Consider the following 288,358-nt stretch of genomic DNA (forward strand, 5'->3'; position numbering starts at 1 on the left):
CGGAAGCGAGAAGTCGAAGAGAGTTCTGGCACGACTGCGATGTCGGCGGTGTTGCAACGCTGGTGGCTCCGGGAGGCTAGTGCTTGCAGGTGACTTCGAGCAGGTTGAGCTAACTCGAGGCGAAGTCCCGATGTCTACGTTGCAGACGTTAATATCGCGTCACAACTAGACGAACGGCTAAGTTTAGGTGGCCAGCCGATACAGAGCCACACTAAAAACTTCTAGAAGAGATGCTTGTTGATCCGTTTCTACACCATCTTGGTCAGCGACTAGTCTGCCTAGCAGGGCAAAATCCTGCGCTTAAATCCCCCTCGTGTCTCCTCGCTCTCTTCCTTGGGGACAAGAGACCTCTACCTGGGTCCAATCATGCGCGTTTAATTGAGGGGAAACTCCGCCCCAAAAATACTTTGACCACACCCCTTTTTAATAGGGAGAGGGCCCGCAACTATCGAGAGTGACAACCTGTCGGGTTGTTGTCATACGGCTTGGCCACCAGAGCGTTTCCCACGCTTTTCTCCGTGGGAACGGTCAACCACTTAGCTCTCAGTCGGTATGCCTTGTAGTCTAATCCTTTTTCGGGGTATACCGCGGCCTTCTACGACCTTGCAGACGTCGCCACAGTTACAAAAGGATTAACTGTCGGCGGCGACGTTCTAAGGAGAGTACCCCATTTTACACTTATCGGTTCCCTTTCATGTGCCGCCGTTTCTCACGGTCAGTCGGGCAGTACAGCGCCCGTTAATTGCCGTGACGCGGTGTCGCCGAAAATAGCCGTCCATGACATATATATATATATATATATATATATATATATATATATATATATATATATATATATATATATATATATATATATATATATATATATATATATATATATATATATATATATATATATATATATATATATATGCAGGCATGGTGGTTGAGTGGCCGTAGCGTTGCATATAGTCCAGTAGATCCTCCGTGAGCGGTCACAACGTGGTTTATTTCGACGTTTCGGCCTACAGTCTGGCCTTCATCAGGATTCATCAATCCTGATGAAGGCCAGACTCTAGGCCGAAACGTCGAAACAAACCACGTTGTGACCGCTCACGGAGGATCTACTGGACTATATATATATAAATATATATATATATATATATATATATATATATATATATATATATATATATATATATATATATATTTATATTTATATATATATATATATATATACGTTTGTGTGTGTGCGTCGTAAAGCGCGGATGCCCGTGCTTTTGATTATACATGATGTACCAATGAAAAGAAAATAAATAATGTACTGCTTCGCAAATTCGGCTCTAAAAAGCGGTGGTGTTTGTAAGAATGTTGCTTCGCACAAATCGTGACAGTGAATGCAGCTGAGAGCAAAGGCCAGCGGTGAACGGTTTTTGTGAACGATTTTTTTTTTCGTGAAAGTGTTTTATGTCAAGGCTCATTGAGACTTCAATGGCGTATTTCAGTCATGGAAATGGCGCTGAAAAAATACGCACGATGTGAAGACAGAGTTCCATCATCGGAAGTCAAACCCGTGACCTCTGGGTACATGGCAACACATACTGGGCACGCTATCCACTGCGTCATAATCACATGATTGAAACCCTTAAGAATACATCTTTTATGTCTACCACAGTCCTCTCATTGTTCTTGGTAAAGTGCATCATGGCCGTGATTTGATTAATTTGTGGGGTTTAACGTCCCAAAACCACCATATGATTATGAGAGACGCCGTAGTGGAGGGCTCCGGAAATTTTTACCACCTGGGGTTCTTTAACGTGCACCCAAATCTGAGCACACGGACCTACATTTCCGCCTCCATCGGAAATGCAGCCGCCACTACCAGGATTTGATCCCGCGACCTGTGGGTCCGCAGCCGAGTACCTTAGTCACTAGACCACCGTGGCGGGGCCATCATGGCCATTACTACCGCGATTAGTTCCTTGAATGCGTCGTTCCTAAACGCCCGTCTCTTTCGACGCGTTTCTAATGGGAGTATGTACAATTTCGTCAACGCCAAACACACCCTCAGGGGGCAATTTTACCCCGAGCGTCGGTATCACTCATCGTATTTGTCCATACCAAAACATAGCTCTGCAACGCAAAGAGCAACGCGCCTGCTTAGTCTGGATATACTAACATATGTATGCTCGTCCTGCGAAAAATTATGGCCCGCACATAAAACACAACGTGCATTACATTGCTCTCTGGTCGAGCCGTGGCGTTCATGGCCCGAGTCGATCTTAGCCCAAGTTCAGCGTGCAAACAGTCACGTTCTTTTGACCGTGGCATCGCTTTCTCAGGTTCCGCACTCAGCTGTAGACAACAAGTGTTTCTTTAAATATTATTGATAGATGTTAGTCGCGTGAGCATCGGCAGGGTGGTGCAAAAAGGGGCATTTGCCCCCCTCAAGCCTTACCAGCACTTGCCCTCTACCAAGCTACGCCAGTGCTTTCCCCGTCCCCCAGACGCGATTAAACACTGGTTTGCACCCCCAAGAGAAAATCTTGCCGACGGCCACGGAAGTCGTAGGGATGGAGATGCATGACTAAACGTTGGCGTGGATGCAGTCAAGTTAAGCGGTGTTATTATAACTGTCGAGCAGCAATAGGCATTTCGCGAGCTCTGTTGTATATCAATGTACAGTAAACATTAAACTACTTGTGTAAATACACGTTTTACTTTCGTGTTTTACCGACTCCTATGATAGAGACATACCTCCCCCCCCCCCTTTTTTTTTTGCATATTCCGCAGCGCACTTTCTTGCTCTTCTCGTTGCTTTAAGGTCCGGATGTGTATCCAGTAAACACAAGTGGCTTTTTGCGTGAAATGATTTTAAACTTTATCTTGTTTTGTTTATATTTGTTCGCGCAATCTTGCATTTGTTGCAGAAAAAAAATATAAATGGGTCACCCGGGATCCTCTTTCCATCGCGCTTACAGATTTATTTTATCTTACCGGTTGAACAATATGTCAATTGGCTGTGAATGGTAGCCGATTCCATTTGGTGACGCCCTCGTGAACATAATTTCAGTGCCCGTCTTTAAAGTATTAGCCTTTCGCGGTATCGCCCTTCTAAATTTCTCTGTGATCGTACATATAGCAACCTGTAAATTAACCCTGACGGTGGTTACAGCCTTCGTGCCCAGCGTTTCGCTCAATGAAATTGGTGCGATTGCGAAACTGGGTATTTTCGCCACTTCCAGAACTCGCCAGAGGAGAGCGACCGTGGCGCACGCCTTTCTGGCCCACTTAATTAGTGCCCTATCCATAACTCAGTCGCGATTCTCTCGAGGCATGCACGGCTTAAGCGTGTCGACCGACGGAAGTGACGACATGCTGGGCACGTTTTGGAGCACTTGAAAGTGATCGAAGCAAATAAGTGGACAAAATATTTATTGAGCAGGAATCAATCGTGTTTTATTTAACAACAACAACAACAAAAAAAAAGGTATCGCAATCGCATCACCTGTTGCAACAAACGCATCAGAGCGCATCAAACAGCCACGCAGGCACTGCGCATACATGCACCATTTCTTAAGGAAGACATATAAAAAAACATTACAACATGTACCAAAACAACAATTTTAGGTACGTGGGCACTATGTACGTCGTTTGGCCGAAAACGAGCTTTCTCGTACGCTTTAGCACATCTTGTACATAGACCTGCGTTTTCACATTAAAAATAGTGAACAGGTACAAAAAACAAATGCAAATAATAATCCTAAACTCACAAAATGTTTAAGGGTCACACTAGAACAAGCTCAAACTGGTTGTGGGTGAAACACAATGCAATAAAAACAAAAAATTAACTCCATAGAAAAGTTGCTTAATACAAAAAGGTGTACTCAAGGTAACTTTTGTGTTATGTCTCGAAAATTACGTTACAAATAGGCTGATGCTGGACTGAAGAGTGAAAATTACGAAAGTTTTCAATGTGTGTCATAAAAGGCAAGAAAGTTAAAGAAGGCGTACAACTCAGTTGTACGCCTTATATAAGCATGCATGCACGGAATCGAAGATTACGTTAGTAACGTAATCTTCGATTCCGTAACCTTTCGCAAAAGAGCAACCTTATCAGTATCTGACGCAGTCTTGTAGCGTAAGGCACGACAGTCGATCTTCTCTCCTGCCATTATATAAGTTGTAACCATTATTTAACTGGGAAGACAAACTGTGTGGATGCGAAGAAATGCAACCAGTTCATTGTAAGTTTTCTCATAACACCCTAATCGACGGCCCTTGGGGGAATTTCAGTCACCAGGAATCGTTTCTACAACACAAAGTTTCTCGGCCCCAACGTTTGTTTTTTTTACGCTCACGGCAATTCGGCCACCGGAAAATCCACCGCTACTTGTGCAATGTCAGAAAGTTACATGCTTGAAGCTACCGCAGCACGTTCAAAACACAAAAAAGAAAGAAAAAAGCGGCGCAAATAAAGGCAAACGTATACACTAACAAGAAGGTCTAGGCGAATAGGATCGCATTTCTGGAAAGAAGTGATCGTTGGAGGAAGGTACTGTCATGACTGTGGCAAGGCGTCGTTACTGTTACTGAGTGCTGAAAGCAGCGCCTCGTCGTTTGTGAGCAGCTTCTCGAGGAACGGATCATCCAGAAGTTCCTTCTCATTTTCTAGAAGCACATCGTCAGTGAGCATGGTCACATCGTCATGAACACCGTTGTAGCTGTAATACGTGTTGTCTATTTCTTCGAAAAACTTCGCCGGTTCGTCCGTGGTCAATGACCTGTAAGGCGCCTCGGAGCACAGAGGTGGCGTGAAGAAATGGCGGATGGCCATCAGTGGCTGCCACGAAATTTCCGGCGATTTCGCTGCGGATGACTCAAGCTGTGTTTCCGCCACCTCGGCCTCAGTGTTCTGAAAGCTGTATGGTGAAGTGGGCTCAGAGTACTCGCTAGAGCTCGATGCATCATCACTCGCTGAGGTCGGCTGACACTCTGTCTCAGACGTGTAGTCGACAGACAGGGTTGCCGAGGCGGGAACACGCTGGTCCCCTTTCTTGAACTGGTATTCTGCGTGAAGCAACACAGAGAAAAAAAAAAGAAGATAGTAGTTAGCTAAACATATCAAAGAAAATAAAGAAATGGAGAATGGATATATCAAGTCTTTATGTCAACTTGTATGCATGAACCGGGGATGGCGAGAAAAAAGAAAAACAGCGAATTTAACGCCGCTTGACGGGCCACGCCATCCTTACCTGTCCGCAGAAGGCACCAAGCAGACGACAATTTCTGCAAGAGAGGTTCGTGCAAAAAAAAAAAAGAATACTACGTATTTACAAAAAAAAAAATTATTCAAACTAGTATTGCAGACATGTGTATCCTAATTAGCAGCAGTGCTGCGGGCACAAAACAACAACACATATTGATACATTGTATGAAGACATGAAAATACATTGTGACTAAGCCTACACAGATTGCTGAATAATGCTTCTGCAGATAGCGAAATAAGACAAAGTATTTTGGGTGGTCGTGAAACGAGGCATTCAAGAACTTTACCACAATATAATTCAACGCTGAAAAACCATAGTTAGTTTTCCGTTTTGGTGATAAGTAACTGTTTTGTACTTAGGTATCATTTAATGAACGAGGAAGTGTAGGCGAAACACTTTTAGAAAAAAAAAAAAGGAACATTTTTTCTTGTTGTTTTACAAAGCTTGCAAATCTGTAGTCAAACAATTTATTTACAGGTAAAATATTGCATTGTAAGAAAACATGCTCAGTTGGGCAATCATACAACCCATTAACTATTGCTCGGGGCATTTTTTTCTGCAGAGTGTGCAGTTTAATATGTTTGACGAAGTTGTGTTGCCCCAGACGAGCAGACAATAGCTTATACGAGAATAAACGAATGCATAATCTAAAATAAGCTTGGTGTTGGTGGAAAAAATATACCTGTTACGTGAAGTAATTCCTATGATCCTAGAGACTGCTGAAGAAAAATTATTGACATGTGCATCTCATGACATTGTGCAGCTGAAAGTTATTCCTAATGATTTAAATGTGTCCACGTACTCAATTACAATATCCTCTAGGTATATAAGCAGGGCAGTAGAAATACTTGTTTGTTTTTAGGAAAAAAGAGTACTATATATATATATATATATATATATATATATATATATATATATATATATATATATATATATATATATATATATATATATATATATATATATATATATATATATATATATATATATATATATTGAACAGCTTTGGCTTCAAGTAGCTACCATGAGAGATGCCATTTGAAATCTTTAGCATCTAATTCATTAATATGTAGGGTTTTACGTCCCAAAACCATCATATTATGAATATGAGAGGCACCGTAGTGGATGGCTTCGTAAATTTTGACCACCTGGGGTCTTTACCGTGAACCCAAATCTGAGCACATGGGCCTACAGCATTCTCGCCTGCATCGAAAATGCATCCACCGCAGGCGGGATTCGTTCCCGTGACCTGCGGGTCAGCAGCCGAGTACCTTAGCCACTACAGATCGCCGCGGCAGGGCATACTTAGCATCTGTGAAGCGTAGTTGTTAATGGCTACGTATTGAGGTGGTGAACCGAGGTATGACTTTATTAGGCTTAGGGCGTGACCACGTGCACCATAGTGCTCTAATTTTGAAAAAATAATGCTGTGATTTAAATAGTAAAAGGTTTTGCTGAAATCAACAAAAATACCAAGACTTAAAAGCTGTGCCTCAAAATTCTTTAATATATATTCTTTTCGAACAAGTAGTGCATGCTCCGAAAACCTGTTTTGTGTAAAGCCATATTACAGTCCGTTATTATGGAATGTTTAAAAAAAAGCCGTTGAGAAGAACGTAGATTAGTTGCTCTCAACCCTTAAAAAATATGGGAGTATAGACATTGGCCTGTAGTTTCCGAAAATGTTTGCATTTACTTTTATCATATATCACGGCCACCCTCGCTAGTTGCACACCAGCAGGAAATTGGGCTGTGGAACGTGCGGTGGTACATATGTATACGTTAGACATGGCGTAATCATGTCAAGAACGCAATTGTCGAGAACTGGCTGACTTTAAATATTGTAGGCATCTGGACTACGTGTATCCTTTAGCTTTCACCATGTCGAAAAACCCCCTGTTTCATTCGTTGTTGGAAAAAACAGTGATTCCATTAGTTTGTCGCCTAGAAAACTAGAGATCTCAACATTGAACTGATTGTGTCCTACACCAGAGAATAATTTGTTAAATGAGTTAACAAGATGCAAGCCGGGTATTTTGTTGCCATGAATTACTAAACTGCTATATTTCTGTGATGCATGTTTCTATTTAAAAGCAAGTTTAGGTGCCTCCATTTTTCTTTTGGATTTCCAAAAAGATTTTTTTCTTTCGAATAAGTTCTTATAAGAAGTAGTTATTTGCTACTCTAATTTCTCTATTCAAGTGATTACGCACTGATTGGTATTGTGCCAGGACGTCTCTGTCTCTTGTCTTGATGAACACAGTCAGGCTCTAATCGGCACAGGAAAGGGAGGGATGCTAGGTATAATAGGTCAGAAGGGTACGGACAGCAAACCGTGGAGGCGCAATTTTCGCTCAACTTGCACCGGAGGACTCTTATTGTTTTAGCTGTAATGAATCTGAATAACGGACGCTCTGCTGGTAATGAAGAAGACGAGGATGATCGGTGGCTGCAGGAGTAGCTCGCGCACGCCGTTCGCCATTAGCCAGACCTGCCTGTTAAAGCTCATTTTGCCAAGCTGCGCCTGAACCTTTCTCGACGTATACCTCTATTTTAAGTGGTGGAGGAGCCGGGGTTCCCATCAACCTGGAACTTCGCAATCGGACGCTACCCTCACCGTTCACCATGACTGCTCCTGGCCCTTCTCAAGCTGCCTTACCAACGACAGTCTACTGTACTGGCGTGCCTCGGCAACGCGACCCACCAATTTTTCGCGGCAACGACGAACAAGACGTCGAGGACTGGCTCGTCGAGTACGAAATCGTAAGCGCTTCCAACAAGTGGAACGCCTGCGACCAGCTCACAAACGTGCGCTTTTACCTCGATGATGTGGCCAGCCTCTGGTTCAAGAACCACGAAGGCGAAATCACCAACTGGTCCGCCTTCAAGACCACCATCGCCGCGGTCTTCGGTCGTCCCGCCGTGCGCCGGCTTCGCGCGGAACAGCGTCTCCGTAGTCGAATCCAGCGCAGGGACGAGACCTTTACAAGTTACATTGAAGATGTCTTGTCTCTTTGCAAGCGCGTCGATGAATCTCTAACCGAACGCGACAAAATCAAGCACATCATCAAAGGAGTTGACGACGATACCTTCCAGATGCTCGTCGCTAGGAATCCACAGACCATCACCGATGTTGTCCAGCTCTGTCAGGAGTACGACGAGTTGCGTAAGCAGCGTGTCTCGACGCGCAGGGCCGCTGAAGATACGGCTGAAGTTACCGCCCTCGTGCACGATGTCGCTGCTGATCACACCGTCTTACTGCCCCACATCAAACAGTTCATTCGTGAAGAAGTTGCGCGTCAGCTTTCTCTTGTGGCCGAAGCATCCGCGCCAGTGACATCGTTAGACCCACGTCTACGCCAGGTCATTGAGACACAGGTCACGCAGGCACTGCCTCCATCGCCATCTGTCCCTACGCCGCTGACCTACGCTGCCGTCGTTGCTAGACCCCCAGCCCCACCTGTCTCTGGCGCATACAGGGGCACCGGGTCCTCCTACCCTACGACGCTGCCTACATACACGGCACCCCATCCCGTTTCGCCCTCTGCACCTTCTGTCGTTAACCCATGGCGCACCTTGGATAATCGGCCCATATGTTTCGCATGCGGTTTCGTGGGACATATAGCACGCTACTGTCGCCTTCGTAACTTCCAGCCTCCAGACCACGGGAATTCTGCAAATTACCAGGCTGCCCAGAATCCCCGGCGACCATCTTCTCCTATCACCAACTCATTGTCCCCACGACGCCCTGTCGATTCTCGCCGGTCATTGCCGCCCCGTCGCCGATCTGTCTCCCCGATGCTTCAGCACACGAGCCCCGCTCGAGAGGAAAACTGACAGCCGCAGTTCCGGAGGCAAGAACTGCGTCGTCGTCGAACTTTCTAAGACCTCCTTTTTGTCCGACCAACGAAATTGATGTGCTAGTACAAGGTGTTGCTGTACGTTCACTTGTCGACACAGGCGCCGTCGTTTCTGTAATTAGTGAAAAACTGTGTCGCGATTTGAGAAAAGTTACAACGCCGCTTACGAATCTTGCTCTGCGTACAGCCACCTCCCATTTCATCGCGCCGACAGCTCAGTGCACAGCACGCGTTTTTATTCAAGATGTTTGGTACGCCGTCAACTTTGTTGTTCTCCCACGTTCATCTTACGACGTCATACTAGGATGGGATTTCCTTTCTACCCATCAGGCCCTCGTCGACTGCGCTCGTGCTGAACTCACGTTGACGAATCCGTGCCTTGATATCGACCACCACAGTCCCTCCAAAGTGTTTGCCGCAGCTGACGTCCGCATCGCGCCGTTGTCCGCCGTCCTAGTGCCTGTGTTTTCCCCTGCTGCCACTAACTCGACGCTCCTGTTCCAGCCAACTATAGCTAGTGTGCAACACCGAACCATCGTCCTACCGTTTGCCGTCATCAACTTTTCCAATGGTTCGGCGGTACTTTATGCGTGCAACGTTTCTGCATGTCCGTACATCCTGCTACGCGGCGAGTGTCTGGGAAGCCTCGAGACCTTAATTTGTATTTTCGAAGACCCGATCTATCCAGACAAGCCATTTTTACCGACTTGTGCTACTACACCCGCAACGGACGCTAATGAACCTATAGATGTATTCCGCAAGTCCATTGATTGTAACCTCACCCCTGGGCAGCAGGAACAGCTGATCAAGCTCCTACAGCGTTTTCAAGCCTCGTTTGACGACAATCAACCTTCCTTAGGTCGAGCGTCATCTGTTGTTCACCGTATAGATACCGGTCAAGAGACGCCAATACGGCAGCGTCCATATCGTGTGTCGACTACCGAACGCCGTGCCATCAATGAACAGGTTGACGACATGCTGACACGTGGCATAATCGAACCGTCAAGCAGTCCCTGGGCCTCTCCAGTTGTGTTGGTGAAGAAGAAGGACGGATACATCAGGTTTTGCGTGGACTACCGGCGTCTCAACCGAATCACGCGCAAGGATGTCTATCCGCTGCCACGCATTGACGATGCCTTGGACTGCCTACAGGGAGCCGAATTTTTCTCTTCTTCAGATCTGCGCTCTGGATACTGGCAGGTACCAATGGCAGAGGCCGATCGTGAAAAAACTGCTTTCATCACGCCCGACGGGCTTTACGAATTCACAGTCATGCCCTTCGGCCTCTGCAACGCACCAGCTACTTTCGAGCGGATGATGGACTCTATCCTTCGAGGCCTCAAATGGAACGTTTGCCTTTGTTATTTAGATGACATTATCGTCTTTTCAACCGATTTCGCAACCCATTTAACCCGCCTCGAGAAAGTCCTCGCGTGTATTTCTGCCGCGGGGCTGCAACTGAATCTGAAGAAGTGCCATATTTCGCTGCTCGAAAGCTTACGATCCTTGGCCACGTGGTTTCAAAAGACGACATTCTTCCTGACCCTGCCAAACTTACAGCCGTTTCAGCGTTTCCCAAACCGACCACCATGAAAAAGCTCCGAAGCTTCATAGGCCTTTGCTCTTACTTCCGGCGCTTCGTCCGCAATTTCGCGACGATCATCGCTCCTTTGACCAAGCTCCTCGCCGGCTCTAGAGACCTTTCCGCCTGGTCTGCCACCTGTGACGATTCTTTCAATGAACTGCGCCGCTTCTTCGCGTCGCCGCCTATTCTGCGACACTACAACCCATCGGCACCCACAGAGATCCACACCGACGCTAGTGGTGTCGGGCTAGGCGCTATTCTTGCACAGAAGAAAGACGGCTTCCAAGAGTACGTGGTTGCCTACGCAAGCCGAACTCTTAGCAAAGCCGAAACCAACTATTCAGTCACTGAAAAGGAATATCTCGCCATTATTTGGGCGATAGAGAAATTTCCACCTTACGTGTACGGGCGCCCTTTTGACGTCGCGACTGACCACCACGCCCTCTGCTGGTTTTCGTCACTGAAGGATCCAAGCGGTCGCCTCGCCCGATGGGCATTACGCCTCCAAGAATATAATATTCGCGTGGTCTATCGCTCCGGCCGGAAACATTCGGACGCAGACGCCCTATCCCGTTCGCCGCTACCCCCTGACCCGGACTGCTGCGAAAGTCTAACCTGTGATGCCACTGCCGTCACCATCGCCGAGATGCCATCTGAGCAACGCAGGGACCCTTGGGGGTCTTCGATTCTAGACATCCTGGCTGGGCACACGGCTTCCCCCCCTTCTCGCACATTGCGTCGGCAAGTCGAGCACTTCGCCACTCGCGACGACGTGCTGTACCGACGCAACTACGCACCCGGTGGACGTCAGTGGCTACTCGTGATTCCACGTCATCTGCGATCCGAAATTTGTTCCACGTTTCATGACGACCCCCAATGTGGCCACGCAGGTTTCTTGAAGACTTATTCTCGCATACGTCTCCGATATTACTGGCGTGGCATGTACCGTTTTATACGACAATACGTTCGGGCCTGCTCGACGTGCCAGAGACGAAAAACTCCCCCTTGTCACGCCAGCGGTACCTTGCTACCCTTACCATGCCCATCCCGACCATTCGACCGCGTCGGCATCGATATCTACGGTCCCCTTCCCAATACCGCTGACGGTAACCGCTGGATCATAGTTGCCGTCGACCATCTCACGCGGTATGCCGAAACTTCACCCCTTCCCTCGCCTACAGCAAAAGACGTTGCGACTTTTTTTCTTCACAGCATCGTATTACGTAATGAAGCACCTCGAGAGTTACTGAGTGATCGTGGTCGCATGTTCCTTCAGACGTCATCCCAGCATTGCTGCGTGAGTGCAACGTCGTTCACCGCACTACAAGCGCCTATCATCCCCAGACCAATGGAATGACAGAGCGCTTCAACCGCACCCTTGGTGACATGCTGTCTATGTATATCTCGTCAGACCACTCCAATTGGGACCGAGTGCTCCCGTATATCACGTTCGCCAATAATACCGCCATTCAAAGCACTACTGGGTTCTCTCCTTTTTTCCTCCTTTACGGGCGCGAACCTTCTTGCACTATGGACACCATTCTTCCATACAGGCCTGACTCCTCAGAGTCCACGACTCTGTCTCATGCCGCTACATACGCTGAAGAGTGCCGCCAACTGGCAAGATCCTTCACAACCCAAGACCAAGGACGCCAAAAGTACCACCATGACGTATCAGCTAACACTACATCCTACGATCCAGGTGCACTCGTCTGGCTGCATGTCCCTTCGGCTACACCTGGCCTTTCTACCAAGTTGGTCCCCAAGTATCACGGCCCATATCGTCTGCTACAAAAAACGTCACCGGTGAATTACCTCATCGAGCCACTGGAACCATCTTCTGACCAACGTCGTCGTGGCCAGGAAATTGTCCACGTCTCGAGACTTAAGCCCTGCTACGACCCTCCCGTGTTTACTTGTCCATAGGTCGCCAGGATGGCTCCTTATTTCGCGGGGAGTAATTGTAATGAATCTGAATAACGGACGCTCTGCTGGTAATGAAGAAGACGAGGATGATCGGTGGCTGCAGGAGTAGCTCGCGCACGCCGTTCGCCATTAGCCAGACCTGCCTGTTAAAGCTCATTTTGCCAAGCTGCGCCTGAACCTTTCTCGACGTATACCTCTATTTTAAGTGGTGGAGGAGCCGGGGTTCCCATCAACCTGGAACTTCGCAATCGGACGCTACCCTCACCGTTCACCATGACTGCTCCTGGCCCTTCTCAAGCTGCCTTACCAACGACAGTCTACTGTACTGGCGTGCCTCGGCAACGCGACCCACCAATTTTTCGCGGCAACGACGAACAAGACGTCGAGGACTGGCTCGTCGAGTACGAAATCCTAAGCGCTTCCAACAAGTGGAACGCCTGCGACCAGCTCACAAACGTGCGCTTTTACCTCGATGATGTGGCCAGCCTCTGGTTCAAGAACCACGAAGGCGAAATCACCAACTGGTCCGCCTTCAAGACCACCATCGCCGCGGTCTTCGGTCGTCCCGCCGTGCGCCGGCTTCGCGCGGAACAGCGTCTCCGTAGTCGAATCCAGCGCAGGGACGAGACCTTTACAAGTTACATTGAAGATGTCTTGTCTCTTTGCAAGCGCGTCGATGAATCTCTAACCAAACGCGACAAAATCAAGCACATCATCAAAGGAGTTGACGACGATACCTTCCAGATGCTCGTCGCTAGGAATCCACAGACCATCACCGATGTTGTCCAGCTCTGTCAGGAGTACGACGAGTTGCGTAAGCAGCGTGTCTCGACGCGCAGGGCCGCTGAAGATACGGCTGAAGTTACCGCCCTCGTGCACGATGTCGCTGCTGATCACACCGTGTTACTGCCCCACATCAAACAGTTCATTCGTGAAGAAGTTGCGCGTCAGCTTTCTCTTGTGGCCGAAGCATCCGCGCCAGTGACATCGTTAGACCCACGTCTACGCCAGGTCATTGAGACACAGGTCACGCAGGCACTGCCTCCATCGCCATCTGTCCCTACGCCGCTGACCTACGCTGCCGTCGTTGCTAGACCCCCAGCCCCACCTGTCTCTGGCGCATACAGGGGCACCGGGTCCTCCTACCCTACGACGCTGCCTACATACACGGCACCCCATCCCGTTTCGCCCTCTGCACCTTCTGTCGTTAACCCATGGCGCACCTTGGATAATCGGCCCATATGTTTCGCATGCGGTTTCGTGGGACATATAGCACGCTACTGTCGCCTTCGTAACTTCCAGCCTCCAGACCACGGGAATTCTGCAAATTACCAGGCTGCCCAGAATCCCCGGCGACCATCTTCTCCTATCACCGACTCATTGTCCCCACGACGCCCTGTCGATTCTCGCCGGTCATTGCCGCCCCGTCGCCGATCTGTCTCCCCGATGCTTCAGCGCACGAGCCCCGCTCGAGAGGAAAACTGACAGCCGCAGTTCCGGAGGCAAGAACTGCGTCGTCGTCGAACTTTCTAAGACCTCCTTTTTGTCCGACCAACGAAATTGATGTGCTAGTACAAGGTGTTGCTGTACGTTCACTTGTCGACACAGGCGCCGTCGTTTCTGTAATTAGTGAAAAACTGTGTCGCGATTTGAGAAAAGTTACAACGCCGCTTACGAATCTTGCTCTGCGTACAGCCACCTCCCATTTCATCGCGCCGACAGCTCAGTGCACAGCACGCGTTTTTATTCAAGATGTTTGGTACGCCGTCAACTTTGTTGTTCTCCCACGTTCATCTTACGACGTCATACTAGGATGGGATTTCCTTTCTACCCATCAGGCCCTCGTCGACTGCGCTCGTGCTGAACTCACGTTGACGAATCCATGCCTTGATATCGACCACCACAGTCCCTCCAAAGTGTTTGCCGCAGCTGACGTCCGCATCGCGCCGTTGTCCGCCGTCCTAGTGCCTGTGTTTTCCCCTGCTGCCACTAACTCGACGCTCCTGTTCCAGCCAACTATAGCTAGTGTGCAACACCGAACCATCGTCCTCCCGTTTGCCGTCATCAACTTTTCCAATGGTTCGGCGGTACTTTATGCGTGCAACGTTTCTGCATGTCCGTACATCCTGCTACGCGGCGAGTGTCTGGGAAGCCTCGAGACCTTAATTTGTATTTTCGAAGACCCGATCTATCCAGACAAGCCATTTTTACCGACTTGTGCTACTACACCCGCAACGGACGCTAATGAACCTATAGATGTATTCCGCAAGTCCATTGATTGTAACCTCACCCCTGGGCAGCAGGAACAGCTGATCAAGCTCCTACAGCGTTTTCAAGCCTCGTTTGACGACAATCAACCTTCCTTAGGTCGAGCGTCATCTGTTGTTCACCGTATAGATACCGGTCAAGAGACGCCAATACGGCAGCGTCCATATCGTGTGTCGACTACCGAACGCCGTGCCATCAATGAACAGGTTGACGACATGCTGACACGTGGCATAATCGAACCGTCAAGCAGTCCCTGGGCCTCTCCAGTTGTGTTGGTGAAGAAGAAGGACGGATACATCAGGTTTTGCGTGGACTACCGGCGTCTCAACCGAATCACGCGCAAGGATGTCTATCCGCTGCCACGCATTGACGATGCCTTGGACTGCCTACAGGGAGCCGAATTTTTCTCTTCTTCAGATCTGCGCTCTGGATACTGGCAGGTACCCATGGCAGAGGCCGATCGTGAAAAAACTGCTTTCATCACGCCCGACGGGCTTTACGAATTCACAGTCATGCCCTTCGGCCTCTGCAACGCACCAGCTACTTTCGAGCGGATGATGGACTCTATCCTTCGAGGCCTCAAATGGAACGTTTGCCTTTGTTATTTAGATGACATTATCGTCTTTTCAACCGATTTCGCAACCCATTTAACCCGCCTCGAGAAAGTCCTCGCGTGTATTTCTGCCGCGGGGCTGCAACTGAATCTGAAGAAGTGCCATATTTCGCTGCTCGAAAGCTTACGATCCTTGGCCACGTGGTTTCAAAAGACGACATTCTTCCTGACCCTGCCAAACTTACAGCCGTTTCAGCGTTTCCCAAACCGACCACCATGAAAAAGCTCCGAAGCTTCATAGGCCTTTGCTCTTACTTCCGGCGCTTCGTCCGCAATTTCGCGACGATCATCGCTCCTTTGACCAAGCTCCTCGCCGGCTCTAGAGACCTTTCCGCCTGGTCTGCCACCTGTGACGATTCTTTCAATGAACTGCGCCGCTTCTTCGCGTCGCCGCCTATTCTGCGACACTACAACCCATCGGCACCCACAGAGATCCACACCGACGCTAGTGGTGTCGGGCTAGGCGCTATTCTTGCACAGAAGAAAGACGGCTTCCAAGAGTACGTGGTTGCCTACGCAAGCCGAACTCTTAGCAAAGCCGAAACCAACTATTCAGTCACTGAAAAGGAATATCTCGCCATTATTTGGGCGATAGAGAAATTTCCACCTTACGTGTACGGGCGCCCTTTTGACGTCGCGACTGACAACCACGCCCTCTGCTGGTTTTCGTCACTGAAGGATCCAAGCGGTCGCCTCGCCCGATGGGCATTACGCCTCCAAGAATATAATATTCGCGTGGTCTATCGCTCCGGCCGGAAACATTCGGACGCAGACGCCCTATCCCGTTCGCCGCTACCCCCTGACCCGGACTGCTGCGAAAGTCTAACCTGTGATGCCACTGCCGTCACCATCGCCGAGATGCCATCTGAGCAACGCAGGGACCCTTGGGGGTCTTCGATTCTAGACATCCTGGCTGGGCACACGGCTTCCCCCCCTTCTCGCACATTGCGTCGGCAAGTCGAGCACTTCGCCACTCGCGACGACGTGCTGTACCGACGCAACTACGCACCCGGTGGACGTCAGTGGCTACTCGTGATTCCACGTCATCTGCGATCCGAAATTTGTTCCACGTTTCATGACGACCCCCAATGTGGCCACGCAGGTTTCTTGAAGACTTATTCTCGCATACGTCTCCGATATTACTGGCGTGGCATGTACCGTTTTATACGACAATACGTTCGGGCCTGCTCGACGTGCCAGAGACGAAAAACTCCCCCTTGTCACGCCAGCGGTACCTTGCTACCCTTACCATGCCCATCCCGACCATTCGACCGCGTCGGCATCGATATCTACGGTCCCCTTCCCAATACCGCTGACGGTAACCGCTGGATCATAGTTGCCGTCGACCATCTCACGCGGTATGCCGAAACTTCACCCCTTCCCTCGCCTACAGCAAAAGACGTTGCGACTTTTTTTCTTCACAGCATCGTATTACGTAATGAAGCACCTCGAGAGTTACTGAGTGATCGTGGTCGCATGTTCCTTCAGACGTCATCCCAGCATTGCTGCGTGAGTGCAACGTCGTTCACCGCACTACAAGCGCCTATCATCCCCAGACCAATGGAATGACAGAGCGCTTCAACCGCACCCTTGGTGACATGCTGTCTATGTATATCTCGTCAGACCACTCCAATTGGGACCGAGTGCTCCCGTATATCACGTTCGCCAATAATACCGCCATTCAAAGCACTACTGGGTTCTCTCCTTTTTTCCTCCTTTACGGGCGCGAACCTTCTTGCACTATGGACACCATTCTTCCATACAGACCTGACTCCTCAGAGTCCACGACTCTGTCTCATGCCGCTACATACGCTGAAGAGTGCCGCCAACTGGCAAGATCCTTCACAACCCAAGACCAAGGACGCCAAAAGTACCACCATGACGTATCAGCTAACACTACATCCTACGATCCAGGTGCACTCGTCTGGCTGCATGTCCCTTCGGCTACACCTGGCCTTTCTACCAAGTTGGTCCCCAAGTATCACGGCCCATATCGTGTGCTACAAAAAACGTCACCGGTGAATTACCTCATCGAGCCACTGGAACCATCTTCTGACCAACGTCGTCGTGGCCAGGAAATTGTCCACGTCTCGAGACTTAAGCCCTGCTACGACCCTCCCGTGTTTACTTGTCCATAGGTCGCCAGGATGGCTCCTTATTTCGCGGGGAGTAATTGTAATGAATCTGAATAACGGACGCTCTGCTGGTAATGAAGAAGACGAGGATGATCGGTGGCTGCAGGAGTAGCTCGCGCACGCCGTTCGCCATTAGCCAGACCTGCCTGTTAAAGCTCATTTTGCCAAGCTGCGTCTGAACTTTTCTCGACGTACAACACCTCTATTTTATAGCCAAGGTTCTCTGTTAAATTCACACATTTGTTACTCAGGAGCATCAACCTATCAATTTAGTATGACTTAATATCCATATTTTATGACAGTATGGCTGGTGAGTGTGACGCGATTAACAAGTCTGCAAAATAATGACACACACGAAGAAAATCATGCACGTACAATGTACGCAGTGTTCTTTCAATGACCCCGTATGCCACGAGTTCGTGTTGTTTACTCCCGAGCTTTTAGGTAGACGAAGCCGTGTGGCTGCTAACATTGTGCCAAACACAATACAACCGTTTTTTTTCCGATGGGGTAAGAGAAACTTATCATCAAGGCCCCATAGGAGAAATATTTACCTAAATCTTCCTTGGGAAACTTGCGAAACTGGAAGTTCTTTTCTCTCTCCCAGCTCTTCACCACGTCTAGCTTCATCTTGTTCAAAGCGGCGCGAAACCTCTGCTTAGCATCCAGCGGGGCACATTCTGAGCGGCGGGTCTTGTACCGATGCCATTCCTGTAAATGTTTGAACGCCAAAATATAGAGACGCAGGCAACTTCAACCTCTATACCACTCTGAAAATCAATGCGCAGATGCTTTTAGCGTAATACTCGTGTATTGATGCGTTAATGAACACCAGCCGCATATACTTCAACAATTATTGGTCAGCCTTATACAGCTGTCGTCAGCCCTTAGTCAATATGCAAGCTATTCCCTTTTGTCATGAGGCATTTAGGACAGTGATAGAACAAGAAAAAGAAAGAAAAAGACGGAAAAAAACACGAACACCTCTCTTAAGTCCTGGTACATGTTTGAAAATCGTATACGAAATTGGCATTTCTATAGTTAAGGACTGAACCAAGCATTTCGTTTGCTGTTTGTATCGCAAGATGTGCACAACAAAGTAATGACGAATCGCAATGAAGGCCAGTACTGCCAATATTTATGCATTCCGTAAGCAAAAAGAATACATTTGCAATGTCATCAACTTCCAAGAAACGCCATAATATATTTTTTTCTAAGATGTTCAGAGGAGGTACACACAGTCTGGGACAGGTGTCATAACGTTTCAACTTTGATTACTATACTTTATCGAACACGCATGCATTTTGCTGAGACAGAGCACTATACACACAGGACCCCTCAGCAGATTTCGGCACTGCTAACGAACAGGCGCGTTGCGTATGTAATGTGGTGCCGATCGTGTTTGAAAAGTATGGAACGACTGAGCGACGGAAAGACGGTACCACTTTCAAGCAAAAGTCGCGCACGCTTCTTCTTAATGACGCCACTCTTCCAGCGGTACTCTAGGTCCAGACCCAACACGCACCGCTTGCAATGTCATTGACCATTACGTGTCGCTTCGGTGGTCCTTCGTATACGGTGTGTGCAACGCGTCACTAAAAATGCGCTGTCAAGAAACCAGTAGAGAAAGGGAAGAAAAGATTAGAGGTGAGGCTCGTCACGTGACGAAGCAGCGGTAAGAGCTAAATATATTTTTTTCCGAAATGTTCAGCGAAATATGCGAGTCTCATTACATTATAAGGTGAAAATGTTTAATTCTGTAACTCGCACTCAAGAAAACTAAGTGTGGTTCATTGACAGATAGCCTCCCGGCGGCGTAGCGAATTGATCTGTTCGAATTATTTAAACTCCTTCTCTCTATTGTTTCTTCAGGCATAGCAGTCAATACAGGTGGCTCAGCATTCAAGCAATAATCCAAGCACACACTGCACTGAATGCTTACGAGGTGAGTTTCGTACCATAAAGACACTGACGTCTTCATCAGGTGTGGCCGATGCGCCATTTCCGTGTTTCCATAATATCTTGAAGACTCCTTCCTTCCGATCAACCCACTGCAGTCGCTCGCCGAACGTACCACGCTCCAGGTGGTCGAAAAGGAAGCCGCAAAGCTTGCCTGTGAAGCGCTTTGGCATCTGCAAGGAACCAGCAAAATGTCAGATAGATCACGCGAACCTGAATATCAACACTTTTCTTCTTTTAGGGGCGAAACTTCTTATAGCGGCACCCGTTCGTCCCCCGTAGTATGTAACAAGTATAACATTTTGACCTCCACGGTGGTGCCAGTGAGAGACTTCTTCTGTGCGTTGTTGAACAATAAAAAATAGTGCTCAATGTATATGTCAATGGCTGTTAATGGGGAATGAGAGACAGAAGCATTCGGCTTTTAGTTAACGCGCAGGCTGCGATTACCATTAGCAGCCATTGGCATGTACATTGAGCACAATCTGACAAGAAAGGGTTGCTACGTTATACTCGCTGGGTGCAACCTCCTTAGCTTTAGAAAGGTTTAGCGAGCGTTGAGCCGCAGTGCCATGAATACAATGAACTTGTATATACCATGAATGAACTCGAGGTGGTTAAAAATGGGAAGTAGATACGAAGCGCAAGCCGTAAGAAAGTAAAAGCCGAATTCTCCGCCTCTCATTTCCCATTAGCAGTCATTGGCATGTACATTGAGCACTATCTGACTGAAAAAGTTTGCTATGTCATACTCGCTGGGCATAACCTCCTTGGTTTTCGAAAGGTTTAGCGAGCGTTCGGCCGCAGTGCCATGAATACAGTGAACTAGTATATACCATGAACTCGAGGTGGTTAAAGGTGGGAAGTTGACCCGAAGCGCAAGCCGTAAGAAAGTGTGCGTGTGCCACCTCTCGTTTAGTCCTTGGAATGTCCGCTGGATGGCGGTGCTTCTATATGGGGAATATATGATGAAAAGATGCGAGATGGTGGTACTTGGAGTGTTGAATAGATGGACGAACGGACACATAGACAGATGCATGGATGGACGCATGAACGGACGCAGGGGCGGCTGCATGGACGAACGCAGGGACGGACGCACGAACAGATGCACGCACGGACGGGCTGATGGACGCATGGACTGTCACACTGACGGACGCAAGGATGGACGGAAGCAAGAACGAATGGACGGACGAATTCTTCGCCCCACTCTCCATCATTCACTCCGTGGATATGCTGCCATTTTTTGAAACCATATTGGCATGGGCACGGAACGAGACTGAGCCATGCGAATGCGTGTATGCTCCATGGTGGCAAAAAAGAAGAAGAAACAGCTGTTTACAAACACGGATTACCACTATAGCGGAAGGCGCAGTCGACATACTGAGGCACTTGTCTATAACGACGTCGCGGTGTGTGGGCTCCTCCCACCCCAAAGCTCGTAACTGCACTCTATGATCACGTGACAACTGGCACAGGGGCTGCCTCCGGCATTGGCAAGTAACGGTGCGAAATTTGCAGTCTTCAGAGATGCGGGTATGCACAATGCGAATATTAAATGTGAAGCGTATCTACCTCGCTATCTGTCTATCAATCTATCTAGCCATTTACGTTTGGATGCTCTCGTGGTCACCTCCTTAACTTGGCGTGTACCAAATTTGCATGGTTGGCGAATATGACGCGCTGGTCAAGACATGAATAATGTCAAAATCCCGTCACGTACGTCGTCAAACACTTCCCGCCAGACAGTGGCACATTCCCACAGGCGGGTATTTGCCGCTGGTATATGTGTATGTACCACAGGTGCTAGACACTTATAGTATCTACCCAGGAATGACGAGAACACACATGGACAACTTTAACGCGCGAGCGTTAAGAAATACTCGACATCGGTGGAATCTAGCCGACGAATGCAAAGAATAAATGTCAGGGTCCCAGCTGGAATCGAACTCAAGCATCCTGCATGGCAATGAAGCATTCTACCACAGAACCATACCAGGTCTCGGAACTACTTTTCAAATAGACGCTAATCTTCATGAAACGTCAATAGTGGTTGCAGTTGTGCCTACCCAATTTTATAAACATTAGATATATGTACTCCTTTCATGCAGTCGTCGCGCAGGGTTAACGTCAATTGTGGTTATAGTTGCCATGCGCTGAAGTTGATTCATGTAAAAGTATCCAAGACAAGCATCCTCGCAAGCATCAGCGTTCATATCAGCTTCTGGTGTTGCTAATACGCATATTCCACATATATAAACATCTGCAACTTTTGAACATGTGTGTGTGCGTGCAACATTTGTACATATATTTAGCGTCATTTCATGACGTGTCACTCAATAAAAAAAAATGCCACAAGGTCACATTCCCTCCGCATGCTTCACATAACGTCGATTCCCAGCTACGTGGAATCTGCCGAATTTTTCGTTGTTGCTCAACAATACTAACCCAACATGACAGTTCAGTGCGTTCATTAGATTTGTTGTCTGCGTTCATAGTGTGCTAACTTGTATCGGAAGTTTGTAAACATTCGCTCCACGTTCATGTTCTTTCTAATCAAATAGGAACATGTGATGTAAACAAACATACGAACAAACAAAAATAAACGAATAAACATGCCAGCGCATAACCCCACCTTCACTAAACATGACAAGTACAGACAAATTAACGTAATACGTGGTCACACAGTAACATTAAGCTTTTTTTCTTGGAATGGTGACGAGTTTCATACAGTTGAACGGTATATTTGTGCCCGAGGACGGATGCAGGTGCATGAGAGCAAGGAAATAGCGCCGATGTGTAACTATTCCTTGTCACGGTGCACACCGCAGCATTTTCGCCTCCATCCAAAAGGTTGCGGCGGCCGCAATTTCATTGGAGGCGAAAATGGTTGAGGTCCGTGTGCTTAGATTTGGGTGCACGTTGAAGAACTCTAGGTGGTCGAATTTTACGGAGCCCTCCACTACGGCGTCTCTAAAAATCATATGGTGGTTTTGGGACGTTAAACCCCAACAATTATTAACGAGCAGACTCCTCCGTCTTTAAAAAAAAGTGTTATTTCACATGGAAACAGTCTTTTAAGAAAAATGAACAAGTTTTAACTCGTTTTGCTTGCGATCGACTGTGACAGACGGACAAAAACGAGAGAGAGGGCGAAAGAGAAAAAAGAAAACATCAGTACGCCGCATTAATTTGATCCATTCACTTCTTAATCGCCTTTGAATCGCGCTGCTCCCCCCCCCCCCCCCCGCTCCCCCAAGAAATGCAAACAGCTATGGCAGCGTAACTTGAATGCTGTGTAATGAAGAATTGGTGGGTCATGGATAGCGCGGAAAACACATCGTCAGTGCTAAGCACGAGACGCTCGCCCCGGACATTGTCGCTGCTTTCGCTGGCTAGGCCTCCTACCTCGTCTGAAATAACAGCTCTGACTGTCTCAATTCTTTATTATAGCTGGATAATGTCTGCGGTCGCGTCGAACCGCATGAACAAAAGTGCGTGGCCAGGGGGACAGATAGAAGCGGTGTGCGGAAACGGTAATTTTGCATCCTATACTATGCGGCATCACGTGACCGCTTACTTGACGCATACTTTGCGGTGGAGTTTTCCACATCTGACATGAGTTCCAAAGCGCATAGCCTAGGATGACGAACCAAAATCGGGCATCCACCGGAACGAAGCCAAAGGCGCGTGTTCCTCGCCCATGAAAGAGCAGAACAGCGCTCGTGTCTGTGAGACGCGCGCTCCGTACCGCAGCGGCCTGGACTACAGACGGGAGATGCGCGTTCGTATCGCATTCTTCGCACGATATTCAAATACATCTCACCATCGCGAGTGCTATCGGCAAGGCGGGAGCGTTAAATCATGTCCGTACCACCCTCTGGCCGGTAAGCGGCTTGACGCCAGTATGTTTCCGCGTTGTGTCTCGGTGTGCACTGGCACTGGGCGCCGATAAGGGTTAAAATGGTCAAGCAAAATTAAGCCCGATTTCAACAGCTTATCGGATCACGGGTGGCATTCGATTCATACTAAGGAAAAATAAAATGTTCACACATCGCCATAGGCATGCCTCGTCGCTTCACCCCCCCCCCCCCCCCCCCCGCGTGTGCACGCCTATATGCACATCGCGGGGTTTTAGTAAAATATATTTAGTATCAGGTTCAATATGAGTACTGCTGTATGTGACTTGTCATACTACGCATCACTTCGCAGTCTGCATCTACACAATAGCGGAGAAAAGCAGATGACATCGAATTACCTGTGAGCGCTTTAGCACAAGCAACGTGTTTCTCGCGGCTATCAACACACGTTTCAATGCAAAGAGCGTCATTGATATATATATATGCTGAGCAATGTCCACCTTCAGCTCACTCAATGACGCTTTTTGCATTGAAGCGTGTGTTGATAGCCGCGAGAAACACGTTGCTTGTGCTAAAGCGCTCACAGGTAATTCGATGTCATCTGCTTTTCTCCGCTATTGTGTAGATGCGGACTGCGAAGTGACGCGTAGTATGTGAAGTCACATACCGCAGTACTCATAATGCACCTCTTACTAATTATATTTTACTAACACACCGCGATGTGCATAGCGTATCTAAAGAAAAATTGCAATGCACGTCTAAACCGCTCCTATGCAATAGATCACTTCACACTTTAGAAGGTGTATGTCAACAGGAAACGCGTTGCAATTATAAATTACTGCGGTTAAATACAGAGCTAGCGCTTAATTTTACGCACGCGGCGCATATGAAAATAAAACGACAAGCACATTGATTGTAATGCGAATATTGAAAATACACTTTACGAAAACTTACTTTAGCTTTAGGATGGACGCACGCTGACTACTACATCCAGTTCACTGTACTTCCAGAGCAGACGCGCGCTACACGCGACGCGACGCAGACGACTGACTGCTGAAGACGCGGCGCAAAGCGTGGAGCTCGACGGGCCGAGGGAGTCCCCGTTTGCGAGGCCCGTCCGCGTGACCTCGCTTCACTCGTTTTATCGCGGCACGGAGGGGATTCCCCTTCGCGAGCCTCTGGCACGCCGAAGGAACCAGGCGCGTAGCAAGCGCGTACGTGCCGCCATCTGTCGCTTGATTTCAAAAGTCCCTATGCTGCTGGCCTTTTGAGATTTTGCCATGTGCCAGCACGAGTCAGAAACCGCGCTTCGCGATCGCGAACTCAATTTGTCGTCTATTTTATAACTTATTGCACCATTTCTTGTCATATATATAACAGCGCTAGACGTACTGGTGCTGTAACAGTCATGAATGAACAGAGAGAAAAAGGACGGAAACAAGCACTCATTGCATTACGCGTCCTGCACCTCATGCAAGTATGCGAGAAAAACCAGGAAACAGATATTTGTTCAACATTACACTATGTATAATTATTACCTAGGAAGAATACCTTAACGTCAGTAGTTAAGCGAGAGCGACTTCTAAACACACACACACACACACACACACACACATGCCCCGCTGCGGTGGTCTAGTGGCTAAGGTACTCGGCTGCTGACCCGCAGGGCGCGGGTTCGAATCCCAGCTGCGGTGGCTGCATTTCCGATGGAGGCGGAAATATTTTAGGCCCGTGTGCTCAGATTTGGGTGCACGTTAAAGAACCCCAGGTGGTCTAAATTTCCGGAGCCCTCCACTAGGCGTCTCTCATAATAATATAGTGGTTTTGGGACGTTAAACCCCACATATCAATCAATCAACACACACACACACAGCGAGCGTGCGTGTTCTCGAAAATGTTAACAATTATTTATTTATTTATTTATTTATTTTCTAAATTTACTGTTTGACGTTTCAGCCGAAGTCAGAGCTTTCTCACGACATAATATTAACATATGCACGTACGGTGACAGTAAAGAGAGAAGGATGAGAGAACTGAAAAACGGGAAAAGAGAGAAGTAAAATATGCAAAGTAATAACAAAACGTCGGCGAGATCAGTATAGCTGTAGACAATTTTACGGATGGGTTTGTATCTTTACAGATGGGTTTGGATCTTTACAGATGGGTGTGTATTAGTTGTGTTTTGTAACTAAACGAACTACGGCAGACACATACGAATGAAAGCGGTTGGGCTGGTGCATACGATGTTTCATAGATTCATTAATTGATGATATGTGGGGTTTAACGTCCCAAAACCACCATATGACTATGAAAGATGCCGTAGTGGAGGGCTCCGGAAATTTCGGCCACCTGGGGTTCTTTAACGTGCACCCAAATCTGAGCACACGGGCCTACAACATCTCCGCCTCCATCGGAAATGCAGCCGCCGCAGCCGGGATTCGAACCCGCGACCTGCGGGTTAGCAGCCGAGTACCTTAGCCACTAGACCACCGCGGCGGGGCAAAAAATAACCAGCCGTGAGCAGGAATCGAACCTACGACCTTCGAATAACGCGTTCGATGCTCTAACCACTGAGCTACCACAGCGGCCATAAGTTTATTAATTCACGTCGCGATATACAAAAATAAAACATCAGCTTAACACCCCAAGATGTCGGCACCCAGATGTCCGACAGAAAATAGTCTATTGTTAATGGCAGGACCGATTTCGTCAACGGGTATTTCGCAAATGAACATATATATATATAGCGCCCCCCACAGTGTAAATACCGAACAATGTACCAAGCATTTTTCCGGTGAAGAGCACGCGAGGTCGTTTAGCGCCGGACGCCTCAGTTTATCGTGTTTCGGAAAGACAAGAAAAGGGAAATGGGGTGGGGGACGAGGCCTAGGAGCTTTCAGCGCGCGTTCATGTGCCGTTGTTGGCAGATGATTTTAGAGAACCGTAAATATCCATTATAGGCCTTCACTTTTTCAATGTCAAGGCGAACAGAAGCTGAACAGAAATCCGTAGGTGTTTTGTTCCACAAATCTTTGGCATAGTCGTGTCATGTGAACCACATGGCGATTGATACAGGTTGATCTACAGGATGCGTTAAAAATGTTTCTGCACTACTATCTCTTCCCCTAAACAAAACTCTTTATTTCAGTTTAGTATACTCAAAGAATTGCCTATTGTTCACTAGTATGGGATACTACACTCAACGAAACGATAGTAGACTAACGGTACTACAAAAACGAGTGCTGCGTATTTTTCAAGATTATATACGGGATATCAGGGATTAGCGCACCCGGGAATTTTATTGTGATAGCAATTATATGGACACTCTCGGCTAGATTTCGCCGCCAGCGTTGACGTGGACGTCGATGTCATGCACCGTATATGTATACTTATCTATATATATGAAAACGTAAGAAAGAAAAAATCCAGAAGAAAGACTCCGGCACGCGGAACCGAACGTGGGCCTCTGCGTCGTCAGTGCGAGGCGTTAGCCACTGATCTACCGAGGGGTACCTCCTTCAAGGTTCAAACGGGAAGCTATCTATATCTACCACTTACCGCTGTTGGCGGGCATCTCAAGGGGCAGCTATCGTGTTTTCAGCATTATCAGCAAGATGGCGCAATGCGCGCGCGGTGGCTCTCATCTCTCACGCGTACTTTGGCCCGTGGAGAGGAGGTGATTGGACGATCTCTGACGCCCCCTTATCTCCTGGTGGGGAGGATCATACGTGTTGGCTGACGTTCGGCTTGCACTGGAACGATTCTGTTGCAGTTACGGGGCGCAAAAAGGTCACTGCAATCGTTGTACAGCCTCCGTTTGCGCATAGGGTGCGCTTTCCAGACGCAGTGAAGTATAACAACTGAGACGCTTATTCCCGTGCATCTGTACCTGTGGGTACGTCTCGTGTGTCATTTGTGCGTGAGAAACGCAGGGCACGTTTTGATCTGCTTGCCATTCTGCGCGTGACCTTCCAATTTGTTGCTACCGCGTTCATTGCTTCGCCTTTGCAGCAAAGCTGTGGCTCTTTTTATGCGACATGACATGCTTATAGCCGATCAATTTTACCTTTATAAAATAATGTGGCATATACACACCACAGGAATGTATAAAGATATTGGCACGGCACGCATTAAGGCAGCATAATAAGGAGGCTTCTGAAGATTAGGACAAATGACGGGAAACAGCTGTTATCCTATATAGCTATACAAGTTTTGAACAAACAGAAATACATAATAAATTGGACAGATAGCCTTATAAGATCAAAATAATGTACAAAACATTTCTCGTGACGACAGCATGCGTGCTATAGGCTGGTGTGACATTTACATTGTTATACTACTAGCATTTCCACTTTCTGTTGTGTATGTACGTCCGTTGCACTGACGCATTGATAATCGAAACATATCTGTAACGCGATACAAAGCCCTGTTTAGTTTACCTGGTTCGTGTATACGGCGTAAGTGAGCGAGTGATCTGTGTGAACCACTTGTTTGCTATATGCGTGTATAATGTGTATTCTGTGTTATGTTTAAATGTGTGTTCTGTGTTATTTGTGTGATGATGTACATGTGGAATGTTTGTAACTAGAAGAGATCAATGTTATCTTTTCAGTTTTCTTGGTGGTATATTGAGCGCAGCTCGATTGTTTTATTTAATGTGCACATGTTTTTTTGAAAACGCTGCACGAAGTGAACTGGGGCAGAGGCCTCGTCAGGCTGATTTTAAGCCTTTATTCACTGTCTTTGCGGGAAATGTCCTATAATAAAATAAACCTGATTGATTGATTTATTGATTGATTGGTTCATTGATTGAGTGATTGATTGATTGAAAAACAGTTTTCTGGAAAGTTATGTGATGTGGGGGTAGAAAAAAAGCTAATGGTGTTTCATAAAAGAAAACAAAAAGGAAAGAGTACGACGTTGTTAAGTTATCGACGTTTTAAGTACAAAGGTATTGTGGTACGATCTCCGGGACTGCCTATCTAAGCATGTCGGCTGTCATCAAAGTAGACAACGCAAAGTCGCTAAATCTCGCTAACTGCGACACATGAAAATAAACAACAATGATAAAGAGTAGTTGGTCACATGGTATCAATAAAATATGATTCACCTCACAATGAGCGATAAGGAGGTGGGGAGTAATTTGAAAGTTTCATAATGTTCATTCCATTTTTAGTTGTGTCAGGCTTGTAGATAAAGTAATATTCTTGTTGTTACAGTGCTCTGGCGGATTGAAAATTGTCTTCTAGTAATGTAATCTTCATATCCTCACAGCTGTGATCTTTCAGTTTAATCATTGGCATAACCGGATTGGTGGTTTAAGCCCCACCCAAAGTGTCTGCATTTTGTATGTATATGTATATGCAGAAAATAGGTGTTTTTTTTTCCTACAATAGTCAAGATCGTCAGCAAGTGCCGTTTCTACCCCCTCCCCTTTCTAAAGAAACATTTCTGGCTACGGCCCTGCTCTAATTACACACTTTGTCAAGGTTGGGGCCAAGATTCTTTGATTGATTGATATTTGGGGCTTAACGTCCCGAAACCACCATATGATTATGAGAGACGCCGTAGTGGAGGGCTCCGGACATTTCGACCAGCTGGGGTTCTTTCATCATCATCATCAGCCTGACTACGTCCACTGCAGGACAAAGGCCTCTCCCATGTTCCGCCAGTTAACCCGGTCCTGTTCCTGCTGCTGCCAATTTATACCCGCAAACTTCTTAATCTCATCTGCCCACCTAACCTTCTGTCTCCCTCTAACCCGCTTGCCTTCTCTGGGAATCCAGTCAGTTACCCTTAACGACCAGCGGTTATCCTGTCTACGCGCTACATGCCTGGCCCATGTCCATTTCTTCTTCTTGATTTCAGCTATGATATCCTTAACCCCCGTTTGTTCCCTAATCCACTCTGCTCTCTTCTTGTCTCTTAAGGTTACACCTACCATTTTTCTTTCCATTGCTCGCTGCGTCATCCTCAATTGAAGCTGAACCTTCTTTGGAAGTCTCCAGGTTTCTGCTCCGTAGCTAAGTACCGGCAAGATACAGCTGTTATATACCTTCCTCTAGGGGGATAGTGGCAACCTACCTGTCATTATTTGAGTGTGCTTGCCAAATGTGCTCCACCCCATTCTTATTCTTCTAGTCACTTCAATCTCGTGGTTCGGCTCCGCAGTTATTACCTGCCCTAAGTAGACATCGTCTTTTACAACTTGAAGTGCACTATTACCTATCTCGAAGCGCTGCTCTTTTCCGAGATTGTTGTACATTACTTTCGTTTTCTGCAGATTCATTTTAAGACCCACCTTTCTGCTCTCCTTGTCTAACTCCGTAATCAGGAGTTGCAATTCGTCCCCTGAGTTACTCAGCAATGCAATGTCATCGGCGAAGCGCAGGTTACTAAGGTACTCTCCATTAACTCTTATCCCTAACTGTTCCCATTCTAGGCTTCTGAAAACCTCCTGTAAGCACGCGGTAAATAGCATTGGGGAGATTGTGTCCCCCTGCCTTACACCCTTCTTGATTGGTATTCTGTTGCTTTCTTTATGAAGCACTATGGTAGCAGTTGATCCCCTGTAGATTTCTTCCAGGATGTTCATATATGCTTTATCGACGCCCGGATTCCGCAGTGTCTGCATGACGGCTGACATTTCTACTGAATCAAACGCCTTCTCGTAATCTATGAAGGCTATGTATAGTGGTTGGTTATACTCTGAGCATTTCTCTATTACCTGATTGATAGTATGAATGTGGTCGATTGTTGAGTAGCCTGTTCTAAATCCAGCTTGTTCCTTTGGTTGATTGAATTCTAATGTTTTCTTTACTCTGTTAGCAATTACCTTTGTAAATAGCTTGTATACTACAGAGAGCAAGCTAATCGGTCTGTAATTCTTCAAGTCCTTGTCATCTCCTTTCTTATGTATTAAGATGATGTTAGCGTTCTTCCAAGACTCTGGTACTCTTCCCGTCAGGAGACACTTCGTAAACAGAGTGGCTAGTTTTTCTAACGCAATCTGTCCTTCATCTTTAAGCAGATCTGATGTTACCTGATCCTCACCAGCAGCTTTGCCTCTTTGCATGCTCTCCAAAGCTTTTCTGACTTCTTCTATCATTACTGGTGGGGTGTCATCTGGGTTACTGCTAGTTCTTATAGTATTAAGATCGTGGTTGTCTCGCCTACTGTACAGATCTCTGTAAAACTCCTCCGCTATTTTAACTATATCCTATCCATATTGGTAGTTATTTTGCCTTCTTTGTCCCTTAGTGCATACATTCAATTTTTGCCTATCCGAAGTTTCCTCTTCACTGCTTTGACACTTCCTCCGTTTTTCAGAGCGTGTTCAATTCTCTCCATGTTACACCTTCTTACATCGGATACCTTACGCCTGTTAATCAACTTTGAAAGTTCTGCCAGTTCTATTTTGTCTGTTGTACTTGAGACTTTCATGATTTGACGCTTATTAATGAGATTCCTCGTTTCCTGGGAAAGCTTGCCAGTGTCCTGTCTAACTACCCTGCCTCCAACTTCGACTGCACACTCCGCAATGATACTCGTCAGATTATCATTCATTGTATCTATGCTAAGGTTGGTTTCCTCACTAAGAGCCGAGTACCTGTTCTGAAGCGAGACTCGGAATTCCTCTACTTTCCCTCTCAGTGCTAGCTCATTGATTGGCTTCTTGCGTATTAGTCTGTGTCGTTCCTTCCTCAAATCTAGGCGAATTCAAGACCGTATCATTCTATGGTCACTACATCGTACCTTGCCAACCACTTCCACATCCTGCACGATGCCTGGGTGTGCACTCATTATAAAGTCTATTTCGCTCTTATTTTCGCCATTAGGGCTCCTCCATGTCCACTTGCGGTTTCCTCGTTTTCGGTAGAAGGTATTTAAAATCGTAAATTATTGCGTTCTGCGAATTCTACTAGTAGCTCTCCTCTGGCGTTTCTAGTACCGATGCCATAATCAGGAGCAGCGAAGGAGCAGCGATGGCGTAGTGGTTAGAGCATCCGCCTCACATGCAAAAGGTCCGTGGTTCAAATCCCGGTGCCGCGCAGTTCCCAACCGGATTAAAAAAATCCGCGTGGTGATGGAACTGCATTACGAGGCCTGGGGTGCGGCCTCACCGGTAACCACCGCCGGGAACGCACTCCCTCACCAGAGAAGGATTGGCCACCCTGGTGCAGTATCTGGCCACTACCTCCCACATGCATACGTCAAATAACTCACGGCCCTCAGTCCCCAGCAGCTGCGAAGCAACTGACCACGGCGGCGGTCAGATCTGCAACGCAGCAGAGGGTGCTAAGAATCTATGGATCCGGACAGGCCGCCATTGGAACCTGAACTTGGCAACGTTTAACGCTAGAACCTTATCTAGTGAGGGAAGTCTAGCTGTACTATTCGAGGAGCTAGAGGGTGTTAAATGGGATATAATAGGGCTTAGTGAGGTTAGGAGGACAGATGAGGCCTATACGGTGCTACAGAATGGGCATGTCCTTTGATATCGGGGCTTGGCTGACAGAAGAAAACTGGGAGTGGGCCTCCTACTTCACAGAAACATAGCTGGCAACATAGAGGAATACTATAGCATTAATGAAAAGGTGGGAAGTATCGTAATTAAACTGAATAGGAGATACAAGATGAAGGTGGCACAGGCTTACGCGCCGACATCCAGCCATGATGATGCTTCAGTTGAAAGCTTCTATGAAGACGTGGAATCGGCAATGAGTAAGGTAAAAACACAGTACACAATACTGATGGGAGACTTTAATGCAAAGGTAGGGAAGAAGCAGGGGTTCTTTAACGTGTACCCAAATCTGAGCATACGGCCCTACATTTCCGCCCCCATTGTAAATGCAGCCGCCACAGCCGGGATTCGATCCCGCGACCTGCGGGTCCGCAGCCGAGTACCTTAGCCACTAGACCACCGCGGCTGGGCGACAAGATCCTTTAATTGCAGAACTACTAGACTTTATGTATGTGTATGATATACATACATACACACAGAGAGACAGCAGACAGTTTTTTACGTTGCCCCGCCGCGGTGGTCTAGTGGCTAAGGTACTCGGCTGCTGACCCGCAGGTCGCGGGTTCGATTCCCGGCTGCGGCGGCTGCATTTCCGATGGAGGCGGAAATGTTGTAGGCCCGTGTACTCAGATTTGGGTGCACGTTAAAGAACCCCAGGTGGTCAAAATTTCCGGAGCCCTCCACTACGGCGTCTCTCATAATCAAATGGTGGTTTTGGGACGTTAAACCCCACAAATCAATCAATCAACAGTCTTTTACGTTGAAGCGGTCACGTCAACTTGGTAGAGCTGACTGTGAAGGGCAGCGCTCATGCGACCATCTTGGGAAGCTGGGAGTGCAACTTCCTCGGTGGTATACTGACGATCATTTTTACTAATCTCCATCTATCTGCGTTTTATAAATAAATTGAGCGACAGACAGAGATAGAGTGAACCCAGCAATCGCGCACCGAAATAGCATGCTAACACCCCACACAAACACGCACTCTAAACGCGACGTTCAATTTTCGTACATTAACAGGCGAAAAGTGTTCGGGTGGTGGCGTGTCTTTCTTGTGCTTATGTGGGTCCACACGTTGGCTTTGTTTGGTGCGGAGTGAGCCACTTATAAAGTGTTCGGGAAGTAATGGCACGAACTCAGCGTGGTTGAGAAGACTCCCAGGAAGCCTACCGAGTACCGGAGGAGGGGGAGGGAAAGAGCTTGTTGCCAGATGCCCCCAAAGCAACTCCCTTTATTCTCGCCGTCGCTAACCTAAGATGACCACCCTCTACCTTAACTAGCACTTCCATAAGCTCCAGTTCCACGATTTTTTTCTCCCTACAGTCACAAGCTCTTCTCCTCTTTCACTTCTTTACACCCCTTTTCATCTGCCTAACCGTGGTGGTCTAGTGGCTAAGGTACTTGGCTGCTAACCCGCAGGTCGCGGGATCGAATCCCGGTTGCATTTTCGAAGGAGGCGAAAATGCTGCAGACCCGTGTGCACAGATTTGGGTGCACGTTAAAAAACACCAGGTGGTCGAAATTTTCGGAGCCCTCCACTACAGCGTCTCTCTTAATCATGGTAGTTTTTGGGGCGTTAAACCCCACATATCAATTAATCACCCCTTTTCCCCTTCCCAAGCACAGCGTAGCAAACCGGAGTCCTCTTGTGGTTAATATCCCTGTCTTTCTTTTAAAGCGACAGTGTTAGAGAGCTCGTCTCGCAGAAAATCCGCTCTTGGCGTCGGTACCGTTGGTTGTGAGCGAAAAATCGTCCGTGAGCGAAGTATCAACAAAGAAGTAAGTAAAATAAAGAACAAAATTTTCGGTCCTATTGAGGATCAAACCCGGGCCGTCCGCGAGGCAAGCAGGTGTCCTACCACAAAGTCGCGATGTTTCTTGCAGCTGCTTCGCGAAAAAACACTACATAAATGCCTTGTAGTGGAAGGAGTCTCCTTAACGCATATTGTTTTACAGGTGCCACGACGAAAACGAGCCCATTCGGCGATTTGTAGGTGCACTTGGGAGGCCATCAAACTACGTCTAAAAAGACCTGGATAGTGCAACCGTCGCCGCTAAAAACAAACAGGAACTTTCAAGCAGCTCTAAAGATGGACAGCTATGTCCATCTAGCGGAAAGCATATGCCTTTCCTGAGGCGATGACCGAGCAAATAGCAAACGATAGATAATTTGCTGCCATCTGTGAGGCATTGTGAGACTCTTTATGCCCCTTCAAGGAAATACCATTTCAACAAACCCCAACACTTGCATAGATTTATCTTTTCCTTCTTACGACACCATTAAAGAAGTGAAGTACTGCAGTTGCCACTTCACCGACCATAAGGTGATGCGTTTCTCGGTTGGCCAGAAGAGGTCTCCAGAAGAACAAGTCGATAAATTGCCAGATAACTAACGCAAGACGGTCGACAGAATGTGACCATTTACGAATACAAGTGTCACGCCTACGTGCAGTTCATAATACAGGACCATGTGACTGTAGCACCGTACAATATTTTCATGAAGCTGTTATGAAAGTGATGCTAAATAGATCGAAATCCTCTACCATTACTATGGATACGTCGCGCTCTCGCGTGCTTGTGTCTGTGTGCGTGCGTACGTGTGTGTGTGTGTCTGTGTGCGTGCGTGCGTGTGTGTGTGTGTGTGTGTGCGTGCGTGTGTGTGTGTGTGTGTGTGTGTGTTTAATTAACCAAACACACGCAGTTAGCGGTTAAAGCGCGCACTATAGGGTCCGGATTTCGCTCTCGCGTTCAACTCTTAAAATCGAAGCTTAAGAGGGGTCCGCCAATTTATTATTATTTTCTCTCTCTCTGTACATTCCTGGGTCCCCACACAATTTGTGTTTTGTTTGTTTTTGTTTTCCGTGAAGGGTTTTTTATGTCCACTTCCAATTTTGTGCGCTTCTGGCAGAAGGTGCTTACTCTACAGAGTCCATCCCCCCCCCCCCTACCCAACCTTTAGCGAATACTACTATAACATCTCTTCGCAGCTAGTGTTACGGAGCCAACGCCGTAACATTTATTTGCCTGTTCTTCTCATGATAAAATTGCTTCAACTCGCATTGAAGTCACCCACGACTCTGTTGCATTGGCATTGTGCCTTTTTTTCATTATTTCATAGGTCTGTTCATAGGACAGTTCGACTTTTTTGTCACTACAGCAGGATGTTAAAGCGTATATTGTGCTGCATTCAGTTTACATCGCCTATTTAGATTTGTCACAGCCCATATTAGTAACAATAATTGTACCGGGTTTACGTCACAAAACCACGATATGGTTATATGAGAGACGCCGTGGAGGGCTGCGGAAATTTCGAAAGAATTGGCCATAGGCGACGACTGTACACGGATTTTGAGGAAGGTATACCGAGAAAATACAGATTACGCAGAATAAAGGTGTAAGCAGCAAAGATAACATCAATATTTCCAAAGTACAAGTGTTGAAAAGTGGGCGAGTTGGTTTGCCTTGCTTCAACATGCTCGGCGCATAGAAGCGCTCTGGTAAGCGCTCTGTCCTGTTGTGTTGGCCGAGCCGGCCAACACAATCCTCAATCGCCGTAGAATTCGCGTATGAAATTTCTCGCGGGGTTTGGACGGGTGCTCTTTAACACTTCACGCTAATAAAATTTCGGGGAACCCAAAAAATCGCAACAGTGGACTCCAACATGTCCGTGGATTGCTTTGTGTAAATTGTAATGGTGATGTTTTAGCCTTCATTAAGGTAGAAACCCCTAATGCCTATATACCTCTTACCATAGGAAAGTGGTATGGAGCAAACAAGCCCTGCAACACAAGACGCAAGCCGCGTTTTGTGCTTAGTCTAACAGTGAAGCCTGGTAGGAAGGAACTGCCTGCTTTGCAAAGGCATTGTATATTTTATCCGGCGTCAAAAACAGCACTTTTACGCTAACTTTTTTTTGCCGATCTCTTTAAGTGTATGAAAAACTTCATGCACATGTATATATGCATGACCACAGGTCTTTTACGGTCGATACTTTCCTGCTGAGCCTCAGAGTTGCAGTCCTTTATCTGTTTTAATAGCTTGCCATATTACTGTCATCCGTAGCTGACAAGCTATATTAAAACAGGCAAAGAAGGACGACAACTCTGAGGCTCAACAGAAAAGACCATAAAAGACTTAGCTGTGGTCACACCCTATGTTCATGACGTTTCCCATAGACTGGTGGGAATAAAAAAAAATGCGCTATAAGGTAGCAACATGTAATAATAATAATAATAATAATAATTTAATAAAACGAGGATAGGTGGTATTTGATGATAACAATGATCAGGTGGTGTTTACAGGGCCAAGAAATACCTATATAGTAAGCGAATATAAGTACCTCGGAGTACTGGTAAATGAGGATGATAGATACATGGCCGTACAGAAAAAAGTGTCGGCAGCAAAGTGACAGAGGAATTTTGCAAAAATGAAGCACATGTTGTTATAGGAATAAAATAGGCATATACGAGGTACTTCGAGGTTCGTGGAAGGGTGCAATGGCTCCGGGGCTTACATTGCGTGCGGTCAAAGATTCAATCAGGAATGGAAGTGAATCAAATGACTCTGAGACGCTTCACGTTTGACACTCACAGGAAGACTGGAAGAGACGGCAAGAGAGGCTATAGACTATTTCATCTAATACATAGGAGCGCCGCCTCTTGCGATAATAAACTGATGCTCAGTGTCATTTCTAGTTTTGTATACTGCGAATTAACAAGATGAAACACCGTATGCACCAACGCAACCCTCTTCATGCGTATGCGTCTAGCATAACACTGTTTGGTAAGTTGTTAAATATTGAAAACACAGACACGAAAAAAAGCAGTGCGATATCGCGGCATTTACACCCATCCATAAAATAGTCTATAAAAGGAAATATAGGGAGGACAAGTTTTGACGTGAGGTAAGCTCAGAGCAGAATGTGGTTCGAAGGGAACCTAAACATATGAAAGATAGTAGATTGGCAGAGAAAGCCTTCCGGTATTTCGATAAAAGTATATCTATGGCACATAGTGGAGAAAAAGCACTAACGGTGGCTGAATAGCTAATATACGACTGGCAGTAGGAGTTGTATGGCAGAAAACAGCTTTAAGCGAAAGGTCAGAGAGGTGGAGAGGACTCATTGGATGACAGCTATGAAATGAAAAAAAAACGATAAAACAAAAGCCGTCTTTGAGCATCCACGGAAAGGGCAAGAACAAAAGGAGAGACATTGTATGATAATTAAACTAGAAGTGCTTTACTGTTTAAGGCGAAGTCAGGTTGCCTTAGAACGCGTAGTTATAGAGTGATATTCGTTAAAAAGAAGGATAACACACGTGTGCAGTCGAAGCTAAGGAAACGACGGAGCTGGTTTTGATTGAATGTGTAGACGTTCACCGATGTGTATGCTTAGGCACGAGCCTACATTAAGGTTCGGGGTTTATGGAGAATATTGGAAAGCATGATTGATTGATATGTGGGGTTTAACATCCCGAAACCACCATATGGTTATCAGAGACACCGTAGTGGAGGGCTCCGGAAATTTCGACCACCTGGGGTTCTTTAACGTGCACCCCAATCTGAGCAAACGGGCCTACAGTATTTTCGCCTGCATCGAAAATGCAGCCGCCGCATCTGGCATTCGATCCCGCGATGTGTGTCAGCAGCTGAGTACCTTAACCACAAGACCACCACGGCGAGATAACTATGAAAAGCTATAAACGTCCGCAATAATACTAAGTAAGAGATGGATAGAGTATTGGTGGCATAAACCTAGAGAGAAAGGACAAAAATGAATAGTGAGAAAATTAAGTACATGCTCCGTAAGGAGCTGCGCGGTGAATTAGTATTTTTTTAGGTCGACTTAATTGAAGTAGACAAGGTACTAGGCCAACACAATTTTGTCTATCGAGCATGGTGGCACACATGACCCCACCCCGTTACAAAGAAGGCGCTAGTCCGTACGTCCATCCGTCCGTTCGTCCATCCCCATCCATCCATCCATCCATCCTTCCATCCATCCATCCATCCATCCTTCCATCCATCCATCCATCCTTCCTTCCATCCATCCATCCGTCCATCCTTCCATCCATCCTTCCATCCTTCCGTCCGTCCGTCCGTCCGTCCGTCCGTCCATCCATCCATCCATCCATCCATCCATCCATCCATCCATCCATCCATTCATTCATTCATTCATTCATTCATTCATTCATCCACCCATCCATCCATCCATCCATCCTTCCATCCATCCATCCATCCATCCATCCATCCATCCTTCCATCCATCCATCCATCCATCCATCCATCCATCCATCCATCCATCCGTCCATCCACCCATCCACCCATCCGTCCATCCATCCATCCACCCATCCGTCCATCCATCCATCCATCCACCCATCCGTCCATCCTTCCATCCACCCATCCGTCCATCCTTCCATCCACCCATCCGTCCATCCTTCCATCCATCCATCCTTCCATCCATCCATCCATCCATCCTTCCATCCATCCATCCATCCATCCATCCATCCATCCATCCATCCATCCTTCCATTCATCCATCCATCCTTCCATCCATCCATCCATCCTTCCATCCATCCATCCATCCATCCATCCTTCCATCCATCCATCCATCCTTCCATCCATCCATCTATCCTTCCATTCATCCATCCATCCGTCCATCCGTCCATCCATCCATCCATCCATCCATCCATCCGTCCATCCGTCCATTCATCCGTCCGTCCGTCCGTCCCTGAGCATCCACCGAAAGGGCAAGAACAAAAGGAGAGACATTGTATGATAATTGAGGTGGAAGTGCTTTACTGTTTAAGGCGAAGTCGGGTTGCCTTAGAACGCGTAGTTATAGAGTGATATTCGTTAAAAAGAAGGATAACGCACGTGTTCAGTCGAAGCTATAGGAAACGACGGAGCTGGTTGTGATTGAATGTGTAGACGTTCACCGATGTGCATGCTTGGGCACGAGCCTACATTAAGGTTTCGGGTTTATGGAGAATATTGGAAAGCTTGATTGATTGATATGTGGGGTTTAACGTCCCGAAACCACCATATGATTATTAGAGACGCCGTAGTCCATCCATGGTCAACAGCCACCCTTTCTCTATGACCGTACACCTGCTACAACTGCGCTGTGTTTTCATGTGCTGTTATTTTGCCGTCATGCAAGAAAGAAAACGGTGTATTGTCAAGCTGCGTCACGGTTGAATGCGCAGTAATTATCAAGGAAGATGGATGAAGTTTTTTTTGACGACTTCGTATACGAAAACCGCCACAATTAATGGTCGCAGCTGTAAAATGCGAGATCGACTCCTCAACGCCGACTCATCGGTTATACGGCAGATTATGAGCGACTCGCACGCCTGTCGAACAAAATTGATTGCTTAGTGAAAAAATTGGCCCCGTCTCTGCATGTTACACCGCACATGCCGTCGAAAGACGATAGTCTTGCGTCTGGAGAGAGTAAAGAAAACGTTTATTTCATGCGTTCTGCGCAAGAAAATCGGTGAATGGTACTCTGGAGGCGCTGCGTTGGAGTGCCGCGAGCGTGCAGCGGAGGCAAACGAGTGCATCAAGTCACGTCACACGTGAGACATGCGCGCTATCTGGCAGTTATCTTGGAAAACAAGGCGCGCGCCGTGTGCGCCAGTCTCTGAGGTGATAAGGTGTAGAAGGCGAAGCGACGGCTTAGCTAGAGTTACTGTATAAGCTGCCTTAGCTATAGTTGCTGTATAAGCATATACAGTAACTCTATAGTCTTAGCAAAGCGTTGGAAACACTTGCCGTTTCATGCAAGCGTTGCATGGCCAGCGCAGCGTTATAAAGGCTACGACCCTTAATACTACTTATTTATGTATTTTCTAGTAAAAAATACATATACATGATATTGACGTGTTGTTATGGTGCTTCAGATATGCGCAAAAATGGCTTTTTAATTGACAATCGCACAAGTATGAACTCTGAACCTTGAGCAATATTTGTGGCCGCTGCGGATAGGGTCGGCCGTTTGGAGTATCGTATGGTCCCTTTGATGCCCTTTAGGGTACCATTAAGGGTGGAGAGACAAATGTACAGACAGACAGGCAGATCAAAATTTTTGCGTCGAAGGAAGAAAAATTATCGTCTTTAAAAGTCTTTCGTTGAGCCACACTCTAAAAATTTTTACACCCATAGGGTGTATTTGTTTTGTCCCATAGGCAACCCCCTCTTAGGGTGTCTAGAAACACCCTAAACAATAAGGTGTTTAGAAACACCCTGAACCGTAGGGTGTAAAGAAACGTTACACCCTACTTTAACCGGTGTTTATGAACACCCCTAAACTATGGGTGTTGGATGAACCTACACCCATGCGAGTGGGGTGTACGCTGAAAACCCCCTTGAAACGCTGGCAGTTATATGGATGAGCATACTTGATCAAATCAAGCGCAATTAACGGGCAACAAAAGCAGAGACACAGGAGGTGACGCTTAGACTTGTGTGTTGAGGAGAGCCGTTCATAGCACTTCATTCCATCAAATATGCATCACCAACTGGCCCAAGCCTCAATTGTTCTCAGGGAGAAGCATATATTAACCTTTTCTGCGGCTGACAAAATAAGGTGCCATGGTCTTGAATGAGCTGCATGAGACCAGTGTATATATGTGTACGTAGACTGGGCCGTAAACGACAAAGACGCGGAAGGCGCGCGCACACACGCACACACACGCACACACACACGCGCGCGCGCGCACCACACCACACCACAGTAGTGCAACCAGTAACCTGTAGCATAAGGTTCAACCGAACATAACGCCGAAGCAAAAAACAACTAAGCCCATATGTTAACATCTGCCTTTATTATAGAAAAACTGCAACTCTGACAAACAGGACTCTGATGGCATTCTGCAAAATTTTGAAATATGTCATGTGACCAAGTTTCTTTCTCTCTATACTGAAAATTCATTGTTTTGAATGCAATAAATCTCCACAACTTTCAAAAACATTTGCGCTAGTCGGGCAAACTACTGAGACGTATGACGTTTGATTGACACCTATACAATAGAAAAAAAAACACGTAGAAAGAGTAAGCGAGTTTCTAGAGTCACATTTACAACATATTACATCTCGCAGTATAAATTTCGACAGTAAAAAAAGAGAACATTCAACAAGGTAGTGTAATTGAGGTTGTATTAATGTAATGTCAGTGTTGGTACACTTCTAACTGCAAAACCACTCGTCACTGCTGCTTGCACAATCATCTTCAGCTGCTAAGATGACTGGTGCCTTCGAGAGAAGTGGGGCGAATCTGTTCTTTCAGTACAGGAAATTCAATCCCGGAAACCTAAAATAAATATACAAGGAAGAATGACTGAAATTTCACAAAGAGTGCAACATACAGTGTGCACCATGCATAGCTAACTGCTTTCTTATGTGTAAGTATAAATTGAGTGCATAGCGAGCATATTCAGTGGCATCGGGCTTCACTGCAGTGAGGAATACTAGAAAAGGTATGCTGAGCAATAAACGCCATGAAAAGCGCGCTGTGGCAGAATCATTATACCTTTCGTGCCATATATAAACCTTACTTTACCCTTTCAGCTTGCTTGCGCAGGCAAATAAAAAGGTGCTGCTCTAAGTTGATAATGTTCCATTAGCTGCATGCAACGACCAATCTAAGTGAATGTCAAGTTCTATGCTTAAGTATGCATAACACAGCTGCATGTGTATTTCTGCAGATATACCATGGTACTCATTCGATTAGTTTATTAAAAGGAATACAGTACGACGCGCAACACATACATATTTTATCTGTATTGCACAAATGCACAATGCCACTTAACATACATGACGGTATGCGCATTGAGAAGGTATTCAGTGCAGGTAACTTGTAAAATTAAGTAATGTACAGTTGCGTATTAAAATGCAAATGATACTAGTGTTCCTGAACTGGCTCACATTGACACGATTATATAACGGAAGAATTGGCTATTGGGTCATTCCACATCAGACGTCCCAGCCATTTTGGTGACCAGCGCAAATGTATTAAAAAAACCACGCTGATATTTCTGCATTAAAAAGGGTAACTGCTAGAATATTTCGCAGACAAATAATTTATTGGTCACGTGGCTGCCTCCTGAACTTCCCGGAATCTCGTCTCGATGTTTGTGAAAAAAATTCTTTCATAAGTATCTCTTCTTCCGTGCCAAATTTGGTCTACAAGTTAAGTGAAGGGCTTGCGTAAAGTGTTTGAAGCTCATAATTATTACCATTTTTGACCACATATGCCTCAAATAACTTAGCCGAAATGTGTTATATCTGCATTTTTCTATATCAATACTGCACTTTGAATGGATATCTGAGGAGTGAATACTTAATCCACATGAAGTATATTTGCAGGAAAAAATATTTTAGACCTTTCAAGCTGTCACACTTTACGAGAAAAAATCGCAAATTTCACAAAATAATTGTTTTGTCTATAATGAGACGCAACTTGCCCCATGTGGTGGTTGAATTAAAATAGACTTTGTACCTAAATCGAAGCAAATAAACAGTTCTTTTCATGTGCCAAATTTTGTCATAACAATTTATGTTTTGAGAAAAAGATCACAGCATATCCACGGAGTGAATGATGATGAGTGGGGCGTAGCGTTCGTCCGTCCGGACGCACAAACGGATGGATAGACAGTCTGACGCCAGTATGGATGAACAGAAAGACGGACGGACTCAGAGACAGACAGACACACGGAAGCCCAGACGGATGGATGCACAGACGAACGTACGAAAGCACAAATGTACGGACGAACGATTCGCCCCACGAATCATCATTTTGTCCGTGTATATGCTGTGAAAACCACTAACGCTATCTATTGTGCAACTCATCAAGTGGCTACATAATACTAGTACGATTACAGAGGAAGGAACGACCCACGGCCTCAAGAGCTTTGCCCCTAAATGATTTTTGAAGTTCCAAGTTCCCCATTCGCCATTTGGCCATCTGGCAGCCGACGCCTCGAAGTTCCCCATTGCCGTTGATGGGAAAATTTTGAAAAAATATTTTATTCCTTGAAATAGAAATTGTAATGATGAAATTTGTCACATACAAAGAACTGTTTATTTGCTTTCAATTTAGGTAAAAGGTGATTTTTAATTGGACCACCACATGGTGCAAATTGCGTCTCAATACGGACAAAAATGACAATACTGTGAAATGAGTGATCTTTTCTCGTAGAGGTTAACAGCTTAAGATGTCTAAAAATAATTTTTCATCAAAATATCTTTTCTGTGAAGTAAGTATATAGTCACAGCTCAGATATTCATACAAAGTGCAGTATAGAAATGAGAAAATGCAAACATAACACACTTTGGCTAATTCTTGCAGACGTATGTGGCCGAAAATTTGCATTATTATGGCTGATTTTCAAACACCTTACATAAGCCCCTTTACTTAACGTGTACCAAACTTTGTATAAAAAAAGGTGCGGAACTTGTAAAATATTTCTTTTCACAAACAACACTCAAACAACAGTCTGCAATGTTTGAAAGGCAACCACGTGACCAAAAACTTTTTTTCTCCAAAATATTCAAGCAGTTCACTGTTTTCAGTGTATTAAATCAGCACGATTTTTTTTTTTCAAACACATTTGCCATAGCCGCAAAATTGGCTGGGAAATGTCGAATAAAGTGGCCCTGTTACCTTCACTCAGTGACCATTGCATACTGCTAAATTAGGGCCATTCGTTTCAATCAAGCTGTCAGGGTGAGAAAGCATAACTCCTTCCCGATGCAGCGTAGGCTGTTCAGTGGCTGTGCGTGTTGTGTTCCCAGATAGATATGCTGCCCAGTCTTACATTTTGGCTGCAACACATGCTTAGATACCGTGCAGTATGTATAACATTTAAGTGTTTTTGTGCAACAAAAAACTAATAATACGCTTCACATAGCGAAAATACCTTTAACATCAGAAGCACCTAGCGAAGTTAAACGCCAAAGCGAGGCGATGGCAATAAAACTCTGAAAACAAGAATATTTTGAAAGTTACACATGATGGAAACAATCTGAATAAAATGTGCTCGAACATTAACAGTTATGTTCAAACAAGCGTTTGCGCTGTTCAAGTAGGCAATTCGACCACACACACAGACTGAAGGTCTGTTCAAACAAAAGTCCAGCTTCAGTGCTCGATCCGCTACATAGGCACGGCTGTCGGCAGTGTCACGCTACGTTGCGGGTGAACGAAAATACCGGTGAAGACAAATTTAACGAAATTGAATGTATTAGGAAGTAGGCAAACTTCGCGAGGCGCACCTAACGCGAAACAATATGCTGTGTTGTCACCCGATGCATCAACCCGAGTTATCACGGTAGTGTTACCGCACAAAACGAAAAAGAACCTAAAAGAACGACATGGACACCACGCCCTTGTTTTCCGTTCTCGGTCTTTTTGTGCAATAAGAAAAAAAAGAAAGTAAATGAACTACCGACATGCCCAAGCATATGCGTCTTACATACGGTTGATGCTTAGAGCTAACAGGCGACGTCCCCACACATGTATTAATTAGTAAACTAAAATTGATGTGCAGCACGAGCGGGCCCCGTTAAAAACGGCTGCCAACAAAGGGCACCGCAAAAATCTGTTCAATTTCTTCGCTGAACCTCAGCGGCGCACGCTCACTTTGCTTTGTACTCCAAACAAAAAAAAAAACTTGCCCATCATCCCCGTGAAACAGTTCGGACAAATGTTCTCGCTAAGTAAACAAATGCTAATTTGTCATCAACTAGTTGAAAACAAAATTGTTTGAAGGCGTTATTCTCGTGCTCACGCAGTTAACAAAGCGCTGAACGGAACAACGTGAGAGCGGTACTCACTATTTCACTTCGAGTGCTCCACAATATGAATCCACAGGTCCAGTCTTCAGGATGGTGCACCTTCGCAATAATCAGCACTGACAGAACACACTGGTGGAGCACAGAGCGCAGGTACATTACAAACTAAACACCGACTAATAAACTCTACCGATCGAGAAGCCACGCGCACCACACGGGAGGGTGTATCGCCAGCGTACGCTGTGACATGTAAGACGATGTCGACCCCTTTCCCGCGCTGTGCGCCCGGCGCGCAGCAATACCGGGCAGCCACGGAGGAAGGCGGGCAGCCAAGGTTGTCTAGGCGACGAGACTTGATGGCGCCTTGTGGCGCTCTCAGACCGGCTAGATGCGGTTTAACGCTAGCTCCGGCCCTCTGCTGATAACGCGGGCGCTGCTTTTTTTTTTTTTATTTTGTGGCAGCGATCTGTTGCGTTATACTCGTTCTTTAACAGTGTATCTGAATCGCAGTGAACCTTATGACGGTTCAGTGCGGCCAGCACGAGCTACTAGTCAGAACGCGCATTTGTAATATTCAGGAGCAATATTTAGCGCACCTTCACTGACCTTCACGCACCTTCACTGAGTGAATTTCGGTAAAAAAGCTAAGCTGATGCTTTTTGCTTAGCTCTATGGGTCTTTAGGGACTGCACATTCAGGGTCACGCAGGCAATATTTTATCAGCACTTTCATTTCGGTAAAGACATTGCAACATTGCATGCATTGATCGTCACACTATTTGATGAGAACATATTGCCACGTGCGTACTGCTAGGAAGACGAAGACGACAGCGCATACGCGCATCTGCACGCTTTTATGCAGCAAGCAATAACAAGAAAGAAGAGGAACGCTCTGGCACGCAGCAAATAAAAATACTGACCTGCTGCTACTTTCTCAACCTGTTAATTACTACTTCTGTCTTCACGTTGTGGCAATACATTTGTACTTAGCTTATATACAGTCCTTGGAACAAGACCACGGCTGAGAATATTTCATCAATGCTGTTTTCTCACTACTTACAAAGTGAAGGCTTTGACCGAAGCACGTCTGCTGGGGAAGTTACATAAGTTAAAAGAAGGGGATCCACACACACAAAAAAAAAACGCAGATGAGAGAGACAGAGAACTAGAGAATGCGTTCGGCTCCCCTGAGGAGAGCTTTGTTCGCAATTTAGTCCACAAGGCTCCCGTCATTGTGAGCAAGGCTGCGTCAAGGTCACCTAAATGTCCTTATTCTGCATTTTTCTTTATGGTCGGTGTCCTCTTCCTAATTTGCATGACGCTCTCTTAAGGACACATGAACATGAACATTCGCTACAGTAATTAAATAAAACGTGTCTGCTAAAAATACATGAAGTCAATGTTCGTTTTTAAGGGACCTGATGGCCTGCTGACGTGTTGGTTATGGCTAAACAACTGTGCTGTTTTTTTTTTTGCAGGTGGTGGTTGTTTTATCTCCAGCTTTAAAAGCTTCGATCTTATGGGGGACGGGGGGAGGGGGAGTGTTCTATGCATGGCTACACCAATGTGCGCAACATTAGCTTGTTCAGGTAAATCAGTGTACTTTGTGAGTGTTGACTAATCACGCAAATGGCACAGATGAAAGAAACAGGTACAGGAGAATTGGCCCTTACTCTATTGAACAAGCATCGCTCCTATTGTATCTTCCATCTTGTAGTAGTTTGCGTGCTTTATAGATGAAAACTGCGTTTCGGTCACATTACTTTCTGCTTCGATTCATTACTAGACTCGCAAGCAGCTAGTAGTGGGAGCCTTGCTGTTATCAAGATGGTTAACGTATACTAACAGTATAAGCAAAATGGCCCGAAAATGTCGCCTTGTAGGCACGTGTGCTCAGATTTGGGTGCACGTTAAAGAACCCCAGGTGGTCGAAATTTCCGCTGCCCTCCACTACAGCATCTCTCATATTCCTCTGGTGGTTTTGGGTCGTTAAACCCCACATAACAATATAAGGGGGTAAATGGGGTGTTTTGAGGGCGTTTCAATTACGAACACCTCAAACTTCAACAATGGGGCGTAAAAGGGGTGTTCATATGGGTGCTTTTAATGCGTACACCCGTTTTACACCTTTTAGGGTGCAAAATTTTTTAGAGTGCACTGCAAGCTCCTGTGTCAGGCGCCCCTAAGCACGGTGCTCAGTGGCAACTTTCGCAGCTGATGCGCCCGCGTATACATGTCGTTTGACTACAGAAAGTTATGACGAGCGATCGGCGGTGCCTACCGTTGTTTATTACATGGAGTAAGTCTACCTGTACTCGTTCTTCCTTGGGAGTCCTTTACTCATTACTCAGCGCTCAGATATACTAACCTCGCTTACGCCAATGATATCCGGCTAACGCTGGTGAATCCTCAAATTATAGCTAATAAGATAGCATCACTTGAGAGCATTAATGTGTTCAGCATTGCCAGGTTCAATTTCTAGTGCTGGCCTACCCTGTTCCACTGATTCTTAGCGCCGTACCTTTTGTTACGTCTCTCTGCGCAGCCGCTGGAGACTGAGGGCCAGCGTAACGTGGAAATTGATGGTCAAATTTGTACTGCACCAACAGAGATGGCAAAATTGCTTCCACAAAAGTAATTGAATTTCGTTATGTATTACAGCTGCTGGTCGTAAGTAATGACTCTTCATTACTACTACATTTAAAACGTGATGTAACTACACTGAAATTTCTTCCACAAAAGTTCATTGTCTGGAGTCTTCATCCCCATGGCCTTCCAGCAGTTAATTTACAAATCGTCGAGTTCATATGCTGCGCGGATTTTCTACAGGTCTGTCTCATTTCCGCGCTTGAAGCTCGCACACGGAGGAACTTGTCTTCATAATATTTCTTTTCCGTTTCTTTTTTTGTGAATGTTTGCGCCAGAAAGAAGTGGGCATGCTATATTTTGGTCAAGCATTATAAAAATAGTGAGAAATTTTTTTGAAATTACTCGTTTGAAGTAATTTATGACATTGCTAAATTATCAGCCCACGATAGTAATTCATAACGTTACTCCTTACAGTAAAATGCAATTTAAACAAAGTAATATCATCACTTTAATTCATTGCTGCGAAGTCTGACCATGGAGGCCAATTCCTGCTCTGGTGAGAGAGCAAGTCGTAGATAGTTTACCTACGACATAGTTAATCTACGAGGAAGTATGTTTCTTTCAAAAATGCAATACCAACAGTTATGTTTGGGGCACGCGAAGGATGGCCAATCAGTAGGCGGCGCCCGACAAAAAGGGAAGTTAATGAAAAGAGGCTGCCCAGACGCGGACTAAGCCGTTCTGCTCGGAACGCGTATTTGTCTTCAATCCCCGTGAGCCTTAGTTCACCGCACCGTGTGCTGTGGAGTCACCCGTACGGCGGTAGATGCCAGAAATTCGCCAGTATAGAAGGTGGCCGATCAAGTCTCAATCACTCGCCTCACGCGACCGCAAACACCATATATAGTGTACCTTGACTGTGTCGGTCCCGTAGAACCTGCATCAACGCGTGGCCATCGGTACGGTTTGTACATGATTGATTTATGCACGAGGGGGCCTGAGGTCATCCCGCTTCGATATTTGACAAGGCGCAACTTTTCAAGCGTCGTTGGATATCTTCTCGCGGTATGGGGTCCCAGAATTCATATGCAGGGACCAGGGAACTAACTTTACAGCCGCGTTGACTAGACAGCTGACAGAAAGGCTAGGAGTGGAGGTACGCTTTTCAACAACGGAACACCCACAGAGTAACGGCCTAGTAGAGACGTGGAACGGAACATTTAAGGCGATGCTGAAACATGTCATACACGATCATGCACGAGATTGGGACCGTTACATACCTTGTGTTCTGTGGGCGTATCGTGAGATCCCCCATGAGATAACAGGGGTGTCACCATTTGAGCTAATGTATGGTCGTATGGTCAAGGCCCGTTAAACATACTACAGAAATGCTGGACGGGAGATTGGCAACTTCCAATAGGTCTAAATAAATCTGTGACTGCTTACTTGACGGAGCTACGTGCTCGAATGGCAGAAGCAGCTCGCATAGTTGACGGCCGCGTAGAACGAATACAGCAGATGTATACTCAGAACTACAATCTTCGGGCCAGGCCTAAAGAGTTTGACGTGGAGAGCAAGTACTCGTCTTTGGAGACAGGACACGAAGGGAAGATGCAGCCTGAATGGAATGGACCAGCAGAGGTAGTGCGGCAGGTGCGACAAGACAGCTACTTCATTAGGTTTCCGGAGGGTGCTGATAAAAGGGTTCACGCTAATCACCTCAGGAAGTACCATGTTCGGGTACATAACACAGCAGTGGTAGGACGATAGTTATAGCGCGAGAACAAAACGACGACACAGAGACAAGAAGGACACGAAGGACACGAGCGCTAACTTCCAACTGAGTTTATTGCGCAGAGCGCGAAAATATATAAAGGAGACAGTAACCATGTGATAAAAACCACATGGCACAAAGAGCAAAACTTGAGTAAGGGAAAAAAACAAAACAAGAAAAAACGAAAGCACAGAAAAAGGCAAAAAAAAAGTCTATAAGGAAACGAAACAGAAAAGTAAAGATAATATAACTATACTTGCGCCCACCCAAACCTTCGAGGAACCTTAGTTCCTTCTCGGACAGAGACACGGAGGGCTTGCTAATGCAAGACACCTGTTCGCGTGCCATCTGCGCGGCCTCGACAATGACTCGGGTGCGCTCATCTTTGTGCTTGTACAGCGTCGCTGTGTCCTTGAAAAGGGGCACACAGTTGCACTCAGTGCAGTGTTGAGCAAAAAAAAAAAACATCTTTCCCGTTTTTAACATTGTTAGCGTGTTCTCTCAGTCGATCATTCAGACACCTTCCGGTCGTTCCGATATAACAAGCACCGCATGAAAGGGGGGTCCTATAGAGAACTTCCCGGGAGCATGCCGCATACCTGTTTCTATGCTGAACTCTGCATTCCGTTGATGACTGCGTTTTCAGGGGGTTTGTAGATTTGGTGAGGCTGATTAATTTGAACGGTGCCGAGAACAGGACACGAACTCCAACTCGTTTTCCGATTTTCTTGAGCCTGCTTGATATCTGATGTTTGTATGGAAACACGGCTATCCTTTCACGCTCTCTATCCGTGTTGCTCGTATTCTGTCACTGTCTCTGCTCTGCCTTATTAGTCCGCAGGATAGTCTCAGCAACGGAAGCGATAAACGCCTCGGGGAAACCCGAATCCTTAAGCCGGGAAACTTGAGCTTTGAAGCTCGCAGAGATATTGTAGGCGCACGACCTATTTAAGGCATTCTCACATGGTTATTTAAGGCATTCTCACGTGAAATTATATAGAGGAGACAGTAACCATGTGAATACTGCCTCCTCTATATAATGATTTATATGTGGGGTTTAACGTCCCAAAACCAAATATGATTATGAGAGACACCGTAGTGGAGGGCTCCGGAAATTTCGACCACCTGGGGTTCTTTAACGTGCACCCAAATCTGAGCACACGGGCCTACAACATTTCCGCCTCCATCGGAAATGCAGCCGACGCAGCCGGGATTCGAACCCACGACCTGCGGGTCAGCAGCCGAGTACCTTAGCCACTAGACCACCGCGGCGGGGTGGTCTCCTCTATATAATTTCACGCTCTGCACAATAAACTCAGTTGGAAGTTAGCGCTCGTGTCCTTCGTGTCCTTCTTGTCTCTGTGTCGTCATTTTGTTCTCACGCTGTAACTATCGTCATGCCATACCAACTAGCCCAAGCTGCCACACAGCAGTGGTGTTTGAGACAGACGAAGAGTTCGGTCAGTTAGAAACAATACCGCAGCGTAGACAAACAGACAAAGGTGTAGTTATAGCGCTCGAGGTAAGCACACACCTGTCGAATTCTCAGGCACGGGAATTGAAAGACGTAGTGAAAAAGTATGAAAACACTTTTACAGAAAAGCTTGCAGTATCTAAAGTCGGGAAACATAGAATCACTTTGCTCCCAGGCGCGACGCCAGCGAAGTGCTATCCCTACCGAGTGCCGGTAGCACTGAGAGGAGAAGTGGAAAGACAGGTATCCGAGTTGAAGAAATGGGGCTTGATATACCCGATCGAAAGCAGCTTTGCGCACCCTGCAGTGGTGCGCGTTGCGAAGAAAGACGGCCGCGGTGAGAATGTGCATTGATTACCGCCAACTGAATACCGTCACAGAACCAGACAACTTTTCAATGAGGAAAACGGCGGAATCGCTTTATGAAGTGGCGAAGAGTACCTACATAATGCTACTTGATATGACTCGAGGATACTGGCAGATACCGGTCGAAGAAAGCTCGCAGAAGCCTACCACATTCGCGGCTACGCCTGTATGCGCATGGCGCGTAATGCCGTATGGGCTGCGGAACTCCGCTGCGACTTTCCAGAATATTATTAATGAGGTACTTCAAAGGCATACACTCTTGGAAAAAAGGTGGTAGTACTTGCTAACTTTGAGGTAGCAATAGTTTGTCACATATGTTACAACCCTGATACACTCTAAATCAAATCCTGACTAGACTACACACCCGCAGGCAGGAAATCGAGTCAAATTATCGCCGCTTCTAGGTGGCTCCGTAGCCGTGTTGCAGAGAAACCGGCCCGATTTGAAGTGGTTTTCAGAATAACCGGGACAAAGATTAGCCGGGATTTTCGGTCAATTTTTTTTTTTTTTGCAAGATACGGTTTGCGGTTAGGCGTGACTTTCCGTAGGCGGCCCGGCCCTGATACGGTGGCGGAAAAAAAGTACTATTTTACGCTTTTCAGAGCGGTTTCTCGCCGAAAATGCGACGGACATGACTACAGGTACTTAGAAAACCATTAGAATCACAATTACCCAAATATGCGAGATTAACATGCAAAGCACAGCCCTGGAATCGAACTCGGGACCGCATGCACGTGAAGATCTTTTACCCATTGCACCATAACGCTATAGTACCGCATGGCGGCGAGTCTTTTTGCGGTGGTATATACCTACCAAGTGGGTTTTTGCAAACCGTCTTCGGAACCTTGAACTGTTTTTGTGCCATGTGCATGCATTTGATCAGCGAATAGTTTGTAGGGCTCCATGAATTCGAGACAACCACGGTGAGCACTTTCGGCTCCGACTTCGGTTTATGGTGCGCCGTTCTGTGTCATTTTCTGTGTCATTTTACCGTTTAATGATGATACGTCGAGACTATTCCGTTCATAAATTATCAGAATCGGAATCACACACTATTTTGCATTAGATAGTCAACAGCCGGGTAGCAAAAAGGTAGTAACGGGGCAATAAAGGTCGTAAAGGCTGCAGTTACTACCTCTTTCATTCCAGCTACTAACTGTTTAAAACGTAGGTATTAAACAGGTCGCAAAAAGTTAGTAACGGTCGCAGCAAGTAACTGTTTACTAACGTATGTAGTAAACGGGCAGCAAAAAGGTAGTAACGGTCTAAGAAAGGTAGTAACCGCTGCAGTTACTACCTATTTGCTTGCAGTTGCTACCTTTTTACTAACTTTTTTTAAGAGTGTAGACGCTATTCGTGCGCTTACATAGATGACATAGCAATGTACTCGGAGAGCTGGGAATCGCATGTACGTCACTTGGATGCGGTGTTGGCCGCTATAGCGCAGGTGGGTTTAACGATTAACCCGCAAAAGTGACGGCCCGCACAAGCGAAAGTTATGTACTTGGGACATGTGGTTGGTTCAGGATCTCACTCCCCTGACCCTGATAGGGTTAGTGCGATAGTGCTACTGAAAATACCACGCACAAAGCGAGATCTGCGAAGTGTGCTAGAACTTTTTAATTATTATCGGGAATGCATCCCCGCGTACTCAGAGACAGTGCGCCCATTTACTGACCTCACCAACCGCTGCGTACCAAACGTCATCCCGTGGAGCGTAGAAAGTGAAAGCGCTTTCAATGCTATTAAGCAGGCCCTCAAGGCTGTGCCTTCGTTGAGTGCTCCGCACCTGGACAAGGAGTTTGTGCTAACTACCGATGCTTCTGAAAGGGGTGTAGGAGCTCGTTTGGCTCAGGAGACAGATGGCGATCAGTAAACCTATTGCCTTCCTCAGTAAGAAGCTCACTCCTCAGCAGGCAAAGTGGTCTGCATTTGAAAGAGAGGCATTCGCTGTAGTGTGGGCGCTAGGTCGGTTGGACACTTCGCTATTTGGCGCCAGAGTAAAGGTTGTGACTGATCACAACCCACTAACCTACGTGACCCGCTCCATGTCATCTAGTGCTCGCCTGACCCACTGGGCCTTGGCCTTACGGAAGTACGACATCTCATTTTCTCCCATAAAGGGATCTCGTAATAAGTGCGCCGATGCCTTGTCGTGATTGGACAGCGGGAATCAGTAGAGTGAGCCTAGGGAGACGGGTGAAGGTTTTCTTTTTTCTCTTTTTTTTTCGAATACTACTACTAAATGGGCACGTTGTGATGTAGTTGTGTGGAAGTTCGTTAGATTTAGGCAGGTATAAAGACAATGATGTCTGAATGTTTATTATATGTCATGGTGCACCAAGGAACGTACGGGACAGGGTCCAACCTGTGAGTTACGATCCAACCAATGCACGAATGTGACTACTAGAGTGCGTTTCTCTGCATTTTTTTTTTATTTTCGGGTGTGTACCCCTCCTTGTGGTCTTCTGCGTGACTTTGTGCGCTTGGGTGGCCACAAACATGTTTGGAAGGGACACATGTGTGATAGTGCTTTGTAATGATGTAATGACGTTATAGTGAATCCCATGTAACATGTTTTTGTTGTTGTTTTATTTACTTTGGTATGATGTTTACGCGCGACTCGAAGTGTCGGCAGTGCACATAGTGTGACCCCCCCTCTCCCCATAACGTTCTTGAAGTTGTATGTACAACAAGCCTACATACCACATTTTTGGGTTAAAAGGAGTTATTTTTGGGGCACGCGAAGGATGGCCAGTCGGTAGACGGCGCCTGACGAAAAGGGAAGTTAATGAAAAGAGGCTGCCCAGAAGCGGACTAAGCCGTTCTTCTCGGAACGCGTCTTTGTCGTCAAACCCCGTGAGCCTTTGTTCACCGCACCTTGCGCTGGGGAGTCACCCGCACGGCGGTAGCGCTCTCAAGGTGAGCCAGGCTGAGAAATAACTGGTCGCTGTCGCGACACGGCTCCCGACGAGATAATGTGGCGCCATGCTGTAACAATACGTGCGGATATACTGCAGAATCGTGTCTACTAACGCCAGACAGCCGACCGGCCGTCTAGACAGGCTTATTGTCGCACGAAGGTATCTTTTAAGCTTTACGTCGACGAAATGACGGAGTTCTTCTTAGCCGATGCTCCGAGGATAGCAAAGCGTGGGAACGCAGAGGCAGAGACCCATCTCTGAGGAAAGGGCAGTTGTTTGCTCCATTGGAGGAGCATCGAGTATGGGTTCGTCCCACGAGGCTGTCTCAGATGAGACGAGAGGTATTTAATGAAGAGAAAGGGAGAGAAGGGGAGCTTGGTGCTCGAGAACGAGATCGGGAAGCGTGGATAGAGGTCATGCTTAGCACAGACTCTGATCCAAGGGTTGATACTACATCAAGAAGTTGGTGTCGATGTGGGGAGTATACGAAGGGCTCGGCAAGTAACGCCGACGTTGATATTAATACAGCCCAGTGCTTACTGTGCGGTCGGTTTAGTGGCCACCCCGGCCTTTGTTTGTAAATAAGTGTCAGTGTGTACATAAGCTGAAGTCTGTCAGGAAGTGAGCAAACAGTCCAGTCCTTGAACGTGTCGTCGTGATCATCTGAACCATCGGGATTACATCCATCATATCAATCTTAACTCCAACCAGGCCAAGTAGCCACTCTTTTGATAGTTTGTCGCTTCAGGCGCATCGCCTCTTCAAAGTGTATACCTTCAACGAAAGAGAAAGAAAGAGTTGGCCGTATGATTTGCAACCGCAGCTCTCGAAGTTATCACAACGTGGCTAAGTTGACTGGATCACCGTGACTGAGCGCCGATTGAGGAGTGACATAACGAGGAGAAGGGCTGGGCAGAGATGCTCACAAAGGTATTCACAACTACAGATATCGAAATACATGGGGTGGAAGCTTGAAATACGGATATTGAGATGCATTTTTCTTTGGTGTAGCGGAATATTTCAGAGATGCATTCGCAAAAGGCGAAAAAAGTATCCCGAAATACAGTTACAAAAATACATACACATGAATACACATACCGGAATACAAGTTTTTATTGCTAGGATTCTAATTCCCTAGCTAGCAGAATAATATTGTGAATGATGTTCTGACGTATTGAAGCATGAAAGTCAATACAATCGCTTTATTTACTAGCGAACGCCACTGCATTAAGTGAAAGCATCCATTTATTCCAGACAAAAGGTCTTTTATGCCCCTGTCACACAGAAGCTGTTAATGTCATTAGGTTCAAATGTCATTCTGAGCAGTGAATGCCATTCGATCCGTGGTGGTGCTAGAGTATACACTTTAAAAAGTAATGTGATTTGTTGTGATGTCAATGCTGACAATTCAGAAAAAAAAAAGGAAATGCCCAGAGTAGTTGAGGAAGGAAAATGTTGAGTGATAAAGAAGTGAAATCAGTTAGCAAAGCGGGAAGTCGCTTTGCTAAATGAATACGCATAGAAATTTTATTTCTCAGAATATATGCCCACAATAAGCCAGCACGATCCGCTCAGCCAGTCCACAGCCGATAGAATGAACACAAGCAACACGGCGTGCGCGGCGTGACGAAAAAAAAAAAAAGCGGGAAAATAAACGTGTCGCGTTTGTCTAGGTTTTCTAGAACGCAATGTGACAGATTCACACGTGTTATAGTTTGCGGTTCGACCACACACAAAACCCAGAGCATTTCGCGCTTGTTCGCTTTAAAACACGCGTTATATGCTGGCAGACGAGCTTACTGCCGTATACCCTTACGAGAGCAAACTTCTCTGCCTGGGTTCAGTGCACTCGTGGGGCTGATGCCATCACTGCACGCATAAACGTTCACAGAGGCGCCCGCTTGTTTACATTACATGGCCGACAGTGCCGACGGCTGAGGTGGAGAGTAAAGACATCTTGCGACCGTCTTCTGTACCCCTGTCCTCGTTGAAATGATAGATGCCCTGAAAAAGCAACTTTACTAGTGTGTTTGCATGAATGCGAGTCAAATTGATGCCGAATGCTACCTTTTAAGTAGTCCCTGCGGTAGAGGGTATACGTTCTGTTTGTGGTTTGCGCGGCATGTGTTTCTCGAACTCCTTCGATTGCTTGTCATTAAACACTAATTCAACACTAATTACATAACATATCTATGTGCAGCAGCCGCATAATGTCATTACATGCGAATGTCATTCCATTCGAATGACATTAAAACGTACATTGTCACTGGGGTATCAGACACACGGTTTTCGTGGGAATTTCGCTTATACAACAACTGCTTCTTAAATAGCAAGCAGCACCTTGGCAGCCCATTGCTTCTTGTGCGGCTGCGCCCCGTTCTTTCATATTTGCAGGATACTCTCAAAATATTGTAACAAAACAGCGCGCAAAATTGACGAGGCTTGCCATATCAAGACGACAGGAAACGTATGAGCCTTCACTCGCTCTCCTGGAAAAAGAGATAATGTTTCTGAGTAGTTAACTTGGAAATGTCGACTAGTAGAAGATTCATTTTGCGTTTCACCCTTATGTGCACGTGATGGTTTTATTCTTGTTTTACGTTTTCAGCTACTATATATTTCCCGGTGTAATAAATTTACACACAGTCGTTCGTCAGCACTTGTGTTGTGTGTTTATTCTTACTCCGGCCCCTTTTTTGCGGTGTTCTCTTCAGTATTCGGCAGATCCTACGCCTTGTGGGAATCAGTCTTGTGCGAAGCACTCGACGAGTTATTGTTTGTGCTGCATTTTTGAAGCGGTGTGAGAATATTCGACAATTTCGAATAACGAATCGAATAGCAGTATATTTAATTCGGTACTCCAATAGAATAGTACATATTCAAAATACCAAATATCGATTGAATAGTTTTCGAATATTCAGCACCGAATAGAGAATTTCAAAACAAAGAAATTTAGGAAGTGCCAGAGGTACTTACTTTTTCTTCGTTTAAGCACTAAATTACCAACATTCATGCAGCCAATAGAGTTTCCTAAATATACTAGAGGGAACTGTGGCGCTAGTGTCTATGGGTGGTGCAATGCACAGCGCTTCAGTGAATAATGGGTATGACATGGCTTTGCCTATAGTCTTCATACTTTACGCTTGTTCTTGCTTCGCGTGGCTTGAAGCTGCTTTGTCACGAAACAACGATCGACAAATGTTCCGCAGTTACGCTTCACTACCTTGATATTTCAGGCTTACCACTTCAAATCTGCTCACGAAGTGAAAAAAAAAAAAGGGTTTGTTATTTGCTTTGAAACAAAACCGAAACACAGCAATAAACGAAGTCACAAGTACGATTTGCCACCAACAAGTACGAAGGCTAGGCAAATCCGTGTACTACCCATCATTCCTATTATCGCTGAACAATCGCAGCGCCAGTCCCCTCAAGTTAATTTTTGAAAACTCTATGATGAAGCCCAAGCTTTTACGAGACTGCCTACGCCATGCTGATTACCGAATAAAGGCGTTTTGTCAGATTTTTGCTCTCAAAACTCCACTTTGACGATTACTAAGTTGTAGGTGCATCGCATTGATCACTTTCCGTCTTCATCTTCAGGTTTTATTCAGCTTCATGACTAACAACAGACGCAAGAGTTGTGTCGGTGCAAATTGTTCGGTCTTGCAGATACAGCTTTCAACACTGATGTTTGCATGCCTTCCGTGCCGAAGGCCATGTTGTGATGGCAGGCTCACCTGTGTCATTACAGCTTTAGATGTATGCGTGATGTTTGGTAAAAAAAATGTTAAGTTTTTATTATGTCTCATTTTTTTCATTTAAAAGCGGGCAAGAAAGTATCGCCTTGGTTAGTGTAACCCCTGCTATAGTTACAAAATATTTCGAAGTCTCTGATCGCTGCTGTATACGAGCTTACCTCAGTTTTCATAATTGTCGCATTCTGAGTATCCGTATTCTGAGTCGGTTAAATACAACCGTAACGTTCTTTTGTGAAAGCTTGTGAATATTTACTTCAAATAAAATGTTGTGGAGTCCTGGGACTCTTCTTGAAAATGGTTCTCGTATACCCCTGTCCCACGACAATGCCATTCGCTGCGAATGACATTGCTGCTGCTAGCATAGCGAATCACATTCGCACCTAATTAATGAAATGCGCCCGTTGAATATGTTCACCAACCTCGTGCAAGCGCGGCATTTGTAAGCTCGTCAACAGGTGCGTGACAAGAGGTTACTAAATCCATATCTATAAGCAAGTGAAAACGATGTTCAGGTGTTTATTAAAGGTTGTTAACTTTCCGGTAACTTTTTTACGTACAATCTGGGCGCCGTCGCGTTAGACTATAGCAGAGTACACACGCACGTGTTGGACACCAGGTTAGGAAGAGTGCTTTTAAACCGATTTTCCTTTCTTGAGAAGCACCACAGTTCTTTGTTAATTGCCGACGTATATTCGAAGGCCGAAAAGCAGCCGATGTAGAAGTATTGGTGTGTAAGCGCAGCTCCAAAGCCCTCATCGTCTGTGATCTTCTCTCTCTCTCTTTTTTTTTAATGGCAAGTTTGAGGCGCTTTAGTCGGTTCTGATTTTCATTCGAAGCAGCAGCTGTGGAGAGCAATTAGCGTTCGTTTGTACTGATCATCATTCATTGCAGTCACAAATTCATGAATGCTGTCACGGTCCCAAATATTGTCGACTGTAAATTGTGAGTCTTGCTTTGGGCATCTATACGGGGATTTTTTTCTACTGATGCTGCTTTATCGAGTTGCAGTATATTTTAAATCAGCCGGACAATGTAATGTAATTTAAATGCGAGAGCTGTAGTTTTTTTTTTGGCATCATAGAAACCTGCCGATAAACATTGCCATCGATTTCTAATGTCATTTCACATACCAGTGTAGACCCGGAATACAAGATCGCAATGAAATTCCTTATGAATGTCCTTGGCTGCGAATGACATTGCATAGGTCATGTAACAGAGGTATTACTATTCGAAAAAAAACTACTCGAAGAGTATGCGATTAGTATTGTTGTTCAATTCGGTGTCATTACTATTCTAACTGTATTAGATTCAATTCCTAACATTCACTATTAGCACATCCATATTTTTTAGATTTGAGCGAAGTGTTACGAGGCGGATCAACGTCTTTAGTAAGTATACATATATATTTGTATACACCTTGTGGGCGTACCAGAAAACGTCGACAACACTGGCGTTTAAAGAGTAACTTATGGTCAGGCGTAATGGCAGCACTCACGTTAGGTCACAGACGTCAGTATTACCGAAAAAGAAAGTGCTCATTACGATGTGATGATGTGGATGTGATACGTAACTTTCGTTAGCGCATTCCTTCGCGGTTCAGCAAAGCTTGAATATAGCTTGCAGACACGTAGAAATACAAGATGTAATGTTTATTAGACTGCTATAAAAGCGGAACTAACACTGGAATCACAATTGAAGTTACCGTAACATGATATCTTCATCAGGAGAGCATGTGTAAAGTTTATAAAATTAATCAGCTTTGTAACCACAATTCAAGTTGCACCAATATTGGAGTGGGCACGGTGGAGCGGCAACGATGCGGTCGCTCAGAAATCCGATTTTGCTTTTTGTGCAGTTAGTCGCCTGGTTTGGAACATTACCACCGCGTGCGAATCCAGCGCGTGCCAACTACTCTTCACCGGTGTTGCTGGCGGCCCCGATCTGGATGAACACGCCCCTGCGTCATCTGCCACTATCTGACGGTGGCATCCTTTCCATCGTCACCTGGTCCACAACACTGCGGGCGACTGCAGCGACGCAAGAGCATATAAAGACCACGGAATTCTCCTGTTCCTTCAGTGGGCACGGTGGAGCGGCAACGATGCGGTCGCTCAGAAATCCGATTTTGCTTTTTGTGCAGTTAGTCGCCTGGTTTGGAACATTACCACCGCGTGCGAATCCAGCGCGTGCCAACTACTCTTCACCGGTGTTGCTGGCGGCCCCGATCTGGATGAACACGCCCCTGCGTCATCTGCCACTATCTGACGGTGGCATCCTTTCCATCGTCACCTGGTCCACAACACTGCGGGCGACTGCAGCGACGCAAGAGCATATAAAGACCACGGAATTCTCCTGTTCCTTCAGTGGGCACGGTGGAGCGGCAACGATGCGGTCGCTCAGAAATCCGATTTTGCTTTTTGTGCAGGTCAGTAAACCTCCTTCTCTCTACTGTAAGCGAACCAGTAACGTCTGTCTGCTGCTCCTACCGTGCCCAAGTGTCATATTTGAATGTGTGTGCGAATGCGTGCATGTCACAAAGCTTCTACTATGTTGTGGAGACGTTGAACTAAACCCTGGCCCTGCAAATACTAACAAAGAAATACTAGACGCGATCGCTAAGCTATCTGAAAAAGGTGATCACCGTCACGATGAGCTAATGGAAGCTCTTGCCGACCTAAAGACTAAACAGGAGGCATTAGCGCAAACTGTTGCTGATTTAACGGAAAGGTTGTCGGCGGTGGAAGCTTTCGTCGAGTCATGCGACGGTTCTGCAGTAGTCAGTGATGTGCCACGTCTAATCGCTGAAACTGTCAAGGTGCAAGGCCAGACACTCAGTGCCCGACTGGACGATCTTGAAGACAGGTCCAGACGAGAGAACGTATTGTTTTTTGGTATATCGGACAGCCCTAATGAGACGTGGGCTCAGTCTGAAGGCCATGTTCGTGATCTACTCTCCCGACACCTTGACATGCACATTTCTGACTCCGAAGTTTCCCGAGCACATAGGTTAGGAAGTTACGCCGCTAAAAAAGCTCGGCCAATTATCGTCAAATTTTCGTCATTTAAGGTTAGAGATGCTATCCTGATGCAGAGACAAAAATTCAAAGGAACTGGTGTATCAGCTAGCGAAGATTTTTGCAAAAGCACGCGAAACTCAAGGAAGAAATTAATGGAATTTGCTAAGGCAGCCGGGCAACCGTATTTGCTACGCGTTAACAAACTGGTCATGAACAAGAAAACTTACGTTTACTGCGCAGAAAGCGACAGCGTTCGCGAAATCAATTCACCCCAAGCTAAGGACAAAGAACCCTCTCTACCTGCACGTGCTGACACTTCTAGCACCTCATAGCTACGCCCGTCTCGTTGCTGCGCAGGAAACGCTTCTTTTTTCTTTTCTAATGTGCGCAGCGTCCTGAATAAACGCGTCGAACTGTCTTCTGCTATTGATTCCTGTTCCGCTGATATTGTTGGTCTGACAGAGACTTGGCTTTCTACAAAAGTAAGAAATGAAGAAATATTGGATTGTGAGAAGCACTACAAATTTTACCGATGCGACCGCGATTACCGGTCTGGTGGGGGTGTTCTGCTGGCGGTTGCCGATAATCTTGCCTCTCATATTATTCCTGTTATGTCTTCACTTGAACTTGTTTGTGTTCGCGTGCTCATTGATTCTCGCGAAATAATATTTTGTATTTGCTATCGATCACCAACTGCATCATCATCCTTTTGCAATGACTTGCATGATGTTGTCAATCAGCTGTTCGTCAGATACCCGAGATCACCTTTGTTCATTCTTGGCGATTTCAACTTTCCCGACATCATGTGGGAAAGAGACCCGGTTACCTTAAAGCACAACTCAGGTGAAAGTAGGGAATTTTTGAATTTTTGTCACGACTTCAACTTTACCCAGCTTGTTGACTTTCCTACTCGCGTTACTCCCACTTCCGCTAGCGTATTAGATCTAGTACTTACCAGTACACCTGACCTAGCTTCACCCTTCACTCATCTACCGGGAATTAGCGACCATTGCATAATCCACTTCACAATAAAAGCACGGGTTTCCATCAAGAAAAGAACAAAAATTATCCAAGACTATAGCAAAGCGGACTTTCATGGAATGAATACAGAGTTACAATCTTTTGTTGACCTATTCTTTGCTGGTTTTGAGCAGCGATCTGTTGAACAGAACTGGCTAGACTATAAGAACAAACTGCTAGCCCTAATTGACCGATTTGTACCTAAGAGAAAAGTTTCATCGAATCCTCGTTCTCCGTGGTTCAATAACACGTTGAAACGCATGCGCAATAAAAAGAAGCGGCTATTCAGACGCGCCAAATCAACAGCCAGAACAGACCATTGGTCTTTTTATCAGACATTTAACAGAGAATTCTGTACTGCGCTTTCGAAAGCCAAAAAAGTATTTTTCGATGAAACTCTTCCTTCGCTGCTGCGCTCTAATCCACGTAAGTTTTGGAGCATCATTAGCGGAACTACAACGCGACATATCCAATTAATACAGTCTGATGTCCCAGTCGCTCTTAGCGAGTGCTGCAACGTTCTGAGTAATGTATTTGCTGCACACTTTCAGAACAGCATCCCAACTATATTTCCACAGTTAACAAGCACCGATTTCTTGCCAATGGACCCTATTATCATTGATGCAGTTGGTGTCGAAAAACTTGTTGGAAACTTGACAGTGTCATCATCAGCTGGTCCAGATTGCATTTCGTCAAAAATGTTGAAGTGTACTCAAGTCTATTCTTCTTTAATATTGTCAAAACTTTTTGAACAGTCATTACAGACGTCCACACTGCCATCTGACTGGAAGACTGGGAAGGTGGTCCCTGTGCATAAATCTGGTGATGTACATTCCCCCAATAACTACCGTCCCATATCGTTAACATCCATTCCAGTGAAAATCTTAGAGCATGTCATTTACTCGCACCTCATTGAATTCCTTGAATCTAATTCCTTCTTTAGCATTTATCAGCATGGCTTCCGTAAGACAGTTTCATGCGAAACACAGTTGCTGTGTTTTACTAACGACTTGTTTATTAACGCAGATCTTGAATTTGATACTGACTGCATATACTTAGATTTCGCTAAAGCATTTGACTCCGTTTCACACGCACTAATCATTTTCAAACTTACTCAGCTTAACATCGACCCCAATGTACTTACATGGATTAAAGAATTCCTCTCTAACCGCAGCCAGTACGTGACAGCTAATAATTTTTGTTCACCTAATTCCGCAGTATCATCTGGTGTACCGCAAGGGTCCGTTTTAGGGCCACTCCTTTTCTTAATTTACATTAATGATCTTCCTTCTTGTGTTTCTTCTTCTACTGTCCGACTCTTTGCAGACGACTGCGTCCTCTACCAGAAAATAACCAGTCATGTCGATCACCTTAACCTTCAACGCGACCTAGATAGCATATTCGCATGGTGTAACACATGGTTCATGACACTTAACATATCTAAATGCAAGAGCATGCAAGTTTCACGTCGCACTACCACCCACTGTCCGCGTACTTATTCCCTCAATAACATTCCATTACCATCTGTTGACAATTACAAATACCTTGGTGTTCACATATCTTCTAATCTTTCCTGGAATAAACACACAGAATATGTGATTAACAACGCTAACCGCATGCTTGGTTATCTGCGCCGTAACTTTTCCTCTGCGCCATCGTCACTCAAGTTAACACTGTATAAAACATTGGTCAGACCAAAATTAGAGTACGCATGCGCCATATGGGACCCAACTCATGCCATTCTCATTCAATCTCTCGAAACCACTCAGAATCGCGCAGCACGTTTCATTTTATCGAATTATTCACGTCATTCCAGTGTCACATCCATGAAGAGCACCCTAAACTTGCCTGATCTTTCATTGCGCCGCACATTGTCTCGCCTTAACCTTTTTCACAAAATCTATCATTATAACAGCCATTTGAAGGACGCCCTGTTTCATCCACCTCGCTTCATATCACCAAGGATGGATCATCGCTTTAAGGTGGGCCTACCATCCTGTCGCACCAGACTATATAATGATTCATTCGTGCCAAGGACAAGCGCCGCCTGGAACCACCTTCCCGCCTCCATCGCCTGTATAACGGACCAAAAAGACTTCAAGCTCGCCATACATGATGCCCTGTAGAATTTTTCTTTTTTTCCTGTTTTCTGTTTTTTTTTTTAACTTTTTAACTGCACTTACGATTGTTCAAACCACTCCTTTCTGTAGTGCCTTCGGGCCTTGAAAGTACCTTTAATAAATAAATAAATAAATAAATATTACGCCTGCATGTGGACCTTTTCCAAAGCAGCTTCGAAACCTGGCGTGGCTCCGTAGTAAACAGCTGACTGCCACGCAGAATACGTGGGTTCAGTGTTGTCGGTGACGTACAAGCACGGCCGCTGGATGGAAAAGCGCACGGTGCAGCCAAGGAGGTGCAGCCCGCCGCGTCTAGTGGCTTTCAATGGGAGAGCGCGTGGCAGCCGTAGTTGCAGTTGCGGCCGCTGCAGCGCGACGGGGCGGGGACAGGTAGAGTCACTGGATTTCTTTTCCAGTGACTCTAGGGACAGGAGGGACGGGGAAACGCGTGGCGGCGGCTCTCTTGGGGCAGCAAATTAGCTGGTAGTTGCACGCCCTCTGTAGAATGAGGACATATGGTTATGGTGTCAATAACGTGATAATGCCCCCCCCCCCCCTAAAATATAAAAAAAAGGCGCCAATGCAGGCCACTGCGATTGCCTACTGGCACGCAGCGGGCGCTTTTCGAGGTCAAGGACCACCAGTTTCGATTTCGACGATCTCCCCAAGAGGTGCTGTTCGAACAAAGAAAGAAAGAAAACTTATTACTGTAAATTTCTGGAGAGTTGAGTGATGCGTTCTCTGCCGCGAGCGTGGAGAACTGAATCTCGTGTTGCGTGTAATGTCGCATTGAGAAAACACCATGTGCTACATAGTGAGAAGCCATCACATGTGTAACCCCACAAGTGTATTTAAGAAAGACCCGGGACGCGAAATTCGGAAACTCGAAATTATTGTGCTGTTTGAAGCAGCCCTTTCTGCGTGGGCACTTCTGAGCGATTATGACAAACGAACGTTGCCTTTAAGATATTTTAATCTGGTTTTGAAGTATACGTAAGTGCTAATCCGAGTGTTTTAGCACCTCGCGACGTTGCCACTATAAAATGACGAAGGCAGAAGCCGCTTGTCACCTTTCAAAAAAAAAAAAAAAAGAAGGAAAGCGAGTGTTGTCAACGATGCAGAACATTCACGGGGTTCACACGAAACCACGCAACCGAGGTGTATCGTTCCTCGCCCCTCTTTCGCTCAGTTGTCGAGCTGCTCCCAGGGGGGTTTTGGCTGTCTGCGCCCGGTATGTTTTTCTTTTTTTCCTGACAGAAACGCGCTCAAAGCACCCACATCATTCATTTCTTCACAGCGCGTGGGTCCGTCGATTAGGAAACTGAACGTTCAGCGTCACCACAGCCTGTACGCACACAGCCTCAGACGCTCACCCTCCATAGGAGCATATAGCTCCTTGCGATTTAAGGAGTGCATTTTGATATGTGGGGTTTAACGTCCCAAAACCACCATATGATTATGAGAGACGCCGTAGTGGAAGGCTCCGGAACTTTCGACCACCTGGGGTTCTTTCAAAGAAACGCGCACCCAAATCTGAGCACACGGGCCTACAGCAATTCCTCCTCCATCGGAAATGCTGTAAGCCGGGATTCGATCCCGCAACCTGCGGGTCAGCAGCCGAGTACCTTAGCCACTAGACCACCGCGGCGGGGCAAGGAGTGCATTTTGAAGTGACGCTAAAATTTGTCACAAGTTATGACCATAGGATAAATATACGTTGCGTATGAGCATTTACGATTATATTTCGGCATTGAACTCTAGAGTAAAACAAAGATCTCGTGTTAGGGGCCCTTTCAGCTACAGCACTGCTAAGGTACGGTACATTTCGTTATGCCACAGGCATGGTCCTCGTTGGGGAGCGCTTCTTTTCACGAGATCGAGCGCTGTTCCGGCGAACTGTCTCCCCCCATCCAAGCGCCACCTTCCACGCAGAAGGCGGCACAATGCAGTTCCGAGCAAAGCGTCGCCTCCTCCGCCGAGCCACCGTGCCGTTCCGGGTAAAGCTTCACCTTCTCCGCCAGGCACCGGGGAACTGGTCTCAGAAAAAAGACCAAAACGTTATTTAAGGCCGTGCCGGCCCCATGTTCAGAGGATTTTGCCCCAGCCGACTTCGTCATGCTGGCCGGCTCTGTAAAAACGATAAGCTGCTATGGTAAACTTTCCTACCTGTTGCTGTCTTCAAAACCAATTGCCTTCCTATTCCGCCTCTGAGCGAAGGCATCAGCGACGTCCGTTTGACTGCTCGCCGCTTTCGGCTACCGCTACCATCGCGACAAACAGGAAATCCTAACAGTGGTGGCTGTGGTGGAATGCCATCAGACCCACATTTATAACAATTTGTACAAAGAATTCTCGTTAGATTAGAACTTCTGGTGTAATCCTTGGCGTTCGAAACTTTATGTGAAACGTAAAATATATATTTAAAAAATCTTATTGTGGGTTCCTGCAGATCAGACACGTCGATTAAAACTTATAGTTACCGAGAACGACAGAGGTAACGTCTGTTACTTTTTTTAGGTAGTGCTAACGGTAACACGTTACTTTACTTGGAGGTAAAGCGTTCTTTTTTGTTAGAGTAACGAGTAGCATCTTTAGTTATTTTTTTTTCGTTGACGCATACAACACTGCTGGGGTTGGATTCTTGCTTGGATTCTGAATTTTATTATTTGCATTCGTCGTGTTATCGCTGCCGGCATCGGTTTTTGTAAACTCTGTCGCATTAAAATTAACCATGTCTGTTCTTATTGTTCTTCGGTAGATATGCACTGGCGCCCCGCCGCGGTGGTCTAGTGGCTAAGGTACTCGGCTGCTGACCCGCGGGTCGTGGGATCGATTCTCGGCTGCGGCGCCTGCATTTTCAATGGTGGCGAAAATGCTGTCTTGTGCGCTCAGATTTGGGTGCATGTTAAAAAACCCCAGGTGGTTGAAATTTCCAGAGCTCTCCGCTACGGCGTTTCTCACAATTTTGGGACATTAAAGGTGGTTTTGGGACTTTAAATCCAACATACCTATGAATATCAGACATAATCAGTCAATCACCTGCGGCTCATACCCACATGCTGATCGATTGATCGATCGATCGATTGATTGATTGATTGACTGATTGATTGATATGTGGGGTTTAACGTCCCAAAACCACTATATGATTATGAGAGACGCCGTAGTGGAGGGCTTCGGAAATTTAGACCACCTGGGGTTCCTTAACGTGCACCCAAATCTGAGCACACGGGCCTACAACATTTCCGCCTCCATCGGAAATGCAGCCGCCGCAGCCGGGATTCGAACCCGCACCCTGCGGGTCAGCAGCCGAGTACCTTAGCCACTAGACCACCGCGGCGGGGCATATCCACATGCTGATGTCCGGGATACACGGGTACGGGCCACAAGTGTCTGGAGCAAAATTTTTGACGACGTACGTGATAGGATTTTTACCTTATTCATGTCATGACCAGAGCGTCATATTCGACAAACCCTTTTGACCCCCGCCCCCTCATGCAACTTTTGTCGACACCACGTTAAAGAGACGATCACGAGAGCATCTACACGTTGAACAGATATATATACGTACATAGAAACGCTCATAGTGCCTTTGGTTTGCAAAGAAATGCTTCGGATTAAAAAAATCTGAAAGGTTTTTCTACCAGAGAGTAAACAACGAACCACCAACCAGTCTTGCGTGCCTATACCCGAGAAAATTGCCTACTGCCATACGAGTCGATCTGATATGAATGCGTGCACATGACCTGTACAGTCATTAAGGCGCGAAGATTGGCGCTCTGTACAACTACAGCGTTCAATTCGCTTCCTCTTCGCGTTTTCTCTAATTTGCTACTTTAATTCGCTTCAGAACTGATGCTACCCTTTCATTTGGTGCTCTTCGTTAAACACTATTGTCCACAGCATAACACGTCCAGGGAATCTCTACATGGTAGTGGCAACACACATACAAACACCCGGTTTATCGTGTTTATCGTATAGCCAGTCATGGAATGTAAATAACAAAAACAAGTAATCAAACAGATTATTCATTCGTATTAACTGCGTTCACATTAAACATTCACACATATTAAGCAAATGCGAGGATATTGAAACTGCAGAAAGTTTATGCATTATGTAAGAAGCAATAAAGCACTTACAGATCTTAAAAAAAAAAACTAATTCGGCACTGTGCACTGCTGAGCTGTTACACAATTATGACAACAATAATACAACGTGAGCCACAGTACACCATTGCTCGCATTCGAGCAAACAGTAGATATATAACTGAAGTTAAATAAAAAGAAAAAGCTTGACACCCATTTATGATAATAGGTGGCCTATTTTTTAATTGGTTCATATTGTCCCTTTTCTTAAACGAATCCTCTGTTCAGGACTTCGAACAGTTTTTTCTTTGTGAATATAGAATAGGAATAAAGATCGTTGCTGATATTTATTCCTATTTCATATGTGGTCGGTTTGAATATTTCTAAGCAAGCAGCACATTGTACATTGCAATTATTTTGCTTTTCTTGTGGAGAATCGATCAAGTTAGCTGTGCAATATTTATACATGTTGGCTAAACGGTATTCCCGTACGTTTCAAGCAATCCTTGGTAATTATCAATACTTCCAAAGTCACTGTATCTACTGAGCACTATGCCTTTTCGTAGTCTATAAAAGCTATATAAAGTATTTTGTCGTACAAAGCACATTTATAAACTTTCTGTCTGGATGTACCACTGTATATAGTATACCACTTTCTAAGGCAGATTCCTAATCGAAAGTGTTTCTCCTGTCTTCTTTGAAGGTATACCTTTCGAAATATTTCGCCACAAAGTTGAAAATAAGGTATAGGAGTCTGTATATATTGCAATCTCTTAGGTCGTCCTTATCAATATGATGTTGCCGCTGTTTTCAGCGCACTGTCGCATTTCAGGTCCAACTAGGGTGACTCTAGGTCCAACTACTTCCCCCCCCCCCCCCTTCCCTCCCCATCTTTCATCAGGTCAACTGTTCACCAGCCGCTTTTTACGCTCAGACTAAACTCCGTCGAATTTCACAGCGCGCTCACACATCAAAACATGCAATAAGGACGTCACATGCATTCTGTGTGCTCATCACATGCCCCGAAAAGCCTGTAAACGTTCATTGCCTCCTGGCATAAGACGTGCATTGCAAAAAAAAAAAAAGAATGCAAGTACCTTTAATGTTTCACCTTCAAGCATTTTTCCTAATTACTATAGATGCGTGTAAAATATTTAGTGGTTCTTAGATATAGGCGGGAGCAGCCGGCGCTGATGTAAACAGTGGCAGGAAAAAACCCTACTAAAGCCAGTATTGCCAAAAGGGACCTTCATCACTTCTAAAGGCAGGTGATGGACCATATATGTTTTCCTGCGGTATACACCGGCGTTCAATATTAGTCGGGGGGCTCCTGTAAACCCGGCGAGCGTGAAATTCATTCTGCAAGTACCAACAGTCAAAACAGTGTTTACTTCACTGATAACTTTCTGTACTAGCATTGTCGTGCAACATCAGCGCCGCTTTTTCCACGTGCAGCATATTGCCACTCATATTGGGCGCGTGCATATAACGAGTAACACTCACTACAACAACGTGCACAAGCAATTTTCAAAAGGAGACCATGCGCTATATACCAGCTTTAAACACGACGTTCAAGGTCTTATTGCCGCGACACGCTAAACATTTCATGCAACACAGCAATAACAGAGGTCCCTAAAATAATGATTAATCATTTGCAAACAATCGTGCCAAACGCAAACGTACCCTTAGGACAATGTTTCAAAAAGATACAAGCCACATATTCAACAATCACATGTGCTTCTATAGCTCCCGTATATACAAGGAACACGTAATATTGGTCATTTTTGTTATACATTGGTCACTCCTATATATACGTTACTCCCAGCAAAACATCAAATGACTCCAACATTCCGTTTGCTCGAGTGCGACTATGCTCTTAACTATAATGGCGTTGCAGCGATATTCAGGAACAACGTGCTAGTACAGGACGAGGAACGGATTCAAAGAGACACAATCAACAAGAATACTGATGCGCCGTCCTAATCAAGGAGCCGAGCACGAAACGCAGAAACGTGCAGCGCTATCGCCACATGCATACCTATATGACAAATAGATGATCCAAACCAGATAGATCGGTATATATTGGCGCAAGCCCTGGCGAAGATGGGACCCCTCCCGAGACGCTTTCAGGACGACGCCTGCGTTGTGCCATAACTCATACAATTACGTACAAAAAGAAATCGTTGGTTTAAGAAAGAAAGAAAGGTTTAAGTGACGTTCTCGCGACTGATCCCGCCACCAAAGTTCACTGTTTGTTTGTTTGTTTGTTTGTTTGTTTGTTTGTTTCTTTGTTTGTTACGTATAGGTGCTTGCCCCACAGCTGAAGTAAAAGTCCCGGCCACAGATTTGCGTATTGCAGTCCCGGCTTTTTAACAAAGCTTAAGGGTGTAAGATACACGGGGACTTGTCCCGGCCCAGCTAGTGAAGTGCGAGTTATAACTAAGGCTTTCCGCATACAAACAAAAGAACACTTGCCCTGAATATGCCGAAATCAACGGGTGGCAAAAAGTGTGCAGCGTCTGGCTCCGGCCTACCAAAGAGCGTCAGGTGGGGTGGGTCACAGTGCACCGTTCCAGTGATCGCCAACAGCAATATGTGCTGTCAGAATCGTCAAGGCGAGCGAGGGTGGCACGTCGAGAGAGGGGGTAGAGGCGGGCTTAAGGGGAGGGGCTTAGCTCTGCGTAACCTCGCCCCCAAATTCCTCCTCGTATTTATGCATCCGTACTATTTTTTCGAAGTTCAGCTTCCACAAAAAAAGTGTAAAAAAAGACGCAATGTCGTACAAACGGTTGATGTAAGAAGTAAACTGAAGTCGATAAAACGCGTGTAGCGCATGCGTAAAAAGACCCAGGCGTGACTGACTTAGGGGTCACGCTCGTACGCATGATATATTTCACGCAACCTTATGCTATCAACTTCGTGCAGTCGTGCAACCTTCCATGAAAGACGTAGAGATTGACAATACTTGTGCTGATTGCTTGTTACGGCAGATAGATACATCGAAAGCAGTTGGACCGTACGGCCTATCAGCATTAGTTTTTAAAAACTGCCACAGCATCATTGTAAAGTATGCGTTATATATGAAACTACACTTAATACTGGAATTGTTACACGCGACTGGAAAGTTGCGATCATCACCCCGGCTCATAAATCAGGTGATAAAAAGCTCGTTGAAAATTAAAGGCCCATTTCGCTTACAGCAATTGATGGTAAGTTATTTGAGAACACCATATACAGTGAAACAGTTAAATGCCTGGAGTCAGCCAACTTTTCCACGCCATATCAGCAAGGTTTCAGAAATAAACGTTCATGTTTAACTCAGCTAGTCGAATTTAACACTACATTGCACAATCCTTGACAGTATAGCACTCAAGAAGATGCAGGGCATCGATTTCCGTAAAGCCATTGATATACCGTCCCACACAACCTGGTAAAATTTACGATTCTCTCTGCAAACATAAACTTTATAGCTATTACTTGGAGAAAGGACCACTTAAACGGTCCACAGCTGAGCGTACCTAACGGCTCAAAGTCATTCGCGGTAACCAATACGTCAGGAGTATCACTAGGGAGCGTATTGGGACCTTCTCTGTTCCTTATTTATATTAATAGCATAGTTGACGGTATTACCTATCCAGTTAAGTTATTCACAGATGGTTGTGTAGTGTTTAGAGAAATTAAATTGTACAAGGATGCTGAAATTTCGCAAAATGATTTGTGCAGCCTCGGAAGTCAACGTGGTGTGAGAAGTGGAAAATGAGTCTAAACGTCCGGAAATGTCGTTGTGTATCATTCTGATTGATATGTTGGGTTTAACGCCCTAAAACCACCATATGATTATGAGAAACGCCGTATTGGATGGCTCCGGAAATTTCGACCACCTGAGGTTCTCTAACGTGCACCCAAATCTGAGCACACAAGCCTACAGCATTTTCGCCTCCACCGAAATTTTCAAGTGTATCATTCCCGTGTGCAAGTGTATTATTATTTCCCGACAATTTAAAGCGTATTAAACACATTCATATAACTGTGACAAAGGTATGTAGCATGCTATACTTTATACGCATAAATTTTAAACAAGCTTCACAGACCGTGAAACAAACGCATTATCTGATGCATGTGAGACCTATTCTAGATTATGCTTGTGTAATATGGGATCCCCGTCAGCAATGCTTAATCGACAGACTAAGAAAAGTTCAAAACCAAGTATAGCCTGATTTGTTAGGAACAACTATAATTCCTTTGCAAGCATCGCAGAAGTGAAACAAACCTTGAAAAGGGCACGGTGCTAAGGAGGCAGGAACTGCGAGATAAATTTTCTCGTAGTAATTATTAGAATATAAATGTCATTAACCCCCTTGAATAAGTGTTCGCCCTGACGCAGGTCTCAAATCAACGAGACAATTCACGAAAAATATTAGAATGCCCCTACAAAACCCACTCGTTTTGTAGTTACTTTCTCAAAAAACAGTACAGACAAGAAACCGTCTATACGGGACGATATCGTTAGTGAAACTGATAATGAAGCCTTCTTTCTACCCTGTAAGAACGCCCACAATATCGTTGCCAATAAGAATGGTTTGTTGTCTCGAAGCGTCTGGGCGTTTAAAATGTATGACTGTGACGGTGTTTATAATTTGTGTCATCATCACCATGATGATCATCATCAGCCTGACTACGCCCACTGCAAAGCAAAGGCCTCTCCTATGATACGCCAATCAAGCCGGTCTTGTGCTTTCTGCTGTTACGTTATACCTGTGAACTTTTTAATCTCATCGGCCCACCTAACTTTCTGTCTCCTCTTCATGTAGCCCAGCCGCGGTGGTCTAGTGGCTATAAGGTACTCAGCTGCTGACCCGTAGGTCGCGGGATGGAATCTCGGCTATGGCGGCTGTATTTCCGATGGAGGCGGAAATGTTGTAGGCCCGTGTGAAATTTCTGGAGTCCTCCACAACGGCGTCTCTCATAATCATATGGTGGTTTTGGGACGTTAAACCCCACATATCAATCAATCCCCTTCGTGTATTTTGCTTCTCTGGGAATCCAGTCAGTTACCCTTAATCACCAGCGGTTATTCGGCCTACGTACTACCAGAGCCCTTCAATGCTTTGTAAAAGTATTGAAGGACTCTGGTGCTACGTACCCGGCCCATGTCTATTTCTTCTTATTGATTTGAACTGTAGTATCATTAAACCCGGTTTGTTCCCTGACCCACTCTGCTCTCTTCTTGTCTTTTAAGGTTACGCCTATAATTTTCCTTTCCAACGCTCGCTGCGTCGTCCTTCATATAAGCTGAGCTCTTTGTAAGCCTCCAGATTTTTGTTCCGTATACGTATACGTGCCGGCAAGGTGCAGCTGTTATATACCTTCCTTTTGTGGGTTAGTGGCAGATTACCATTCATGATTTGAGAATGATTGCCAAATGTGATCCACCCCGTCCTTACTCTTCTAGTTACTTCACTCATATGTTTCGGCTCCGCGGTTACTACCTGTCTTATAAGTATAGACATATTCTTTTACAACTTCCAGCGTATTTCCACTTATCACAAAGTGCTGTTTTCTGCCTAGACTCTTGCACTTTACTTTGGTTTTGTGCATAAAAATTTTCAGACGTGCTCTTCTGCTTACCATGTCCAGTTCAGCAATCATAAGCTGCAATTCATCCACTTAGTTAATCATCAGGATAATGTCATCAGTGAATCGCAGGTTACTAAGATACTCTTCATACTCTCGTATCCCTCACTCTTTCCAACCTAGGACCCTGGAAACCTCCTGCAGTAAACACGTGGTGAATAGGATTGGAGAGATCGTGTCTCCCTGCCTTACACCCTTCTTTATTGGAATTCCGTCGCTTACTTTATGGAGAACTATGGTGGCCTTGTATCCACAGTAGATTTCTTTCAGTATACATGTTTATGTAGGGTTTGTCGATGCCCTGATCCCTTAGTGCCTGCATTACTGCTAATGTCTCGACTGAGTCAAACGCCTTCTCGTAATCTCTGAAATATATGAAATATATGTATAGAGGCAGGTTGATTCCGCGCATTTCTCTATATCTGATTGATATTTTGAATTTGGTCTATTGTGGAGTAGCCTGTGTGTAGTTCATCATTATTCGACTGTTTTTCTCTTAAAAGTATCTTGTGTGTTGATGTATCTGTTGTATTTATTGCGTCGATTGCAAACTGATTAATGATATTATCTACGTGTACCTCCCCTATACGTAATGTCTTACGGCGATGTATAGGTGAAGTGTAAAAAAAAACACTACAAGAATACCGCATGGGTTGCTTTTCTGTATAAATGCACGCCGGTAATGTAAACTCCGATAAATGTGCAACACATGAGGGATATAAGCCGAGGCAAGTGAATATTTGGGAAAGGAACAAACTGAGCGTATTGTAATGCAAGAACAAGTATACGAGGCAGCCGAATGGGCACGAATGTTTACGTAAAAGGCGCAGACCAACGGTGCAGTAGAATTATGCTGTTTCGTATCGATTAGCTAGCGGTGAGCAGTGCTAATAGTCAACTACTGTCTCTGTTGAATTTGTTTTCGTAACACGCAATCTGTTGACAAAAAAATAAAAAAATAAAAGAGGGATGTTACAAAACGGGCTGGTTTAAAGGCAACGACAACGAAACACTAATATGCAGTTTAACATTTTTAAACGCAAATTTGGGTCAATATTGTTAGATACTCATTGTTAGAGCTCACGGCAAAGTATTTTACAGTGCATGTCATCTATTCTTCGTGCAGGGCAGCCGCTAGCTATAAACGTTACATTACGTGGCAAACGGAGAAGGAGCACAATGTCGGCGCATACTACACAACTGCAATGACGCTTAGCGCACTAAACGTTCCTGAGTCGAACGTTTAGTGTACTGGGTCGACGACGCTCAAAGCAAACTAGCATGTTCACGTGTTGCGAGTGTCTGGCGATGAAGTGCATGCACGCTAGCTCAACTTCAACAAATTGTGAAAGCTTTGCGATTTCGGGTAAGCTTTACTTTCGATCATGCTTTGAAAGTGCCGCTTGTACTGGTAAATGAACAGGTACAACTATGTACATAATGATGCGCACAGCGGTGCTTCATTAAAAGGTAATGAGAATGCCGGTTGGTCAGCTGGTTTATTATCACCTCTTTATTATTATTGCGGCCCTAAATTATTGGTGGACGTACTGAGCATGCAAGCTAGTAGTTAAACAAAAGATTGCCTATATTAAGATATTAGATTATTCTGACACACGCCAGATTTCAGCGTAACGGGTAATATTTCAGATTTTTCACATTTCAAAAAGACCAGCAATTACGTATGCAGTGACAACAACAGATGACGTCGACAAATATCAATAAACAACATGAGCATGGACTTACTTTCGCCTCAATAAGGGTTACTGTCGCCGGAGAGAACGTCCGTCACTACACGCGAGGCGGCCGAGTTCGAGAACGCTCAACCAGCCGGCAGCAGAGAGGGCGATGCAAGCCTATTCAGCGGGACTCCCCGCTTGCGAGGTACATCCGCGTGAATTGTACTCGCGCAATTTATCTTTTCCCTAAAAAACGTTAGAACTGCACTTCGATGTTACAATACCAGTGTAACGTTTAATATCGAAATTTTTATTAGCTAGTGCTGAGATGTATGTTTTACACAAGCAACATTATCAAAATAAGTTAAAAGACTGGACAGTTCACGCGTCCATTCTCGAAGGGAAATCCCCTTCACGGTTGCACTGGTTGTGTGACATGGAGTTTTGGTGCTGCCATCTAGGGATTTTTTTCGTAAACAAGCTGCCGCCGCTGGCACGACGCGCGAGCTACGTTGTGCCAGGAGTGCATGGGTCGAATTTTGGAGCCCGAGACCAGCCCGGGCCCGCTGATTGCGTCAAAGGCCCACCCGAGCCCGATGCTTGAAGTCGTCGAGCCCGCCCGGCCCGGCGCGACGTACAAAAACTAAAGCTTGGGACCAACCTGGTCAGGCCTGACATTTTTAAGCTTTGTAGCAGAGACATGATGTCGTTAACTGATTATGTGACAGTTTAAATGTGAAGCATTTCTTAGCGACCTTCGGCGAGTTTGACCGTATCTATCTATCTATCTATCTATCTATCTATCTATCTATCTATCTATCTATCTATCTATCTATCTATCTATCTATCTATCTATCTATCTATCTATCTATCTATCTATCTATCTATCTATCTATCATAACTGACAAGTCATAACATGAAAATTATGACATGCATGTCAGGAATGTCATGATTTACATGTAAGGGTCTTGCTGCGCCTGCGGTGGTTTCGTTCATATGACATATCGCAAAACTGGTATGATATGACATGACTGCATTGCGAATATAAGTGACTGGCCCTCACGTGAAAATCTTGACATGCGTGTCATGTAAGAACATGACTACGTGCCACACTCATGGTACTCTCGTGGTCGTTTCGCTAGCTTCACATATACTAAATTTGGTATTACGTGACGTGAATAGATGACGAATGTAAATAACTGGTACAAACATGATAATCATGATATGAATAAGCGTATTAGCTGGGGGTGAAGGCAAAAAAAAACGCGAGCCCCCCGCCCCCCCCTCTTTCGAAAGTGGTCACTCTTGGTTGCATGCTGGGAAAACTAACAAGTAAGGCGAAGTTTTCCGTCACAACAGTAATCACTCAATTATGTTCTTACGGGAGAAAAAGAAATGTTACGAGGCAATGTTACAACATTGTGGAATTTTGCCATCATTTCCGTTGTGATGATTTTCCTTGTAGGTTCTCTGAGGTGCGGGTCGCCTATGCGACACTTTAGCGTCTTGTGCTGTAGTGTTGCAGAGCAGGCAAGCGCTGAGCAGGGGTCTATAATATTACATCACCTGTTCATGCTTTTATTCTGCTGTGACTTCGTGATGCAGTTACGAATGAGAAGGAACAAACTTTTCATGGACCGGTCAAAGCATTTGATGCTTCCGGAAAATAATTTTCTTTGAAAAGGATATACCATCACCGCTGCTCTGTCGAAGCTGTTGCGAGATGAGTGTGATGAATCAACTTTGATGTTTAAATTTTTTCCATACTGAAACGCCAAAAATTGCTTCCGCTTTAGTCTAGATAAACCTGATCAGCTTGGCTTAGGGTAACTTGGAGCCATAGTGGCAGCTTGCAAAATGGCCACGAATAAAGCAGTGAACTCGAACTCAGTAAGAACCTCAGATTTTAATCTTGCCCCACAACTTGACCCACCGGACCAGGTATAAGGTGAAATACCGTGGTTTTTAGCACTATGGAGGCTTAGTCAAGAGTCGCGTTAGTTGGTTTTCACTCAACTTGAATTGTCCTTCACAGCTCAAAATACATTTCGGAGAACAAAGAAGCACACATGAGCAGTGCTGCTTATTTCTCTCTATTCCTCTTTTCTCAGCAAGTATGAGCTCCCAAAGATGTATATACGCACAAACTACTAAACACCGTTATGCTACAAGGGGAGATACTTTATTAAACTCATAATTCATCTCGCCAGCTGCTATATGCAGCCGCGGATTATGTGATTGGCAGCTAGCCTACTTGAATTACATTTAGAAGGAGATGCTCTCCGGCTTCGTGATGTCATGAAGCAAGCAGGCTGTTTTGTGGCACACAGTTGGAAATGCCAAAAAACAATTGGCAAACGATAGGCTGTATCTAAAATAGTTCATTCTCTTATTATTTACGTGGTCATGCATTAGTGGTCATTAGGTGATGGGTCATTTTAACGTCATTTTTTGCCTCGCGTAACAAGCTGGTGCTGTGTGCATGACAAAGACTGTTTACACCAATCATATACAGCTAACGACCATTTCGAAAGGAAGCAACGAGGGATAGTTTAACGTTATAATCGTCCATATTTAGTTCCTTCAAAAGACAATTTTGTTTACACCTTTTGTAGGGGGCATATTTTTACAGGTGGCCCGTTAATAATTTTTAATACAAATATGATGACTGTAAACAATGTACCACGCCCATAACACCACAAATCAAACATTAAAAAGGGTTGAGAAGTTGACAATAAGTTAATAACAGGAACATAACAACAGCAACATTAATAATAACTGCATGCTCGAGATACAGTCTTCAGACTATTAACCATCAAGACAAATTATAATACACTTATACCTGAATATATGCTAGAAAGTGTAACACTTACTAAGAAAAAATATACCAGCAATCATTCCTTGAAAAAAAAACATCGTTGATGCCTCCGTCAGAGGAATTGGCATATAACACGAAAGTATACACGCCTTTACAGGGGTAATTAAATGTTTACTTTACATTCATAAAGGATCGAGGGTTTGCCGAATGTATACGTTTCGGTGTTTGGCAGCTATAGCTCCGTTTCAACGTGGATGTATGCTCGTATCGGCGCTTAGTACGTCTCCATCCCGATGACTAACATCCATGACAAATTTATTAAACAGCTATTGTGGTACCTGTAGATGTTAACCACGAAAGCTTATTCAGAAAAAGAGGCATGATAGCAATACGAGCGTCGCATATTGGACGCGGAAATCGGGCTAAGGACACCATTCCTCAGCCTGTTGAAGTGGGATTGAACTTCGTGTGGTTCGTGTGAACGACAAGAACTCTGCATATCAACATATTCCAGGAGCCCACAACAAAAACTCTGCATATCAACATATTCCAGGAGCCCCGCACCCACCCAACATCACAGACGAGTTCCCGACGATCGGCGAAACTGTGACCCCCGCGAGCCACAAGCACCCCCTCACCATCATCAACAGCGCACCACTGATAGGGGGGAAGTCTGCATGTACAGCCAACACGCGTCCTTCCATTGCGGATGTCGACACCAAAAGCACTACACGACAGCACCATTACACCACTCCTCAAAGGAAAGCCTGCCGAACTACGAAACCGCGTCCCCCTATTGCGGACCCCGGAGCTGCCTACGAACACGTTCGCCGGGAGCCCAACGCCGAAATTTTCCCTACAACGACGAAGGCCTGCCGGACATAACTACAACCTGCGCACCTCGTCAGTGCCCTCCCCGCACTCAAAAGAAGATTGACTTCTGAAATGTAAGTCCAGCTCATCGCTTCCCAGTTGCAGTGCCACTTTCCTTAAAGTACGAAAACTTGCTGACAAACGAATTAGACATGAAATGCATAAATCAACATTGCAAGTGTACCTTCGTGCTAGAATAGCCCCCAAGGGTATGACACTCTCCCTCACACCAGCTTCTATAAATCTAGATGAACACGACCAAACAACATGGAAAAACGTCCTCCTTGAGGCATCTCTTAAATTAACAGAAATCGCTCTCAATCACAGTGATAAGCAGGTAAAGAAACTGGTCGCTATGACCAACACCATTCTCCGCCGCAACACTTTATCGAACGAAGAAATCACCCGATTAACAGAATTTGAACAGTGTAAATACCAAGCCATCATGACCACAAAAATTTATAAACTCAACCACTAACGGTACAAACGAGCACTTATCTATGAACACACTCTGTGACACTGTGATTGTAAACCTATCGGACACGAGTTTGTCAATTGATGAAGAAAAACTGCTATCTAAAGGACTAAGCTTCTGCCCGACCACAAATTTTTTCGATGAATTCCACTTGCTCTGAGACCTCGACAACTTTGCTAGAAGCTTAAGGTTGCGCGAATACTTCTTATACAGGCCTTCTAACCACGAAACAATTCACCGTCGTAAGACAAATGATTGGACACCGAACAGTAATCGAGACAAGTGTCTCGACCTTTATATCACCGCAGTACAGAAAGATATAGTACACGAATACCACAGAAAGAAAGGAGAACGAGAAAACTTGACGAAATCTGAAAAGATGAGTATGAGAAATCTGGCATCTATAGGACAGACATAACAATAACACCCACTGACAAAGGAAGAGCAATTGTAGTCCCTAATACAACCAAATAATTACAAAAAGCATACCGCCGACTCAAAATTTTACGAACGCCTCCCAGGTGATCCGACAGACGAATACAAACATGTATCAAGAGAACTAAGGAAACCGTTGGATTCAGAAAAGACAACCAACACTGACCACAAACTAATGTGAGCAGGACACCTTCGTCCAGGTCGCTTCTACATCCTCCCAAAAATTCATAAACCCAGTAACCCAGGTCGACCAATCATATCAGGCATAGGTACACTAACTGAACCCATATCAGGGTAAGTGGACAAACTAATAAGCCACATTCCATGTACCCTCACGTCGTACATGAAAGACACCACACATTTTCTTGGAGACATTGCAGGTCTGTGTGTGCCGAAAAACTCATACTTAGTTACTCTCGATGTCTCTTCATTGTATACAAATATTCCTCACGGTGACGGCATAGCTGCATTACAAAACATTTACACAGACCATAGACAATGTAACACCCCGGATTTCTCTCCCATCGCAACTTTGACGAGGATGGTCTTCAAATTAAATTCATTCGAATTTAACCAAGAGTACTTTCGAGAAATCAGTGGTACCGCTATGGACACTAAAATGGCACCCAATTATGCCAACATATTTATGGAGAAGCTAGAATCAGAATTTCTTGCACAAAGTTCCTTGAAACCATTGTTATACAGAAGATGCATAGACGACATCTTTCTTATTTGGATCCACAGCGAGGATGAACTTCTCAGCTTTATCGACACTTACAACGCTGTACATTCGAACATACACTTCACACACACCTACTCGCAAGCAACCGCAAATTTTCTTGATGCTACCATAACGATAGAAGAAGACAAACTTTCTACAACCCTATATCGCAAACAAACGGATCGACAACAATACCTCCCTTACCAAAGCGATCACCCACGCCACTGAAAAAAACAGTATTCAATACAGCCAGGCTCACCGGTTTAAGCGTATCTGCTCAAGAGACGCTGATTTTGACACGAGCTCACAGAGGCTAAAACTTAAGCTAGATAAACAAAAATACCCCCCCCCCCCGCCCCATGTAATTGATGACGCCGTTCAAAAAGCCCGAAAACTGAAGAGAGAGAAACGAGAAAAAAAGGGAAGGCAGGGAGGTTAACCAGATGCTAGTATCCGGTATGCTACCCTAAACTGGGGTTGGGGAATAGGGGGTTGAAAGAGAAAGGGAGAGTTTAAAAAAATAAGAGAAAAACACCGACACACACGCACACACAAAATCAGTCCACTCAGAGGCGTTCCGACAGGCCAGTAGTTCGTAAGAAGCCCAATAGCGCTTGCACGGCTTTCTTCTGTGACGATGAGTCATGACGATGGCGCAGTATACTTTCTTCTGACAGCGGCTGGTCATCTAACCTGTTTAGTATATTAGAAAGGTGTTGTCTTTCCAGGTTGTATTTCGGGCAGTCACACAGGATATGTCGAATTGTTTCTTCATCTCCGCAGTGTGCACAGTCGGCGGTGTCGGCCATACCTATGCGGAACGCGTACGCACGGGTAAACGCGACTCCCAACCATAGTCTGCACAGAGCAGTAGCGTCGCCTCGTCGAATTTTCGTTGGAAGCTGCATGCTTAACGTTGGATCAAGGGATCGTAATCTTGCATGCGTAAAGAGAGGCTCATTCCAAAGAGCCATGGAGCGTTGGCGAGCAAGCATGCGGAGCCTCCTAGCAGCGTCCGTCCTTGAGAGAGGTATTGACTGGTCGTTGTCTTCTGTATAGGCTTAATGGGCAGCTTGATCAGCTCGTTTGTTACCGATAATTCCACAGTGGCTTGGCAACCACTGAAATATAACGTGGTGCCCTTTCTCTGTTATATGATGTAGCATTTTTGCTGTTTCAAATACCAACTGCTCGTGTGGACCACGGCGTAGATTTGACAGAAGTGACGGCAGTGCCGACTTGCAGTCGCAGAAAATCGTCCACCGTTGCGTGCTTTGGTCGTTAATGAAACTGAAGCGTGGTGACTTACTTATGAAGCGACCACCGCAAGAAGACCCGCAACGAACAAACCTCTGCTTAACTTACAGCACAAACTTCCCCAATGTAAACAAAATCCTTAAACGACATTACAACATTCTGGAACAAAGTGAACGTCTGAAACGCGCATTCCCATCCGCTCCTGGCGTCGTTTAGCGATGACCACACAACCTCAGAGACACACTTGTCCAATCTCAAATCAATACTTCACCCACTAATAATTCATGCCGACCTTGTTTAAAGTAACGATGTCTTGTGTGCAAAGCGATGCGAGAAACACAAAGCAACCAGCACACAATCCAAGTTTTCGATTAACATACGACGAAACCTAACATGCGATTCCTCTAATGTGGAACAACTCGAATGCAACGTGTGCAGTATGCAGTACATCGGACAAACAGAAACATCATTTAGGATTCGTTTCAATAATCACAGAGCCCATGCGAAATCAGCCCCAAGTCTGCCTCTATCAAAACATCTCAATCTTCCCGACCATGCATTCGACAAACTATCAGTAATTCTCTTTGAAACTGGATTTAAATCAAACCGAGAACGTGAACAATGAGAGTCATACCTTATCCACCAATTTAACATCGATAGAGGAATAAATCAGAATCCAGATACACTTGCAGCAATTAAAGCATTAGAAAACAATATCAGCAATAATGAAAATAATAACTGAGTTCACGGCACTGCTGCTGCGAAAGGCACTGGACAACTCAAAATAATTCCAAGTGTAACTACTCTTTCTAAGTACAGCTGTCGTCTCTGTTTTTACCTCACTATCCAATCAATTGTGCCAAACACGACATGCCCAACAGCAACCCTGTGCACAATCGGGAGGCCCCTACTGCACGCGTAACCCAGAAGCGGACAAGAATTGACATTGCACCCGCTTGCCAGCCTCTGGGGAAATATGCGGCACCCCTCTTTCAACGACGAGATGTCGACGAGGCGCTGAGTAGATAAAGACTTAAACTTCTTAACAAAGCTCTTTTCCCCCACACCCAACCACCAGAGCCGTGCGGTGCCATTTTGTCGGGAACTATACATTAGTGAAAGTAATGATACACAGACCGCAGACATCCTAAAAGTGAACGTCAAAAGAAGGAGAAAAGGGAGAGAGAGGGAGGGGTAGGGGAAGGAGGAGTGAAAGGGGCGCGCGGGGGAGTTCACTATATAATATTATTGCTTTTTTAACTCTTTTTTTCTTTTTCTCTCTCTCTCCCTCTCTTATTTAAGATTTTATAAAGCTGAGCACCAAAAAACTGTACCCTCAATCCTGATGAAGGCCAGACACTTGCTGAAACGTCGAAATAAACCACGTTGTGACTGCTCATGAAGGATCTACTTGACTATATATATACATATATATATCATCTCCCCTGACGAGTGAAGTAGGTTTGCCTACCCCCCTCCCCTTCGCGAAAGACTTGGTAAAGAGGATGGATGAGTTAGACTAACGTAGACGTTCAAACTTGGTTGCTACCGCGTCCCTCTCGCCTTGAAAGAGGTTTGCGAGAGTGAAAAAAAACTGTGAACGCTGAGCACTAAACCAGACTGTGCACATCCAAAAGTCGGTGTAAATTCACATCTGGTTCTTAGCTTGTGCTGGCCAGTTCTCGACGTGTGTGGGGCCACCCAAGATTGCCGCCGCGGTGGCGGAAAGGGCCCGGGCCGCAGCGCGTAAGGGAAGATTGTCCCCTTAATAGGTCCATCGGCTCTTTACCTTTCATCTTCGCTCGTTTCCCTTCATCGGCCTTGAAGTTGTAGGCGAGCGTAAACACTTCACTTTGTACGTGCACGTGAAGGAAAAAAAAAGATAAACACTGTACACATATGAGTGAGTCAGAAAACAAGCATAGTCTCCATAGAGGTGTGGCAGTTTGGGCTAGTTGGTATGACATGACGATAGCTATAACGCGAGAACAGAACGACGACAAAAGCGCTCGTGCCCTTCTTGTCTCTTTGTCGCCGTTCTGTTCTCGCGCTAAAACTATCGTCAAGGTCTCCAGTTCTGAATCTTTGTTGCCAATTTCCACCTGGCTTACCTCCCGGAGGCCGAAGAATCTTCCGGGGTCCTCGTTGATGCCGGCTACTAATGTTATGAATTTGAAAATAAAATATGCCTCACGCGGTTCACGATCGCGCCTGTTTGAGAAACCGGACTGTAAAAAAGTTATGCTGATATTTTCAAAACCGTGGTTTAGCAGGCACAGATGTCTAGATAAAGGTAACTTCGGCAGTGAAATGGCGTGGTACCGGTGATTATTGATCCGCAGCCGAAATAGCGTGTCTGTTCAGTCGATATATTCTTGCCCGCAGATGTTTTAATGTAGCATGTATATTACTTTACTAAAGTCACAATTAAGGCTTTCGGTTATACAGAATTTGAAGTCTGAGAAGTTCGCTTTTGATTCACGTGTTGTGACGATCTGTGGGCCTACCTTGCAGTGAGCTTTTCCGCACAGGAGGCACCCTGATTGAATTTTGGAGGGTTTTCTTTTTGCTATGACAAGAATGTAAACAGGTTTTTATTCCTGCGGTACACCACGTCAGGTGGCTCCGCAAAAATTGAAGTTAGTCATTTGCTTTGGCTGATTATGTTGAAATGGCGGGAAAGTATGTTGTTGACTGGTGGCACTGATGAAGAGTAAGTTATTACAAGGTTTCTTTGGGAAGTCGTCTTAGATACTCTTTTTGACCCCTTATTTATATCATTCCGGTTCACGTTGCGAGCACGCAGTATGGCATCGTCAATAATGTCTTCGGGATAAATTTGTTTCAATAGGGAATGCTTTAGGCGTTCTGCGTGTCTGTCAAATTCCTGTAAATCGGTGCATATTCTTCGGTACCGGTAGGCCTGAGAATATGGAATACCTGTTTTGCAATGCTTTGGATGGCTGCTGTTGAAATGTAGGTACATTTGCTGGTCTGTAGGCTTTTTGTAATGGTTTGTTGAAAGGCGGTGATTATCTACCGAAACAGGGACGACCAAAAAGTTAATACTAGTTTTGTAAATTTTGTGTGGGAATTTATTCGATGGGTGGAGATTGTTGAAATACTCTAAGAAGCGCAGAAGGCTTCCCTCATCGTGGTTCCATAACATAAAAATGTCGTCTAAGTATCTTCTGTAGTAGAAAGGTTTCATGGTGCGTCCCTCAATGAATGTGATTTTAAGTGATGCCATGAAGGTGCTCGCAAAGTTTGGGGTCATTTTTGTGACCATTGCAGTGCCACTAATGCGAAGGGAGCGCTTGCCAATGAACTCAAAATGGTTATAGTTTACCACAAGTTCAAGAAGTGCAAACAGTACCTCGCCACTTACACCAGTTGATGAGCCAAATCGTACATAATCAGAAAACATAGCCGTTATTCCGTCAGGGTAGGGTATGTTAGGGTACAGTGAGCAGATGCCAGTGGTCACCAGAAAACTACCGCCCGGAATGTTGAGGCTTGAAGTTTCGCAGATGAAGTGGTGTGTGTTCTTTAGTTAATAGGGAAAATTCGCAGGGATGTCTTTTACTAAGGAATTGATGAATTCTGAAATGTTTCTGTTGATGTGCCGCTACTGGATACTATCGGACGTCCCGGATTGCCTGCCTTGTGTATTTTGGGGAGCAAATAGAATCGACCGGAAACAGAATGGGCTGGTAACATTCCTTTTAACATTTTGCCGGTAATTTTCTCTTCCCGGAGGAGATTATTTACGGTTGCTTTGATCTCACTTTCAAATTCGGGAGTCGGGTCCGTTCGAAGTTTTTTGTAAAAGTTTGTGCCTGATAGTGTCGTTCCCCTTCTTTTAGGTAGCCTGACGTGTTTAGAATTGCTATGCAGCCCCCTTTATCAGCAGGTTTGATAGTAATTTCCGCGTTTTTTTTTTCGTAGTTCATCGAATGCCTTTCGTTCTGACTTTGATAGGTTGTTTCTAGATGGCCGATTTTTTTCATACGCTCTGATGATGTCTTTTTGAACAGCTATACACATCGAGGTGTTTGTTCCTCTGCTCACTTGGGCACCATAATTTGTCACCACCAATCTTTTTATTCTCGTCCGTACAATCCTTCCGATCATGAAAGTATTCACAGAAGCTGAGATTACACGCAAAGTTATCGAGGTATCGGTACAGTTAAAATTCATTGAATCTACCGGATGATGGACAAAAGGTTAAGCCTCACAACAAAAATTGTAGCATAGCAGGTGTAAGCGTTGTATATGACAGATTGAGGACATTGTTCTCATAAGTTTTTGGCAGCTCTCGGCTATCACGTGCCACGGGAGTGTCACCGTAATATTCGAGAGTCAGGCTGTTTTGATTAGGATTACGCTGTAGTTTTGAGTTCCCCTTTCTCTCTTCAAAGTTAGGTTGCGGTACGGATGGTCCTTGGCGTTCTTGTGGGGTCTCATAGCTGTATCAGAGCAGTGAAGCTTCTGCTGTCCCTGTAAAATTTTCTATCTTTTAGTATTGAAATTTCGCCTCTCTTTTTTAGTTCATATTTTTACTGTTCTCTTGCCTCGTGCTCTCCGAAAGTAGGTGCCAATTTGTGCATAACCTACGCGACACTGTATTCGGCGGCCTTACGCTCACTATGGTCCTCTATGGCCTGAGTCAGTTGCAAGGACGCTTCTAGTAATATTTCTTCCCACTTCCCCATTTCTGCTTGACTTAGTGTAGACATTGAGGGGTTTCAGGCTAGGTGGAGGCCCTTAGGTGCAATTTGGTGAGGTAGATATTTGGTTAATTGCTACGCATGTTTTTCGTATTGCACCCGTTTTTCAACTATTTTCCTAATCGATAGAAATGACTGGGACCATGCGTGTTGGAGACTGCCCGTACCTTTTGTTTCCGCGTGTCATTTGCATGCCGCCACCCTAGTCTTCGCCGCGTTCGTCTGCCTAGTGTTGTCGCGCCTCGCTGGTGGGAGTGGCGACGTTGTCACTGTTGGAGCCCTAGATGGCTCTGAGCGTCTCTGGGCTTCCTGTTGTTGAGTGGGCTTGGCACTGGAGTTGGCCGTGCAAGCGGTTGCCGCTGATCTCCATGCCGCTGACGTACACCGTAGCTGTACTCAGGTGTGCTGTGCCAGCAGCGCGACTCCTTCGAAGCTCGCATTTAAGCCGTGAGCAGCCAGGAAGTGGTGCAGCGCGGGAGTGTTGAGGAACCATGTTTTACGCAGTAGACGCCTGCTCCCAACAAACCATAGTGGCAAATGCGGTGGGCCACTCTGCTGAACCGTTGTACCTCCATATTAAACCGAGACACTGATCGCCAGTTCGAGTCGCGTCTTCGGCGATCGGAGGCCCGAAATTCTTAGGAAATAAATATAATTACCCTTGTTGACAGCGCTCCCATTGTGTTATATCCCGTATGTTCACCAAGACAAACTGGCCCATTGAAATAATACTCTCAGTACAAACACACACACACACACACACACACACACACACACACACACACACACACATATATATATATATATATATATATATATATATATATATATATATATATATATATATATATATATATATGATCAGAGTTTCTTCCGGCTACCATAATAAAAGTTATAAACTTCGAGAATAGTGCAGTATAGGAAACAAAACAATAAAATATTTATTTACTCCTAACAGTTTCGGCTAGTGGACCAGCCTTCTTCGGAAGATCTAAGCGAAATGATACAAGTTCCCGTCGCAGAGGGCCACCGTCACAGTTTGAAGACCCCCAAAATGAAAAAAAGAAGTAAAGAAAAAAAGAGAAAAAACAAGACAAACCGGTGAACAAGGCAGCAACAGACAACAAGAAGAAGGAGAGGAAGAAGAAAGGATGATTGATTTGTAGGGTTTAACGTCCCAAAACCACCATATGATTATGAGAGACGCCGTAGTGGAGGGCTCCGGAAATTTTGACCACCTGGGGTTCTTTAACGTGCACCCAAATCTGAGAAGAAGAAAGGAGCGACGGAGAGCCGCCGGAAGCGGGCGGGTAATCTGTGCATTGTTGCTAGGGGTAGATAAGACGCGCCGCCAGCGGAGGCGACCAAGGAAAAGGGAAAAAAGTGAAACATATTTCCGCTTACTCGCATCCCACACATGGATCGAGTTATAATTCACGTGGTTCGGTGGCTGGCCCGTGGCATCGGGCCACACACACACACACACACACACACACACACACACACACACACACACACACACACACACACACACACACACACACACACACACACACACACACACTCCAGCTTTCGGAAAATATTGGCCACGATGGAAAGCTAATGGGCCCTCTCCCCCCTCCCCCTATCTGCCCTCTCTTGCAGAAAAGTGCACAACCAGTCATACTCAAAGTGAATGAATGGATATTCTTTAAAGAATGAACAAACAAAAACGTAAACAAAAATAATGAAAAGTAATAAAATAATAATAGCAATAATAATAAAGTACTTAAAAATAACATCTGATAATACTAACACGCGCCGGTTGGTGCACGTAGCATCAAATTCGTTTATTTTCACGCGCTATATATCCTATGTGTGCCATTTCACCTATGTAAAAATAAATTGATTGAGTAAATCACTTTCTGTGTTTCAAGGAACTTCGCGGAGGCACGTCAGTCGCCCAGGGCTCTCGTTGATTCCGTGGGTAAGTGATCTGAACTTCTTTATGAAGTATGACTCCCGTTGTTCGCGCTCCTGTGTGTTCTGAAAGCCGGATTGTAAAAGTATGACGCTTACGCTTTCGAAAAAGTGACCAGGAAGGTTGATATGTTTGGAAAACGGCAAATTGGGGAGGCCCTTTACATGTGCCCTGTGGTTGTTGAAACGCAAACGGAACACGGTTTTCGTGTGTCCAATATATTCATGTTTGCACACCTCACAGCAGTTAAGGTCGTCTTTAATTTTGTACACATAGTCTGAACAGGAGGCTTCGGCCGTATCTGTGGTCACCATGTGTGTGCACACCCTGCAGCGAGGTTTCCCGCACGGTCTACAGCCCTGACGGTGGTCAGATTTGTGTGTTTTCACCCTGACCAGTAAGTCTCTCAGTTTCTTATTTCTTCGGTAAACCACCTTGGGCGGAGTCTGAAAAACGGCAGAAAGGCGACTAATCTGTTTAAGTATGTTGAAGTGGCGGGTTAGTGTAGAATTCACCCGAGGGGCGGCGGCGGAGTATGTGAGGATTAGATTTGCCCCTGAACTTATATCTTTATTTCCACCTTTTTCTCCCATTGTTGATCCTCGTTCCAAAGAGCGAGCGCGCTCAATTGCATTGTCAATCATTTTTTCGGGGTACTTTTGATGCAAGAAGGCTGCTCTCAATTCCTGTGCGTGGGTGTCAAATTGTGTGATTTCCGAGCAAATTCTTCTGTATCTGTGGGCTTGAGAGTAAGGAACACCTGCTTTGCAGTGATGGGGGTGGCTGCTGTGGAAATGCAGATACTGTTGGCGGTCAGTTGGTTTTTTATACACGGAAGTAGATATGGCGGTGCCACTGAGTGATACAGTGACATCCAGGAAATGAAAACTCTACTGCAAATACGTGTGCGTGAACGTTATCGAAGGATGCAGGGAGTTGAAATCGGAAATGAATTTGGGAAGAGTATGTTCTCCATCAGCCCACACGAAGAATATATCATCGAGGAAGCGTCGGTAGAATATCGGTTTGAATGGAGAATTTTCGAGGAAAGGAATCTCCAAAGAGGCCATGAAAATATTTGCGTAATTTGGGGCCATTTTGGTTCCCATGGTGGTTTCGTTTACTTGTAGGTAATGTTTTTGGTCGAATTCAAAGTTATTATGTTTAAGTACAAGATTTAGGAGCACCTCTAAAGCGCTTTCGTTGAACTCACTCGTCGATTTACTTTTTCCATATGCGGCGATTGTGGCGGCGATTCCTTCGGTGTGGGGAATGTTTGTGTTCAGTGATGAGACATCCATGGTGACCAAATAGCACTCTAGAGGTACCACAAGTTTTGAGACTTCTCGAATGAAGTGGCTGGTATCTTTAATATATGATGGGAATGATTGTGGGATGTGCCTAATGAGAGAGTCAATGAAACTAGAGATTTTTTCAGTAGCAGTGCCGTTGCTGGAAACTATAGGTCGGCCGGGATTGTTAATCTTGTGAATTTTGGGTAGTAAATAGAAGCGCCCGGGAAACGAGTTGCCGGGTGACATCATTTCAAGCATAGGGTACGTTGTCTTACCGCTCTTACGTAATGATATTAGTGAGGTATTAATAGTACTTTCATACTTCTCTGTCGGATCACAAGGGAGTTCTTTATAGAAATTTTCATCTGCCAATTGGCGAAGCCCTTCTTTGATGTAGTCAGTCCTGTCGAGTACAACCACAGCACCACCCTTATCAGCTGGTTTAATAATGATGCTCTGGCTGTCACTTAAACTGCACAAAGCATCCCGCTCCTCCTTGGAGAGATTGTTGCGAATGGGTTGGTGCTTTTCATATTCCCTGATTATATCACCTTGGACGGCTGAAATGTACATGTCTAGATATTTGTCTCGTTGTTCCCCTGGAGTCCAAGATTTATCTGAAAATCGATTTTGTTGTGTGCTGCTTCGATCATGAAAATATTCTTTTAGACGCATGGTTCTGGCAAAGTTGTCCAAATCTTGGTAAAGTTTAAACTAATCAATTTCGCCCGAGGCGGGGCAGAAGGTTAGACCTTTTGATAGCAGCTTTGTTTGCGCAGGTGTCAAAGATTTGCTGGAAAGGTTAACCACATTGGTGACATCGGTGCTAGTTTGGGGAGATTGACGAGAGGTTACAGTTTGATTTGTACATGTTGTGTGACGATTGCTGGCGGAGTGTTTTAAAGTCGGCCACGTGCCGCCTCGCCTCAAAATCTTGTCTTTCTTGCCCTGAATTCTCAATCTCTTTTTTCCTTCGTATTTGGCCAGTTCTTCTATTTCTGACTGCGTCAAGCTTGACTGTTTTAGCCGCGCCTGTTCTTCCTCTTTAAGTTCCGCCACCCTACGTGTACTGTGTTGTATTACGACCTGCGTAAACCTAATAGATGCATCTTTTAAAATATTGCTCCACTGTCGCTGCTCATTTTTGTTGAAGTTATTCATTGTGGGTTGCAGCTGAACAGTGAGACCTTTTGGTGCGAATCCCGATGAAATATATGTTTCCAGGTTTGAAGCATGCATTTCAAACCTCTCACGCTTATCAACATTCTTTCTTAAGGCCATGAAATCACGAGACCAACATCTGCTGGAGCGGGCCATACCTGACGGGTTGTTGAGTCAGTCTCTGCGTGGGGCAGAAGCACTGTCACCGAAAGCCTCTGGGTGGCCCCGAGTCGTGTTGCAGGGGCTGTTGTTCCTTGATCTATGAGGAGCACCCCTCGGCGTTCGTGGTGATGATCGTCGGCTCTGGCTCCCGCTTGCTTCGCGATGCTGGGGAACTCACTCCGGGAAGCAAAATGTTCTCTCGTTGGGCTCCGCAGACCTAATGGTGCATTCATGGTCTAGCCAGGTTGATGACGACTTCACCATATTTCGCAGAAGCAGTGATTTCAGGTGGCTGGCGGTGAGGGCAACACCCTCAAAACTTAGGTGTATACCATCGGCCGCCAGAACCCGGCCAGGCGGAAGCAATTCCAAGGCGTGATCGATGTAGAAGAGAGTCCTGCTTCGACGACAGTGCAATCGAAGGAGGTGGTTGAAGTGGCCCACTTCTCTGTTGAACCGTACGACGAAGGGCCGGTTGAGGCACGCGTGCCTGTGATCTGGGGCCCTCGGTAGCACCAATGTGGTGAAAATCTTCTTAATCTCCGGGCGCTGCTCCACGATTTGGCTCACCATGTCCTTGTATTTCTCGAACACTACTGTGGCTGGGGAGGAGGCTATGTCATTGGTACCCACATGTAACACCAGAGTGGTCACTGTGCGTGGAATAAAGTCCAGCATTTAGAGTGCCTCTTGCATACACAGTCCAGACTGAGTCACGAAGACAGGCGTGTTTGTTCGACGGGGGTCAAAATGTTTGAATACGTACTTTGATTGAGAATCACCGATGATGGCTGACGTTGAGGGATGGTGAGGGAATTTTCATGTTAACTGTTTTCTTGCAGCACTTGCAGTAGCCATGAATATAAAATAGATGAAATAGATGATCAGAGTTTCTTCCGGCTACCATAATAAAGGTTTATAACTATATATATATATATATATATATATATATATATATATATATAACGCATTGAAAGGGAGAAAATGAGTGCTCTGGTGAAGTGTATATCGTTTTCCTCTCTTCTTTATTTTGATATGCGCAGTGGGGATGGACAGAAACACGAACAGCGCGGCGTGCTGTTTTCATCATGCGTCGACCTTGGTAACAATAAAAATATGCTAAAATGGTTGTTGAGCTTATCATGGATGTCTCTGGTGGCTTGGTGTTACTATCTATGCCACAACCACTTGAAAAGAAATGTAACACACTGGAGAATGTAGAGGCCACAATATTTTACGTTGGTGGCGTAGCCAGGGGTGTCACACCAGGCCCCTGCGCGTCCCCCATTATCTTTTTTGTTTGCCATAGCATATGAGCACAAAATCATGGTCGACCAGATCTGTATATCTGCATGCCCAGCCCCCACTTCACGTCAAAAAGCCCCCCCCCCCACCCCACCCACCAAAAAAAATGTCTGCCTACGCACCTCCTTTGCACCTCTCTTTCACTCCTCACTGGCACCATCTGCCAAATTATCTCAGCACGAATCTCGCACAGCTACTTTTCTAGTAACTTTTATTTCTTGTTCTTGGGTCTCCTTCCCTATTTTTCTGTATGTTTTTTTTTCTGTGTAAACACTTTATCACTGTATTCGAACACTGCATCATCATTGACTGTAAAAATAGGAACAACTTTAATCAATTGAAATTTAGACCACATGTACCGAATGGGAGATTTCTTTCCATAAGGAACCTATCTTGAGGCTGCGCCTCAATCACCCGATCGCCATCCACTTGCAGATTTGCGCACTTCTTTTGTAAACGCTTTTACTATATGCATGAATACATTCTTCACTTTGTGCAGTGACGGCGTTGGCGCATGCGTATGGTGCTGGTGCTGTCGAACGTTTGGTGGTAAAAAAAAAACATTTTTGAGAGCCCAGTGTTGTACCGAAGTTGCAAGTTCAGCATTTTTCAAAAATGCCTCTATTGTAATCTAGCAACCAGGATAGAGTGTACCTTATTGTCAGCTGGACGAGTGACTGCTTTTGTCTCGGAAAGCGTCAGAAGGATGATTCGCAGGGCGTCAAACTTCGTCGTGAGAACACGGTGACAGAAAGGTTCTCGAAATGTTCATACGGAATTTCACGTAAAACAGGTGCATTTGTCGTGAACAAACGCACCAGCAACGACGCCAACTTTCGTCGTGAGAACTCGGAGACTGGAAGGCTCCCGAAATGTTAATCCTGGCTCACACCTACAAGAAGGCTGTACCCTACCATGCCGTAGGGTTTCGTGCAGAGGACCTTCCACGTGGAAGCGTAAACGATTTCACTCAAACTTTGGAAAAGAAGGGATGGCACGCGGAGTTTCACCAGAGCGACAACTTTATTCGGTCGGGTCATGCATGTCCCTTGGTCTCTCCTGTCATTTGCAATCTCCGTTGGTGTCTTGGTGGAGTCGCTTCACCCTCTTCTAGGGTGGAGTAGATGTTTAGCGTTAACTTCTCCACTCGGAGAAGGAGCCTTACCATGAAAAAGAGGGACATAATTAAGGTGAACTGGGGTCGATTACCTATGCGACCGGGCACTCACCGATTAGTGCGTATACGTGTGTTTTAATGGGGATTGAGGTGTCCCGGCCTGGCACTCCGTGTTATAGGTTCCCATTGCACTTGGCGTTGTGGGTACTGGATAATTTCTTGAGGATGTAGCCCCTCCTTTCCTATAGATTGTTCCACTCTCTTTCCCTCCCCCAAATGATGGTGCATCGTGCATCTTTATCGATCGCTGAAATAAGCGTGTTTGTTATCCTCAAATCACATCTACTCATATGTCGAGGAGGTGGCCTCTTCTTTCTCTTCCTTCAATCCCACTTTTTTACACAATTTTTACATGTGGTCCCCGCTACGGTTCAGACATTTTTGCGTCTGACTTTCAAACCACCGTCGGGCTGTTTAAATTGAGTATGTATCACTCACCGTGCGCCTGGAAGTCGCTTCAAGTGATTTCCACGTTTTCAGCCCGCCAGAGAAACACGTTCAATGATGAAGCCATGAGTTTGATGGTGGTTTGATCAGCCGTCAGCAGGACGAATGTCACCTCAGGGGCATCACAAATTTAGAGTTGCGGTGGGTCTGAACCATTGTGGGGACTATATGACCCGTATTCACGAACGTTGCTCGACTCGAAACGTGTTTTCAAAGGATCCTCTACGAATGTTTCGCGTAGCAGAAATCACCCGCGACTCGAAACGCCCCTCAAATCGAGAGAATCCCGAGTGTGCTTCTCCATAAAATCGAGGTAGGCCAGAAGCTCTTTTCAATGCTACTCAGATTAGCTTGCACGTAGGCACGAGAGACCATAGCTCGGCATACTCACTCATGGGTACACTCACTCACACACACTCATACTCTGACCGTGGTGAGTGTGAGTATGAGTGAGTACTCATGGGTGTGAGAAGCAGTGAGTTTGAACGTGGGTGCGTACTCCGAGTTTGAGTAGACGTGAATAAGAACGTGAGTGAGTACTCATGAGGGTGTGTAGGAGTGAGTGCGAACGTGAGTGAATACACCGAGTGTGAGTAGAAGCGAGTATGATTGTGAGTGAGTACTCATGAATGTGAGTAGGAGTATGAACGTGAGTGACTACACCGAGAGGGAGTGGAAGTCAGTAAGAACGTGAGGGAGTACTCATGAGTGAGAGCAGGAGTGAATGCGAATATCAGTGAGTACTACGAGTTTGAGTAGAAGTGAGTAAAAACCTTGTGCCTCCCCCTAACCCGCTTGCCTTCTAAGGGTAACTAACTGGATTCCCAGAGAAGGCAAGCGTGTTAGGCGGAGACAGAAGGTTAGGTGGGCCGATGAGATTAAGAAGTTTGCCGGTATAAATTGGCAGCAGCAAGCACAGGACCGGGTTAACTGGCGGAATATGGGAGAGGCCTTTGACCTGCAGTGGACGTAGTCAGGTTGATGATGATGATGAGTAAGAGCGTGGTGAGTACTCATGAGCGTGAGTAGGAATTAGTATGACCGTGAGTGAGTTCTCCGAGTGTGAGTAGAAGTGAGTATGCACGTGAGTGAGTACTCGGAGTGTGAGAAGGGGGTATGAACATGAGGGAGTACTCATGAGTATGAGTAAAAGTGAGTGCGAACGTGAGTACTCCGAGGGTGAGAGAAGTGACTATGAACGTGAGTGAGTACTCTGAGTGTGAGTAGAAGTGAGTATAAACTTGAGTACTCATGACTGTCAGTAGGAGTGAGCGCGAACGTGAGTGAGTACTCCGAGTGTGAGAGAAATGAGTATGAACGTGAGTGAGTACTCCGATTGTGTGTAGAAGCGAGTATGAACATGAGTGAGTACTCATGAGTGTGAGTAGGTGTATGAACGTGAGTTCTCCGAGGGTGAGTAGAAGTGAGCATGAACGTGAGTGAGCACTCATGAGTGTGAATATGAGTGAGTGCGAACGGGATTGAGTACTTGTGAATGAGAGTAGGAGGGAGAGTAAACGCGAGTGAGCACTCACGAGTAATAATCTTCGTATGACATGAGTGAGTACTCGAGATTGTGGGTGAACATGTGTAAGCACTCAAGGTATGCGTAAAGGTGAGTGAACACACATACGGGTGATCGAGTAGACTAGAGTATGAACATGAATGAGTGCTCATGAGTGTGCGTAGTCGTGAGCGTGAATGTGGAGGAATACGTATGAGTGTGAGTAGTCGTGAGTGTGAACGTGAGTGTACTCATGAGCGTAAGTCAGTATGCCGCACAAAGAAACGCGGCGACACACCTATTGAGTGGTCGTGCTAAGGAAGTGTCCCAATGGTGCTGGCGTTTTCATCTAGCGGCCGTTGACAATACAAAAAATAGTATGGACCCGTACACACACACACACACACACACACACACACACACACACACACACACACACACACACACTTTTATTGCGATATTGTGTTAGCTCGATAAAAGAGGTTTCAATTTGGAAGAAAATAGGAAACAGAACGAGCAATCAGAAAGTGAGATTTGACTCTTGTTCAAAAGGTAACTGTCCCTCGTGCAGCGCATTGCGATCGGCTATCGTGTAGAAAACGATGCTGGATGCGTCAAACATCACGTGGCTGGCATTCTGATGCTGCGCCGTTCGTGACCGTTGTGTGTACGGGCGCCACGGCGCACCATTGCGTCGGCGCCTGTCTCGGCGCAGCGGTGTCTGTGGCGACGGCACCTCCTCTCTGTCTCTCGGAGTGCGCTGCTCGTTTGGTAGTACAGCTTTCGAGAAAGTTTTAGCAGGTCACGGAGATACGTAACGCAAATACGGCGCGGGACTAAGGTACTGCTCCTCTTCTCTCGCTCGTTGTTTTTTCGCCGCTCCCAACTCCGAAAAAGCACCCAAACACCACAAAGGGCTTTTAAAAATTTACTGTGCAAGGGTTCACGAGTTCTCTGCAAACCTGTTGATGCGCCTGTATATCTGTGTAGGTACTTTAATAAAATACTGCACTATCGCTCATACAGTGTTTGTGGGGTTGTGATTATGACAGATGCCGTAGTGGAGGGCTCCGGAAATTTTGACCACCTGGGGTTGTTTAACGTGCGCCCAAATCTGAGCGCACGGGCCTACAGCATTTCTGCCTCCATCAGAAATGCAGCCGCCGCAGCGGGGATTCAAACCCACGACCTGCGGGTCAGCAGCCGAGTACCTTAGCCACTAGACCACCACGGCGGGGCAATCTCTTCGCGTATCTTTTGCGCTCAAGCCTATTTCAGGACGCACTTCAAGCATGAACTGGAGAGGAGGAGCGCTACAGTCCCGTGCCGTATTTGCGTACCGTATATGCGTAATGTGCAATGGCATAGCAAACTGTGCCCATCCCCCCGGGCCTCGATTTTTTCCGTCATGATATACAGATAAAGGAATGAAAAATTTAAAGGGTGCCCCTTCTCTCAACAGTTTCTACCTACGCGCCTGGTGACGTGCTTTAATCAAAGTGGTATATCAAAGTGGTCTGATTTCACTCTAATGTGCACATCTTCGGTACCGGTCGCGCTGTACCAAAGCCACCTAGAATTCTAGGAGGCGCTGGCTGTACTGTATACGGAGGCTTCGTGTTCAAAGTGACGCTTGGAGGTCGGTGTATACATGGAGTTGCCGACACGGACGACGTGCCCAGAAATCACACATACGTGCGCCTATTAATCCGATGGCAGCCTGTGCACTCGAGACTGTAGCAGAAGCCTTTATAAAGCTGTCTATCAACGAGTTGAGATCGCTTTCCGCGTCTATTTACACGCTCGATCCCTTTATCATTTGTTGAGAGCGATTGTTTGCTGATTGCAGGTTTTGTATGCACTGCTGAATGCGCAATGTATCGCTTTGATATGCGGTTTTCTGTAAACCCTAATAACATTTGTAGTGATATATTCGAGGCTCAGCGTGCGTCCACTGACGCAAACGTTGAAACAAAAATCAGTAAGCTTGCAGAACGCCCCGACATACTAAATAAATTTCATGATTTTTGTTTATTAAAAACAAACATGGGGCGCAGATATAGTACGGCGTTTAGAGCACAACCTGTTAAAAATCGGGAAGTGATTTTTCAGTTAATTGCCCTTTTATTGGCGCACAGCGCAGCGCGTGCCTATCACAAGATGGGCTTCTCGCCTTCTTGTTCGTTAAAATGTACGTTCGGAAGCAAAGTATTTAACGGGGGTGCCAGAATAAAATAGCGATTTTCGAACAAAATATGCACGTGGGAATTCTAGTTGTTTTTGATTTATCGTTCATTAAAGAAGGTGCTCACAAATTTGGTTGTTATCTAAGCAGCAGAACCAATTCTTTCACGATACGGTGGCGTGCATTTGCTGGTGAAAGCTTATCTAAAACCTAGGTATTTTGAAAAAGCGGCTCCTACGCGGGCAAAGAGGTCGAACACGATGCGAATGCCTGTGTACATTTTCGCGCGTTTTCTCTATATACGGAAAGCCCGTGAACACTGAACTGCAGAGGACAAACAAACATAATTTATGAACGCGCATTTCTATAGCCTCGGCGACTGCGGAGCCGCTGAAAGATGGGAACTGACGCTCGAATCGGTGGAAACTAATCTCGTAAAAAATCTTTACATACCATCGCATTATTGACAATTCGTAAAGGCACCTGCTTTCGCACCAATTCTGAAGAAAGCAGGGACCCTTATCTGAAAAGTAATGTTATCCCTGCTTACAGAGTCAGAATACTCTTACCGGTAACTATGCTGAGTTGGTCAAACGACACACACTGGAATTGAAAGTGAACCTCTAAATTTAATCTATTCAACTGACTCACGCTATCTTTGGGTGACTACCGCTAAAAATAGTGAAGTATTCGTTCTGAGAAAGCCCGATAACACTTTCTGCTTTACCTAGTCACTGCAAAAAGAGTGACATATAGAGCTCAATTTTTAACATTATTTTAACAAAAATCATCCAAATAACTCGCCAAGCTATTCGGCAGAGTTAAATACGAAGTGCGAAGGGTCTGTCTGCAATTTTTAATTAAGCAGTTAAAGTAGGCCTCGCTTACATACATGTTGTGAGCATAGCCAACTAAAAGGTGCTACTGCGATGTGCATCTGAAATGCTGCGAAAGGCACGGGAGAAATCACCATGAAGTTTCCATATTTTTATGACCATTATGGATAAATGATAACGTGGTGATCGTAGGAGACGTGACACTTGTGACTTACTAATATGTTGCTTTTCCTACTCAACGTGAGAAGCCACGAAGAATGAAATGTGTAGAACAGAACGTAATATTGTGGTGATGAAATGAAACTGTAATAACAGTTTTCAATATATTTGACAATAAGGAGTTTACATAGACACCATAAACAGCCACAACAAAGCAACAAACACAAACACATGACAAGCATATGTATTGTCATGACTCATTATCGTTTAAAACACAACTAGAAAATGGCAGTTTTGGAACCTGCCATCCGATAACGAATTTGCAGGATATGTTCATGTGGAATCTTGTTGAGGCTTCTTATTATTCACCTTTTTTGCATCGTCGGCCTTTTCAACCTAGGGAAGTGTGTACTGCCTCGTTTACCGGACGAACGGCTCATATGATCTTATCCTCGCAATTAAGTTGCCAGACCGCAGACCATGGCGTACGCTGTACGCAAATATATACGCCAAGCCTAAAACAGCTCCCCGGTTAAAAAGTGTACTCTTCTGTTTCAGCAATATATATTTTTCCTTCCGCTATTCTGCAACCCCTCTTCCCCGTCCCACTTTGGAGTTTTTGGGATGTGCACGATCACTATACATATGCTATAGAATCACCGTGCACACCACACTCGGGTCCATGTTCACTCACTATATCCTATTATTATTGCGCAGAACCTCATAACGGATGCAGACAAATTCCGAAAACAGCAACCACAAACGAGGGTAAAAACGTGCTTGGTGGTGGCCCTGGCAGCACGCACCGTCGATATTGTATAATAAGAGTTCTTCACCTTCCTTACTAAACGCGTGTTCAATTCAATCAATTTTCCGCATACCTCGAGCTATATCGTCTAATAAACAAATGCTTATATTTATTTAGTACGCCGAAGTGTTCTTCACGCTGTATTTTTTATTCACGTTTGCGCGAGTGAACGCACACTGCACCTTGATTATCGATGCAAAAGTTATTAGCGGTTACACTAAATCGCATCCAAAGGCGACATATTGTGCCTTCAGCAGTGCAGACACAATCTACAATCAAAGTATGATCACCCTTTATGATTTATTGTATCCTTCACATAACGTGGAATAGTACAAAAACGTGCATATCGGTGTCAACTCGTTCATTGCAGTTTAATTTGGCTGTCTGCGACAACCCTGCGTATGCAGGCTGTAATGAACGCCGCCCACGTGCACAGATCTATAAATAAATAAGGCCATCTGCAATTGTCATTTCCGGCAAGGAGCCAGTAAAGCCTCCACGTGAGCGCAACCCCCCGAGGAAGGTAACACCTCCGAAGATGCGCACATTTTCTCGAACGTAGAACTACCGTACACGCAACGCACTTCATGAGACGGCGATGCAGAGAAGAGGCGCCGTCTGCTCTCCACTGACGCGCCGAGGTGGCCGAGGCGCCGACGCGGCGGCAAGCCCCGGCGCCCGCCGGTGGTATAGGCACAGAACACCCACATACTAAAATTGGTATAGGTGTTCTCTGGCCTGCCTGCCCCGCTAGTGCAGTGAGAACTGGCTGGGGGCAATGGAACGAATGAAGCGGCCGCGCTACATTGCATAGCCGTGTCTTTGGTGATGTTCGGACGAGTGATCGTAGCGGTGGCGGAGTAGTTATCGTAGTACTGAAGTTGTCGAGAGCGTCTGCATTTGGCGCGCGCGCGTCGTAGCCTACGACAAGCGTGTAACTGCGCGTTTCAACCGCTTGGAACACATTACTGAGCTTTAAACGGTGTCTCAACGCCTGCTACGCGTCGTGGTGCACACACGAATGTGCAGGTGCGTCAAAATTGTGCCGAGTCATTCCCTGTTTGAGAAGCGTGCTGACCCTCAAAGAAGGCTACAAGCAGATTTCTCCCAGATTCACCTAGAACTCGCTGATTGATGTGAATATTGCAAGCAGGACATCAAGCCGTGATAGGATAGTTGACTACGAACGCACAAGGAAGAGGGAAGAAGTAACAAAACAGCGATGAAAACCTACAATGCTTATGTTGGCAGTTCCTTCGATACCTGTGGCACTGATGCTTCAATGAGCTCGATTGTTTCATTGGTAACCTGACTCACACGTAACGCTAGCTCAAAGTTGATTCTAGGGGCGGCTGAATATTGATATCGTGCTAGTTTCCCACTTTTTCTTAAATGTCAAAAGCCTATCTTGTTTTAATAGCGTGCTTCAAAAGTTACTGTGCACCGGTTTATTTTTATCTCTTAAGGCTTAAATACCAGGCAGCCGAGCCGAAGGCTCACATTCAGCTCCCAGGAACGAACTTCATTCCTTAGACTTCATCTGAAGCATGTTAAGATGCGCAGATGTAAATATAGACGGTTTCAAGGTTGCAAGCGTTGTACCCCAAAAAAGTTCCGGTCACCTCATTTACCAGCTCATATGACGTCAAAACTGAAAGCATGTTATCAACTTATTTTCAATGAGAATCGGTTTTAAGGACAAAAGGAACGTGAGTAAAGTACAACAGAATCTTTTATTATTTTTATGTAGCTCAAAAGAACATTTATTTCATTATGGTTTGCCAAATAAATGAAGGAAACTGTGGCAAATCAGTGGGCTTTTTTTCTAAAGCTCTTGTTGTCTACCAATGCTATTGAGGCACATCGGTAGACAAAACCAGATGTCATCAAGGGCCTGTGTTTGTAAACCGTAAAATGGTCTACAGATCATCTTATTTCGTCTTTTGGGCGCACTACATGTCGTCAGAAGCTTGATTCACGTGACATGATTAGCGTTCACGTGACAGCAAATCGAAACCTGCTACCACTCGCTCGCATAATAGCTTATGTTGCCAGACACGACGTCAACGACGTCAGAAGCTCTGTCGCCACAACACGGCGATAAACATCTTTGCTGTACCACCAACTCAAACAAAAATAAAGGTACAATTGTTTAGAATCGAAAATAAAAAGAAACGTTCTTGTTTTGAGGCTCAATACATGCTTTAGACAGCCTATTTTGCATGGTCTCCTCCCCGCGCGTCCCTGAAATGTGTTGAACTTTCGTCATTCTGAGAAGCGTGGTATCCGCTAAACACTTGTAAGAAATTTTGTGCTAATTGTTCATGCAGTGGTTGACGACGATGTGGAATTATGCCTGAAGTGGGTATGCGCCACAGTTAATATTAGAAAAAGAACAAGCTTTTGTAATGGGTTGGAGCACTGGACGACCCACTAGTTACGCCATTGTTCTTCTTGTTTACCGAATCTCGCTTTATGAATTACGTGTTCTGAGGCAACCCGACCTCGCTTCGAACAGTAACGTGCTTCCCCTTGAATTATTGGTAAGACCTCTCCCGTCTTATTTCGTTCTTGCCCTTTCGATAGTTACTGAGTGCCGGCTTCTTTTCCATCACTGTCATCTAATAAATCCTCTCGGCCTCTCTGACGTTTCGCTTAATGCTTTTTGTTGTCGTGTCACCCGCACTTCCAGCCGTATATTTACTGGTGAGCCTCCTAGTTCTTTTTCTCCACTTTGTGTGCACTCTCTTCCTATAAAAATACCTGAACACCTTTCCTGCCCATCTACTCTCCTTCATTTTCCCAAGCCTTTCTTCAAATCTGATTTTGCTCTGAGCTTCCATAAAAAGCCTGTCCATCCCATATCCCCCTTTACATTCTCAGTCGTCGTATTCTCGTGAGCGCCCAACGCGAGACGTCCCACAGTCCTTTGATTTACATCCATTCCTGATTGCACCTCTGACTTCATGCACACCACTGAGTTCCTAAATGTAAGTCCTGCAACCATTACGCCTTTCCACAGACCTCGAAGCACTTCGTACCTATTATACCCACATAACGATCTGTGCTTCATTATTGGAGCAATACTCTTTCCCTTTACTGCCGATGTTTTTTTCCTGTACCTCCATACATCTATCTCCTTCATTTACCCATACTCCGAGATACTTGTACTCGCTTATCCTTGGTATTTATTGGCCTTGTATTGAGACCACCTGGTCTTTGTAGTCCCTTGAATACCATCAGTCCACATTTTGTGGCACTAAATCTTAGTCCTAGAGCCTCGCCTTCCCTTCCGCATATATCTACCAGCCGCTGTATACCGTCTTGACTGTCCGCAAATAAGAAATATCGTTTGCAAAAAAATAGACCGGGAAGCTTCTGCTCAACCATCGCACCAGCCTGTTTGTGTGACAGAATAAACCCCATGTCGTTACCTTCCAGCGTTTTTTCCATCCTCACCATGTACAGCATGAATAACAGCGGAGACAAAGGCCATCCCTGTTTCAGCCCCTTGTTTATTTCAACGCTGTCATTACTACTTAATCTTCCCCATTCCATGCAAACTGTATTTTCTCGCTATATTTTTCTCAAAAGCTGTATACAGTCGTCATCTATGCCAAATTCCTTCAATATGTCCCACAAAATTTCCTGATTAACGTTGTCATACGCCCCCGCGATGTCCAGTCAAGCTGCGTATAAGGACCTCTTTTCTGTTTTAGAGATTTTTATACACTGAGTAAGAACGAACAGGTTATCGTCTAACCACCTGTCGATTTGAAATCCATTCTGAAGTTTTCTCCCAAAATAATAATTTGCTCTTCCCACGTTTCTATTTTTAATTTTACTGCCCGAATCGCCAACCCGTATAGCACAGATGTAATCTATGGTTAGCGGTCTATACGAGTGAATGTTAACCTTTCCTCTCTTGTCTTTCTAGCTTAAGTTCTTTCTACTTTTTCGCCAAGTGTCTGGCATTTACTTCTCCTGTAAGCACTTTTCTACGGATTTAAGCAGTGCTTCTTTAGGGCTAAGTCCTAGTTCGGTAAATATAGCTCAATAAAACTTGTTGTTATAGGCTAGTTGGTTATTCGTCACATTGTAAGAATATAGCGCAACCTTGACTCTCGCAAACACTTACACATCCACCCAACTAACACACTCGGGTGGATGTGTGAGTGTTTGTGAGAGTGTTGGCAAGAGCCAAGGTTTCGCTAAATTCTTACAATATGACTAGTTTGTTAATGAAGCGAACGGGAACCCCATCTAAGCACGGAGTAGTGCGCTTAAGTATTTTCCCTTCGGCTTTCTTCCAATTGAAATTCTCAAGTACTACCTCTTCCTCGAGTGCACTTTTTCTCATACTTTTGCTCCCCGAGAAAGTCCCCTGGGCGACCTTTTTGAGCGAATCTGCTGTTGCCTTTCGGATATAGCCTATAAAGCAATTCGTACCCTTCCAAATATATTTCCTCCTTCTTCTACCACATGTTGTTGCATTGTGACAGACCTCCTACCGAGCGCTTTTACGTGGCTCCAAAATGTTCTAGGCACCGCTTTCTTCTTTTCGCGAATCTCTGCCATCCAGCGTAGTTGCCTCGACCAATTTCTGCATGATGTTTTTTTTTTCTATTTGGTTGACTTCATCCTGTGGCCGCTTCGCCCTTTTCACAGCGAAAGCTGTTGTGGGATCACAACTCAAGTCTCGCGCAGCGCCGTCGTTGCCCGCCGCCACCAGTGTACGCAACCACTGTCGCACGAAACAACAAAAGAAACCTAGCACCAATGACACAGTACGGCTCGAACCCGGGTCCGCTGTGTGCTAGAATAGTATTCTACCACTGAGCTACGCCGATGCTTCGGACTTGATGGCAAACTTGCCTTAGGCAGGCTTGATGTCGGGAAAGCAATCGCGTTAATACGACTTATAAAGCGTTTTAAGGAAATTATGAAACGTGTTTTGATTGAATGCGGCGATATCCACCCCGGTATACGTGTGGGTTCAAGCCTACATAAGGCTTTGGGTATCAGGGACAAACACGGAAAGCTGAACACGTCCACGATAGAATTGAATAAGAGACGGTTAGAGTACTGGTGGCAGAATAGTAGCGATGACCAGCCTATAGTGGGAAAATGAGGTCATTCTACCTGAAGAGGCAGAGAGATGGAACACAAATTTATATATTTCTTTGTTATATTAAGATCAATTTAATTGAAGTAGATAAGGCATTAGGCCAACATAAAACGAAAAATTTCTTTTCGTTTTTTCTTGCGAGCCTAGTGGCACACATGTCACCGCCCCGTTATAAAGGGTATACGCTCATAACATCCATCCTTCTATCCAGCCACAACGTAAATAAGTAAGTAAGTAAGTAATTAGGTAAGTAAGTAATAATTAAGTAAGTAAATAATAATTATAAGTAGGTAAGTAGTTAGGTGTTTCTAATCTATTTTGGCACAGGGCAGGTTCTCGCAGCGCCGCAGGACAACGAGTGTGACTACAAGACCGCGCGACAACTTTTATAGAAGCGTTCAAAGGCAAGTCAATCGCTGAGAAGATTGAGTCATCAGCACAAGCACAGAAAAAAAAATAAACTGATCTCCATCATAGACACTCTGATCTTCTGTTGGCGACAAGATGATTATGAGAGACGATTATGAGAACCACTATGTGATTATGAGAGGCGCCGTAGTGGGGCGCTCCAGAAATATTACCATATTGGGTCTTCAACGTGCACCTAAATCCAAGTGCACCAGACTCGAGCATTTTCGCCTGCATCGAAGATACGACAGGGATTCGACTCCGCGACCTGTGGGTCAGCAATGGAACACCATAACCACCGGATCACCGTGGCGGGTACTAAAAGGCATAGAGTTTCCTAATATACACTAGAGGGAATTCTGGTGCTAGTGTCTATGGGAGCTGCCCGCACGGCGCTTCAGCGAGCATGGGAATGATGGGTAGTACACACATTTGTCTAATCTTCGTACGTCTGGCCTGCTTTTGGCTCCGTGTGTGTTCGTGTGGCTTGGAGCTGTTTTCTCACGAAACAAAAATCAGCAAATGTTCAGCGGTCGGGCTTCACCACTTTATTCTTTTACACTTACTTTTCCAAATTGGGTCACGAAGTTCAATTGGGTTGAATCTTTCTTTCAAAACAAAACGGAAACACCGCAATAAACGAATCCGCAAGTACGATGACTAGGCAAATGTGTGTACTAGTACTACCCATTCATGAGTCATGATCTCCTCTATAAGTTTATAGAGGAGGTCGTGTAACCATCATTCCCATGGTCGTTGAACGATCGCAGCGACAGAGTCCCCTCTAGTTAATTTTAGGAAAAACTGTGCTAAAAGACAGAGACTGCTGCGGCGCACGAGCCACCTCCGCACAAAAACGGCTGCTGCGCCGCGCGGAAGTGACGTCGTCTACTTTTTCGGTTAGGCGCTTCGTTTGAATAGTCGGAGTCTTTAGCGCTACACGTAACGATAGAAGCTGTTAAAGTTACGTAACGTAGAAATAAAAAAATGGTATTTATGTCCAGCGTGAAAACAATACAAAACCGGCTTGTTAGACCATCCGAACCGATCAACAGCTGTGGCGTAGTTGGTTAGCGCGGCACATAAAGGACGGGTGAGGTCGGTGATTCCAGCCCCATTGCAGTCTTTGTTTTTTCTGTTTGATCAAGCAAGTATTGTTTTAACATTTGCGCCTCCTCATCAGCCTCCCATTAGTCTGACTTGCTGCTGGTGGTCCTGCCCACAGGCCCTTTGATATTGGATGTTTGATGAGCCTCGCAGAATTGGCTATATTTATTATGATAAAGTGTTTTGCAAATTAAAGGGCCACTCACCAGGCACCATACCAAATTTTAGTTAGACCGTGTAAGTGGCTGGGTGTCCGATGAAGAACATTTTCCCACAAAAATTTTTTAATCGATTCATTACGAGCTGAGAAAACAGTTTTTTTTTTTTTAAGCGGTGCGAAACAAGGATGAGAGGAGGCGAGCTCGAAACCCTTGCCGTTCCTCCACGTAGTCTTCGCAAGCCAAATCTCTTCCCTACCCTCTCCGGCACCTGACCAAGAGTGTGGCAGCTTGGGCTAGTTGGTATGGCATTACGATAGTTATAGCGCGAGAACAAAACGACGACACAGAGACAAGAAGGACACGAAAGACACGAGCGCTAACTTCCAACTGAGTTTATTGCGCAGAGTACGAAAATATATAGAGGAGACAGTGACCATGGCACAAGAGCAGAACATGAGTAAGAAAACCAAAAACAAACAACACAAATACAAAGGCACTGAAAAACAGCAAAGAAAAGCCTAGAAGAAACCGAACCAGAAAGGTAAAGCTACCTGCCCGCACCGAATCCTTCGAGGAACCTGCGTTCCTTCTCGGACTAAGCCACGGAGGGCTCACTAATCCAAGGCACCTGTTCGCGTTACCTGCCCGCACCGAATCCTTCGAGGAACCTGCGCTCCTTCTCGGACAAGGCCACGGAGGGCTTGCTAACACAAGGCACCTGTTCGCGTGCCATCTGCGCAGCCTCGACAATGACCCGGGTGCTTACATCTCTGTGTCTGTACAACGTCGCTGTTTCCTCGAAGAGGGGAACACACTTGCACTCAGTGCAGTGCTGGGCAAGAGGTCACGTGCGTGACCAAGAGGTCACGTGCGCATGACGTGCCCGAACAAGCCCAACCCCCGTGCGCGCCAGCGGCGTTTTTTTTTTGTGTGTGTGTGTGTTGTTGTTGTTTTTGTAAACCGTGCAGTGTTATTTCGTGTCGTGGTCTACTGACTGTTTCTGCGGGATCATTTGGAAACGCTGGCTTAGACGCGGTATCAGCACAATGAGTGCACGAACGCGTAGGAGCTTTCCACGCCTGTCGTCTACTCGATGCGCTGACCGCGGAATCACGGGGACACGAACGCATGCGAAACACTATACCCCCCCCCCCCCCCCTTACATCATGGAGCTTCGCGCTACCATGAAATACTATGGCGCCAGTTACAGACCCGTACGTTTCCTACCCAATCTTTTCGCCATCTTATACACCCTGCGATATACCCCTCCCCTTTGTGCATTTTCTGTCAACAAAGAGCTAACCTAGAACATATCATGTGGGGGTGTACTCGAAACCCACCACCCAATTCTCTACACATTAATAGTAAGGAGCAGTGGGAGGCTGCTATGTGCAGCTCGGCGCCCGAGGTCCAGGACCAGATCTTGGATTGGGCCAAGAGGGTAGCGGAGACCTACGCTGGGTAGGCTCCTCTGACTCTCCACCACCGCACCTTTCCCTCTTGGGATGAATAAAGTTTTTCTCCTCCTCCTGGCACATTAGCCCCGCATCTTGATGTAATTTACCGGGGAAAAAATAAAAAAAAGAAGAACGCTCACATTCCCTTATTGCGTCTCATTATTAAAATAGAGATTTAATAATCTCTCTGAGCAACAAATACATAAACTACGCATTTTGTGTAAAATAACTTTCGCCATGTAACGTGCCACTGTTGGCAATGTCAGAGCATATTCGTTCACGTAGAGAATCAACGTCACTGTATTGCCGTGTACGTAGGGCCATTCATACACGCACATCATACCCTCATTCTCTGGGCACGCACCCGCTAAAGAAAGTGGAAGCAGCGTTCATCTTGAAATTTGACCCATTTCCGTGGCGCGTAGCGTTGCAAACTTTCGCAGACGTGATCACGAACGCCTCATCTACGCATTGCGCGTGTCCGCTCAAAATTGTCATACCTGGTGAGTTGCTCTTTAATGCTATTAATCGGCGAGGTGCAAAAGGGCACGAAAAATTCAAATGCAGCTGGCTGCATCGGTTTCTCTGGCACACGCTTCAGGAATGTTTATTTCCACGGTTTAACAAAGTTATGATGACAGAAAGGCGCGCTGCAACGTATCCCGCCGCATACAACAGGGAACGTTTTTATGTCACTCAGTGTAGCAGCATCACTTGACGAGGTAACTGGTAGGCCGCTTCATGTCACCGTAATGCTCTAGGCGATCAGCACTTGATAAACGATGCCCAATGGCAAGTGCCGACTGCGTGCATTAGCCCATCTAACTAGAAAACAGCTTGTCTGCCTTGCTGAATAACACGCACAACCTGTGACAGCACTGGAGCATTTACGTCACAACTCATGAGAACAGCCGTACGTGTTCGCACTCAGCAAAACAGCCTGCAATGCAGTAGGTTTGGCCTCCGGAGATGACAGGCTTTGTAAGAACACTTCGCAGACGCACTGGGGTGTCATGCATATGCGTCCAGACATTCACACGTGAACTGTGCAAAACCATTTATTTCATCGTTGACCTTGCCCTTCGCGACAAGCAAAACTCGGCAGCAAGGACACTTTCACCTTCGACAATACCACGCTTGGCATTGCAATCTAGAAAATGCAGTACTTCCAACAACAATAATCTGTACTTCATACTGAGAAACTAAATTTATGGCGGACACACTCAGATGATGCTGTTCCGCTGTGGACGGCCGCGCTAGCTCATTTGCTAGCGTGGCCATCCATTTCTCATTATGCTGCTTTTGGTTTATGACCATCATCTTTTTATTTTACATATGATGAGTGTTTTAGTATGCCTTTCTAAGGTTGTGACTGGCCTGCACGTTTGCCTGTGTAGCAGCTTCTCACTTGACGACACTTCGGAGTGCCTTTAGCAATTAGGGCATAGTAAAGGTATAATATATATTGTACACTCGCATACAATTAAGCGAAGTTCACTGGATAAGCCAAATATTCTGTCGCGCGGGCGTGCGTGTGTATGCGTTTTTGGATATTAGCGAAGATATGTTGGTCTCTGGCTTGAGTACATCTTGATTCAGCACACGTTCGAATAGTCATACTGTATTAATATGCTTGAACATGGCCTAGCTATTAGGCCTTGTAACTGTGCTTTTACCACAAGTGAAAATTATTGTAGTGATTGACTACGGCGATATCTGTTCCTGCGGATACAAGTTTGAGCACCATGCGCTGCAGTGTTAATCTCGTCGCCGATCGAGCTAACTTAAAACGCTCGCAGCCGAGATTCCTGCCCGAAATTTCACAGTGTCAAAGCCTTGACAAACACCACGACACGTTTTTACATTTGCAGACATTATTCACTGTAAAAGCACACAGGAAATATATTGCGATAGCAGCACCGCTTTGTTTCTAAATCATGTCAGCGCGAAGCTACGAAAAAAAAAAAAAAAAAGGTGAGTAGTGGGTTTGGCAAAAATAAAGAAAAATTGACCCCCCCCCCCCCCTCCGCCCGAGCTACGTCACTGTCGTGCGGGTTCAACCTTCTACCCGAAATTTTCCAGTTTTGTTTGCACATAAAAACGCACGCACGACCACACATAAAGCGTACGTGCTTGAACTCTACGCCCCTGCTATGGTGGCGTTGTACCCCTGTCGCTCAAGGCATATTTTAGACGTGAAATAGCTTCCTTTGTGTTGCATGGGGATCCACGTCGTAACAAAAGCTCTGACTAACAAAAGCGAATTTCGAAGACTTTTGCTGGTGGCATGGGCCAAGTGTAAATGTGGAAGTTGAAAACCAAGTTTTTCTAAAAACTTTGCTGACATCTTTGGGTTCCTGCAAATTTAGAGCTAATATATATGGTGTAAGTTATAATTAATATACCATCTGCATATTAACTCTATGGCTACAGACATAAAGTTAATGAACTCTATGTCTGCAGGGCACAAAATTATGGCCTTCAAGATTAACTTCGAGCGCTCGGGCGTAGCAAGCGCCGTCATGCGGGTGGTTCGGCGTTGGCGGCTCGATGGCTTGATCGCGCGCGCGCAAGCATGCGGTGGCGGCGGTGGGTTTGTGCGACCATTGCCTTCTAGATTTCTTTTGCCTGCCGAATAAGCGCGAAACGCCCGTCATATATGGCGACGCTACCTACGTAGGAATAAGGGTTTTTGTACTTGGCTTTTGAGATCGGCAATTTCGGCGTTTGCTACTAATTTTAAAGGCTATGCCTTGTATTGAAAAAGTTGCCTGCTAAATGACGGTGTAACTTGTGTAGAGTTAATTATAATTACGTTTACGCCTTTTTAAAACTTTTTACGTTATTTTTGTTGCATATAAGTTCCAAAAACGTAAAAACTTATTTGAAGACACCCCTACTTAAGTGGCGCTACTACCATAGTTCTGACTAAAGTCCCTGAAAAATTTTTTTTCAGGGACTTTAAGTTCTGATGACGGCCGCTTTTCAAGTGACCGCCGATAATCCGGCAGGCAAGGGAAATCTAGGAGGCTATGGTGCTACTCACCGTGGTGCTACCAAGGAGGATACAAAAAACTTGCTGTAGTGGAAGCCGCCTATTCGCCGCTACGAGAGAGAGTGAAGCCGCGCCGAGCGTGCGGCGGCCATGTTGCCAGTGGCAGAAAAGAGCCGAGCGCTGCAGATTTATGCTTTATCGCGCTGCGGGTGAAGTGACTCATGTGTTTATATAAAGCAACGAAGAGAAGTAATTCTGGTTGTAAATGTTTATTGCGACTTGTACGCAGCCAAGTGGCATGTAGAGAACTCAACTAAATTGCATATGCATCAAATAGCGATGCCTAACGCAAACACATCATCGAAAACATAGGTGCCCTACTGGTGGTTGAAAATTATTGCCCTTGTCAAAAGTGGTCCCACCTTACTTTTGACCGATTCTCGTTTTTTTTTTTCCTTCGTCATGTGTTGTATCCTCACTATTACGTATTGCTCGGCGATTTGCCTGCACAAACTGTAAACCTTATTATCGAGCGTATCAAAGTCTAGGACGTGCTGCTCTAGTTTATGGAACCAGTTTTTCTCGGAGGAAGCTCATAGAACTTTCAGGATGAGGTGTTTTGCTCTTGACTTCACCGTTGTGATGGAATCACATTCAGCCTGTAGCCGCCTCATTCCTCGACTTCTTTACAGAGGCTAATGACATCTCGCGACGGTGAAACAAGACCACCTCGCCTCTTACATTTAATTAAAGGTGTCAGCTCATCTGAGTGCATGACTGCTATACACTCTTCACAGGTAGTTGCAGTTCGACCTTTCGAACAATGAAGCCTGCTATGTATGGCACCACGGAACCGACAAAAACAGAAAAGCTTTCGGGCTAGTCAATGCGATGCGTATTGTCGTGGTCATCGGGCTGCAGGACTGGGGCCTTGCGCATGTCAGTCTTGGATCTACCATGGCTGCAGGAGTCGTTGCATTCAATACGGAGAGAACATCTTCGGAGCAGTGCCCAGAACTTGAAGACGTGACTTCCATCGGAACCGACGCTTGTATGCAGCCATAAACTGCGAAGCTGTTGGGTTGTTGTTATGGCCGCTTCATCCACGTATTGATTCAAAGAAGTTTTCGGCATAGTCTTGACTGAGTTTGTGTGTCAGTAAGTATTTCAGCTGACCCTGGGCTGTCTGTCAAACATTCTTTCCGTGCTTGCCATGCGTGTCCAAAAACCAATAAATCCGTTTTTTTTTTCAGTCCTTCTGTCACTGCCGGATCTCTCAGCCCGTTTATGTACGCTCAAGTCTCCGCAAAAAAACGACTTCTAGAATGCTTCGTTCCCCTGCCGAAGGGGCGCTTTGTACGACCTTGTCAGCGGGTTCCTGGAGTTTTAAGATATCAAACAACCGATCAAAAGTTCTAATAAACGTAGATCTTGTGCTGGCACCCTTGAATTGCGGCAGCTTTAGCTTTTGTTCGCAGAAGTCTAAAGCGTCGGCAACTGAGGCACTCGATCAGTTGTACAGCATATCATACCTTCAATTTCTTGCTTTTCCCATTGGACGTGGACTTTCGTAAGTTTGTTTCCAAGCCACAACCCTTCTTCACGTTGAAGTGTCTTCAATGCCACTTCATAACCCCAGTTCACATGCTTCCCTTCAATATCAAAGAGGCGGTCAAAGCACTCTGGCGCGAAGTGCACAGAGCGAAGTGATCTCAGTCTTTCGCATTCGACTTCTCACGGCGAACGGCCCACTCCCAGAGGCCCCGCGTTACGGGATCTTTAGGAAACCTGTAAAACAAATCCGGACTGTTATGTTCTGCACGCTTAGATCGCATCAGCTATAGCTCCCTTTAGTAACGAGCGCGGAATGGCTATGTCGAAGACGTTTTCGTGTACGTACAGGTGGAATGTGAGGCCACAACCTTTCTTCAACCTGTTGGCACATCCGTGAACGACGCAAGAGGCAACCATTGTAAACCATTTGTCTTTACATGCCGACAAGGTGAAACAAGAACGGACGAAATCAGCAGCTCGCGATGGCACTGAGCACGCTTTTTTGCCACTGGCAAGATGGCGGCGGCTGGCTTCACTCGCACAGCGCCCCTTCCACTCCAGCAAGTTTTATGTATCCTCCTTGGGTGCTACTCATGACTGCGAGTTCACAGGGTTTGCAATATTTAGGCGGGCCGTCAACAACATGGCGTTTAGGGACGGACGTGTTTCGGTGACGCCGCACAGTAGCATGGCGTGTTGGCAAAGAAACTCGCGGTGTTGTGTGTTCGCGTTTTTGTTCACTATCGTCGTACTTCAGCAAGCGCCTTTCGCGTACAGTGCCGGTCAAGGTGTGCCGCATGGCAGTTCGAACAATGACGTTGCCGCTGACAAATCAAGGCATGTTGAGCCGACGACTGTTGTGAAGCTAGCTGAAGATCCCGCATGCGCTAATGATTTGCGGCTTATGTGCTCCCCTAGCCAATTGAAAAACAATTTTAATGTCTTGGACTGCGTTCAGAACGCTCATGTAAGTGGTTCTGTTCCTGCACATCGCTGTTTGAGTCTTGTTTAAAGCATGACGTAACTTGTCCTGTATGCTTTTTGCTGCTGCAATATTTGTCGGTAAATATTTGCTACTGAATGAGTGTGTAGTGAATATTTACGTGCCTTCGAATACGGAAGCACAGGGATGATTTTACGTTATCAGAATAAATCCTAGCCGAGCGCGTCGTTCGACCGGTGCTGCCCGTTGTGTGCACTCGTATTCTCATTTAGCTCGTGGCGGTACGATAGGTGCTACTAGTAAGTCTGAGTGCCTGTATGTTTAGTTAATTAGGGCACGTTTCGGAGAATACACGGAAGAGCTGCGTTGGTTATCTTTTGGTACGAAAACATTTGCCGAGTGAACACAGAAGGTTGGAAAGAAGTAAAAACGGTGTGTCGGTGGTGATACATGGCGAAACTTGCAGTGCGCAAAGGACACTGACGAAGATGGTAAAGACAGGACGATGCACAGAGGGTTGTCGACTGGTGTGTTAATGTAGCAGTGTTGTTAATAATGGGCTGTAGTCTAGCAGTGTTTCCAGAAAGCGGGCCGTGATGGGACGTTTTTCTCAACGAGGCTTTAAGTGAGGACTTATGATTTAGCGAGGGGGTCGCAGTTAAGCTTGATATGCCACTGATTTAAAGTGATTCGAAAGACCACAACCATATTGGTATTCTCCTTGGAAACATGTGGTGAACAAGTTGAGTATAGGTAAACACACGCATCACCAAACCAGGAGGCAAGGTTACCGCGGCTCCCTCGTGTCATTTGGCTGTTATTAAATTAGCCGGTCCAGTAATCCTTTGAGGCAATAAATCATTTGTGCATACATAAGTATGTTTATCTGTACTGCACAATTTGCCACCTCTACAAGTTCAAGTGCTGTTTCGTGCATATTGGCACACATGGAAGTGTATGCCACCTAGCATTATTCGAGCAATATACTTATGCCATTGAGAAACGTGTTCACACACATGTGCAGCTAAAACATCTTGCAGTGTCATCTTGATGGTCTTTTTGCCTGAAATAAGCTCATGCATTTGCAAATGAAAGTGTAATCCGATGGGTAATTATGAGACTGGGAAAATGTGTGAAACCTAAATATCCTTGGTTGTACTAAGGGCCTTAAAGTTTAGGAGCACAGTATAATGCAAAAAAAGAAATCTTACTTTATTGCAGTGCTGTAGCAGTTTCGATTTTCATTCATTGCACCTAGAGACAGCATGCTGTCCTAAAATATATATAGGCTGCTGTTATATGCTGCTGTTCTGTGTGAATTAAAATTCAAATGTACAGTACTGACAGATTGAAATGGGACAATTTAGGCCATACTTTCGTTTCCACCATCTTCAGTCTGGTTCATATAGGCATAATTTCAACTCACTTGCGTAAATCGGAGCCTTCGTTTTCTTTAGAGACCAGATTCATTGCGACATGAAGTGGTTATCTCGAGCTATTGCCCATACGAGTCGTACTAACTTATTTAATGCCACATTTGAATTCTTGAGTACTCTACACCATGACATCCCTTTAATTGCTTTTGTGATGTGGCTCTGACATGGCTGGGGCCCAAAAAACAATAGATTCAATGCTGCCCCTTATGGCCAGTAGCCATCCATCACAGTCGAATTGTAAAAACAGCTTTCACCCTTGTCATTTTTGACATTTGCATAGTTCAGTGAAAGTTCACTACTATGCATTGTTAAGAACATGTGGTTGGTTTGTCATTTTCGGCTTTTACATAGATCAATTAAAGTTCACAACTATTGCTAAGCTCATGTGGTAGGGCTGTGCCACACACATGATTGAAGAATGTATGTAATATTGGTGTATATGCCATACTAATGTTTGTCAGAACAGTTATGGGAAAGTGCTCTACAGAATGAAAAAAGAAAAAGGTTGATGCAATGCAATTTTCTTTCATAAAGAAATGTCTGAGATGTGCAGTTAGACGCTAGAGTTGTTCTTCACAGATATTTATTGCACAACAAGGGGCTTCACTTGTGGATGCTTTGATGCCTACAAAGTGTTACACATGATGGATGGGACTGCACAATGCATTTAAAAATGTACTTTCATCATTCATACAGTGCACATGTCAGGTGCTACCAATGTGTTTATAGGTTGCTATGATAATGTCAGATGCAACATGCTCCTGTAATTACTAAATTTCATTCTTAATTCAGAAAATTACTCGCATACTTAGGTCATTGTATATGAGCCAGGTAATGCACCAACTAAAGTTGTTTAGGTGCTTTCACATCGGAAAGAAAAATGTTCTCTGCTTAATTCACAAATGTATGTACATTGAGCTTTCCATCATGCTAGTACAATATGTCTCATGATGTGTAAGAATAGACAGCACTGAGCTCATTAGGGCCGTTTTGTTTATGCTTGCAAATGTCAGCTACGTCTCATTGTTTTACTTGCGGAGTAGACTGCGCAAGCTTCATGTTTGCAGATGCCAAGTAGCTCAAATGGCCATAGTTTGCTTAGTCACCAGTGAGTCCTCTGATTTTCAAAGTGATTTCAGGCTGGGTTTTAATGTTGCATTGAGCTTGCCTAATGACTTTCATTATGTCTTTGAAGGTCTACAAATGTAAAAAGCAATGTGGAGACAAATTTCAAAACGGTTCTTAGCGCTTTCTGCGCCAAAAACAAGCCTCGCTCATTCAGGTGTTGCTTTTGAAGTGCGCCAATGATGAGTGACACTCATTCAGGTATCCTGCACTGTGAACCAGCTTTCCGGAAGGCTTCTTTTATTTTCTTTTGTTTTTTGTGGGCCCAGTTGGTGGGTAAATGAAGTGTATGCCTGACGCCATGATGGCTTTTAAAGTGCTTGTGTATTGTGGCAGTTGCAGTGATATCATCCTCAATTTCGAAGTTGTAGTTTTGGACATTTATTTGTCTTAAGTAAACTTTTAGACTTTGAAATGTCAACTTATCAGTGTTTGCGAGGAAAACTTGAAACCTCTGGTGACCTTTCTCACATGGAAAAAGTGCTTTGCTTTCAGCAAGTCCTATCAGCAAAGCCCTTGCTTTCAGCAAAGTCCTATGAATACCATCTCAGTAATAATGCCTTATATAGAGAATGACAAAAGCATGTTTAAAATGCTGTGCTTCATGCAGGGTGCTTTTGTGACCTTAATAGTCAGCTTGAGAGGAAAAGTTGTTTTTAATAGAAGGCCAGAAAAATAATTATTAAGTTAATATTATTTGAATAATAAAAGGTGTTTTTAATGAATGAGTCATTAGGTAAGTGAATGTTTGCTAATTTAGTGAAAAAAATTGTAATAAAAGGGTTCAAGTTGTGCTACTTTAGAGCAGGAACAAAAAAATCTCAAGGTGTCTTTGCTGAATTAGGTCATTTCGAAATTCTGTAGCTGCTTTCTAGAGCGGTGTTTACATCACAATCTACCATCTACCTAAGAGGGGAAAATTTGTCTTTAAATAAGTTTGGATTATAAGACTTTTCATGTTATCTGTGGTATCGGTTAATTTCTAAGCTGTTGAAAGATGACAATTGGGGATGTTACACTAAAGTTAAACTCAAGAAAGCATTGCTACCTAAAGCATGCATGATTTCGATAGTTGGGGTGGGATATTGTAGAAAGCATTTTTATGCCAGGCATGCGAAGTAACCTATATGTAATGTAAGGGTTGATGAATTTTATGCTGGTTATAGTGTGGCAAGGAGGAAGAATCTCTGCTTGGAAGGTTGTTTGGAAAGCTCATTTCGTGTTTATTGTTGTTAGGAGGCAAACTTCAGTGAAGTTATTACAAGCGAGAAATTGGGGCACAAAAGTGACATTTACTGCATGATGGGGACCCCTATGTTTTCAAAACTCGCACTTGTTTGGAGGGGCTCCTGGGTTCAGTTGATATTCCTTTGTGCTATATTATGTTGAGACCTGTGCAATGTGACTGTCAAATACTTTTCAGAGTGTTATAATGTTTAGTCATCATAAGTGCACTGTGCCATTCGAATCCTCTTGAAGGGCTCATGATGCATCGAGCCATTTTTAAGGCTTTGATGAGTCTGCCAAGGCTATCCATATTGGATATCCACAAATCATTAATCATGTTGTGAAAGCTCTGTCTAATAATCAATAATTATTTTGCATTTTAAAACAAACATTTTAAAGTGCATGTCTTAAGCAGTACACAGCTTTGCTCATGAAGCAGAAGTCTATTCAATTTCATGCCTCAAACACTTGACACAATGTGTATGTGCTGTGAAACGGACCATTTAGCATTTCGCATGATAAAAGTGGAAAGGGTGCATTTCTGCGTCTCAAACAATAAGTGCACAGTTGAAATAGGCAGTTTTGGCAGGTTTCACAGATTGTAACTGAGCAGTTATCATGTGACACTCCTTTCAAACACTGTGCTTGGCTGACTGCTGCACCTAGTGTTAGTGATACTATCATAGTTATTTTTGATGAGCTTGATAATGTGGAAACAATGCTCCATGCCGCAATAAAAAAAGTGAACAGCTTCCCTCCTTCTCGCCCACTAAACAGATGGTGATGTGCAATAAATTCTGATCAAAATATTCAATTGGCAAGAAGAGGATAGGTAAACGTTTGTAAATGTTTGCTCATATTGTCTACTTGATTGCTCTACTGAGGGAAAGATTAACTTCTGAAAATAATGGTCTCTGTAAGTAATTTCGTGTTGTGCTTTCTGTGGTATTTCAAGCAAAGATGTTAAAAATGTGAAGCTTTGCATATTATATAGGGAAGTGGTGACATGCAGAGCTGACGAAAAAAAACAAAACAATTTAGGTGTTTTAGTTGAGACTAAACAGGTTGTGGCTTTGTAAAAGAAATTAAAATATCAATTTCTTCTTGCCCTGAGGATTTGTAATATATCACATGGCTGTCTAAATAGATAGCTCTGTCATTTTACTACTAGGCAAGCATGTGTGTTGTGTGCAAGCCATTGAGGTTGAATGTGAAGTGTGTGAATGTAACGTACTCAACACAGGAGACAATGTACCGCGCAGGTTCTGACCACACAGTGTGTGTTACTTCTGTCTTCTGTGCTGCCTTGGTTGTGTTTTGCTAGGTTGCTTAATGTGCACTTCATGCCTTTTTAGCACTTTCCAGTGAAGCTGGCATAGGCATAACTATAAATTGGATGTGGTGTTTGTCTATTTAAAAAAACATATTTTCTCAAGTTGAATGACTGTGTAGACACTTTTTTGTTCTTTTGTGTACTCAATTGCAAGGAACTTGACAGTTATGTGGCAGTTGATCATATTTCAGTAAAGTATGCATATAGGATATTGTGAGAACATTAGAACTTATCTTCTTTTGATATGTCTGCAATTCTTGCTTGCTTTTTTAAACTATTTATTGTATGTCAATGTTAATTGAGGCAAAATGTGTATGCTGCACATTATATCTGCATATGAAGGACAAAAAACACACAACTACCGTTCTAAATAATTAGTCACCAGAATAGAGAAGTCTAGTGATAGCTATGTGAAGTGAAGGAATGCATGGACAAAAAAAAATATTTGAAGAAAGTTGAGTGTTTTAACTGCGCTGTTGAGTGAAATTTTGGATTAATGTTGTATATTTATTCAGAGGGGCAAAAAAACCACAGAGGTGTGACATATTTTATAACAGCAAATAGATTCCCTGTGATATCTGTGTGGAATGCAGTTTACAAATTTTGCTATGACAATGGCTGGCTTTTTACTTTTTTGCATAAGGTCCCTGCTAACCTAAGCTGTTTTAAAAATATGCTTTTGCACTACAGGGCTGGGCTGAAACATAATGTTGGTCACTTTTTCTTTTTCTGGGGGGGGGGGGGAGCTTGTGCAAGCAGAAAGTTGCATTTGCATCTATTCTTGTATAATGTGCAGCTGAATAATTTGATAAAACATGTGTAAAGGGGGTTTATTGAAGGACTGAGCAAGCGGGTGGTAGCTCTAAAGGAACGCAGGCGGACCCAGATGACGGTGCTTGATCGCCGATCTCGTGCCTTTTTCTTGTGTTGATGATAGCTGACCTGATGGTATCAACGTCTTTCTTATTCACTACAATTACACCCGGCGAAAAAGTTGAAGCCATCCTGGCAATCTAACACATGGGGACAAGCGGGTCAAAGTAGGGCTTCAGACGGTTTACGTGAACGATATCACGTCCACGCCGACGACGGTTGCTCGGTGGCGTGAGGGGTTCAATGGCGTAGTTTACGGGTGAAGTACGCTCGACCACGCGGTAGAGACCATGATAATTAGAGAGTAGCTTGGGTGATACACCAGGGGCGCAGGGCGGTACATGAAGCCATACAAGTGCCCCAGGAACGAACGTTGGTGCAGAACGATGGTTGTCGTCACGGGTCTCCTTTTGGCGCTGTTGGTCGGATGTAGTAAGCCGCTTGGCTAGCTTGTGGCACTCTTCTGCGTAACGAGCGGCTTCCGAGACAGGCTTGCATTTGGAGGGATCTGGCGAGTATTGCAGTAAAGTGTCGATGGTGTGCGATGGTTGGCGACCGTACAGGAGAAAAAATGGGGAAAACCCGGTAGTTACTTGCGTATCGGTGTTATACGCGTATGTCACAAATGGGAGAACGAGGTCCCAGTTTGTTTGATAAGAAGCGACATGCGTAGCGAGCATGTCCCCCAGAGTACGATTAAACCGCTCAGTCAAGCCGTTCGTCTGTGGGTGGTAGGCTGTACTCTTCCAGTGTACAATATGCACTGTTGAAGAAGTGCTTGGATTACATCGGAGAGGAAAACACACCCTCGGTCACTGAGGAGTTCTCGAGGAGGACCATGACGAAGCACAAAACGATTGAGTATGAAAGTTGCGACGTCTTGTGCTGCAGCTGTGGAGAGAGCAGCAGTTTCAGCGTACCGTGTTAGATGATCCACTGCCATGATAGCCCATCGGTTGCCTGCCGTTGTTAATGGTAGTGGTCCGTAGAGGTCAATTCCTACACGGTTGAATGGGCAGTCAGGGCATGGAAGTGGCTGCAATGAACCTGTTGCAGGATGTGGTGGGCTTTTCCGCCGCTGACATTCGTGGCAGCCGCGAATGAACTGGCGGACGAAGGTAAACATTCCACGCCAGTAATACCTTTTTCGTAGGCGCTCGTAGGCCTTGGAAAACACCGGCGTGAGCACATTGCGGGTCGGAATGAAACGACGAGCAGATGGTAGAGCGCAGCGTTCGGGGAATGACTAGTAGCCATTTCCTACCATCTGCTGAATAGTTGCGCCGGTACAAAAGGCCATCCCGAATACTGAAGTGCGGAGCCTGGCGGCGCAGGGTTTGAGTGGTTGGAAGTGTCGATGCCTCGGATAACGCGTCAAGAAGCGAAGCGATCCATGGGTCATTGTGTTGTGCAGAAGAGATGGTGTCCTCGTCAAGAGCTGACAGCGTGTTGTCCGAGAAAACAGATGTAATGTCCGGGGATAGGGGAGATCGCGACAGTGCATCAGCATTGGTATGCTTGTGGCCGGAACGATATACAACGCGAATGTCATATTTTTGAAGCCAAAGAGCCCAACGGGCAAGACGACCCGATGGGTCCTTAGGGAAGATAACCAGCATAATGCGTGGTGGTCCGTTACTACATCAAAAGCACGGCCATAAAGGTATGGGCAGAACTTGACAAGCGCCCAAACGATCGCCAAGCATTCCTTCTCGGTGACGCTGTAGTTTGATTCAGCCTTGGTGAGAGTTCTGCTGGCGTAGGCGACGACATACTCGGCGAATCCAGTCTTGCATTGCGCGAGAACCGCACCGAGGTCGACACCACTGGCGTCGGTGTGGACCTCAGTTGCTGCCATAGGATCGTAGTGACGCAGTATTGGTGGCGAAGTGAAGAGGCGACGAAGGGTACAGAAGGCTTGGTCACACTCGGAAGACCATGATGAAATATCAGTGCTGCTGCCTATAAGTTCGGTCAAAGGCGCAATGTAGAGGCGAAGTTGCACACGAACCGGCGAAAGTAGGAGCATAACCCCACGAAGCTCCATAACTGCTTCATAGTCGTTGGTTTGGGGAAGTCGGCGGCAGCACGTAACTTAGCCGGGTCTGGAAGTATACCGTCCTTTGACACGACGTGCCCGAGAATCGTAAGTTGCCGAGCAGCGAAGTGACACTTCTTGAGGTTGAGTTGCAACTGAGCATTCTTCAGGCATGTGAGGACGTGTTTGAGGCGCTCGAGATGTGTTCCAAAGTTTGGCGCAAAGACGACAATATTGTCGAGATAGCAGAGACAGATTTGCCATTTCGAACCCTGAAGAACCGAGTCCATCATGCGCTCGAAGGTGGCAGGCGCATTGCAGAGGCCGAAGGGCATGACATTAAACTCATATAGACCGTCCGGTGTCACGAAGGCTGTTCTTGGTCGATCGGCATCTGCAAGGGGGACCTGCCAGTAGTACCCTGAGCGCAAATCTAATGATGAAAAAAAGTCGGCACCTTGTAAAGTATCAAGGGCATCGTCAATCCTGGGTAAAGGATACACGTCTATGAGTGATCTGATTTAGGCGCCGGTAATCCACGCAGAAGCAAACGGAACCATCCTTTTTTTAATGAGCACTACAGGTGAGGCCCATGGACTTTGTGAAGATTGAATGACGCCGCGCTGCAGCACATCGTTCACCTGTTCGGTAATAACTTGGCGTTCCGCCGCAGAAACACGATATGGTCGCTGTCGTAGTGGCGCATGGGAGCCGGTATTGATGTAATGTAGAGTGGTAGAAGTGCGGCCAAGTGAAGGTTGAACAACATCGAAAGATTCGTGGTACTGGTACAGCAGTTGGAGGAGTTCAGATGGTGACAGTCCGTCTGCGATCGCCGAATCGAACACTTTCGAAGCCTGTAGATCAGAGTGGTTAAGAGCACTGACGGCGGTGAGGTCACTTTGGGATGATTCTTGCGGCACGGTAAAAATTTGTCCGTTATCAATGGGCTGTACGCATCCAAGAGACTCGCCTTTAAACAGTTTGATGGTATGCGGAAAGGGATTGGTAAGGCAGAGAGCACTGGCTCCATTAGAAATTGAGAGGGCTGAATAAGGGAGCAGAAGTGGTTTCCGACTTATATCCCTGTCACACGGGCACCCGCGAAGACCGTTTAACTCCCTCGTCCTTACGACAACGAAGATGCGGTCCGTGTCACACGGCCACCCTTACCCAAACGAAGGTAAACGGAGCGTTTCGCAAAGTACGTTCAACGATCTCCCTTCGCAGCGAAACGAGGTACTCTCGTCCCCAGTAGTCTATAGGTCAGAGAAAAATTTCGAGCACTAAGTGGCCGCAGTGAAAAAATAATGCATTTTGGCAATCTTAAACGTTCTTTCGTTGTAGTACTCATTCACAACGCGTGTTTGTTTACATATATTTACGCCCGCCAGAGTTCACTTACTCTCAACACCGATGCTCTACACTCCGTGCCTCGCACGTGGTGCCTCGCGAGTCGGGCCGGCCGGCGTCATTGAAAAATATTTCGTCCATGCGTGTGGTTGTGGTCATCGCTGTGCCACTCATGGCTGAAGAACACAAAATGTGCGCTCACGAGGCAAAGAAGCACAAGAACTTTCGTACACAGGCATGAACACAAACAACAAAACAACTAAAAGCACAACGTGGCCAGCGTCACTAGCAGCATCGCTACCTTTAGCGAATTCGTTTTTATTTGGAAATATTTTTATGGTTTGTTAGCCTCTTACCTCCTTAATAGTGTTTTTTTGTAAAAACCCCAGAACGAGGATTCACAAAAAAATCAATAGAGATGAAATTAGAATACTTTTCCGAAAATCAAACAGCGCCAGCTGAGCCCCCTCGTGCCAACTATTACAACCTTTTCATTGCCGTGTGACACTGCCACAACTCCTTCTCCGTCGAGCCACCTAGGGGAGATTTACGTTGACGGTGTTCAAGGGAGTTTAGTGGTGGCCGTGTGACAGGGGTATTAGAAAGGCTTGATGGCTCAAAAAAATGCTACTTCATCACGCATGCCGTCGGAGACCACAGGGAGCAAAACGCCGTCGGAGACCACAGGGAGCAAAACAGCTGTTGTCGGTGGAATGTCAGTGTCCTCTTTGACAACTAGCTTGTGCGCGGCTTGATTAGTGTGGTCGTAGGGTTGGTCGAACAACGGAAGTAGTTCAAGTTTGGAACGGGCACAATCTATAACGGCACGATTACGCGATAGGAAATCCCAGCCAAGTATGATGTCATGAGAGCATGAGGAAAGGACGATAAACTCAACAATGTAGTGGTCCTCCGCAATTGTGAGTCGGGCAGTGCAGGCGGCTATAGGTCGAACAGGTTCTCCATTTGCTGCACGTAAGGACATCATATCAAGCGGTGTGGTCACCTTTCGGAGCTTGCGGCAAAGTTTGGCGTCTATAACAGACACAGCGGCACCGGTATCCACAAGAGCGTATGCATAGGCGCCGTCTACAAAAACTTCGACGATATTTGACGGCAAGGTGCGAGGACTTGAACATTTCGATAGCGCAGTTCCTGCCCCTTGAACTGTGACGGCTAGTTTCCCTCATTTTGAGGGGCTGGTCGTGGACGCATGGGTGACAAGGAGCGTCGATTGGGTGAAGGTGAGCGACGAGACGAAGTTGCGGATAGTCACGGGAAGACGTGTTTGACTGACAATCCGAACTTTCATAACCAAAAGGGGGTCAGTCCATGTAGTTGCTTCGTGGTCGGACGTCTGTGTAGGCGGGCACGCGACGACGGCAGTATCGGGAGATATGGCCAGGGCCGTCGCACGCAAAACAGATTGGCCGGTTATCGCGCGTTCGCCAGGCATTTGCAGCAAGGGGCGCCGCCCACGCGGCATACAGCTGAGTCGAGGCTGTGGTAGAGAGGGGAGGAGCCCATGAGACGGAAGACTTGAGTAGGAGCGGTAACATGCGGCAGTCCACTGAACGGCGAGGGCTGGTGTGGCTGCTGCCTCTTTACTGCGTCAGCATAAGTAAGAGGCGCGGCGACAACTTGCTGCTGAAAGGGCACTGGCATAGCCTCAGCAATCTGGTCCTGAAGTGCATGTCAGAGCATGGGAGCTAACGGTGTCGGGGGTTGCTCTTGCTGCTGCTGTGGGAGCTACTGGCGCTGACAAAACGGCAGGAGGGAAAGCTGACGTGCGACCTCCTCACGCACAAAGTCTTTCATTTGTGCTAGAAGACGGGAGTGGTCAGGTACGACGTCCAGTGCAGCGAGTGGTTGGTTAGGCTGAAATGGACGACGGGTGAGAGCTCGTTGTTGTCGCAATTCGTCGTAGTTCTGGCACAGAGTTACCATTCCAGACACCGTGCCAGGAGACTTTGCAAGGAGCATTTGAAATACGTCGTCATCAACACCTTTCATAATGTGCTGGATCTTGGCACTTTCGCTCATTGCGGCATCGACGCGCCTGGAGAGATCGAGTATGTCTTCGATATAGGCGGTAAACGTTTCGCCAGCTTCTTGTGCCCGTGAGCGCAGGCGTTGTTCGGCGCGTAACTTCCGCACGGCAGGGCGACCGAAAACCGAGGATATTGCCTGCTTGAAAGTGGCCCAGTTTTCGAACTCGGATTCGTGGTTTGTGTACCACAGTTTCGCCACATTAGCCAAATAAAAGTTGACGGTGCTCAACTTAGCAGCGTCATCCCACCTGTTTGGTCCACTGACTTTTTCATAGGACGACAGCTTTTTCATAGGACGACAGCCAGTCCTCGACGTCCTGGTCTTCGGCGCCCGAAAAGATCGGGGGGGTCTCGCTGATGAACCGGGCCGGGGCAAGTAGCGGCCGCGGGAGGTGTTGTCTGTTGGGAAGCGTCAACTTGCATGGTGACGGCAGGGTGCAGGATAGGAGTTCCAGGGTGTAGGTGATGTAGTTACCCAGCGCGATCCACCAAATGTAAAGGGGGTTTATTGAAGGACTGAGCAAGCGGGTGGTAGCTCTAAAGGAACGCAGGCGGACCCAGATGACGGTGCTTGATCGCCGATCTCGTGCCTTTTTCTTGTGTTGATGATAGCTGACCTGATGGTATCAACGTCTTTCTTATTCACTGCACATGTAATAAGCATTGCAGTCTTCCAAAGAGAAGTTCATGCAAAATATGGTGAAAAAAAAAATCAGATCAGCTGTTCGTGGAATGCAGGGGTGTACGCACCACAAATTTTTTCGGAGAGGGGGGGAGTCAACTATACTTTATGTATGTTCATGTGTGTGTGTGTGTGTGTGTGTGTGTGTGTGTGTGTGTGTGTGTGTGTGTGTATATGTATATATATATTATACACTCTCTCGTTGGCTACGCCCATGGTGGGATTTGATTGTAGCAAAGACAGCTGCACTTAAATAATTTGGAGAAGTGACTAAATTTAATCATTGCTTACTTAAGATCGAAATACTGTCTTAGTGCAATGATAAACAATTACTCTAAGAAGTGACTCAAAATATGTGACATCATTGGGAGCTAATCTCGTAACATCAAGGTAGCATCATCGTCTAGCTTTCATTATGATTTCTGTACACTAATCAATTGATGAAAATGGACTTTTTATTGTATTCTAAAAGTGTAATTTACCAATCTAGCCTTGCACAATAAAATTGATATGACCAATATGAACGCATGTACCATGCTTGACATGTTCCTCTAGTTGCTACGAAAGCAGTGCGGCTTCTCTTTGTAAAACTCATTTACCTCATAAGCAGTGTAGAATAGAGCGGGGACAAATAATAATATACGTACACCCATTTTCAGTGCTCATTATGGTGCACAGAAAAGGATTGGGCTTTGTAAAGCAAACTAAATGACCATATAGTGCAGTATCAAGGAACTTCTGCTAAGCTGCATTACATGCCGTTCTTAAGTGGAATTTGTAATCCTATTCAATTTGCAAAAGAGATACTTCAATTTGTCACTATAATTCATGGTATTTCATTTACACTAATATAATTGCACATTACGACCAGTTGTGAGTCTCTTTGCCACTTCCTTCAGTGTTAAGGGTACTGGACTTGCTACTCGCTGTTAACTACTGTCTGACTGAGTATACAACTTTGGCCACGCTGTACGTACAACTGGCCATATGCCACTGGTTATGTGACCAGTTTTGGCCAATCCCCCAATATGGGTGTAAACAAGGAGACCTGAATAAACAAGGAGGGGCAAGAAAAGTCAGCAGCAGAACATTGAAGTGAATTTCTCATAAGTGTTCTTTTTGCATTTCACCATCTGTCTAGCTTTCATATTCCTGGCCAGTTTGCCATAGTGGGTATGAGCCATTGATAAGGCAAACCAACCCAACTACTAACTAAAAGGCGGCCAGAGAGTGCATTAAGTGGAGAGTGTTCAGTTATGCAAATGGCAAAGGACATATTTAAGAAAGCTTTGTTCAGTCATTTATACATATGTGTGGGGATGCATTGATTTTTATTTAGTTTGTCTAAGTAGTTTATTGCAGCAAAAAAAAAGACCTTGGTTTAATGATTCAATGGGGACCAGTTTGTGCTTTTATGGTGTATTGGTGCAGTATGAAGCGTTGTTATAATCATGTTTTGGCCCACATGTTATCATTATGAATATCGTAAATTAATTGTAGATACTGACACTAAGCAATGTCTAACTGCAAAGATTTCGGGATCCATAGTCTGTAAAGAATAAAGTTAACTTAAAAACAAGGTCTTGATGCACATTAAATGTAAATGATCACTCAAGGCATGTTTGAAGAAGTGAATGGAAAACAGTAGTTTTTGTTGCAAGCTTTCCAAGTGTGGCCAGCTAAGCTGTGAGCTGCAGCTGTATTGCATCCTAACCTTTTTGAGGCTTGGGATGCAATGTGAATTTAGGTGACTGACATTGAAATCATCTATTTTTTTACCAAACAGTGGGACAATAAATAAAAATGTTTGCACTCATTACAGACATTGCAGGTACAGTTTGATTTTCTTATTGTGCAAGCAAGAACAGAAACAAAGACAGTGACAATGGTTTTAATACTGTAAATCGGATGTAGCATGGAGTATGTTCCACGTTTGTTGTTCAAGCCTTTATTCTCATCATCAGTTGGCTTACGGCAGTGAACAAAATACCAGCACAGATCTCCAGGTCAAGCTTGAATGTTTAAGATCTTCTCATGGCTGTCTTGTTTCCTTTTCTTTTTTAACTGAATGATTGCATAACCTCTCACTCCTGAGCACTGAAATTTCTTTCTTTTAAAGGAAAAGGTGGCAAGCAATCACTGTAGACATATTAAATTTCTAGTAACTGCTATTATGTTTGAATCATTTGGAATGGAATACAGTGTGGGTCTACTCTAAATAAGTTGTCAGATAGATATGCGAAGGAAACAGTTATGTTTGCTTTCTATCTAAACTCTAGAGAAAATGAGGTTGGGCATAGAGCTACTTATTGGTCTTTTCCAGATGGGAAGAAAAAAAGGGGTTCTCTGCTACTCTCTATTCTGGGGCAGTATTATGAAATGATTGTTATTGGCAACCCTGATAGATTTAATAAGCACCGGGCTCGTTAGCATCTGTGAATGTCATATCTGGCCTGCTGTCTCATTGCGGTTGGGCAGGACGATACCACTTTGACCCAGTGGTATCAAAGGGTCTGACTGTAGTCTTCTGATATTTTGCGAACGTAACTGTTTTGGTGAAAGTGATAGTCTCTGAATACCACCTGCTCTTGGCTATGAAAGCGATGAACATGCTGTAGCATTTCTGACAATCTTTTGTTTTGCTACCAGACCAGTAGCATGATCAGTTGGGTCTGAGCACATTTTTAGTACTTTTTTATGACTGGCATCACATCAACTGTCTGTGGATGCATTGCGAAGCCCCAGAAATCAAAAAGTTGAAGCAGCCAAAGTGAAAGCATTGTTTGAATTAAATGTCTTTAAACTGTCGTACAACTACAGTTTTGAAACTTATTAGATTTGCCTAAAGTTGTTATTTATTGGGGTTGAAAATTATTGCTAGTTGATTTCAGATATTTCTGATCAGAGGTTAAATGCTTCTTTCGTGCAGAGTCTTTGTCACTTGCAATGGTATTGCAGCCTGCTGCGTAGAACACTTGTTGATGAAATCGCACGTTTAATTGGGAAGCTGCATAGTGAAAATGCTGATGCCATATAATCATAAAGGAAATGTTTATAAAAGTTAGTTTTCTTACGTTTTGTTTTCATCATTTTAAAATTTTCAGGTATGTATTTGTGCTGACTGTTGTTTTTCTTTTTTTGCAGCGAAAAGAAGATGAAGGGCTGTCAGAAGCCTGTCATCATGTAAGTTTCTGATATTGTTAGCTTCATTCTGGAATTTTTTTTTGAAGAATAATACAGTAGTATTCATTAACCTTGTGACTGTGGCAATATTTTGTAATATTCAGTTCAGAGGTTTGGGTTTTTGCATACTAAGTATGTGTTGCTGCACAGACCATGCCTTATATTTCATCACCTATTCAGTTTTTAGGTAGAGACAGGACCGAATTATAATTGATCCTTTTTTTTTGCTTTCTTTCTATACACATTTGTGAGATGACAAAAAACAAAATAGTGACACACATAGATTTGCCCATGCTTTTCCTTATTAAGTTAGCTGTAAGGCTGTCAGATTTTTCAGCATGGTCAGAAAACGCTACCTATCGGTTGTCGAGACTCCTGAGAACACGCAAGCCAAACAAACATGGGGCAGCACGTGGCTTGGTATTCATTATTAGTTCGCAAGTCAGCTTGAAATCGCTCCCTCTTCTCTCGGCAAATGATGCCATATACCTAAACGTAAACAGTACCGAAGGCATATGTTTTAACTCCATCTGATGAAGCATGGGCCAAAGGCACATGCTTCATCAGATGGAGCACTCTTTACTTGCCTGTACTTGTGGTTTCCTCAAGAATTTATTCTGCGGTTGGGGCTTTGACATGCTCAGTGCATTTTCACAATGTTGACAGTTTGCCGTAGGCCTCATCTCATTCATGCACCATTCAGGTGCGAGGTCTGCACCACCACTATAATTGCCAAAGTTGCTCGACCCTGTCAAGGCCCCATCCTCGGATGTAATGTCACTGCATTTCTCTTGCATTAGCTGAATGGACTCTGACATTTATTTAGAAATCATTGTACTTGCATTCATTTTTCAAACTTTTTTCATCTTAAATATAGCTTAGATCTGTTAGAGGTTTCATACTTTATTGTCATCCTGGTCTGCTCCTTTCTTGTTTGTGTCTTTGCAACAGAAGTAACTAGCCCTATTTGGCTACCCTTTTCTATATGATATGTATGTTTGCTGGGAAGGTATCGGCTGAATGTCATGACTGCCATTAACAATGCAACTTAAAGTGTTTGCTTTTGTATATTACTGCCATTTACATGTGTTCAATGTGTGAGAAAGGCAATGCATCATTGTCATGTTTATGTAAATGCCACTTGTAAAAGGGCCACTATCTTTTGTACACCCAAAGCCAACAGGCTCTTGATGTATCATCAATTGCCGTTTCACTTTCAGATTAAGCAAAAAGGAAGTGTAGCTCAATAAACAATTGTATCGGGCCAGTTGGTAAGGATCCATCTTGCTAGAAAGCGCAGCCACTATTACAAAGAACACACAACAAAAGCGCTTGTGTTGTGTGTTCTTTGTAATAGTGGCTGCGCTTCCTAGCAAGATGGAAGTGTAGGTCATATTTATGTGGGAATACTGTTGTTTGCATATGGGTGAAACACTTGTTCTTAATAACTTTCATTGGTTTTGGAATACATGCTTAATTATTATTATTTACCGCAAGGTTAAGCTTGGCAGTAGGGTTTAACCCAATTCTTATAAAACCTTTTCGGGATGCAAAAAGGAGTATCTATTATGTTTTAGGAAATGGGCCCCATTCAATACTCTCACAGTATCATAAAGAGCAATGAATTGGGCTAGGTGGTGGCTGTGCATGGTTTCTTCTTGCGCTGTATACTAAAAACAAGAACTGGACAGGGACATGAGAACATCAGATGGTGCGCAAGTTGTAAGACTGCACACCACCAGTGGTCTTCATATCTAGGTCCCGTTCTCATTTTTAGTTCGCAGCACAAAAAGGAACTATGTTCCTAACCAAGTTTAACTAATGTTTGTATCCAGTCTTTTATTCTGAATTATTAGGTAGCATATTAATTTCTGGTTGCTTCATTCACTAACCATGTTTTCTCCACTCGTGCTGCTGTCCACAGTAGTGCGAGATTGACTGCTCTTTCTTTGCTATTACTGCATTATTTAGGTATGAGGCTCTAAACATGTTGATTAACTGAAACCACCACAAAATGCAGACTGATCAATATCAGTCTGCTTATACTGATCAATATCACTCTGCTTACACTTATCAATATCAGTATAAGCGTGCTGCCGCAAAGCACTCCAAGGGGACGTATATGTAAAGTACTGTGCCTTATTTGAGACCATACAGTGAGGTCAACCATCAAGTGTTTCTTCTAGAGTTGTGCGAATAGTGAAATTCAGGGTGTGAAGCAAATTAGAATGTTGAAGCGTGAGTGCAAATTGAATTGAATATTTTTTGAATATTTCTAGAAAGTTTTTCTAATAGTTTGAAGTGAAATTGTATGAAAAAAGTTGGGGAATTCCAAAGCATATTGCTATGAGATATAGCAACATGATAGTTTATTTTTGCTAGGTTGATGAAGCACTTGCAGGGTGGTATTTCATAGTCTTATTGACAGTGAGGCAATGCAGAGGCCGAGTCGTATTAGTACATGATTTGGCGCAACTAAAGTGTTGCCAATAACACTTCACTCGTCAAAGGCAAAGATGCTATTTCCTCAGCCTCTCTTCCTCTATCAACCTTTGTAGGTTGATACAACTGATATGGTGGACAAGGGTGGGCTCCCTTGTCAGCCACATCAGTTTTGAGTTTGAAATCTACTTTGTAGACATTAATATATAAGGACATCTGAAATTTTTTATGCTAAAAATCTTTGGCATCTGATTTTTTGGACTTCCTGCCCAAATTCAGGTCCATAACAGCATTAATTAAGCCCCCACCTCTGTCATGTCTATCATTTTCATGTTGAAACCAGCATTTTTTTCAGTCATTAAATTTGAGAGAGACAGGGAGACAACTTGAAGTAAAGAATTTCACAGAGGAATGGCAGTTAGGCCATGCCTGTCTGCCACCTTCTCAGCTTGCTGTATGGCCCGGAGCTGCACTTCTAGGCTCGTATCGCGGAGTACACTTTGCCATGCATCTGGCGAGGCAGTGGTCAAGAGATCAGGCGGGGGCGGATTTTCGCTGCAGTCCCATAGTATATGAGAGAGGGAGGCGATGGAGCCACACTGTGAGCTATGTGGACTGAACAGATTGGGGTAAATGTGTGTGTATACCTGCGGGCATGGGAACGAGTGCGTTTGGAGGTGGCACCAAGCGATTTCTTGTGGCTTCGTGAGTTCGGGATGCGGTGGTGGTTTTGTTCGATACGTGAGAAGATATGCTGAGCGATTTCATGATGGGATATGAGGGGCTCGCCGATGTTCTCAAGGCTTGTGGGTCGGCCCACCACTCGGTTGATGAATTCTTGAGCTTGTTGGTGGGCGGCCTCTTTCCCCGGGTTCCCCCGGTGTGCACCGTAGTCCCAGACGAAAGATATGTGAGGCAGATCCTCGTCTTCGAGGGAGGCGAGGGACTGAAGAAGCTGTGAGGTAATGGGAGCGATCGCACCACGAGTGAAATGGGAGAAAGCGGTTTTCGAGATGCTGGGGATCATAGTGAACCCAGAGGACGTTGCGATAGCTATGGCTGCTTCCTCAGCTTTGGCGGTGTGGAAGGCACAGACTGAGCCGGCTACTCGCAATATTGTGTTGGTGTTGAGGGGGGTGCGAGTAGTCATTACGCTAAAAAGGCCACATCGGGCTGCCAGGAGTAGGCCTCGTGAGACTGTAGCCGAGCTTGAAAGGCAGGTTTGCTTCAATACAAGAGTGTGATGAGGTGAAGCATATTGAAAACCTGAAAGGGCCACTTTCAATCAGACTTTCGCTGTATTTATCTTTGGGAAGTTATAAGTAAAATTCTAGTGTGAATCTAATCGAATAGCTAGAACTATTTGAAAAATAATTGAAATTGCGAATATTCACTTACCTTAGTTTAAAGAACCACACGCTAAGCTGGAAACACATTGAGTGTTTGGTTTTTTATGAAAAAAAAAAAAACCTTCAATTTTCTGAGAAAAAATTTCAGTGGGATATTCGTGTTGCTTCACTTCGTTGTTCAAGTGCCTCTAATACAGAATTTGCAATTAGAGATTCAAACCACAAGAGGTTAATGTCATTTACTTGCCTGCATGTACTAAGATATTCAGTACTGCACTCACATGCTCATATAACTAATGCAAGTTTCTTTAATTTGTGGTCTGGCTAAATCTGTGTTGCCGAGTGTGCTTTTCTAGAGACTGCATCGAACTAAACAAACTTGTCACTATGTCTCAACAACTTTCACTCTATAGTTCTAGCATTATTGATGCCATTTTGTCTATCTGTTTCAGCTGCTCTGGATATACCGCCGTAATATAACTCAAGACAACCGCTTCAATGAGGCAGCATCAAAGTTTTGCCCACGGCTGATGGAAATGGTTTGTTCTTCTTCTCATAAGTTTTCTTGAAACATGTTTGCATGCAGGAAGCTGTTTATATTTGCCAACTTTAGTCAACTTAGTTAAACATTAGATAATGTTAGTACATGTATTGTATATGGCAGTAACAATGACGACCTTCTTGAAGTGGTTTGGAACGACCTCTTACGCTTGGTGAACAAGGACACACTGCAGAAAGCAGACACTGCTGTGAACAGTCAGCCGGATCTTACAGTCATGCACAACAAGGAGACTTTACAAGTAGAGCACAAAGTTTCCACTGTCTGAAGTACCCTTACTTATTTTGGAGGGCTGGCAAGGTATATGTAAACTGGTAGCGTAACTTCCATAGAAGCCCATGTATCCAGTAGTTGGTGGCTCGTTCCACCGTTGCCATCTGCATATGGAGAGGACAACTAACAGCTAGCAGACAATAAAAAATAAATTATGACGTCACAACCAGAAGCTGTTAAGACGTCGTGCATTTGCCCTACATAGGGCAAAATTGAAATTTTTTTAATTGGGGGGAAGGAGCTGACCTTTTACAAGCCGTTATAAATACGCGATTTTATTGTGCCTTATGGTTCTCTAAATGCATGCATGAGAGAAAAGAAAGACCAACAAGAAAGATTGAAGAAGCAAACTTGTTTTATTAGCCAAATGGTGTAATTGCAATTTACATAGAAAACTTCGCAGACAGAATTGTGACACAACTTTTCACGAGTACAGTAGCATAATAGTTCAAAAGCTCACTTTGCCCAATCGTGGAAAACCACTGCAGCGAGGCAGCAGCCTTGTGAATATAACTTTGGCAACCATAGAGTACAGCATCTCGTAGGTTAGCGTGTCGCATCCATCGGCAAAGGTGAGGGTACGCCGCCCTTGCGCCAGCGAAGGCACTCGTCAGTTACAGGAGTGGTTGTTTACTCATTCTGTGAGCTTGTTCAGCTATGAAATGTCACGCCAGTAAACAGCACATAAGCAAATAAATAAACTACGGAAGGTACGCACGAAGTCACCACATCACCACACAAAAGTGAGTGTTGCCTCGTTGACTCAGTAATGTGCTGAACTAAACTCAAGCTTTGATAGCAAATTGCCTGGATGTGCCCCCCCCCCCCCACCTTCATTTATGGCACTCGACCTAAAATTGAGGCTATTAATGATTAAGACAGATGTCGAATAAACCTTGAGTAAATGTATAGTTAACTTGGCATATATACAATTACGAGTATTTGAAAAATAATATTATATTGAGCTTTTAGTTTTGGTTATTTGACCTCTCCTCACCTAGTCGCACTTCAATTGTCGGCGGGCGTTGATGCCTGTGGCAACAGATTTTCGACACTTTTCATTACAAGTTTCTTGACCCATATAATTTTAACATCGGGCTGGCACAAATTTGATGTCATATAGCAGATTGCACCTATGAGTTAGATCACTGACAATTTTTAAATCAAGAGGGTCATTTGGATCAGCAGCGTTTCTCGTCATTGGGCGCCGCCACATGCAGGTGTGGAGCTAAATAGTGTGCTGTAGCATGGTCTGTTGTGCCTTTTTGCTTGAACCTATTACAGTGGACTCTCGATTAACAAAAATCTGGTAAATGGAATTGCTGCTTAAATGGAACAATTGTGTCTTATATGATTGGTTGAGTACTTGTAATCTGCACTCTTGTTCATGTCTCAGTAAATGAAACTCCTGTTAAATAGAATATACATACAGTTGGCTCTCGTTAATTTAAACTCAAAGGGACCTCTGGATATTGTTTGAATTATCAAAAAGCTTGAATTATCAGAAGTTCTCAAATATATGACTCTCGGTTAGGTGACGCTCCACATTATGGTTACGCATTGATATTAATACGTAAAAAATTTTTTAGGCGTTTTTAAACCCTAACTGCACGCAATGAACAGAAAGCACAGGTGTAAAGTCCGCAAGTTTATTGGTTGTTTACTGCTGATCAGACCTTTTAAAGAAATCATTAATTGCCAACTGCTCCTTTACTATATGTGCATTCAGCACAAAGCTCTCTATACCAGTTGAGAAGCATCACAGTTTACCATGCATGTGCTTTGTTTGATACATTTCTGTACTACTTTCCTTGAAGGCCTGAGGCGCTTATTTTCCGTTTTTAGACTGTTAGGATTATAAAGCACGCAATTTTTTAAATAGTAGTGGGAAACCAGCAGATATTTTCTGGTATAGAGGTGCAAATAGTATGAATTGACACAATGATGGAGTTGAAATAAGAGGCTTTTAAATACATTGAAAGAGTAGAGGGCCAACCAAAAATTTAGTTTTGTTTGAATTAACTGAGAGTATCAAGAATCAGAGTTTGAATTATCGCGAGTCTACTGTATTTATATTTTCCTAGTCCCTACAGGTTCCATTTAATAAAAGTCTACTCTATTTTCGAAGTTATCCTCCTTGACCCCCCTTCTTTGGATGCCCATGCGTCCAAGCTTTTGTTGTAAGGACCTTGGTGAAGGCATCTTGCGTGATCCCCTTCAAAAATATATTTTTATGGCCATTACAAACTTCACTTTCACTCTCATTATTTTACTGCAGTCGAAGCTGACTATAGTGAACTATATTCACACACAAAAATGCTTTCATAGGAATGCATAGGACAACTATGGTTACATCAAACATCAGGCAGTGTGAAATGCCCTTCCTAAAAAGTTGGCTTTCTCTCAAAAGAAGTTGACTTTTTTTTGCAGAAAGATAGCTTTCCTGCAGGCATTTGGGAGTGCAAGCTGTGTGATTAGGAGGGCACCTCATGAGTGAAAACTGCCACTTGTCGTCATGTGTTTTCTTCTGCGGTGCCTCTTTGTCGGTCGTCATTTGTTCTGTGTGATTCTCTGCTCCTTTTGTTATTGTGATAGCAGATGGGAAATCGAAGAACCTCCTGTTCTTTGCTAATGCGGTGGTGATCAATGTATTCGAACATGGAGAAATGGATTGTGACGTCGCTGTTGTGTACAGCATTTCAAAAGCGTATTGAGTGCAATAGTGAAGCACAAGGCCTACATCAGGCCAAGGTGGACCAAAGGCTGCCAATGCCTCACAAGTATGCATAGCTGTGTGCAAAGATTTTTCAGGCACTTTTTACATCTACATCATATTTTCTCACTTGTAGCTCACCTCTGGATGTGTACATGCACCCCAACTACAAACGGTTGAAACACGCAAGTTAAAAAAAAAAAGACTTCCCTTCTTCATTCACATTTCTATGAAGCCGCCTTTTCTGCATTATCCTGAAGCAGTGCCATGAGGCTAACTGCAGCAAACTTGTTTCGTTTTCAATTTTATACTGTACATGCAAATTCTGTGGGTGCTATCTATGATTATGTTGATAGCAACTGGGGCCCAAGCATGAGCAGTGGTTTCATTTATGCCGCATGTTTTCAGAACTGCGTTGTTGCCATCCATAATAGTGCATTAGGGAAACAGGTTTACCCTTTCAGGTGCAGATGCAGTGCTCTGCAGTTATGTTATGACTTTAAATGTAGACCATGCTCATGCTTTCAAAACTCCATGGATACTATGATCATGTGTTTAGCAACAATCGTTTCGTCCGCAGCAGATGCAGCACCCGGTAGCTCTTCATGACTTGGGGCAGTGTGAGCCCGATGTCATAGAACTCAATCGTGGTGGAAGTTGTTGAAGAGAAGAACTTCAGCCTCGGCCTGCATGCTGGCATAAAACTCACTTTCTACATTGAGATAGGCGAACAATCAGTTGCTGGCCATGTTACTTGCAGAAAGATTACAATCTTATGCACATGGCGGCAGTATATAATAAGGTGTGGATTCAGAGCACATTTTGGCTTCAGACATGGAAGTGTTGAGCCATGGTCACATTGTGAATTAAGTCACGACTGACAAAAATTGCTCCTTTTACACTGCTCTTACAAAAAATAAGTACTTGACCTATGTGGTCATCATGAAAATGAAAATGCGTTGATGTAATAGACACTTGTTTATTGTTGATGTTTTTTAGGTACTTCAGGTAATTCGTCATTCGGTTAGTTCAGTCACATTTTTTTGGTTTCATAAAATTCGAATCAAGTAGCTTTTTTCATATTCTCTGACACCCTCTTCTGTTGCTGCGTTTGTCTGGTTGATATCTGTTGGACAGAATCTGTTCAATTAACTTCTGCTTATACTTTAGATCTAGCTGAAAGATTCAGGTCTAATCACTTGTAACAGCATTAGAAGCCTGTCTTGAACTGTTTCACTGAGATCCGACTAGCATTAATATGCTCCATTCAGCACTAATGAACTTTTGGTAATCTGTCAAAGATGATATCAGAATGAATTTTTGTGGACTTACAGCAGCTCATGCAGAATGCTTAAAGCTTTCACTGAAGTAATCAATCGGTGCCATTCCAATGTCCTGTCACAATCTATCTCAGGTACGCTTGCAAGGGACTGGATCGAGAGAGACGGGAGACGGGCATGCCAAAACAAACACACTTTATACAAAGGACAAATGAAGCGAATACACAAAGTTAGCGCTATAACACTAAAAAATTAACTAACAATTTATGTACACATCAGTCCGCTACGGACTGAAACCAAAACTAGCTGCAATCTGCATTAGAGCCAACTCTAGCCCAAGCCGCTAGTATTAAGCCAACATGGCATATTAGTAACGAAACGTTCTTACAGTTCATGCCGCGTTGCCATGTCTACTCGGTGCCCTTGCCGTATCGAGGGTTCGTTGATGCTGTTGTCAACGTCTTCCCAAAGTTCTTACAGTCATCATCCTCTTTTGCAAACAAGCCACTTAACCTCGTTTGCCAGTTGGTTCTGGTCTTTGTCGTCTTCTCTGACTCAGTTAGGCTACGCCTAACTTTTCAATGTAATGACTGTGGTGCGGGCCGCATCCGTTCTGGCTCGAAGCGGAGGAGCTGTGGGCCCACCAGGAACTGCGGTGAAAGGTTGCGGCAAGTCCGGGCAGCCTCACTAGAGTCTTCTGAGATCGACGGCCGCTTTCCGAGCCTCTTCGCCGACAACATCAGAACCGGGCAGCAGTACTTCCTCTGTCGCTCCAGTGATGCTGACGTTCCTGATCTTCGCATTTCGAAGCCCCAATGCACAGTGATAGCTCATCCTCCGGCATTTCCCATTACGGCTCGGGTTGCGTGCCATGAGCCTCTCTGTCCAATCTCGTGCGTAAATGTGCACCATCAGAGGTCTCGTGCACATGCGCCGCATTTCAGCGCCTGGCATGTGCCTCGGGCCCTTTTACTCATGACATGTCATTAAAGGCTAATTCACTGATGTCATGCCCAAGTGGGGCAGTTTTTTACCCATTTACCATGGTTTCCAAAAAAACATGCCTGTCTTTGTCCTTCAGTGAATTGCTGCCTCTTTAGAATTCTTGAAACCAGTAAGAAATTGTTGGGCATGGAAGTTCAAGGTTCCCAAAAACCTGTGGCTTTTAGCTTTGTTTGAATGGCTTTTAATGTAATAAGAATAATTGTACCAAAGTGTTCTTTTTCCAGCTTCATTAGTGATATGAATGCTGAGCTAGCAGTAACCAACATTGCCCTAGAAGAAGCAGGGCAATTTTAAATTTGCATAGGGTAATCAGAAAAGGGGCTTCTATTTCTAGTAGTCATGTTCCATGGAAATGTAACAGTGCATTTTAACAGTCTATCTTGAAGCTTTTGTAATTAATGTGACATGAGCCCTTTCTATATCCCTTTGAATACGTGTTCTTCAACTTCCCAACTGAATTGACCGTGCCCTATTCAGTAGTTTTTCTACTGTTTACACCATCTATTGTCTTTCCTTGATCGTATCCTCTTTCTTAAGTAAATGAAGTGGATGACATTTGTATGCTTGTACTTTTTTTTGCCCCGTTTCTATTCTTACATACTTTACTGACTGCAACCTTTTCTGACATCACAGTGTCTTTTTTTGTGTATATTTTGTTGTACTGAATTGAGTTTGTTTCTACTCTACACCCCCTTTATTGTTATGTTTTTTGTGCATGTGGATTTTTCAAGTGCTATTTACAGTCATTGCTGCTACTTCACCTTAATACTATGGTAAAAAGCAAAGCAATTCAATGTAACACACAAGAATAAAATATTGTAATCATTACTATTATCTGGCTCTGTCTTTTTTTCTCTGTTTAAGGTGAGGACTCACTCTTAATATCATATGGAACTCTGCTTCATTTCCTCTTGCACAGTTTCCTCAGTGTGTACCTGGCGAAAAGGGACAGCTTCTGGCGTGTCTTATAGACCACAGTGAGAACGCAACAGAACCGGAGTGCCACACTTTCTTGGAGCGCATGCAATCAGTGGTCTTCTCGGACTATCGTCTTGTGTACAAATTCACGGATGCTTGTGACTCGGATATTAATCGATTCACTTGCGGCCGAATACCAAAGAGCCCTGATGTAAGTAAACTTTTTTTTGCATTTCAAGATAAGGTATCTTGTTCACTCTCTGTCTGTTTCATTGTTTATAATTTATTTAGGCTACGTGCCTCTGGTAGAGAAGGCTTAGCTGTTTGAGGGGAGACAAATTTTTTTGTGGAAACATTGTCTTTTGTGCTACTTTCCGTTTTGCCGGGTTGTACTCATAGCATACCCCTAGTGTGGTGCCCATAACATATCTCTATAAGAGCACATACATATATTTTAGTAGATATTACATTAAAGGGCCACTCACCTGGTTTGACAATTTTGAGCTGACGAGCGCAATGCATTCATGGGGCATTCACAATCACGTCTGCCAAAATTTGCAACGCTACGTGCTGCAGAAATAGGTCAAATTTCAAGATGAACGCTGCTTTTCTTCTTTTCACTGGCGCATGTCTAGAGAATGAGGGCATGACGTAGACGTAGGAATTGCCCTACGTAGACGGCAGTGCTGTAGCGTCGGTCCTTTACGTACGTAGGCAACTGTTCTCTGATGTGGTCAACAGTAGCACGTAACATGGCAAAAATTATTTAACATTACATGTGCAGTTTGTGTAGTTTGTTGCTTGAACAGGTAATAAAACTTGAGATAAATGAGGAGACACAAAACAGGAATGTGTGCGTCTTTCTTTTTTTTTTTCGTGAATTTCAACGAGATTCGGGGTAACATGCCTGCGTTTTGCATGTGTTCCCATCGCTGCGGTTAGTGCATTGAGCAGACGCCAGCCCTGGAAACGAAATTAATGGCCCTGCAAATTCATCAACTCGATACGTTCATCTATTCTAGTTCGTCTAAACCACAATCTCCAAATGAGCTTGCACCGAGGCATCCATCCAGCAGAAACAGGCAGTAGATCACTAAATAACGCTGGTCAACAAAACAACGCCTCTCGCATCTTCGGCGATCGGGCTTGCTCGGAGACATCATGAGCACGTGACCGTTTGCTCGGATGCCAGAAAGGTTAGGGAAGAGATTTGGCTTGTGAAGGCTACGTGGGGCGAGCAGCAAGGGTTTCGAGCTTTCCTCTTTGCATCATCCTTTTGCACTGCTTCAAAATACCAGTTTTCTCAGCTCGTAATGAACTGATTGAAACATTTTTGTGGCATAATGCTCTTAATTGGACATACAACAACCATGGTCTAACTAACATTTGTTATGAGGCCTGGTGAGTGGCCCTTTTTTTTTGCATTTTCAAGGCATGCTTTAATTCAAACTTTACATCTTTTCACTGAGTTTCATTGAGCTCAGTTAAAGTGTCACAAGTTTTTGTTTATCTCAAAATAGCCTTTTTTTGGTGGAGATTGAGCCAACGTGTGTGTGTGCTGTATGCTTTTGCTAGAGTGCATGTTACTGGGAAACGTACAGTCGTCAGCACCTTTAACTCGAATGCTCCGACGCGTGGCCTTGGCTCGCTTGGACTGAGGTCAGCGCCAACCAAGTGTTGAAAATGATATGCTTTCTACAGTTAAGGATAGATGTAGGGCGTGTCGGTTTCACTAGTACATTTCCGTTTCCAGTCTGCCTGACCGGCGGGCCGAAGGCAGTCACTTCGTATTCTGTTTTCGCCACATTTAGCTCGTGGCTACGTTATCGCGTGCACTCATGGGGTTTGTTGTCTTATACTTATCTCGACAATGAACCATTGCGTGTGACAGCTTTCAGCTTACGCACCTTTTATGTTTGAATTCGCAGCTACTACTCAAAAGAAATCACATGTACAAAAAGCAGAGCAGACGCACGTTCAAGGTGTTTGTAAAAGTTTCACTGTAAATCTGAAATGCAGTGGTGTTGTTATGTTCGGATTCAATCATTTTTAGACAGCATGAATTGAACTGTTCTCGCAATTTAGAGTGTGCCTTCCTGCTTGGTTCGCGCTGCACGGAAGATGTGGTCTTGGAGCACAGTATTCGTGCCAACCGAATACCCGAGGTGGTAATATCCGAGGTTTAGCGTCTCAGAACCTAGATTTGATTATGACATAGGATGGCAGTTTAGGCTTTTATGCGATAACTACGCATGAAAATTGCTTGGTTTGCATTGTATCTATGCATGTTTCTTGCTGAGAGCACGCACAAGCATTGCGCTCCGTACGACAACTTCCGTGCAGTGTGAACTGAACAGAAAGGCACACTCTAAATTGCGAGAACAGTTGAATTATTGAACTGTTCTTGCAATTTATTTACATGAACAATGCCACTGCATTTGAGATTTATTTATTGTGCAACTTTTACAAATGCCATGAATATGCATTCGCTCTGCTTTTTATACATGGGATTCCTTGCTGTGAATTCAAACTTGTAAGGCGCGTAAGCTGTCGCAGACAATGGTTCATTGTCAAGTTAAGCATACAACAACGAACACGATCGGTGCGCGCGATAATGTAACCACGAGCAAAACGTGGCGAAAACAAGATGCGAAGTGAGTGAATTCAACCCGTCGGTCAGGCAGACTGGAAAAGGAAATTTGCGTATGAAACTGACGCACGCTACATCTATTGTTAACTGCAGCAAGCATATCATGTTCAAAGCTTGGTGGCGCTGACCTCAGTTCAAGCGCGATGCATCAGAGCGTTCGAGTTAAAGCTGCTGACAGCTGTACATTCAAATGGTGAGAGTACCTTATTTGAATTTCGGTAGTGGGTTATTATATTCTCTGCCTGCACTCTAGTCAATCTTATTTCAGCACTCTTTGTACTACTGTTAACTATGCTGAATTTTCAAAATAAATTAACTGGTATATATGATTGCACTTCTGTTTCATACTTTTTTTTTTGGACATAGGAGCGCCATTCGCAGGGAGCAACACTTGAGTGCTTATCACGTGTCATCAACCAGCTTCAAGATAATTGTCGTCGGGAGTTACTGCACTTAGCTCGACTTCAAGGAGAAGATTTCCATTTGGATCGGCCACTCTTCTTTGCATGTCAGGAAGACAGAGACCGCCTGTGTCCTCATGTGGCATCAGGGGAAGGTCGCATATATCGTTGCCTTCTGCGCCACCGCTCTAGCAGAGAAATGAGCGAACAGGTGAGTGTAGCAGATAGGTTAGTGTAGGATGTAAGCCCTACTCAGTGCCATTTATGCGAAAGAAAGAAAAAAAAAGAGCTCTACGTTATCTTAATGCATGCTGGTGGGCTTATGCGAATAGTGAATTTTAGGTTCGAAGTGAATAGTGGTTTTGATCGAATAATTTCGAATCGAATTTTAATAGATTATATGATGTATAAAGAAAAATGGGCATATTTATCATGAGCTAACTAAACTCTGCAATATTTTTAAAAATTGAAACAAGGCCTCTATGCAAGTGCTTTCTTTTTCGTCCTATTCAAAGGAAGCCGACACAACTTTGAGAAGTAGCAGCATTTGACTTTCAGTAGGATACAAGTGGTAATCTGCAAAATACGTAACATTATTCATTACAGTTAGTGTGTATAAGTCGGCAAAACAAGCTTTTAAGTGGCCAGACTCATCTTAGACATTTTTTTGTTTACTTCTTCAGTGATCTTGATCATACTGCACATGCTTATGCAGTTGTTGCTGCTGGTTTTGAATATGTAATTACTTTCCTGTAACTCATTTTGAACCTGAGATAACTGTTCACTTTCTATTGTTTAAGGTCGCCATACAAAAGTGCTTAATTAAAAGTGATATTTAAGATATGGCAACATACACTAATTACTAGAGATTAGAAGCATGTAATAGTTTTTTGTTTTTTAGACTTTCTTAGTTATTTTATAGCAAAATGAACTTTCCATTTTCAAAAGCAGTTGGTATTGTGTTACACTTTTGATAAGTAATTAAGAAGTTTTGTGCTTGAACTTCTGCTTTGAGCTCGAACTTCTATACACGTACTGGTTTCTATGGCAAGAAGAGTTATTGTTGTACTTGCCCTAGCTGCAGAGATATTGAGGCCTCAAAATTGAACAGTCCTAAATTAATTTTTTTTGAGAAAAATGGAAGAAACTGATAACACCCAGTTTCTTCAAAAAACACCAATTGTGGTGTGCATGTTTTGCAGTGCTCATAAAGGTGCTCATAAATTGGTAATAGAGCTTTGGACACAGGTACTGGCAAATTGTAAAGAAGCCTCGTAGTAGGCTCTCCATTTTTTACAGGTTCTGCATTGTGCTAGCACCAAGACTCTGGGCAGTCAGAAAGGAATTACAAAAAAAATTACCACGTCCTAGTTGATAAAGATTTGCAGAGAGCTAGAAAAATATTTGCAGAAACCAAACATGTCAACTTTAAAAACTGAATTCTTTTGTCACTTTTCGATCCCAAAGACCAGTCTGCCCCCTTAAGCTTTAAAAAATGATCAATTGATTTAAGGATCATATGTTCATTTAAAGAGTTTTTCTACAGCCTTTCAAGTAGCCATAAAATGGATTCACTAAATAAGCTTATTGCCTCACGAATTAACCACCGCAAAAACTTTTAGAATCTGTCAAGTATGAGTGGAGTTTTGCGATTTGCCACATGCTGCAATTGTATTCTTCCTCTTGTCCCGATGAAAGCGCTGAAAGCAAAGCCGGGAGAGATGGCATGGAGAAAGAAAATATGTCACGTGAACGTCGTGACCTTGAGCATTCTTTCTCTCTTCTTTTTCTTTGAATACGTGGCTTTTCAGTGCGATCGCGCATGTACGCTTAGACAAGTCGCGGCCACCTGCAGCGGCCACAGTAATGACCGAGCGCCCCATGCTCAAATCAGCTAATGGCTGGTACAATGGCTGTGATGAGCGATTTTTGGCACTGTGGCATCATTTGCCAAGAGAAGAGAGCAATTTTCATCTGACTTTGAGAATTTATTGTGAATTCCTGGTCGGCGTGCTACGCTATAATATTTAGCTCATGTGTTCTCGGTAGCTTCGACTACCAATCGGCAGCATTTGCTGACCATTCTCAAAAAGTGTTGCAGGGCCCCTTTAAATTTTAAGTGGAGCTTTGCGGTAAAGCAAATTTTCTTTATATAGGTGCTTTCACGGCTTAGCATCGCTATACTGCAGCAAAACCACCCTTACAGGTAGTTACATTGGGACTAATATAGACATATTCGTTCATATGGAATACTTCGAAATATTCGGTCATTTAAATTCTTACAAAGCAAATTCAAACACTCTGCTATTCGTTCGAATATTCAAAGCATTTGAATTTTCGCACAAGCCTACATGCTGGTATTCGCAAATCGTCACTGATATGGTTGCTGGTATGGCAAGTGCACATTCTGATCGTGAAACACTTCTCCAGATTTTGTGTAATACTAAATGAGTGTGCATAGAACTGAGTAAAACAGGTCATAAAATTAAGCTAGGCCATGCAGTTTTTGATAATCCAAGTAATAACTCAGGTGAACAATTCACTTGTTGAAAAAGGGCCAGCCCAGCTAGAGCCCATGTTTCAACAAGCTGACTTGTATTTATTATCACTTTAAGTCTCCCTATTTCTGTCACAGCATTTTTTTTGTTCAAAGTGTTCAGTCACAATAACTCTGGAGAACTTTTTTTCTTGCAATTACTGTGACTTAATTAGTGCTGAATGTTGCCCATTTATTTGTGGTACTGCATCCTGATAAAAATAAGCATGCTTAATATAGGGAAGCATTACTGCATACTTCACAAGTTGATGTAAATTGATGGCCGTGACCATTAGCAGATACTAAAAATTGTTAAATCTTATTTTGATAGTTCGCAAAGAAGGTATCGGTACAACATTTTAAAGTGCTGTTGAGAATACCTGTGATAATAAATACTATGAACAATTTTTCATCCATGTTTTTTCTCACTTAGCCAAATTTCTTAGTGCTAGGCCTTGCCATATGGAGTATATGCAGTGACTGTATGTCTTTTGTGGTTCAATTGTAAATTTCAATTTCTTTTTGTAAATTGTTAATTGGTTGAAAAAAATCTTATCTTTATAAAAATATTATTTGCAATAAACATACATAATTAGGTAAATTCAGTTGATTAGCAGTAACTGCATGAACAAAAGAACATCAAGTGCACACTATATGTCTCGATTTGTTCTTATTTTAGAGACATTACATTGAATTTTGTCAGTATAATCAACACCTGTGTACGAGCTGGTATTGAAAAGTTTTTAGACAATGAAAAATGCGTACATATAGTTATCTCAAAGTATAGTTTACTTCTATGGAAATATAGCATTCCTTTGTTTCAACCACATTTGGAATGTTAGTCCACTTCTTTTAATGCGCTAGGTACTTTTACAATTCACTATGCATCTCTGCAGTAGTTTAAAAACAGTCACCTTCAAGCTGGATGTTCAATTTCGTGATTAGGGCAAAGTCCTCAGGAGACAAATCTGGAGGGTATGGCACATGTAAAAGGGACCTCACCTTGTGTCTAATGAAATACTCGGGAGGATAGATCTGCAATAGTTTAAAAACAGTAGCCTTCAAGCTGGATGTTCAGTTTTGGGAATAGAGCAAAGACCTCAGGAGACAAATCTGGAGGGTAGGACAAATGTGACAACATCACCTTGTGTCTAATGAAAAACTCGGGAGAATAGATTTTTGACAAGAGGTATTGTGGTGATGGGCCATCCAGTATTTTGTATGCCACAGATAATCGCATGCCATAGGTGTTGTCGCTTTTGCTGAATATTAAGACCTGCAGTCGGAACTCAATAATGACAGGCTGATTACTGGAAAGGAATTCTCGATGCACAATGCTGCAAATCTGAAAGAAAAAAGAGAGAGAAAGAGAAAGGGGGGAGACGAGAATGCATTTGATTGAATTCTGCACCTACCTCGTCTTTCTTGCTTGTGGGGATGATGGGCTTTTTTTTTATAAGGAGATTGATGCTGCAGCCCAGACTCATGCCCATAAAGTCCAAGTTGCATCACTAGTAGTGATCCCAAACATGAATATTGAGTTATCTATTGCAAACTTTTGGAGTTTGTGGCAGACTTTGATGCTATGTTTTTTATGCTCCTGGATCAGCAGCCCTAGGGACAAATTCAGCAGTCATATGATGCATGTTCAAATCACTTGTAACAGTTCACTGGACTATTCTGTATGACAGATTGATAATGGAAGCAGCGTGGATTGCTTTCTGACAATCCTTGAGCATAAGTTGCTTGTCCATGACTACTGCTGTGGTGTTCCTTGGCTAAGCCTGGCATTTGCATTGTTAAACACATCATCATACATAAGTTGCGAATAGTTGTCGACATTTCGCAGTGTTGAGCTCTTCTAATATAATCTTCATTTCTTGTCATCTTCCTGGATATTCTTGTGCTCTTAAAGGGGCCCTGCAACACTTTTTTCAGCATGGTTAGAAAACATTGCCGATCGGTTGTAGAGGCTCCTGAGAACGCACGAGCCAAACATCATACCACTGCATAGGATTCGACCTGGAATTTACCATAAATTCTTAAAGTCGGCTAGAAAACACACCCTCTTTTCTTGACAAATGACCCCATATAGTACTCACAGGGACCATGTTATTATAAGCGTGAAATCCCTGGACATTGACTGATTTTGAGCAATGTGAGCTGCATAATTACCGTGGCTGCCTCAGAATGCCACCACATGCCTGCATGTGATCACTCTGAAAATAAGTTGTGTGTTCGGGGGGGGGGGGGAGGCGAAAGTTTTTCAAGGTCATTACGTGCACTTGTGAAGAGACGCATCTTCTTGCCTCCTTGTCATCCCCTTCTCTGTGAAGCCTTCAGCATGTTTGAGAGTATGAAACAAGAATGTGCTTGAAGCGTGTCACAGATTCCTGTAGCTGTGCTTGCACTTGATAAATTCTGCCCCATTGTGATGGTCTTGTGCAGGGGTGCAACAGCTGTGCCAATTGTGCCAAATTGATACAATTCCCCATTTTTTCATCGAGCTGCACAAAAATAACAAAATTTTCCCAAATTGTGCCACACTGTGCCATAATGTCCGACCAGGCTAAAAATTTTCTCAGTTGTGCTAATTTCAGTGAGAAATGGAGGCTACGTTGGCCACCTGTAGTTGGCATCATCAATTAATCCAGGGATCCAGGAACACAGACCCTAACTCTTAACCACTGCTAAGCCAGGACCTCGCGAAATGCAATCGCTCTGATAAAGTAACAACGCCGCGTGCCCATCGGTCCGCTGACCGCTGCTGATATCTATCGGCGGGACGACGCAACTTGACAAAAATGCGTTGCTGTAGCCAGCAACACTTTGCGGGTCAGCAAATGCGATCACGGCATGCTCGGTTAGCATATGCCGCTATTAATACGCATGAACAAACTTGACAGGCTGCGAACGCCGCCTTTGCTGGTGACCACAATGGTTATCAAAGCAATGGCACATACGATAGATGTGCGTTGCTGTCGCTGGGCCAATGGGTGCATTCTGGTGTTACCTTATTTAGTCAAACACGCCTTTCAAGCGAGCCGAAAAGTTGTGCTCTAATCTTGACTCAATCGTCAAAATAAAAGAGGAGGGGGGAAGTTCAGCAGTTCGAAAATTTCTTGACCTTGTTCTAACTAGTGCAGAATGCCACTTAAGCCACCTTCACCCCATAGTACACGGGTGGCCTTCAGAAAAGCATTTTATTATTTGTGATTACTTATGCGTGTATACGGCACATAATTGTCAGTACTACCGTATTTTCTGGTTTGTAAGTCGCACCTTTGTATAGGAAGCACCCCACTATTTTCGCACGTTTTCACGAATAAATTCATCATAAGACGCACCTCTTTTCTGCGTGTTCAGCCCAACTGAGTATAATTCAGCATGCGCTTAGTTTCAGATGCATTGTACTTACCCATTCTGGATCACTCGCATTCCCCTAACCCTTCAGTAAAAGTTCCACAGGTTACAGCAAAAAGGCAACAATCAGGTGCTTGTAAGCAGAAAAAGAATTTATTCTTCACTGTGCATTATTGAAAAACCATCAAAGGCCTTATCCTTCGGTGCGCTGTCGAACAGTTTGGCCAATTCACTAGGCAGGGTCGCAGGGACATCATTGTAATCTTCCAAGTTGCTGCTGTCACAATTGCTGGCAGGTGCAGATGCCACAAGGCCAGCTTTTTGAAAGCCTGCAGCTATTGTGGGCATAGACATGGTATCCCACACTTCGTCGAACTACTTGGCCACTTCGCCAAACGTTGCATGTCTCAAGCGTCCAGTGGCCGTAAAGCTGTGGTTGCCGTCGGTCATCCAGCTTTGCCACAAACGGTGCAGTACAGCTTTGAAACTGCGGTTGACAGAGATATCCAAAGGTTGCAGAAGCTTTGTCATACCGCTTTGTATGACTGCAGCCGTGCAGTTGACAGCCTTCACCCTTTTAAGTGTTGCGTCGGTAATATGTGCACGCATGCTGTCCACAACAAGCAGACCCTTCTTTTCATGGAAAAAGCCATCTGGGTGTTTGACAAAACATTTTTCAAGCCAAACTGTCATCATGCTTTCATTCATTTGTCCCTTTTCGTTTGCCTAAATGATTACACCAGAAGGGAAGCTGTCGCTCTGCAGCGTCTTCCACTTAAATAGAAGCATTGGTGGCAGTTTGATTCTGTCAGCACAGCAAGCTAGGATGACCGTAAAATGTGATTTTTCGTGCCCGGTTGTTCGCAGCAGCACTGACTTGTCACCCTTCTGCATAACAGTTCGTCCCATAGGAATGTCAAAGTCAATGGAATTTCGTCCATGTTGACTATGTGATCTTCCGATATCTCGCTTTCGTCCGCCTGCTTCTTCAGTAACGCTTTGAACTTCTCCAGGTTTTAAACGAAGTCTTCGGGCAGCTTTTGACAAACTGTCGTGGCTCTGATGCTCAAACAGTTGCGTCTCATAAATGAGAACCACCAAGAAGGATCACCGACAAAACTGACAGCTCCCATCTCCTGTGCCCATGTGTGCGCTTTGAGGCGCAACTGCACAGTAGACGGTCTCCTGCCTTCACCACGTTGTTCTAGTACCCAAGTGCGCAGATGGACCTCAAGTTCCGGCCATCGGGCTTTCAATCCTCGGTCAGCTTTCTTCGTGCTTCTCATAGCCCTAAGCTTCTCCTCTGACTTACGCCGATGGCCCACCATCTTTTCAGTCACACCAAAGTGTCGTCCAGCAGCAAACAAACTGTCGTGGCTCTGATGCTCAAACAGTTGCGTCTCATAAATGAGAACCACCAAGAAGGATCACCGACAAAACTGACAGCTCCCATCTCCTGTGCCCACGTGTGCGCTTTGAGGCGCAACTGCACAGTAGACGGTCTCCTGCCTTCACCACGTTGTTCTAGTACCCAAGTGCGCAGATGGGCCTCAAGTTCCGGCCATCAGGCTTTCAATCCTCGGTCAGCTTTCTTCGTGCTTCTCATAGCCCTAAGCTTCTCCTCCGACTTACGCCGATGGCCCACCATCTTTTCCCTCACACCAAAGTGTCGTCCAGCAGCACGGTTACCGTTTTTAAGCAGAAACTCATCCACTATCAACCTGTACTTTGACGTGTAGCTTTTCTGCTATTGCCGAGGCGACATGGTGAACCCGGACACACTAACTGGACAAAGCGGAGACGGCGACTCAACCGTCGCAGCACAGCTCACACCACGTGACCACACTGGCGAAGGATGGCTTGACTCCGCTTGGCTCGTATCGGCATCGATGGGGATTTTTCTTACTATGGCCTTGCAAGTGCAGCAGCGCCTTGGCTGTCGGTCCTCGACTACAATAAACGGTCTGAAAATGCTCTAAAAGGGCAAAACAATAACAATAATAATATAGTGAAATAAAAAAAAAACATTGTGACTTGCTATTTCTAAATTTATTGCTTAAAAATTTGGTAACTCGTGCAAAGCACAATAATTCCATTTTTTTTTCTTTTTTTTTCCAGTCTCGCTCGCTGTTTTGTAACCTGAATCTTGATGTGCCAGCTTCAATTGATTGCTTGACAGTCTGGCAATCGTTACCGCAGTTTAAAAATAAAAACAAATAGCTTCAGTTCCAAAGTGAATGGGAACAAAAATATATAAGTCGCACTTTTGCATAAGATGCACTGGGGAGAAAATTCAGAAAAAAACCACGTCTTATACTCCAGAAAATACGGTAATATGACTGCTGACGTCTAAGAAAGTTACTGGCAATTATTTAGACACTGTATGATATTGCTGGAGCCCTACAAAATCAAAGAAAATGTGTGTCACCTCTTTTTCCTTTTTCGCCACCTCTACTCCTCAGTTTTACGAATCTCCCAAATTTCAAGGTCGCCAGCTTGGCAAATTCACATTTCAATTTTCAGAGCCTGTCAAAGGATTTGACAGGCGTAGCAAATGCCAATGTGCATCTCATGATTGTTTACTGAGTACTGGTTCAAAATACTACTTCTATTAAAATAGCAGTGTTCATATTCACTCTGCAGGATTTAGAGGACGTAGAATAGTTCGTGCATTTTTTAGATACTTCTTTTTCATAGCGCTCCAATGTGGTCTTTTGTAATTAAAAATGAGTGTTCTTTTCCCCGTGACCTGCTGCAAATTTGGATTTTTGTGCTTAAAAAGTAACATATTGCTGCTCCAAAAATTGCTCCAAAATTCTATTTCGGCTGTTGCACTCCTGCTAGTGGTTATGGTGCTGTACAGCTATCTCGGAGGTTGCGGGAACTAAACCGGCTGCAGTTTCTTTGATGAAGACGAAAAGGCCCGTGGGCTTAGATTTAGGTGCATGTTAAAAAAACCCAGGTGCTCGAAGTTTCCGGAGCCCTCCACTACGGCATCTCATAATCATATCTTGGCTTTGGTGTGTTAAATTTCAGGTATTATTATTACTTGACGTATTCTAAATAAAGTTTTGTGGCTCTCAATTTATGATGCAGTAAAGTCTTTTAATGAATGCATTAGACGTCTACATAGAAAGATGTTGCCAGGCCCCTTTAGTTTCCACGAAAAACACTTCAGTCAAGTTAAATCCTGCCAACCCACGACAGCATCTCTGTAAACTTGCGGTATCATATGCAATGTCTCGGCTGCAGATGTTTCACTAATATTTTAGCATCCACTACTTGTACAAGCTTGTTGCTTATGTAGAAACCACATAAGTTATAATGCACAAGGCTTCTACACCATGAGCTGAAGAGCTACTGGTTCATATAGAACACTGGCTCTTCGCACACTCACTTATAAGACAAATTGCCGCAATGGCATTTGTATTATGGCTTAAAGCAGTGACTTTGATGCAGAGCATTATGAAGTGCCATTTATAGCGAATATAAGTAGTTTGCAGGGTCTGCACATACTATAAAAGACATTATACAGTGAACCATACTGAGCCTTAATTTATCAACTTTTGATTTATGCACTCGCTGTGTTACTGGTGCACAAACACATTGCTTGATATCTTGGGATAGCTAAATTTTGAAGACAGCAGTTGTGGTTATAGGCAAGTCTGGCATGTGAAGAAAAAGGATGCATTGTGGCCTTACATTCTGTCATCAAGCTTCTAACATGGAAAAGGTTGAAATGGTGAATCACGCTCCTCTTTTAAGGCTTGCGCAGTGCACCAAGCATATTTTTGTTTTTTTATCACATATGCGAATACCTGTTGTACATGACACACGCAGTGCCGTGAGAAGCTGGCCCAGAGGGAGCAGCTGACAATGCAGGACTTCCGGGTGAGCCAAGGTCTGAGCGCAGCATGTCTGCAAGACATCCGCATGTATCGCTGTCGTGAAAAAACCTCAAATCGCCGGGAGTTCCGCTTGGCCCAGATCCTCCTTTGCCTTGAGAATGCAATGCATAAAGGTAAATATGAATATTGAAGATGTCCAGAAGTCATGCTTTTGATATTTACATCGCATAATTACTTGACGTCTGAAAGCGAGCATTTAACTCAGTTTAAAGTGACACTAAATGTATACACGAAATCAGACCAATAAAGTAGTGTTTCAAAACATTTGGTTGATCAAATCTAGGCTAATGGTGCAGCCATTTTCTTACGCAGCTGAAAATGGCCACACTTCATTACATTGAGTTGAGTGCTTAAACAACTTCAACAGCAGTATCTGTGTGTGATGTCATGGATCTAAGTGTACTTCCATCTAGTGGGGCTTTGGCACAGTAAAAGTTCTTGGAACTTGCTTTGTTCCATGTTTGGCTCCTTTTGAATACGGTGTAGTCCATCTTTACCAGCAAAAATTTAGCTTATCGTTGGCAAAGAGAGTGAAAGCACATTGTCATTGCAAACTGGGGTGAATGGAGGAACCTTACAAGTATCTCATATGAGACATCTAAGTAAGAAAACCAACTTGTTCAGGTGATCTAATTAGTCATACCTCTAAGCAGGAAATAATCAAGGATTTAGCCATTTTTATTTTGTCTATAAGCAATCCATGCACTTCAAATATGGCTGGCATGCTTTCCATTCCCTAGAAAATAAAATTGGTGAATAGTGTTGAATAGTCCTGGTGAATAGTGTTGCCACAGTCCTGCCTGCGAAAAAAATAAAGAGTGCTCCTCTCATGCCATGGAGACTGAGGCAGCTTTGTGCATACGGGGCAGGGCTCCCTCATACACAACACCATTGGGCTTCACCGAGTTCTTCAGTGATGGAGACAGCAAAGCTCACACCGCTGTCGCTGAGGCCAAGGTATATGGTAAAGTTGTCGTGGACAAGTAGTAGTGCACAAACCATGTGGCCAAGCGTCTTGGCACTGCTCTTGGGAAACTGCCAACACGACTTCCATGAGAAGAAAAGCTAAAAGATGACATGATTCAGAAGCTGCAAAACTTTTACCGTATTGCAATCACAAACAATAGAGGTGATATTCTGAAAATGGATCGCACCATCTGGGTCTCGTATTTCCACTCATCATCGAGTAACACCGCAGGCAGCCACCGATATTGTGCAGAAGGGGTGACTGCCTGGTGCAAGCATAGGCGAGCCGAAGCCCTTGGGGAGGCCCCACCCGACCACACACCAATCTTGACCAAGGCTCAAGGATTGGCTGTGCTTCCCATTTACAAGCGCCTCACAGATGAAAAGTTGCTGGTACACTGTCTTCAAGGAAAGACCCAAAACGCTGCAGAATCCTTGAACAGGAAAACCTGGCTGTTGTGTCCGAAGACGAAGTTTGCCTCCAGGACAACAGTGGAAACTGCAGCTGCAATGACCGTGCTGTGGCTTAATAAAAAGCATTCAAGCTTCGAACACGTGTTAGAAGAGCTTGGTGTAGTGTCACCAGATCAACTGATCACCCTGGGCGAATCCCGCGACCAGAGGAGAATCCAAAGAATGTCTGTGTGTGAAACAGCCAAAGTAAGGGCTCATCGTCGCAACATGCCGAAAAAAGCACACCTCAATGACTCCCTTCTCAAGCAGGGATAAGGAAGTACACATGAAGCAGAACAATTTTAAGTGCTCTAGCTGTGCCACTTTTATGCTCTCACAAAGTTTCATGCAAATCGCACTGTGTAATCATGAGTAAACATATTTATAACTTTCAAAGGCATTTTTTGCAATTTTCAATTTGAGGTAATTCTCGCATCTTGTGCACAAACTTTTTTACAGATCTTCGTCATCCACTCTAGAATATAAGTATCTGCTTGGGGTTGCAATATACATCACAGATTTTTTGTTCCACAACTTCATATGCTGATAGATAGATGTAAAATGTACATATGGTACCTTTGATTTTTTGTGTTTAATGCAGCAGGTTAATCTCTTACTTGAGATACTTTTCTGTATTGTGCTGCTCCGATTCTGCGAGAAAATTTTTAGTAAGTTTTAAAGTGTGCACCAGAAGCCCTATATTTTGTTATCAAAGTTGTAGTAACTCTGGAACTACTATAGCTATCAGATCAGATTACAGTTATGAAATCAGTATTGCAAGCTTTATTAACACCTAAAATTTCAAGGATCTGGGTCAAGAAATAAAAAAAAACCTTTTTCAAGTAGCATCTCCGCTTAAGCATCCACACTGATTTCTTATAATGTTTAACCTCAGTATTAACATGCTGCTGGTAGTAAATAACTGTGCCAATTGTGATTGAATAAGCCCAAGAATATAGGAAAGCTACACATGTAACAAAGAGTGCTATGCATTTAGTTCCCATTAGTGTGGGTGATATTTTCATTCCCTCTATGTTTAATCCAATCGCAGATGGGAAACAAGTTTTGCTAATCACAATCTAGTTACCCTGTGATTTCCAAGATATTGCTAACAGTGAGCTTTCAAGGTTAGTAATGGCTTGTGTGTAGGCTAGTTGGTTAAGGGTCACGGGGTCTTGCTTTGAAAAAAAGACATGAAATTAGAATGATAAGAAGGTGGTGCACACAGGAGATAATGAGTTAATGTAGTTTTAGAGTGGGGCTGTGGCCCAAGCAAGAACTGCACATTTAATGAGTGGTTGTGTAGTATTGCTGCATTTTGCAGTTATCTTTTATAGATGTAAAGATGGCTTGCTTTTAATCCTTAGAATATCCAGTGGGAGCTGAATGTCAGCAGGAGATGTTGGAGCACCGTCGCTTTCTTCTTGAGAATTACCAACTCACACCAGACCTTGCGTCGTCATGTGAGCAGGATATTGCAACCTTTTGCCGGCGACGTCTCGAGCCCAATGGCAAGACCCTCCACTGCCTAATGAGGCATGCCAGACCTTCAGCTCAAGGGAGCCAGCGTCTTTCAGACCAGTGCCGTCGACAGGTGAGGACACTCTTTCTTGTAATTTTACCGAGTACGCAAGGACTGGATTGTATTAAAAAAAAATTTTTGAGGCCCTCTTCTATTTTGGAGAAGGGAGGCAATGTTGGACACAGTGTGAAAGTATCATGAATTTATGATACTTCGGAATACTTTTTGCACAACTCTACAGCAGTTCCCACTAGCCCTGCAAAGGTATTGGTAGCGCCCAACCATTAAATTGAACGTAAGCTCAAACAACCTCGGAAAGGAGCAGCGCTTCGAAATAGGTAATAGTGCACTTGAAGTTGTAAAAGACTATGTCTACTTAGGGCAGGTAATAACCGCAGAGCCGAACCACGAGATCGAAGTAACTAGAAGAATAAGAATGGGGTGGAGCACATTCGGCAAGCACTCTCAAATTATGACAGGTAGATTGCCACTATCCCTCAAGAGGAAGGTATATAACAGCTGTATCTTGCCAGTACTTAACTACGGAGCAGAAACCTGGAGACTTACAGAGAGGGTTCAGCTTAAATTGAGGACGACGCAGCGAGCAATGGAAAGAAAAATGGTAGGTGTAACCTTAAGAGACAAGAAGAGAGCAGAGTGGATTAGGGGACAAACGGGGGTTAAGGATATCATAGTTGAAATAAAGAAGAGGAAATGGACGTGGGCCGGGCATGTAGCGCGTAGACAGGATAACCGCTGGTCATTAAGGGTAACTAACTTGATTCCCAGAGAAGGGAAGCGGGTTAGGGGGAGACAGAAGGTTAGGTGGGCAGATGAGATTAAGAAGTTTGCGGGTATAAATTGGCAGCAGCAAGCACAGAACCGGGTTAACTGGCGGAACATGGGAGAGGCCTTTGTCCTGCAGTGGACGTAGTCAGGCCGATGATGATGATGATGAAGCTCAAATTTTGCTTCTGTACATATATTAATCTTCTTACATGAAAATAGTAAATTAAATGCTCTTATACCTTTTTATTCTTAAACCTAGGTATAACAAGGTGAAATTTCTGCTTTACATTGGTGCAGTTGAACCTTGATATGAAAATGTTTGTGATAAAACACATTTTTTTGCAAATATTTTTTGTGTGTCTGCTACATTGAAACGCACATTTTTTCTCTCAATATAGCAGACTAGTTTAATGACTTTTAAAAACTTGAAATTACTTTTGAGGTTTGACATGCTGAAACTACAACATACTTATAAAGTGCACCAAGTAGGGTATTGACTTTGATAAACCTGAAGTTTTTTAACGTGCCTTTATGACTGTCTTTTGCCACTATATTGGGGGATCCAGTTCAAAGAAAAGAGCGCGACCCGGTTCGCTAACCCTTCGGTCACTTTATGCGCTTCTTCATTACCGGGATTTCTGAGTGAGCTGGATCAGGCTAAATTGATTTTGGTTTTGTAGTTCAGAATTTTTCAGGACCTTGAGTGTACCGTATTTACTTGTGTACTGAATGCACTTTTTTCCTAGAAAAATTAAAACAAAGTTGGAGGTGCACTTATTATGTGGGGCAAATTTTATGAAAACTTTTTCAGGATGAGCAAAAAATACGGTGATGCAAAAAAAAAAAAACTTAGATCGCTTAGCATTTTTCAAATAATCATATGCTGTTTGGAAGCAGCTTCTTTGTTGCCCTTCACTCATCTTCGGTTGTTGAAGGTACTATCTTCTGCAAGCTGTCCCTGTGCCGCCCGCGCACTTTGTAAAAACGTTTTGCATCTTCTTTTTTTTCGCAATCGTTTAACCGCAACAGTGGTATCTGCTGTGATTTCAAGGGTCACACAGAAGCGTGCACTACGACGTTACGATGCATTTCGCCAACTTCGTGGCAACCTTGCATGACGAAGGCGCCGCCGTCATTCACATAGCACCAAGCTACCACCGAAGCATCCAAAACAAACAGTCAATAACAAGATTAGCGACAAAATGTGGCTGCTGTCTCGCTGTTCACAAGAGAAGTTACTGTAAAAAAGGTAGCTTACATCTTGCGTTCCTTGAAGTACATGCGAATAACAAGCAGGAAGAGCAAATTGCAACTGAATTGGTGGTGCTGCCATGTTACGGAAATCGTCATGATTTTTTCAGGGCAACAAGTAATTTTTTCTGGTTTTCCAGAAAGCTGAAACATGATGGCGACGAATGGCCTTTCGCGACAGCCATGGCGACAGCAAACACTGTCGTCGTCGCTTGAAAATCGCGGGCATGTAGGTGGGCCTTAAAGTTCCGTATATTTGCAGGAAGCGACCGTCCGTTAGCGTGGGCAGTTTTGTGACCTTCGTTCACTGTGTGCTTATCAGCTGCGATGTCTCTACACTTGCACCGTTTCTGAACCCTGCTGTGGTGCGCGGATAATAAAAAAAATGCTAGACCTGCGCGGAACGTGCAGCACAGTCATAGCGAAAGCTGGAAGAGCGGCCTTTCAGAGTCCTTTCTAAACACTCTTTGGGCAACAGCTGCAAGCACACTTGCTGGATACCCACTATGCCATAAATAATAATTTTTTGGTAGTAGGCCGGCATTCGCTATGTTATTTTTGTCACTCTTTGGAGAAGCATGGTATCCGCTGCACATTGCATGGAATTTTGTTCAAATATTTTATGCAGTGGCTCACGAAAATGAAGAATCATGCCTGAAGTGAGCATGCGCCACAGTTAATAGATGATCAAGAACAAGATTTTGTAATGGGTTTGAGCATTTGACAACTCACTCGTTATGCGATTCGCATTGTGTGATGCCTGGTTGTTCCTTTGCTGTTCTAAAATGCTTCATTACTAATATCAACACATTCCTTTCCCGACATCAAGCCTGCCTAAGGAAAGTTTGCAACGGAGTTTCAAGAACTAGCATGGCTCTATGTTTGACTACTGGGCTGGCATGCAGGGGACCTGGGTTCGATTCCCTCAGTGTCCTTGGTGTTTTTATTTACTAGCTTTTTTTCTTATTTTGTGCAATAGTGGCTTTGAACACCGGTGACAGTGGCAGACAACTATGGTGCCGCACGTGACCCTTGTTGTGATCTCGTGCTTTAAAAAGACAGGGAATGGGCCGCGCGTAAATAGAACAATGCGGCGGAAGGTGAAGGGGGCGAGGGAGTGAGTCGAGGTGGCCGATGAGAGTTGGCATAATAATAAAAAATAAAAGAGATCCTATGGGCAAGGAGGCGCCAGGTGTCAGTTAACGGGACTACAGCAGACGAATGTAGGGGGTGCGTTTGCTACGCAGGGGAAAAAAAAACAACTGATTTTGACGATTGAAGTTGGGGGTGCGTTTATTATCCGAGTGCATTCATTACATGAGTAAATATGGTATTTAGTCCCACACATCCTCTCACAGCGCTGGGAATTGGGCTCTTAAAGTCTCTAAGGACATTGTGGATAGTTGGATTCATGATGGCGAGCTCTATGTCTCCTTCTTTGACCTCCTACATTGAGCTTACGAATAAGTAGAAAAATGACAGGAGATTAACCCCATACCCCTAAAGCAACCTAATGAGTGTAGGCCGCTATCCTTTGGCGAATTCATACTAACACCCTTGCTTCTCCTCATTGCTAATCTATCTTCACAGGGGGAAAGATTGACTCAGGATGCAATAATTGCAATAAAAATGCATAGCAAACAAAAATTTCATCTTTTGGGATTGTGAGGGCTTTCTCCCTTCCAGAAAGCTTGTGCCAGCCCCCTTAGATATGACATAAGAGACCTTAATACGGTTCCTTTATGAAAAGCTGCAAAAAGCAGTCATTGCCTGTGCGGAAGAGGTCACAGGAGATGAGCTACGAGCTCCAAGCCCCTAAAATTTCTTTTAATAAAGTTGTACCCTTCTCCTAGCCACGTGTGTTCATTACCATCAGGCCATTATAAAGACATGGTGGATTGCATGCCATGCTGATGCAATTTATGAACAATGTCGTAGGGTGTCAGTTTTATGTGTCTGCCATAAACCCCCTTCCTTTTTAAGTTTTCAAAAGTTTAACTAATTTTAAAGCCTGAGCTTGTAGTAAATAAACACACAGACAAAAAAGAGGGATGACAGGATGATGGGCTTACTTCCAACATATTATTTATTAAGCAGAGGTGAAACATGTATGTTGACCAGTTGTGCCTTCATTCACTAAATATTTTAGTGGAAGTAAGCACATCACACTGTCATCACTTTTGTTGTCCGTATCTTTTTTGTGTGCTACAAGTTCAGCTATATATCGCTACCAGCAACCGCATTCTTATATACATCTGAATTTCAAAGCTCAACAGCTTGGCGGGTGTGACTGCTGTATGCGTTGAAGCTTTGTTAAAAAAGTGCAAGCCCATTCTTATTTTGGTTGATGCATTTTCAAAATAAGGTGGAGCATGTACTGAAGGTTTCTGGTGCTGGAGAGGATTGGCGAGTGGATCCTGTTCTCCAAGAAGCCTGCCAATCCACTGCTTCACACCTCTGCCAGGACGTCAAGCCAGGACGGGGAAGGTATCAGCTTTTGACTGTAACGACATTTTTGAGGGGTGTCGTGCTTGTGCAGTTCAGAAAAGTAATGCTACATAGCTAAATGATTTTATTCATTCATATTTTATTCATATTCATTAAATGATTTTAAATGATTTTATTCTGCAAAGCACTAGAGAAAATTTTATGTTGCCTAGCCCTTGTGCGATATCCTCACCGTGGTGCTTGTACTAGCATCCTATGTGTTGTAGTTGTACTGGCGTATGAAAGTTGCTTTTTTATTTCCATGATTCATTCATCTATTGTGGGGAATTAGCATTATTTTCTATAGACCTAAAATACAAAGACCAATGTTATCAATAATACATAGAAGAGAGAATTCAATGCAAAATGCATTCTTGTACAGTTGAACTTTGCTACGAAATTCATGGGGATCGCAAAAAATTTCATTCTAGCGGTAATTTAGTTATCACCAAATAAAGTGGTAAGTAAAGAGAAAAAAGATGTACCACATTTAAGGGGGCAGTTTATTTCCAAAACTGAAAAAAATCACTTATTTTTGACTGCTTGCGCTTTCGCACGAGCAACCGCAGAATGCGCTGCTCACATACTGTGAGGAGCTGCATAGCGACATCGTTGTTATGGGCACCAAGGAAACTACGCAGCATGCCCAAGGAGTCTGTGATCTGTGACGCGGTCACTGGTGTCGCACCACCCGAACACCATGCGCGGCTTCGTCATCGTCGGATGAATCGGCAGTGCCGGTAGCTGCACGAGCACTTCTGAAGATCTCGGCATCACTCAGCTGCTCATACATGATCACATCCGCGTCGGCATTAACATAATTGCTCAGGGCAACGCTCTCTGGTACAATGTCAGCATCCTCGAAAGCTGCCCATGCGGAAGTTTCCGCATCTTGTTCGGTCCAGTGGTCGGCAGGTTTCACGCCATGACTTGTGCAGGCCAAGTTCATCTCTTCGGGCTGAAACTCTGCGAGCACAAAACATAACATCACGCTGTGTCGACATCCATGCGGCAGCCAACATTTGCCAGCCATGAACAAGTCGACTTTGGTGTCGCAGCCAAGCTCTGTGTTGAGAACATAATTCACTGAAGAAGCCTTGATAGGTATGTGTGCTTTAAGCTGTTGATGGCGCCTTGATCTAAAGGCTGAATCAGCAATGTGCAGTTGTGCAGAAAAAACTTCACCCCAACGTTCGTCAGTTTGACGTTGCTGTCTAGGCGATGTGCTGAGCAATTATACAGCAGCAAGCAAACTTTTCTGTCTTGCTTTTTCATGTCGTTGTCGAACGTAACAATCCAGTCAGTAAAAATGGCCCTTGTCATCCATGAATGGCTGTTGGCAACATACTTCACTGGCAGGTTTTTCGTGTCCTTGAAGCATCGCGGTTTGGCGCTTTTGTCGATAACGTAAAGGGGCCATTTGTCGGACCCGTTCATATTTGTACTAAGCAACACAGTGACTCACTTTTTGCTCTGCTTGCGTCAGTGGCACTGTTTGCCTTCGAAGTCAAGCATCTTTGCTGGTAGCATTTCATAGAAGAGCCTGGTCTCGTCCGCATTGTACACGTCGGGCGCAGCGTACTTCTCAACAATGTCAGCAGTGTTCGACGTGATCCACGATGACACATCATCACAGTCTGCAGAAGCGGACTCTTCAGACAGCGTCTTCCCGATAATCTCATGGCGTTCCTTAAATCGGTTGAGCCACGTGGCACTTGCCTTGATGTTTTCGTTGATGCCTAAAATGCAGGCGTTGTTCAGTGCTTTCTGCTGAATTAGGCTACCACTGATCGATATCTTCCTAGCCCTGGTTTTTCAAAACCAGGCATACACTGCCGTGTCAAGTTCTTCATGGGCTGGCTGGGTCGTATTCTTCCGTTAGGCAGATGTGCCCGACACTAGTGCATTTAAAATGCTCGCTTTGGGCTTCGGTATCGTTGACAGCGAGCTCGTCAAGATACCGTATTTCTTGGCGATACATTCCTTTTTTTAACCTGCTGCTGCCACGGCAATTGTTTCCACCTTCTGCTCTAGCGAAAGAAACTTCCGTTTCTTACTCTGTGGCGCACTGTGCCGCAAGCCCTCACTGCCCTAGACCGAGAAAAACATAATACGCAGGTTGAAGCTAACAAGGTGCTGGACTACTGATCTACTGAGCTAATGCGATGAGGCACAAGGCAGGGGCAAACCAGGACCAACACTGCCAGCGCCACAGAACACGTGTCGGGTGGGTGGGGGGAAGAAATCAAAAAGACGAGCCAGCAGCCAATATGCAATGTGTGGATTTGGCTTGGCTTTCGCGGCATAACTCTATACCTCAAAAAATGTTGAGGAGCATTGTCATCAACCACAAATGATGGTGTCCCCCATGGTGTCGTGATTTTGCAGAATTTTGCAGGTTACGTGAAATTAGGTCAAGTTTAGTGTGTTTACGGTCGTTTTAGCTGTCCGATAACCAAGAAAATGCTTACTGTAGACTCTGAATGTGGGCCAGCTAATAAGAATTTTTTGTTGTAGACAGCGCAAGAAAAAAAAAAGCAAAGACAGCCGCTGTCATGTGTACTTCTTTTCTTTTTTCGTGCTGTTTTTAAGGATAGAAAGTGTTGTCACTTCAATTTACTAATTAGCATGGTTCGATTTGTGGCAAGTCGAGTAACTCATGTCCCAGAAAAATTTCGTTGAACCGGGAGAATAAAGATGTGGTTCATTTTAGAGGAGCTTTTAATACATTAGAGCCTATGGGATGCGGGTAGGGAATTAAAGAACGTATGTGAAGCGGAAATTTTGTTGTAGCGGAGTTTGTTTACGCTTCTTGCCGTAAGCACAGTACTAGCCGTCATTAACGTTTTAATGAGAGAGAGATAAACTGAAACCAATGTACTCAACCAATGATGGTACTTTCTTCTGTTTGACACCCCTCCCCTTTTTGTGATCACGTTGGCAACGCATCTCTAAATTTTTTTAGACATTCGGAAATTCAAAAGATTGTAAGCGCACCACGCATGGCATGCTTCCATTCTCTGACATGCGTGCCTGCTTGCTCGAACATGTTTGCAGAATCGCAGCCCTTGAAAAAGGTTGTTTTGATTATAGTGTACTACTGCTTATAGTTTGGATATTCGTGACTTTTGTAGCTTACGTTGTAAGTGGCCTATACTGTATAATCAAGTAAAATAGTCTGCAAAACCTAAATTACCTTCGCTTTTTGCGCCAGTGGCAACTGTTAGGTGCGGAAATTAAAAACTCCTGCATCTCAAGTACTTTTGTGCAGTGAACTGCAAACAGCCACATGCTTAGTAGCAGCTCTCCGCCATTTCACATCTTTCTCCCTCTGTCAGTATTGCATAGTATTGTGCAGGCCTGTGTAGGTAGGCATGGTTAGTGCATGGTCTCCTTTATTACATCGGATAGGCATGGTCAAAGTGGGGCCTTTGAGATTGTGTTGAATCGATTTCAGAGGCCACACCTAATAGAGTAAGTCTGATCTCTAACTGTGCAATGCTATTGTGAGCCATTTCTCGTTACAATGGTCAGAATGACTAGCGTGCCCTTTTCTCCCACTATTGAACACTGATGTGGCTTTATGGAGCCTCTGAGGTTGCATTGGGGCTGCAGTGACCTTGGGAGCCATAAGCTGCCAAATCAAGCTAGTGGTGAAGTTCATTTGCCTATGGCTTGTGAGTAAAGTAGGTGGGTTGGTAGTGTACTGTTTGTTCACAATAAACATTTTGTTTGCTGTGGCCTTTCTTCAACCACATCACTGTTTCACTGGTTTTGCTGCTATGTGGATGAGCCAGACGAAAAACTGCAATGAAACACCATAGCATTGGAACATCATGCAGCTATTATAAAGGCAATTGCTCCAGTTGCTAAGAAGTCGCACTATGCTGATGCCAAATAATAATGTACTGCTTCAATAAAACTTTATTGCATATATGGCTACACAATTTCATTGGGCTGTAACACCATGTTCCTGTTTGCGTGCTTAAGGTTTTGCCCTTTATTGGCGTGTATTACAGTAACGGGCAGTAGTAAATATAACAAAGTACTAGCTATAACAAAACATATTTTGGCTTCCCCCTACACCTTGCTTATACGTAATGTGGTTTCAGTGAACACCTTATCGAATTATCATAAACGTTGAAGAAAGTTTTGATACGTGAAGGTACATCTTGGATCAAGGAGTAACTTCTCAACTTTTGATGGTCACTTAAAACTGGTCACTGGTCAGACAAGCAAGTATGCATATCACTATTGCATTGTGCTGTACAATTTGCTATTGTGGAATTGTTCTTTTAAAACTTATAAGTGTATATCATATGAGGGAGCAATACTTTAATGACATCTGTATACATTGCATTTGTTTTGACTGTTTCATATGTTTATTTTGTATAAATTGAGTATTTTGTGACTGAATATTTCTTTGTTGCTGCTGCATGAATACTGTAGAAATGACAGTCAGTGCTTGTCACACACATGTATGCTTTAATGGGAAAATTAATTGTTGTCTTCAAGATTTATTTTGCACATTATCTTTGTTATGTGGAGACCTTGGCACTGTAATGTACTTCTTTGTTTTCTTTAAGTATCATATGTGAAAAGACACTTGAACTGAAAGTGAAAGTTGTGCTTTCTGTAAAGAAAAAAAAAATCAATGTATTCTAAGTTTATTAAGACACCTATTGAAAAGACCTTGGGATTTCAGGATGCTGTCATGCTTAATGGATCAAGTCAGCAACATTGCCATGAAGGACACCTGCCGAGAAGCCTTGCTGCAGATCCAGTATTTTGTCGCACGTGACTTCAAGTATGTTTTTGCTTTTTGTTCAGTTCCGCTGTGTGTATACTTTTCTTGTACCTATGGGAATACTTGCGGGTGTTGGTTCATGTGTTGTCTTCATATTCTAGCCTTTCAAGGATTTATTGGTGTTGTTTTCAGCTGGTCGAGAATTATGTTTGGTAGGGTAAAAGAATGAGTCCTAACCTGCAAAAGAAGGCATAGTCTAATGGGAATGAATTAGCACCTGAATATTGTCTCAAATTGGTGGAAACTGGAGTCCAACAAAGGCAGGACGTATGTATTCTGTAGGAAAAGAGCATCAAAGGCCATGCTCAGTACCGAAGAGTGTTTCCGACATGTGCGTGCACTCTAGCCCATTCTTGCCATCAAAACGTTCTGACAATGCATGCGATCGGCACCCGCCAATTGGTGGCTTAAACGTTCTGACAATGCATGCGATTGGCACCCGCCAATTGGTGGCTGTCTCGGTATGGTGCATTGTGTTGACTTGGACTCATCAGGGTCGATGCTTGTAGCTAGGGCTGTCTTGGGTTGTTATCTATTATTGTTCCTTCTACCGTATTTACTCGCGTAATGAACCCACCTTTTTTTTTTTTTTCAGCAAAGTTGATGCTAATTTGGGAGGAGGGTTTATTACGCAGGAGAAAAAAGTCACGGGAGTTATAACCGCAAAAATTTTGCGTGATGGCTGCACGACTAATTTTTTTGTTTTTTTCCCGTAATGAAAGTGTACGGATCGACGCCAAAGTGTCGTCCAGCCACTCTGTTCCAATGCTCCAGCGCATGCTGTTTGTAACCAGCAGTGTAGCTAGCGTGCCGGTCAAACGCGCCCTGCCCAGCAGGTGTCCCAACTAAGTTCACAACAGCAAACCCATAAACAAAAACGCAGCGTCGGATGGGGGTGCAAAAAGGTTGCGTTAGACGTTGCGGATGTACAACGTGCTGTCGGCGCAGTAGGTGCGGCTGCGCTTAGCATGGCCTTCGAGATGGTGAGCGCGCAGCGTGTTTCTATGGGGCGCGCGGTTTTGGAGGTCGGGCACTTTGTTTTTGAATCACTGTGCTTGCGTGGCGCTATCGGCAAAGACGTTTCTCCGGCATTCGACAGATGGCGCTTTACTGTAAAAGGCGCGACGTTCAAATTTTGATTGACGTCGTTAGCACTCGCGCTGCTCGCAGCTGTTTAGCATGGTTGCAAAACTGCTTTGATTTTTATTGCATTATTTTTTGATATAATGGCTTGATTCAACATTGCTCCGATCGTCAACTGCAATGGCTATCATAATGAAATAAAATGAACAGATACAATAAAAAGTTTTTTTTTTTCTTTTTTCGGAGACCAAGGTGAAGGTGGTTCATTATGTGAGTGGGTTCATTATGGAGTAAATACGGTATTCACCTGTCTGCCAGAGTTGCTGAAAATTTGGCTACTTTTTAAGGCCGGTGGTGGCTAAAAACTGTCTTGGCTACTTGGCTCCTTTTCGGCAACTTTTTTTCCCCTCCATTGAAGCAATATTATCAGTGTTGTCGACCTGGGAGTTGCTAGTGTTTCAGTATATGGTACCAGATATGGCAGCCAAAGCAGGCTTCCTGTTCTAAAAATTTGATTCGGCACTTTGAGTGTGCAGATAATAAACTTCATTGAAAAGCTTGTCGCAGTGGCCTTACAGGTGCAATGGTCAGTGGTGGCGATCACAACACAAATGGAACACAAAACAAAAAACCACAAGTTTATGAACCGCCAGTCATACAAGCTTCGCACACACAAAGAAGATGCTTTTGGATATGTGGCTGGCACTCAGCGAGAATTACAGTCGATCCCGAATAAATCAAACTCGGATATATCGAATTATTGGCTATATCGAGCAGTCTAAAAAAAATTTGGGGACCCTTAAGCTTCGCCTTTAAGAGTTGAACGCGATAGCAAAATTTGGCCCTAGTGCACCCTTCAACCGCTAAGTGCATACTTATTAATATGTTTTGTTACATACACAAGCACACACACAAACATGCACACAGTAGATTGGACCAGCACGTGCTATTATCGCCGAATGGGCTCGTTTTCGTTGTGACACATGTCGAACAAAGTGCGTTAAGGGAGCCCTGAAACACTTTTTTAAGTAACCATAGAATGAGTTCACTAGAAGAGCTTATTGCCTCACGAATTCAACACCGCAAAAATTTTAAGAATCCGTCCAGTGCGAGTGGAGTTACAAAGGTTTGTCTCATCTCTCGTCCCGACGAAAGCCCTGGAAGCTAAGCAGGGAGGGGTGGTAGGGCAAAGAAACTACCGCGCCTTGTTACCTTGAGCACTTTTTTTTTCTTCGAACGCGCGGCTTTTCAGTGTGATTGCACGCGCATGCGTAGACAAGTAGCGGTCTCCTGCGGCTATCTCGGTAACTTGATTTTTTGGTCACAGACGCACAGATGATTTTTCGTTCACAACCAACAAGGCTGATGCCGGCGACAGATTTTCTTCGACATCGCATTAAAATATCCTTGAATTTCTCATGCAAAAGTATGGGATCAGTGCTCCCGTATATCGAACTCCCGCACAGCAGGACATTCGCTATATCGAACGCTGCGCCGTGCCCAAGGCCAGAAAGTGCATTTTTTTCTAGCAAATACAGTCGAATCTCGATAATTCGAACTCGAAAGGGCCCGAAAATTTGTTCGAATTAAAAGAAGTTCGAATTAATGAAAGCTAAATAAACGCAGGGCTGTCCATGCAGTGGTGTAAGTGCATTGACCTAACACACGAGGGGGAAGTTTCAGAAGACTTACATTTATTCACAAATTACAGGACATCCGTTATTAATTAAAGTATTTGGTAATGTGCGTCTGCACACGCTTGCCTTGCAGCGAGTCAATCACTTTCGCATGCAGCTTGCAAAGCATTTCTACTTCGGCTTTAGCATTCTCCTGGCAAGAGAAGTTGTGTGTGGAAATGTCCAGCGCCGACACTTTCCAAAGACAACGACAACAAGGACTGCATAGCGGAGCCTCCCTCTCTCTGCTACGCAGCCGCAGCCTGGCCAGCACGTGACGAGAAAGGAGGAGCCTCTCCATGCAGAGAGAAGCAGATCGGCATTTGAGAGGAAACCAACACTCCACAGCAGCCTTTTTTTTTTTTTTTTGCTCTCTTCGTGTGCGTCGTTAAAAAGAGAAGGGTTACGTGGCAGGCACGGGAAAGGGGGAAGCGTGGCACCGGTGTGTGAGAGACCCCCCCCCCTCAAGGCGCAGAGCCGTGCTCCCGCAAAGGGCAAAGGCTGCCGAAGATATTGCCTTTTTCCTTTCCTTCAACCACACATTTATTCAACCCAAGGACAGCTTTCTTTTTTTCCTCTCTCTGTTCGCGTGCGGCGTTCGAAGGAGGAAGGGTCTTTACGTGGCAGGGACGGAAAAGAGAGAAGCTTGACACGGGTGCGTCGCAGATCAGCATTTGAGAGAGAGCAAACATTCCAACGCAGCCTTTTCTTTCCTTTTCATTTCCTTCACGGGCAGCGTTGAGGTGTCGCAGGTGCCGCCGCGGGATTGGGCGGGGTGCTGAGAGCATTATAGGAGCGCGGTATGTTCGAATTAACAGTCGAAAGTGCTTGAGCGTTCGAATTACCAGGCGTTTTTGTCCATTGGAGTACACATAGCTTTGACGGGACCTCATCGTGAGTTCGAATTAACGGGAAGTTTGAATTAAGCAAGTTTGAATTAATGAGATTTGACTGTATTGATCAGTTTTCAACCTCGTTCTAACAAGTTTTGATTCCTTTGAGTGGGCAGGTGATGAAAAGGCGGTATTATTCCATCGTGCTGATTTGGTTCGTTGCGCTGCTCTTACGAGTGCATTGGCATGTTTGATGCACAATCTGCAGGTCTTAACGTGCGGGCATAGTGTTTTTCACAAAAAACTGATTGCCAATGACACCAAAATGAGAATGCTAGGTGATTCGGCGATCTGGTTGCAATGTTCGCATTCCCTTCCTTGTTCGTTAGCGCACAATGGCACACTAGCCTGAAAAGCATGGTCTTCGAGATGTGTAACCTCGTGGCGTATTTTTGGTATTTTCGGTTTTAAAAGGCGCGGCTCGGAAGCTGCACTTTTTCTAGCTTTTTACATCAAAGCAGCGGCTGCCAGCTACAAAAGCACAAGTGACATCGATATCGCCAGCATGTTCACTGTGGAAACTCGACGTTGCCTTTTGTATTTTCTGTACTTGTAAACTTCTCGCCTCATTCCTGATAAATCCTCATTCGGGAGTTGAACTGAACATCGACCCTCACGTAGCGATAAAAGTTATGACTGGTGCTTGGAGTGATGTCAAGTAAAGCACCTTTGTAAACTTTTTTTGCGGGCCAGGTGACGACTTCGGGTGCGTCATGACCGCTGGCGCACAGTGTCTCGGTGAATTCTGCGACTTATCAGCGTTTCCGGCGCGTTTCCGGCCACCATGTTGGAAAGTTAGCGACTTATCGGTGTGGATGACGACGTAGCTGTTTTTGACTGCATCGACAGTGAGATCATGGCTGCCGTGTTCGGTGCCGCGTAAGTGTACCTGTATGGTTGTGAATATGCCAACGCCATCGCTGCTGCCGCTAACCAACCTTTTGCCGCGCTACAAAGCTTGCATCGGCATTCTGCGTCAACGCTATTGAGGCTGAAGGAGCTGGATTCGCTTCCTTGTAAAGCTTCAATGATACTGACTAATCAGGATGACTGGAACTTGACGGTGTGAAAGAAGCAAGGCAAGTTTACAGACCTTTCTTGCGAAATAATGTGCGGTAACGTGCAGTTCACACCTTGTTCTTCATTATACTGTAAGCGAATCATTATGTTAGGAATTGTAATGATTTTTGAGACCTTAAATGCTTCAATTCAGGTCTTAAATATGCATATTTTGTATTTCGAATTATCTATACATTGAACTACAGTATACTCTCATTAAATGGAACCCGAAGGGACCAGAGAAATGTGTTTCATTTAACAGGAGTTCTGTTTACTGAGAGGTAAAGTGGGTCACAGCATTCAAGTATGAAACCACTCGTATCAGAGAAAGCTGTTCCATTTAAGCAGCAGTTTTATTTAACAGATTTCTATTCACTGAGAGTCTACTGTAATTTGCAATCCCCTTCAAGTTCGATATATCCGGGATCATATCAGGGATCGACTGTATTGCATGACGCACCATTTTACGGATCAACCATCGCTGAACGTGGCTTAACTTAAACCACAGTTCTAAGTGAATAGGAATTGAAAGTGCTCTGCATCCAGAGTGATCTGCACTGACCGAAATTAGAAATCAGATATACTGTATTTACTCGCATAATCCTCGCACTTTTTTTGGCGGAAAATCACTGCATAGCTGGGGGATGCAAGAATTACGCGGGGAAAACTTTCCACAGAAACGTACAGAGCGAGAAAGAAAACGAAGTGGCCGCAAATCGGGATTCTCGCACGAGCAACTAACAGCAAGCTTTGAGAAGTACTAATTAAAACTTACCTCAACAATAAGAGCACAGGTTCAACACAAGGCAAGATTTATTTGAGACACAATAAGTGCAAGCAAATAGAGAATTAGAATACTGTATGCAAAGCTTGTGGGCGTTGCGTGCGTAGCGATAGCGTTCGTTGCTCAACAAGAGCCCTCGTAGGATGTCAGTATTGGGCTGATGGCAATTTAACAGAATCGTCTGCAGTTTCCTTCTGAAGAAATAAAGTTTACCATGAATCCCAGTTTTAGGCACTCGGCAGGCCCAACGCGCTTTAGTGGCTTTCAGCTGCTGTCACCAATAGCGAACACAAAACTCGTAGACTTCGAAGGGCCTACCGGCGGTCCTGTTGCCGTTGTTTAGTGTATGATCGATCACTTCAGCTTGAAAGCAGCCGAGTATCTTCAGTATCGCCCCATATCGTGACAAGATTACCGACACAACATACAAAACACGCCGCAATGTGCACTTGCCACTTTGGCTTGGCTTGAATTGGATTGAATCTTCATGCAATAATGGTACGCTTGATGCTTAAAAGATGGTGCCAGATGGCGCACGCTATCATCATCAGTGGCTGGAACGAGCAGATAGCAAGCATTATTGCGGCAGTTTTCGGGGGTGCAATAATTACTCGAGGAAAAAAAAAAAATAGATGAGGGGGGGGGGGAGGTGCGAGAATAACGTGAGTATACAGACTATTTATGTCATTTTTTAAGCTTAGCTAGCGACCACAATTCTGGAATCGTCATCGCAGTAGATTCTTCATCATAGAAAAAGTTGTAAAACAAACCACTTATGCTTCAAGGGCAGCTACTGCGATTTTTAGCTCACTCATCACGTCTTAGACATTTTTTGTTGTTGCACCTTCCTGTCAATTCAAAAGCAGTCATGTAAGACGTGCAAAGAGTCGATCCTTCAACAGCGTAAACACTATGTAATCATGCATGAAATGATTGCTAAAGGATAAAGTCAAGAATTTATGCTGGAATCTCAGGAATTATGATTTAGAAGTGTGCGTGCTGCACATGTTTTCATTTTCACTGAAATGCTTTTGCATTTAGCCATTTAAATAAATATGTGGAAGCACTTTTCATGTATGTGTGGCTGCTTTTTTCTTCTATTACTGCCCTTGGATCTTGTTGGCTACTTTCTGGCTAGTTTTTGCAATATTGTGAATATTGATCTGGCAGCATTGTTGCCTGCGGTATGGCTGCTTTGATAATGCTAATATTGCTGATAATGCTATAAGTAGGGTTGAGTGTTTTTGGTTTAAAGGAATGCTGACAAAATTTTAAAGGTGAGATAACTTGTGGTAGAGATTTTTTGGACACACTTGCATCGTCTACAAAATATTAAGGAATAATGTGGCGTAGAACATATATAAAGTTAGTTTTGAAGTGCATGTCCTGCCACCTGTGTCACGGGTTCGGGTTGGCTGCCATGACTCTTGCGAGTGCTCTCTCCTAATGGACCTTTTCTGCGGAAAGAGGGAATAGGCTTGCACGGGATCGCAAGTCTACTCCCTATGTCTTTGCCTTGGCAGTGCATTTTTGGGGAGAAGGGGGGGGTCATGCATATTTGAAAGCACCAATCTGAAAGCACTGTTACTATAGCAATGTGTCTCCAAAGAGGTGTATTGTTGTTCTTGAGATTTATATAATTGACAACACTAGCTGTTACTTCCATACCTGGTTGCAGGGCAGGGTTAGAAGGGGTAGGCTGTGTAGGCCAAGGAGGGTCAAGGATAGCTCAGTGATGTTGGTAACATGCTAGACCTCATGGACGAAGGGCATGATTTCAATCCGTCTTTTAAATGCGAATGCATTTATTAGTCGGGCTATGTTAGGCATCCGGCTTTGTCCACAGAGTCCGTGCGCCGGCAGGTGTTATCTCTTTGCCTCACTCCCTCTGCCATACCAACAACTCAGAGCGCGTGCGCTTATTCTCGCCCCCAGCAACTGAAGGATGTGGTGCGAGAGAGTGTAGGAGAGGGTACGTGCAGTGGTTCGCCGCTCCTTCTCTCACCGTTTGCTATCTCTCCTCCCTGTGCACCACTCTCCCGTCCACTCGCGCCTTACTCTCGACCGTTCTCTGGCTGGACGCCTCTCAAGAACATCCGGAAATGTGTGCTCGAGACGCCGCTGTGAAACGCCAACGCCGAGCTGAAAACGCTGGTGCCTTATCCTCCCGTTCGCTCGCTCCTCACTTTTGCCCGTTCGATGGCTGTGCCGCCTCTCAAGGTGATGGAAGTAGTCGGTGAAGGTGAATGTCTGACAGCAATGGTACTCTCTCTCGGCGCAAGAAATGCACTCCCATTTCCTTACAATTCCCTTCGGGGAGGTGCGGGCATTTTGTCATTTTCCCGTGCTGCCCTTTGTCGTTTTGGTAGCGGCCGGCACAACAGATATTGCCAGAACGAAAATCTCTGAGATCACGAGATGACTTTTTCATGGGAGGAAAAGCACATGTGTCGTGGCATCGTGAAAGAGGCGTATTAACCAAGATGCTTCATTCCTGCTGTAAAATTGTGGCCTAAAATTGTAGTCACTGTGCCATAAGAAAAAGTTTAGGCAGCATAAGATACGCCTCTTTACAGACTATATTCCAGTTTAGCAAGGATATCTTTGACTCAAAAGTGACATCAGAAATGTTCTGCGACTTCTATATACAAAAGCACTTTCAAACTTGGTGTTAGTGAAGTTGACATGAGTCAAGCCCCGCAAGTTGAGGTGTATAAATATCTACCGGACAATGCCTTTAAAAATGTGGTAGTAGTTGGTTTTATGTAGAGCTGCGCGAATAGCAAAATTTTGCGTCATGACTTCTTGTTGCGCTGCGGATGACGAGACATGGATGATACAGGGACTACAGAACAGGCGGTATGCAAACCTGTCCTGTAGTTGCTCTGTCATCCTCGTCTCGTTATCTGCTACACAACGAGAAATCATAAACCACCAGCAACTAGCCCAGCCCGATTCATCGCTCTGCTCAAGTTTCGAGTGTGGATCAAATCGAACAATTTTTTAGTATTTCTAGAGTACTTCTAAAATACTTTGAAGCAACATTACAGAAAAAAAAGTTGCAGAGGATCCCTAAGCATAGTCTAAGTTATATTCGAAAAAGCTAGCTCCGCAACGGCGCAACCGGACTTCGTTATTTAGGGCTCATTAGAAATAGCATATTGAATACTTAACATAATGAAATTTTGGTGTGAATCAAATTAAATGGGAAATGCTGTTAAAAATATTTGAAAGTTTGGATGTTTTATGTAATCACATTTGATTAGCCAACAATACATATTACGACTTTTTGGTGTCTTACATAGTTTAAGTGTTGACATTGAGAGAGCATTTTCTGAACTTAAGTATTAAACAAAAAAGAATGTGCATTTGTTGATGAGCGAAATATATGGGAATATTGGGGAATTGCAGAACATGAAGACACACAAAGTGTGTGTGTGTTGTCATTTTTTTGTTTCTGTTCCAGTTAAACTAATAAACAGGCAATGTTTTGTAACTCTTATGTTGTATTATTTTAACGGCAATACTTAAAGCAACAAAAAGCAAGAACACATACATGCCAAAAAAAATATATACTGAAATTTTTCAAAAGTGGCAGAAGCATCATGAAAAAGAAAATTGGCAAACACTTGTTGGTCTTGGTAGCACAAAGGTCAAAGTTGTCCAGAAGGCTACCTCGAGGGATTTTGTAGAACTGATTTCCAACTAATAATTGTTGATGATTTACTGTATAAATGTTTGGTCATGCAGATTGGACCCTGTGTTATACAAGGAGTGCAGGACAGATGCAGTTACATACTGCAAAGCCAAGAAAGAATGGCACGATGACCCCACTCGCATGGACCCAGAGAGAGGCCCAATAGTGCTACCTTGTTTGTATCGTTATGCATATCATCCAGATGACAGCGTTCGGGTGAGTACTCCTTGTTTTTGCACTTTCATTTTTCTCTTCTAAGTTTGCAGAATTGTTAATGCTAAGATATTGCCTCAAGGCATATCAAGAATATAAGGACCTTTGCATGTAGCCCTCATATGAACTGTGCAATCATGCTGCTGTACTTGTTTTTTGACTGTAAGATTATTTGTGATCTGTGAAGCAGAAGTGAGATGTCTGGAAACTTGCAAAAAGCCTATACACTTTCAGTGATGGAAAGGTTGCACCGATTGCACCATCATGTGCCAAACCATCAAGTTGTGCTAGGATATGCCGAAACACCCATTTCTAAATACAGTATAACCTAGTTTATTCGAAGGCCTTAAGATAGAGAGAAATAGCCTGATTAAGCAGGATTCCCAATTATCTGAAAGGCTGTTAAAGCTAAGAAATCGGCCAGAAAACATGATACATGTGTGGCACACCTTTGTTGTCGTATATTACAGTGAAAGCTGTTGCAAGATCAAAACTCAGGTCACGCGCGGTGCTGTAGTTGTTCGCCGTCGTCGCCGGTGTCTGTAACCACTATTGCGAAATAAGAAAAAAACCTAGTACCAAGGACACAATGGAACTCGAACCCGGGTCCGCTGCGTGCCAGCCCAGTATTCTACCACTGAGCCATACCAGTGCTTGGGACTTGTTAACAAACTTGCCTTAGGCAGGCTTAATGTTGGGAAAGGAATCACGTTAATGTGGTTGTTTTAGAACAGCAAAAGAAGAACGAGGCGTCACAAAATAACAATGTAATGAGTAGGTTGTTCAATGCTCCAACCCAGTACAAAAGCTTTTTCTTGATCACCTATTAACTGTGGTGCATACCCACTTCAGGCATAATTCCTCATCGTCGTCAGCCACTGCTGAACAATTGGCACAAAACTCCTTGCAAGTGTTTAGCAGATACAACACTTCTTAGAAGAATGACGAAAAATAGCAGGGCGAATGCTGGTCTACTGCCCAGAAATTATTATTAATGTCGTAGTGGGTACCCAGCAAGTGTGCTTGCAGCAGTTACCCAATGAGTGTTTAGAAAAGGCTTGGAAAGGCCGCTCTTCAAAAAACTTTTTGAAGCACTTCTACGTCGCTTTCAGTGTAGATATTTTGAAATCAGATAGAAAAGTGCTACAGAAACTAAAAATGTTGTTTTCAAAAAACAATTTTTTTTGCTCCATTGAGAATAAATTCGTATGACTTGTAGTTCTTTACAGTTATAGCAGACCCATTCAGTGTTTTCATAAAATTGTGTTGTAACAGTACTTGGATTTCACATACTCGTGCTCAGATTTGGGTGCACGTTAAAGAACCCCAGGTGGTCTAAATTTCCGGAGCCCTCCACTACGGCGTCTCTCATAATCATATAGTGGTTTTGGGACGTTAAACCCCACCTATCAATCAATGGATTTCACATACTCCTTTCACAATGACCGAAATTCTCTTCACTATGGCGGTCTGTTGTAATGGGGTTATGCTGTACTGTCAGTAGTTGCTGAATATAGTGCATAGCTGTGTGTCAGCCTTGGAAATGCAGGTCTTTCGATGTAGGCATTTTTTTATGTTAGGTGTTTGATACCGTGTTGTAACTTCACTGCAAGAAAACTTCGGCATTTCTGATCATGGGTTTAATTCTAGCCACGGCAGCTGTATTTATATAGCAGTGAAATGTAAAAGGGCTTAAAAGGCTTAATATGGTGATTGTCTTGACCTATGAAACTTCAGCATGAGATTGCCTGCATAAAACTTCAAAATCATTTGAAAGAACGCTTTCACGGTTCAGCTGGTCAACGCCCCTCCCCCCCCTTTTTCCCCATCATTTTCTTTTCAGCTTTCAAAGCAGTGCCTTTATGAAATTCGAAGAGTAATGCGGCAGCGAGCTGTTTCCATTGACCTCCATCCTGAAATTGAAGAGCCGTGCATGCCTGACCTTGCTGGCATGTGCAGTGACCACCTGGGACGTGGGGAGGTAATTGATACTTAGGGTTCAAGAGAGTAGCAGATAGCTGGTGCTGTTTTGGGGCACTTTCCATTTTATCGTGAAAGAAACTTATGCATCTGAACTTGGACACAAGGTAGAGAAACAAACAACTCAAAACACGAACTACGTAGAGAACCAGGTTGTTGTAGAGTTGTCACTTCCTGTGGCCATGCATGGTATACCTTACTTTCTTCGTTAGGAATGCCTACCAAGTGGCTCAAAATTTCATCACACTGCATTTCTTAATTCTTTATCTTTGTGAAGCCAGAGACAGAACACTGAAGTTTACAGAAATATTAGTGCTGATGGCTTCTTAAGAGTACTTGAGGAGAGGCTTTGTGCTTACTGTCAAGCCAAGAGATGTATGCTGCATTTTTAACTAATGTAAGGATTTATTCACAAATTTTGAATTTATGTGGAATTCATTGAAATTACTGTTAATGATATCAATTTTATCAATATATTGGATAGAGTTTATCCTGGATGTATGTTATTCACTATATGAACTAGTTTTAATCTTCCTTTGAAAATCCCATGCTAAAGCATAGCACTTGATTATTTATATATTCAAATTCTGTTCACCTCTGCATTCATTACATATATATCAAATGCTGAATTGTGCTGCGCCCAAACAAATGCTTTCCATAACTAAGCCATGAAATCTATCATCCAAAATATTTATGCTTACAGAAGAGGTCTGTTTTGACAGATGCGCTCGAACAGTGCATTGAATTTGACAATAGGGCATTAGGTGAGGTCCCTGTATCAAATATACCTCTACCGGGGTACGACACAGCTTGACGTCACCGGCGCACGTGCAAGGTGGTGGTTGGCAGAACACTCCCGCCATCGGCACATGTGGAATGCGGCAGTTGGCACAACACTCCCACCGGTGGCTGAGGGGGGGTACCGTCGCTCGGTGCTTGGGGCAAGTTTTTTTTTTCTTTTTGAAAGCTTGAACTTCATTTTACAGTGGCAACATTAGCTGTAGTATAAGTCAGAGAACATCTAGGTGTGTGGTAAACTGCGCAATGAAATATTTGCCCCGCTGGCTGGCTGTTTAAATCTCGGAAAAGTGAACACACGGGGTGGGTGGCTTGTGCGAGGAACAGCAGCATCGTCTTCGAAAAATATGCAGTGTTGACTGTGTGTTGTGTGCGTTGAAAGGCATCGACAATATTGGTTCACCTTTAAGGACGGTGAAACTGAGGATATTATGTGTGGTGTGTAAAGTGTGAATAACAAGGTGCCTTGTGTGCGAAAACAAACACTGCCTGTTGTGCGCCGGTGGCAGGAACCGGTTGTCAACGGAACTTCACGATTCGACATTTTAGTCAAGGTAAAATTCATTTGACGTGATCATTTATGAGTGGGTACACCTCAGCATTTGCGTGGCGTGCAGAAAAAAAAAGTGCATGATCTCCAGGTTGAAAGATGTGACTACGCATGAGCTATAAGCGTGTTGTAGCATTGCCGAATCTGCATACTATATCACCACAGCGAATACGCAAACCTAGTAAAGGTATAGCTAATATTATCGGAGACCTGATACATTTTAATGAAAACAGTGGAGGTTCTTGTTTCTCATATACTTTGTATTTTTATGGCTTGTCTTTATGAAGCGACAATGTGCATTAGAAGTTTCTGCATCAGGTCTAAAGGAGCAATGTAGGTATGAAAACACGTTGTAGGTGTCAAATGCAGTGAGGTAACTGTGCAAGAATTCCTGTATATATTAAGTTGGGTTTTTAATCGCATGAATTTTCAGTTGGTTATTGAGAGAGACCGCCGCTGAATTCCGCTTTAATTTTCACGGGGATATGTTAACCTCAGCCTACCACATGGCAAAAAGTGTTTCCTCTTTTTTTTTTTTTTTTCATTCATCTCCGATCGGAATTTTGCCCAGTGAGTGAGAATATAATTCGTGACTTTGCGCACAGCAGCTCAATACCATGCTGCCACCAATGCTTTACCTCGTTTAAGACTGCATTGTACATGCCGCAATGGAAAATGAGTAAGTTTACATCCATGGAAAACATTCGCTTTCGAAAAAGATAAGATTTTTTTATGGCTGCCATCTACATGTGAGAAGCTCACTGCATCCTAGTCGCGTCTCTCAGTGGTAATTGCAGTTCCCCCATCCATCCATCTATCTGTGGCGAGTAAATATCCACACTATGAGCAGTGACCCTTCCGCGACCCCCTCTTTTAAAAGTCTTGACTTTAGAACATAGCAGTGTAGAAATTTCTGTCGAAGGAATGCAGACACATGCAGCTCCGCTGTGCAGAAAGGTGCCGCCGGCGGAACTTTCTTGCTAACCAGCCCCTGCTCAGAGGGAGGGTATGGTGGGTAGGGTGCCCGCAGTAATGTCGCACTATTTGCAAACAGGGAGAGGTCTATTACAAAGAGTTCCCACAGCAGGGATCTTACACCTCCTTGTGTCACACTGTACAATGTTTTCAAGTGCTTTCATTTCCAAGTGCTTTCATTCCCAAGCACTTTTCAAGTGCTGTCACTTCCTGAAATGAAAGTCTGCATTGCCATTGCCACAGGGGCCCAACAAGAAGTGCGCTGTTCCTGTGCACAATGAAAATTGCCGCTCTCGAGGAAGCCTCACTACACAGATTCTTGCATAAAAAATGTATGCGTACAGTACAGCAAGCGTTGTGGCATTGTGATGGTGGGAGAACAGTAGTCGATGTGCTGCACACAAGTAACTTGACCATGTGTGCTATGTGGCAGTAGATATCGTTTTTCACTGAAGTGGCACCAGTTGTTGTTCTCTGGGAGATCACTGTACATAAGTGAACATATACATGTGTAAAAGTGGCAAGTCTTTCATGCGGCTGCTTTCTTTTTTACTGTCATGGTATTGCAATGCTCCTTATAATTTCTACAGTGCATTATTGCTTGGCCATGCTTGCAAGAGAGCCAGAATCGTTTATGTGCTTTGGAAAAAGGAACGAAAAAACATTAGAGGGTATTGGGTAGGCTCATGTGAAACCTTCCAATATTCAAACTTGCTTTGGTTCAAATTTAAATTGGGAATTCCAAAGTATTCAAAATTAACTAGTAAATTTAATAGTTCACATGTAACCCCCAGTAAAGGTGGGTTTACTGCAGTAAAGCAGTGCTAAGCCGTGAAAACATTTATCTAAGTGTATATTATAGTCTGTGACAACTTAAGAATAAATATAAGCTTCACCCACGAGGCCGCATCACCCTTATTTTCCATGCCTCTGTGCTACAAAAGTAGTTCCCAAACAAGGGCAACAATTTTCCTGCATACAATCATTATCTTGCAATCCTTCATTGATATTGAGATAAAGAAACCAAAGCTCGATAAGAAAACTTGTGAGGGCATGGAGTTTAGCGCCAGCTTATTGCACCCCTTACCGCACTTATCTTGGAGTCCACGAAGAAGCAATGGACATCTCTCAAGGGCGACCTTTCTGTGCGGTACCTATAGTGGTACTAAAACAAACGATGCGACAATAAAGTGGAGTTCAAAATAGAAGAATCCTCCTTTTGCACTTAAAAAAAAAAAATGACCAAGCGGCATAAATGAAATTTTATAAGGTTATCCTCAGGCGACATGCTTGGTGCACCTGAGCAACTGATAAAGTAAATGCCGAGTTGCTGCTTCACGCTGCCGAAACGACGGAATGCGAGAAAGCTCTGCCACTTCGGTGCACTTCAAACACTGCAAAATCAGAAACGTCACCATCGAATGAGGCCAGCGAGGATTATGCTAAGTGCGAGTCAATGGAATAGCTTAACACCTGAGGAAAACCGAATGAACGCCTTCTGGTCTAGATGCAGCAGCACGTTGCCTGTTGTCGCAAATGGCGCCATGCTAAATTTGTCATTGGTTCATCATGATAGCAAAGAGCGGCTGCAGTTGGACGCGCATAATACAAATGGACTGCGGTACAGTTTACTTTTTATTCTCAGGTTGTCACCAATTATAGTTCGAACCTAACAGAAAGTTCGATGGACAGATATGAGGTAGCAGCAGAAAGCATAGGACCGGGCTAATTGGTGAAACATGGTAGAAGCATTTGCCCTGCAGTGGGCGTAGTCAGGCCGATAATGATAATAATTATAGCGGATAACTTTTTGTAAAGGTGCTTTCACTGCAGTGAAGCAGTGCTGAGCCGTGAAAACGCCTATTCAGGAAAAATCTGCATTGCCACGAAGCCCCTCTTCTTGGTTTTATGAACACATTATTCTCACATCCATTCACCATTTTTTTAATGTTTTTATTCTTGTTAAACCAGAGTATATGCTCCAAGTATAGTAAATTTTAAAACTTAGCATATATAACAGGTTATCACTTGTTACCGAAAGTAAAATCACTATTCAAAACTATTCAAAAGTTGATTCTACTTTCTTTGAACCAAAAAAAAAAAGACATTTGCACAGGCCTTGTTTCAATTTTTTTGAAAATATTGTGCAAATCAGTTTGGTCATAACAAATGTGCTAATTTTGTTTATTATATGTGGTATATGCTATTCGGATTCAATTTTAAATCATTCAAACCGAATCACTATTTGCTTCAAATTCGCTGCTTTCGAACCGAAATTCACTATTCGCACAAACCTAGTATTAATGCATGTTATAAAATGGCATTGCCTTTATCACTAAAATGCTGTGCGAGTGATGACTAAAGCACTGTCTCACTTGTTATTGTTTTTTTTTATTAGCAGGCTGGCTGACCTCCCTGCCTTCTAATAAATCATCTCTCTCTTATTATTAAGTAAAATGTTTTATGTTTTACAAGTGACAATTCAAAAGTACTATTTCTGTCTGCTTATTCTGGGGTTGTAAAATATGTTGGAGATGTAAAAATAACCATGTACGTAAATCAAATTGGAGGGAAACAACGCGAAAGACGAGAGACAAGGCAAGGAAGGACACATACAGTGCTCTTGTACATGTCGTTTGTCTGGGTCTCTCGCCTTTTGCGCGCCACGCCGCGGTGGTCTAGTGGCTAAGATACTCGACTGCTGACCCACAGGTCGCGGGATTGCATCCTGGTTGCGGGGGCTGTATTTTCGACGGAGGCGAAAATGCTGTAGGCCCGTGTGCTCAGATTTGGGTGCATGTTAAAGAACTTCAGGTGGTCAAAATTTCTGGAGTCCTCCACTACGGCGTCTCTCATAATCATATGGTGGTTTTGGGACGTTAAACCCCACATATCAATCGTCTTTCACGCTGTTTGCCACCAATATGTCGTACCAACATGCCCAACCAACCACTTATATGCAAGCCGAAATAATGCTGACCTTAAAAATACTGGCAAAACAAACATTTTAGTTAACACTTGTTTACATTTCATTTGTTGATGACTATATATGCCTTATGCTCCAGAGCGGAACTGTGGAGTGATGAGGGACTATATTCTGTAGCCCTTTCTACGAAGCATGGCTGTGTGCTTAGACAATAGATATGAAGCACATGTAAGTGCTGCATGCCAAGATTACTTGGTTCTTAATGTTGCTAGGTTGTGGAGGTGGGAGTAAGTCGTGTGTCCACTGATAAGCCTCAACAGTGGTCTATGGAGAAATATTGGGATGGTGTTTTTTGGACAACGCTCTCCAATCATGTGGAATGGCGACAGTCAAGGCGGAGCACGGACCCCCGGCATGAGCGGTATTCATTCAAACGTGAGCCAGAGACAATGACCCTCTAGAAAGTTCTGGACAGGACTACCCATTACAAATTTCCTTAAGCTTCACTACAATATGAAGACAGTGCGTGTCATTCTATCCACAATACTCTGTGAGCACAATGTAGTGGCCAGATAGCTGTCATGCTATTAGTGGTGCTTAAGGGGAGTTGCGAGTCGAAAAACACTTTTAAAGATGATAGTCTTTCTGGGGATACTTTGACGCAGAAATTTTGGTCTGTCTGTCTGTGTGCGTCTTTCCTGCTTCTTTCGGTCACCCGATTCAGTATAAAGGCGAAATTTCAACGCCCTCCTCAATAACCGCCAACTTGATCTGGTTTCTGCGTTCATATGTGCTGATATTGTCAATCAAAATCAAATATTACTTATTGTTTGGCGGAACATCTGTACGGGGTCATTAGGTAGTGTGTTACTTTATTTCTAAAATGCATAGATACGCAATTCTAAAGAATGCAGTGCTTATTACAGGCAGCTGGCAATGCGATGCTGTGACTTGAAAAACGAGTGTTTCCTATGGTTCACTAAAACTACATGGTGCTGCTGCCTACCAGTGACTTTGCGTTCTATAAAAACTTCCTTTCTTCAGATTACTGCTAGATGGCGTCCATATCTCAGGCATCCCCTACTCGCCGATTTAGTCGCGCAGAATGTCAAATGTTTTATTCTTTCCCCAGGCAGAAGACTATCGTCTTTCTATGACCTTTGCCAGCAAAGCACTCAGATTCGCCGCCAATTTTTTTTTCCAAAGTTACATATTTTTCGTTATTTGCTTTTACAAGTATAGTTTCTCTACTTTCAGAAAGAAAAAATGGATAATGCAATTAAACTCAAAGTAGGTTAAAATTGCTTTTAACGAGCACAAGGTGACTACTAAAACTAAAAGGAGCTAATTGTCTAGAGTCCACTGAAAATTGTCACCTGTTTACTTGTTATTGCACATCGGAGTTCACTAAAGTAAAGTCACATTCTGAAACAACCATGATTGCCAATCGTGTATGATAGAAAAAACCGTCTCAACATATCTTTTCCGCATAGATGAGCTTTCACTTACAACTTTAAAATGTGTTTTTCTGAAGAATCATTTTTGGGCAACTTCTTGAGTTTAGACATAATGATTTCGATATCTTTGATAGTCCGATTGGGATGAAATCTTGCTCATTTATTCCTCAATATGTGAAGGGTGCAGGTATCTCATTTAAAACTTTATATCACCTGTATAATTATTGCAAACCCAAAGTGAACAGTTACTATGGGCAGAGGATTATAAGCATTCTCTCACTACAATTTTAAAATTGTAATGAGAGAATCTCGTTAAAGTGTCTTTACTAACTTTCTTGATAGTGATTTGAATTCTACAGTTAATGTAGATGACTGTGAGCCATTAATAGTACTTTAATAGGTTAAATACCAAGCTTTTTGAACTTCACTGAAAAACTACTGGACAGATCTTTGATTCTCCTCTGCTATCTGTTTTAGTGGATGATTTTAACATTAATCTGTTACTAGATAACCCCTGCTTTGTAGGCTTAAATGAATTAATCGAAGCTTATGGTGGTATGAATGTAATTAACACACCAGCCAGAATAATAACTAGAATAACTGCTACATCTGAAACAACGTTAGACTTGTGTATCAGAAGCTCCGATTCTGCTGATTTTAAAGTAGCTGCAATTACTATTTACATTAGCGACCATTTTATAATATACTGCTTCTTAACTGGAAATTGTGCAGTCCAAAGTAAGGATGAAGTACTTCTCAGGAGTTACTCCTACCATAATATGAAACTATTTAAGAACCTCATCACTGGAGTTGACTGGGGCCCTATCATTGATGAAACTGATCCTAATAAGTCTTGCAACACTTTTATGGAATACCGCATTTACTCGCGTAATGAGCTCACTCATATAATAAATGCACCCGCATTTTCATTCATCAAAATTGGGATTTTTTCCTCCGCGTAATAAACACACCCCCTACATTCATCTGCTGCAGTTCCGCTAATCGACACCTGGTGCCTCCTCACCTGTTGGATCTCTTCCGTTTTTGATTACTTTGCCAATCCTCCTTGACCACCTCAGCTCCCCCCCCCCCCCCCCCCCTTAGCCTGTTGCCATGTGCGTGCATGCCATATTCCTTTTCTTTCTATCTGTAATAAACACATCCCCTACATTCATCCGCTGCAGTCGCCCTAACCAACACCTGGCGCCTCCTCAGATGTTGGCTCTCTTCCGTTTTTTATTAACTTTCCGACCACCCTCAACCATCTCGGCTCGCTCGCCCCTTTCGCCCGTTTCCGTGGGCCTATTGATTTTTTTCTATCTGTGCGCGGCACGTCTCAGGTCTTATCTGTGCGCCACATAGTGGTGCGAGTGTAGAGACATCCCAGCTGATAAGCACACAGGGAGCGAAGGCCACCAAACTGCCCGCGCGCACCAACCAATCGATGCCTGTCCCTTCCTGTGACCCCCCCCTTTCTTTTTTAGCCTACTTCTTTTTCCTTTACTAAAACTAACGCTTCATTCCTTGTTCCCTGTGAGTGCATGCTTTTGGCCCCTCGAGATCACAGCAGATATCACAGCAGATACCCCTGTTGCGGTTACAGGACTGCAAGAAAAGATAGTCGCAAAGCGTTTTTATGGTGTGTGCAGGTGGCCCAGAGACAGCTTGCAGAAGGTACCACCATCAACCACCGAAGATGAGTAAAGTGCTACAAAGAAGCTGTTTCTAAACAGTGAACGCGTATGTAAATTGCGATAGGCTAAGCGACCTAACTTTTTTTTGCATTACCGCATTTTTTCCTTCTCCCAAAAAAGTTTTCATAAAATTTACCCCATGTAATAAATACACCCGCCAACTTTGCTTCAGTTTTTCGAGAAAAAAAGTGCGTTCATTACGCGAGTAAATACGGTACTTGACCTCCATATATGAGAAGCGCTTTCCTCTTAAAAGCCGCAAAAAGAAGATATATTATGAGAAGCACTTTCCTCTCAAGAGCCACAAAAAAAGATACAAATATTCGAAAGCCATGGGTGACAGTCGAATTATACAACAAAATTAAATTAAGAAACAATCTATTTCAAATGTTTTCCCTAGAGATGCAAACAATCTATATAATTATAAAAAATTCCACTATAATCTGAACAAAGATTTGAAGATAGCTAAAACAGAATGCTATATTAGTAAATTTACTTCTCATCCAGGAGATGCATGCCTCCTGTGGGATACAATAAATGAGCGGGTTAATAAGAAAGACAAACACCATATGAATTACGTAAGAGCTTAATATATAAACATAGATCGCGCGCGAACCATGGTGACCAACGGTTAAGCTTGCATATACCAGACATTCTAAATCAATACCCAGCCATACTTCATTTATTGCAGTATGGAACATTATTTAAATCATTAAAAAAATGAGAGAACTCCTAACACAATAAAGCGATGATTCCTTTGATTCTTGAAATCTTGTAACTGTATATGTCTTGTATTTGTGAACTCCTTGTTCATAATGGCCTGTGATTGTTTATATATGTTTATAACATTACTGTAGATGACATGCTTGACCTAATTTCTCTTTCTGCTAGAATTTTTTCTCAATACATTTTTACTGGTTTCACCTGTTGGACATAAGCATGCCCAGTCATGTCATTTCTTTTTCGTATTAATTCACCTTGAGAGCACTCACCGTTAGTACTATTCCCAGCATTCTAGTGAGTGTTGATTATATTTTTGTGCAGTTCACTCGCAATAGCGATGAGAAACTTTTGACTATTTTTTTTTAAGTTTATTATGAGTACACGCTCGTGCTACTGATACCACTCTCAGACAGCTGTGTTTATATCCTTGTGCATTGAAATCATAATTTTCTTTAATCTTGTGTCCATTGTAGGTGAATATGTACCAGTGCATATTGTATTACAAATGCTTGTTGGTGTTTTTATGTTTAGCTGCCAAGGTGGCATGATTTAGTCAGGCGTTTACTTGGCCTTTAGTCGTGTCCCCTATGGCAAATTGTAACAATTTTGCCTTAAATAAATAAATAAGTTAATAAAGTACATCAACTTTTTCTTTTTAGTGGTATTAGTAAAGCAAAGTTCAGTTGTAAGCATCAGTTTCACTTTTATTGTTTGTGATAAGTAGTTTAAGTATGACTCATTTGGCTATATCATGTGCCACAGGAAATGCAGTGCCTCCAGGACAATCTGGAAAAACTGAGCCGGGATTGTCGGGCAGCAGTGGCCAACTACACTGAGGAGGAAGCTGAACACCTGGAACTTAACTACCCACTCTACCACAGCTGTCAGTCTGTGCTCAAAGACCTGTGCAGTGTAAGGGCCTAGAGTCAAAGAAAGTGGTGCCACACAGCTAAGCCTCCATTTAAAGCACCAGTAAACAGTCCCAAACAAGTTCACTCATTCATACAAAACACCCCAAGTTTTCTGCTAGAGGGCCTTAATTAGCAAATATGGAAAGCAGTGCACTGTCATCTTTAATTTATGCCAAAAGTAGCTTTGTTGCAACCAGCACTGGCCTTATTGGTAGACTTGCGGTACTACAAATACAGTTTAGGTTTGTGTTTTATTGCATTGGGTAGGTAATTCTGAACCATTCTTTTTAAAGGCATGTGTTAGAATTAGGTAACACAGTCAACTCTCATTAATTCGAACTCGAGGGGACCTCTGAATTTTGTTTGAATTATCAAGAAGTTTGAATTATCTGAAGTTCTCAGATGGATAACCAGGGACATTTAAAAATTTTTTAAGTGTCTAAGTCCTAACTGCATGCAGTGAACATGAAGCAGAGGTGTAAAGTCCATAAGTTTATTGGCCATTTACTGTTGATCAGACCTTTTAAAGAAATCATGAATTTCTAACTGCTTTATTTCTATAGGTATGTGCCTTCAGCACAAAGCTCTTTATACCAGTTGAGAAGCATCACGGTTTACCATGCGTGTACTTCATTTCAAACATTTGTTTACTTGGAAATCCTTTTTCCTTGAAGGCCTCAGGTGCTTATTTTTCATTTTTGGACTGTTAGGATTATATAAGCACACACATTTTTAAGTAGTAATTGGAAAGCAGATGACATTTTCTGTTATGGACCCGAAAAAAGTATGAATTAGCCAAATGATAGAGTTTTTAATTAAGAGGCTTTTAATATATTGAAATAATAGAGGGCCAACCAAAAAATTGAATTTTGTTTGGATTAACCGAAAGTATGAATTATTGCGAGTCTACTGTACAGTATTTACTTTTCATGCATTACTTTTTCACTCTATCTTTCCAGGGTAGACTGAAAGCAGACATTTTTGGTGTATGTTAAGTGCATTCACTGTGTCTTAGCTAAGATAGAAACTACACTCATTGGGATCACGATTGAGGTTACGTTATAAAGGTAAAACTCAGGATCAAAGTAACTAATTTTGTCCTTTAGAATTGTATGGACACCAGGTGAGGCCTCATGGATGAGCTAAACAGAAAATTCGATACATGGAGGGGAATAGCATCTACTGTATTGAGTACAGATGTTGTGGTCTACATATGAACATGTGTTTTGTGTTCTGCTGATCAAAGGAACTTTTTCTTGTTCTCATTTATGAATCAATAGGGTTTGAACAATATTTTTCAGATTATTCAGTTTAGTTTTGTTCATTATTACAGGACCTACTTTCTAAGGATGTTGACCAGGGAGACCTCCTGGGCTGCCTGGTTCAACACAAGAATGACTTTCGCATGAAAGAGGACCAACGCTGTAGGGCTGCTCTCGAGCATTTCCAGCTGGTGAATAGGCTTTGTATTGCCTGTTTGCACGTGATTGCTTGATCATTCATTTGATTTTATAAAAGACACATATGCATGCTTTTGTAATGCACGCTTTCATTTGGTATTTTTAAAGATTTCATTGAAAGACTACAAGTTCAGCTATGCCTTTAAGGAAGCCTGCCGGAAGGATGCTCAGGCATTCTGTGGAAACTCAAAGTCTGGGTAAGCTTTTCCAGTGACAACCACTGTATACTGTCTTAACTGTGCTACTGAAAATGTAGCAAAGAATAATCTTCGATCTGTGCATGAAAGTCTTTTTTCATTTCTTGCTTCATGCAGGTTATAAGACATAAGCAGGACAAGGCATTATAAAATGTCACTTGCCTTCTACAAACTAAAAATGTAGTGCAACCTTTTTGGTGCTCTTAGGGAAACACCTTTAACTTGTTCCCTGCTCTGTGGTAACATGACTGTTTTTGTAGTTTTTTATTTGTCTTGGGAAAACATATGACATGTATAATATTATGCAATCACTAGGTGAAAAAAATTTTATGCAGTGCATGAAAAGAATGCAGAATGTTTGTGTTTTTCAGATGCCATAGTCTTCGTAATGAGTTCTATGGGAACCACAACATTTTATTTGCCAGAATCTAGTGCAAAGAACAAAATCAAGTAGTTTGATATTACCGTAACATAAAAAACCTGAGGTAATAAAAGTATAGAATGTTTCAACCTTGAATAGTCATTATCTACTAGGAATTCTAGTACAAATCAACAATTTGCCTTGAACAATATTTTCTGTACAGAAAGTTTGTTGAAAGCCCTATAGTTAATTGTGGCTCATAAGAATGCAGTTCTTTGATGTCAAGCAGATGGATATGGACTAAGTCTTGCTATGCGTTGTTTTTTGCTTTGTTTTGCTGCTATTTCGTTTTTTGAAATACTGGCATGTATGCATGCTAGCTGGCGGGTGCTGATTGACTTAGGATAATAGAAGAGCCCAAACATATCACATTTTATGGCATGAGTGCTTCATTTGGTATGCTGTGCTTGCTGACAGATGTTCATTGCACCATTACCTCTACTTTCTGCATTCGGCATATTGTGTGTTGTGCTGTTGTTGCGAGTGCAGGATTTGCAATATGCAAAAATAAGTTTTTAGATTAAGGTAGTAAAAAAAAAAGCTTCCAGCTGGATTTTTTACAACTTTCAATAGCAACATAGTACCTAACTTAATCATATCAGTTGTTGATTGGTTGGTTGATTGAAAATTAGAGGTCAGTTTTTTTCGGCTATGAATTTTCAAGGACCCTTCTGAGACAAAGAAGGGTGGTGTGGCGGATGAAATACATGGCTTTTATTTAATTAACCCTTGAAGGGTCGAATTTTTCTGCGAAATGTAGTCTGAAAATGTGTACTTTTCTTTTATTAGGCTGAAATAAATTCTTCAGATGATTCTATTTAATGAAAAAATTGTCAGAATTTTTTTTGGCATAAATGCCTAGTGATAAAAAGAAAAGCAATTTTGTTATGTACACATAGTAAATTCATAGCAATATCAAACATAATCCTAAAAAAAACACTTCTACGATTTTTTATAAATAAAAATTTGTATATAATTTATAAAAAAGACCTTGTTTTGCAGAAATTATTTAGTCAGAGTATATTTTTAATCTTGAACTCACCCGGCTTTTGGAACATATTTGCAGAAATTCTGATGGTGTCGGTGTTGTTATCTCTGGTTGTGAGTGAAAAAACATAATCTTCTCCGTGACCAAAAAATCAAGAAAGCTACTTGTATATAAAACCGTTGAACCCCTTCATGAAAGGCATGTTCTAGGCAGCAATTCCTGTCTTTTATATAAGATGTCTCTTATAAGCAGGGTACCATGTATGCATTTTCTTACCAAATCTTATTTTACTGTAGGCACATTGATGTCTCTTATACCCATTTGTCTCTTATATCAATGGCTCTTATTAAGGGGTTCGACTGTAATAACAAACTTCAGTACAGGTGAGAATCGAACCCAGGCAGTCTATGTGGCAATCATGTGTTCTGTCGCAAAGACACATCAATGGTCGTAACTGATTCGAAAAAAAACAAAAGCAATAAAATGTAATGTAGTAGAAGTTTTCATTAATATTGTGTCTAACGAAAAAAAAAAAACGAGGTCTTATGTTTACACTTCTTTCCTTTGTGTAGTAGAAAGAATCTCCTCAACGCACAAAATATTACGTGATAGAAGCGTAGAATTGCGCCAGGCACCAAAACATGAGAAATATGCTATGAGTGGGTGTTAGAAAGGCCCACCCATCGCAGAGCACTCAAATATATATTCGCATGTTGCCTTACGCATTCACAGTGAGCCCCTCTCTGATTTGCAAGAGGAAAAGTTATGGTGTATTTGGCACTTAGCAATTGTACTTGCAATTGTGCAATGGCCATTGTTGCAGGGTTCCCTGATGGCACGGCTGAGGCATGCACCGAGACCGACACTAGGCTAATAATTGAGAAGGTGATTCGCACAGAGCCCGACTATGCTATCACGTTTTATTCTACTCTTGAAGGAGAAGCTCAAGTGTCCAAGTTGTGTAATTGTTGTGTTTGTAACTGTTGTGTAATTTTTGTCACACACAATATATGTAATACCCAGCGATGGCACCTCCGCCATATGCTGCCGCAAGTAATAATAATAATGGAATGAAATGATAATTTTTATTTTTACGACAATATGAACTATTAGGTAACATGCAAGGCTAGACACGAAAATAAGCAGGTTGCGGAGTCGTCATTGCGAACCAACGCAAGGCAAGTTGGCACTCCATACTGCAGATAAATCTGCTCCTCCTCGCTACACATCATGCACGACAAACACGTTTTCGTTAAAAAAACTACGCAGTGCTAAGAACGATCCAAGTCATGACGTGTGCTACAGTGCATCATTCGCGGTAGCCGCTCGCACGTCGCTGCCATCGATCAGAACATGCGCCCACCGCGTGAAAAAATCTGACTACAGTGCCAATAGTTCTCGCGACCGCCATGCAGCCCACCTCTTTGGCGGAGCTTTGAAACCGAGTTCATTCTAGTAACGTTGGGCTCCACAGCATCATGCAGCTTAAGCTATGGCTGGCAACAGATTGGCGTGCATCGGATTGCTGCATTTTCAGCTTCGAAGGTACAGCAGCTGCGCCGTGATGTGTTCGAGGGTCCAAAAAAACCAAAATGACGGCGTTGATAGTGACCACGACCCATAGAGTGTCCTAAAATTCACTAGAGGGGACTCTTAACGCTGTGATTGTTCAGCTACCTTGGGAACGTAGGTAGTACATGGATTTGCTTAGTCTTTGTACTTGTAAGAGGCGAATCGCACTTGTGGCTTCGTTTATTGTGTTTGGGTTTTTTCTTTTTCGAAGGAAAGAACAAACCCTTTTGAACTTTGTGACTGTATTTGAAATGGTAAGCCTAAAAGATTAAAGGGATACTGAACAAAAAAATGGAAAAACTGATTAAACTTTGGAATTTCGCTCAGAAGATGCCACTGTTCTGATAAACAGTTTATTTCCCATAATTTTCAATAGTTGGTTGTATTTCTGATGGATTGTGAGCGCGCGGCGGCTGCTCGCGAGCGCGAGCAGTGACGTCAAACTCACCGAGGTGCATGCAAGATGCACGTGCTCTTGTCCTCCTCTTCCTTTTCTCCAGCTGTCCTTTCACTCCATTCTTTCCCTTCCACGAAAGCACTGGCGCTTTGCCCCAGCTAAAAGCATTGTTCGCTGCTGTGACTGTTCATACCGGTTCTGAGAACCGAAGTGGAAGATGAGGGAGTCGAGAGACGCGAGTGATGGCTGGCATTGTTGGCTTTCCAGTTTCCGGTGAGTTTGTCACCCAACGTCACATCCTCTAGTTTACGGCGCTGCCGCTAGACGCGACAGTTTGTGAAAAACGCATTAAATTCATAGTTTCTGCTTGGAATGAAGGTTGCCGCTATCGATTTTAGGATCCCATCTATCGATTTGGCTGAAAATATTGGGGTCAAATATTCTGTTCAGTATTACTTTAAGGTTGTGAAGTTCAACTGCTGAACATTCGTTCATTTTTTTTTTTCGTGACAAAACAGCTTCAAGCCACACGAATACACACGGAGCCAGAAGTACAAAGATTAGAAAAATTCGTGTACTACCCATCATTCCCATGCTCGCTGAAGCGCCATGCGTTGCAGCTCCCACAGACACTAGCGCCAGAGTTCCCTTCAGTGGATATATAAGAAACTCTATGCGATGACCTACTGTACTTCTGACCTGCCTAGCTGGCGGCGTTCAACGGAGCTGCCTGCTCCGGCTCTCGTTCCGAACTTCGCTGCTAAGGGGGTGCTTAAGTTACCTCAGCTGAGCGCCGGTGGCTGCATGGCAATGCATGGGTTGTCGTCTGTTCGAGAAGAGTTTCATCGTGCATTGTGTTTAAATGTGATGTGTATCTTAAATTGTTTTATTTAATTTGACACTGAGAATCTTCTTTCGCATTTTAGTTGACATTTTAGTGCATTATTTTTCAAGTAGAACCGCAAATCAGATACGAACACATGTATCAGCGTGCAAAACTAGAAAGGATGATGACAGACAGTTTTTGTAAAAAGTGCTGATTCCCAAATGTTTATTCAACTTATAATACCAGGTATATCTGTATACAATGGTAGACATGTTACCGTTGGTGTACACTAAGCTGGCCTGCAGTTACTGTGTGGTTGCAAGAATGGGCAAAGACTGTGACATTTGACAGTGATCGTGTCTTCGTCCAGCGTGCATGGAAAACAACCACATACAAATACAGTAATTTGCAGATAAATACCTTTGTCCCAAATGACGAATGTAAATTGCAGGTACATTAAGATCAATGAAAGACACTCTTCAACTGCTTTGAAATGAAACAGAACTTACAATCACTTATTCAACTCTTATTAGAAGCACATCCTGTGGTGTAAACGGATAAAAAAAATCCTTTATGTCTGTTGAAAAGGCCGACTCATTTGCATTTTTATGCTACCAAATACTCAACCTGCACAGTATCTTTAAGTAAGAATCAGGTTTTCATTCCTAAAGACAGTTAGCTTATCTTGCAGAATCAGAACTGGAGATATATTGCCAGTCTGCCAGATACCTTCCTCTGGAATATAATAACAAAAAGGCCGCATACAACTTAATGGGTCTTTGCAAAGAAAAATTGCATCTACTGAAATTCCTTGACAATTAACTGATTGCATTTCTGAGCGTTTTAACAGTTTCGTAACTGGTTCATAAGAGCCTCTAAACCGTGCCCAGAGGTCGAGATTTGATTGTGGAGTTGCTCGTGCAAGAACCTAATACAAATTAATTCATGCTTGTGCAAATTTTTCGAAATGATACAGGATAGGTTCTCTCTTGTTTCGGCATTTTATGATACGAGAAAGGTTATCGCTCGTTTTGTTCTTCTATTGCTTCTCTATGTTCTGTTAATCAACTCATTTCTCTTCCTGGCCAAGTGCGCCGCCTCGCCGTACGAGGAGCAAAGGTGGCGAACTCGCGTACCTCTCATATTTAGGCGAACACCACATGATGGAAATTTTCAGAGCCCCACAACGTTCCTTGTAATAATGTTGTGGTTTTGGGACATAAAACCTCAACGATCATCATAATCAGTGTGCGTGCCTGCTTGCAACTAGGTTTCTTTTGTGGATGACTCGAGTAGATGACAAAAAAAGAAGTGCGACGGCGCATGTTGAGGCCGTGACCAGCCGGTGCAGATGGGGTAAGATGCAGTGCCACCAGGTTCATAGCGGCAGGTGCCTGTATTAGAATGGGCGTGCTGAAGCTCCGCTTGCTGGGCAGGCCAGAGGTGCAGCAGGTTGTGATAGTGACTTTGAGCCTGCGGTTAGTGGTAAAAAGTCCAGAAAATTGGGTGGCAAGCGTTATAAACATCTGGAATTTCAGACTTTTCAATACATTGACTCTGTGGGCAACTTGACAGTGCCACAGATGAGTCCGGAAAATCAGGTATGTCCGTAATTTCGGTCATCCAAGAAATTGGGTGTGAACTCTAGATAATGTGCTGTTTTGATGTCTTTGGTGTTCTTTTGATACTTCAAATATCTCTTTTGTTCATTGGTCATTTATGAGCAGCATTGCCTGGGCCTAGTTATCTATTCATTAAAATTGCCTGTTTCATTGCAATCAATGCAGTATCATGCGAAGTTCCTATATTTATCATTTTTTATACTGCATTTACTGTTCATTTCACTAGGATGTTGAACACAGACTGTTCCTGAGAGGAGGTACATGAATTTTAGCAAAACAGGAAAGTTTCTAGTTTTGAAAGAAGTACTTACAGTGTTTGTAGACTCATTCATAGCTGAGTTTCCGCACTTTGGGACTTTGCGGAAAGGTCATAAGTATTAATTGAGTACCACTTGCACCTGTGATTTAAGCATTTCGCTTGGCGGCAAGGCCCACCTAAAGTTCACATTACTTCATAGAAGCATCATAACTACATTCATGCTGCGGAAAGGCAGCACTAGATCGAAAGTTTCTTTCAAAAGAGCTGCGAAGACTGTGTGATCCGTGCAGAATGCCTATTCATGGGATTTATTGTGGAAGGCCGCTCACCGTAGTGACGTGGGACTGTTGTTTTAAAAAATGTCCCCGAAGTTCGAGGATTCGGAGCGGTATGGGTGCAGACGTAGGAAAACAACTGCTATCTTCGAGGAAATTGCTACAGATACCAAAAACACAATAGCGGAGGCTCTGAAACCCCGTGTTTTTGCGGTCTCAGTGGGCGGAAGCAACAAAGACGGGTTGCACATGTCTGTTTCAGAAATTTTGGATATGCAACCCCCCCCCCCCCCCTGCTGAGGTCTCCCAAATTTTCATGTTGCTAGGTTGGTAGGTATGAAGTTTGGTTTGAAGAAAAGAAAAGAGGGAGCAAATTAAGTCACGGTGCTTTGTATATTTGTGTGTGTGTGTGTGTATATATATATATATATATATATATATATATATATATATCGTGAATTTTTGATGCACCTATTCAAGATTGTTGTATTAATTCCAGATCTGAACTGAATAGAAACCTTTTATCTTTTTGGAGCAGTAGGTCTGAGTGTATGCATCATTGCATCTTCAGGTTATATAGAATATCGAGCTTTGTAGATCTACTTGAGTTGCTTTTTGTACAGCGTGGGGTCATTATTGTTGAGCCAAGAGCACATTTATGTGGAAGTGTGGACTTTTGGAACATCTTGTTGGTCCTCACTTGTAACTATGTGGATAGCGCAGTTGCATATCTCAAGATCAAAACTGTTGTGGGGCTTTCAAGAGGCTTTTAAAGGGACACTAAGGAGGAAAATTATTTTTCATGTATTAGTAAAGTACAATTTTGCAATTCCGAAAACTGTGACACGATGCTTAGTGAGTGAGAAAGCGCGTGAAAAGGAAATACGGGTGGCGACGCCACCTTGAGATTCCCACACCAAGCACCATGACGTAAAAAAATTTGAAGCTGTCTACAGGGTCCTACGTAGCTTCCAAGTGATAAAAGTGGAGTACATTTTAGTCTGTGGGTGCCATAGACTTTGCATGCGTAGTTTAAAGGGACCCTGAAACACTTTTTTAAGTAACCATGGAATGGATTCACTAAAAAAGCTTATTGCCTCATGAATTTAATGCCGCAAAAGTAATAAGAATCCATCCAGTACAAGCGGAGTTCCGAATATTTGTCGCACACTGCAATCGCATTCTCACTTCTCTCATCCCGACGAAAGCACTGGAAGCTAAGCACGGAGTGATGGTAGGGGCTAAGAAAATCACATGCACTTCGTGACCTTGAGTGCTTTTTATTTATTTTTTTATTCAAATACGCGGCTTTTTCAGTGTGATTGCGGCCGCACGCATAGACAAGTCTTGGCCTACCGCGATGATCCCTGTAACGACCGAGTGCGCCATGTTCAAATCAACCAATGACTGATAGAAGGCCTTCTGGGAGTGATTTTTGAAACAAGAGAAAGCAATCGATACAAGAGAAAGCAGTCTGTAGCTGACTTTGATAACTTGTTGTGAATTTCAGGTCGCGTGCTGCGCCATAATATATTTGGCTCGCGTGTTCTGGGGAGCTCTACTACCGATCAGCAGTGTTTTTTTTTACCATGCTCAAAAAGTTTTGCAGGACCCCTTAAAAAATTTTATTGAGGCAAAGCAATGAAAATACTGAAAGTTTATTTTGAAATTTCTTGCGTCACGCATAGAGATTCGGGTGCGAAATTCGAAATTAAACTTCAACCTTGATTTTCTCCTCTAATAATGAACCTATGATAATAAAACATATAGTGTTACAGTTCTCAGAGGGGAGTTTGCCAATCTAAACCAAGTCATTGTTCCTCTTTAGTATCCTCTTGATGAATGCATGGCTGTCTATTGAACCTTTTGCTATTGAACTTTTTGATTAAATGTTCCGGGCACTATTTCAAAAGTTCTAATTCTCTGGCCTTATATGTAGTTCCTGTAGATCTTGTGCAAACTGCAAGCTCAGTGTTGATACTTTTTATTTTTTGTTCTATAGTTTATTCGCCCCTTTAAAGTCACAAATATTTCATTGTGCAGCTGTAAACTCTTTTAAGTGCAAAGTAATGGGTTGTGGCTGCTTTATTCAATGCAGTGCTGATGTTGTGAGCTGTCTTAGCAAGTTGGTGCTGGATGATGTCACTGATGAGAAGACACCGCGAGTCTCTTCACGTTGCAGGCAGCAGCTGCGAGTCGAACTTTTCCAAAGGGTTAGTAGTTCTATTGAGGTGTTGTGTGTCCTGGGAATCACAAGCTTCCTGCAACCATCAAGAGAGTTCAGATATTTTGTTGTTTACAGTTTAGTCTATTGCACTGCTTAGTCTATAAGGATGTATGTGTGGCACCATAAATTCAGCAATTCTGATTACTACAGCTTTTTCTGCATGTGGTAGGTTCATCAGTATCATTATCACTAGGAGTGTGTGAATTTTCTAAATATTGAATGTTTTTCTAATAGTGTTTACTATTTGATTCGCATTGGAATTTTTACTGTTTGAACTATTCGAACTTCTTGAAGACAAATACAGTGAATGTCCGATTGGCAGTGGCTCTGTCAGATTTTCAATATGCTTCACGCTATTGCATTCTAGTTATTGCGGCGAAGCTGCCTTATAGGCTCTACTATGGTTGCGAATGTATTGACTCAAGAAAAAAAAACGCTGGTTCTAACATGGAGTTGATTGATGTGGCAGACGTGAGTGCTCAATAATGCTATTTTGAACCTGTAGTTTGGGCAGAAAGTCCAAAAAATCAGACGTCGAAGATTTTTGCATTGAAACTTAAGATGTTGAAATTTCAGATGTTCTTATATATTGGCTTCTACGAGGCAGATTCAGAAATGTGTACTTAAAGGGAGCACACCTTTGTCCTTCAAGTCGGTTGGTCTTCCATAGAAGATCAAACAGGAGAAGGGGCTGAGGAAATAGCATATTTCACTTCACGTGTAAGGTGTTGGCTACACTTTGGTTGCACTGAATCATGCTCGTAAATACAACTCTGCTTCTCTATATTGCCTGAATCTTGGTGAGACAACAATGAACTATTCTGATCAGACAACTGAGACACATAGGAGTGAATCTCCTGCGCTGTGAAACAATGCCAACTACCCCGTGCAGCATTAATAAAGGTTCTTTATGACTATGTATTAGTATCTAGTTTGGTGGCATAGCATTATTAAATCGAGTAAATGTGTTTGCTAAATGTCGTGTTATAGGAAAGTAATACTCGGTGCATTTACAGGTTTTTGTAGGACAGCAGTCTTTTACTTAATTCATCGCATTAATTAGAGTGAGCAATAACTGTATGTACTTGAACATAACACTTTTGTTTCATAAAAATTGTTAGTATTACTTTTTAAAGAAGAGTTACTACAGAGCATGTATATTATACGTTACTGTGGTCAGGATTTATTAACAATTCCACCCATGGCAAAGGCCTGTGAAATTTTGCAAAGACTATGAGAAGTTGTTAGAATATATATATATATATATATATATATATATATATATATATATATATATATATATATATATATATATATATAGTACGTTGTGTCATCTTGGTCCGAAGTTCATGTTAAAGAACTTTTCAAATAAGATACGGAGCCTTCCATTATGGCAGGTTTCTTTAAACATAGAGAATGCATCAGACACAAAGGACCAGTTAATTATCAAACATTACTGCCCACAAAACAGCACCACAGTTTTGTCCATGGAGCATGACATCATTTACTTGACCATATAACATAGGCCTAGGTTGTATCGAAAGCGCAAAGTCACTAGAGCAGCTTTTTTCAGTAGTGAAAAAACAAATGCTTGGAATATGAAAACATCTTGCTTTTCCATGTATTAGCTAAACCATTGCAGAAATACTTGATTTTATTACAAATATGAACAGCATTGTGGGTTAACGTGGTGCAGCATGGCATCAAGTGTTAGTGCTGATGTTGGGTGCAAGCTGCTCTGGGAAAAAAAATGCAAGTGCATGGGTAAACATGTTCTTGATGGCGTTTGTCCTCTCCATTTTCTGGCATTGTTTCTAGTGTCTTCTTTGATACAGAGAACCACTGTTGCAATATATTGGTCATTGAGGGTGAGTTATCTGCTGTAAAATCATGAACAAGCCCATTCTTTTAGCAAGTCTTAAGTACTTGCGTAAGGAGGGGTAGTGCGCAGTTTCCAAGTGGCACTGAAATTCAAGTAGGCTACACCAAAGTATTCTTAAAAAAAAAAAAGGAGAGGGGGGGTGCATGTGTACGATTTCGGAAGTCTTTGCAATGTAATTCACGATTTGGCGCATTACGACTGCTCACAAATACAGGAAGTGCAATGGCAATGTGATCAAACCACAAGAAGCATGGCATGGAAGCACTCTACAATTATTCAATGCAACAGCTCTAAGCAACACAGACCTTGGAGGCCTTGCTTTGCTGATTACATTGTCATAAGTACCATTGTTTAGATCTCAAAGGCTATGTTTAAGCTCGCAAGACCCTGAAAAAAATCATTGTGGGTGTTTGGCATAAAGTTCAAGATGTGATTGTCTTGTAAGCAAAATATCCACTTTTAACGAATTACAGGTGCAGGAGCTTAGACGTCAGGCTGCTAAGCAGGATTGGATGGGATTCAGACAGGCTAGTGATGCAAGGACCCATTGCATGATTGGGATTGAAGCAAGGAGTGGAGGAGATGGGGGGAGAGCTCTTCCTGAACATGAAAATTTGAAATTAGCTGTGAAATTAGAGGAAATTGCACGTTACACTAACTTTATTGAGAAATGTTCCTACAAAGGTGCTGCAGTAAAACTGCTCTGTGCTCGCATCAAGATTTTTCAGTTTGAAATGATAAATTGCTTTCTGTTAATTTTTATTGTCATTCCTTGCACTAGTATGAAGTATGTCCTAATGCTTATATGTAATTCTTATGTATTACAGAGAAATGGTTTTTCATCACATCTTTCATCAAAATCTAATATAGAAATTTCATATATTTTTCTCTTGTCTCAAATGTTTGTCTCTCGTATTGTCCATGACAAGCCATAGAAACGGAGCCATTAGGTACAAATTGTTGCCGAGTGACAACTGAAGTAGACTCTACTATGTATGTCATCATATCAACTTGTGGCAACTTTAGGGTCTCAACAATAAATAATAAAGTGTGCTAAGCTTTGTGCTTTTTATTCATTTCAGGAAGAAAATATCAAGCTAGATCCAAAACTGGATGCTGCTTGTGCTTCTGACCAACGTAGTCTGTGCAGCAATGTTCACCCTGGTGAAGGCGCTGTGAGTTCTAAATGTTGGCTATGCTATTCATCATCATTATCATCATCAGCCTGACTGCACCTACTGCAGGGCAAAGGTCTCTCCCATGATCTGCTAATGAACCCAGTCCTGTGCTTTTTGCTGCCTCGTTATACCACCAAACTTCTTGATCTTATCTGCCCACCTTATTTTTTGTCTCCCTCTCCAGGGGCCCAATGATTGCGCCAATTTGATACAATTTCCCATTTTTACGTCATGCAGTGCCAAAAACATGAAATTTGTCGAAATTGCGCCACGCTGCGCCAAAGTGCCCGACCTGCTTCAAAATTTTTTTCAGTTGCGCTAATTTTCATGAAAAATGGAGACTACGTTTGCCACCTATAGTTTGCATCATCGATCAACACAGGGATTCAGGCCTGCAGACTAACCCTAAAGCACAGTGTAAGATGTATACTAATTAGCCCAGGACACACGCGAAGGGCAATCGCCCAGCCACGTGCTCATAGGTCCGCTGACTGCTGTGGCTATGTATCGACAGGACGATGCAAGTTAAGACAAAAATGCATTGCAGTTGCCGGCAACACGCAGGAAATGTGAATTTTCTAGTCAGTAAACGTGGCTGTGGCATGTTAGGATCTAAAACTGAAAGCGTATGCCGCTGTTGCTACGCGCGAACTTGACAGGCTGTGAACGCCGGCGTCCCTGACGGCCACGTTAGTTGCCATAGCAACGGCATATGTGATAGATATACGGTGCCGTCACCGGGTGAATGGGCACGGTGACAGTACTGCGCTTTATCTGGTCAAACGTGCCTGGTAGGCGAGACGAGAAGTTGTGCTCTAAACCTAACCCTATCGTGATTAGGGGGGGGGGGGGGAGCGAGGGGGCTATAGTGGTTCGAAAATTTCTTGGCTTTGTTCAAACCCAAGCAGAATGCCACTCAAGTTACCTTTGCCGCACTACACTGATGGCCTGCGCAAAAGTGTTTTGAGATTTGGAAGGGGCTGTCAGCACTAGTCACGAACTACAGCACAGTTTGTTCAGTTACTGATGCGTGTGTATGCCGCATAGTTATTAGTACTAGTATGATTGCTGAGTTTTTACAGGCAATCGTTTGTAGTACTGTGTAGCATTCCTGCAGCCCTAAAAAATCAAACAAAACTGTGTGTCAGTTTTTTTTTTTTTTTTTTCACCCACCCTACTCCTCAGTTTTACGAGTCTCTTGAATTTCAAGGTCGCCAGTTTGGCAGATCCACACTTGAAACTTGAATCCTCAAAGTAAAAGGATTTGTTAGGCATGGCAAATGTTAATGTGGACTTTATCATTGTTTGCTAAGTGAGGTATTTCAAAATATTACTATAATTGAAATAGTAGGGCTCATATTCACTCTGCATGGTTTAGGGGATGTTGAATGGTTTGTACATATTTTCTTTTCTAAATATAAGTCTTTTTTTTATACTACTGTAAATTTGGTCTTTCATGATAAAAAATGAATAGTTTTTCCCCTGTAACCTGCTCCAAATTTGCATTTTAGTGCTTCTTAAGTAACATTTTGCTGCTCCAAACCAATTTTCGGCTGTTTCACCCCTGCCTCTCATACATTTGCCTTCTCTTGGAATCTAGCCGCTTATCCTTAATGATTAGCAGTTATCCTGCCTACGTGCTACATGCCCAGCCCATGTACATTTCTTCTTAGTTCAAACTATGATACTCCGGACCCACTCTGCTCTCTTTGTGTCTCTTGAGGTTACACGTTGGCTTGTGCGACTATTCGGACAAACATTGAAGTATTCAAATTTGCTTTGATTCGAATTCAAATTATAAGTAATTTCGAAGTATTTGAAACAAACAAATAAATGTATATTAGTCCGCATGTAACCCCCTCCAAAGGTGGTTTCACTGCAGTGAAGAAATGCTAAGCCATGAAAACATCTATTTTTAATGTATGCTAGGTTGTGTGTGACTCCTTTGTAAAGGTTGTTTTACTGTAGTAAAGAAGTGCTAAACCATGAAAACACCTGTCCAGGGGAAATATACACTGCCGCAAAGTACCGCAAAGTACCACTTCAAGGTTAAATGAACATATCACCCTCATCGATTCATCACTTCTTAAGTTCATATTCTTGCTATACCGGCTTATATGCTCTAAGTATAGTAAATTTTGAAACGTAACGTATTTTGCAAGTTATCACTTGCCTAATACTGTAAGTCCAGTCCTGCTACCATTAAAAGTAATTTCTACTTCCTTTGAAACAAAAAGAATGGCATTTGTACAGGCCTTGTTTCAACTTAAAAAAAACTATGCAGGTTAGTTGGGTCACGACAAATATGTTCATTTGGATCATTTTGTGTGATATATCACTTCAAATTCGGTTCGTAATTATGCAAACCAAATCACTATTTGCTTCGAATTCCTTCAAACCTCAAATTCACTATTTGCACGAGCCTAGTTACACCTATCATTTTCTTTTTCATCGCTTGCTGCGTCATCCTCAATTTGAGTTGAACCCTCTTTGTAAGCCTCCAGGTTTCTGCTCCATACCGGTAAGATGCAGCTGCTATGTACCTTCCTCTTAAGGGATAGTGGTAGACTACGGGTCATGATTTGAAAATGCTTGCCAAATGCACTCCACCCCATCCTTGTTCTTCTAGGTATTTTGCTCCCATAGTTCGGCTCCACGGTTACTACCTGTCCTAAGTATACATATTCCTTTTACAACTTCCAGTGTCTCGCCACCTATCGCAAAGTGCTGTGCTCTGCAGAGACCTTTGCAGATTACTTTAGTTTTCTTGATAATAATTTTCACATGTATTTTTCTGCTTTCCTTATCTAGTTTAGTAATCATGAGCTCTAATTTGTTCCCTGAGTTACTCGTCAATGCAATGTCATCAGTGAATCGCAGTTTACCAAGATGCTCTCCACTAATTCTTATCCCCGACTCTTTTTAATCTAGGACTCTGAAAAGCTCTTGTAAACACTCGGTGAATACCATTGGAGAGATGGTGTGTCCCTGCCTGACACCCTTCATTATTGGGATTCTGTCGCTTTTTTTGTGGAGGACTATGGTGGCTGTGGATTCGCTATAGATTCCTTCTAGTATGTTTATACATGCATGCTAGTCAAGAAAGACTTTATTAATAAATTAACTTAGACGCATTCGCCCTGCCGTGGTGGTCTAGTGGCTAAGGTACTCGGCTGCTGACCCGCAAGTCACGGGATCGAATCCCGGCTTGGGCAGCTGCATTTTCGATGGAGGCGAAAATGCTGTAGGCCTGTGTACTCAGATTTGGGTCACGTTAAAGAACCCCAGGTGGTAGAAATTTCCGGAGCCCTTGACTACGGCATCTCTCATAATCGTGTGGTGGTTTTAGGACGTTAAACCCCACATATCAATCAACTAGATGCATTTTCAGGCATCAATATGATTGAAGTGCTTATTTGTCCCTTATTATATATGCTGAATACATGCATTGCTGAGCGTGGCAATAACGATGCTCTGGTGCTGTGAAGCTGGTAGTTCCGTTTTAGCTGTGCTACAAATGTAACACTCTTGGTGGCAATTTACCAAGACCTGAGAATATGCATTGTGAACTTCTTTTTGCAAGAGCTTTTATCTCGCCAACCGATAATTTTTTATTAGGTATACAAATTGGGTGCAAAACTATCGTGTAGTACAATTACATGGCTAGCATTATTTTGATACATCACTTTGCTGTAGTGGCTTGGCAACAGTGGCATTCTGGCTAGTGCAAAGTCATGGATTTGTTTTTGTGCATCAGTGCTTGTGTTTTTAATGTGCAGTACATGGTACTGCTGTTGTTTTAAGATTGTAAGTGTATTTAAGGTGTTCTAATGGTAAAAATAAAATTTAATGACATCCGCAAGAGCACTTGCATTGCCTAAGTATTACTTTGGTATGTTAAATCCTACCACTCTGTCTTCTACAAAAATTTGTCTGTTTTTGTTTACCTCTTTCTCAGATGCTTGAATGCCTGAAGGAACATAAGAATAAGCTCACCCGAGAATGCCACATTGCAATATTCCAGCGAGAACGTTTGGAAGCAGAAAGTGTTGGCTTGGACTACAGCCTCACATTGGCATGCAAATCAGCACTGCGCCAATTCTGTCCAGAGGTATGGCACATTTGTACATAATTGCACATATTTAGTTTCTTGAACTAAAGCATACTATGTAAATCTTAAAAAACTACTTTAGTAGACATTATCAACCTCCAAGAGTTCAATGAAATATCTTCACTGTATAGCTGTTTTTTTGCTGTGGGGATCGAGGTGCCATCTTGAGCCTCATCCCTCAGTTCTTACATTGTGAGAGCAATTTGCTGCTTGATCTCTCGAAATTGCCAGGAAGGAGCAGCACAGTTTGTGCACAAAAGCAGCAGTTCCCAGAAATTGAGCTGTATAGTCTTGATGTGCCCATGCACAAGGCAATTTTTGATGATTAGCAGAAGTGTTACCGTATTTACTCAATTCTACCGCGCCCTCGATCCAGCCAAAACACTTCATGATTTTCGTCACACTGTCCATTATTAAATTCTTTATTTTACTAGAAAGAATGAGCCAATGGTCGCACCATGTCATGCTGACGCCATGAGGAGCAGGCGACATGCTGCCTACGTGTCACTTCTGTGTTGCAGTGAAGAAGTCTTGTTTTTTGCAGGTGTGCATTTCAGTTGATTATGACAAGTTTTGTTTTACCGGTGGCAGCAGCGAGGCCCAGCATTCCCCTTCGTTTGCAGCGAAATTGTAGCCTGATATTGCTGGAAAACATAACGCTTGGAGCGGCAAACTAGCCAGCTCAGCAAACGACCAGCCCTGATTACTTTGAATATTTTCAAGTTTCTTGCATCCAACTTTTGCAGCAAAAGCTGTTATACCACAACTCGGGTCTCGCGCAGCACCGTAGTTGTCTGCCGCCGCCGGTGTCCGTAATCACATCACGTGAAATTTGGAAAAAAAATTTAGTACCAATGACACAGTGCGGCTTTAACCCGGGTCCGCTGGGTGCCAGCCCCGTATTCTACCACTGAGCCACGTCGGTTCTTGGCACTTGTTGGCAAACTTGCCTTAGCACTTTCCTGTCCGCAGGAAAATAAGGACTTTTTTGGTGGTCTAGTAAACAATTTTTTTTACTGCTACACCAAATGCTTTATAATATAATGTATAGATCAATTTGTAGCAGAAAGATTGTGCTTTCTAATGGTATTATTTTCAAACAAACATTTCTTCAAATTTTTTGTGGAAAAATATTTAATGAAAATATTTGTAAGAAAAACGAGAAAACTCCGTAAAACCATGGATGCTGCTTTGCACCAACGCACCCTAAAAAAATTTCCAAGTATACATTTTAAAGAATGCTATATACAACATTACTGCAAATACAAACTTTCTATCTGTACCAGTCAATTTTATACAAAAAAATGTTAGTAATAGTGGCTCTTACGAAGCGCCATGCGGCACTGCGGAGCGCAATGCCGACGTAAACACTCGGCCGTCTTCTCGCGCAAAACTCCACTTTTTTGTATGTTTCGTTAATTTGAATACCCGCTTAATTCAAATATTTCTCACGGTCCAAGTGACTTCAAATTAATGAGTTATTACTGTGCATCGTTTCTCATTCACGATACGTTGTTTCTAACTCAGTACAGTACAATTATTTTCACAAAGACATAATAAATACTTTCCAGAGAAAAACGGGTGCTTATTTTCAAGCTTTAAAAAAAAATATTCATTACATTCAGATGCCGAATCTGGAACAGAATGGCAGAGCAATGATACCCTGGTGAACTTTGTCCAGTTTACTTTGTCGAGACTTCCATCTCATGGTCACGAAAGTTATTTGTGCTAAGTTTTCATACAAAAAAAAGGAAGCAAGTTTTAATCAGATATAATCTCATATCACTTTGTTTTACATGCAGAAAACAAGTGTCTCGAATCGCAATAACGTGATCCAAGCGAAGCAGATCCGAAGCCTGTACTTCCTATTAGCCCCAGATTCCCCTCTAGGTATTACGGTATCAAACTCCATGGCCAGGAGTAAGTGGTGTACACAAGTAGCTCGCTGTTATTACGCTGGCGCATGCATGGCGCGTGTTTGAGTTGTTGAATGCAGCGTGCTGAGTAACAAGGGGTCACCAGTTCCAGTCCCCGTTCGGGTGCTTGGGAATTTTTCCTTCTGATTTGTTTTTATTTGTGCCTTTTTCTATATATATATCCTGCCACAGTGGTCTAGTGGTTATTGTGCTTGACTGCTGACCTGCAGGTCGCGGAATTGAATCCTGGCCGTGGCGGCTGCATTTTCAATGGAGGCGAAAATGCTTGAAGGCTGTGTTGTTTGACATCGGTGAACATTAAAAAACCCCAGATGGCCGAAAATTCAGTAGCCCTCCACTGCGGCGTCTCTCGTTGTCAATAATTATATATGTGTGTGTGTGTGTGTGGGTGCGTGCATATACATATTCGGGACATGACGAGCATGGCAATGGTGAAAATCAGCCGAGAGTGTCCATGTAATTGCTATCGCAATAAAAAACATGCCTGCCCTACCTCTATCAAATGGAAGTAAAGCAGATCTTACCCCCGCAAAGCTGCTACTGTCAGTCATCACATGTGCTGAAAGAAGTAAAGCAGCTTGGCTATTCTTGCAGGTTGAACATACCCGGGCCCTTCAATGCTTGGCAAACCATCGCAAAGAACCAACAATGGATGTTCGGTGCCGTACCATGGTGCAACGCCGTTTGGTGGAACAAAACACTGACTATAGGCTCAATGCCCAGTTGCAGCATGCCTGTCGCATGGACATTGCCAAGTTCTGCTCAGCCATTGTGCTTGACAAAGCAGCAGAAAGCACTGAGCTGCAGGGAAAGGTTGTTTTTGTTTATATACTTACTTACTTTAAAATACAAATGAAAGAAAGGGAAGAAGCTTTAAGAAAGGCAATTTTTCAGGTTTGTGTTGAGCCATTGAATACTAGCTTCAGGCCCTTATTTAAGGGGCAAAGCATCTTTGAGTCTCAGCTTGTTGGCCTGTCATGTTGTCATCACGGTCCCTCGTACACGGGTATGCGCCACAAATATTGGGTAAATCTCACTACTTGCTGCTTATCTGTACCATGCATATTATGAGTGGAAGGTTTGTCCTTACTGTCCAAACAATTATATTTGGCTTAGCTGTGGTTTCAGAATCCCCAATGAAATTGACTGAGGTACTCAAGTTTCTCATCTAAAACCAGAGACACAAATGTGAGTCCTTCAGTAAAGTAATTTGAAGCATATCTGCAAAGGTGATGGTGCTTTACTTGCCACCAGTCCACTAAAAGTGAAGAATGTGACAGTGCGCCCTACAAATAGCCGACGACGTTAATGGAGCTGAAACATGCTCGAGGGAACTGACGCTGGTCATGTAGGGAAAAAGAATAAGCAGAAAAAGAAGCACTTTCGGGTAAGCTGTATTTCAATACATTTCTTTGCCGGTGTTAGTGGACCTAAAACACTGTTCTCTAAATGCCCAGTTTCAGGCTTGCCATCACTAATGCCTCATGAAAGAAATTTCTCTCAGAACAATGTGCTGAATTACCTCGGTCAGGCCCTTCTTTTTCGGCTGTCTCTTTCTTTGTCTCCCACTGCCCATTAACAATGATTTCGCTTTGGAAAATACGGGTGCACACTACATGTTTCGCCCCTCCCCAGGATTCACGCTAGTGAAACTGCGAAATTCGTCCCTGCATGCTTTGCCTCTCTCCAGTTTTTCTTTCCTGAATTGGGGTGTGGGGGGTGCTCTTCATGCCATTGTCACTAATATGATGCATGTCCAGATAACCAAAAACAGCTGACTAATGGCTCCTGTACAGCTTTCTTTCTTTTTTTTTTCTGAAAGCATCTTCATGTCCAGTTTTTTCTTTATTTTTTTAATGTAGTTTTCTCAATCCTACTAATTTTTCTCATCATTCTGGCAGTCTAGCAGTAGCAGTATCTTTTATTTGTTTATAACAAGCATTGTGTAGAACTTAGGAAGTAGTTCACTACATGAGCCTTTTTTTAATTTAGTGAATATATTGCTTGCCTGCATACGGATTCTGCAATAAATCTTTAAAAAGTTATGATGCCTTGTGATTAATTAATATGCAGAACTTGTAGAGAAAACTTCATGGGGTTGCTCCAGAATAAGAATAGCACTGGTACATCCTCTGCAATAAGTGATGACAATGTGATGTGCATATTTGGATGAAAAAGAGCGCTTGAAACCACATGCACTTGTAAATAATTTAATTGTCATAGATTGACCACCACTGGGTTCATCTTACGCTAAGTAGTCGCAGAACTTGATGCTATCACTCGAGCATATTTGATTACCCACTTTTTCTCTGCCATTTATTTGTGACAGAGTTTTTGCTTAAGCTAATTAGTCAGACAAACTGGTATAGTTATTAAGGCATGAAAAAAATGGGGGGAGGAAGTGAGAAACATTGGCAGGGCATGTTCCTCTATTTCCATTTTTTCATGCCTTAATAATTATACCATAATTTCCACACAATCGCACGTAAAATTATTAGGGATGGGCGAATAGTGGATTTGACGTTCGAAGCGAATTCGAAGCGAACAATGATTTGGTCAAAAAATTTTGAATCGAATAGTTCGAATAGTGTACATCACATATTATAAAGAAAAATTAGCATTTTTTCATGGCCCGACTAATTTACACAATTTTTTTAAAGGAATTAGAACTCATGTAGGCACAGCATTTTGTGAAATTGAAAATTGTTAATAGTTGAATTTTATTCACAAATCTCACTTTTTTTACTGCACTCGCAAGTTTTCATGCAAAAATACCAGCTGCTCCACATGGTCTGGGAGCAGCAGTTCCCGCCGGCTGCTGACAACATTCCCTGCTGTTGAAAACAGCCTCTCACTCCTTGCCTGTGTGGCAAGAATTGAGAGGTACTTTTGTGCCACCTTGGCCAGTGCTGGGTACAGTCGGCTGCCATGGGTCTTCCACCACTCCAAAGGGTTTTCTGACCGGGGAAGCACAGGGGCGCCCAAGTATTCTGCCACTTGAGAAGGGACACTTTCGTGCACGTTGTATTGCAGTACATTAGAGGTTAATGAAGAAAAAACACTCCAAAGAGTGTTAGCTGGGGGCTTCTCCATGGCTGGGCAGACAGGTGCCTGGGAACATTCATTTTGGGCTTGCATTAGCTCATTTGCTGCAGCTGCAAGTGCGGCTTTTGCCCAATTTTTTTGGCTGTCTTCAGTGTAGCAAATTTCTTTGTAGCGAGGGTCAACTAGCATTGCATTTGCCGGAACATTTGCCATTTTCAAGCCAGGGAACCTTGTGGCAAGACTTCGCAGAAAGCTCCTTGCAAATGATGCTGCTTCCTCACCTTGAGACTTATGCTTATGTAGCACCACTTGCGCACAATGCACGAGGAGTATCACTTGGGAAAGTGTGGGATAGCGGTCCGCGCACAGCTCTGTCGTTGCTTGGTCCAGAGGCTGCAACACTTTTACAGCCGCAGCCATTAATTTCCATTCTCTGGAGCTTAAGTTGTCCACATCCGAATCGCAAAGTTCAACTGAAATTGGGGCACGAAGTTCGACGAGTGTCTCCATCATGGCATACTCGCTGTTCCAGCGTGTGGGAACGTCTTGAATCACTTCATGCTGGGCCATGTGCATGTCCTTTTGTATGTCCATAAGCCGTGCACGTGCGCTTCTTTTGTAGCGACCTACAATCGATCGACACTTCGCACAAAGCTGGGAAAAACTTGCCACTTCTCTTTTGGCGTCATTTATGCACAGCTGCAGGGTATGTGCAAAGTAGAGGAGTCCTGACCAGTTGGATTTGGCAACAGCTGATACGAAGTTCCTGCCGTTGTCGGTAATGACAAAAGTCGGGATGTTGTCAGGCAGACCCCACTCTTCGATCACGTCTCGGAGAAACTGAACTATATTTTCTCCAGTATGCTCCTGCGGCATTGGTTTGCAGGCGAGGGCATAAGCGTGCTGCCTAAGGTCGCGATCCATCATGTGGGCCGTAACACACACGTAGCTGTCGCCGGCCCTCGATGTCCACCCATCCGTTGTTAAAGTGAATCACTCAGCACCACCGTCGTCAAATACGGCCCTGATGTGCTTCTTCAGTTCATTTTTTTTGGCCGCGTACAAATCCGGAATGACCGTTCGTGAAAAGGTCCTCCGCGATGGAACGACGTACTCTGGAATTGCACATCGCATCATCTCGATGAAGCTCGGTTCCTCGACCACGCTGTATAGCTGCAGGCCGCAGGCAATGAACGCTGCAATCTTCTTAGTCATCTCTTGCGCTTTTACCGATGACAGCTGAAGTGTAGGCTTAAACAAGCTGGTCACGGTCAGCTGCGATGGCAGCCCCTTTGGTTCACTTTTCTTTTTCGGAAAACTGTAAAGCTGATGCAATTCCGAGTACTCTTTGTACTTGCCTGGGTGTCTCTTCAAGTGGGTGACAAGCGTCGTCGTGGTACCAGTAGGCGTCTTCAAAACAACTCCGCACGTCTCGCACTGCGCTTCGCCTCCAGCAGGCATTTTCAGGAAAAAGTCCCATATCGTATTCGTGTACGCGCTTTAGGGCGCGGTCGACACCATCTTCAACTGTGGAGGCAGCGGTTACCGAGGGCGGGATAAGCCAACACGTGTAAGCGCGGCTGAAGCTCGAGGAACACAAAGAAAGAAAGAAAGCAAAAAAATTGTCTACAGCAATGCGGGGCAGCTTACGCAATGAGCTTTTGGGTGACGGTTGCCGTGAGCATGGCAGCGATGACGTATTTCCGGCTCCTCAATGCATGGCCTTGGAGATTAACGGATGTATGGCAGCCATGACATGTAAAGCATAGCCTCAGAGATTTGTATTTGTACCGGCCGTCCGTGGCTTTTGCGGCCTATTCAAAAGCACCGAATAATTCGAAAATACCGAATACCTGAATTTCTATCGAAGCGAATAACGAATAGGGCAGAATTCGATCGAATATTCGCAACACCGAATATTCGCCCATCACTAAAAATTATGCTTGCATGCAATCCAAGATCAACACATTCAATAGAGCCTGTAGTGACACGTATCCCGAAGGAGTACGGCCACTAGCATGGGTCCGGTCTTAGCGAGCCGCAGAGCACGCGTTAACCGTCGTCATGGCGAGAACACTGTACTGCTCAAGGTCACAACACTTTATTGTCTGTGGCAACACCAAACACCAAAACGCAGTACAGTCCGTTGCAAAGGCATGGTGGAAAAGCAAATGGGCTTATCCACGCCACGGGCGCAAAGTACTACATAGGGTGCCACGAGCACGTCTCCGTGGTAAAAGTGATTCACGGAGTCACCGGGACCAACAAGGCCCGGTTGCTAGAGCGAGGGCAAATTGATAGATTGATTGATTGATTTGTGGGGTTTAACGTCCCAAGAGAGCGAGGGCAAAGGCGGTCGCGTTAGCTTCGGAGGTAGGCGGGTCGGCGTAGCTTAGCCACGCACTAGGACACCATACCGCCCTTCGGCTGAGCGTACGCAAAAGGGCAACAAAAGGTGAGCGTTCACTTCGGGCGCGAGGCGCCGTCAGCCAAGTCCGACGAGCCCCGAACAACGGGAGTCGATGGACGAAAAGGGAATGCGTGCTCACTGTAAGCTGTCCCGGATAATCTCTTACTCACTCCCGACGCATGCGCACAAAACCTCTCGGGAGACTCCGCGCGCGGCGCCACAGTCAACATTTGCTACCGGGTGAGAGGGGTTAAACGTCATTCCTTGCTCTCCCAGCGCGGCTGATAGTGGAGGAGGGGAGTCATGTCGGGACATGAGAATGGCAAAAAAGGCGGCAAAGCCCACGCAAAGGCGGCCGGCTAGCCTCAATTCCCACAAGCCACACATTCAACAGAGTGAGACAGCTAGATAGCTGGGGGTTCTGCTGTCTTCATTAACTGCAGAATAAGAAGGTAACATAATACAAAAGCAAAAGATATAAGAATGCATACCACCATATAAAAATAAACCCTAAAGGCTTTGCAGTGTGTCCCTGCAAAGTCTCCAGCCTGTGAGACTTAATGCACTTGGCAGGCATGAATGTGCATTTCTGTTCATGTAAGGGAGCATCATGGAAGACAGGAAGAGAACAGAGAAAGAGTGAAAAAATTGTTTGTATCGCACTATCTTGCAGGGTGGGGCAGGCTTAAGGTGATAACACGGGAGGTAATCACAGCTGAAGACCAAGTTCTCAAGTGTGACCTGCATTTCACTCTGTTATGTCTCCAGCAGCAAGCATTCATCGTTTTCTTTTTTGCACCTGCTGGTCAGAAGACTTCCATTCTAAAATTGCCTAGTCAAACGAAGTCGAACATGTGCTGGAAGTTTGCCTCGCAGTGTGCACGCAACCCAAGAAAAACGGATGTGATCTTGCTGGCTCAGGCAGCCTGCAGGTAGCCAGAAGTATAAAATTGTAGGCCTATTGGTACTGGCTTGCCCAGCATAAGTGCAAAGAGATACCCGTTTTTGGCAGGTAGCTCATATTCCCATGAGAATAACAGTACAATTTGCAGGCTGTGTCTGAATAAAATATCTCACTGATTGAACTTGCACATCCCTTTTTTTTGTGTGTGTGTGTGTGTGTGCACACGCACACATGGGATAATTCACTGTGCCACTGTCTTGTCTGCTAAGAGTTCTCAATGCTGGAAAACTTTCGGAAATGTCACATGTGGAGCTTCTCTCGTAAAGGGACCCTGCAGCACTTTTCTAATTGATTATTAAATGGCTTTATTAAAAGAGCTGATTTCCACGAATAGACTGCCGCAAGAAGATTTATAATCCATCAAATATGAGTTTTGTAGCATGTTTCTAGTGCTTTCTCTTTTCTTGTACCAGCAAGCATGCTAAAAGCTATATAGGAGGGGGGATGACAAAGAGGCAAGAAGATGCATCTGTAAGTCAGCTCGAGTGCTTTCTTATCTTTCTTTCATTGAATATCTGGCTTACTTTCAGTGAGATTGCGAGCATGCCCATGGGCATGTGGTGGCATCCTGCGGCGGATGCGTTAACTATGCAGCCCGCAATGCTCAATCTAGCCAATGGCAGTGGGCTTTGGGTTCAAGGCACTGTTATTTTGGTTTGGAGCATCATTTGTCAAAAGAAGAGGGAACAATTGCTAGCTGACTTTGAAAATTAATTGTATATTCCAGGCTGTGTGCTGCATTATAGTGTTTGGTTCGCATGCTCTCGGGAGCCTTGTTGAGACTCACACCGCGCTGGAATTAAACACACAAATAAAAGACACACTGAAGCACAGGTAGGACACACACGAGCGCTCGTGTGTGTCCTACCTGTGCTTCAGTGTGTCTTTTATTTGTGTGTTTAATTCCAGCGCGGTGTGAGTCTCAACAATGTTCAACCAACTAGCCCCCACTCTTGCCCTTCTAATCGGGAGCCTTGACAACCGATTGACAGAGTTTTCTAACCATGCTGAAAAAGTGTTAAAGGGCCCCTTTAGGTTGGCTGTTCCCTTCAGCATATCCACAGATTTTGTGTGCCACAAATCAAATTTAAAACAAGTGTATGTGTTTTATCCTGCCTTTGTAGGTAATTCAGTGCCTCAAGACACAGTTTGTTCGACATCAGCTGACAAAAACCTGTGAGCCTGTGGTTATGGGCATAGTGCGTGATGCAGCACTTGACTATCAGCTCGATCCTGTCCTGGCAAGAGCCTGTACTTCTGAGGTCTGTAAGCTCTTTTTGCCTTGGCATAACAGTGTTGTTAACACATGCAATAGGCTCGTTCACTTGGAGGGGGAGCGCATAAAAACTTCATTGACCCCTGGTGGCTTAAACTCCTCAGGACCTCCTAATAAAGTTCTTGACTCACTGACTGACCTAATAAATGAACTGGAGTAATACTGCTAAGCGAGCTAGTCGGTATGAATGCATAATAACTTATTTTTTGCGCACACTGACACACGGACAAAGAGAGGGCGCGGCACCAGCGCTACTATCAACTGAAGGCTTTATTCAGAAAAGGAAAGGATAAAAGGGCTGAAGAGGATAATGGGCACAAAAGATATGGCACGATAGCCTCGAACTACAGTCGAATCCGGGTATATCGAACTCGCCAAAAAGCGTTTATTAGTTCGATATATGGCATAATTCGGTATAGGCCCGCTATAGGATTTGATGACGCAAAGGCACATCTGATAAAAAGAGTACTTTATTAATATGGCGGCTTACTTGCGTGGCCTACTTTAGAATACAATAGTCCTAGATTTTCTTCTGTTTCAATGACTTCGCTGCCTGCGACAGCACACACGCCTCCACATTGTCCAACGAGTTGGAGCAGCTGAGGCCGCAACCTTCCATGTTCACGCGATAGTGTCAGACCAATGCAAGTGCACTAATCACTTTGAAGGATGTAGGCAACGGGCCATCATGAATTTTCTCATTGCAGTCGCGTTGGCTCATGGTCGGCACGACGTCTGCAATGTAGTCTTCATCTTGTAGCTGGCCAATGATGGCGACATTATCGTCCGCACTGACGAACTCGTCGAATGTAGATCCATCGATAGCACTTGGGTACTCTGCCAGCTCGCTCCAAACTTCGGCAGAAACACCTGCAATGCCTCAATGCTGTCATCGACTTTAGAGTGTCATCACCAGGCATGCGGAAGCCGACATGCCTAAAGCAGTTCTGGATTGTCTTCTTCGTGACATCTGCTCATGATCTACTCTGCATAGAAAGAGATCCAAAGAAGTCGATCTTCAACTCCCTGCTGACACGAAGGTTGTGCAGCAGCCTCTCCACCAGGTGCTTCCGATAGCCAGCTTTTAGGGTGCATATGACGCCTTGATCCAGTGGTTGCAGGACAGACATAGTGTTTGGGGGCGAAAAACACAGCTCGATATTGCTGAAGGTCGTACTGCAGTGATGCGATGAACAATTGTTCACGAGCAGGCACACCTTGCGATTTTCGCCTACCAACTCATCGTTCCACGACGATAGCCACCTGCTGAAAACATCCCCAGTCATCCAGGCTTTTGAGTTTGCTCGGTAGGTAACTGGAAGCGGCACCGCATTTCGAAAACACCGTGGTGTCGTGCTTTTCCCGATAACTAGAGGTTGCAGCTTTATTTATCCATATTAAATTAGCTGCCAACAGCACGGACACGTGGGCTTCGTTTGCCTTGTCACCACAAGTTTTGTCGCCCCGACATGGAAGTGTCTTGTTTGAAAACATTTGCCAAAATACAGCGGTTTCATCCGCTTTGAAAATATATTGTGCTCGATATTGTAGCAGATATAACAACCTCACAACAAGGATGTCCTATTTACAGGTTTTAATAAGAGCAAACTTGTGCCCAAAGCCAAAGGAATCAAACAGCAGCTGGGAAAAGGAACCGAACGTCCGTAGTCCTCGCGAACCTCTGCCTCGAGCACCGTCGTTTTCGTCTTCATGCGCGCTGGCCGCTCTGTCGAAACTCATGCGCATGCAGCACCCGCTCACCCATTGCGGGTGGCTTCGTCTCTTGTAGCGGTGCCGTCAGCGCTTCTCTGGTTCGTTATGTCTGCCTTACACTGAGCGTTGGCAGTTTCCCGTGGCAATATCTTGCTGTGATATCTCGCTAGTTTTTTTTAGCCATTTTTCTACGCTGTTCAGGTCCATCACTCTGCTTTCACCCGTAACTGCTTTGCCAACGATGTCGTGCCATTCTTTGATCCATTGGAGCCAGCCGGAACTACCTTGTAAATTGTTCCTGCCAAGCAAGAAATCAAGGTTCTTGGCTTTCTGCTTGATCATAGGGCCGGATACCGAGATGTCTCGCGACTGAAAGTCCACAAACCACTTGTAAATGGCCGCTTTGGCATCTTCGTACACAGCAGTGTGCACAAGTCGGGTGTCATGGGCACCTGGCTTTTTGTCCGACTTGGCCCTGATGTCTGCCTTGTTCTTCAGGATAGTACTCGATGTGCTCCTTGGAATCTTGTACGCGGCGGCAACGTTGGACTTCTTACTGCGCTCGACTCAGTTTATGATTTTGAGTTTCGCAGTGAACGGCAATTTCTTCCTTTTTGCACAAGCCATGATGGCAACACCACGAGCACGGACCACGCCGGATGAGGACTCGAGAAAAAGAGGCAGCAGTAGGCACACAAACATAAAGAAAAAAAAATGGCGCTCACTTGTACTGCATCCACGCCTTGGAGAAAGCACGATGGCCTCTGATTGGCTGTAAGCGCTGTGAGCAGGCCAGGATAATTTTTTTTTGGGGGGTGTTCGCCCATGCAGAGCCGAGTCTAAACCACCCTTTTTAGGGTGATGCCGGCAGTTTTCGTCGCCTCCTCGAGGGAAAGCCAACTTGCTGGGGCACTTTTGAAGCACATGGAGTTGGATATATCGGTTGTTGCTGCGATTTTTGTTCGATGTAACAGTAACTTTTGCTATATATTCTCAATGTAAATTTACCATGTTTAGAAATTGTTCGATATATGGGATAATTTAATATAAACGGGTTCGATATAGTTGGGCTCGACTGTACAATGGTGCGCATGGGCAGCAGGTGATAGCATTGATGTAGTAGATATTTTCCTTTCTTGAATAAAGCCTTCAGCTGATAGTAGCGCTCGTGTCATTCTCTCTCTTTTTCCGTGGGTCAGTGAGCGCAAAAAATTAAGTTAATAGGACCTAATAAAATGACAAAATTATCTTAGAGACGTGGTTGAAATAAAGTTGCAGCAGTGCTACTTGTGTAAGGCGCACAATTTTTTTTTCTCCGAGATATTTCACCAGTTCAACTGCATTTAGATTGCAATTCAAAATAGTTATGTGACATATATAGTCACATACTAATATTTTGTTTGTGGGCAGTACTGCAGAAATGGTCTGAACAATTAGGCAGTTGGGAAAAACAAATTTGTGGACATATATCTGCTAGTTTTGAGTTCCATTAAAACACTATTTACTTGAAACTTAGTGATGCTGTTGGTCATGTTTATGTTTTGCATTTGCTCATAGTGTGGCCATATGTGCATCGCAGGTCATCAAGAACTGTAGTTATCTGCATGCAGCCTTGTCCATCATACTGTCAGTTCAGTTTGTGATGAAAAAAAAAAAAGAGTTTTTTTGCTTTATGCCCCCGCATGAGCCTGGTGGGCATTGACATGAGCTTAATTCGCATTTGCAATAGTTGTCAGACTCGAGGTTCACTTCACCATTGTGATCATCAATGAAACTTGTCCACATGGTCTAACGGTTGATTCAGTTCAGTTTCAGTTTATTTACTTTCATTTAAAACATACGTGCTTACATAAGTATACAGAAGGAGGTCCCAGATCACTTGGCTGAACAGGGACCTCCTGTCAGAAAATGCGTGGAAATTTTACAAGCAAAATGCAACTGGCACGAATGTGGAATAAGTTTACAAATAAATGTAATACAAACTAAAGATAGTCATATTTTAAAAATTATTTTATGCAGGATAAAAGGATGGCAATGCAATGAGTGACTAATTTTATATTTGCTGAACTGATCTTGTCTGTATCTGTGCCCGTAACCTTTCAATGATTTATTACATCATTTGATTTATGACATCAAGTGATTTGTGACATCTTGTCTTGGTCAGTTGGAAATAATTACATTGATTGTAAACTACATTGAGGTGATACTTGATTATTAATGTTTTCCTCAGAAGTGGGACCACAGAAGAACTCATTGACAGCATTGGCAATATATAACAGTTCGCTATAGAAGCCATTTGATGATCGAAGCTTTGTTATGGGTTCATCCCAACTAGATTGGTTCAGGAAACAATTTATTATTTTCCATTGTCGCTCCACGATAAAGAACCCCAGGTGGTCGAAGTTTCCGGAGCCCTCCACTACGGCGTCTCTCATAATCATATGGTGGTCTTGGGACGTTAAACCCCACAAATCAATCAATCAATCCATTGTCGCTCTGCATCTGAGCCAGCCTGAGCTATTCTACATTCGTGATATCTTCTTTTGGCTTCTCTAAGTAGCTTGTTAAGCAGTTTGCAGTAAACTTTATAGCACGTGATGAGTTGAATGTTGAAAGGACGCCTTTTAACATTGCTTACTGCAATACTTTCTTAACTTTGTTGCTGTAATACTGGTACACACACATTTTAAGAGTAATATTTGGATTACCATTTGGTGCCGAGTACAGAAGGCAATGGTGATGACACTTTAGCGGAGTGCACATTATTTGGGGCAAGTTTTTTTACATTGCACTACATTTCTTTAGGCTATTCTATCATTAGCAGGGCAGCTAGTGTCATCTAGTAGCAGCTTATAAAAATTAACCATGGGCAGTATTCTGAAGTAATTGCAAAAAGGCAACAATCACCAAACTGTCTACTTTGGTACGCACTGATTGGCTATTGAGTGAAACCATAAAAGTGAGAGCATTGTGTAGTATTTCAGTCAACGTGACTGTGTTCTGCAGCAGGAGTTCTCAAGCATGTTGGAACTCTGCTAAGCTTCCATAAGTGCAATGGAACCTGTTGCCTCCCCCCCCCCCCCTCGTTTTCATGCAAGCATTTTTCATTCGGTTCATGCTACATTCGCAAGCAATAAATTTAGAAGCAAGGGATATAAAAGGTGATGTCTTAACTGACAATGCAAACCCTTTCCTTGCAAAAACAAATCAGTGCAAGGCTCAGTAACACTGAGGGCCATCCACATGTGTACTGGATTCAGCTGATTCTTGTGCTTATTACAGTGAAATCTAATATGAAATCATGAAAAGGGCTCACACTGTAGTTGTCCACCCCCGCTGTTGTCTGTAACCACTATTGCGCGAAAGGAAAAAAAAAGTAAATAGAAAAGTAAATAAAAAATGCAGAGTACATACTGAGAATCGAACCCAGGCCCTTGGTGTAGCAGCCCAGTAATCTACCAGTGTGCTACGCTGGTGCTCGAAACTTCGTTGCTAACTGAGCTGCGAACAGTAAAGTAACAACTAAGCGTCACAGAATGCAAACTGTGACGATTGGGTCGTTGAATGCTGCAACCCATTGAAAAAGCCTCGGGCATATATTCATCGTCATCAGCCACAGCATAAAACAAGTGCACATAATGCCTTACAAGTGTAGTGGGTACTATGCTTTCCCAAAGAATGATGAATAAGGACATAGTGAACACTTCCTACTTCACGTAAATTGTGATGATTTATGGCATAGTGGGTACCTTGAAAGTGCGCTTGTACTAATTGCCCGAAGAGTGTTTTAAGAAACGCTCTAGAAAGGTTGCTCTTCGAGCCTCCCTGTCACTGCTGGGTGTTCTGCACAGGCCTGACTTGTGTTTCCCCCCCCCCCCCCCTTATATAGGCTAGCGTAGAGAATGCCTGCTCACAAGCATATGTTGTTGCCACTGGCTGTAGCCTGTCCACTGCTCTAGCTTTGACACCTATCTTCAAACAAGAGAAATTCGCCTGGGTTAATATAAAGATTTCGACATTCAAGTGCTTAATCCTTAACTGTGCGTCCCGTTTTCGCAATCTGGCTGGCGACAAGCTGCTAGCACGATTTAAAGTGCATCTCGAGTATTTCTGTTATGCACTGAGATTTGCCTACTGACACTCGGGTATGAGTAATAGTGGTATATTATATCGATCGCATCTCTGGTTCACTGTGTAAGGGACGTGGCAAGTGCAGAACCAGGGAAAATTTATCAGTGGCTTGCGGAACCCACTTCGAGAAACCATGCTTTACAATGCTCCTGACATGCCTGAAATAAACGAACACACGTAACCACCATCGGTTGGCGGTGAAGTCTAGCATTTCAGTGACATGGATGGTAGGTTATATTTAATACTTGGTGGAAAAGTGCAGCATTTTTTTTTGCTGAAGCTTTCAGTGAGCATCACCTTGATGTGTTTTGAATACTTATTCTTTTGCCACCACGTGTTTTTTCTCTTTTTTAACGCATTGATGTCGTGTTTTATCGCATGCCAGCAACTTGTTGAGACAATGTCGCTGTGACGGCACATTACAGCTGAGCTCTTCGAGTAGACTGCGTTTTAACTCAACAAAAATACATTTCACATAAAGTTGCATTCGTTAAAGATTATACTGTACTTTAAACAATTGCACAAAAAACTTTGAAAGCATTTCAAGCATTTCAACAGGCAAAAATGCTCTTTTCTTTCGCCTATTCTTCCCCGGTGGTTTGCGTCGTCTAATTTTCTTGTTACAAGGAACTCAAGCCTGGAAACTGCATAGAAGCCAGCACAGACGTCCACTATGCTTTCACTGCGGAGGTGCAGGCCATATTGCCCGTCATTGCTGGCATCGAGGTGATTCATTCCGTCCTCATCGACCTTGGTTTGACGGTCGACGTACCAACGACGAATACACACCACGCCGTCACGACACCCCTTTCAATGGAGCCCGTTCTCACTTTGAGGATGGCTGTACACTGCAGAGGAGGCAATGCCTACTCACGCTCCTAGTCTGAGACGTCAATCCCGCTCTCCGTCCCCCGCGCATTCGCCTTTGTCGCACCGCCGCACATACGCGGATCTTAATACAAGAAGGTCACCTAGCCCGCGACGGGGAAACTAAGGGCGGCGACCTCCGGGGGCAAGGTTGCAGGCCATAAATATGACGACAAGAAACCCCCACAGCATGACGTCGTACAGCCGATAAGCCGTGAAAACGATGAAATTGTGACTGCCGACCTTAGTGTTCTTCTTGACAGGCCAGAAAGTGACAGCTTTAGTCGACACTGGTGCCGACTTCTCTATTATCAGTCAGGACCTCGCCGACAGCCTCAGAAAAGTGAAGACGCCGTGGACATAGGAACAGCAGGTGGCCAGTTACTGATGCCCTCTGGAAGATGTACCGCAAGAGTTGACATCAGAGGTTCTCCTTTCACTGCATCGTTCGTCGTTATCACCGCATGCTGCAGAGATGTAATTCTTGGCATGGATTTTTTACGGGAATATGGCGTCGTCATCAACATACCAGAGAGCTTGATTACGTTTTGCAACAGTTCATCATCATCATCATCATCATCAGCCTGACTACGTCCACTGCAGGACAAAGGCCTCTCCCATGTTCCGCCAGTTAACCCGGTCCTGTGCTTGCTGCTGCCAATTTATACCCGCAAACTTCCTAATCTCATCTGCCCACCTAACCTTCTGTCTCCCCCTAACCCGCTTCCCTTCTCTGGGAATCCAGTTAGTTACCCTTAATGACCAGCGGTTATCCTGTCTACGCGCTACATGTCCGGCCCATGTCCATTTCCTCTTCTTTATTTCAACTATGATATCCTTAACCCCCGTTTGTCCCCTAATCCACTCTGCTCTCTTCTTGTCTCTTAAGGTTACACCTACCATTTTTCTTTCCATTGCTCGCTGCGTCGTCCTCAATTTAAGCTGAACCCTCTTTGTAAGTCTTCAGGTTTCTGCTCTGTAGCTAAGTACCGGCAAGATACAGCTGTTATATACCTTCCTCTTGAGGGATAGTGGCAATCTACCTGTCATAATTTGAGAGTGCTTGCCGAATGTACTTCACCCCATTCTTATTCTTCTAGTTACTTCAATCTCGTGGTTAGGCTCTGCAGTTATTACTTGCCCTAAGTAGACATAGTCTTTTACAACTTCAAGTGCACTATTACCTATCTCGAAGCGCTGCTCCTTTCCGAGGTTGTTGTACATTACTTTCGTTTTCTGCATATTCACTTTGAGACCCACCTTTCTGCTCTCCTTGTCTAACTCCGTAATCATGAGTTGCAATTCGTCCCCTGAGTTACTCAGCAATGCAATGTCATCGGCGAAGCGCAAGTTACTAAGGTATTCTCCATCAACTCTTATCCCTAACTGTTCCCATTCTAGGCTTCTGAAAACCTCCTGTAAGCACGCGGTAAATAGCATTGGGGAGATTGTGTCCCCCTGCCGTACACCCTTCTTGATTGGTATTCTGTTGCTTTCTTCATGAAGCACTATGGTAGCAGTTGATCCCCTGTAGATTTCTTCCAGAATGTTTATATATACTTCATCTACGCCCTGATTCCGCAGTGTCTGCGTGACGGCTGATATTTCTATTGAATCAAACGCCTTCTCGTAATCTATGAAGGCTATGTATAGTGGTTGGTTATACTCTGAGCATTTCTCTATTACCTGATTGATAGTATGAATGTGGTCAATTGTTGAGTAGCCTGTTCTAAATCCTGCTTGTTCGTTTGGTTGATTGAATTCTAATGTTTCCTTTACTCTGTTAGCAATTACCTTTGTAAATAGCTTGTATACTACAGAGAGCAAGCTGATCGGCCTGTAATTCTTCAAGTCCTTGTCATCTCCTTTCTTATGTATTAAGATGATGATAGCGTTCTTCCAAGACTCTGGTACCCTTCCCGTCAGAAGACACCTCGTAAACAGGGTGGCTAGTTTTTCTAACACAATCTGTCCTCCATCTTTCAGCAGGTCTGATGTTACCTGATCCTCACCAACAGCTTTGCCTCTTTGCATGCTCTCCAAAGCTTTTCTGACTTCTTCTATCATTACTGGTGGGGTGTCATCTGGGTTACTGCTAGTTTTTATAGTATTAAGGTCGTGATTGTCTCGGCTACTGTACAGATCTCTGTAAAACTCCTCCGCTATTTTAACTATCCTATCCATATTGGTAGTTATTTTGCCTTCTTTGTCCCTTAGTGCATACATCCGACTTTTGCCTATCCCAAGTTTCCTCTTCACTGCTTTGACGCTTCCTCCGTTTTTCAGAGCGTGTTCAATTCTCTCCATGTTATACCTTCTTACATCGCATACCTTACGCCTATTAATCAACTTCGAAAGCTCTGCCAGTTCTATTTTGTCTGTTGTACTTGAGACTTTCATGATTTGACGCTTCTTAATTAGGTTCTTCGTTTCCTGGGAAAGCTTGCCAGTGTCCTGTCTAACTACCCTGCCTCCAACTTCCACTGCACACTCCGTAATGATACTCGTCAGATTATCATTCATTGTATCTACGCTAAGGTTGATTTCCTCACTAAGAGCCGAGTACCTGTTCTGCAGCGACACTCTGAATTCCTGTACTTTCCTTCTCAGTTCTAGCTCATTGATTGACTTCTTGCGTATCAGTTTCTGTCGTTCCTTCTTCAAGTCTAGGCGAATTCGAGACCATACCATTCTATGGTCACTGCATCGTACCTTGCCAACCACTTCCACATCCTTCACGATTCCTGGGTGTGCAGTCATTATAAAGTCTATTTCGTTCTTATTTTCGCCATTAGGGCTCCTTCATGTCCACTTGCGGTTTTCTCGTTTTCGGTAGAAGGTATTCAAAATCCGCAAATTATTGCGTTCTGCGAATTCTACTAGCAGCTCTCCTCTGGCGTTTGTAGTGCCGATGCCATAATCTCCTACTGCCAGGTCTCCAGCCTGCTTCTTCCCTACCTTTGCATTAAAGTCGCCCATCACTATAGTATACTGTGTTTTTACCTTACTCGTTGCCGATTCCACGTCTTCATAGAAGCTTTCAACTGAAGCGTCATCATGGCTGGATGTAGGTGCGTAAGCCTGTACTACCTTCATCTTGTATCTTTTATTCAGTTTAATTACAATACCTACCACTCTTTCAATAATGCTATAGTATTCCTCTATGTTGCCAGCTATGTTTCTGTGAATTAGGAACCCCACTCCCAGTTCTCTTCTGTCTGCCAAGCCCCGATAGCAAAGGACGTGCCCATTCTGTAGCACAGTATAGGCCTCATCTGTCCTCCTAACCTCACTGAGCCCTATTATATCTCATTTAACACCCTCTAGCTCCTCGAATTGTACAGCTAGACTTCCCTCACTAGATAAGGTTCTAGCGTTAAATGTTGCCAAGTTCAGGTTCCAATGGCGGCCTGTCCGGATCCAAAGATTCTTAGCACCCTCTGCTGCGTTGCAGTTCTGACCGCCGCCGTGGTCAGTTGCTGCAACAGTTCGGGCTTACCCAATTCTCCAGAGGCGCGACCAAACCAACTGCATATTACTGATGACGACGTGGTTCTCCCTCCTAGGTCATGCACGCTTCTTTCGGTGGCCGCCGCTGCTCAGTTTGACACCGAAGGAGTTGCAGACCAAATAAGCTCGCTGCTCTTCACCCACGGTATTTCCGTCGCACGAGGTATCGTCAGAGTTGCTGCTGGACGCACGGACTTGCTGCTGACCAATTTCAGTGCTGAGTGCCGGCACCTTCCTAAAGGCCTGGCTGTCGCTTACTTCGACGATGTCGTAGATGCCGAAGGCTGCTTGGCGGTAGTCGATGAGTCCCTAAATCTTGATTCAGCGCCTGTTCTGGACGTTAGCACTACTTTGCCAAAAGACGACTGATGCAGACTCCTTGAGCTACTGGCCAAATTTCAAGACTGCTTTTCGACAACATCAAAAGTTGGCCGAACGCCTCTAACCAGGCATCGAATAATTACCGACGAAACGACGAGACCTATTCACCAAAACCCTTATCGCGTGGCTCCAAAAGAACGTGAAGCGATACTAGACAGAATGCTTGAAGATGACGTCATTCAGCATTCACAGAGCCCCTGGGCACCACCTGTAGTCCTCGTTAAGAAAAAGGACGGCAGCCTGCACTTCTGTGTGGATTACCGCAAGCTAAATCAGGTGACCAAGAAAGACGTATATCCACTACCGCGTATAGACGACTCTCTCGACAGACTTCGACACACTCGATACTTCTCTTCAATGGATTTGCGGAGTGGATATTGGCAAATCGAGGTGGACCCGAGAGACCGCGAGAAGACCGCTTTTGTAACACCAGATGGGTTGTATGAATTTAAGGTCTTGCCATTCGGTTTGTGCTCAGCGCCTGCTACCTTTCAAAGACTCATGGATACTGTGCTTTCTGGGTTAAAGTGGAAAACATGCTTAGTATATATGGACGACGTCATAGTGTTCTTCGCAACGTTTGACGAGCACCTTGAGAGACTTGAGGTGGTCTTACGAGCCATACAGTCTGCGGGCCTGACATTGAAGCCTGAGAAGTGCCACTTTTCCTACGAAGAGCTGCGATTTCTTGGTCATGTCATCAGTTATGCAGGTGTTCGTCCCGATCCTGAAAAAATCGCAGCCGTAGAACAGTTTCCTTTGCCGACCGATAAAAAGGCTGTCAGACGCTTTCTCGGCCTCTGTGCATATTATCGACAATTTATCGCAGACTTCGCACGCATTGCATCACCGTTAACTCTCCTCACGAGAGAAGACGTCACCTTTGAGTGGAATAACGAAGAGGAAGCTGCTTTTAACGATCTTCGCCAGCGACTACAAACACCTCCAGTCCTTGCCCACTTCGACGAGAGAGCCCCTACGATGCTTCACACCGATGCTAGCAATGTTGGTCTGGGAGCTGTGCTTGTGCAGCAGCAAGAAGGCACAGAAAGGGTAATCGCTTACGCAAGCAGAACGTTAACATGCGCTGAGGCTAATTACTCCACGACAGAGAAGGAATGTCTCGCCGTGGTATGGGCGGTTACAAAATTTCGTCCGTATTTATATGTTCGCCCCTTCAAAGTAATTAACGATCACCACTCACTGTGTTGGTTAACAAATCTTAAGGACCCTACCGGCCGATTAGCGCGTTGGAGTCTCAGGCTGCAGGAATTCGATATGGCAGTCGTACATAAGTCAGGGAAGCGGCATATGGACGCCGACTGTTTGTCCCGTTCACCCATTGAGTCGGCGACCCTACCCGAGGAGGAGGAAACATCATTTCTCAGTGTCCTCGACACGACCACCATTGCGCAGCAACAATGTGACGACGCTGAGTTGCTTGGCTTAATTACCTACTTGGATGGCAGTTCTCGGAAGGCGCCAAGAATTTTCGCAAGAGAGTTGTCATCGTTTTGTTCACGGGGCGGAGTACTCTACAAAAGAAACTTTTCGTCGACGGCACCAGATTGGCATGGACGTTTTGGGCCCACTCCCTACTTCTACTGCAGGCAACTGATGGGTTATCGTCGCGACAGATTATCTGACCTGTTATGGCGAGACAAAGGCTATCCAGAAAGGTACAGCAGCGGAGGTGGCAAGATTTTTCATTGAGAATATTGTACTGAGGCATGGTGCACCAACCGTCGTAATCACAGACAGAGGTACCACATTTACGGCAGCTCTTTTGGACCATGTCTTGATGCTGAGTGGAAGAAAGCATCGTAAGACCACCGTTTACCACCCGCAAACGAACGGGCTGACAGAGCATCTAAACAAAACCATTGAAGACATGCTTTCAATGTACGTAGACATTGAACACAAAAATTGGGATCAAATCTTGCCATACATAACGTTCGCATACAACACGGCCAAGCAAGAAACGACCCGCATGACACCGTTCAGCCTCGTTTATGGACGGGAAGTACGAACCATGTTAGATGCAATGTTACCGCACGAAGGAGACGACATCGTCCCGGATGCCGACACGTTTACCGAACGCGCGGAAGAAGCTAGGCAACTTGCATGTTTACGCATCAGCCAGCAGCAAGAGTACGATGCAGGCCGTTACAATGCTCACCGCAGAACAGTCGTCTACCAAACTGGCGACAAAGTATGGGTTTGGACGCCAATAGGGAAACGAGGACTTTCCGGAAAGCTCTTAAGAAGATACTTTGTACCTTACCTAGTGCTGCGAAGACTGAGTGACGTCACTTACGAAGTTGTTCCCGACAGTTCGCATAGTACAAGGCGTCACCAGCACCATCCTGAACTCGTTCACGTAGTCCGCATGAAGCCTTACGTCAGCGAGTGATGTGAGACTTTTGTGGAAAAAAAAAAAAAAAAAACTTCATTACGGACTTTGCATCGGGGCGATGCTCTTTGAGAGGGAGGCAAATGACGCGTGTCTACATGTGGACGAAAACAATGATGGGGGATTTAGTGGACATGAGGTAGTTGGCCTCTAGCTTCACTCGAGACCGAAGAAGACGATCTTGTGGCTCAGCTGTTGAAAACACGCTGCTTTCGCAGCCTCAAAGTGTACCTCTGTTTTATTCGCGTTGTACTGCGACAATATGATTTAGGGGTACCTTCTCATGAAACATCTTCCTTGATGACCTTTCTAGTTAGCTTGAGCAGTTTACAGTGCTACAGGCAGGCGTTGTTTCAAACTAAAAAAAACGAGTGCTGGCCCGCTAACAGAAAACAAGTGGTTGCGCGGTCGCTTCCAAGACAAAGGGGTGGTTTACGGTAACTTCGTCTGTGCGTGCTTAAAGTGCCATCCAGATCCCTTGAGTGCAGACACAGCGCCAGACTGCGCAGCTACAGCAGCTACAACGCAGCAACAGGCAGCCAACTCTAACTGGAGCTATCAATTTCCTGCAGCAGCCATCAGCACTTCCATGTTACGCAGAAAGAAAACCACATAATATTGAAGTGACTTGACGTAATGCATAGGGTGGGGCGTCGCGAATGGCGCTACCTTCTCCTGTGAAATGAAGTGGGAGAATGCGTCAGGCAAATATTGTGATCGCTGTATCTCCGGTCCTACTCCAGGTTTACGGAAAGCTTTTTTGGCTATGTATGCCTGGAAGGCGTCTGACTCAATCCAAAATGTTTCTCATGCCAAGCGAGAGAGGTGGTGCATGACCCCTTTAAGTGCCCAAAGATCCAGTACATGAAAGAAACAGTAACCTTTAATGTCATTGTGGCAATTCTTTGTCCAGGACTTGTGCACGTCATATCAGAGCTGTCACCACCATAAGCTTTCTGCCAGTTTCATTTTCACCTGTTCCATTGGCTTATTATTGCTAATGTAGGGAACTATGCGAACGACGACGAAGCAGCAAGAAACGGCAAGCCACAGCTTTGGTGCACACGCGCGACCCAAGCTTGCGCTTGTTTTGTATTTTCGGCCTGTTGACGTTCCTCCCTCTTCTGGCGTTCCTCGGCCTTCCAGTAGGGCTGTACGTAAATAAACTACGTGACATCTGGTGGAGGTGCGGCGTATTTACCCGCCGCCATAGCCTACACCTGCCTTTTGCCATACTCACTGTGGAATCCAGTGCTACCGCCATGCTCGTTGCGAACTCGCTATCTTCGCCAGTTACCTTACTTCGCGGAGAATGTTTGGGAACACACAAGACGTTGACCTCTTGCGCCCTCTGGAGTTTGTCGAACACCCACCTCACCTCCAGCTCAATGCTATGACGCCACCTGTGGCCACACTACCCACGCCAGACTCATTCCAGCCCTCTGTTGCCGCTGAGCTATCGCCGACACAAAGACGCAAAGTCTTGTTTCTGCTTCGAGAGTTCCGTTCTGCCTTCGATTGCTCTCAACCATCTTTGGGCCGCACAGTGAACATCACGCACCACATTGACACCGGTACTCATGCTCCCTTACGCCAAGGACCATATCGAGTTTCAGCGGAAGAGCGCCGTATTATCAACGAACAAGCCGACGATATGCTCAAGCGTGGTGTCATCCAGCCATCGCAGAGCTCTTGGTCGTCCCCTGTTGTACTTGTGCGCAAAAATGATGGGTCTATCGGATTCTGTGTTGACTTCCACCGGCTCAATAAGATAACTCGTAAGGATGTGTACCCGTTGCCACGCATCGACGATGCTCTCGATATCTTGCAAGGAGCAGAATATTTCTCCTCTTTAGATTTACCCTCAGGATATTGGCAAGTTCCAATGGCTGATCCTGACCAATCGAAGACTGCATTTGTAACACCTGATGGGCTGTATGAGTTTAACGTCATGCCGTTTTGACTCTGCAATGCCCCAGCTACCTTCGAACGGATGACGGACACCATCCTTCGCGGCTACAAGTGGAACACGTGCCTCTGCTACCTAGGAGATGTCGTCGTTTTTTCTCGCGACTTTTCGACTCACCTTGTTCGTCTTCATGCTATTCTCATGTGTCTCACCTCTGCTGCCATTCAACTTAACATCAAGAAGTGCCATTTTGCCGCACGTCAGCTCACTATACTGGGTCACGTCGTCTGCAAAGAGAGTGTTCTCCCGGATCCGGCAAAACTCCGCGCCGTGGCCGACTATCCGAAGCCCAATTCCATCAAGACGCTTCGAAGTTTTATCAGCCTGTGCTCATACTTTCGTCAATTTGTCACAACTTCTCTTCCATCATCGCGCCTCTTACCAACCTGTTGACAACTTCCAAAGGCATTTCTGCTTGGTCAAAAGAGTGCGACGAATCCTTCACCGCGCTTCGGCGGTTATTATTATCACCTCCAATACTACGTCATTTTGACCCCGATGCGCCTACAGAGGTCCACACCGACGCCACTGGTGTCGGTCTTGGTCTTGTATTGGCTCAACGAAAATCAGGATACCAAGAATACGAGGTCGCTTACGCGAGTCGAACCCTCAAGAAAGCCGAGTGTAATTATTCCGTCACTGAGAAAGAGTGCCTCGCAATTGTCTGGGCTTTGACGAAGTTCCGGCCATACCTTTATGGCCGCCCTTTCGAAGTCGTCGCGGACCACCACGCTCTATGCTGGCTATCATCGCTCAAAGACCCGTCGGGGCGCCTTGGTCATTGGGCGCTTTGCCTAAAGGAATACGACATTCGTGTTGTATACCGATCCGGCCGCAAGCACTCCGACGCTGATGCGCTATCTTGCTCGCCGCTACCGGCTGACCCAACCTCCTCGTCACCTTCTTCAGCTGTCATAACACCAATCGACTTCACTGACATGGCATCGGAACAATGCAAAGATGTGTGGATTTCCCAACTCCTCGCTTTTCTGACTGATCCGTTAGCTAGTTCGATCTCAAGAACTATCCGCCGTCAAGCCATATATTTCGATATTCGGGACGACCTCCTCTATCGGCGGAATTACACGTCTGAAGGTCGGAGGTGGCTGTTATTGATACCCAACCACATGCGCTCGGAAATCTGTACTGCTTTCCACAACGACCCGCAAAGCGCTCACGCCGGCGCTCTCAAAACGTACAACAGTCTACGTGAGCGGTACTACTGGCGCGGCATGTACACATTTGTTCGCAAGTACATACGTGCTTGTACTGAATGCCAGGGACGTAAAGCCCCACTTCAACGCCCTGCCGGTACACTTCAGCCTCTGCCTTGTCCAGCGCGTCCATTTGACCGCGTCGGTATCGACTTATACGGATCACTTCCCACGTCGTCTTCTGAAAATAGGTGGATAATTGTCGGCGTGGACCACCTCACGCGTTATGCGGAGATGGCAGCACTACCCACAGCAACCGCAAAGGAAGTTGCGTTTTTCATCTTGCGCAGCTTTGTTCTTTGCCATGGTGCTCCCCGCGAACTTTTGAGCGACCGGGGGCATGTTTTTTTGTCTGACGCCATTCAAGCCTTGCTCGCTCAGTGCAACATGGTTCATCGCATGACGACAGCATATCACCCGCAGACGAATGGCCTCACAGAAAGATTTAATCGCACTCTCTGTGATATGTTGACGATGTACATAGCTTCAGACCAGACCAATTGGGACACTGTCCTTTCATTCTTAACGTATGCGTATAACACCGCTACGCACGCGACAACAGGGTTTTCCCCTTTCTTTCTGTTGTACGGACGCGAACAATCGTGCACGCTGGACACTATCCTCCCATACACACCCGACTCCTCTGAGTACACTGCAATTTCTGATGTTGCCAGGTATGCAGAAGATTGCAGACGATTGGCCCGTTCACTGACAACCGAGGACCAAGGCCACCAGAAGCTACGGCATGACACCGACCGACATCTCTCTACTTTCACAACTGGTGCTCTCGTTTGGCTCTGGATTCCACCAAGTACTCCTGGCCTTTCATCGAAATTACTGGCACGATACCACGGGCCCTACCGCATTCTCACCCATACGTCACCAGTCAATTATGAGATTGAGCCTTTGACACAGTCTGATGACTTACGCCGTCGTGGCTGAGAAATTGTGCATGTTAGTCGCATGAAGCCGTATTACGACCCCGCTATAGTGACTACGCCTTAACTCGCCAGGTTGGCTACGCTATTCACCGGGGGCCAATGGAGGGAACTATGCGAACGATGACGAAACAGCAAGAAACGACAAGCCACAGCGTTGGTGCACACGCGCGACCCGAGCTTGCGCTTGTTTTGTATTTTCGGCCTGTTGACGTTCCTCGCTCTTCTAGCGTTCTTCGGCCTTCCAGTAGAGCTGTACGTAAATAAACTATGTGACACTAATTATAGTTCATTAAATCTCAACTTTTATAGTGATTATTCATTAAGTGTAATGACCTGTTTGCAAAAAGTTTTCAGAGCCTGATCAAACAGTGAAAGTTATGCAGCTGAGCTGATGGGTGTGGGTTTGATATTTGGTCATAATGGTCACATTTTCATTTAGGCAAAATGCAAAAACGTCTGTGTAATTACATCTATGTTCTCATTAAAGAACCCCTACGTCGTCACAATTGATGTCGGGTCTCTCATGACAGTGTGCCTCATAATTATATAGTGGTTTTAGCACGATAAACTCCAGAGAAACCAATTCTCTAGAGTTTGCAAGCGTCACAAATTTAGCTGCATATAGACCTTATTTCTTTGCAATTGGTTGCCATTGCAGTTCAAGCAGAATTAGTGCCAAATTTTACCACAGCTTTCAAAGTGTAGTTCCACTATGAACTCGCTTGTTCGCCACTGTATCTTGTTGTCTAATTTGACTGTGAGTTTGATTTATCATTTGGTGCTCATTCTAAGAATGACTGGCAATTTCACCACTGTCACTCGATATTCCAACTCTTATAATGGTGCCTTTTCATTTAAAAACAACATTGACAACAATCATAAAGTATATTCCATCCATAGCATGCACTTTGCATGGACCTCAAGCAAAACATGAAGGCATTTCTCTTTCACATAATTTGTATTTTGCATAAGAGGTAGAGGATGAAACATAGATTTTCTAGTAAAGTTACTAAAACCTTCTGTTTATCTGGTAAAGTAAGAATGTGATAACCATGTGGTTTGTCTGGAAAGGTTGGGGATGAGTAGTGTGTTGTCATCTGCCTAATTTGCTGCTCTCTTTTTTTTTACTGTGCTCCGTGCCGTGACACTTTTTTGTTACTGTTTAGAGCTCTAGAAAATGTGCATATGTCTGTTAGTATTGTTAGTGATTTTACTTTTTATGTAACACTTAAAATATTACATTAACAAAAATTTGAACCACATATAATCATTGAAAATTTGCTGCTGACGTTATGTTGGGCCGTGTGCATAAAAGTTTCAAATAAAAAATCTTTCTAATATAAGCCAATTCTCGCTTCTAAAAGCTTTTGTGCCATGTTGACATGTACATGGTTATCTGACCTGATTTATGAAGTTGCTGACTGTAATACTGTTTTGAAACACCACTGTGTGCTTAGATTTAGGTGCACGTTAAAAGAACCCTAGGTGGTCGAAGTTGTCAAAGCCTTTCACTACGGCATCTCTCATAATAATATGGTGGTTTTGGGATGTTAAACCCCAATAATTATTGTGCTGTGAAATACCAGCTTTTAAACAAAACAAAAATATTGCTCTTTTTATGATTGCATAAGCCATTTCTATGAGCCTGAATTTATATGAAGCTGTAATAGAATGCCTGATAAGGGCTTTGTTTCATTGTCATGTTCTCCAAATGCTTTTTGTTTTTATAAATGCATCTTGGACCTATAATTGAAATATATATTGGTGAAGTTCCAGTCACTATGGTCTTCTTTTTTTTATTATTATTAGTTAAGCTTCACCACAGTGCAGTATATTAGACATGGCTTGTGTTTTTTTTTCTATTTAATGTTCTGAGCACCTGGTGTGGATCATCTGCTTCTGGCGGGAAACAAGCCAAGAACGTATCACTCTGGCTGAAAAAATACTAGTATCTACAGCAGATATAATCTGAGCATGTTTAGACACTTAAGCCAAGTACCCAGCCTGTAGATATCTCCTTACATACATGTTTTTTTGTGTGTGTGCAAGTTCTGTGCAAGTTCTGTGCTGTGTAATGGGAATATTATACAGTTTAGTACTGCTAAATTGGTTGATTTTTTATGAACACCTGATAAGCATTGGAAGTCCGTGTGTGGAGGAAGTATTGATGCTGAATTCGTGACTCGTAAAGGAAGTCTACTTGTTAGCCAACCCTTGTGTGGCATACCGAAAACTTAGGCATTCTCCAGGTTGCATTTATATTTGCCATACTTGACTTCAGTTCCAAAATATTTTTCCAATCAATCCTGAAGCCACTGTTTACTTTCAGATTCAAAGCTCTTGTAAGGATGATCGTGACATAGAGGAATGCCTAAAGACACATTTCCAAAATCGTGACATCAAAAACCCAGAGTGTAAGAAGGTATGCTTCATGATTTTATAGAAAGTTTAATTTTTTTCAGTGTTTCAACATTTCTTCAACATTTCAAAATGACTGCAATTGTTTATTCATTTTGATTACAGGAGGTTGCTCGTCTCATACATGAAGGCAAGGCTGACGTTCAGGCAGATCCTATTCTATACAAAGCATGTTTGCATGACATTAAGCATTTCTGCCATGATCTCACTCCTGGCCAGGGTCACTGTAAGTACCTGTTACCTTTTCTGCCCTTCATTCTCGTAATTTAGCTATGAACAGTCTGCATATTGTCTTTGCCATTTCATTATGTGCAAAATGCTAACTATGTGCTGAGGGCGGACTGCTTTGCTGCCCCTTCAAGGGAGCTGCATCACAGCTTGATCCTTTAATTTTTTTAGTTTTTAAAACCATTTAGTGTTATCAAAGGATGAAAAGATTTAGAGCCTATTTCTTTCCAGCACAACTACTTCTTGAAGACTTCTTTTTTTATGAATATATGATACTAGGACATGCATTGTGCCAGGAGCTCCAAGCCATGGAATTGATGAACGTTCCTAGAAAAGTGCTTTGAATTGCATTTTATCTTTGTCATTTTCAACAGATAAGCCTATTGTTAGCATTACATTTCAGTAACATTGACCTTAAAATTATTGAAAGGAAAGCTTCACCTAATGCAGAATACCACATAGGTAACATTGAGATTCACTATTTGCAGTTTGCAAAATTGCATGTGACTATGCTTAAGGCTACGAATCCTGTGGCACTTGTTTCTTGTTTCTTCCTTAGTGCTTTCATGCCTTCTGACGGGTTTAGAGTCGGACACGATTGCCTTGACAGAGGAGTGTCGAACGCTGCTTTCAAAACGAGTGGAAATGTTTGAATATGCTGCTCAGGTAGGTCTATGCTGACTTGCTTATAGTGAGATACTAGGAAGTTGTGCAAAATATAGCCTCATTGTATTTTGGTGAATTTCTGACTTTTTTACTTTTTCCTATTAGGTGGCGCCCGTGGAGTCTATTCGAGATGTAGTGCAACAAATTGCTAACTCTCCTTCACGGAACTACTTCGTAGTGGTAGCCATGGGTGTGTTAGGCATCATCTTTGTAGGGGGATTGTTCTGTGGCCGTGTCACCAAGAGGCTTCCAGCAAACCTCAAGAACAAGTGACATGGGCAGTTGTAGAAGCACAAGACCAACAATGAGTGAAAATGATGCAATCTGCCTGCGGAAAGACCTTGCCGTAGCTCACATAACTGGAGTCATTGCAGCACTGAAATTCACATGCCTCATCAAAGGAAAGCCAAAGTTTCACTTGTGAACATTGTTGGAGCTGCCTTAGCTGCAACATTCATTCATGCATAACTTGACAGCCACAGCGTGATGATTTTGTGAGAGAAAAGGCCTTTCCTACCTACTTCAACATTGCTGCCATGTCAAACCTAGTTGTGTCACTTGTATGAACGATTGACTGAGTACTGAAATGTCGACGTGCTATGTTTGTGGCCCATGATTGCGTTTGATGTCATATTTCTATATTTTTTTTAGTATTGTCGTTTTGGAGTCATAGAGAGTTAGGTTGCTTCGAAAGTGACACTTGGTTGTCAGGCATGTTTACTCAGTTTAAAATATTCTGTAAATTTGTGCGATGTATTGAGTGATACCATCACTGAAGTAATATCTCACTCTAGTGGGCATTCTACAAAAGCTGCATTTTTATCTTTATTGTTATTGTTGTATCTATTATTTTCACTTGTCTTCGGTTTTTTCGACGTGTTACCCTCAGTCATCTTAGGGCACACTACAGATGACCTCAGAATTAATGTGCAATCAATTTGTGCACGACGTATTTTTTCTAATGTCTCAGAGAGGCCAGGATATTTACATTTGTTCAATTGTCCTGCTCCACTTTTCTTTGTCACCATTTCTTGTTGGTGTTTTATATAATTATGAATGCTTTGTATACTCTAATACATATATTATGGGGTATTCTTGTGAATGGCACTAGATGTTTAATCAGTGTGCTATTGTTTTTACACCTTTTTAGCTTCAGGCATGTTTACAAGCAAATTATAAAAATGAGCTTTATTTCTTCTTTATACAGGGTTTTTCCAACTTTGTTATTGCTTCGGCTTCTTTTAGCTTAACATTTTCAACTCCCTTGTGGTATCCATGTTTTCTTAGGTGGCCTTTATTACTGATGAATTAGCGACACATCTTTAAGACTTAGAAGATCATGCTAATATTTCTTCACTAAAAATTGTTTTGCACTGTAATCTAGTCTTTTTATTACATGCTACTATTATGTATAATCTGAAATTTTCTTGACATGGTATCGCAGTGTCACCTTGCTGGACATATTATCGCATTGATTCATTAGGCCTGGTTTGTGCTTTTCTGGAAATCTTTACATTAGGGGCATCAACTGCGGCTTTCTTGTACGGCAACAACTAATGGCAGTACTCTTACTTTGCATGTCATTGGGAAAAGATTCTGTTGTACAAATATAATGTAGTGAAATATTGAGACTTAATTCAAATGACCACCCGTCCAGTGCTACACATTCATTGGTCATAGGCACAATTCAGTAGCTTTGACCAAAAACTCGTCATTGCTTTCCTCAAAATCAAGGAGCTTCAGTGTTGTAAATAATGTTTACAAAGCTTATTGTGTGAGAAATTCTTGCCATAAATGCCCTGGATGCTTTTGTTTTGGCATGTGTTTGTGTGTGGTACTGTATTAGTGCTTTGTTTATTTGTTCTTAAAAACATTCGCTTGGCTTTGTTTCTAACTGTGTGATGCACTAAAATTGCTTCCTTTTGTCAACACATCTGTGCATTTCTCTGAAATTTTTGTTATTTTTTTGTCTGGAATCATCCAGCTCTTGGCACAGTCATTAAGTCTCTTACCAAAAAATTCACACATGGCCCTAAAATTCACACATGGCCTCTTCCATAATACTTTTATTCCAAGCTTGTGAAAGAGATGCAACTGCCTGTGAAACTTAGGGTAATGTTATATTACAGGCTGTTTGCAGGGCTGCATAAATAACATTCACTATTTCAATCAAAGAGAACAGCATGGGAATGTTTTGACGGCTTAGAGATATAACTGAATTGTGTAAAGTTGCACAAATGTTAAGATAGCTATCATGGAAATTCAAACACCTGCATTGTTTTTTTTTGTTTTTTTTTACCTTGGGTACTAGTTCACTATAGACCTCTACCGGGGGACGTCACAGCGTGACGTCACTGGCGCACGTGCAAGGTATGGTTGGCAAAACACCCCCGCTGGTAGCTTAGTGCGGTTCTTTCGTGTGCTGTTTGGGGCAAGTTTTTTTTCTTTTTCAAAGCTTAAACTTCATGTTACAGTGATGGCATTAGCTGTAGTATGTGTCAGAGAACATCTAGCTGTGTGGTAAACTGCGTGATAAATATTTGCCACACTGGCAGACTGTTTGTCTTCAAGAAGTGATCACATGTGGCAGCCTGTGCGAGGAACAGTGGCATCGTTTTTGAAAATGTGCAGTGTTGATTGTGGCATGTAGTGTGCGTTGAAAGGCATTGACAATATTGGTTCATCTTTATGGATGCTGAAACTGGGAATATTGTGCATGGTGTGTGCAGTGTGTATAATGATGCGTCTTGTTTGCAAAAACATTGACGCACTTGTTGTGGGCCGTTGCAGCAACCGGTTGTCAATGGAACTTCTTGGTTCGACATTTTTGTCAAGTTAAAAATGCGTTTGACGTGATTTTCTGCGAGTGGGCACGTCTCAGTGTTTGCGCTGCATGCAGAAAAAAAAATTGCATCATCTTTGGGCTGAAAGATATGACTACGCGTTAACTATAAGCATGTTTACCATTGCCGAAGCTGTCTATACGCTTCGCCCCTGGGAGTACGCAAACCCAATAAAAATATAACTCGTTTTATCGGAGACCTCATATGCATTAGTGGAAACATTGGAGGCTTTTGTTTCAAATCTACTTCGTACCCTTATGGCTCGATATTTATGAGGTGACGATGCGCACTGCATGTTTGTGTGTCAGGTCTTAAAAGAGCAATGTAAGTATGTATATACGTTGTAGTCATTAGATGCAGCTATGTAACCACGCAAAATATTACGTATACAAATAAGATATTGAGTTTAAAATTGCACAAATTTTCAGTGGGCAATGAGGAACGGCGCCGATGACTTTGCTTTAATTTTCAGGACAATTCGTTAATCTCAATCTAACGCACAGCCAAAAGTGTTTTCATTTTTTTTTTTTTCAGTCCATCTTTGATCATAATATCGCGACGTGATTGAGAATCTTGACCGTGACCTCTCGCACGGCAGACCAAAACCATGCTGCTGCCAATGCTGTGCCTCGTTTAAACTGCAGTGCACGAAAATTCAGTATGTTTACGTGCATATCCTGTCAATATTTCTCAAAGCATCCGTCACCGTCAACATGCAGAATGTTCACTTTTGAAAAGGAAAAAGTTTTTTCTAATGGCTGCCATGCACAATGACCAAATTACCGCATGTTTAACGTAACAGAATCATACATTATGGCCAGTGACCCTTCATATTAGTGGCTTTAAAAAACAACAATTCGCCGGAATTTCTGTTTGAGGAAAGCAGACACATGCAGCCCTGCTATGCAGAAAGATACTGTCGGTGGAACTGTCTTGCCAACAAGTCCATGTGCCGAGGGAGGAAATGGTGGGCGTGGTGATCGCATTAATGTTGCACTGTTTGCAAACAAGGAGAGGTATATTGAAAATTGTTAGAACCTTTAATTTGCAAGTGGACTAACAAAAAATGCTATGCTATTACATGGGATGTGTTGTTGGAAGGCCCTTGCAGATTATGCAAATGTGTACAAGATTTTGATTTAACTGTTCGCTTGTGAATCAACAGGAATTCTACGCATACACGCTTTTGATACACCATATTTTCTGAGCATGAGTTGTGTCCTGTTATTACAACAGAGATTGAAAAAGCTCTCTTCTTTTTTTGATCCCTTCACTATTTTTAACTTTCAACACAACTGTACTCAAGTCAACTGCACTGAAAGTGCTTTGGCCAAATGCATTCTTGCTTTGAGACGATGCAGGTGGAAAGTCTAGACACTGACACACAGTTCCTATGAACTCGTGTTCACAGCACAAAGGTAAGAAGTTTTCGTTCTTATTTTAACATGTGTTGTAGCCTGTGAATAACTTAGGCAAATTATATTTAATTACAAAAAATTTATTTGAAACATGGGCTCTGCTCGAAATTAACAGATAGAAGAAAGAGGTCTCATTACTACTTATGCACATTTTCATACCTTCAGCACAAAGCTGAAAACAAGACGTGGTCATTACAAGCATGGAACAACTGTGCGTTGACCACGAACAGGTAGTCACACCTGCTAAGTGTTAAGCCAAGTTCGAGGAACCAACAAGGAACAGCAACCGACAAAATAGAGAGCTTTAGTTTGCCCACTTTATTGCCATTTGCAGATCACCAAGGTATTAAAGGCGTAAATGTGAGAGGCCCAGATATAACTTTTGCATAGCTACCTTATAGTGGCCAGGTGGTTAGCATGTGAGGACCCCATCGGCAGGACTCTGCATTAATACTGCTTGCGGGTGATTATGCAATATCGAACAAAGCATGGCTGGTCAACTTCTTAAATTTCAAAATTTTGTATATTATTGCTTGATCAGTGGAAAGAAGAAATCCGTGATCAGTTTTGCGGTAAAAAAGTTTTTTTCGAAGGACAGTAAATCAATAATGATGAAGAGGTGGTGTGCCACGAGTACCTGCTCTGCTGGTTTTTTTTTTTTTGCGAATTTGGTGATGCATTACACAAAACATATTAAAGCTATGTACCTCACATTTGTTTAGCTCAATATAGGCATACTTGCACTTACGATCAATTATATTCTGATTCTCTGTATAGTCTACATTTTTAAAATAAAATTTCCGAAATTTGACCTAAAAACGTTATTTTTTTCTTTTGCCTAGTTTGCAGGTCTTCATTTCAAACAAAACAAATATTCCGCATTACTTTCTCAGCATGCTTATTTATAAAACTGCCAAAGCCTATATTAATAATGCTTTTCAGTCAAGATATAATCGCGCGAACATCAAGAGCATGCAAAGGAAACTTCTGGCGACGATTAAGAAAAATTGCTTTTTTTTTAAATGTTTTCCCCACTTATTCTGCACACGAGCTTTCGCGATCAATAAAACGTGTTGCATAATATGGTTTCACTTTCAGTTACGGCCCGTCAAAAAGTTTCCTTGCGTAAAGATAGGCAACGGTAGACCGGATTACCTGCCCGCAAAGTGTGGAATTCAGGCCTATACTTCAGTTTCTTAGAAGGCAAGCAGCACTGAAATAGCTGTAAGACGGGAGCGGCCATGGGTGCGAGATTAACGAGCAAGCAAGCGCGCACAGTCCGGCGTGTTCTGTGGCAAAGCGGGCTCGTTTTCGTGTCCTCAGGCGGATTGGTTGCGATACAGCCGGGGGCAACTTCCATGCATGGGTATCGGAGCATTTATTTAATAATACTTCTCTCCCCCGCCCTTTGCTCGCATAGTAGCCACGCGCTTTTAAAATTGCGGACGTAGCAGACATTCTTTGCACTTTTTGTGTGTGAAAGCACGTCTACAATACGTACTTGTATATTTAAACAAAAGCGTCCCGAGGTGACTGATCTAACTTGGGCACGGCAGGATTGCAACGCATATGTTTGGCGCGTAAACAGACGCAATCGGCCAAGGTCACAGATACGCGCGCCTGGAGCTCAAGTTCCCCGACCGCATTTGGCGCCCGCACAAGAAACACTTCCAGGAATCGACGTGGAAGCAGTGCGTACCCTCGGTGGGAAGCACCTGAAAACTCTTGTCAGGAAGCTGCGAGCGCCTCGCACGCGGGTGACAGCTGCGCGCTTTAGCTAGAGAAGCTGCGCTGCGCGAATTGATCTGAGTGAAAACCATAAAGGTGATGCTCCAAAGGCCACTAGTGGGTGCGCCCGCCCATCTCAGATGACGGCAGCAGACGTACTGGCCTGGCCGTGTCCGCTTCTCACACTGGCGCTTTGCTCTGCTGTTGTGCGTTTCGTGGCGGCAAAGTATAGCTCCTAGCAAAATTATTGTGCAGATTACCATTCGAAGCACAAGAAACTCATTTCAAAGACCCGAAATTACCGCAGAGTTACCGACTTGTACATCATAGCTTGATGCTGCAGTGCCACAGTGAATCCCGCGTACAGTCATTCACTACTCTGTTTATTACTGCTAATTTGCAGCGGCAAGACATAATTACTCAATGCAATAGCATGCCAAATTCAAAAGCCGTCCGCGATCACAAATTTCATACAATCTTTTGACCCACATGTGCTCAATTTTGCGCGAAAGCCTTATTCGACGGTCCCTCTTCACACCGGAACACGAGACTGTACGCGCTTGCTTGCTCAGTAATCCCGCACTCATGGCCACTCCCGTGACCAAATAATTTCATCCCCAGTGCAGTCGAAAGCTATTTCAGTGCTGCTTGTCTTTCGAGAAACTGAAGTATATAAGGCCTGCATTCCATACTTAGCGGGCAGGAAGTCCGGTCTACATTTGCCTATCTATGCGCAAGGGTATTTTTTGACGGGTTGTAACTGCAAGTGGAACCGTAATGTGCAACATGTTAAATGCGAAGCATTTCTTAGCGAACTTCGCTGACTTTGAGTGTCTCTATCTATCTATCTATCTATCTATCTATCTATCTATCTATCTATCTATCTATCTATCTATCTATCTATCTATCTATCTATCTATCTATCTATCTAGCCGCCTACGACTTTTAGTTCTCCTGGCCGCTTCGATAATGGTATTGATACCAAACTTGGTATGCCATAACGTGACTGTATAAAGAACATATTCGACTAGTCATAACATGAAAATCATGACATGTAAGTCATCAATGTCATGATTTACATTTCATGGTGAGTGGTTTCATGGTTGTGTCTCTATCTATCTATCTATCTATCTATCTATCTATCTATCTATCTATCTATCTATCTATCTATCTATCTATCTATCTATCTATCTATCTATCTATCTATCTATCTATCTATCTATCTATCTATCTATCTAGCCGCCTACGACTTTTAGCTCTCCTGGCCGCTTCGATTATGGTATTGATACCAAACTTCGTATGCCATAACGTGACTGTATAAAGAACATATTCGACTAGTCATAACATGAAAATCATGACATGAAAATCATGACATGTAAGTCACCAATGTCATGATTTACATTTCATGGTCCTGCAGCTCTTGCGGTGGTTTCGTTCACATGCCATGCTGTAAAACTGGTATGGTATGACATGGTTGCATGGTGGATACAAGTGGCATACCCTAACATGAAAATCATAACATGCGTGTCATGTAACAACATGACTACATGCCACGCGCATGATGCGCTCGTGGCCGTTTCGCTAGCGTCACATATACCAAATTTGGTATTACGGTACGTGAATGGATGACGAAGGTATAATGCTGGTGCAAACATGATAAACATGAGATGCGTGTGATGTAGCAACATGACTACATGTTACGCTCATGATGCGCTTGCGGCTGTTTCTCTAGCTTCACATGTACCAAACTCGGCATTACGCGACAGGAACGGATGACATATGTAAATGACCCATCCAAACATGATAATCACGACATGCGGGTCATGTAACAACATGACCAGATGCCACACACATGATGCACTCGCGGCCGTTTCGCTAGCTTCACATATGCCAAATTTGGTATTTACGTGACGCCAATGAATAACGAAGGTATGCCACTAATGCGAACATGATAATCATGAGATGCGTGTCATGTGAGAACATTACATGTCACCGTCAAGGCGCCAATACGTTTTGACGTGACGCGGTGCGCGTGCTCGCCGGCGTTCATTTCGTTGCCGGTCCTCGCTGCGTTGCTTTGACGCATGCGCGTTTCAGCGCGTCCGACGTCCCTCCGTCATAAAAAAGGGGAGACGCAGTGTTGTCTGGGTAACGCATCGGTGCGAAATGCAGCATTTCGCATTGCGCGCTGGTTGCCGTCGGGCCGCGCTGACGGACGCTGGTCGCGCTTGTCGCGCCTGGCGTCAGACTATAGAGTGCTCGCGTTTTGCTAACGTAGCGACGCTGTGCCCAGCGTGCGCATGCGTCAACGCTGCATTGGAGTATGTTGGGCCCTACATAATGTGCTCGCTGCTGCTTCGCTAGCTTCACATATACTAAATTTGGTCAGACGTGACGTGAATAGATGACGAAGGTAAACGACACATCCAAATGTGATAATCATGACACGGAAGTCATGTACGGCATCATTTGCCTCTACCTCTCAACGTTGGGCTAATTTTAAAGTTAAATATCAACCTTTCTCATTCGTGCTTCGCATATCATCAATTCCCACTCTACGTGGGCTCTACCATTTTTTTTTATTATAGCAAAACAGCCATTTGGGCTAGTCGGTAACTGTTCATTATGGAAGGAGTAGGGCGCGGTATACGTAACACGGACTTGAAAGAACAACACAAGCGCACTTGTGCACTTGTGTAGTTGTTCTCTCTTCTAGTCCGTGTGCGCTTGTGTTTTTAATGATTGTGAATAATGTTTTTGATGATTGTGAAAGCTGATGTGGAGGAGAATAAGTGGGGAAAGTATAAAAATTTAAAACTTTTGTTTTAATCGTCGCCAGAAGTTTCCGTTGCACTCTGTTTACTTGAAGTTAGCACAATTATATCTTTTTATTGAATAGCGTTTTTGATATAAGCTGTCGCAGTTTTATGAATAAGCATGCTGAGAAAGTAATGTGGAATTTTTACCGCTCTGTTATTGGTCATTTTTGAATAAAGGCCTGCAAACTAGGAAAAAAAAAAAACGATTTTAGATTCAACTTGAGAATAAAAAAATCTACATTTCGCAAAGACTTCGAAATCTAATTGAAAGTAAGCGCGCGAGTCCGCCTGTATTTAGCTAAACAAATTTGAGGTACGCACCTTTAATATATTATGTGTAATTCATCGCCAAATTTTAAAAAGAAACAGCAGAGCAGGTAAAGGGGCACTCCACCTCTTCGTCATTATTTATTTACTGTGGTTCGAAAAATATTTTTTCAGCAATATCAATTGCAGTTCTTTTCTTTCCACTCATCAGGCAATATGATCTAATATAGTTGAAAGAAATTTAAGTGGTCGACTATAGCTATGCTTGTTCGATCTTACCTGGAATCACCCTTGCCAAGGACGTAGCCAGGATGTAATGCACTGTGCGTCTAGAGTGTGTACCCTGCCCACGCCCTTGATTTGCACGGATGTCAATACCAAGAAACTTGCTGTTTGCAGTTCTACAAGTACCGCTCGGAACAATACTGAAACCGTGCATCCTTCTCTCTCTCTCTCTTGTATGGTTGCACTGAAAAGAAAAAAAAAATTGTCGCATTTGTAAATTACTGCTTCGAAACGCTGAAATCGCAACTCTCACGGCGAGAAGACTCTTGTCAAGGGAGGAAACGTGCAGAAAGAAAATACTGGTGGCAACGTTGCCTTGACGTTTCCGCACCAACCTGTCATGACTTCGTAGATCATTGTTTTGGTGGTGTGTGCGAATGCCCAAGTAGAGTGTATCGGTAAAACTCTATAGCACTGTGTTTAAGGGACAAAAGTGAGATGTAAAAATCGTCACGTAGTGAAATTCGAAAATTGAACATTGATCTCTCTTCCCCTAATTGATTTGTAACGGCAAAATTTACGAGAATTCAGTTCGTAAAGAACCTATCTGTCTAAACTGATGTAATGTGCTGCCCTTTTAATGCCGATTTATGTTGCTGCCGAGGGAGAGCACTTCTTTCACGTCGACGCAGGCTCCATTTTTTTTTTTTTCACAGACCCCCACGAACCTAGTAGCCCCTGCGGCCATCACGTTTTCTGAATATTACTGCGCCGCGCATAGGCTCCATTCCGAAAAACAATTTCCACGCTCCTTTCCTACGCAAACCAATCCTCCTTTCACACGCATAGACGTCAGACTCTGCCCAATTTAGAGTGTACTAGAAGTGCGGTTGCGAGAACTAACGGCGCTGCAGTCTGATCTTGCGTAGAGTTACTGTATGCTACCTTTAAGTAGCATACACTACCTAAAGGTAGCATGTACAGTAACTCTAATCTTGCGTAAAACCCCTTGATCCTCGGAAAGTAACGACACTCCTCCACGCGCGTGTTTCCTCCTTGATTTTCCTCGCCCGCTCACCGTGCTAGAGTGTACTAGTAGTGTAGCCGCACGGCGCCATTTTCAGCCGATGCTCCCGCGGGCGCGCCACTGAATTCAACGGAAGTGGGTTATTTCCGGCAGCTTCCGCGGCACTGTAGTGCTGAATTTTTTTAATGGTGGTAATAAAATTAGGAACACTGAAGCAACCGCTTATTGAAGGATTAGCTTCTTCCAAAGGCCGTATAAGTGGGGCATGCTAATTAAAAGCTTTTATGGGGAGTTCTGCAATGCGGATGTTTTTCTGCCGCATGATAACGTGCTGTACGTTTGCATCTGATGTAGTTCCGCTTGTGGCGTATACGACCCGTCATTTGAAACGCGGAATTTCTCATTGGGTTTATTTACAAAACTACGCACATTAGTAGTGTCACAAACGTGAATCTGTGTAAGCCAAATAGAAAAAAACAGAAGCGCTGCGTGGAGGGTTCGTCATGTATTAGATAAGGCTGTAATTAACATCGGCATCACACTTTTTATAGCGATAAGACCCATTCTGGATCAGGCTTGATTCGGATAAGGTGCTGCTACGCGGTCGCTTATAATTGCGATCACACCTGATTGTGATAAAGGTCATCATAATCTGCGCGTCGATGGCGACCAAACAATCCTATCCAGACTGACTGATCATGGTGAGAAGTACCCGTGCGACACTGGTATAAAAGATAACAAAGTTTATTTTTGGTGAATTGAAGACGGCGCGACCAAAGCAATTGCTGACATGGTCTCATAGAAAATGCCTCAATATCGGTATCACTGTGCTATAGCTTTTTTTCCCGCTGCACCTCTGTATTTCTTTCTTTTTTGATGAACCGCATCTATTTCATGATTTTGTGTTAATCCTCGCCCCTCCCCCCCCAAAAAAAAACAAAAAAATAAATTCTCTCATGGAAATCAGCGCCAATTAGGGTCATGTCTATTCATCTATTCATTTGTTTTCTCCAACAAACGCTTTCGTAAACAAATCCAAACAGTCACACAAAGCGCGATTGAGAAGTTATGTGATTCCACGTAATTGTTTGCAGCAAAAGTAGACTACAGTTGTGTATATTTGACAATTGCCGAGGTGCGAGCGAGGTCATGAAGTATGAGCTGAATATTTTTATATATTTTTACTTATTTATTAAGTCAACCCCACATAGACATCAAATATTTATTTAAACATACTGCAGACCAGCATTTTGGTCCAGGCAGGAGGGGCATAAAAAACATCAAGTGACTCGTACCAGCAAAAAAAAAAAAAAAAAAACAAACATGTATCTAACGCTAACAGAGGTCACATGTCTGTGAAACAGCAACAAAATTTACAACACTTTTGAACACTCTAATCACCAAGTAGATAATTTTCCAGCGATATAGCAAAATTGTCAGCTGAAAAATATCTCATGAGGCAGTGAATTCCATTCATCAACTGTTCTGGGAAAATAACTGTATTTGTAAGCATTATTTTGTGCAAATATGGAGGCAGAGGATTCATCATGTTTTCGGCGGCTATTTCTAGTAGTGGCTGGCTGAATGCAACAATTGACATTTAAGGCAACTTTCCCTGCCTTGATTTTGTATAAACATGTTAAACGAATAAACTTTTTTCTTGTTTCTAATAAAATAATTCAGCATATTGATGACAACTTCAGTTTGAAGCATCGCACAAATAGCCAATAAAAAATCACAGCATATCCCCGAGGTGAATGATGACGAGTAGGGCCAAGCGTGTGGACGAATGGACGAACGGACGGACGAATGGATGCACACGCGGATAGATTGACGGACGCACGGAAGTACGGACGGACTCACGGATGCTTCGTCGCACTCATTATTCACTCCGTAGATATGCTGTGACATCGTTTTATTAACATCCAATGCAATGCAACAGGCTACTACGACAACTACGACGACACGGGACATACGACCCACGGCGTAAGAAGCTTCGCCCCTAAAGAACACTCATGTTTGATATGTGGGGTTTAACGTCCCAAAACCACTCTATGATTATGAGAGACGCCGTAGTGGAGGGCTCCGGAAATTTAGACAACCTGGGGTTCTTTAACGTGCACCCAAATCTGAGCACACGGGCCTACAACATTTCCGCCTCCATCGGAAATGCAGCCGCCACAGCCGGGATTCGAACCCGCGCCCTGCGGAAGAACACTCATGTTAATGAGCAGGCCGAAACAATATTTCAAATGCAGCATTCTGCAATGCTCTGATACGAGCAATAAGAAAGGTGCCTTACCTCGCAAAGAACGCTCTTATTTATTGGAACGAAGTTTTATCGGCCGATGTTGTGGAGCCACTGCTGCTTGCGCAAGGCATCGCGTTTACCTTGGGGTATCATCAAAAGTGCGTAACCTTTCCCGCGGTGGTTGTTGCAGTCATAGGCGCAACAGCATGGCATAGCGCCCGCACAAAGAACAGATAACAAAGCGCGTGCTACGGCTGTTACGCGGAGCGTCGGCGAAAAATGGCGCGAGCGAGAAAGAAAAACACAAGCAAAGCGCAAGATCCACGCGTCGCTAAGGGCAACCGTGAAGGAGACCAATAATCGTCCATAAAAAGTGTCGTTGGCTGAGAGGATGCGAAGGGGGGCGAGGAGGGAGAGAGGAGGTCGAGCGCGCGGCGGCGAGTGCAGTGGACGCGGTATTTTCTCAAGATCAAGGGACTTAAATCTTGCGCTTTTCTCGGCGCATCGTTTGCTACGGCGGCATAAAGCGGCGATTCGCTGCGCTGTTCCTCGCGCCGGTTTGCCTGTTGTACTGTTATCGAACTTAAGCATTCTTCATGCGCTTGCAGTCAACATTTTCTAATTTCACAACGCATTTGTGGACTACCTATGTGGATACAAACAAGGTTGCCTGTATAGATTGGCCCGGATGTGTTGGTCATTGCAAGTTAGCTAAAAAACGATGTCCTGCCTATATTTGCTCTGTCTGCATTCGGTTTAGCCTCCAAGTACGGGAAATTCTAAGTGAATGAGCGTTTTCGGCGTAAAAATTTTATGACGACTTCTACCATTTTAACCACTGTGATCTTGCCTAGACACACACCGGCCCGAAACGTCTGTATAAGCCTCAAACAAAAATGCTTTAGAGAAACAGTTCCTACTAGCAAAAAAAAAAAAAACCTTCTTGAACAAAAAGTACCCGCACTTCGCACTGTTCATCAGACAATTAAGTCTTCGCGACGGCTACCAATCGAGAGCAGAGTGCAAAATGTTACCGCAACTTCATCTCCTTTCTCGCATTTTCCTCCTTTTCAAAAAGCTCCTGATTGGTAAACAAATATTCTCATTACAATGTAAAACAAAACCACCACGTTCTCATGGTGAGCGGTATAACTCAAAAGATGCACACAATCCAACTTTTCAAGCACAATCCAAAAGAAGTCATCAACCAAAGAGTTTTCGTGAAAAGCCTCGTCGCGAAAGTTTTCTCAGTTGCTTTTAATTTAGGAAGAAGGCCACGTAAGGGATGATCTTTCTAGCCTTCTTAAAAACACGTTATCTGAACGAGTGCACTTTCGTGTGGTTTGGGCGTGCCTGCTCCAGGGGTATACTCCAGGGGTATACTTGTGAGAGACGCTAGAGGCCCTCTTTGCACATTGTCACTTATCAATTTTTTTTTTTTGCGAAGAGAGAAGAACAAGAGAGAAAGGAAAGGCAGGGATGTTAACCAGTCCAAAACGACCGGTATGCTACGTTCCTACACTGGGGACAGGGATGAGGGAGTTTGAAAGATGGAAAAGGGGAGAGAGAGAGTAGATCACGCACACGCGTTGGTCTCACAAATGATGATAACTTCGAACACGTTGACGCGCACTAACTGACGAAAGTACGAAAAGACGCGGTTTTATTTGACTGGCGTTCCACTGAGTGATGGATGCTTCCTTGACTTCTCAGAAATGGTGGCGATCGTTCGCCATTTTTCTACTCGAGTGATTCAAGTACTGGGCTTAAGGCGTGCAGTACTTTGAGAGCGCTTCGAGCAGACGTTGTCCCCATGTCCAAAAAGATCTCTCGGAGTGTATTCATGAGAGAACGAAGCATATTTATGACTTTGCCATCTTTATTATGTGTTTCATCAGCGGTTGAAGACCCCTGAGTGGGCGTGGTCTTCTGTTGTTCTAAGGTTAGTGGACATCTTGGAAGAATAGGCCATTCTATCTCTGTAGAGATATTTCTCTCCGCAGTATTCTTTGAATTTGTCGGTCCTGTTGCGGTCTGACCTAATGATGCAGCACTAGAGGTGGCACTGTCGTTTCGAGCTTGTGCAGTCTTTCAGGTCGAACTACGTCGCAAACGCCGCTGCAGATGCGCCGGACTGTTTCGGCAGCATCCCTGCATGTGGGTTGAATTGCCTCTGACAATTTGCTTAAGCACAGCGTGCTCCTTTTTAATTCGAGGGCAGTCTTTCGATGAGGCAGTGTGTGAGCCACCACAGTTACCGCATTTAAAAAATGTGAATTGACACGCATCTTCGGAATGGGGTTCTGCGCACAAGGGGCACCGTGGCGAGTTCGGGCACACGCCCTTGATGTGATCCAGTTTAAAGCACTGGTGACATTGAAGCAGCTATTGCACAAAAGACTGAACAGGATGTCGAAAATGTCCGACTTTGACATTTGATGGTGCGCAATAGCCTTTGAAGACCAGTTTGACACAGCGTGACTTCCCAAGGCGGTGTACCTGAGTGATGACAGTACCCTCATTTGCCGGCATACTCATGGCGTGCTACTTCCTGGGCACTTTGGTGCAATAATAATTGACGCCGACATGTGCCACCGTTACCTGCTCTAAGGTTCAGATATGAGAACTATGCAATTGAGAAAAATGTCTATTGCAGTAATATGAAGTAAACGTAACAAAAACTGGTCACTGGCAGAAAACGACCACTTACTTGAGTTTATGTTGGTTAATAAGGGAAAATTTGTATTAAAGCAAAAATATCCACTGCATTTAAGGCAGCGAGAAAGTTGATAATTGATCGAATGTCACTGCGATGAATAGGGGGTGTCTTGTACTCCCCCTCCACCAATTCTTCCGGGAGCTTCTTCATAAATATACATTAGGTTGTCATCTCTTCTAATAAATATGACCTAGCTGGTTTGAAACCACTCATAAATAGTATTCAGGGGTACCCTATTCAAAGGCGCCAAGAGCCCAATTACGTGAGATATTGCATATTAGATAGCGTGTACACCATAGTCTAAAAAGCTAATTCCAAACATAGGGACTCATGAGTTGACTCACTCGGACTCGGTCAGATCTAGCTATGAATCTAGTTACTCGTCGCGTGCTTTTCTTTTTGCTGTTTAATTTGTGACGGCTCCTCCAAACTGGGCTTTGAGAATTCAAGTGGTGTCATGCGTTTGGGGGGGGGGGGGGGGGGAATCGGCGCATTGGTTATGAACATGTCGGCTTCGATACATGGAGTGAAATTGATGGGAACAAGCGGTGATGGGTCCCGGGTGCGAGCTCCCCCTTTCCGCGTGAGATAAAAACTTCTTGTCCAGCAAAACATGACGGTAGTGCGTTACGATGCCGTCACTCTCAGATTGAACGTCACAGACTTTGCGTTTGGCAGTGAGCTTTCTATCTTTGCGATGGAAAGCTTGGTAGTACCACATTTTGAATTGCCCCGGATTTCTTCGGAGGTCTGTCACGGTCAACAATAATTGGTTTATACTGCAATCAAGACTAAATGATGGTGTGGAATCGATTCACTTGACTACGCGTCATTTAAAAGTTGTACTATAGTGACATGATCTCAAATTATTTCGATCATCTGGTCACTCTCCCGGGTTATTTTTGTTGGAGGTTAGAACTAACTTTCAGTGTGTGCTTTGATCATGTTCTCAAATTAAGTTGTAGGATGAATGACTGTCTCTTTACCTATACTTACATTTATAATTTTTATGCGTTGTATATTATTTGAACGTGATAGCTTTAACGAGCTTGTTTCACAGAAATTCTGGTGTTGGCCTCGCTGTCAGCATCTCCGGTTGTGAGCGAGAAAACATCATCTTGTCCGTGACAAAAAAAAAAAAAAACTGCCAATAAAATAAAAAACAAAAAAACTTCACTACGAGTGAGAATCAAACCCAGGCTTTCTGTGTGGCAATCAGATGTTGCCCCACACAGGGACTCCAATCATCGAAACCGATTCGAAAAAAAAAAACACAATATAAATTTCACGTTGTAGACGTTCTCATCATTATTGTGCTCAGCCAAAAAAGTGAGCCCTTATGTTTACACTTCTTTTGTTCATGTAGTAAAGGAATTTCTTAAATCCACGCAATATTGAGTGGTAGAAGCGTAGAATCGTGCCAAGCATATAAACATGTGAAATGCGCAACGAGTGAGTGTTAGAAAGGCGCAGCCATTACAGGGTGTTCAAACGTCTGTTGGTGTGTTACTTTACGCACGCGTAAAGACCATTTTGCTGATTCAAAAAGGAAGAATTATGGTGCAGTGGGCACTTCACAACTGTACTTGCAGTAGACATTCTACGACAGTTTAAAACAGCCAGTATTGCACGCAGAGTCATTCGTTCCCCCACGACACGGTTGAGGCATACAGCTAGACCGAAGTTAGGCTATAGTCATTCAGAAGGTGATTTGCACAGGGCTCGGTTACGCTGTTGTGGTCTACTCTTGAAGTTTGAGCTCAAGCATCCTCCAAGTTTTGTCATTGTTGTGTTTCTAAGTGTGCAATTGTTCTCACACAATATACATACACCCAATGGCGTGACCTCTGCCATATCAACCAATTGCTACCGCATGTATTACTACAACAACAAAAACAACAACAACAACAACAACAACAACAACAACAACAACAACAACTACTACTACTACTACTACTACTACTACTAATAATAATAATAATAATGGGATAAACATTTTTATTTGCAGTACAATATGAATTCTCTCGGGTAACGTTCAAGGTTAGAGAGCAAATTTGCTTACGGTAGTTCATCTGCTAGACCGTCACCGCTGGCCGAAAGAGATCAAAGGCTACATATATGTTGGCCCACGCCACTGTGTAACCATGTTTGCACAAAAATCAATTAATGAATTAACAAAGAAACGAACGAAGAAGTTGCGTGAAGCGGAGTCGTCCTTGCAGTCACCGCTGTTGGAGCCTGGCGCAAAGCTGTGAACAGTGAACTTTATTGACATCATGTATATAGTACACAATGCCGGAGGCCGGCAGAAAAAGCCATCGCAAGGATAGCTTGACGAAGCTGCGGGCCCCCGTTTTGGCACCAGCGTACAACGGTGTTCTCAGTACATAAAAAAATGTACTGAACAGATAAATCACTTAGTACAGGACCCGAAGGAAAATGTGAGCCCACTACAAATAACCACGTCTTGCGTACAAACCATACACAAAAGAAAATATACACCAACGGATGTACTAAATAGCTCAGTACATATAGATTACCTTCATAATACATGCATACAGATTAACATAACTTTGTAATTTACATAGAGTACACTATAGATAAATAATTGCAGAAATCATTCTATACACGACCGAAAAAAAATATGAGAAAATATGAGAAAATTTGCGTACTTCAATGTAGATTCTCATCGCTACGCCTCATACATGCCAAATGTGCTTTCGTGCACGAAACTACGCAGTGCCAAAAACAGTTTGAGAAGTGACGTGGGAATACAGTGCATCATTCGCGGTAGCCGCTTGCAAGTTACCACCGCCGATAGCACGCGCACCCCGGGCCGCTGGAGCAAGATCGTTATGCAGCGCCACTAGTTCTCATGACCGCCACGTGGCCCGCCTCTACGGCGGACGATAGTCATAGCGCGAGAACAAAACGACGACACAGAGACAAGAAGGACACTTGTCTCTGTGTCGTCGTTTTGTTCTTGCGCTATAACTATCGTCATCCCATACCAACTAGCCCAAGCTGCCACACTTCCAATCTACGGCGGAGCTTTCAAACTGAGTTTATTCTAGTAACGTTGGCCCGAGCGGCGCTGTGAAAAACGTAATGCACTGATCTAAAACCCCTTGATTTGGAAAATAACGACACTCCGCGCGCGCCTTTCCTCCTCGATTCACCTCACCCTCCCACCTTCAGCGCACGCTGCACACGGCCATTTTTCGGTGGCGCCCCCATGGACGCGACGTTAATTTCAATTGAGGCGCGTGACTTCCAGCTACTTGAGCGCTCCGGTAACGCAGCGAGTCCGGAAAAATGATGATCACAAAATAGAGAAAACTGAAATGAATGTTTATTAAAAGAGTAGCTTCTTCCGAAAGCCGTGTAAATTTGGCGTGCTATTATTAAAGCACCTTCATGGAGAGTTCTAAGGCGCAGGCGATAATTTTTTCATATATTGACATGCTTTACATTTGCCTTATTTATAATTTTGCTTGTGGCAACTACTCTAGACGTGAAAAAAAGCAGGAAGCAATAACCACTCACTACTATCAGCTCGAGGTTCATGTCTCTGTCGAAGGGGCTCCTTCGAGCTGCGTAGGGTTTCAGATTTTTCCCCCAAATCGTTTCAAAATATGCAGCTTGAAGGGGCCCTGCAAAACTTCTTGAGCATGGTCAGAAGACGCTGTAGATCGGCAGTAGAGGCTCCTGAGAACACGCGAGCCAAATGTTATAGCGCAGCACGCGGCCTGGAATTGACAATAATTGATCAAAGCCAGCTCAAAATTGCTTTCTCTTCCCTCGACAAATGACGGAAGACGCTCAAAAATCACTCATAGAAGGTCCATCCATCAGCCATCAAGTCATTTAACATGGCGCGCTCGATCGTTACAGAGATTGCCGCGGGAGGCCGTGACTTGTCCATGCGTCCGCGCGTGGTCGCACTCAAAAAGCCACGTATGCGAAGAAAAAAAAAAGAAGAAAAAAAGTGTTCAAGGTCACGAGGCGCGCGTCATGTTTTTTTTTTTTTTGCCTCTCCCATCCCTCCCTGCTTAGCTTCCAGCACTTTCGTCGGGACAAGAGAAGAGAGAATGCGATTGCAGCATGTGGCAAATCTTTGTAACTCCACTCGTAGTTAGCGGATTCTAAAAATTTTTGTGGCGTTGAATTTTTGAGGCAATATACTCTTCCAGTGAATTAATTTCATGGTTACTCAAAAAAGTGTTGCAGAACACCTTTAAAATGTTCTTCAATGAAATATAGCAAGGATGTTCAGAAAGCTGGTGATCATTTAGACACGAAGTATAATTACACTTACAAAATGACAAGTGACTAACACGCAGCAGTGCTAAATATTATTGATAGAACACTTCTTTTAATTATTACGTTACAATCGTAATTGACAGCTAAAAACTCATAGATGATATAATTTGTGCTCGTGTTCCATCAATTGAAAAATGTCCCCCAAAACGGCAGAAAGGTGATTTGAAAGCACTCACTCCACACGCGAGAATTTTAGGCCTGCCTCTGCTTAGAAGTGGATATCACCAGCAAGTGAGTACAACGACGTAAACACCACTTGCACGTCACCCGTAAGCGCGAGAAAACCAGATAATAATCAGCCCTCTGACATGCGCGCTTGACATCCAAATTAGATTGTAAATCATAAGATAGAGAATACTGCAATGAACGTTCATTAGCAGATTCGTTTCTTCCGAAAGCCGTGTAAGTGTGTCGTGCTACTTTAAAAGCAGCTTCATGGAGAGTTCTATTATGCAGATGTTTTTTTTTGTTGATAATAACACGCTTTGCGTTCCCATTATATATAGTTTTGCTTGTAGAAACTGCTATAGACATGAAACGTAGCAGGTAGCAGCAACCACTCACTATCAGCTTGAGGTTCTTATATCTCCGTCGAGGGGGCTTCCTGTGCTTCACAGCAGGGTGGTGGAAAAATAATGTTCGATCTGCGTCGGGTTTCAGGTTTTCCCCCAAAGCGTTGCAAAATATGCAGCTCAGATTGGTCTTCAATGCAATATAGCAACAATGTATAGAAAGCAGTTGGTCACTAGCTCGGACACGATGTATATTTCGCTTACAAAATCACAACTGATTAACACGCTGCAGTGCTAAACATTATTGGTACAGAACTTCTCTGAATTATTACGTAACAATCATAATCGTGACTGACTGCTAAATCTTCGTGACCAAACTCAGGCATGTTATAATTTGGGCTCGTGTTACATCAATAAATAGAGGTGACCAAAAAAAAAAACTCCAGAAAAGTTATTTTAAAACAAACACTGAGCGAGCGAGAATTTCAGGCCTCTGCCTCGAAGTTGATATCACTAGCAAGCGAGTGCGTTCCCGTGAACACCCCTTGCACGTCACCCGTATGCGCGACCAAACCAAATAATAATCAGCACCCAGCCATGCGCGTGCTGACATCCAAGCGAAAGTAAATTAACTAAAAAAACGCAATTTTCGCCAACTGACGCTGCTCATCAGCAATATCTCAGGCGTGGTTATCGTTTAGACGAAAGCCTTAGATCCCTCATCAAAGGCGAAATATGACTGTCGGCGTCTCGCGTCGTCGAGAAGAGGTGATGCGAAAAATCGATTACGTCACCACATGACGGAAATTTATTACACGTCACCAAATCTGTGGTGTCATGATCACGTCACAGTACCGTCACGTGATGTAACTTATGCCACGTGACATAATGGCTCATTTGCGTTATCAGGAAGGTAATGTTTTTTCTCAACAATGTTTTTTGGCAGTGCCTGTTTTAATTTTTTTCTAGCACCAGATCGCACTCTTGTTATTATTTTGCATGTGGATACTATCCCCCTTCACGAAAAAAGAACTTCCGTTTGGTTACCATCGTTAGTGTCACATCAATATAGTCGTTCATTCACTTATTGTTTCCGTGTATATTCCCAACAGATGCTAACGACTACAACAGGCGCAATCGAGAAGCTGTGTCACTGCAAGAAACTGTTCGCTGTGGAAAGCATTTTCTGTAATTCGTTTCAGACTAAATAACAGTTGCTGACGCGCGATTTGATGTAGTCTCGGTAGAATATTCAGCACATTCAGGACAATCCTATTATGATGCAACGCACAGTTGGTCGCAAAAGACATTATGTTTAATATGCAGGAAGAATACTCAAATACACGCAGCATTCAGTGATGCTTTCGTACGAGCAGTAAGAAATGCGCCGACACTTGCAAAGAACACGTTCTATGACGGAATAAGCCGATGTAGTGCAGCGACTGCTTCTTACGAAAGCTATCGCGTTTACCTTGGATATCAAAAAAAAAAGCATAGCCATTTGTATTCCGGTTGCAATAGTTATAGGCGCAACTACAAGACATGGCGCCAGAAAATCACGCAGAAAACAAAGCGCGTGCACGCTATGATCGCTATGCGAGCTACGTGCAGCCCCGGCGAAAAATGGTGCGAGCGAAAAAGAAAAATATCAGCACAGCGCATGAGTCACCCGTCTACACGGGCAACCGTGAAGGAGACCAATCATCGCGTAGAAACAGCGATGAAAAACGCGAGGAACTCGGAAGGGGCGAGGAGAGAGAGAGGAGGTCATGCCCGCGGCAGCGAGCACAGTGGATGGCGGTACTACAGCTTAGCCACTGTAGCGGTTCTTTCCCAAGATCAAGGGGTTTTAGAAAAACTCCGCCACCAGCGCCCCCATCGACACGCCAGACATAAATGCGCAGTGCAAAGAGAGCCATCCGCAAGCGAACCTGCATAGGCCCCCCTCTTTCGTTGGTCTTGATGCACGGTTTCCATGAAAATCAAGGGCCTGGCAATCTTCTTTCAATCCATTCTCACTTCAGAAAATAGGAAGCTCATCAAAATGAACTGCGGGTACAATGCAAGAGATGTTTCAGTTATTTCGGCGTACTTCAACTGGTAATTTAAGTGTAAGCGAGCATCGCATGACATCGCGTCTTAGGCAAGCACTCCGACATGCTTTCTGTAACGCCTAAATGCGTTAAACTTGGGAATACACAGATGCCAAAGCGATAAAGTGCGGACACGAACAATCTACCTTACAATCACTGGTATGAAGTGGCGCTTTATCCGGCACGCATAGCCCTGGCGATTTTCACCTTTGCAGTTGCATTTTCTATCCTTATCTCGCTTTCTGTGCTTTGAACTAGATGTTTTATCACACATGCTAGAATATTCTGTTGACGTATGTCATTCGTTTGTATATACTGCAAATGGGGATACATGCGTGTCCACTTTATCGATGTACAACGAAAGGCAAAGCCGAGGCCCCCGAGAGCTCCGGCAATCGCGGAGACCAACGGCAAGAAAAACCTGATTGTGGTCGTGATCATTTTGCGATCTACCCGTATGACGTACGCGTTCGCATGTCCTAATTAAAGCCGGGACTTAGGGCCTGCAAAGCCCTACGTGAATGCTGTGTGGTGGCGACTTCAAATTAGCGGTGGTCGCGGCGTGTGCGATGTTTATCGCGCACAGCACTTGTCTACTGATGGTCGGAGCGCAACACACACACACACACACACACACACACACACACACACACACACACACACACACACACACACACACACACACACACACACACACACACACACTCTCTCTCTCTCTCTCTCTCTCTCTCTCACACACACACACACGCACACACTCACAGAGAGAGAGAGAGAGAAAGAGAGAGAGAGAGAGAGAGAGAGAGAGAGAGAGAGAGAGAGAGAGAGAGAGGGGAAAGGCATGGGTGGCGGTCACTGCCATCGGACTGACTTTCAGCAAATTCAATCGTAAAAGAAAATGGCACGGCCTTCATTTGGACGGATGCTGATACCAAGAAACGTGCTCTTTGCAGTTCTACAAGTACTGCTATGAACAACTGTAACTGTGCATCATTCTCTCTTTTTTGTATGGGAGCACAGAAGAAAAAAAAAATTGTCGCATTTGCAAATTACAGCTTCGGAATGCTGAAATCGCCACATTCACGGTGAGAAAGCTCTTGGTAAGCGAGAACACGTGCAGAAAGAAAATACTGGTAAGAAATGCACCAACAAAATTTTGTTAGAGTTAGAAGAAACGAAAAAAATTTCAATATAAAAGATTTCCAAGTACTTTATTTCTCACCCTTTTAATCATAAATGCATCCACAATCACACACACACACACACACACACACACACACACACACACACACACACACACACACACACACACACACACACACACACACACACACACACACACACACACACACACTCTCTCTCTCTCTCTCTCTCTCTCACACACACACACACGCACACACTCACACAGAGAGAGAGAGAGAGAAAGAGAGAGTGTGTGTGTGTTTATTGAAATGGGCTGACACGTACTTGAAAAAAATATATAAGATTTCCAAGGCTCACCTGTTTGTGCAAAAATGCATCATAAAATAGTGAATTTCGTTAAATTTGGATGAAATTTTCAAAAGCACACCACTTGGGGATACAAGTGGTGATAACTGGAAACAGTGAACGGCTGCACAGCCGTTCATTGACCACTTTTTTTATATAGACATGGATCTTGACCTCCAGGGTAGTGCCTTGCCATAAAATTCGCAGAGTGCTCGTTAACTAAAAGCGAACTGCGGGTCTTCATGTCCAATCGGAATCTTCTGTCTCTCATCCTACAATAGCAGCGATTGGCATGTTCCAGTAGGAAACACCGGTTCATCGCTGCGTGCTTTGCGCCTCCCCAGGTTTCTCTTCTGAGTAAATGTCGCGACGGACGCCAGCGTCAACGCCGCCGCCATTGTAAGCATTAACGCCCACTGCTTTGAATCTACACATGGTTCCCTTTAGTGGGAGGTAGTGTAATTTTTTGCTTCACAAAGCAGCGCTGGCTATCGCTTGTGCATCCGAGCGTTCCCACGGTGCGAATGGTTTAAAGCGCGCACCTTTTTTTCGGTGATTTGTCTTGCTTGGCATGCGCTGCCACACTTCGGAATGAGGTGGAATTTTATTCATGCAACAATGTTTCTCAAAGTTTTTTTTTCTATTTTCTTTGTTTCAAAAGTGGCGCAGCGGCTTTCACGTGTGCATCCGAGTGCATGATTGCCATTTCGTCCTTCGGATGTTTTTTTTTCTTCTCATGCCCAAAGTTGCTGGTTGCTTGGTTTCTAATTTCTCGAAGGGCGACTGGTTTGTGACTCTCTCGTTTATTTCTCCCTGGGGCGTGATTACCTCTGTTTCCGTGTGGCGCTAAATTACACAAACGGCGACACCGTGGTTGCACTTCCTGTATTGGAGGACTCTGAATAACTAACTCCTTCTTGTTGGTGACAAGACGAAGCATTATTATAGCTTTTTCGTTGGTTTTGCTTTCTAGACGGGCACACAACACAGTTTTTTTTTCGTGTGCTCACTCACGCCCCTTCTGAAGTGGGGCACCGACAATTATGGTCAAGTGTCATTTTGGGTTCGGTATGTTTTAGCAAAAAACAGCGGCGGAACAAGGGGGGGTATGGGGGGGCTGGAACTCCCCCTCCCCAATTTTTGATTGTCCCCACCCCCTCAAAAGCAAGCACAGTCAAAACACAATGCATATGTTCTCGGCCTCCCTGCTCACCTGAAGGAACTCACTTGTTGTGGGTGCCCCCCCCCCCCCTCCAGTAAAATAATCCTACAGCACTGCTCTTGGCGAAAAAGTTCCGCATATCCACGATGTGAATGACGATGAAGGAGCTTGCTACAGAGGTTAAATACGGTAAACCATGAATCCTCTACACATATGCTCAATCATCATATGAAGGCCTGACACGAGAGTTATATACACAGTGTTTACTACTTACATATCAATGTACATTATGCAGATATTTACATACTGATGCAGTATATACATTTTGTTCAAGAGCCTATTCACGGATCAGATAAGCTCGGAGGAACATTTTCCTTTTAGTACAATGGCTTTGCGGTCCGCAAAGTACAAAGCCTGAGAATCCTAAATCATAGGTTGAAGTGGAAAGTTCGAGAAGGGCCCTGATGGCGAGCCTAGGCTGCAGCCGCATTGCGAGCCCTCAGCGCCGCCATCTTGGTTTCGGCGGTGTTCATAGTGGGTAGCGGTATCAACGCGCACTGAGCGATGTCCAGCAAAAGAGTGAGGAAGCGCGCCGAGAGCGAGTGTTATATATTTAGGCGCGGCCACCTGGTCGTCTCCTGCCAAACTAGAGCACGCACCGAGAAGGCAGCGAGCGTCGCCTCAGCGACGCCAGCCTGCCTGAGCAATCTAGCGGGATCAATGAGCACTAGTGTACACACCACATGGCCTCCGAGATTGCGGGCACGCGGCGGATTCACGCCGCGCACCCGCAATCACGGATGCCATGCCCGCCATCGCAACGACGAGAAACAACCCCCCTCCCCTCCCCCGCAAAAGAAGTAAGCTCCTAAAAAATAAGGGGAGGGGACATGGTGTTCCACCTCATGGCTGTGCCACTGTTTCGGGCCCTTCGTTAATTCGCAGTGTACGACACCATTTAAATGATATGCATCGTAAATGCATACGATGCCCTCAATATTGAGAGGGGAGTCAAGCATCTCCGTCGACGCTTCGGTCATTCGGCCGAGGATTGTGTAATGACATACGCCAACAAGCTGCGACAGCGCACACAACAGCCAGATGATAACTTACAAGAGCATATTATGGATGCTACCGAGGTACACACCACATGGCCTCCGAGATTGCGGGCGCGCGGCGGATTCATGCTGCGCACCCGCAATCACGGATGCCATGACCGCCATCGCAACGACGTGAGACAACCGCCCCCCCCGCAAAAGAAGCAAGCTCCTAAAAAATAAGGGGAGGGGACACGGTGTTCCACCCCATGGCTGTGCCACTGTTTAGAGCCCTTCGTTAATTCGCAGTGTACGACACTATTTAAATGATATGCATCGTAAATGCATACGATGCCCTCAATATTGAAAGGGGAGTCAAGCATCTCCGTCGACGCTTCGGTCATTCGGCCGAGGATTGTGTTATGACATACGCCAACAAGCTGCGACAGCACACACAACAGCCAGATGATAACTTACAAGAGCATATTATTGATGCTACTGAGAAACACACCACATGGCCTCCGAGATTGCGGGCGCGCGGCGGGCTCACGCCGTGCACCCGCAATCACGGATTGCATGCCCGCCATCGCAACGACGAGAGACAACCCCCCCCTGCAAAAGAAGCAAGCTCCTAAAAAATAAGCGGAGGGGACATGGTGTCGCACCCCATGGCTGTGCCACTGTTTCGGGCCCTTCGTTGATTCGCAGTGTACGACACCATTTAAATGATATGCATCGTAAATGGATACGATGCCCTCAATATTGAAAGGGGAGTCAAGCATCTCCATCGACGCTTCGGTCATTCGGCCGAGGATTGTGTTATGACATACGCCAACAAGCTGTGACAGCACACACAACAGCCAGATGATAACTTACAAGAGCATATTATGGATGCTACCGAGGTACACACCACATGGCCTCCGAGATTGCGGGCACGTGGCGGGCTCACGCCGCGCACCCGCCATCACGGATGCCATGCCGCCATCGCCACGACGAGAGACAACCCCCCTCCCCACCCCTGCAAAAGAAGCAAGCTCCTAAAAAATAAGGGGAGGGGACATGGTGTTCCACCCCATGGCTGTGCCACTGTTTCGGGCCCTTCGTTAACTCGCAGTGTACGACACCATTAAATGATATGCATCGTAAATGCATACGATGCCCTCAATATTGAAAGCGGAGTGAAGCATCTCCGTCGACGCTTCGGTCATTCGGCCGAGGATTGTGTTATGACATACGCCAACAAGCTGCGACAGCGCACACAACAGCCAGATGATAACTTACAAGAGCATATTATGGATTCTACCGAGGTACACACCACATGGCCTCCGAGATTGCGGGCGTGCGGCGGGTTCACGCCGCGCACCCGCAATCACGGATGCCATGCACGCCATCGCAACGACGAGAGACAACCCCCCCCCCCCCTTCCCCCGCGCAAAAAAAGCAAGCTCCTAAAAAATAAGGAGAGGGGACATGGTGTTCCACCCAATGGCTGTGCCACTGTATCGGGCCCTTCGTTAATTCGCAGTGTACGACACCATTTAAATGATATGCATCGTGAATGCATACGATGCCCTAAATATTGAAAGGGGAGTCAAGCATCTCTGTCGACGCTTCGGTCATTTGGCTGAGGATTGTGTTATGACATACGCCAACAAGCTGCGACAGCACACACAACCGCCAGATGATAACTTACAAGAGCATATTATGGATGCTACCAAGGTACACACCACATGGCCTCCGAGATTGCGGGCGCGCGGCGGATTCATGCCGCAAACCCGCAATCACGGATGCCATGACCGCCATCGCAACGACGTGAGACAACCGCCCCCCCCCCCCCCCGCAAAAGAAGCAAGCTCCTAAAAAATAAGGGGAGGGGACACGGTGTTCCACCCCATGGCTGTGCCACTGTTTAGAGCCCTTCGTTAATTCGCAGTGTACGACACTATTTAAATGATATGCATCGTAAATGCATACGATGCCCTCAATATTGAAAGGGGAGTCAAGCATCTCCGTCGACGCTTCGGTCATTCGGCCGAGGATTGTGTTATGACATACGCCAACAAGCTGCGACAGCAAGCACAACAGCCAGATGATAACTTACAAGAGCATATTATGGATGCTACTGAGAAACACACCACATGTCCTCCGAGATTGCGGGCGCGCGGCGGGCTCACGCCGCGCACCCGCAATCACGGATTGCATGCCCGCCATCGCAACGACGAGAGACAACCCCCCCCCCCCCCTGTAAAAGAAGCAAGCTCCTAAAAAATAAGCGGAGGGGACATGGTGTCGTACCCCATGGCTGTGCCACTGTTTCGGGCCCTTCGTTGATTCGCAGTGTACGACACCATTTAAATGATATGCATCGTAAATGGATACGACGCCCTCAATATTGAAAGGGGAGTCAAGCATCTCCGTCGACGCTTCGGTCATTCGGCCGAGGATTGTGTTATGACATACGCCAACAAGCTGCGACAGCGCACACAACGCCAGATGATAACTTACAAGAGCATATTATGGATTCTACCGAGGTACACACCACATGGCCTCCGAGATTGCGGGCGTGCGGCGGGTTCACGCCGCGCACCCGCAATCACGGATGCCATGCACGCCATCGCAACGACGAGAGACAACCCCCCCCTCCCACCCCCCGCAAAAGAAGAAAGCTCCTAAAAATAAGGAGAGGGGACATGGTGTCCCACCCCATGGCTGTGCCAATGTTTCGGGCCCTTCGTTAATTCGCAGTGTACGACACTATTTAAATGATATGCATCGTAAATGCATACGATGCCCTCAATATTGAAAGGGGAGTCAAGCATCTCTGTCGACGCTTCGGTCATTTGGCTGAGGATTGTGTTATGACATACGCCAACAAGCTGCGACAGCGCACACAACGCCAGATGATAACTTACAAGAGCATATTATGGATTCTACCGAGGTACACACCACATGGCCTCCGAGATCGCGGGCGTGCGGCGGGTTCACGCCGCGCACCCGCAATCACGGATGCCATGACCGCCATCGCAACGACGTGAGACAACCGCCCCCCCCCCCCCGCAAAAGAAGCAAGCTCCTAAAAAATAAGGGGAGGGGACACGGTGTTCCACCCCATGGCTGTGCCACTGTTTAGAGGCCTTCGTTAATTGGCAGTGTACGACACTATTTAAATGATATGCATCGTAAATGCATACGATGCCCTCAATATTGAAAGCGGAGTGAAGCATCTCCGTCGACGCTTCGGTCATTCGGCCGAGGATTGTGTTATCGCATACGCCAACAAGCTGCGACAGCGCACACAACAGCCAGATGATAACTTACAAGAGCATATTATGGATTCTATGGATTCTACCGAGGTACACACCACATGGCCTCCGAGATTGCGGGCGTGCGGCGGGTTCACGCCGCGCACCCGCAATCTCGGAGGCCATGCACGCCATACAAACGACGAGAGACAACCCCCCCTTCCCCCGCGCAAAAAAAGCAAGCTCCTAAAAAATAAGGAGAGGGGACATGGTGTTCCACCCAATGGCTGTGCCACTGTATCGGGCCCTTCGTTAATTCGCAGTGTACGACACCATTTAAATGATATGCATCGTGAATGCATACGATGCCCTAAATATTGAAAGGGGAGTCAAGCATCTCTGTCGACGCTTCGGTCATTTGGCTGAGGATTGTGTTATGACATACGCCAACAAGCTGCGACAGCACACACAACCGCCAGATGATAACTTACAAGAGCATATTATGGATGCTACCAAGGTACACACCACATGGCCTCCGAGATTGCGGGCGCGCGGCGGATTCATGCCGCGCACCCGCAATCACGGATGCCATGACCGCCATCGCAACGACGTGAGACAACCGCCCCCCCCTCCCGCAAAAGAAGCAAGCTCCTAAAAAATAAGGGGAGGGGACACGGTGTTCCACCCCATGGCTGTGCCACTGTTTAGAGCCCTTCGTTAATTCGCAGTGTACGACACTATTTAAATGATATGCATCGTAAATGCATACGATGCCCTCAATATTGAAAGGGGAGTCAAGCATCTCCGTCGACGCTTCGGTCATTCGGCCGAGGATTGTGTTATGACATACGCCAACAAGCTGCGACAGCACACACAACAGCCAGATGATAACTTACAAGAGCATATTATGGATGCTACTGAGAAACACACCACATGGCCTCCGAGATTGCGGGCGCGCGGCGGGCTCACGCCGCGCACCCGCAATCACGGATTGCATGCCCGCCATCGCAACGACGAGAGACAACCCCCCCCCCCCTGTAAAAGAAGCAAGCTCCTAAAAAATAAGCGGAGGGGACATGGTGTCGCACCCCATGGCTGTGCCACTGTTTCGGGCCCTTCGTTGATTCGCAGTGTACGACACCATTTAAATGATATGCATCGTAAATGGATACGATGCCCTCAATATTGAAAGGGGAGTCAAGCATCTCCGTCGACGCTTCGGTCATTCGGCCGAGGATTGTGTTATGACATACGCCAACAAGCTGCGACAGCGCACACAACGCCAGATGATAACTTACAAGAGCATATTATGGATTCTACCGAGGTACACACCACATGGCCTCCGAGATTGCGGGCGTGCGGCGGGTTCACGCCGCGCACCCGCAATCACGGATGCCATGCACGCCATCGCAACGACGAGAGACAACCCCCCCCCCTCCCACCCCCCGCAAAAGAAGAAAGCTCCTAAAAATAAGGAGAGGGGACATGGTGTCCCACCCCATGGCTGTGCCACTGTTTCGGGCCCTTCGTTGATTCGCAGTGTACGACACCATTTAAATAATATGCATCGTAATTGCTCACGATGCCCTAATATTGAAAGGGGAGTCAAGCATCTCCGTCGACGCTTCGGTCATTCGGCCGAGGATTGTGTTATGACATACGCCAACAAGCTGCGACAGCACACACAACAGCCAGATGATGACTTACAAGAGCATATTATGGATGCTACCGAGGTACACACCACAAGACCTCCGAAATTGCGGGCGCGCGGCGGGATCACGCCGCGCACCCGAAATGACGGATGCCATGCCCGCCATCGCAACGACGAGAAACACCTTCTCCCCCCCGCAAAAGAAGCAAGCTCCTAAAAAATAAGGGGAGGGGACATGGTGGCCCACCCCATGGCTGTGCCACTGTTTCGGGCCCTTCGTTGATTCGCAGTGTACGGCACCATTTAAATGATATGCATCGTAAATGCTCACGATGCCCTCAATAATGAAAGGGGAGTCAAGCATCTCCGTCGACGCTTCGGTCATTCGGCCGAGGATTGTGTTATGACATACGCCAACAAGCTGCGACAGCACACACAACAGCCAGATGATAACTTACAAGAGCATATTATGGATGCTACTGAGGTACACACTACATGGCCTCCGAGATTGCGGGCGCGCGGCGGGCTCACGCCACGCACCCGCAATCACGGATTGCATGCCCGCCATCGCAACGACGAGAGACAACCCCCCCCCCCCCCCTGCAAAAGAAGCAAGCTCCTAAAAAATAAGCGGAGGGGACATGGTGTCGCACCCCATGGCTGTGCCACTGTATCGGGCCCTTCGTTGATTCGCAGTGTACGACACCATTTAAATGATATGCATCGTAAATGCATACGATGCCCTCAATATTGAGAGGGGAGTCAAGCATCGCCGTCGACGCTTCGGTCATTCGGCCGAGGATTGTGTAATGACATACGCCAACAAGCTGCGACAGCGCACACAACAGCCAGATGATAACTTACAAGAGCATATTATGGATTCTACCGAGGTACACACCACATGGCCTCCGAGATTGCGGGCGTGCGGCGGGTTCACGCCGCGCACCCGCAATCACGGATGCCATGCACGCCATCGCCACGACGAGAGACAACCCCCCTCCCCCCCTGCAAAAGAAGCAAGCTCCTAAAAAATAAGGGGAGGGGACATGGTGTTCCACCCCATGGCTGTGCCACTGTTTCGGGCCCTTCGTTAACTCGCAGTGTACGACACCATTAAATGATATGCATCATAAATGCATACGATGCCCTCAATATTGAAAGCGGAGTGAAGCATCTCCGTCGACGCTTCGGTCATTCGGCCGAGGATTGTGTTATGACATACGCCAACAAGCTGCGACAGCACACACAACAGCCAGATGATAACTTACAAGAGCATATTATGGATGCTACTGAGGTACACACCACATGGCCTCCGAGATTGCGGGCGCGTGGTGGGTTCACCCCACGCATCCGCAAACACGGATGCCATGCCCGCCATCGCAACGACGTGAGACAACCCCCCCTTCCCCCGCGCAAAAAAAGCAAGCTCCTAAAAAAATAAGGGGAGGGGACATGGTGTTCCACCCCATGGCTTTGCCACTGTATCGGGCCCTTCGTTAATTCGCAGTGTACGACACCATTTAAATGATATGCATCGTAAATGCATACGATGCCCTCAATATTGAGAGGGGAGTCAAGCATCGCCGTCGACGCTTCGGTCATTCGGCCGAGGATTGTGTAATGACATACGCCAACAAGCTGCGAACGCGCACACAACAGCCAGATGATAACTTACAAGAGCATATTATGGATGCTACCGAGGTACACACCACATGACCTCCGAAATTGCGGGCGCGCGGTGGATTCACGCCGCGCACCCGCAATCACGGATGCCATGCCCGCCATCGCAACGACGTGAGACAACCCCCCCTTCCCCCGCGCAAAAGAAGCAAGCTCCTAAAAAATAAGGGGAGGGGACATGGTGTTCCACCCCATGGCTGTGCCACTGTTTCGGGCCCTTCGTAATTTCGCAGTGTACGACACCATTTAAATGATATGCATCGTAAATGCATACCATGCCCTCGATATTGAAAGGGGAGTCAAGCATCTCCGTCGACGCTTCGGTCATTCGGCCGAGGATTGTGTAATGACATACGCCAACAAGCTGCGACAGCACACATAACAGCCAGATGATAACTTACAAGAGCATATTATGGATGCTACTGAGGTACACACCACATGGCCTCCGTGATTGCGGGCGCGCGGCGGGTTCACGCCGCGCACCCGCAATCACGGATGCTATGCTCGCCATCGCAGCGACGAGAAACAACCCCCCCTCCCCCCTGCAAAAGAAGCAAGCTCCTAAAAAATAAGGGGAGGGGACATGGTGTCCCACCCCAATGGCTGTGCCACTGTTTAGAACCCTTCGTTGATTCGCAGTGTATGAAACCATTTAAAAGATATGTATCGTAAATGCTCACGATGCCCTCAATATTGAAAGGGGAGTCAAGCATCTCCGTCTACGCTTCGGTCATTCGGCCGAGGATTGTGTTATGACATACGCCAACAAGCTGTGACAGCACACACAACAGCCATATGATAACTTACAAGAGCATATTATGGATGCTACCGAGGTACTCACCACATGGCCTCCGAAATTGCGGGCGCGTGGCGGGCTCACGCCGCGCACCCGCAATTACGGATGGCATGCCCGCCATCGCAACGACGAGAGACAACCCCCCTCCCCCCCCCTGCAAAAGAAGAAAGCTCCTAAAAAATGAGGGGAGGGGACATGGTGTTCCACCCCATGGCTGTGCCACTGTTTCGGGCCCTTCGTTACCTCGCAGTGTACGACACCATTAAATGATATGCATCGTAAATGCATACGATGCCCTCAATATTGAGAGGGGAGTCAAGCATCTCCGTCGACGCTTCGGTCATTCGGCCGAGGATTGTGTTATGACATACGCCAACAAGCTGCGACAGCCCACACAACAGCCAGATGATAACTTACAAGAGCATATTATGGATGCTACCGAGGTACACACCACATGACCTCCGAGATTGCGGGCGCGCGGCGGGTTCACGCCGCGCACCCGCAATCACGGATACCATGCCTGCCATCGCAACGACGTGAGACAACTGCCGCCCCCCCCCCCGCAAAAGAAGCAAGCTCCTAAAAAATAAGGGGAGGGGACACGGTGTTCCACCCCATGACTGTGCCACTGTTTAGAGCCCTTCGTTAATTCGCAGTGTACGACACCATTTAAATGATATGCATCGTAAATGCATACGATGCCCTCAATATTGAAAGGGGAGTGAAGCATCTCCGTCGACGTTTCGGTCATTCGGCCGAGGATTGTGTTATGACATACGCCAACAAGCTGCGACAGCACACACAACAGCCAGAGGATAACGTACAAGAACATATTACGGATGCTACCGAAGTACACACCACATGGCCTCCGAGATTGCGAGCGCGCGGCGGGTTCACGCCGCGCACCCGCAATCACGGATGCCATGCCCGCCATCGCAACGACGAGAGACAACCCCCCTCCCCCCGCAAAAGAAGCAAACTCCTAAAGAATAAGGGGAGGGGACGTGGTGTTCCACCCCAAGGCTGTGCCACTGTTTCGGGCCTTTCGTTAATTCGCAGTGTACGACACCATTTAAATGATATGCATCGTAAATGCATACCATGCCCTCAATATTGAAAGGGGAGTCAAGCATCTCCGTCAACGCTTCGGTCATTCGGCCGAGGATTGTGTTATGACATACGCCAACAAGCTGCGAAAGCACACACAACAGCCAGATGATAACTTACACAAGCACATTATGGATGCAACCGAAGTACACACTACATGGCCTCCGAGATTGCGGGCGCGCGGCGGGTTCACGCGGCGCACCCGCAATCACGGATGCCATGCCCGCCATCGCAACGACGAGAGACAACCCCCCTCCCCCCGCAAAAGAAGCAAACTCCTAAAGAATAAGGGGAGGGGACGTGGTGTTCCACCCCAAGGCTGTGCCACTGTTTCGGGCCTTTCGTTAATTCGCAGTGTACGACACCATTTAAATGATATGCATCGTAAATGCTTACGATGCCCTCAATATTGAAAGGGGAGTCAAGCGTCTCCGTCGACGCTTCGGTCATTCGGCCGAGGATTGTGTTATGACATACGCCAACAAGCTGCGACCGCAAACGCAGCAGCCAGATGATAACTTACAAGAGCATATTATGGATGCTACCGAAGTACACACCACATGGCCTCCGAGAATGCGGGCGCGCGGCAGGTTCACACCGCGCACCCGCAATCACGGATGCCATGCCCGCCATCGCAACGACGTGAGACAACCCCCCCTCCCCCCCCCGCAAAAGAAGCAAGCTCCTAAAAAATAAGGGGAGGGGACACGGTGTTCCACCCCATGACTGTGCCACTGTTTAGAGCCCTTCGTTAATTCGCAGTGTACGACACCATTTAAATGATATGCATCGTAAATGCATACGATGCCCTCAATATTGAAAGGGGAGTGAAGCATCTCCGTCGACGTTTCGGTCATTCGGCCGAGGATTGTGTTATGACATACGCCAACAAGCTGCGACAGCACACACAACAGCCAGAGGATAACGTACAAGAACATATTACGGATGCTACCGAAGTACACACCACATGGCCTCCGAGATTGCGAGCGCGCGGCGGGTTCACGCCGCGCACCCGCAATCACGGATGCCATGCACGCCATCGAACGACGAGAGACAACCCCCACCTCCCCCCCCACAAAAGAAGCAATCTACTAAAAAATAAGCGGAAGGGACATGGTGTCGCACCCCATGGCTGTGCCACTGTTTCGGGCCCTTCGTTGATTCGCAGTGTACGACACCATTTAAATGGTATGCATCGTAAATGGATACGATGCCCTCAATATTGAAAGGGGAGTCAAGCATCTCCGTCGGCGCTTCGGTCATTCGGCAGAGGATTGTGTTATGACATACGCGAACAAGCTGTGACAGCACACACAACAGCCAGATGATAACTTACAAGAGCATATTATGGATGCTACCGAGGTACACACCACATGGCCTCCAAAATTGCGGGCGCGTGGCGGGCTCACGCCGCGCACCCGCAATTACGGATGCCATGCCCGCCATCGCAACGACGAGAGACAACCTCCCTCCCCCCGCAAAAGAATCAAGCTCCTAAAGAATAAGGGGAGGGGACATGGTGTTCCACCCCATGGCTGTGCCACTGTTTCAGGCCCTTCTGTAATTCGCAGTGTACGACACCATTTAAATGATATGCATCGTAAATGCATACGATGCCCTCAATATTGAAAGGGGAGTCAAGCATCTCCTTCGACGCTTCGGTCATTCGGCCGAGGATTGTGTTATGACAAACGCCAACAAGCTGCGACAGCACACACAACAGCCAGATGATAACTTACAAGAGCATATTACGGATGCTACCGAAGTACACACCACATGGCCTCCGAGATTGCGGGCGCGCGGCGGGTTCACGCCGCGCACCCGCAATCACGGATGCCATGCACGCCATCGCAACGACGAGAGACAACCCCCACCTCCCCCCCCCGCAAAAGAAGCAAGCTACTAAAAATTAAGCGGAGGGGACATGGTGTCGCACCCCATGGCTGTGCCCCTGTTTCGGGCCCTTCGTTGATTCGCAGTGTACGACGCCATTTAAATGATATGCATCGTAAATGGATATGATGCCCTCAATATTGATAGGGGAGTCAAGCATCTCCGTCGACGCTTCGGTCATTCGGCCGAGGATTGTGTTATGACATACGCCAACAAGCTGTGACAGCACACACAACAGCCAGATGATAACTTACAAGAGCATATTATGGATGCTACCGAGGTACACACCACATGGCCTCCAAAATTGCGGGCGCATGGCGGGCTCACGCCGCGCACCCGCAATCACGGATGCCATGCCCGCCATCGCAACGACGAGAGACAACCTCCCCTCCCCCCCCCAGCAAAAGAAGCAATCTACTAAAAAATAAGGGGAGGGGACATGGTGTTCCACCCCATGGCTGTGCCACTGTTTCGGGCCCTTCGTTAACTCGCAGTGTACGACATCATTAAATGATATGCATCGTAAATGCATACGATGCCCTCAATATTGAAAGGGGAGTCAAGCATCTCCGTCGACGCTTCGGTCATTCGGCCGAGGATTGTGTTATGACATACGCACACAAGCTGCGACAGCACACACAACAGCCAGATGATAACTTACAAGAGTATATTATGGATGCTGCCGAGGTACACACCACATTGCCTCCGAGATTACTAGCGCGCGGTGGGTTCACGCCGCGCACCCGCAATCACGGATGCCATGCCCGCCATCGCAACGACGAAAGACAACCCCCCTCCCCCCCCCCGCAAAAGAAGCAAGCTCCTAAAAAATAGGAAGAGGGGACATGGTGTCCCACCCCATGGCTGTGCCACTGTTTCGGGCCCGTCGTTAATTCGCAGTGTACGACACCATTTAAATGATATGCATCGTAAATGCATACCATGCCCTCAATATTGAAAGGGGAGTCAAGCATCTCCGTCGACGCTTCGGTCATTCGGCCGAGGATTGTGGTATGACATACGCCAACAAGCTGCGACAGCACACACAACAGCCAGATGAGAACTTGCAAGAGCTTATTATGGATGCTACCCAGGTACACACCACATGGCCTCCGAGATTGCGGGCGCACGGCGGATTCACGCCGCGCACACACAATCACGGATGCCATGCCCACCATCGCAACGACGAGAGACAAACCCCCTCCCCCCGCAAAAGAAGCAAGCTCCAAAAAAATAAGGGGAGGGGACATCGTGTTCCACCCCATGGCTGTGCCACTGTTTCGGGCCCTTCGTTAATTCGCAGTGTACGACACCATTTAAATGATATGCATCGTAAATGCATACCATGCCCTCAATATTGAAAGGGGAGTCAAGCATCTCCGTCAACGCTTCGGTCATTCGGCCGAGGATTGTGTTATGACATACGCCAACAAGCTGCGAAAGCACACACAACAGCCAGATGATAACTTACACAAGCACATTATGGATGCAACCGAAGTACACACTACATGGCCTCCGAGATTGCGGGCGCGCGGCGGGTTCACGCGGCGCACCCGCAATCACGGATGCCATGCCCGCCATCGCAACGACGAGAGACAACCCCCCTCCCCCCGCAAAAGAAGCAAACTCCTAAAGAATAAGGGGAGGGGACGTGGTGTTCCACCCCAAGGCTGTGCCACTGTTTCGGGCCTTTCGTTAATTCGCAGTGTACGACACCATTTAAATGATATGCATCGTAAATGCATACCATGCCCTCAATATTGAAAGGGGAGTCAAGCATCTCCGTCAACGCTTCGGTCATTCGGCCGAGGATTGTGTTATGACATACGCCAACAAGCTGCGAAAGCACACACAACAGCCAGATGATAACTTACACAAGCACATTATGGATGCAACCGAAGTACACACTACATGGCCTCCGAGATTGCGGGCGCGCGGCGGGTTCACGCGGAACACCCGCAATCACGGATGCCATGCCCGCCATCGCAACGACGAGAGACAACCCCCCTCCCCCCGCAAAAGAAGCAAACTCCTAAAGAATAAGGGGAGGGGACGTGGTGTTCCACCCCAAGGCTGTGCCACTGTTTCGGGCCTTTCGTTAATTCGCAGTGTACGACACCATTTAAATGATATGCATCGTAAATGCTTACGATGCCCTCAATATTGAAAGGGGAGTCAAGCGTCTCCGTCGACGCTTCGGTCATTCGGCCGAGGATTGTGTTATGACATACGCCAACAAGCTGCGACAGCAAACGCAGCAGCCAGATGATAACTTACAAGAGCATATTATGGATGCTACCGAAGTACACACCACAAGGCCTCCGAGAATGCGGGCGCGCGGCAGGTTCACACCGCGCACCCGCAATCACGGATGCCATGCCCGCCATCGCAACGACGTGAGACAACCCCCCCTCCCCCCCCGCAAAAGAAGCAAGCTCCTAAAAAATAAGGGGAGGGGACATGGTGTTCCACCCCATGGCGGTGCCACTGTTTAGCGCCCTTCGTTAATTGGCAGTGTACGACACCATTTAAATGATATGCATCATAAATGCTTACGATGCCCTCAATATTGAAAGGGGAGTCAAGCATTTCCGTCGACGCTTCGGTCATTCGGCCGAGGATTGCGATATGACATACGCCAACAAGCTGCGACCGCACACACAGCAGCCAGATGATAACTTACAAGAGCATTATTTGGATGCTACCGAAGTGCACACCACATGGCCTCCGAGATTGCGGGCGCGCGGCGGGTTCACGCCGCGCACCCGCAATCACGGATGCCATGCCCGCCATCGCAACGACGAAAGACAACCCCCCTCCCCCCGCGCAAAAGAAGCAAGCTCCTAAAAAATAGGAAGAGGGGACATGGTGTCCAACCCCATGGCTGTGCCACTGTTTCGGGCCCTTCGTTAATTCGCAGTGTACGACACCATTTAAATGATATGCATCGTAAATGCATACCATGCCCTCAATATTGAAATGGGAGTCGAGCATCTCCGTCGACGCTTCGGTCATTTGGCCAAGGATTGTGTTATGACATACGCCATCAAGCTGCGACAGCACACACAACCGCCAGATGAGAACTGCAAGAGCATATTATGGATGCTACCCAGGTACACACCACATGTCCTCCGAGATTGCGGGCACGCGGCGGGTTCACGCGGTGCACCCGCAATCACGTATGCCATGCCCGCCATCACAACGACGAGAGACAACCCCCCCTCCCCCCGCAAAAGAAGCAAGCTCCTAAAGAATAAGGGGGGACATGGTGTTCCACCCGATGGCTGTGCCACTGTTTCGAGCCCTTCGTTAATTCGCAGTGTACGACACCATTTAATTGATATGCATCGTAAATGCATACGATGCCCTCAATATTGAAAGGGGAGTCAAGCATCTCCGTCGACGCTTCGGTCATTCGGCCGAGGATTGTGTTATGACATACGCCAACAAGCTGCGACAGCACACACAACAGCCAGATGATAACTTGCAAGAGCATATTATGGATGCTACCGAGGTACACACCACATGGCCACGGAGATTGCGGGCGCGCGGCGGGTTCATGCCGCGCACCCGCAATCACGTATGCCATGCCCACCATCACAACGACGAGAGACAACCCCCCCTCCCCCCGCAAGAGAAGCAAGCTCCTAAAAAATAAAGGGAGGGGACATGGTGTTCCACCCCATGGCTGTGCCACTGTTTCGGGCCCTTCGTTGATTCGCAGTGTATGACACCATTTATTTGATATGCATCGTAAATGCATACGATGCCCTCAATATTGAAAGGGGAGTCAAGCATCTCCGTCGACGCTTCGGTCATTCGGCTGAGGATTGTGTTATGACATACGCCAACAAGCTGCGACCGCACACACAACAGCCAGATGATAACTTACAAGAGCATATTATGGATGCTACCGAGGTACACACCACATGGCCTCCGAGATTGCGGGAGCACGGCGGGTTTACGCCGCGCACCCGCAATCACGGATGCCATGCCCGCCATCGCAACGACGAGAGACAACCCCCCTCCCCCCGCAAAAGAAGCAAACTCCTAAAGAATAAGGGGAGGGGACGTGGTGTTCCACCCCAAGGCGGTGCCACTGTTTCGGGCCTTTCGTTAATTCGCAGTGTACGACACCATTTAAATGATATGCATCGTAAATGCTTACGATGCCCTCAATATTGAAAGGGGAGTCAAGCGTCTCCGTCGACGCTTCGGTCATTCGGCCGAGGATTGTGTTATGACATACGCCAACAAGCTGCGACAGCACACGCAGCAGCCAGATGATAACTTACAAGAGCACATTATGGATGCAACCGAAGTACACACTACATGGCCTCCGAGATTGCGGGCGCGCGGCGGGTTCACACCGCGCACCCGCAATCACGGATGCCATGCCCGCCATCGCAACGACGTGAGACAACCCCCCCTCCCCCCCCGCAAAAGAAGCAAGCTCCTAAAAAATAAGGGGAGGGGACATGGTGTTCCACCCCATGGCGGTGCCACTGTTTAGCGCCCTTCGTTAATTGGCAGTGTACGACACCATTTAAATGATATGCATCATAAATGCTTACGATGCCCTCAATATTGAAAGGGGAGTCAAGCATTTCCGTCGACGCTTCGGTCATTCGGCCGAGGATTGTGATATGACATACGCCAACAAGCTGCGACCGCACACACAGCAGCCAGATGATAACTTACAAGAGCATTATTTGGATGCTACCGAAGTGCACACCACACGGCCTCCGAGATTGCGGGCGCGCGGCGGGTTCACGCCGCGCACCCGCAATCACGGATGCCATGCCCGCCATCGCAACGACGAAAGACAACCCCCCTCCCCCCCGCAAAAGAAGCAAGCTCCTAAAAAATAGGAAGAGGGGACATGGTGTCCAACCCCATGGCTGTGCCTCTGTTTCTGGCCCTTCGTTAATTCGCAGTGTATGACACCATTTAAATGATATGCATCGTAAATGCATACCATGCCCTCAATATTGAAAGGGGAGTCGAGCATCTCCGTCGACGCTTCGGTCATTTGGCCGAGGATTGTGTTATGACATACGCCATCAAGCTGCGACAGCACACACAACCGCCAGATGAGAACTGCAAGAGCATATTATGGATGCTACCCAGGTACACACCACATGTCCTCCGAGATTGAAGGCACGCGGCGGGTTCACGCGGTGCACCCGCAATCACGTATGCCATGCCCGCCATCACAACGACGAGAGACAACCCCCCCTCCCCCCGCAAAAGAAGCAAGCTCCTAAAGAATAAGGGGGGACATGGTGTTCCACCCGATGGCTGTGCCACTGTTTCGAGCCCTTCGTTAATTCGCAGTGTACGACACCATTTAATTGATATGCATCGTAAATGCATACGATGCCCTCAATATTGAAAGGGGAGTCAAGCATCTCCGTCGACGCTTCGGTCATTCGGCCGAGGATTGTGTTATAACATACGCCATCAAGCTGTGACAGCACACACAACAGCCGGATGATAACTTACAAGAGGATATTATGGATGCTACCGAGGTACACACCACATGGTCTCCGAGATTGCGGGCGCGCGGCGCATTCACGCCGCGCACCCGCAATCACGGATGCCATGAACGCCATCGCAACGACGAGTGACAACCCCCCCTCCCCCCCGCAAAAGAAGCAAGCTCCTAAAAATAAGGGGAGGGGACATGGTGTCCCACCCCATGGCTGTGCCACTGTTTTGGGCCCTTCGTTAATTCGCAGTGTACGACACCATTTAAATGATATGCATCGTAAATGCATACGATGCCCTCAATATTGAAAGGGGAGTCAAGCATCTCCGTCGAGGCTTCGGTAATTCGGCCGAGGATTGTGTTATGACATTTCGCCAACAAGCTGCGACAGCACACACAACAGCCAGATGATAACTTACAAGAGCATATTATGGATGCTACCGAAATACACACCACATGGCCACGGAGATTGCGGGCGCGCGGCGGTTTCACGCTGCGCACCCGCAATCACGGATGCCATGCACGCCATCGCAACTACAAGAGACAACTCCTACACCCCTCCCCCCCCCGCAAAAGAAGCAAGATCCTAAAAAATAAAGGGAGGGGACATGGTGTTCCACCCTATGGCTTTGCCACTGTTTCGGGCCCTTCGTTAATTCGCAGTGTACGACACCATTTAATTGATATGCATCGAAAATGCATACGATGCCCTCAATATTGAAAGGGGAGTCAAGCATCTCCGTCGACGCTTCGGTCATTCGGCCGAGGATTGTGTTATGACATACGCCAACAAGCTGCGACAGCACACACAACAGCCAGATGATAACTTGCAAGAGCATATTATGGATGCTACCGAGGTACACACCACATGGCCACGGAGATTGCGGGCGCGCGGCGGGTTCATGCCGCGCACCCGCAATCACGTATGCCATGCCCACCATCACAACGACGAGAGACAACCCCCCCTCCCCCCGCAAGAGAAGCAAGCTCCTAAAAAATAAAGGGAGGGGACATGGTGTTCCACCCCATGGCTGTGCCACTGTTTCGGGCCCTTCGTTAATTCGCAGTGTATGACACCATTTAATTGATATGCATCGTAAATGCATACGATGCCCTCAATATTGAAAGGGGAGTCAAGCATCTCCGTCGACGCTTCGGTCATTCGGCTGAGGATTGTGTTATGACATACGCCAACAAGCTGCGACTGCACACACAACAGCCAGACGATAACTTGCAAGAGCATATTATGGATGCTACCGAGGTACACACCACATGGCCTCCAAGATTGCGGGCGCGCGGCGGGTTCACGCCGCGCACCCACAATCACGGATGCCATGCACGCCATCGCAACGACGAAAGACAACCCCCCCCCCCCCGCAAATGAAGCAAGCTCCTAAAAAATAAGGGGAGAGGACATGGTGTCCCACCCCATGGCTGTGCAGCTGTTTCGGGCCCTTCGTTGAGTCGCAGTGTACGACACCATTTAAATGATATGCATCGTAAATGCATATGATGCCCTCAATATTGAAAGGGGAGTCAAGCATCTCCGTCGACGCTTCAGTCATTCGGCCGAGGATTGTGTTATGACATACGCCAACAAGCTGTGACAGCACACACAACAGCCAGATGATAACTTACAAGAGCATATTATGGATGCTACCGAGATACACACCACATGGCCTCCGAGATTGCGGGAGCACGGCGGGTTTACGCCGCGCACCCGCAATCACGGATGCCATGCCCGCCATCGCAACGACGAGAGACAACTCCTACCCCCTTCCCCCCCCCCGCAAAAGAAGCAAGCTCCTGAAAAATAAGGGGAGGGGACATGGTATTCGACCCCATGGCTGTGCCACTGTTTCAAGCCCTTCGTTAATTCGCAGTGTACGACACCATTTAAATGATATGCATCGTAAATGCATACGATGCCCTCAATATTGAAAGGGGAGTCATGCATCTCCGTCGACGCTTCGGTCATTCGGCCGAGGATTGTGTTATGACATACGCCAACAAGCTGCGACAGCACACACAACAGCCAGATGATAACTTGCAAGAGAATATTATGGATGCTACCGAGGTACACACCACATGGCCTCCAAGATTGCGGGCGCGCGGCGGGTTCACGCCGCGCACCCACAATCACGGATGCCATGCACGCCATCGCAACGACGAGAGACAACCCCCCCTCCCCCCGCAATTGAAGCAAGCTCCTAAACAATAAGGGGAGAGGACATGGTGTCCCACCCCATGGCTGTGCCACTGTTTCGGGCCCTTCGTTGATTCGCAGTGTACGACACCATTTAAATGATATGCATCGTAAATGCATACGATGCCCTCAATATTGAAAGGGGAGTCAAGCATCTCCGTCGACGCTTCGTTTGTTCGGCCGAGGATTGTGTTATGAAATACGCCAACAAGCTGCGACAGCACACACAACAGCCAGATGATAACTTGCAAGAGCATATTATGGATGCTACCGAGGTACACACCACATGGCCTCCAAGATTGCGGGCGCGCGGCGGGTTCACGCCGCGCACCCACAATCACGGATGCCATGCACGCCATCGCAACGACGAGAGACAACCCCCCCTGCCCCCCCCCCCCGCAAAAGAAGCAAGCTCCTAAAAAAGAAGGGGAGGGGACATGGTGTTCGACCCCAAGGCTGTGCCACTGTTTCGGGCCCTTCGTTAATTCGCAGTGTACGGCACCATTTAAACGATATGCATCGTAAATGCATACGATGCCCTCAATATTGAAAGGGGAGTCAAGCATCTCCGTCGACGCTTCGGTCATTCGGCCGAGGATTGTGTTATGAAATACGCCAACAAGCTGCGACAGCACACACAACAGCCAGATGATAACTTGCAAGAGCATATTATGGATGCTACCGAGGTACACACCACATGGCCTCCAAGATTGCGGGCGCGCGGCGGGTTCACGCCGCGCACCCACAATCTCGGATGCCATGCACGCCATCGCAACGACGAGAGACAACCCCCCCTGCCCCCCCTCCCCCCCCCACAGAAGAAGCAAGCTCCTAAAAAATAAGGGGAGGGCACATGGTGTTCCACACCATGGCTGTGCCACTGTTTCGGGCCCTTCGTTAATTCGCAGTGTACGACACCATTTAAATGATATGCATCGTAAATGCATACGATGCCCTCATTATTGAAAGGGGAGTCAAGCATCTCCGTCGACGCTTCGGTCATTCGGACGAGGATTGTGTTATGACATACGCCAACAAGCTGCGACAGCATGACAGCCAGATGATAACTTACAAGAGCATATTATGGATGCTACCGAGGTACACACCACATGGTCTCCGAGATTGCGGGCGCGCGGCGGGTTCACGCCGCACACCCGCAATCACGGATGCCATCCCCGCCATCGCAACGACGAGAGACAACCCCCCCTGCCCCCCCCCCGCAAAAGAAGCAAGCTCCTAAAGAATAAGGGGAGAGGACATGGTGTTCCACCCCAAGGCTGTGCCACTGTTTCGAGCCCTTCGTTAATTCGCAGTTTACGACACCATTTAAATGATATGCATCGTAAATGCATACGATGCCCTCAATATTGAAAGGGGAGTCAAGCATCTCCGTCGACGCTTCGGTCATTCGGCCGAGGATTGTGTTATGACATACGCCAACAAGCTGCGACAGCACACACGACAGCCAGATGATAACTTACAAGAGCATATTATGGATGCTACCGAGGTACACACCACATGGTATCCGAAATTGCGGGAGCGCGCCGGGTTCACGCCGCGCACCCGCAATCATGGATGCCATGCACGCCATCGCAACGACGAGTGACAACCCCCCCTCCCCCCCCCGCAAAAGAAGCAAGCTCCTAAAAAATAAGGGGAGGGGACATGGTGTCCCAACCAATGGCTGTGTCACTGTTTCGGGCCCTTCGTTAATTCGCAGTGTACGACACCATTTAAATGATATGCATCGTAAATGCATACGATGCCCTCAATATTGAAAGGGGAGGCAAGCATCTCCGTCGACGCTTCGGTCATTCGGCCGCCGAGGATTGTGTTATGACATACGCCAACAAGCTTCGACAGCACACACAACAGCCAGATGATAACTTACAAGAGCATATTATGGATGCTACCAAAGTACAAACCACATGGCCTCCGAGATTGCGGGCGCGTGGCTGGTTCACGCCGCGCACCCGCAATCACGGATGCCATGCCCGCCATCGCAATGACGACAGACAACCCCCCCTCCCCCCCGCAAAAGAAGCAAGCTCCTAAAAAATAAGGGGAGGGGTCATGGTGTTCGACCCCATGGCTGTGCCACTGTTTCGGGCCCTTCGTTAATTCGCAGTGTACGACACCATTTAAATGATATGTATCGTAAATGCATACGATGCCCTCAATATTGAAAGGGGAGTCAAGCATCTCCGTCGACGCTTCGGTCATTCGGCCGAGGATTGTGTTATGACATACGCCAACAAGCTGCGACAGCACACACAACAGCCAGATGATAACTTACAAGAGCATATTATGGATGCTACCGAGGTACACACCACATGGTCTCCGAGATTGCGGGCGCGCGGCGGGTTCACGCCGACCACCCGCAATCACGGATGCCATGCCCGCCATCGCAACGACAACAGACAACCCCCCCTCCCCCCCGCAAAAGAAGCAAGCTCCTAAAAAATAAGGGGAGGGGACATGGTGTTCCACCCCATGGCGGTGCCACTGTTTAGGGCCCTTCGTTAATTGGCAGTGTACGACACCATTTAAATGATATGCATCATAAATGCTTACGATGCCCTCAATATTGAAAGGGGAGTCAAGCGTCTCCGTCGACGCTTCGGTCATTCGGCCGAGGATTGTGTTATGACATACGCCAACAAGCTGCGACAGCACACGCAGCAGCCAGATGATAACTTACAAGAGCATATTATGGATGCTACCGAAGTACACACCACATGGCCTCCGAGAATGCGGGCGCGCGGAAGGTTCACCCCGCGCACCCGCAATCACGGATGCCATGCCCGCCATCGCAACGACGTGAGACAACCCCCCCTCCCCCCCCCGCAAAAGAAGCAAGCTCCTAAAGAATAGGAAGAGGGGACATGGTGTCCAACCCCATGGCTGTGCCACTGTTTCGGGCCCTTCGTTATTTCGCAGTGTACGACACCATTTAAATGATATGCATCGTAAATGCATACCATGCCCTCAATATTGAAAGGGGAGTCGAGCATCTCCGTCGACGCTTCGGTCATTTGGCCGAGGATTGTGTTATGACATACGCCATCAAGCTGCGACAGCACACACAACCGCCAGATGAGAACTGCAAGAGCATATTATGGATGCTACCCAGGTACACACCACATGTCCTCCGAGATTGCGGGCACGCGGCGGGTTCACGCGGTGCACCCGCAATCACGTATGCTATGCCCGCCATCACAACGACGAGAGACAACCCCCCCTCCCCCCGCAAAAGAAGCAAGCTCCTAAAGAATAAGGGGGGACATGGTGTTCCACCCGATGGCTGTGCCACTGTTTCGAGCCCTTCGTTAATTCGCAGTGTACGACACCATTTAAATGATATGCATCGTAAGTGCATACGATGCTCTCAATATTGAAAGGGGAGTCAAGCATCTCCGTCGACGCTTCGGTCATTCGGCCGAGGATTGTGTTATGACATACGCCAACAAGCTGTGACAGCACACACAACAGCCAGATGATAACTTACAAGAGGATATTATGGATGCTACCGAGGTACACACCACATGGTGTCCGAGATTGCGGGCGCGCGGCGCGTTCACGCCGCGCACCCGCAATCACGGATGCCATGAACGCCATCGCAACGACGAGTGACAACCCCCCCTCCCCCCCGCAAAAGAAGCAAGCTCCTAAAAATAAGGGGAGGGGACATGGTGTCCCACCCCATGGCTGTGCCACTGTTTTGGGCCCTTCTTTAATTCGCAGTGTACGACACCATTTAAATGATATGCATCGTAAATGCATACGATGCCCTCAATATTGAAAGGGGAGTCAAGCATCTCCGTCGACGCTTCGGTCATTCGGCTGAGGATTGTGTTATGACATACGCCAACAAGCTGCGACCGCACACACAACAGCCAGATGATAACTTGCAAGAGCATATTATGGATGCTACCGAGGTACACACCGCATGGCCTCCAAGATTGCGGGCGCGCGGCGGGTTCACGCCGCGCACCCACAATCACGGATGCCATGCACGCCATCGCAACGACGAAAGACAACCCCCCCTCCCCCCCCCGCAAATGAAGCAAGCTCCTAAAAAATAAGGGGAGAGGACATGGTGTCCCACCCCATGGCTGTGCAGCTGTTTCGGGCCCTTCGTTGAGTCGCAGTGTACGACACCATTTAAATGATATGCATCGTAAATGCATACGATGCCCTCAATATTGAAAGGGGAGTCAAGCATCTCCGTCGACGCTTCAGTCATTCGGCCGAGGATTGTGTTATGACATACGCCAACAAGCTGTGACAGCACACACAACAGCCAGATGATAACTTACATGAACATATTATGGATGCTACCGAGGTACACACCACATGGCTTCCGAGATTGCGAACGCTCGGCGGGTTCACGCCGCACACCCGCAATCACGGATGCCATGCACGCCATCGCAACGACGAGTGACAACCCCCCTCCCCCCCGCAAAAGAAGCAAGCTCCTCAAAAATAAGGGGAGCAGACATGGTGTCCCACCCCATGGCTGTGCCACTGTTTCGGGCCCTTCGTTAATTCGCAGTGTACGACACCATTTAAATGATATGCATCGTAAATGCATACGATGCCCTCAATATTGAAAGGGGAGTCAAGCATCTCCGTCGACGCTTCGGTCATTCGGCCGAGGATTGTGTTATGACATACGCCAACAAGCTGCGACAGCACACACAACAGCCAGATGATAACTTACAAGAGCATATTATGGATGCTACCGAAGTACAAACCACATGGCCTCCGAGATTGCGGGCGCCTGGCTGGTTCACGCCGCGCACCCGCAATCACGGATGCCATGCCCGCCATCGCAACGACGACAGACAACCCCCCTCCCCCCCGCAAAAGAAGCAAGCTCCTAAAAAATAAGGGGAGGGGTCATGGTGTTCGACCCCATGGCTGTGCCACTGTTTCGGGCCCTTCGTGAATTCGCAGTGTACGACACCATTTAAATGATATGCATCGTAAATGCATACGATGCCCTCAATATTGAAAGTGGAGTCAAGCATCTCCGTCGACGCTTCGGTCATTCGGCCGAGGATTGTGTTATGACATACGCCAACAAGCTGCGACAGCACACACAACAGCCAGATGATAACTTACAAGAGCATATTATGGATGCTACCGAGGTACACACCACATGGCCTCCGAGATTGCAGGAGCGCGGCGGGTTTACGCCGCGCACCCGCAATCACGGATGCCATGCCCGCCATCGCAACGACGAGAGGCAACCCCCCTGCCCCCCCCCCCCCGCAAAAGAAGTAAGCTCTTAAAAAATAAGGGGAGGGGTCATGGTGTTCGACCCCATGGCTGTGCCGCTGTTTCGGGCCCTTGGTTAATTCGCAGTGTACGACACCATTTAAATGATATGCATCGTAAATGCATACGATGCCCTCAATATTGAAAGGGGAGTCAAGCATCTCCGTCGACGCTTCGGTCATTCGGCCGAGGATTGTGTTATGACATACGCCAACAAGCTGCGACAGCACACACACCAGCCAGATGATAACTTACAAGAGCATATTATGGATGCTACCGAGGTACACACCACATGGTCTCCGAGATTGCGGGCGCGCGGCGGGTTCACGCCGCACACCCGCAATCACGGATGCCATGCACGCCATCGCAACGACGAGTGACAACCCCCCCCCCCCCCCGCAAAAGAAGCAAGCTCCTAAAAAATAAGGGGAGGGGACATGGTGTCCCACCCCATGGCTGTGCCACTGTTTCGGGCCCTTCGTTAATTCGCAGTGTACGACACCATTTAAATGATATGCGTCGTAAATGCATACGATGCACTCAATATTGAAAGGGGAGTCAAGCATCTCCGTCGACGCTTCAGTCATTCGGCCGAGGATTGTGTTATGACATACGCCAACAAGCTGCGACAGCACACACAACAGCCAGATGATAACTTACAAGAGCATATTATGGATGCTACCGAGGTACACACCACCTGGCCTCCGAGATTGCAGGAGCGCGGCGGGTTTACGCCGCGCACCCGCAATCACGGATGCCATGCCCGCCATCGCAACGACGAGAGACAACCCCCCCTGCCCCCCCCCCCCCCCCGCAAAAGAAGCAAGCTCCTAAAAAATAAGGGGAGGGGTCATGGTGTTCGACCCCATGGCTGTGCCACTGTTTCAGGCCCTTCGTTAATTCGCAGTGTACGACACCATTTAAATGATATGCATCGTAAATGCATACGATGCACTCAATATTGAAAGGGAAGTCAAGCATATCCGTCGACGCTTCAGTCATTTGGCCGAGGATTGTGTTATGACATACGCCAACAAGCTGCGACAGCACACACAACAGCCAGATGATAACTTACAAGAGCATATTATGGATGCTACCGAGGTACACACCACATGGCCTCCGAGATTGCAGGAGCGCGGCGGGTTTACGCCGCGCACCCGCAATCACGGATGCCATGCCCGCCATCGCAACGACGAGAGACAACACCCCCTGCCCCCCCCCCCCGCAAAAGAAGCAAGCTTCTAAAAAATAAGGGGAGGGGTCATGGTGTTCGACCCCATGGCTGTGCCACTGTTTCGGGCCATTCGTTAATTCGCAGTGTACGACACCATTTAAATGATATGCATCGTAAATGCATACGATGCCCTCAATATTGAAAGGTGAGTCAAGCATCTCCGTCGACGCTTCGGTCATTCGGCCGAGGATTGTGTTATGACATACGCCAACAAGCTGCGACAGCACACACGACAGCCAGATGATAACTTACAAGAGCATATTATGGATGCTACCGAGGTACACACCACATGGTCTCCGAGATTGCGGGCGCGCGGCGGGTTCACGCCGCACACCCGCAATCACGGATGCCATGCACGCCATCGCAACGACGAGTGACAACCCCCCCCTCCCCCCCGCAAAAGAAGCAAGCTCCTAAAAAATGAGGGGAGGGGACATGGTGTCCCACCCCATGGCTGTGCCACTGTTTCGGGCCCTTCGTTAATTCGCAGTGTACGACACCATTTAAATGATATGCATCGTAAATGCATACGATGCACTCAATATTGAAAGCGGAGTCAAGCATCTCCGTCGACGCTTCAGTCATTCGGCCAAGGATTGTGTTATGACATACGCCAACAAGCTGCGACAGCACACACAACAGCCAGATGATAACTTACAAGAGCATATTATGGATGCTACCGAGGTACACACCACATGGCCTCCGAGATTGCAGGAGCGCGGCGTGTTTACGCCGCGCACCCGCAATCACGGATGCCATGCCCGCCATCGCAACGACGAGAGACAACCCCCCCTGCCCCCTCCCCCCCGCAAATGAAGCAAGCTCCTAAAAAATAAGGGGAGGGGACATGGTGTTCGACCCCATGGCTGTGCCACTGTTTCGGGCCCTTCGTTAATTCGCAGTGTACGACACCATTTAAATGATATGCATCGTAAATGCATACGATGCCCTCAATATTAAAAGGGGAGTCAAGCATCTCCGTCGACGCTTCGGTCATTCGGACGAGGATTGTGTTATGACATACGCCAACAAGCAGCGACAGCACACACAACAGCCAGATGACAACTTACAAGAGCATATTATGGATGCTACCGAGGTACACACCACATGGCCTGCGAGATTGCGGGCGCGCGGCAGGTTTACGCCACACACCCGCAATCACGGATGCCATGCCCGCCATCGCAACGACGAGAGACAACCCCCCCTGCCCCCTCCCCCCCGCAAATGAAGCAAGCTCCTAAAAAATAAGGGGAGGGGACATGGTGTTCGACCCCATGGCTGTGCCACTGTTTCGGGCCCTTCGTTAATTCGCAGTGTACGACACCATTTAAATGATATGCATCGTAAATGCATACGATGCCCTCAATATTGAACGGGGAGTCAAGCATCTCCGTCGACGCTTCAGTCATTCGGCCGAGGATTGTGTTATGACATACGCCAACAAGCTCTGACAGCACACACAATAGCCAGATGATAACTTACATGAACATATTATGGATGCTACCGAGGTACACACCACATGGCTTCCGAGATTGCGAACGCTCGACGGGTTCACGCCGCACACCCGCAATCACGGATGCCATGCACGCCATCGCAACGACGAGTGACAACCCCCCTCCCCCCCGCAAAAGAAGCAAGCTCCTCAAAAATAAGGGGAGCAGACATGATGTCCCACCCCATGGCTGTGCCACTGTTTCGGGCCCTTCGTTAATTCGCAGTGTACGACACCATTTAAATGATATGCATCGTAAATGCATACGATGCCCTCAATATTGAAAGGGGAGTCAAGCATCTCCGTCGACGCTTCGGTCATTCGGCCGAGGATTGTGTTATGACATACGCCAACAAGCTGCGACAGCACACACAACAGCCAGATGATAACTTAGAAGAGCATATTACGGATGCTACCGAGGTACACACCACATGGCCTCGGAGATCGGGCGCGCGGCGGGTTCACGCCGCGCACCCGCAATCACGGATGCCATGCACGCCATCGCAACGACGAGAGACAACCCCTACCCCCCTCCCCCCTCGAAAAAGAAGCAAGCTCCTAAAAAATAAGGGGAGGGGACATGGTGTTCCACCCCATGGCTGTGCCACTGTTTCGGGCCCTTCGTTAATTCGCAGTGTACGACACCATTTAAATGATATGCATCGTAAATGCATACGATGCCCTCAAAATTGAAAGGGGAGTCAAGCATCTCCGTCGACGCTTCGGTCATTCGGCCGAGGATTGTGTTATGACATACGCCAACAAGCTGCGACAGCACACACAACAGCCAGATGATAACTTAGAAGAGCATATTACGGATGCTACCGAGGTACACACCACATGGCCTCGGAGATCGGGCGCGCGGCGGGTTCACGCCGTGCACCCGCAATCACGGATGCCATGCACGCCATCGCAACGACGAGAGACAACCCCCCTCCCCCACGCAAAAGAAGCAAGCTCCTAAATAATAAGGGGAGGGGACATGGTGTTCCACCCCATGGTTGTGCCACTGTTTCGGGCCCTTCGTTAATTCGCTGTGTACGACACCATTTAAATGATATGCATCGTAAATGCATACGATGCCCTCAATATTTAAAGGGGAGTCAAGCATCTCCGTCGACGCTTCGGTCATTCGGCCGAGGATTGTGTTATGACATACGCCAACAAGCTGCGACAGCACACACAACAGCCAGATGATAACTTACAAGAGCATATTATGGATGCTACCGAGGTACACACCACATGGCCTCCGAGATTGCAGGAGCGCGGCGGGTTTACGCCGCGCACCCGCAATCACGGATGCCATGCCCGCCATCGCAACGACGAGAGACAACCCCCCTTGCCCCCCCTCCCCCCCCCCACAGAAGAAGCAAGCTCCTAAAAAATAAGGGGAGGGCACATGGTGTTCCACACCATGGCTGTGCCACTGTTTCGGGCCCTTCGTTAATTCGCAGTGTACGACACCATTTAAATGATATGCATCGTAAATGCATACGATGCCCTCATTATTGAAAGGGGAGTCAAGCATCTCCGTCGACGCTTCGGTCATTCGGACGAGGATTGTGTTATGACATACGCCAACAAGCTGCGACAGCATGACAGCCAGATGATAACTTACAAGAGCATATTATGGATGCTACCGAGGTACACACCACATGGTCTCCGAGATTGCGGGCGCGCGGCGGGTTCACGCCGCCCACCCGCAATCACGGATGCCATCCCCGCCATCGCAACGACGAGAGACAACCCCCCCTGCCCCCCCCCCCGCAAAAGAAGCAAGCTCCTAAAAAATAAGGGGAGAGGACATGGTGTTCCACCCCAAGGCTGTGCCACTGTTTCGAGCCCTTCGTTAATTCGCAGTTTACGACACCATTTAAATGATATGCATCGTAAATGCATACGATGCCCTCAATATTAAAAGGGGAGTCAAGCATCTCCGTCGACGCTTCGGTCATTCGGACGAGGATTGTGTTATGACATACGCCAACAAGCTGCGACAGCACACACAACAGCCAGATGACAACTTACAAGAGCATATTATGGATGCTACCGAGGTACACACCACATGGCCTGCGAGATTGCGGGCGCGCGGCGGGTTTACGCCGCACACCCGCAATCACGGATGCCACGCCCGCCATCGCAACGATGAGAGACAACCCCCCCTCCCCCCCGCAAAAGAAGCAAGCTCCTAAAAAATAAGGGGAGGGGACATGGTGTCCCACCCCATGGCTGTGCCACTGTTTCGGGCCCTTCGTTAATTCGCAGTGTACGACACCATTTAAATGATATGCATCGTAAATGCATACGATGCCCTCAATATTGAACGGGGAGTCAAGCATCTCCGTCGACGCTTCAGTCATTCGGCCGAGGATTGTGTTATGACATACGCCAACAAGCTCTGACAGCACACACAACAGCCAGATTATAACTTACATGAACATATTATGGATGCTACCGAGGTACACACCACATGGCTTCCGAGATTGCGAACGCTCGGCGGGTTCACGCCGCACACCCGCAATCACGGATGCCATGCACGCCATCGCAACGACGAGTGACAACCCCCCTCCCCCCCGCAAAAGAAGCAAGCTCCTAAAAAATAAGGGGAGGGGTCATGGTGTTCGACCCCATGGCTGTGCCACTGTTTCGGGCCCTTCGTGAATTCGCAGTGTACGACACCATTTAAATGATATGCATCGTAAATGCATACGATGCCCTCAATATTGAACGGGGAGTCAAGCATCTCCGTCGACGCTTCAGTCATTCGGCCGAGGATTGTGTTATGACATACGCCAACAAGCTCTGACAGCACACACAACAGCCAGATGATAACTTACATGAACATATTATGGATGCTACCGAGGTACACACCACATGGCTTCCGAGATTGCGAACGCTCGGCGGGTTCACGCCGCACACCCGCAATCACGGATGCCATGCACGCCATCGCAACGACGAGTGACAACCCCCCTCCCCCCCGCAAAAGAAGCAAGCTCCTCAAAAATAAGGGGAGCAGACATGGTGTCCCACCCCATGGCTGTGCCACTGTTTCGGGCCCTTCGTTAATTCGCAGTGTACGACACCATTTAAATGATATGCATCGTAAATGCATACGATGCCCTCAATATTGAAAGGGGAGTCAAGCATCTCCGTCGACGCTTCGGTCATTCGGCCGAGGATTGTGTTATGACATACGCCAACAAGCTGCGACAGCACAC

At 45.0% G+C, this 288,358-nt stretch overlaps 4 protein-coding genes and 1 long non-coding RNA gene across 7 annotated transcripts; 2 read left to right on the forward strand and 3 right to left on the reverse strand.

The window, feature by feature from the left end:
- Positions 1–3,397: 3,397 nt before the first annotated feature.
- LOC119177125 (uncharacterized) lies at positions 3,398–75,358 on the reverse strand. Of its 3 annotated transcripts, XM_075878143.1 has the most exons (5): positions 24,407–24,562; positions 19,595–19,768; positions 18,191–18,347; positions 5,235–5,268; positions 4,564–5,049 (listed from the first exon to the last, which is right to left on the reverse strand). In XM_075878143.1, exons 2-5 carry the CDS (start codon positions 19,766–19,768, stop codon positions 4,980–4,982), a joined length of 435 nt encoding a protein of 144 aa, XP_075734258.1. In that variant the 5' UTR covers positions 24,407–24,562; the 3' UTR covers positions 4,564–4,979. The 3 variants fall into 3 exon arrangements, with proteins under 3 accessions (XP_037284410.2, XP_075734257.1, XP_075734258.1); XM_037428513.2 differs by lacking the exons at positions 5,235–5,268; positions 24,407–24,562 and adding an exon at positions 75,273–75,358 and having other exon boundaries at positions 3,398–5,049; XM_075878142.1 differs by lacking the exon at positions 5,235–5,268 and having other exon boundaries at positions 3,398–5,049.
- On the reverse strand, positions 40,784–45,175 carry LOC142777030 (uncharacterized). Its single transcript, XR_012887900.1, has 2 exons — positions 44,812–45,175; positions 40,784–41,287 (listed from the first exon to the last, which is right to left on the reverse strand). It is a non-coding gene; the product is annotated as an uncharacterized LOC142777030 (long non-coding RNA).
- LOC142775855 (uncharacterized) lies at positions 59,453–63,801 on the forward strand. Its single transcript, XM_075878141.1, has 3 exons — positions 59,453–60,078; positions 62,446–62,512; positions 63,606–63,801. Exons 1-3 carry the CDS (start codon positions 59,470–59,472, stop codon positions 63,611–63,613), a joined length of 684 nt encoding a protein of 227 aa, XP_075734256.1. The 5' UTR covers positions 59,453–59,469; the 3' UTR covers positions 63,614–63,801.
- A 37,491-nt stretch (positions 75,359–112,849) lies between the features above and the next one.
- Glg1 (Golgi apparatus protein 1) lies at positions 112,850–233,662 on the forward strand. The gene is made up of 23 exons (XM_037428514.2): positions 112,850–113,290; positions 128,529–128,567; positions 132,811–132,897; positions 139,108–139,317; positions 142,123–142,368; positions 151,897–152,077; positions 154,751–154,977; positions 159,311–159,432; positions 164,138–164,239; positions 173,485–173,647; positions 175,488–175,625; positions 185,510–185,659; positions 186,992–187,111; positions 187,227–187,315; positions 195,774–195,888; positions 198,867–198,959; positions 202,921–203,073; positions 205,605–205,823; positions 212,554–212,691; positions 232,174–232,266; positions 232,368–232,488; positions 233,050–233,156; positions 233,262–233,662. The coding sequence occupies exons 1-23, from the start codon at positions 112,967–112,969 to the stop codon at positions 233,427–233,429; spliced, it is 3,405 nt and encodes a 1,134-aa protein (XP_037284411.2). The 5' UTR covers positions 112,850–112,966; the 3' UTR covers positions 233,430–233,662.
- LOC142775856 (E3 SUMO-protein ligase ZBED1-like) lies at positions 207,697–209,132 on the reverse strand. The gene has a single exon (XM_075878144.1). The coding sequence runs from the start codon at positions 208,980–208,982 to the stop codon at positions 207,753–207,755; it is 1,230 nt and encodes a 409-aa protein (XP_075734259.1). The 5' UTR covers positions 208,983–209,132; the 3' UTR covers positions 207,697–207,752.
- Positions 233,663–288,358: the final 54,696 nt, after the last annotated feature.

The sequence above is a fragment of the Rhipicephalus microplus genome, chromosome X, assembly GCF_043290135.1.
Source record: "Rhipicephalus microplus isolate Deutch F79 chromosome X, USDA_Rmic, whole genome shotgun sequence".
In the NCBI taxonomy this organism is placed as follows: domain Eukaryota; kingdom Metazoa; phylum Arthropoda; class Arachnida; order Ixodida; family Ixodidae; genus Rhipicephalus; species Rhipicephalus microplus.

Coding starts and splice junctions, on each gene's coding strand:
- LOC119177125 (XM_037428513.2), bottom strand. CDS start 19,768: ATGCCAAAGCGCTTCACAGGCAAGCTTTGCGGCTTCCTTTTCGACCAC. Junction 18,348..19,594: donor AAGACGTCAGTGTCTTTATG/GTACGAAACTCA, acceptor AAACATTTACAG/GAATGGCATCGGTACAAGAC. Junction 5,050..18,190: donor GTTTCCCAAGGAAGATTTAG/GTAAATATTTCT, acceptor TGCTTCACGCAG/AATACCAGTTCAAGAAAGGG.
- LOC142775855 (XM_075878141.1), top strand. CDS start 59,470: ATGCGGTCGCTCAGAAATCCGATTTTGCTTTTTGTGCAGTTAGTCGCC. Junction 60,079..62,445: donor CGATTTTGCTTTTTGTGCAG/GTCAGTAAACCT, acceptor CTTTTTGAACAG/TCATTACAGACGTCCACACT.
- Glg1 (XM_037428514.2), top strand. CDS start 112,967: ATGGCGTTTAGGGACGGACGTGTTTCGGTGACGCCGCACAGTAGCATG. Junction 152,078..154,750: donor TGAGAATGCAATGCATAAAG/GTAAATATGAAT, acceptor TTTAATCCTTAG/AATATCCAGTGGGAGCTGAA. Junction 173,648..175,487: donor ATCCAGATGACAGCGTTCGG/GTGAGTACTCCT, acceptor TTTTCTTTTCAG/CTTTCAAAGCAGTGCCTTTA.
- LOC142775856 (XM_075878144.1), bottom strand. CDS start 208,982: ATGATGGATCGCGACCTTAGGCAGCACGCTTATGCCCTCGCCTGCAAA.